General features: G+C 50.5%; 5 protein-coding genes and 2 non-coding genes across 11 annotated transcripts; 5 read left to right on the top strand and 2 right to left on the bottom strand.

The window, feature by feature from the left end:
* Positions 1-1689: 1689 nt before the first annotated feature.
* Positions 1690-2131, top strand: LOC119931248. Its single transcript, XR_005452101.1, has one exon.
* A 5668-nt stretch (positions 2132-7799) lies between these two features.
* Positions 7800-20197, bottom strand: C7H1orf194 (chromosome 7 C1orf194 homolog). The gene is made up of 5 exons (XM_038749272.1): positions 20019-20197; positions 11027-11143; positions 9499-9614; positions 9020-9147; positions 7800-8000 (listed from the first exon to the last, which is right to left on the bottom strand). Exons 1-5 carry the CDS (start codon positions 20097-20099, stop codon positions 7930-7932), a joined length of 513 nt encoding a protein of 170 aa, XP_038605200.1. The 5' UTR covers positions 20100-20197; the 3' UTR covers positions 7800-7929.
* Positions 20198-27101: 6904 nt separating this feature from the next.
* Positions 27102-128885, top strand: ELAPOR1 (endosome-lysosome associated apoptosis and autophagy regulator 1). The gene is made up of 22 exons (XM_038749273.1): positions 27102-27543; positions 69472-69592; positions 71482-71674; positions 78704-78851; positions 80670-80750; positions 81298-81403; positions 81751-81900; positions 93449-93537; positions 107483-107660; positions 110157-110285; positions 112197-112287; positions 113271-113376; positions 114110-114247; positions 114731-114994; positions 119935-120108; positions 120886-121066; positions 121658-121754; positions 122305-122406; positions 122934-123060; positions 123434-123612; positions 125742-125907; positions 128608-128885. The coding sequence occupies exons 1-22, from the start codon at positions 27394-27396 to the stop codon at positions 128674-128676; spliced, it is 3039 nt and encodes a 1012-aa protein (XP_038605201.1). The 5' UTR covers positions 27102-27393; the 3' UTR covers positions 128677-128885.
* Positions 128886-139504: 10619 nt separating this feature from the next.
* On the top strand, positions 139505-156231 carry SARS1 (seryl-tRNA synthetase 1). Its single transcript, XM_038749657.1, has 11 exons — positions 139505-139719; positions 146254-146324; positions 147144-147224; positions 148944-149102; positions 150084-150227; positions 151320-151475; positions 152142-152363; positions 153735-153864; positions 154439-154596; positions 155052-155181; positions 155846-156231. Exons 1-11 carry the CDS (start codon positions 139584-139586, stop codon positions 156001-156003), a joined length of 1545 nt encoding a protein of 514 aa, XP_038605585.1. The 5' UTR covers positions 139505-139583; the 3' UTR covers positions 156004-156231.
* A 3959-nt stretch (positions 156232-160190) lies between these two features.
* CELSR2 (cadherin EGF LAG seven-pass G-type receptor 2) lies at positions 160191-215849 on the top strand. The gene is made up of 40 exons (XM_038748746.1): positions 160191-160257; positions 161281-161551; positions 165923-165983; positions 166951-167191; positions 167474-167634; positions 167742-168021; positions 168346-171291; positions 181417-182058; positions 188417-188639; positions 189202-189317; positions 189894-189982; positions 190754-190911; positions 191138-191301; positions 191524-191649; positions 192036-192202; positions 194677-194955; positions 196480-196654; positions 196872-197013; positions 199845-199965; positions 201765-201948; positions 202991-203092; positions 203309-203403; positions 205876-206085; positions 206275-206458; positions 206835-206978; positions 207075-207327; positions 207793-207960; positions 208365-208491; positions 208657-208857; positions 209188-209362; positions 210193-210305; positions 210534-210613; positions 210797-210923; positions 211067-211189; positions 211920-212050; positions 212345-212436; positions 212569-212748; positions 212888-213040; positions 213674-213914; positions 214258-215849. The coding sequence occupies exons 1-40, from the start codon at positions 160191-160193 to the stop codon at positions 214283-214285; spliced, it is 9540 nt and encodes a 3179-aa protein (XP_038604674.1). The 3' UTR covers positions 214286-215849.
* On the top strand, positions 177471-177608 carry LOC119931048. Its single transcript, XR_005451916.1, has one exon. It is a non-coding gene; the product is annotated as a small nucleolar RNA SNORA7 (small nucleolar RNA).
* A 760-nt stretch (positions 215850-216609) lies between the features above and the next one.
* PSRC1 (proline and serine rich coiled-coil 1) lies at positions 216610-221057 on the bottom strand. Of its 5 annotated transcripts, XM_038749466.1 has the most exons (7): positions 221003-221057; positions 219790-219850; positions 218868-219354; positions 218123-218237; positions 217676-217927; positions 217424-217496; positions 216610-217198 (listed from the first exon to the last, which is right to left on the bottom strand). In XM_038749466.1, exons 1-7 carry the CDS (start codon positions 221019-221021, stop codon positions 217195-217197), a joined length of 1011 nt encoding a protein of 336 aa, XP_038605394.1. In that variant the 5' UTR covers positions 221022-221057; the 3' UTR covers positions 216610-217194. The 5 variants fall into 5 exon arrangements, with proteins under 5 accessions (XP_038605394.1, XP_038605392.1, XP_038605391.1 ...); XM_038749464.1 differs by having other exon boundaries at positions 218868-219850; positions 221003-221031; XM_038749463.1 differs by lacking the exon at positions 221003-221057 and having other exon boundaries at positions 218868-219952.
* Positions 221058-247020: the final 25963 nt, after the last annotated feature.

Raw genomic sequence — 247020 nt, forward strand, 5'->3', positions numbered from 1 at the left:
AGAGCCCGGGCTTGGGAGTCAGAGGTCATGGGTTCTAATCCCAGCTCCGCTGCTTGCCAGCTGTGTGACTTTGGGCAGGTCACTTAACTTCTCTGGGCCTCAGTTACCTCATCTGTAAAAAATGGGGATTAAGGCTGTGAGCCCCACGTGAGACAACCTGATCACCTTGTATCCCCCAATGCTTAGAACAATGCTTTGCACATAGTAAGCGTTTAACAAATGTCACCATTATTATTTTTTTTAATGCCACTTAAATAACGCTCAATAAATACGATTGATCCATCATATAAATCAGGGTTTCTCTTTTACTCCCCGCCCAAGGCGGGAAGCAGCGTAACTTAGTGGAAAGAGCACAGGTTTGGGAGTCAGAGAACATGGGTTCTAATCCCGGCCCTGCCACTTGTCGGCTATGTGACCTTGGGCAAGCCGCCTGACTTCTCTGTGCCTCAGTTCCCTCATCTGAAAAACGGGGATGTGAAGACTGTGATCCCCACGTGGGACAACCTGATTACCGCGTATTTACCCCTTAGGACAGTGCTTGGCATAATGATGCGTATACAGCTGACCCAAGTGTCAGCTGTGTGACTTCGGGCAAGTCACTTCACTTCTCTGGGCCTCAGTTCCCTCATCTGTAAAATGGGGATGAAGACTGTGAGCCCCCGCCTTGTAACCTCTCCAGCGCTTAGAACAGTGCTTTGCACACAGTAAGCGCTCAATGTGCTATCATTGTTATAAGTATAATTCTATTTATTTCGATGGTATTGCCACCTGTCTCCATGTTTTGTTGTCTGTCTCCCCCTTCTAGACTGTGAGCCCGTTGTTGGGTAGGGACCGTCTCTAGATGTTGCCGACTTGTACTTTCCAAGCGCTTAGTACAGTGCTCTGCACACAGTAAGCGCTCAAGCAATACGATTGAATGAATGAATGATCGGACCCGCTGGCGAGACGTTCCCCTCCTTGCCGCGCGGGGGCAGCAGCGAACTCTCGCGTGGCTTTCCCGGCGAGAGTTCCGGGATGCTCCCATAGGCCTTTGCGGCGGGGGGTATAAAAGGGGAGGGCCCGGCGGGCTGCCGCCATTGGCGAGGAGCCGCGCTGGGGGAAGGTGGTCTGCTGCTCGCTCGGGCGATTGAGTGTGCAAAAAACGGATGCTTGGAGCGTGTGTGCACATGTGTGAGTGTGCAAAAAGGATGCTCGGGGCCTGTGTGCGCGTGAGTGTGCAAAAAAGGATGCTTGGGGAGTGTGAGTGTGCAAAAAGGATGCTTAGGGCCTGTGCACGGGAGAGTGCAAAAAGGATGCTTGGGGCGTGTGTGTGCAAAAAGGATGCTTGGGGCCTGTGCACGGGAGAGTGCAAAAAGGATGCTTGGGGCGTGTGTGTGCAAAAAGGATGCTTGGGGCCTGTGCACGTGAGAGTGCAAAAAGGATGCTTGGGGCGTGTGTGTGCCAAAAGGATGCTTGGGGCCTGTGTGCACGTGAGAGTGCAAAAAGGGTGCTTGGGGCCTGTGTGTGCAAAAAGGATGCTTGCGGCCTGTGTGCACGTGAGAGTGCAAAAAGGATGCTTGGGGCCTGTGTGCACGTGAGAGTGCACAAAGGATGCTTGGGGTCTGTGTGCGCGTGAGTGTGCAAAAAGGATGCTTGGAGTCTGTGCACGTGGGAGTGCAAAAAGGGTGCTTGGGGCCTGCGTGCCCAACACAGTAAGCGCTCAATAAATGCGATTGATGATGAGTGTGTGTAGATGAGTGAGATCTGATGATGGCATTTGTTAAGCGCTCACTGTGTGCAAAGCACTGTTCCGACGTTACCGCCTTGTACTCCCCAAGTGCTGCGCTCCCTCAACGCGATCGGATGAAGGACGAGTGTGTGAGCGAGCCCAGGCGCGCCCCCCTGCCGCTCCCGCCCCTACACGCTGATCTTATTTGATCGGGCCGCGCCTCCCCCCCCCCGCCCCGTCCGTCCCCGCCGGGCCGGCCCGAAGTGAGAAGCCCCCCTCCTGCGAAGCCCCCCCCGGGGCGCTGTGCAGCGAGGCCCACCGAGTCGGCGGCGGGGACGGAAGCCGGACCCTCAGGAGTGATGAGTCGATCAGATAGACGAGGCCGGCCAGCGGCCCATGAGTATCGAGGCGATTCTGACCTGAGCCGACGGCACCCGCCTCCGCCTGCAATAATCATCACCATCATCAACACGTGTTACTCCCCTCCTCAGATATCGCCAGGGGCTACCAATCAACCTACCCATCAGGCAGAAACTCCCACCCTCGGCTTCAAGGCGTGTTGCCAACTTGTACTTCCCAAGCGCTTAGTATAGTGCTCTGCACACAGTAAGCGCTCAATAAATACGATTGATTGATTGATTGAAGGCTCTCCATCACCTCGCCCCCTCCTACCTCACCTCCCTTCTATCCTTCTCCAGCCCAGCCGGCACCCTCCGCTCCTCTGCCACTAACCTCCTCAATGGGCCTCGTTCTCGCCTGTCCCGCCATCGACCCCCGGCCCACGTCCTCCCCCTGTCCTGGAATGCCCTCCCTTCGCACATCATCATCAATCGTATTTATTGGGCGCTTACTATGTGCAGAGCACTGTACTAAGCGCTTGGGAAGTACAAATTGGCAACATATAGAGACAACTGCCAAGCTAGCTCTCTTCCTCCCTTCAAAGCCCTACTGAGAGCTCACCTCTTCCAGGAGGCCTTCCCAGACTGAGCCCCCTTTTTCCTCTCCTCCTCCCCATCCCCTCACCCTACCTCCTTCCCCTCCCTGCAGCACTTGTATATATGTTTGTATGTATTTATTACTCTATTTTACTTGTACATATTTATTCTATTTTATTTTGTTAATATGTTTTGTTTGTCTCCCCCTTCTAGACTGTGAGCCCGCTGTTGGGTAGGGACCGTCTCTAGATGTTGCCAACTTGTACTTCCCAAGCGCTGAGTACAGTGCCCTGCACACAGCTTTCAATAAATACGATTGAATGAATGAATTTAAGCGCTTACTATGTGTTAAGTGCTGGGGGGATGCAAGGTGATCGTCTAGACTGAGCCCACTGTTGGGTAGGAATTGTCTCTATATGTTGCCAACTTGTACTTCCCAAGCGCTGAGTACAGTGCTCTGCACACAGTAAGCGCTCAATAAATGCGATTGAATGAATGAGTTTGTTAAGCGCTTACTATGTGCTAAGCGCTGGGGGGGATACAAGGTGATCATCTAGACTGAGCCTGCTGTTGGGTAGGGACCATACCTATATGTTGCCAACTTGGACTTCCCAAGCTCTTAGTACAGTGCTGTGTACACAGTAAGCACTCAATAAATATGAATGAATGAATGAATGATCAGGTTTTCCCACGGGGGCCTCAGTCTTCATTCCCATTTACAGATGAGGTCACTGAGGCACAGAGAAAATGATGATGGTATTGAGAAGCAGCGTGGCTCAGTGGAAAGAGCCCGGGCTTTGGAGTCAGAGGTCCTGTGGCCTCTGCCAGTTGTCAGCTGTGTGACTTGGGGCAAGTCACTTCACTTCTCTGGGCCTCAGTGGCCTCATCTGTAAAATGGGGATTAAGATTGAGCTCCCTGAGGGACAACCTGATCACCTTGTAACCTCCCCAGCGCTTAGAACAGTGCTTTGCACATAGTAAGCGCTTTCTAAATGCCATAATTATTATTATTTGTGAAGCCCTGTTCTAAGTGCTGGGAGATAGAGGGTCGTCAGGTTGGCCCATGAGGGGCCCCTTTTACAGATGAGGTAAAGCAGTGTGGCTTAGTCGAAAGAGCCCAGGCTTGAGGTTGTGGCTTCTAATCCCGCCTTTGCCATTTGTCAGCTGTGGGACATTGGGCAAGTCACTTCTCGGAGCCTGTTACCTCATCTGTAAAATGGAGATTGACTGTGAGCCCCACGTGGGACAACCTGATTACCTTGTATCTACCCCAGTGCTTGGCACATAGTAAGTGCTTAACAAATACCATAATTATTATTTGAGGTAACAGGCACAGAGAAGTGAACTGCCCAAGATCACACAGCAGAAAAGTGGCAGAGCGAGGATTAGAGGCCACATCCTCGGACTCGTAAGCCTGTGCTCTCTCCACTAATAATAATGATATTTGTTAAGCGCTTACTATGTGCCAAGCACTGTTCTAAGCACCGGGGTAGATACAAGCAATCAGGTTGTCCCATGTGGGACTGAATCTTCATCCCCATTTTACAGATGAGGTAACTGAGGCACAGAGAAGTGAAGTGGCTTGCTATGGTCACACAGCAGACAAGTGGCGGAGCCAGGATTAGAGGCCGTGGCCTCAGACTCGCGAGCCCATGGTCTTTCCACTAAGCCACACTGCTTCTCAGAACCGTTGCAATGGCTCGGCCTCCAGGCTGCACCCCGGGGACGGCCCCCAAGGCCCCGCAACAGGTGAGAGAGCACCTTAGCTTGCCGGGGGCAGACTCCCCTGCAGCTCAACCTCCACCCGGGAGCTTTGGGGCTGCCCATGTGGCCCCGAAAAGGAGAGCGACCCTGTACTGGCCACCCGCCCCTCTGACCCAGAGGTGGTGGGCGAATGATGCCCAGCACTGCCCTGCCTGTTAGACTCTCCCCAGCACTTAGTACAGTGCTCTCTTCACAGTAAGCACTCAGTAAATTAGCTGACTCCCCAGTCTCTAGGGGTGGGGAAAAGATATCCCTTATATTGGTAATTCTTCCTCCCTTCAAAGCCCTACTGAGAGGTCACCTCCTCCAGGAGGCCTTCCCAGACTGAGCACCCTGCTTTCTGTCCCCCTTCTCCCCCCCCGCCTTACCTCCTTCCCATCCCGACCGCACTTGTATATGTGTATATATGTTTGTGCATATTTATTACTCTATTTTACTTGTACGTATTTATTCTATTTATTTTATTTTGCTAATATGTTTTGTTGTCCGTCTCCCCCTTCTAGACTGTGAGCCCACTGTTGGGTAGGGACCGTCTCTAGATGTTGCCAACTTGTACTTCCCAAGCGCTTAGTCCAGTGCTCTGCACACAGTAAGCGCTCAATAAATACAAATGAATGAATGAATGAGAAATAAAGAGTAGCCCAAGCTAGAGAAGCAGTGTTGCTTATGGGTAGAACATGGGCCTATGAGTCAGAAGGTCATGGGTTCTAATAGCTCTGCCATGTGTCTGCTGGGTGACCTTGGGCAAGTCATTTCACTACTCTGGGCCTCAGCTCATCTGTAAAATGGGGATTAAGAGAACCCTATATGAGACAGTGACTGTGTCCAACCTACCTTGTATCTACCTCAGTGCTTAGAACAGTGCTTGGCACATAGTAAGCGCTTAACACCTCCTCCAGGAGGCCTTCCCAGACTGAGCTCCCTTTTTCCTCTCCTCCTCATCCCCCCGCCCTACCTCCTTCCCCTCCCCACAGCACCTGTATATATGTTTGTACAGATTTATTACTCTGTTTAACTTGTACATATTTACTGTTCTATTTGTTTTGTTAACGATGTGCATCTAGCTTTATTTCTATTTATTCTGATGACTTTCATTCATTCATTCAGTTGTATTTATTGAGCGCTTACTGTGTGCAGAGCACTGTACTAAGCACTTGAGAAGTACAAGTTGGCAACATATAGAGACGGTCCCAACCCAACATCAGGCTCACAGTCTAGAAGGGAGAGACAGACAACAAAACAAAACATGTGGACAGGTGTCAAGTCATCAGAATAAATAGAAGTAAAGCTAGATGCACATCATTAAATAGAATAGTAGACTTGACACCTGTCCACATGTTTTTCTCTGTTGTCTGTCTCCCCCTTCTAGACTGAGCCCATTGTAGGGTAGGGACTGCCTCTATATGTTGCCAACTTGTACTTCCCAAGTGCTTAGTACAGTGCTCTGCACACAGTAAGCGCTCAATAAATACGATTGAATGAATGAATGAATATTAAACCCCCAGACCAGGATGATCCAGGGAGCAAGGGGTTAGGTTGAAACATGGATAGATTCTCAAGGATTCTCTCAAGGCCAATTATCACTCAATAGCACTTATTTTGCACGTGATCTATGCAGCTACTGAATGCTTGGGAGAGTTCACTGTGTTTTTTTATAGTACTTGTAAGTGCTTACAATGTGTCAAACACTTCTAAGCCCTACGGTAGGTACAAGTTAATGAACTCAGGCACTGGGCCTGTCCCACAGGGGCCTCACAGTAGAACAGTGCTTTGCGCATAGTGCTTATCAAATACCATAACTATTACTAAGTAGGAAGGACAACAGGTATTTAATCCCATTTTAAGCACCCCCACTCAAAAAAAACCCACAAAACTAAACTCACTGTGGGCAGGGGATGTGTGTGTTTATTGGTGTAGTGTACTCTCCAAAGCGCTTAGTACATTGCTCTGCACACAGTAAGCGCTCAGTAAATACGATCAAATGAAGGAATGAATTTTACAGTTGAGGAAACTGACACAGAAATGAAAGTGACTTGCCCAGGATCACACAGCAAGCAACTGGCAGAGCTGGGATTCGAACCCAGGTCTTCTGACTTCTGGGCCTGCGCTCTTTCTAGGCCTGCATCTCTGTTCTCCTTCCTACTTGGACTGTGGGGCAGGGACTGCGTCCTTTCTGATTAACTTGTATCTACATCAGTGCTTGGATTAGTGCTTGACACCTGCGAAGTGCTCATTCAGTACCCGAATTGGACTCGTGTCTGGAGCCCGGAGCTCACTTAGTTTGGAGCAGCCTATACTAATCACTTACTGACCTGATTATGTCAGACAACCCTGGGAAAGGAGGAGTATTCACTTATTTCCTAAGCACTTGAAATTATTGGAGTGGAATCTTGTGGTGAAGGAGCATGTTTTGTGCTTCTGTTGTACTTGGCCAGTCAGTGTATTTGTTGAGCACTCTGTGCAGAGTACTGTGCTAAGTGCTTTGGAGAGTACAATAAAGCCAAGTTCATGGACAATGGACCCTGTCCTTAAGGAGCTTAAAAGGAAAGACAGACACTAAAATCAGTTACAGGCAAAGGAAACATTTAGCGCAGTGCATTGCACCCAGTGAGTGAACAATAAATACTGGGGCAGTATTATAATATATTCTAGTGTAGGCCAGCTTTAGAAGAGGGTCTTTTAGGGTAGGAGTAGAGCAGAGAGTGCAGAAAGTTCTGTGATGGAGGTTTGGAGGGGATAAAGGCACTAGACCGTGAGCCCACTGTTGGGTAGGGACCATCTCTATATGTTGCAAACTTGTATTTCCCAAGCGCTTAGTACAGTGCTGTGCACACAGTAAGCACTCAATAAATATAATCATCATCATCATCAATCGTATTTATTGAGCGCTTACTGTGTGCAGAGCACTGTACTAAGCACTTGGGAAGTCCAAGTTGGCAACATCTAGAGATGGTCCCTACCCAACAGCGGGCTCACAGTCTAGAAGGGGGAGACAGACAACCAAACAAAACATTAACAAAATAAAATAAATGGAATAAATATGTACAAGTAAAATAATTAGAGTAATAAATATGTACAAACATATACAGGTGCTGTGGGGAGAGGAAGGAGGTAAGGTGGGGGGAGGAGTATGAACAGTACTGTACTAAGCACTTGGGCGAGTATAATATAGCAGAGTTGGTAGACTTGTGTTCTGCCCTCCATGAGTGTAAACTCTAAAAGGAGCTTTCATCCTAGAGCCTTACAGCCTGAGAAACAGTTGGTGCTCTCTTAAAACTAAAGGCTTCAGAAGTGGGCGGTGGAGAAGGAAGAAAGGAGGGGTTTTGCCCACAATGCAGGCGGTAAGTGTTGGGCAGTAAAGAGGAATCATCCAAAGACCCCATCTTAGTTTCAAGTCCTTTAATCAAGAGGAGTAAGAGCCTTGGGTGGCGGCCAAGAACTGACCAGGAGGAGAGATGTCTCCCACGTCCACCCCCCCGCTGTCTCTCCGTACCTCGGTCATCCCCCTGGGGCCTGAGGCCACTATGTGGAGAAGAAGCCACCGTCCATCTTGCGAGAGTAGCCACCATTCGTGGCTGCATTATGAGGAGACACTGCAGGAGGAGACACCGGTGACCGGATTAGCGTCCCAGGAGCAGGATAAGCCCCCGACCGCTGAGAAGCAGTGTGGCCTAGTGGAGAGACCCCTGGCTTGGGAGTCAGAAGGAACTGGGTTCAAATCCTGGCTCTGCCACTTGTCTGCTGCATGACCTCAGGCAAGTTACTTCTCTATGCCTGTTACTTCACCTGTAAAATGGGGATTAAGACTGAACCCCGTGAGGGATGGGGACTGTGTCCAAATGAATTAGCTTGTATCTACCACAATGCCTGGCATATAGTAAGTGTTTAATAAATGCCGTAAAAATACAACAGAAATAAGCTCAGAGCACCTGGAGAATTTGTCTCACAGCAGGGCAAACTCACACAGAGAAGGAATGGAGTTAGGAAGAGCCGAGAGTGAAAGTCGGGGCCTGGAACTACCCTGCCTCCTCAAAGGCCTACCCCTCAATCAATCAATCAATCATATTTATTGAGCGCTTACTGTGTGCAGAGCACTGTACTAAGCGCTTGGGAAGCCTTCAGCCCCTCCCTTCCTCCATCCTAGGATTTGGGTGTACAAGGAACTCAGGCTGGGCTGAGGGGGCTGTTAGCAAGACCCCTGGCCCCTCATCAGTGTCTCTGCCCAAAAGGATGCCAGCTCTTGGGCAGGCGGTCACATGCTGAGTTCCAGAAAATCTTGACTTCATCCTGGGGGTGGGAATGGGTGGGCAGGAGAGGACGCCATGGTGTGCTATAATAATAATAATGATGGTATTTGTTAAGCGCTATGTGCCAAGCACTGTTCTATGCTCTGGAGTAGATAACAAACTAATCAGGTTGTTCCACGTGGGGCTCACAGTCTTAATCCCCATTTTACAGGTGAGGGAACTGAGGCCCAGAGAAGTTGACTTGCCCAAAGTGGCAGAGCAGGATTAGAACCCACAATCTCTGACTCCCAAGCCTGTGCTCTTTCCATTAAGCCATGCTGTTTCTCCTGCATAAGAATGATGCTCCCTGACCCCAGCAGCCTCACCAATGGTCCCCTGGACACTGTGGATCGACTCCTTCTTGGGGTTCACCCAGTGCCTTATGGTCCCCTGGATGGTCTTGTAGGGGAGGACTGGGGGAGGCAGCTCCTCAGGAATGGGCATCTTGAGCCTCCTGAAACAAAGGCAGGAGTTTGGGGCAAGAACCAGGCCGAGCTCAGAAACCTGCCTGGGGAGGAAAAGCCACCCTAGAGTCCAGCAGCCAGTCGCGGAGGGAGGAAGCGGAATGACAACCCAGAGCCCACCTGAGGGGTCAAGCCAACTGGGCAAAGCAGCGGCTGGAGAACCTCTGCCCATCGAGGGCTAAATAACGAACTCTACTCACATTAGAGGCAAGCAGCAGGCACGTTAGTGGGTTTGGGACGTTCGTCCAGCAGCTGGGATCATTCTTGCAGGGCAGGTTGTGGGGCGGGGGGGTCAGAGGCTTGGCCCTTGGGGCCCTCCCACCCCCACCAGGCCCCCTCACCCATGGTCATCGTTGACGGTCTCCAAGTGCAGTAGCACCTGACTGTTGTCCTGCAGGAACCCGCTGTGGTGGTCATATAAGGTTTTTATGCGGAAGTCCAGATCGTCTTTCGGGGCCTGAGGCGAGGGCCGGAGAGTATCGACACGTCACGGATGGGTCTCCCTCTCCCTGTCCAGCTGCCCCCTCAGCGGTCACTCTCCTCTCCCCCCACCAACAATCCCTGGCTCGGCCCCTCTGCGGTCTGCGTTTCTTCCTGCTTCTCCCTGCGTGGCTTCCCAAGCCTGCTCCAGGCTCCCCTGGGCTGAGCCCCACCGCTTCTCCCTATCTTTGGATTGGTTCTCGGGCCAAACTGGGAGGTCTGCAGCTCCTCCCAACTAGCTTCAGAAGAAGGTCAGTCCAAGCCAAAACTGGGGCCCGAGGATAACCTGTTCATTAGAAAAGCAACAGGGTCTAATGGAGAGCACTCGGTCCTCAGAGTCAGAGGACCCAGGATATAATCCTGGCTCTGCCACTTGTCTGTTGTGTGACCTTGGGCAAGTCACTTAGCTTCTCTGGGCTTCAGTTACCTCATCTGTAAAATGGGGATGGAGACCGTGAGCCCCATGTGGGACTAGACTGTGTCTGACCTGATTTGCTTGAAGCTATCCCAGCACTCAGTACAGCGCCTGGCACATAGTGCTTTGCAAATACTTTTTTCAAATATGGCCAGGTTCCCCCCACCCCCCAGTATCATTCATTCATTCATTCAATCATATTTATTGAGCACTTACTGTGTGCAGAGCACTGTACTAAGCGCTTGGGAAGTACAAGTCGGCAACATATAGGGGCGGTCCCTACCCAATTGTCACTCGTACCTCTCTCGGGAGGTGAACGGGCAGGTAGCCACCTTCCTCTTTCACTGCTCTAACTGAACTCATGTCTCCGAGTCACTTTTCCTATAACAATAATAATAATGATGATGATGACATTTATGAAATGCTCACTATGTGCAAAGCACTGGGGAGATTACAAGGTGATCAGGTTGTCCCACGGGGGAGTCACAGTCTTCATCCCCATTTTACAGATGAGGTCACTGAGGCACAGGGAAGTGAAGCCACTTGCCCAAAGTCACACAGCGGATAATTGGCGGAGCCGGGATTTGAACCCCTGACCTCTGACTCCAAAGCCCCGGCTCTTTCCACTGAGCCACGCTGCTTTAAGTTCCAATTTATTGCTCACTGCCAAGTGCTTATCATAGGGTTCTTGCAGCCGGTAAATCCTGGCGGTGAGGATGGCATCAGAACCAAACTGCGAATTTTCTCTCTCTCTAAAAGAGTCTCCTCAGGTACTCGTGAGGGGAGGGAATATGGTGGCTCGACATTCATTTGGTTCAGCCATCTTTCTGCCAGGGCTACTAGGATGACGCCACCCCGACTCTCCGGGTGTAGCATGGCAGTGCCTCCCAGAAACCAAATTGGCTAAGGAGTTCTTGACTGGTTCTTAGAGACATTCCCGGCGGTGGAAGGGAATGGCATCTTCAGACTTTTACCTGTGGCTCAAAGTAATTCACATCCTTCCTGATGCTGGCGAGAGTGGGCGTCGTGTGCAGCCGGTGCCAAGGGTCTTTCTGCTGGGCGAGGTGGGTGGGAGATGTGTAAGGGGCTTTCTGGAAGACAAGAGCCAAAGCTAAGGAAAAGGCTACAAAAGAAATCCAATGGTCTGAGTTTCCATAACCATTCATTCAATCATACTTATTGAGCGCTTACTGTGTGCAGAGCACTGGACTAAGCGCTTGGGAAGTCCAAGTTGGCAACATATAGAGACGGTCCCTACCCAACAATGGGCTCACAGTCTAGAAGGGGGGGACAGACAACAAAACAAAACATGTGCACAGGTGTGGCTCAGTGGAAAGAGCCTGGGCTTTGGAGTCAGAGTTCATGGGTTCGAATCCCGGCTCCGCCAATTGTCAGCTGTGTGACTGTGGGCAAGTCACTTCACTTCTCTGTGCCTCAGTTACTTCATCTGTAAAATGGGGATTAAGACTGTGAGCCTCACGTGGGACAACCTGATGACCTTATATCTACCCCTGTGCTTAGAACAGTGCATGGCACACAGTAAGTGCTTAGCAAATACCAACATTATTATTATTCTCTGTGCCTATGTTAACTTATATGGGAAAGGGACCATATTCCAACTGATTACTTTGTATCTGCCCTACTGCTTAGAACAGTGCCTGACACATAGCACTTAACAAATACCATTTTTAAAAAAAGATACCAGGAACTAGAGTGGAATGAGAACCATTCCCAATGGTTCACTCCCACAGCCACCCCTCTCTTGGGCTTTCTTTTTTTAATTCATACTTACTAAGCATTTACTATGTGCCAGGGCACTCTTCTAAACACTGGACTAGAGAGAAGATAAACAGGTTGGACACAGTCCCTGTCCCACATGGGGCTCCCAGTCTAAATTGGAGGAAGGAGGATTTAATCTCCATTTTACTGATGAAGTAACTGAGGCACAGAGAAGTGAAGTCCCTGTCCCACATAGGGCTCCCAGTCTCAATCTCCATTTTACAGATGAGGTAACCGAGGCCCAGAGAAGTGAAGTGGCTTGCCCAAGGTCACACAGCAGACAAGTGGCAGAGCTGGGATTAGAACCTGGGTCCTCTGATTACCAGGACCGTGCTCCTTTCATTCATTCATTCATTCAATCGTATTTATTGAGCGCTTACTGTGTGCAGAGCACTGTACTAAGCGCTTGGGAAGTACAAGTTGGCAACATATAGAGCCAATCCCTACCCAACAGCGGGCTCACAGTCTAGAAGGGGGAGTCAGACAACAAAACAAAACATATTAACAAGATAAAATAAATAGAATAAATATGTACAAATAAAATAGAGTAATAAATATGTACAAACATATATACACTTGCACTAGACTACGCTGCTTTTTGCCCAGATTGTATCTAAAACAGCAAGCATATCTAGACTCTTCGCTACGTACACCACTGGTTTTCTTTGAGTGCTTCCTTTCAGTCATGATATTTGTTAACCATGTTTAATCAATCAATCACTTTTATTGAGCACTTACTGTGTGCAGAGGACTGTACTAAGCGCTTGGGAGAGTACACTACTACAGAGTTGGTAGACATGTTCCCTGCCCACAAGGAGTTTACAGTCGAGAGGGGGAGACAGACTTTAACATAAATAAATAAATAATGGGTATGTTCGTAAGTCCTGTGGGGCTGATGTGGGGGGGTAAATAAAGGGTTCAAATCTAAGTGCAAGGGCAACACAAAAAGTGAGCGAGAGAATTGGAAATAAGTGCTTCGTTGGGTAAGGCCTCTTGAAGGAGATGTGCTTTTAATAAGACTTTGAAGGATGGGAGGGTGTGAGTTCGTTGTGGACAGAAAATGTGTCTGTTGTTGGATTGTACTCTCCCAAGCGCTTAGTGTAGTCTTTTCGCACAGTAAGCACTCAATAAATATGATTGAATGAATGAATGAAAGAGAATGTCTTTCGGATGTGAGGAGGGAAGGAGTTCCATGCCGGAAGCAAGAAATGGGCAAGAAGTCGGAGTCGACAGAGGTGAGATCGAGATATGGTGAGTAGGTGGGCAATAGAGCGAAAAGTGCAGGCTCGGTTGAAGTCAGAAATCAGAGAGGTAATGAAGGAGGGGGCAAGGTGATGGAGCGCTTTAAAGCCAATTGCCAGATGGTTCTGTTTGATGCCGATGTGGAGGGGCAACCACTGGAGGTGCTTGAGGAGTGGGGAGACATGGACTGATTGATTTTTTTAGAAAAAAATGACCCAGGCAGCATCGTGAAGTATAGACTGAAGTGGGGAGAGACAGGAGGCGGGGAGGTAGGTTAGCAAGGAGGTTGAGGCAGTAATCAAGACAGGATAGGAAAATTGCTTGGATTACATAGTGGTAGTCCGCTCTCTCATTCACCCCTCACATCCAAGCCGTCACCAAAACCTGCCGGTCTCAGCTCTGCAACATTGCCAAGATCCGCCCTTTCCTCTCCATCCATACCGCTACCCTGCTTGTTCAAGCTCTCATCCTATCCCGTCTGGACTACTGCATCAGCCTTCTCACTGATCTCCCATCCTCGTGTCTCTCTCCACTTCAATCCATACTTCATGCTGCTGCCCGGATTATCTTTGTCCAGAAACTTTCTGGGCATATTACTCCCCTCCTCAAAAATCTCCAGTGGCTACCAATCAATCTACGCATCAGGCAGAAACTCCTCACCCTGGGCTTCAAGGCTGTCCATCACCTCGCCCCCTCCTACCTCTCCTCCCTTCTCTCCTTCTACAGCCCACCCCGCACCCTCAGCTCCTCTGCCGCTAATCTCCTCACCGTACCTCGTTCTCGCCTGTCCGGCCATCGACCCCCGGCCCACGTCATCCCCCGGGCCTGGAATGCCCTCCCTCTGCCCCTCCACCAAGCTAGCTCTCTTCCTCCCTTCAAGGCCCTGCTGAGAGCCCACCTCCTCCAGAAGGCCTTCCCAGACTGAGTCCCTTCCTTCCTCTCCCCCTCGTCCCCCTTTCCATCCCCCCCATCTTACCTCCTTCCCTTCCCCACAGCACCTGTATATATGTATATATGTTTGTACACGTTTATTACTCTATTTATTTTACTTGTACATATCTATTCTATTTATTTTATTTTGTTAGTATGTTTGGTTTTGTTCTCTGTCTCACCCTTTTAGACTGTGAGCCCACTGTTGGGTAGGGACTGTCTCTATATGTTGCCAATTTGTACTTCCCAAGCGCTTAGTACAGTGCTCTGCACATAGTAAGCGCTCAATAAATACGATTGATGATGATGATGATGATGATGGTAGCAGTTTGGATGGAGAGGAAAGGATGACTTTTAGCAATAATGAGAGGGTTGAACTGAGAGGATTTGGTGACACTCAATATGTGGGTTGAAAGAGAGAGAAGATTGTTAACTAGGTTCTGGTGGGTTGGTTTGTAAACTCGGCTTAAACAAGATTTCTATCTTCCCCATTCAAATGTAAGCTCCCAATGGGAAGGGAATGAACCTCGAGCAGCCATTGTTTTTCCTAAATGCTTATTATCAATCAATCAATCAATAGTATTTATTGAGTACTTACTGTGTGCAGACTACCTTAATAAGCTCTTCATCTTCTACAATATAATAGAGTTAATAGGCATGATCCCTGCCCATAAAGAGCTTACAGTCTAGCAGGGAAGACAGACATTAAAATAAATTACAGATAGGGGAAGTGGCAGAATATAAGGATATTTACATAAGTGCTGTGGGCCTGAGGTGTGTATCAAAGTGCTTAAGGGAGTATCAAAGTACTTTTTATATAATAGGGTATAGCATTCAGTAGACTAAATAAATACCACTACTACCACTGCGACCTCTGAACTTGAATTGTCGCCCTCTCCTTTTTAAAGATTCGCTAATTGGAGAGCTTGGGGTTTCAGCCGTCCACAAGTTTTTATCCAAATCCCCCACCTGGCTCGACACAGGACTCCGGAAAGCAAGAAAATTATCCTGGAAGATTACCAAGGCAGTGTCAACTCCTAGAGCATCATAGAAGGAAAAATAAAGTAGGGAGGAAAATGGGAGAGAACAATGTTGCTGGGTTGTTGCACAACTCATAGCCATATTTACTTGCTGGGTAAATAAGGCTGGCTCTTTTCATTGGAACCCATCATTAGCTGTTTACTAAATAGCTTACAGGTAGATTGAAGGTATTTTTCCATCTTCACAAATGTCACCCAGTCTATAAATTTGTGTAAGGGCCACCACTCACATATATCAGTGTCGTCCATCCAAACCTTTTGCTACCCAGGTACTCTAGTTCTCGCCTTACTCTGCTGAACTCTTCCAAATGCTCAGTATAGTGTTTTGCACCCAGAAAGTACTCCATAAATATCACTGATTGCTTAATAATAATGACATTTATTAAGCGCTTACTATGTGCAAAGCAATTAATCAATCAATCAATCATATTTATTGAGCACTTACTGTGTGCAGAGCACTGTACTAAGCACTTGGGAAGTACAAGTTGGCAACATATAGAGACAGTCCCTACCCAACAGTGGGCTCACAGTCTAAAAGGGGGAGACAGAGAACAAAACCAAACATACTAACAAAATAAAATAAATAGAATAGATATGTACAAGTAAAATAAATAAATAGAGTAATAAATATGTACAAACATATATACATATATACAGGTGCTGTGGGGAAGGGAAGGAGGTAAGATGGGGGATGGAGAGAGGGATGGGGGGAGAGGAAGGAAGGGGCTCAGTCTGGGAAGGCCTCCTGGAGGAGGTGAGCTCTCAGTAGCGTCTTGAAGGGAGGAAGAGAGCTAGCTTGGCGGATGGGCAGAGGGAGGGCATTCCAGGCCCGGGGGAGGACGTGGGCCGGGGGTCGATGGCGGGACAGGCGAAAACGAGGCACGGTGAGGAGATTAGCGGCAGAGGAGCGGAGGGTGCAGGGTGGGCTGTAGAAGGAGAGAAGGGAGGTGAGGTAGGAGGGGGCGAGGTGATGGACAGCCTTGAAGCCAAGGGTGAGGAGTTTCTGCCTGATGAGCAGATTGATTGGTAGCCACTGGAGATTTTTGAGGAGGGGAGTAACATGCTCAGAGCGTTTCTGGACAAAGACAATCTGGGCAGCAGCATGAAGTATGGATTGAAGTGGGGAGAGGCATGAGGATGGGAGATCAGAGAGAAGGCTGATACAGTAGTCCAGATGGGATAGGATGAGAGCACTGTTCTAAGCGCTGAGGAGGTTACAAGGTGACCAGTTTGTCCCACCTGGAGCTCACAAACTAAATCCCCATTTTACAGATGAGGTAACTGAGGCACAGAGAAGTTAAGTGACTTGCCCAAAGTCACACAGCTGACAAATGGCAGAGCCAGGATTTGAACCCCTGATCTCTGACTCCAAATACCGTGCCCTTTCCACTGAGCCATGCTGCTTCTCTTGCTGTTTTTCTGGTGATTCCCCATTTCAGGAGACTCTAAGCTTACAAAGCAGCTGCCAGCAACAGAAACTCTCGTTTCGTTCTCCCCCATGCTCCCAGAAATCCACGAAAACTAGGTTTATTAGAAACCTCTGAAGTCTGCCACCTAATTAGCTTTAGACCCTTCTGGGCCCATGGGGAGGTGTGCTAACATGCACAACTGCATGAAACGCCCAGAGCCACGGATCAGATCTGTAAAAAGGGCACAGGTCATTTTCTCAGGGGTTCCAGAGAAGCAGCGTGGCTCGGTGGAAAAAACACGGGCTTTGGAGTCAGAGGTCATGGGTTCAAATCCCGGCTCCACCACTTGTCAACTGTGTGCCTTTGGGCAAGTCACTTCACTTCTCTGGGCTTCAGTTCCCTCATCTGTAAAATGGGGATGAAGACTGTGAGCCCCACGTGGGACAACCTGATCACCTTGTAAATTCCCCAGCGCTTAGAACAGTGCTCTGCACATAGTAAGCGCTTAATAAATGCCATTATTATTATTATTATTCCAGGAAGTCATCACTCACTGCTCCAAATCCCTGCAGGTTGGCCTCAGGCACTAAGTTAGAGAGGCAATTGCCACAGGGCACAGAGGACAAGGGGCAGCAGATGAAAATCCAACAGCACCCAGCCACCGAGAGTGATGCCTGCTGGAACAGGGAGCAAAAGAAAGTGGGTCAGGAGTCGCCCCAGAGAAACACTGAAGTTTCTGGGGTTCAAATAGACTTCTGTATGATGTCATTACATGATACTGCATGTATCTGCAGTGGAACAATGACATCATATGGAATGGGACTGAGAGATGGGATTTTTCCCCGCCTCAGGGCAGCTGATGTCTGAAACTCTCTCTGAGTGGGGGCAATGAGGTCTGCTTTGATTTCACCTTACGGTAGGATGTTTGAAGATGAAAGGAGTCAGGTAATTACCCTTAAGTTCCTTTTCAAATGCTATTTTTCCTTCCAGATGCCTCTGGGAGAAGCTTCGTAGTAATAATGGTATTTTTTAATGGTATTTGCTAAGCCCTTACTATGTGTCAGGCATTGTTCTAAGCGCTGAGGTAATAACAGTAATAATAATAATAAGTATGGTATTTGTTAAGCGATTACTATGTGCTAGGCGCTATTCTAAGTGCTGGGGTGAATACATGCAAACCAGATTTGTCAGCTATGTGACTTTGGGCAAGTCACTTAACTTCTCTGAGCCTCAGTTACCTCATCAGTAAAATGGGGATTAAGACTGTGAGCCCCCCGTGGGACAACCTGATCACCTTGTAACCTCCCCAGCGCTTAGAACAGCGCTTTGCACATAGTAAGCATTTAATAAATGTAATTATTATTATTATTAGGTTGGACACAGTCCCTGTCCCATATGGGGCTCACAATCTCAATCCCCATTTTACAGATGTGGTAACTGAGGCACAGAGAAGCGAAGTGACTTGCCCAAGGCCACTCAGCAGACAAGTGGCGGAGGGGGGATTAGAACCCATGACCCGCTGATTCCCAGGCTCTGGCTCTATCCTCTACACAATCTCCTCCAGTTCTCCATCCCCCGTTCGTATCTGCCAATGGTGCCCCAGTCGCCAGGCCATTGCTGGCCTTCCCAACCCCTCAGAGGGAAGAAAAAGCATCAGAGAGATGTCAGGGAAACCTGGTGACAATCGGATCCCTTCCACATCAAGCTGGTTGTGGACAGGGACTGTGTCTGTTTATTGTCACATCGTACTCGCCCAAGTGCTTTGTACAGTACTTTGCACACAGTAAGCGCTCAATTAATACAATTGAATGAATTGAATGAATACAATCCAACCCACACACCTCATTCCTCTTACACCAATCTAATGTACACTTAGTGCTCTGCACATAGTAAGCACTTAATAAATGCCATTATTATTATTATTATTATTATTATTACCCTGATCTCCTGTCTCTTCCTGTTGATCCCTTGCTTGCGTCCTTCCTTCTGCTCTGAATTCCTCTCCCTCTCCATATTTGGAGAAGCAGCGTGGCTCAGTGGAAAGAGCCCGGGCTTTGGAGACAGAGGTCATGGGTTCAAATCCCAGCTCCGCCAATTGTCAGCTGTGTGACTTTGGGCAAGTCACTTCACTTCTCTGTGCCTCAGTTACCTCATCTGTAAAATGGGGATGAAGACTGTGAGCCCCCCATGGGACAACCTGATCACCTTGTAACCTCCCCAGCACTTAGAAAAGTGCTTTGCACATAGTAAACGCTTAATAAATGCCATTATTATTATTATTATTACCCTATCTCCTGTCTCTCCCTGTTGATCCCTTGCTTGCATCCTTCCTTCTGCTCTGAATTCCTCTCCCTCTCCATATTTGACAAACCACTGCTCTATCTTCAAAGCCCTACTAAAATCGCATCTCCTCCAGGAAGCCTTCCCTAATAATCTCTCATCTCCCGATCCTATTTCTTCCCCTACTGCTCATCTATGCGCTTGAGTCCATGCTCCCTAAGCACTTAGCAACACATTTCACTTCCTATCCCCATAGCACTTATGCAAATGTCTTTAAACTCTGTCGCTTCTCCCTACTTGTAATTTATTTTGGAGTCTGTGCCCTCCACGCTAGACTGAAAGCTAATCATCATCATCATCATCAATCGTATTTATTGAGCGCTTACTGCGTGCAGAGCACTGTACTAAGCGCTTGGGAAGTACAAGTTGACAACATATAGAGACAGTCCCTACCCAACAGTGGGCTCACAGTCTAAAAGGGGGAGACAGAGAACAAAACCAAACATACTAACAAAATAAAATAAATACAACAGATATGTACAAGTAAAATAAATAAGTGGAGTAACAAATATGTACAAACATATATACAGGTAATGAGGCAAAGATCATTCATTCATTATTATTATTATTATTCTCTGTGCCTCAGTTACCTTACCTGTAAAATGGGGATTAAGACTGTGAGCCCCCCGTGGGACAACCTGTTCATCACCTTGTACACCCCCCAGCGCTTAGAACAGTGCTTTGCACATAGTAAACGCTTAATAAATGTCATTATTATTATTATTCTCTGTGCCCCAGTTACCTCATCTGTAAAATAGGGATTAAGACTGTGAGCCCCCCGTGGGACAACCCGTTCATCACCTTGTAACCACCCCAGCGCTTAGAACAGTGCTTTGCACATAGTAAGCGCTTAATATCCCCCCTCCTCCCCCTCTCCACCCCCCCGCCTTACCTCCTTCCCCTCCCCACAGCACGTGTATATATGTATATATGTTTGTACGTATTTATTACTCTATTTATTTGTACATATTTATTCTATTTATTTTATTTTGTTAATATGTTTTGTTTTGTCGTCTATCTCCCCCTTCTAGACTTTGAGCCCGCTGCTGGGTAGGGACCGTCTCTAGATGTTGCCAACTTGGACTTCCCAAGCGCGTGGTCCAGTGCTCTGCACACAGTAAGCGCTCAATACATACGATTGAATGAATGCCATTATTATTATTATTATTATTATTAAGAGCTAGAGACAGTCCCTAGCCAACAAGGGGCTCCCGGCTGGAGCGTACCTGGGAGCTCCTGGGCTGGCCCGGGAAGGAGTCCTCGTTGTGGAGTTTGGGGTAGGGATGGGGGTCCCGGGTCGGTGGCATGGAGGGAGCCCAGAAACCCGCCCTGCAGCTGGGAGGAGGCAGGGCAGGAGAGGAGAGGACAGGAGAGGAGACAAGAGAGGAGAGGAGAGGACAGGAGAGGTCAGGAGAGGGCAGGAGAGGAGAGGACAGGAGAGGACAGGAGAGGAGAGGATGGAGCCGGCCGGCCGCTGCAACAGCTTGTTTGGAAACGCCGGCGGCGGTTGCCAGGCAACCAGCCCGCTCTCCTCCCCCCGCCTCGTCCCCCGCCGGCCTGACCTGCCAGGGGCGCCCCCTAGCGTCCGCCGAGGAAAAGGGTCGCGGGGGGGGGGGTCGGGCCGGTGGCGCCCCCCCCCTCCCACCCCCGGACTGTGACCTCATTCATTCAATCGTATTTAATTAATTTCCGTATTTGTTAATAATAATAATGATGATGATAATAATGGCAGCGCTTACTATAATTAATAATTATTATAATTGTTATAATATATGACTATGAAATAATATATTATATTGTAATATGATATGATGTGATATAATGGAATATAATATAATGTGATGCAATATAATATAATATGACATAACATAATACAATATAATATAATGTAACATGATACAACACAACATAATATAATATAATATAACATAACATGATATAATATAATATAACATAATATAATATAATATAATATAATATAACATAATATAATATAATAATATGATATAATACAATCAACATGATATAACGAGTTGTCTACACGCGCTGCCTAGAATTCCTCAACAACAACTCTCTCCTCGACCCCCTCCAGTCTGGCTTCCATCCCCTTCATTCCACGGAAACTGCCCTCTCAAAGGTCACCAATGACCTCCTGCTTGCCAAATCCAACGGCTCCTACTCTGTCCTAATCCTCCTCGACCTCTCAGCAGCCTTTGACCCTGTGGACCACCCCCTTCTCCTCAACACGCTATCTGACCTTGGCTTCACAGACTCCGTCCTCTCCTTGTTCTCCTCTTATCTCTCCAGTCGTTCTTTCTCAGTCTCTTTTGCAGGCTCCTCCAACCCCTCCCATCCTCTTACTGTGGGGGTTCCCCAAGGTTCAGTGCTTGGTCCCCTTCTGTTCTCGATCTACACACCTCATTTGCTCCCATGGCTTCAACTATCATCTCTACGCTGATGACACCCAGATCTCCATCTCTGCCCCTGCTCTCTCCCCCTCTCTCCAGGCTCGTATCTCCTCCTGCCTTCAGGACATCTCCATCTGGATGTCTGCCCGCCACCTAAAGCTCAACATGTCGAAGACTGAACTCCTTGTCTTCCCTCCCAAACCTTGTCCTCTCCCTGACTTTCCCATCTCTGTTGACGGCACTACCATCCTTCCCGTCTCACAAGCCCGCAACCTTGGTGTCATCCTCGACTCCGCTCTCTCATTCACCCCTCACATCCAAGCCGTCACCAAAACCTGCCGGTCTCAGCTCCGCAACATTGCCAAGATCCGCCCTTTCCTCTCCATCCATACCGCTACCCTGCTCACTCAAGCTCTCATCCTATCCCGTCTGGACTACTGCACCAGCCTTCTCTCTGATCTCCCATCCTCGTGTCTCTCTCCACTTCAATCCATACTTCATGCTGCTGCCCGGATTATCTTTGTCCAGAAACACTCTGGGCGTATTACTCCCCTCCTCAAAAATCTCCAGTGGCTACCAATCAATCTGCGCATCAGGCAGAAACTCCTCACCCTGGGCTTCAAAGCTCTCCATCACCTCGCCCCCTCCTACCTCACCTCCCTTCTCTCCTTCTCCAGCCCAGCCCGCACCCTCCGCTCCTCTGCCGCTAATCTCCTCACCGTACCTCGTTCTCGCCTGTCCCGCCATCGACCCCCCAGCCCACATCATCCCCCGGGCCTGGTATGCCCTCCTTCTGCCCCTCCGCCAAGCTAGCTCTCTTCCTCCCTTCAAGGCCCTACTGAGAGCTCACCTCCTCCAGGTGAGCTTCCCAGACTGAGCCCCTTCCTTCCTCTCCCCCTCATCTCCCTCTCCATCCCCCACATCTTACCTCCTTCCCTTCCCCACAGCACCTGTATATATATTTGTACATATTTATTACTCTATTTATTTATTTATTTATTTTACTTGTACATATCTATCCTATTTATTTTATTTTGTTAGTATGTTTGGTTTTGTTCTCTGTCTCCCCCTTTTAGACTGTGAGCCCACTGTTGGGTAGGGACTGTCTCTATATGTTGCCAATTTGTACTTCCCAAGCGCTTAGTACAGTGCTCTGCACATAATAAGCGCTCAAGAAATATGATTGATTGATTGATTGATATAATATAATATGGCATAGTATAATATAATATAACATAATATAGTATAAAATAATATAATATAACAGAATATAACATAACATAATAATATAATATAATATAATAAATATAATATAATGCAATATAATATAATACTTAAGTGCTTACTATATGCAAAGCACTGTTCTAAGCACTGGGAGCACTCTTCTAAGCGCTGGGAATAATAATGGCATTTATTAAGTGCTTACTATGCACAAAGCACTGTTCTAAGATCTGGGAGCACTCTTCTAAGTGCTGGGAATAATAATGGCATTTATTAAGCGCTTACTATGTGCAAAGCCCTGTTCTAAGCACTGGCAGCACTCTTCTAAGCACTGGGAATAATAATGGCATTTATTAAGCGCTTACTATGTGCAAAGCACTGTTCTAAGCTCTGGGAGCACTCTTCTAAGCGCTGGGTATAATAATGGCATTTATTAAGTGCTTACTATGTGCAAAGCACTGTTCTAAGTGCTGGGGAGGTTACAAGGTGATCAGGTTCTCCCTCGTGGGGCTCACAGCCTTAATCCCCATTTCACAGATGAGGTAACTGAGGCCCAGAGAAGTGAAGTGACTTGCCCAAAGTCACACAGCTGACAATTGGTGGAGCCAGAATTCGAACCCATGACCTCTGACTCCAAAGCCCATGCTCTTTCCACTGAGCCATGCTGCTTCTCTCACTATGTGCCAAGTAGCATTCTAAGCACGGGGGGAGATAAAAGGTGATCAGGTTGTCCCACGGGGGGCTCACAGATCTTAATCCCCATTTTCCAGATGAGGTAACTGAGGCCCAGAGCAGTGAAGTGACTTGCCCAAAGTCACACAGCTGACAAGCTGCAGAGGCAGGATTAGAACCCATGACCTCTGACTCCCAAGTCCGCGCTCTTTCCACTGAGCCAGGCTGCTGCTTTATTGAGCGCTTTATTGAGCGCTTACTGTGTACAGAGCACTGGACTAAGCGCTTGGGAAGTACAGTTCGGCAACAGATAGAGACGGTCCCTACCGAACAACAGGCTCCCAGTCTTGAAGGGGGAAAAATAAGGCCCAGAGAGAGCAAGTGACTTAATAATATTTATGGTATTTGTTAAGCACTTACTATGTGCCAAGCAACAGTCTAAGCACTGGGGTAAATACAAGGTATTCAGGTTGTCCCCCGTGGGGCTCACAGTCTTAATCCCCATTTTCCAGATGAGGTAACTGAGGCCCAGAGACGTGAAGTGCCTTATCCAAGCAGACAAGTGGAGGAGCCGGAATTAGAACCCATGACCTTCTGACTCCCAGGACCATGCTCTATCCACTAGGCCATGCTGCTTCTCGTTATGGGCAGAAATGTGTCTGTTTGTTGTTATAGTGTACTCTCCCATGTGCTTAGTACGGTGTTTTGAACACAGTAAGCGCTCAAGAAATATGATTGAATGAATGAATGAATGAATGAATGGGTCGGAGGCCGAGATTTAGGGATTTTTTGACCGGCACCATGGGCACAAGTGGGGAGGAACTTCAGGAATCTTGGGGCTTGTGGGGGGCTGACTGTCAGTTCATTCATTCATTCAATCGTATTTATTGGGCGCTTACTGTGTGCACAGCACTGTACTAAGTGCTTGGGAAGTACAAGTCGGCAACATGTAGAGACGGTCCCTATCAATCAGTCAATCAATCAATTGTATTTATTCAGCGCTTACTGTGTGCAGAGCACTGTACTAAGCGCTTGGGAAGTACAAGTTGGCAACATATAGAGACAGTCCCTACCCAACAGTGGGCTCACAGTCTAGAAGGGGGAGACAGAGAACAAAACAAAACATATTAACAAAATAAAATAAATAGAATAGATATGTACAAGTAAGATAAATAAATAAATAGAGTTATAAATATGTACAAACATATATACATATATACAGGTGCTGTGGGGAAGGGAAGGAGGTAAGACAAGGGGGATGGAGAGGGGGACGAGGGGGAGGTCCTACCTCACCTCCCTTCTCTCCTTCTCCAGCCCAGCCCACACCCTCCATTCCTCTGCCACCGCTAACCTCCTCACTGGGCCTCGTTCCCGCCTGTCCCGCCGTCGACCCCCAGTCCACGTCCTACCTCTGGCCTAGAATGCCCTCCCTCCAAACATCCACCAAACAAGCTCTCTTTCTCCCTTCAATGCCCTACTGAGAGCTCACCTCCTCCAGGAGGCCTTCCCACACTGAGCCCCTCCTTTTCCTCTGCTCCTCCTCCCCTCCCCATCACCCCTACTCCCTCCCTCTGCTCTACCCCCTTCCCTTTCCCACTCCACAGCACTTGTGTATATTTGTATATATCTATTGTTCTATTTATTTTATTAATGATGTGTATATATCTATAATTCTGTTTATCTATTCTGATGGTATTGATGCCTGTCTACTTGTTTTGTTTTGTTGTCTGTCTCCCTCTTCTAGACTGTGAGCCCGTTGTTGCGTAGGGATTGTCTCTATTATTTTATTAATGATGTGTATATATCTATAATTCTGTTTATCTATTCTGATGGTATTGATGCCTGCCTACTTGTTTTGTTTTGTTGTCTGTCACCCCCTTCTAGACTGTGAGCCCGTTGTTGGATAGGGATTGTCTCTATCTGTTGCCGAATTGTACTTTCCAAGTGCTTAGTACGGTGCTCTGTGCACAGTAAGCGCTCAATAAATACGATTGATTGAATGAATGAATGCATGAATACGTGAATGAATGAATGAATGAATGAATGAATGAATGAATGAACTCTCCCATCATCACCCCGCTAACGGAACCCTGGCGTCAGTTGCCCGCGAGTTCCATTCTCTCCAGCATCAGAAGAGATTTAAATTACTTTGAGCTAGAGGTAAAAAGCCTGGAAATGTCATTTCCTTCCGCCTCTAGGAACTAATCAACAATTACTTGTCCAATTGGTTTCTGGAAGAATAGTGCTATACTAAACCCGAGGGGATGCCTGTGTCCCAGGAAGAGCCAAATGAATGTTGAATGCAGAACTATGAAAGGAGGCTTGTTTGAAGAGGTGATGGGGCAAGGAATAAAAAGGAAGCGAGGGAAAGAAAGAGGGAAATTGGAAGTGAGAGGAGGGAGGGAAAGAGAGGGAGAAAGGAAGAGGAGAAGTGGCCTAGTGCAAAGAGAACAGGACTGGAAATCAAAGAGATGTGGTTTCTAATTCAGGCTCCACCACTTGCCTGCTGTGTGACCTAGGGCAAGTCATTTCACTTCTCTGGGCCTCAATTCCCTCCTCTGTAAAATGGGGATGAAATATTTGTTCTCCTCCCCTTTAGACTGTGAATCCCATGAGGAATAGGGACTGTGCCATATCAGCGTCTAGCACAGGGCTTGGTACATAGTCAGGGCATAACAAATATGACTTTAAGGAGTAAGAAAGGCAGCGTGAATGACTGCATTCGCTATACACTCCATTTTCAACTCCACAGCACTTACGTATATAACTTTGATATATACTATAAAGTATTTGTATTAATGCCTTTCTCCCCATCTATAATAATAATAATGATGGCATTTATTAAGCACTAACTATGTGCAAAGCACTGTTCTAAGCGCTGGGGAAGTTACAAGCAGATCAGGTTGTCCCACGGGGGATCACAGTCTTAATCCCCATTTTCCAAATGAGGTAACTGAGGCACAGAGAAGTGAAGTGACTTGCCCAAAGTCACACATCTGACAATTGGCGGAGGCGGGATTTGAACCCGTGACCCCTGGCTCCAAAGCCCGTGCTCTTTCCACTGAGCCACGCTGCTTCTCTGTACTCTCCTAAGCGCTTAGTACAGTGCTCTGCACATAGAAGCGCTCAGTAATGATGACTATGATGTCGGGAGTGACCGGGGCAGGGTTAGAGAAGGAGGGAAATCAAATGCTAAGAGTTAGAGGCAAGAAAAGAAACGAACCGGAAGCTCGGAGAGGCATTCATTCAATCGTATTTATTGAGCGCTTACTGTGTGCAGAGCACTGTACTAAACGCTTGGGAAGTACAAGTTGGCAACACATAGAGACGGTCCCTACCCAACAAAGGGCTCATAGTCTAGAAGCGGGAGACAGACAACAAAACATGTGGACAGGTGTGAAGTCATCAGAATAAATAGAAATAAAGCTAGATAATAATAATAACGACGGTATTTGTTAAGCGCTTACTATGTGCAAGGCACTGTTCTAAGCACTGGGGGATACAAGGTGATCAGGTTGTCCCACGTGGGGCTGACAGTCTTAATCCCCATTTTACAGATGAGGGAACTGAGGCACAGAGAAGTTAAGTGACTTGCCCAAAGTCACACAGCTGACAATTGCACATCATTAACAAAATAAATTGAACAGTAAATGTGTACAAGTAAAATCAACAGAGTAATCAATCTGTACAAACATATGTACAGGTGCTGTGGGGAGGGGAGGGAGGTAGGGCGGTGGGGGGGATGGGGAGAAGGAGAGGAAAAAGGGGGTTCAGTGTGGGAAGGCCTCCTGGAGGAGGTGAGCTCTCAGTAGGGCTTTGAAGGGTGGAAGAGCGCTAGCTTGGCGGATGTGCGGAGGGAGGGCATTCCGGGCCAGGGGGAGGACGGGGGCCGGGGGTCGACGGCGGGACGGGAGAGAACGCGGTCCACTGAGGCTGTCGGCCTCCGTTTGCCTCGCGCAGGTTGCGCGGCCGGCCCGGCTCGCGGCAGCATCCGGCGAGGACCAACCAGTGCGCTTGGGCCGCCGGCCGTTGCCATGGCGACGGGCAGGTGAGCGTCGGGGGCGTGCGTGGTCCCCCGCCCCGCCCGCGCGGAGCGGTTGCCAGGGCGACGCGGGGAAGGAGGAGGAGGAGGAAGAGGAGGAGGAGACGGATGGGCGGCCCGGCCCTGCCTGCTGCAGGGAGGTGACTGAGGCGAGCCCGGCCCCTTGCCCCCTCCCCTCCGTGCCACCTCCTCCTGCCAGCGGCGGCGGAGGCGGCAACAGTGCCCGACCGGCGGCTGGCCACCTCCAAGGGCAGCCCCATGGCTGGAGGTGGAAGCCCTCTCCATCCCTCGGCCAGAGGCGAACCGGTCCCCGGGAGGATCCCGGGCTGCCTCTTACTCCTGCTGCTGCTCTGGGGAGCCTTCCCCATCACCCAAGGAGTCGAGAAGGAGCTTCATGCCTGCAAAGAGGTACCCACCCTCCCCCAGCCGCCTTCCAGGGAGAGAGAGATCGCGGAGGGGGGAGGGCTCTGGGATACCTGGGCATCAGGCTGCCCCAGATGGCCAAGGGGTTCGGGTCTTCTGGGGATAGGCAGGTGCGTCACCGAAGACCCCGTTTTCCCGAGGAATCCCCTCGCCTGGCATCTCCCCAGACCGAGACGTGGAGGCAGGTCGGGGGAGCCCCAGCACTTTGAAGGTGGGGGATCGCGTGGGGGGAGACCGTCGAGAGGGCAGAGGCGAAAGAGGGTGCTCCTAGTTCAGACTGGCAAAAGACAAGAATAGAAATGGTGGAAAACAATGGGCTAAAAATACCTCAGAAGAGATAAAGATGAAAAGGGGACGTGGAGAATGACAAGACGGGGAGTTTGGAAAGTCAGGGAGGAGGAAGATGACAGCTTGGAGCCGCTGGGTCCAGGAGAAAGTTCCGGTGGCTGGAAGTCAGGAGAACCGAGCTCTGGCTTGGGACCTCTTCCAACTCGCTGAACCTCAGTTTCCTCGACTGTAAAAAGGGAGGAACGATATCGACCTCACAGGACTGATGATGTGCGGGTAAAACGAGAAACTGATGTAACAGTGTTTTGGAAAAATAAAAAAGCCCAGTATAAGTGCAAGAGATCCTGATGATGAGGAGGATGATAATGATGATTTGGAGGTTAAGTCATTATTTCAAGAGAAAACCAGGGTCAGGAGACCAGATAAAGTAAAGTCAGGGTCTCCTCGCTTCTGTAATATTCCCTGTCCCAGCACTGAATATCCAGGGACTGTGTAGGAAATAAACATATTGATGGTTTTTCAGAGACCGATTTATCATCAGTTCAGGGTAGGTGACTGGGAACTATATTCTTCTGTCCCTGATGGAACTTCCTCTACCCCTCTCCCAATCCCTTTTCCTGAATTTCAGAAATGAATTTCCAGAAGCTCCTAAGCCTCTTCACATGGGTTCGGCAACAGAGGAACTAATGTCTCCAGGCAGTGAGGGTCTCCTCAAATTATCTGATTTGAAAATCCTCTCTTTCCTTTTTGGAAAGGTGAGAGAGCTTTGAGAAGGGTTTCAAAATATCTTGGTTTTCGAAAGTATGAAACTCTTAAAATGTTGATTTTGCTTCTGCCCTGAGTAACTTTCCTCTCACCAGATGGTACTACCATTAACAAAAATGTGTGCTCCACTGGGGAAGACTCAGTAAATGCGGACATGAAATTCCTGGAGCTGAGGGGGAGTTAATTTTTGCTTCAGAAGCCCAGGGCACAAGACACCGTAAGGAAGTCCGGGACTAAAAGTTGAGTGTTAAAAGGGCGATTCCTAGATTTTTTCTACTCAGCATCATAAACCACATTTGGAAATTGATTATTAAGTTTTCCAGTGACTCTTTGGTTTTCAGACTCAGCAGAAGTGGTCCTTCCCAAAATAATTTAATATGCCTGGGAAATAAACCATTTCCCCTTTTTTAGTTTGTTTTGAAAATAGGGAGGTCAAATCAGGTGGGACAGAGGGTTTAATTGCTTGGGGAACTCAGTTTCCTTGGATCTAATTTCCATTAGTGAACTCGTTCAGGTCGTCCTGCAGATTTTGCCTTCACTTTAATTTAAGTAACAGCCATCTAAATAGGAGCTTGCTGATTGCCAGTTGCTGAAAAATTATTGGGGAAATCTGCTGGGCAAAGTGGGTTTTTTGGGGGGAACTCTGTAGGGTTCTTTCTCTCTGTTAGAAAACAGAGAAAACAGAGTGAGAGAATTAGCAGGTTGCCGGAACAGCCAACAGGAGGGTGGCGGAAAGGGCATCTGCCCCATCTATACCCACCTTCCGCAAACAACAGCAGCCGGGCAGTCTTAGCTCTAAAGAGCTGAGAGTTTCTCAGTTAAACTGAGCCTGTCAGGTAAAAGTCAACTTACCCCGCTTCCTTGAGAGTCAATAATGAAAGAAAAACAAATTGCTCCTAACTTCCGTCCGACTCTCAAAAGGCACCTGTTCCTTGGGCAGTCCAGCCTGGGTTTGAATAAGGAGAAAACCAACTCTTTAACAGTACTAAATGTGGCCCTTCTCAGACATGACCTGAGTATATCACTTAGGAAGCAATAACCATAAACCACATGCTATTACTACTACTACTACTAATAATAATAATAATAATAATGATAATTATGGTAATATGGTAAGCTCTTCATGGTCAGGGATCATGTCTATCAACTCTATCATCATCATCCTCATCAATCATATTTATTGAGTGCTTACTGTGTGCAGAGCACTGTACTAAGCGCTTGGGAAGTACAAATTGGCAACATATAGAGACAGTCCCTACCCAACAGTGGGCTCACAGTCTAAAAGGGGGAGACAGAGAACAAAACCAAACATACTAACAAAATAAAATAAATAGAATAGATATGTACAAGTAAAATAAATAAATACATAAATAGAGTAATAAATATGTACAAACATATATATATATATACAGATGCTGTGGGGAAGGGAAGGAGGTAAGATGTGGGGGATGGAAAGGGGGACGAGGGGGAGAGGAAGGAAGGGGCTCAGTCTGGGAAGGCCTCCTGGAGGAGGTGAGCTCTCAGCAGGGCCTTGAAGGGAGGAAGAGAGCTAGCTTGGTGGATGGGCAGAGGGAGGGCATTCCAGGCCCGGGGGATGACGTGGGCTGGGGGTCGATGGCGGGACAGGCGAGAACGAGGCATGGTGAGGAGATTAGCGGCGGAGGAGCGGAGGGTGTGGGCTGGGCTGTAGAAGGAGAGAACTCTACTGTGTTATACTCTCTCAAGTGCTTAATACAGTGCTCTACACCCAGTGGGCACTCAATAAATACCATTTTTTAAATTAATTGTGGTATTTGTTAAGCACTTAGACACTGTGGTGTGTCCTATTGGAAAGACCACAGCCTGGGAGTCAGAAGTCCTGCGTTCTAATCCTGGCTCTGCCACTTTCCTGCTGTATGAACCCTTGGGTGAATCACTTTGCTTCCCTGGGCCTCAGTTCTTCATCTGTAAAATGGGGATTCAATACCCATTCTTCCTCCTACTTAGACTGTGAGATCCACGTGGGATAAGGACTGTGTCCAACCTGGTTATCTTGTTTCTATCCCAGGGCTTAGTACAGTGTTTGGCACATAGTAAGCACTTAATAAATACCGCAATTTTTATTGAGCTGAGATTATTCATTCGTCCACTCATTCAATCATATTTATTGAGTGCTTACTGTGTGCAGAGCACTGTCCTAAGCGCTTGGGGGAGTATAACAATAAACAGATGTATTCCCTGACCACAATGAGCTTAGAACCAGATCTCCTGATAAATGGGGAAGGAGCGTAGGTACTGAAGGTTGAAGCTCTTACACTGGGGATTAAGTGGGCCATTTCAGAGTGGTCCCAGGCTCAGCCCCTGGGCCAACTGACAAATACTTCTCAGTGGCACCAGCCGAGGCTTGATGGTGTCTTTTTTCCTAACTTACTGGAGGTAGGATCAGAAGCAAGGAAAGGAGCAAGGAAAGGAAAGATGTAGGCTAAGAAACACATCTCTCCTTGACTCTAAGAAAGTGTAGGAAGGCCATGAAGGAGAGCATGAAGTGCCTACCTAAGGGCCCAACCACTTGCTGGACTCCCCCCAGGGCCAGCAAATGCCACGCTGAGTGTGCCGACCCCGGGGACCCTGTCCCCCCTAGCAGCTGGAGAGTGTCTTGGCCACTCCAGGTGCCCTGGTCCACAGGCATAGCCAGGAAGTTCCAGATCTCCCCTCGAATCCTCACCACTGAGGTTCTGGAGTCACTCCTCCTCTCCCAATCCCCAGTGTTGTTCCCCCGGGGTCAGAGAAAAAGGCCTGGGGGTCCGGTCCCCCGCCTTCACACCCCCTCCCCAATCCTGTCCCCAGCCGCTCACAAGCATGTGATGGGGGAGGAAAGCCCAACTGACCAACCTACCGCTACTCTCACACCTCTGTTCTTGAATGGCCTTAGAATTGAAAGGATTTCAAAGTCCTGACCTAAACCACTTCAGTCCACATCTCCCCCCTCCTCAAGGACCTCAAATAATTGCCCATCTGCCTCCAGTAAACAGAAACTCCTTACCACTGGCTTCAAAGCATTCAATTAACTCACCCTCTCCCATCTTACCTCACTGATTTCCTGCTACAACCCATCCAGACACTTTGCTCTTCTAACTCCAACCTGTACCTCGATCGTATTTATCTCCCTGCCGACCCCTTGACCACTGCCATCCCTCTGACCTGGAACTCCCACCCCCTTCGTCTCCAACAGACCACCACTCTACCAACTTCAAAGCCCTACTATCAAATCGTATCTCCCTCAAGAACCCTTCCCCAAGTCCTCGTTTTCCCTAATAATAATAAATAATTATGGAATTTGTTAAGCCCTTACTGTGTGCCAAGGACTGCTTTAAGTGCCGAGATAGATACAAGGTAATCAGGATGGACACAGTCCCTGTCCCACGTGGGGCTCACAGTCTTAATCCCCCATTTTACAGATAATGTAACTGAGGCATGGAGAAGTTAGTGATTTGCCCAAGATCATACAGCAGACAAGTGGTGGAGCAGGATTAGAACCACATCCTCTGCCTCTCAAGTCCGTGCTCTTTCCACTAGGCCGTGCTGCTTCCCTACTCCCTCATCTTTCTGCGTCGCCTGTGTACTTGGTTCTTTGTCCTTTAACCACTTGATATTCAACGAGATAGATACCTCACCTCTCTCGCCCACATCATTCATTCATTCATTCATTCACTCGTATTTATTGAGCGCTTACTGTGTGCACAGCACTGTATTAAACGCTTGGGAAGTACAAGTCGGCAACATATAGAGATGGTCCCTACCGAACAACGGGCTCACAATCTAGAAGGGGGAGACAGACAACAAAACAAAACATGTACCTCGGGCCAGGAACACCTTCCCTTCTCATATCAGACAGATCATTGAGAAGCAGCGTGGCTCGGTGGAAAGAGCCCGGGTTTGGGAGTCAGAGGTCATGGGTTCTAATCCCGGCCCCGCCACTTGTCATTTGTGTGACTTTGGGCAAGTCACTTAACTTCTCTGGGCCTCAGTGACCTCATCTGTAAAATGGGGATTAAGATTGTGAGCCCCACAAAGGACAACCTGATCATCTTGTATCCTCCCCAGCTCTTAGAACAGTGCTTTGCACATAGTAAGTGCTTAACAAATACAAAAATTATTGTTATTATTATTATTATTGCTCTCCCCTACCTCAAAGCCTTATTTGAAGACACATCTCCTCCAGGAAGCCTTCCCTGACTGAGCCCTCCTCTCCTCTTCTCCCACTCCTTTCTGTGCCGCTCATACTTGCTCCTTCATTAATCCTCTGTCCGTTCCCCACAGCACTTATGTATATACCTGTATATATCTGTTATTTATCTATCTATTTATTTGTATTAATGTCTGCCTCCCTTTCTAGACTGTGAGCTGTTTGTGGGCAGTGAATGTGTTTTATGTTATATTGCACTCTCCCAAGCACTTAATACAGTGCTTTGCACACAGTAAGCGCTCAGTAAATACAATTAATTATAATAAACCACTCAGCCCCACAGCACTTATGTACCTATCCGTAATTTATTTTAATGTCCCTCTCCCACTCCAAATTGTAAGCTCCTTGAGGGTATGGAATGTATATACCAACTTTTTTGTATGTACTCTCCAAAGCACTTTATACAGTGCTCTGCATAGAGTGAGCACTCAATAAATGCTATTGATTGATTGCCAGACTCAGGGCTCATCCTAGCCCTGGTTCAGTTATTCATGGGTCTCTTATGGATTCAGCTGGGCAATCAAAGTGTAAGGACAGTCAGGGTATTTGCTTCAGATAGAACTTGGTGCTTCTGATGATTGCGAAATTGGCCTATCCTTGGGGACCGGGGCTGGGAGCCCATCCTTGTTTATCTCCTGGTGAGACGACGGTTGCATGTGGGACAGCATTAGGATGAGAACTGTGAGTTCCATCCTCTAGGACACGAGCCCAGGTCTGAAGGTCGTTGCCAAGATTAATCACTGTGAACATCAACCAAGAAATTAAACAGCCTCTTCGGGTGTTAGTTTTCATCAACTGTTTCTTAACCTTGGAGTCACAGTTCATTCGTGGTGAGCATTCTCACCATCCCAAGAATTGGGAATCATTCAATCAATCAGTGGCATTTATTGTGTGCTTACTATGTTCAGAGCACTGTATTAAGTGCTTGGCAAAGTACGATACAGCAGAATTAGCAGACATGTTCTCTGCCTATAATAATCTTGTAGTCTAGAGGGGAGACAGACATTAGTATGAATAAATGATTTATAAAACATAATTTAAAGATATGTACCTAAGTGCTGTAGGGTTAGGGGTAGGGTGAATAGCAAATGTCCAAAGGTCACGGATCCAAGTGCCTAGACAATGCAGGAGGGAGAGGGAGCCCTGGAAAAGAAAGCTTAAAGGGGGAAGGCCCACTGAAGGAAATGTGACCTAATGCTTTGAAGGTGGAGAGAATGGTGGTCTGAAGTATTTAGAAGGGGAGGGAATTCCAGGCTACGGGGAGGACTCGAGAAAGGATTTGGCAGTGAGATAGTCGAGATCAGGGCACAGTAAGTTGGCGATAGAGGAGCAGAATGTGAGGACTGAGCTGTGGTCGATCGGTGAAGTTAGGTAGGATAGGGTGAGATGATTGAATGTTTTAAAGCCAAAGCTAAGGAGTTTCTGTTTGGTGCAGAGATAGATGGGCAGCCAATGAAGGTTCTTGAGGAGTGGGGAGGCATGGATTGAATGTTTTTGTTGATGATCCATGCAGGAGAGTGAAGTATGGAATGAAGAAAAAACATCTTTGAATTGAAGTCTCCGGCCCCAGAGTCATGAGCATTGAAAGTCATATTTGCTCAAATACTAAGGCTCTTGGGAAACCTCAACCTCTCTTCATTCTTTCATTCAGTCAATCGTATTTATTGAGCACTTACTGTGTGCAGAGCACTGTACTAAGCATTTGGGAAAGTACAATACAGCAATAAAGAGAGATGATCCCTGCCCATAACGAGCCCACAGTCTAGGGCAGGACAGCATTGAGAGAAACGGGAAACCTGAAAATCCATTCCCTGCAGCATTTCATTGGCCAGGGACTCCTAATGCCCTTCAGTCTGGGTTTTAAACCATTCGATGAGTCAAGTCCCATGGCTGACCCAGTTTGTCCTTACTGTAGCATGGCTGTTTGTGAAAGGTCCACAGCAACGTTGCTTGTAGCCAGCAACAGAACGACTCTGCCTCTTCCCGTCATTCCACCCCGTTCCCTAGAACGATCGAAATCAATCCAAAGCAGACTTGGAAAAGGGGATAATCACTTTGTAAAGGCACCTGAAATTGGTCAAACATCAGTCAGACCTATGTGATGATCCCCTTAAATATAGTCGGCTCACCTGTCATGATACCCAGAAGGATCTGCAATAACCCATGGGACTTTGAGGTTCTGGATTTCCCCTCCCCTTGACTGGGTTCTATCTAGCAGTCTGTTCTCTGGCCACTGTGCCAATTTAACTCAGTACCCAGGGAAGGTACCAACCATTTGTTTTGAGAGTGAGGGTGGAAAGACGATGGGGCTTTTAGGGGAAGAAGCAAGCAGGATTGGATTTCGGAGTGGCAGGATGGGTCTTGAAAGGCCAAAGGACCGGAAAGACCCATCTGGGGATTTTTTTTCCACCTTGCTTGGAGAATTTTATCTCGGAGATCTGAGATAATAGATGAGTCCCACCCTGGAACCTTTGGGCACAGAAACAAAGACATCCCTATCCCAACAGGAGTCCATGGGGGCTTGGACTTCTTCTCCTCTAAGGGGTGGTTCCCCACGATTCTAGGTGTCTGTCTTTCAATGGTACTGCCCCACCAAAATTGGTTCCTGAAATTGTTAAGATAAAATGAGCACCCTCCTCAGGGTTTTAGCCCATGCATATTCAACACCACAGTTCAGATAAGATGCCTTACTCAGGCTCGAGTGAGACATAGAGTGATGCAGACACTTCATTCCATGCTGATTGCTCCTAGGGGAGCTCGTGATGCTTCGATTTGATGAGTGCTCAGAATCAACGGACTGGAAGCCACCTCATCCCTTCCACTGCCTTCGGGGAGGATTACACTGTTTATCGGATGTTGTTGATCTCCCACGGAGGAGCCCCAAGGAACTAGCTAAATCCTGAAGGACTTGTCCTGCCTGAGGTTCCCTTCAACAGTCAGTCAGTCAGTCGTATTTATGGAGCACTTACTGTGTGCTGAGCACTGTACTAAGCTCTTGGCAGAGAACAATATAACAATACAGCAGCACATTCCCTGCCCACATTGAGCTTACAGTCAAGAGGGGGACCTCAAGGGGCCCAGGCTAGGGCTTGGTCATCTCTGGCCTGCAGGGCAGATTGTCCTAGTGGAAAGAACCTTGGCTTGGGATTCAGGAGACCCAGGTTCTAGATGCAGTTCTGCCTCTGGTTCTCTGTGTGTCCTTGGGCAAGTCTCTCTGTGCCTTAGTTTCCTCATCTGTAAAGTGGGGGTGAGATAGTAGCTCTCCCTAGCTCTTAGATCCTGAGCCCGCTGGCAGAACAAGGCCTGATCTGAGTATTATGTATCTACCCCAGGGCTTAGCCCCACACTGGGCAAGTAGTATGGTCTTAATGCACACTATAGTTATTTCCAAGCCCCAGGGGACGTCAACTCTAGTCCCCTTTCTCTGAAGGTTTGGGTCACTTTTTAATAGATCTGGGAGTCTGGTCTGATAGAGAACCTCCCGTGGGCTGGGTAAAGGGGAAGGGACAACGAGATCAATGTATTTCTCTGACCAATGTATTCCTCTAGAATGTAAACTCCTTTTGGGCAGGTAACACGTTTACCAAATATTTGAGATTATACTCTCCCAAGTGCTTAGTACCATGCTCTGCACACAGTAAGTGCTCAATAAATAGGATTGATTGATTGATTCTCTGGGGTCCTCAAGCATGCAAACTTTTGGAACCTATCTGGAACCCGGGCCCGGCCTCGCCTCGCCCCAACTCAGAGTACGGGGTCTTCTGAACCCAAAAAGAGTGGGCGTGATCTCTCTATCACCTTGACACCAAACGGACGGAGCAACACCAGGATGGTCGATTTGAATGGACTGCAGCAGGCCTGGGACCAGGCCTCTTTTCTAGTCTAATCCCGTTTCTCCCTCTCACTCGAGTCTAGAGACATAGGCCAGTGGAGGCAGCTTCCAGAAAACGTCACCCCCAGGTTGAGACAGATTCCAGGAGCATCTCGCTTTCTGCCCCATTTCAGCAATGCTGGTTCTTCCTTAGACGCTGAGCTCATATATCAAACGAAGCTTAGGGGAATCAGCTTGGTGTCTTGGAACGCTCAGATTTAAAAGGGACTCAGCTACCTTGGAATAATAACAAGCCCTTCCTTCCTCCTTCCCCCTCCCCCCATTAAATAACTATTTTTCTTTTCCTTTCCACTGCTATTGGGCAGATAACATCAGATTTTGGACTCATAAACAGAGAAGTGAAGTGACTTGCCCAAAGTCACACAGCTGACAATTGGTGGAGCTGGGATTTGAACCCATGACCACTGACTCCAAAGCCCGAGCTCCTTCCACTGAGCCACGCTGCTTCAGCTGTGTGACTTTGGGCAGGTTACTTCATTTCTCTGGGCCTCAGTTACCTCATCTGTAAAATGGGGATTAAGACTGTGAGCCCCCCGTGGGACACCCTGATCACCTTGTAACCTCCCCAGTGCTTAGAACAGTGTTTTGCACATAGTAAGCACTTAATAAATGCCATCATTATATTATTATTATAATGCTCTGTACACCATAATGACACAATAAATGCTATTGATTGATTGATTGATTAGTGTGTAATACAGTGATTATGTGCCTAGTAATAATAATAATAATAATGGTATTTGTTAAGCTCTTACTATGTGCCGAGCACTGTTTTAAGCTCTGGGATAGATTCAAGGTTATCAGGTAGTCCCACGTGGGGCTCCCAGCCTTAATCCCCATTTTACAGAGGAGGTGACTGAGGCCCAGAGAAGTTAAGTGACTTACCCAAGGTCACACAGCTGATATGTGGCAGAGCTGGAATTAGAACCCATGACCTCTGACTCCCAAGACCAGGCTCCTTCCACTAAATCACACTGCTTCTCTGCTCGAGGGCTTAGTAGAGTGCTCTGCACACAGTAAGTGCTCAAAAAATATGATTGAGAAATAAAATTGATTGATTGGAGATTTTTCAGCTCCACCCACCCTTCCATTCGGAGTTACTCAGTAGTGGAACTAGGGAAGCATTGTGGGACGCTGGCGAGGCCAATAGTGGGCATCTCTTTCCCCCGATGGGAACAGGAGAAATAGGGCAAAGACCCATTCATCGGAAATGGGCACAGAAAGGGAAGCAGGGTGGACTAATGGAAAATACACAAGCCTAATCCCAGCTCCGCCACTTGCCTGCTATGTGACCTTGGGTAAATCACTAAATTTCTCTCTGCCTCAGTGATCTCATCTGTAGAATGGGGATTAAGATTTTGAGTCCTCTGAGGGACAGGGACTATACCCAACCTGATTATGTTGCCAACTTGTACTTCCCAAGCGCTTAGTACAGTGCTCTGCACACAGTAAACACTCAATAAATATGATTTAATGAATTAATGAATGATTATCTTGTATCTACCCCGGTTCTTAGTATAGTGCCTGATAGATAGTAAGGGTTTAACAAATATCATTAAAAAAAAACAAAGTCCACCCAAATCCAAAGCAGGAGGTGGGAGAAGCAAGCAGGACTGGCTGTTCCACTGCTCTTAGGTGCCAGTCAATCAGATAGTCAGACAGTCAGTCAATCTGCAGTATTTGTTGAGCACCTACTATGTGCAGAGCTTCACTGATTACTTGGGAGAGTATAATAGAGTTAGTATTCATTCATTCATTCAATCATATTTGTTGAACACTTACTGTGTGCAAATCACTGTACCGAGGGCTTTGGAGAGTGCAATATAACAACAAACGGACACATTCCTGCCCACAGCGAGCTTACAGTCTAGAGGGGAGAGACAACCTAGTGCAGGAGACTGACATAAAAGAATTCACAAGAAAGAGAATGGAATGATCAGATAGTTCAGTATCTACTACACTGAGATGTACAAAAGTGCAAATGCTACGTACATCGAGAAGTAATGAAAGCAAGGGTGCTATAGGGGTGCAAAGTGCTGAGGTGATAGTATTCATTCATTCATTCATTCATTCAATTGTATTTATTGAGTGCTTACTGTGTGCAGAGCACTGGACTAAGCGCTTGGGTAGTACAAGTCAGCAACATATGGAGATGGTCCCTACGCAATAACGGGCTCACAGTCTAGAAGTATTTATTATTCATTATTCATTATTATGTATTTATTTATTTATTACGTATTTATTACTCTATCTATTTTACTTGTACATATCTATTCTATTTATCTTATTTTGTTAATATGTTTTGTTTTGCTCTCTGTCTCCTCCTTCTAGACTGTGAGCCCGTTATTGCGTAGGAACCGTCTCCATATGTTGCCGACTTGTACTTCCCAAGCACTTAGTACAGTGCTCTGCACACAGTAAGCGCTCAATAAATACGATTGATGGATTGATTGATTGATAGAAGTAGGGAGGGAGGGAGTGACTTAAAGAGAAGAAAAATTATTTAGGAAAAACTTCCAAAAGGGAGGATATATGGGAAAGAGAATGAGAGGGAGGCAACACAGTTCAGGGGTTTGGGGGAGAACAGGGAAGGAGGACTCTAGAGTGATAATAAGCCACCCTGAATAATAATAATAATAATAATAATAATACTGGCATTTGTTAAACGCTTACTATGTGCAAAACACTGTTCTAAGTGACGGGGCGGGATACAAGGTGATCAGGTTGTCCCACGTGGGGCTCCCAGTCTTAATCCCCATTTTCCAGATGAGGTAACTGAGGCCCAGAGAAGTGAAGTGACTTGCCCCAGGTCACACAGCAGACAAGTGGCGGATCCGGGATTAGAACCCACGTCCTCTGACTCCCAAGGCCGTGCTCTTTCCACTGAGCCACGCTGCATCAGAGGTGCCAGTGCTCACAGGGCAGCAAGATGGGCATTACATTACCTGCCAGCTCAGTTGTCAGTGGATGCGGATGCCTTGTGCAGCAGGGGAAACCTTCCAGCTCCAAAACTCAACGGGTATCCAGGAACTGTCTCTACCTGAATATTGGAAGAATGGTAGGGTATTCATGCATTCATTCAGTCGTATTTATGGAGCGCTTACTGTGTGCAGAGCACTGTACTAAGCGCTTGGGAAGTACAAGTTGGCAAGATATAGAGATGGTCCCCACCCAACAACGGGCTCAGGAAGCATTGCGATGCCCTTTGCTTCCTCTTAATTCTTCTTTCCCCTTCCAGTCTCCCCTTCGTCATTTGCCTGCTTCCCCCACTAGTCTGAGCCATTCCCTGATAATAATAATAATAAGAATAATAATGGCACTTATTAAGCACTTACTATGTGCAAAGCACTATACTAAGCACTGGGGAGATTACAAGGTGATCAGGTTGTCCCACGGGGGGCTCACAGTCTTCATCCCCATTTTCCAGAGTAGGGAACTGAGGCCCAGAGAAGTTAAGTGACTTGCCCAAAGTCACACAGCTGACAATTGGCGGAGCTGGGATTTGAACCCCTGACCTCTGACTCCAAGGCCTGGGCTCTTTCCACTGAGTCACGCTGATGCCATAACAGCCTGCCATAGTGGATAGAGCAAGGGCCCGGGAGTCGGAAGGTCATGGGTTTTAATCCCGGCTCCACCACTTGTCCGCTGCGTGGCCTTGGGCAAGTCACTTCACTTCTCTATGCCTCAATTCCCTCATTTGGATAATGGGGATTAAGACTGTGAGCCCCATGTGGGATGGGGACGTGTCCAACCTGATTTGCTTGTATCCACCTCAGCGCTTAGTACAGTGCCTAGCACATAGTAACTGCTTAACAAATACCACAATTATTATTATTAAAGCAGGTGTGTGTTGCGGGCCCAGTCCTGTCAGATGTATACCGTGCAACCTTGATAGAAGATGTCACAATAAAAATGGCTACAGGTGTGAGAATTCACTTCCACACATCTGGGAAACTCTTCCAACTCAATACACTTCTAGCATCATCTAAAGTCCTAGAGACATTCATTCATTCATTCAATCGTATTTATTGAGCACTTACCATGTGCAGAGCACTGTACTAAGCACTTGGGAGAGTACAATACAACAATAAACAGACACATCCCCTGCCCACAACTTGCTTACAGTCTAGAGGTGGGGAGACAGACATTAGTATAAATAAATAAAATTACAGATATGTACATAACTGCTGTGGGGCTGGGAGCAGGGAAAAACAAAGGAAGCAAGTCAGGGTGACACACAGTGGAGTGGGAGAAGAAGAAAGAGGGGGCTTCATCAGGGAAGGCCTCCTGGAAGAGATGTGCCTTCAATAAGGCTTGAAGGTGTGGAGATTAATTGTCTGTCGGATTTGAGGAGGGAGGGCATTCCAGGCCAGAGTCAGGACGTGGGCTAGGGTTCAGCGGCAAGATAGGCGAGATGGAGGCGCAGTGAGAAGATTAACACTAGAGGAGCAAAGTTGTGTGTGGCCTGGGTTGTAGAAGGAGAGAAACGACGTGAGGTAGGAGGGGGCAAGGTGGAGTGCTTTAAAGTCAATGGTGAGGTGTTTTTGTTTGATGCGGAGGTGGATAGGCAGCCACTGGAGTGTTTTGAGGAGTGGAGTGACATGTCCTGAACGTTTTTGTAGAAAAATGTAGAAAAATTCAAGAGCTGCTTACAGATGATTGGGCCCTAGAGGCCCACAGGAAAGGAGGCAAACAAATGATGGTGAAGCAGTTTACCATCATCAGCCAGACGGGTCAAGCTGACCAAAAATCAGAAGGAAGCTGAGGTGCTGCATCAGCCCGCACCAGGAAAACCTTGCACACCACCAAAACCAAAAGGCACACACACACAACACAGAGCTAGCTGTTGTCACAGAACTCTGTCATCTAGGCAGCACACTGATCGACGATGCAACGATAACCGCTACCCTGCTTGTTCAAGCTCTCATCCTATCCCGTCTGGACTACTGTATCAGCCTTCTCTCTGATCTCCCATCCTCATGTCTCTCCCCACTTCAATCCATACTTCATGCTGCTGCCCGGATTGTCTTTGTCCAGAAACGCTCTGGGCATGTGACTCCCCTCCTCAAAAATCTCCAGTGGCTACCAATCAATCTGCGCATCAGGCAGAAACTCCTCACCCTGGGCTTCAAGACTCTCCATCCCCTCGCCCCCTCCTACCTCACCTCCCTTCTGTCCTTCTCCAGCCCAGCCCGCACCCTCCACTCCTCTGCCGCTAATCTCCTCACCGTGCTTCGTTCTCACCTGTCCCGCCATCGACCCCCGGCCCACATCATCCCCCGGGCCTGGAATGCCCTCTCTATACCCATCCGCCAAGCTAGCTCTCTTCCTCCCTTCAAGGCCCTGCTGAGAGCTCACCTCCTCCAGGAGGCCTTCCCAGACTGAGCCCCTTCCTTCCTCTCCCCCTCGTCCCCCTCTCCATCCCCCCCATCTTACCTCCTTCCCTTCCCCACGGCACCTGTATATATGTATTTATGTTTGTACATATTTTTTACTCTATTTATTTATTTATTTATTTTATTTGTACATATCTATTCTATTTATTTTATTTTGTTAGTATGTTTGGTTTTGTTCTCTGTCTCCCCCTTTTAGACTGTGAGCCCACTGTTGGGTAGGGACTGTCTCTATATGTTGCTAACTTGTACTTCCCAAGTGCTTAGTACAGTGCTCTGCACACAGTAAGCGCTCAATAAATACGATTGATTGACTGATTGATTGAAGTAGAAAACCTAATCATGAAGGCCCACACAACCTCTGGGAGACTGTCAGAGTGTGGCAGAGTTTGGCTCAAGACCAAACTAAAGTAGATCCCACCCTTCCGTTTGCTTACAACCACTAAGAACATCCACTGGATGCAACTTTCAACCTCTGGTGGTGGCCACCTGGCAAGAGAAGCAGCGTGGATCGAGTACAAGCCTGGGAATCAGAAGGACCTGCGTTCTAACCCTGGCTCCACCATTTGTCTGCTGTGGGACCTTGGGCATGCCCTAACTTTTCTTTGCCTCATTTTACCTCATCTGGGAGCCCTATGTGGACAGGGACTGTGTCCAACCTTGTATCTACCCCAGTGCTTAGTTCAGTGCCTGGAACATAGTAAGTGCTTAACAAATACCACAATTATTATTATTATAATAATATATAATTATGTAATACATAAAAATATAGTATATAAAATAAAATATAATTATATAATATATAATAATCAATCAATCGTATTTATTGAGCGCTTCCTGTGTGCAGAGCACTGTACTAAGCACTTGGGAAGTACAAGTCGGCAACACATAGAGACAGTCCCTACCCAACAGCGGGCTCACAGTCTAGAAGGGAGAGACAGAGAACAAAACCAAACATACTAACAAAATAAAATAAATAGGATAGATATGTACAATATACAATATATATCTTTATATTATAGATATAATAATAATAACTGGTGTTTGTTAAACTCTTACTATGTGTGAAGCACTGTTCTAAGCGCTGATTATCCATTTTTTGCCTTGGTCACCACTCACTCCCCTGCCAGCTGCCTTCCTCCTGCTAGGAATAACAGTCTCGGGCTCTGTCACAACAGTCCCTTCTTAAGAAAGGCCATTCAGTTTCTTTGCACATGTGAAAATAAACAACTGCGGACTGAACAACGTGCTTTTATGAGCGGGCCCCCTGTCGTGTACTGTTCTAAGCAAAGAGTTGGGTCCACAGTGCTTTGCACATAGTGAGCGCTTAATAAGTGCCATCATTATTATTATTATTACAAGTTGATCACGTTGTCCCACGTAGGGCTCACAGTCTTCATCCCCATTTTACAGATGAGGTAGCGGAGGCTCAGAGAAGTTCATTCATTCATTCATTCATTCAACTGTATTTATTGAGCGCTTACTGTGTGTAGAGCACTGGACTAAGCGCTTGGGAAGTACAAGTTGGCAACGTATAGAGATGGTCCCTACCCAACAACGGGCTCACAGTCTAGAAGGGGGAGACAGACAACAAAACAAAACATGTGGACAGGTGTCAAGTCATCAGAATAAATAGAAGTAAAGCTAGATGCACATCATTAACAAAATGAAAAGAATAGTAAATATGTGCAAGTAAAATAAATAGAGTAATAAATCTGTACAAACATATATACAGGTGCTGTGGGGAGGGGAAGGAGGTAGGGTGGGGGGATGGGGAGGAGGAGAGGAAAAAGGGGGCTCAGTCTGGGAAGGCCTCCTGGAGGAGGTGAGCTCTCAGTGGGGCTTTGAAGGGAGGAAGAGAGCTAGCTTGGTGGATGTGCGGAGGGAGGGCATTCCAGGCCAGGGGGAGGACGTGGGCCGGGGGTCGACGGCGGGACAGGTGAGAACGAGGCACGGTGAGGAGGTTAGCGGCAGAGGAGCGGAGGGTGCGGGCTGGGCTGGAGAAGGAGAGAAGGGAGGTGAGGTAGGAGGGGGCGAGGTGATGGACAGCCTTGAGACCAAGAGTGAGGAGTTTTTGCCTGATGTGTAGGTTGATTGGTAGCCACTGGAGAGCCTTCTTGTGTTCTATTAATAATAATAATAATAATGATGGTATTTGTTAAGCGCTTACTATGTGCAAAGCACTGTTCTAAGCGCTGGGGGGATACAAGGTGATCAGGTTGTCCCATGTGAGGCTCTGTTACTCAGATGCAGTGCAGTAGCAGAGCCGGGTCAGCTCCACCTATGGGGGAATGGCTCTGTAGGCCTTTAGCAAGATGCCCAGAGCACGCTGCCATTGCTACCCAGGGTTCAGCTTTTCTTCTGGGGGGAGACGTTGGGACCACCACACCCCTCCTTCAAAGTCCTTGAGGTCATGGTACCTCCTTGGACAAAAACGTGTCACAAAGTGAACAGCACAAGAGAGACGAAACAGGAATCCTAAAGTCTTCTAGGGAAGCAGCGTGGCTTAGTGGAAAGAGCCCGGGCTTGAGAGTCAGAGGTCATGGGTTCTAATCCCAGCTCCGCCACTTGTCTACCGTGTGACCTTGGGCAAGTCACTTCACTTCTCTGGGCCTCGGTTACCTCATCTATAAAATGGAGATTAAAAACGTGAGCCTCACATGGGACAACTTGATTACCCTGTATCTACCCCAGCAATTAGAACAGTGCTTGGCACATAGTAAGCGCTTAACAAATACCATCATTATTATTCTAGTTAAAAGGAACTGTGAAAGGTCAACAGGTCCAGTCCCTGCCTCCAGCCAGGTATGAGCCTCAAAGCCACCTAGGACAGATGGATGTCTTTCCTGTCCTGGAAGCTTTGCAGGACAATCCATCTGCACATCAGGCAGAAACTCCTCACCCTCGGCTTCAAGGCTGTCCATCACCTCACCCCCTCCTACCTCACCTCCCTTCTCTCCTTCTCCAGCCCAGCCCGCACCCTCTGCTCCTCTGCCGCTAATCTCCTCACTGTGCCTCATTCTCGCCTGTCCCACCGTCGACCCCCGGCCCACGTCATCCCCCTGGCCTGGAATGCCCTCCCTCCCAACATCCGCCAAGCTAGCTCTCTTCCTCCCTTCAAGGCCCTACTGAGAGCTCACCTCCTCCAGGAGGCCTTCCCAGATGGAGCCCCCTCCTTCCTCTCCCCCTCCCCCCTTCCACCCTCCCCATCTTACCTCCTTCCCTTCCCCACAGCACCTGTATATATGTATATATGTTCGTACATATTTATTACTCTATTTATTTATTTATTTGTTTTTTATTTTATTTATTATTTATTTATTTATTTATTTTACTTGTAAATATCTATTCTACTTATTTAATTTTGTTAATATGTTTGGTTTTGTTCTCTGTCTCCCCCTTCTATACTGTGAGCCCACTGTTGGGTAGGGACTGGCTCTATATGTTGCCAACTTGTACTTCCCAAGCGCTTAGTACAGTGCTCTGCACACAGTAAGTGTTCAATAAATGTGATTGATTGATTGATTGATTGATTGCAGGGAGAAAGGTGTCACCCCTTCCTCTCATCCCCTTCCAATGTCTGCCAGTCAGGAAGCTTTAAACCACAGTTTAAACCATACCCTACTCATTCCTATTCTCTGATTCTCTCGACTCTCCCTTTCTCCCCTTCTCCATCCCTTCTATCCGCCCCCCCCCCACCCCCAGCAAGGCAAGGTTCCTATCCCCCACTTCTGCCTGGAGAAATGAGTAATAATGATAGTAATAATCATCATCATCATCATCACCACCATATATTTAAGTGCTTACTATATATCAAGTACTGCATTAGAAGAGTTAGGCACCATGGCCAAAAGAAGGAAGGGCCAAGATGGGAAGAAGCAGCATGGCTCAGTGGAAAAATAATAATAATAATAATAATGATGACATTTAAGAGCTCGAGCCTGGGAGTCAGAGGATTAGGGTTCTAATACCATCTCTGCCACATGTTTGCTGTGTGACTTTAAGCAAGTCACAACTTTTCTGTGCCTCGGTTACCTCATCTGTAAAATGGGGATTAAATCTTACTTCCTCCTATTTAGACTGAGCCCCATGTGGGGCAGAGACTGTGACCAACCCAATTATTTATTGAGCACCAACTGTCTGCAGAGCATGGTACTAAGTGCTTGGGAAAGTAATAATAATAATAATTATGGTATTTGTTAAGCACTAACTATGTGCCAGGCACTCTTCTAAGCACTGGGGTAGATACAAGATAAACGGGTTGGACACAGTCCCTGGTCCATATAGGGGTCACAGTCTTAATCCCCATTTTACAGATGAGGGAACTGAGGCCCAGAGAAGTAAAGTGACTTGCCCAAGGTCACACAGCAGAGAGGTGGTGGAACCGGGAGTGCAATATGAAAGAGTGTGTAGACTTGTTCATTGCCCACAGTGAGCTTGCAGTCTAGAGTGGGACACAGATATAAATATAAATAAATAAATTACAGATATGTTCATAAGTGCTGTGGGGCTGAGGGAGGGGTGAATAAAAGGTGCAAATCCAAGTGTAAGAGTAATTAACTTGTACCCATCCCAGCTCTTAGAACAATGCTTAGCACATAATAAGCGCTTAATGAGAACCATTTAAAAAACAGGAGGAAACCTCTCATCACAGAATCATTTTACCAGATACAGTGGGATTTCAGCCTTCGGATAAGAAACCAGGTCCCCAGGCCAGAGAATAATAATGATGGCATTTATTAAGCACTTACTATGTGCAAACCACTGTTCTAAGCGCTGGGGGAGGGGATTACAAGGTGATCAGGCTGTCCCACGGGGGGCTAACAGTCTTAATCTCCATTTTACAGATGAGGTAACTGAGGCACAGAGAAGTTAAGTGACTTGCCCAAAGTCATACAGCTGACAATTGGTGGAGTTGGGATTTGAACCCATGACCTCTGACTCCAAAGCCCGGGCTCTTTCCACTGAGCGATGCTGCTTCGCTGAATCAAATGGATTCAGCCAATGAAATCAATTCAGCCACACTGAAGCAAACAGATCCTCCTAGCTGGAGCTGGAGTTTTGAAACAATTGCCTTATTTTGGTTGCAACCAAAATAGCTTATGTTGCCACCAACTTATTCATTCATTCAATCGTATTTATTGGGCACTTACTGTGTGCAAAGCACTGGACTAAGCGCTTGGGAAGTAGAAGTTGGCAACATATAGAGACAGTCCCTATCAAACAGCGGGCTCACAGTCTAGAAACTTCTCCACCGACCCCTTGCCCAGAGCAAGGTTTTGCTTTACCTTGTCTGTAAAGAGTTAGAGTCACCTTGGCTGGTGCTGGACTGTAGCCAAGCACGGTCACACAATAGCAGAGCCACCTGCCAAGATAAAGCTTTTGTGTGACTGAAGTCAGGCAAGGCTCTGCCCAGGACTGGCTAGGGGGATTAGCTCTCGTGTCTGCTCTGCCAGAGGGTTCAGGGTGACCGTGTCCCATTGTCACTGTTGGAAATGTAAACATTCAAAGATCGACCGACGCTGACTCTGAAAGTTAGAACTGAGGTTCACAGCCTAAGATCAATAGCTTCTTAGTCCAAACCTAATTCCAAGCCCAAACCCTGACACTCACTTGTCAAAAATCGCGTTTCCGATTTCTGACCCAGCGGACGTCTCCAAACGCCAACTCTTGGACCATTGATATTTTTCTTGCTCGGCATCCAGAGTTGTCTCTGACCTTGTAACTTTCAAAGAGCATGTGACATCCTGTGGATAGAGAGAACGACTGAGCCATTTGTCAATCATTCAGTCTCACCTTCATGTTCGAAGGTCATGGTTCATTCATTCAGTCGTATTTATTGAGCGCTTACTGTGTGCAGAGCACTGTACTAAGCACTTGGGAAGTACAAGTCGGTAACATATAGAGACAGTCTCTACCCAACAACGGGCTCACAGTTAGAAGGGGGAGACAGACTACAAAACAAAACACGTAGACAGGTGTCAAAATCATCAGAACAAATAGAATTAAAGCTATATGCAGATCACTAACAAAATAAATAGTAAATATGTACAAGTAATAGAGTAATAAATCTGTACAAATATATATACAGGTGCTGTGGGGAGGGGAAGGAGGTAGGGCGGGGGGATGGGGAGGAGGAGAGGAAAAAGGGGGCTCAGTCTGGGGAGGCCTCTTGGAGGAAGTGAGCTCTCAGTAGGGCTTTGAAGGGAGGAAGAGAGCCAGCTTGGCGGATTTGTGGAGGGAGGACATTCCAGGCCAGGGGGAGGAAGTGGGCTGGGGGTCGATGGTGGGACAGGTGAGAACGAGGTACAGTGAGGAGGTTAGCGGCAGAGGAGTGGAGGGTGCGGGCTGGGCTGTAGAAGGAGAGAAGGGAGGTGAGGTAGGAGGGGGCAAAGTGATGGACAGCCTTGAAGCCGAAAATGAGGAGTTTTTGCCTGATTCTTAGGTTGACAGGCAGCCACTGGAGATTTTTGAGGAGGGGAGTAACATGCCCAGAGCATTTTTGCACAGAGATAATCCGGGCAGCAGAGTGAAGTACAGACTGAAGTGGGGAGAGGCAGGAGGATGGGAGATCAGAGAGGAGGCTGACACAGTAATCCACTCGGGATAGGATGAGACATTGAACCAGGAAGATAGCGGTTTGGATGGAGAGGAAAGGGCGGATCTTGGCAATGCTGCGAAGGTGAGACCGGCAGGTTTTGGTGACGGATTGGATGTGTCCTGGAGGCAGGAGGAGACACGAGCCTGAAGGGAGGGAGAGAGAGCAGGGGCAGAGATGTAGATTTGGGAGTCATCAGCGTAGAGATGATAGTTGAAGCCATGGGATCGAATGAGTTCACCAAGGGAGTGAGTGTAGATAGAGAACAGAAGGGGACCAAGAACTGACCCTTGAGGAACCCCTACAGTAAGGGGATGGGAGGGGGAGGAGGAGCCCACAAAGGAGACTGAGAATGAACGGCAGGAGACATAAGAGGAGAACCAGGAGAGGACAGAGTCTATGAAGCCAAGGTTGGATAGCATGTTGAGGAGAAGGGGTGGTCCACAGTGTCGAAGGCAGCTGAGAGATTGAGGAGGATTAGGATAGAGTAGGAGATGGTTGTTCTATGAGGTTCAGAGCCCACTGGAAGGAAAGTTCCTTTCACAGATGGTTACAAAATTTATCAGCCCTTCAAACATTACCTCCAAACCTAATCTTCTTTTATTTTAATGGCATTTATTAATCATTTGCTATGTGTCAAACAGTGTTCTAAGCTCTGGGTTAGGTATAAGTTAAATTTTTTAAATTGTATTTGTTAAGCTCTTACTATGTGCCACTTCATTCACTCATTCATTCAATCGTATTTATTGAGCACTTACTGTGTGCAGAGCACTGTACTAAGCGCTTGGGAAGTACAAGTTGGCAACATATAGAGACGGTCCCTACCCAACAGTGGGCTCACAGTCTAGAAGGGGGAGACAGAGAACAAAACAAAACATAGTAACAAAATAAAATAAATAGAATAAATATGTACAAATAAAATAAATAAATAGAGTAATAAATACGTACAAACATATATACATGATGAGGCCTCTTATTCACAGACTCCTAACTGGAAGGAACCGCCAAAGTTCTTCTGGCCTAAACCCCCGTCTCCAAGCAGAGGAATATCTACATTAATCAATCAATCAATCAATCAATCGTATTTATTGAGCGCTTACTGTGTGCAGAGCACTGTACTAAGCGCTTGGGAAGTCCAAGTCGGCAACATATAGAGACAGTCCCTACCCAACAGTGGGCTCACAGTCTAGAAGGGGGAGACAGAGAACAAAACCAAACATATTAACAAAATAAAATAAATAGAATAGATATGCACAAGTAAAATAAATAAGTAAATAGAGTAATAAATACGTACAAACATATATACATATATACAGGTGCTGTGGGGAAGGGAAGGAGGTAAGACGGTGGGGATGGAGGGGGGACGAGGGGGAGAGGAAGGAGGGGGCTCAGTCTGGGAAGGCCTCCTGGAGGAGGCCTTACATTACATGGGAAGCAGCATGACCTAGTGGATAGAGCACAGGCCCGGGAGTCAGAAGGTCATGGTTCTAATCCTGGCTCCTCCACTTGTCTGCTGTGTGACCTTGGGAAAGTCATTTCACTTTTCTGGGCCTCAGTTACCTCATCTGTAAAATGGGGATTGAGACTGTGAGCCCCACGTGGGACAGGGACTGTGTCCAACCCGATTTGCTCGTATCCACCACAGCGCTTAGTAAAGTACAATATAGTAAGCTCTTAACAAATGCCGCAATTACTATTATTGTTACTCTGAGCAGTGGGGTCTCTAGCTATTTTTATGATCTGCAGGGGTGGCTACCAAGGCAGCAACCCTGGCAACCGCCTCCTGGCCTGGGGTTCTGTGACTCAGCATCAGCACTATGCTATGGTCACTTTAGCATTCAATGGGTTTTGTTGGAAAAATTCTTATGTGGACTTCACAATGTGCCGCATCCCTGTCTGCCTCCTGGTTTTGTTGCACTCTGGCCCCAGTCTGTGACTGGGATGGATGAGAACGTGAGCAGTTCTGGACTCTAGCAACTAGAATCAATTCCCCTGCACAGGTTGTCCGTCCCCCGGGCTGAGGCTCGTCCTGTTGTTCCTGGTGGAAGACTCCTGCATTGATGATTAAATCCAATTCTCTCTTGCAATTTTAAGTTCATTTCCTCCTGTTCAGTCTTCTGTGGTCCGTGTTCTCTTCAAACCGCAGCTCCACGATTCCAGCCAAGCCAAAGGAAAGGAGAGCAATCAATCAATCAATCAGTGGCATTTCATGAGTACTTACTGTGTGCAGAGTAGTTAATAATTGCGGTATTTGTTAAGCATTTACTATGTGCCAGGCACTGTACCAAGGTCTGGGGTAGATATAATATGGTTGGGTTGGACACAGTCCCTGTCCCACATAGGGCTCCCAGTCTCAATTCCCAGTTTACAGATGAGGTAACTGAGGCACAGAGAAGTGAAGTGACTTGTCCAAGGTCACCCAGCAGACAAGTGACAGAGGGGAGAATAGAACCCAGGTCCCTCTGATTCCTAGGCCCAAACTCCATCCACTAGGCCACACTGTTTCTTTACTGTACTAAGTGATTGGTAGAGTACAATAAAGCAAAATTGGTAGATGTGACCCCTGCCCACAAGGAGCTTATAGTCTACAGAGTAATTGGGCCACCTTTATGACTGCGACAGCTGGGTCACTGCAGATACCACATCAATCAATCTATCAATCAATGGTATTAATTGAGTACTTACTGTGTTCAGATACTAAGTGCTCGGGAGAGCAATACAGCAGAGTTGGCTGAAAATTTCCCTACCCACAGTGAGCTAACAATCTACAGTAGGAGACAGGCATTGATATACATAAATACTTTATGATATATAATTTATAGATACATACATAAATGATGTGGAGGTGGGGGTGGGGGGTGGCAAATATCAAACGCCCAAAAGTCAAAGATCCGGCACTCTACATCCAATTTGTAGAGCACCAGAAAGCCTTCAGCACCACCTGGGTGACCTGCTGAGCATCAGAAAATGGGAGCACAGACAATGAGTCTTGGGATAAGGCCCTAAACCAGGATTAAGCAACCATACCACATCATACTTTCATGGAACAGAAGGTGTGAGCAGAGTGGAGGGCAACCGGACACTCACCGGCTGCTTTATGATGAACCGAAATGTGGAAACTGTAGGTAGGGTGGACGGAAGAGATGTTCTGGACGTAGTGAAGCGGGACCTCATGCGATAGATGGAGGACACCCTGACCAGCAGTGATCCCAGCATTCCCCAACAGTGGCAGCTGGCTGCTGCAGATGGGGCTCATAAAGAGTTTTTTGTCCTCTAGAGACTTAGAATAACAATAATAATAATAATTTTGGTATTTGTTAAGCACTTACTATGTGCAAAGCACTGTTCTAAGCACTGGGGAGGATACAAAGTGATCAGGTTGTCCCATGTGGGGCTCACAATCTTAATCCCCATTTTATAGGTGAGGTAATTGAGGCACAGAGAAGTTAACTGACTTGCCCAAAGTCACTCAGCTGACAGGCGGCAGAGCTGGGATTTGAACCCATGACCTCGAACTCCCAAGCCCATGGTCTTTCCACTGAGCCACGCTGCTTCTCTAAGAATGGAAGAATATGCAGTCTCCACTGCCCTAGGAACCCCTCAGCAGGGAGCAGGTCGTGGGTTCTAATCCTGGCTCTGCCACTTGTCTGCTTTGTGACCTTGGGCAAGTCATTTCACTTCACCTCACTTCTCACTTCACTTGAGAAGCAGCATGGCTCAGTGAAAAGAGCACGGGCTTTGGAGTCAGAGGTCTTGGGTTCAAATCCCGGCTCTTCCAATTGTCAGCTGTGTGACTTTGGGCAAGTCACTTCACTTCTCTGGACCTCAGTTACCTCATCTGTTAAATGAGGACTAAGACTGTGAGCCCCCTGTGGGACAACCTGTTCACCTTGTAACCTCCCCAGCGCTTAGAACAGTGCTCTGCATATAGTAAGCACTTAATAAATGCCATCATTATTATTATTATGTGGGACAGGGACTGTATCCAACCCAGTTTGCTTGTATCCACCCCAGTGCTTAGTATAGTGCCTGGTACATAGTAAGCGATTAACAAATACTACAATTACTATGTACAGATTTATTACTCTATTTATTTTACTTGTACATATTTACTATTCTATTTATTTTATTTTGTTAATATGTTTTGTTTTGTTGTCTGTCTTCCCCTTCTAGACTGTGAGCCCGTTGTTGGGTAGGGACCGTCTCTATATGTTGCCAACTTGTACTTCCCAAGCACTCAGTACAGTGCTCTGCATACAGTAAGCGTTCAATAAATATGATTGAATGAATGAATTTTATTATTATTAATAATAATAATAATCCATGCTATTTACTGGGCACTACTCTGTTTCTTCCAGTCAACAAGCTTACAGTCTAGAGGAGGCACTAATAATAGTAATAATTGTTAATTGTGGTTTTTTAGTTGTAAAATACTCCCACATCATACTCAAAGCCCAGTTATATAATGGCCCTTCAGCTTTCTCTTCTTCACCATAAACATGACAATTCCTTTTATACTTTTCTCATAGGATCTGCGGGCTATTCCTGGAACCCCCTTGCAAACAGAACCTTGCATATAGTTTAAATTATCTGAGAGGTGATTAAAAGCTCAGGTATATTTTTTGAAAGAGCTTCCGATCTTGGGAATTCAGTCATTTGCCTCTCCCCAGTAAAACCCGAAGTCTTTAGAGATTTGTCTCCTAGGGCCTAATTTATTTGCAGACAGTTGTCATCTCTCTTTTTATGTCTACAAGGGGTTGAAATAAGTGCTTAACAAATACCGTAATTATCATTATTATTATTGAGGGTATTAAACAAAGACAATTAGGTTCCCCGGTATCAAAAGAGTCCAGGAGTGGCAAACTAATCTGAAAAATAAAACCCCCTCCAGGCCCTTGTTTTAATATACATGCAAATATCCCAGGCTTCCAGTTTCCCTCCTTCTGGGGGATTAGCTTTCCAAATAGCTATTTGGGAGGCAGGGTAAAAACAGATGTTGTTCCATATAGATGAGGAGAGTGTGATCGGAGAGGAGGGTGAGGCAGGGTAGAGATAAACACGAAGATCTGAATAATCATCTTACTTGTAAGATTAGAAAGGTCAGAGCTATTTTGCCTTGATAATAACCTCAAGGGGTCACTGGGTTCATCATCACCATCAGAGGCAGCAATTCCTGAGCAACTACTGTGTGCAGAATTCCATACTGAGCACTTGGGAGAGTAAAATGGAATTGGCAGATACAATTCCTGCCCTTGAGCTTGCAATCTAGTTGGGGAGACAGACACTTAAATAAACTACAGATATATACCAAATACTGGGCTGGTTGGGGGTGGCGGCATTGTGACTTAATCAATGGCATTTCAGAAGGATTTTGAAAATGGAAAGAACTGCGATCCATTGGCTGTAAAGAGGAAAGGAGTTCCAGAAAGTGGGGAGGATGGGAGCAAGAGGTCAGGGACAGATTAGAAGAACTAGTGGTTAAAGCTTGGGCCTGGAAGCCAGAGGGCCTGGGTTCCTAAAACAAAAAAAAGGCAGAATGAGTCGGTTGGCTTGAGAGGAACAAAGATTGTGAGCTGGGGTGGAGTGGGAGAGATGAGTGGACTGAAATTTCTGATTGCTGTTGAAGGTTTAGAGGAAAAGGGGGATGTGCACAGAACCAGGCAACCAAGTGTTCAAGGAGGAGAGAACCAGGCAACCAAGTGTTCAAGGGAGAGAGGACAGAGGGAAAGAGGTCAGTGAAGAGGCTGTTGAAGAAGACAAGGTGTAGTATGGCAAGTCCTTTAGACCAGTGTGGTAGGGACAGATTAGAAGAACTAGTGGTTAAAGCTTGGGCCTGGAAGCCAGAGGGCCTGGGTTCCTAAAAAAAAAAAAAGACAGAATGAGTCGGTTGTCTTGAGAGGAACAAAGATTGTGAGCTGGGGTGGAGTGGGAGAGATGAGTGAACTGAAATTTCTGATTGCTGTTGAAGGTTTAGAGGAAAGGGGAGATGTGCACAGAACCAGGCAACCAAGTGTTCAAGGAGGAGAGAACCAGGCAACCAAGTGTTCAAGGGAGAGAGGACAGAAGGAAAGAGGTCAGTGAAGAGGCTGTTGCAGAAGACAAGGTGTAGTATGGCAAGTCCTTTAGACCAGTGTGGTGGCCTTTTGGGTAGAGAGGAAGGGGCGGATCCTGGAAATGTTGCGGAGGAAGGACTGACAAGAAGTGGCAACTGACTGGGTTTGAATAATAATAATAATGATGATGGTATTTGTTAAGTGCTTACTATGTGCCAAGCACTGTTCTAAATGCTGGGGGAGATACAAGGTAATTGGGTTGTCCCACATGGGGCTCACAGTCTTAATCCCCATTTTACGGATGAGGTAACTGAGAAACAGAGAAGTTAAGTGACTTGCCCAACATCACACAGCTAACAAGTGGCGGAGCCGGGATTAGAACCCACTACCTCTGACTCCCAAGCCCGGGCTCTCTCCACTGAGCCACACTGTGAAGGTTGAAGGAGGTGCAGCCTCTTTACCTCTGGGGCCCAACACTCTAGCAATAATAATAATAATAATTAAGGTATTCGTTAAGCGCTTACTATGTGTCAAGCACTGTTCTAAGCACTAGGGTAGCTACAGTCAATCAATCAATCGTATTTATTGAGCACTTACTGTGTGCAGAGCACTGTACTAAGTGCTTGGGGAGTACAAGTTGGCAACATATACAGTCCCTACCCAACAGTGGTCTCACAGTCTAGAAGGGGGAGACAGAGAACAAAACCAAACATATTAACAAAATAAAATAAATAGAATAGATATGTACAAGTAAAATAAATAAATAAATAGAGTAATAAATATGTACAAACATATATACATATATACAGGTGCTGTGGGGAAGGGAAGGAGGTAGGACGGGGGGATGGAGAGTGGGACGAGGGGGAGAGGAGATACAAGGTACAAGGAGATTACAAGGTAATCAGGTTGTCCCACGTGGGGCTCACAGTCTTAATCCCCATTTTACAGGTGAGGTAACTGAGGCACAGAGAAGTGAAGTGGCTTGCCCAAGGTCACACAGCAGATAAGCGTCAGAGCCAGACTAGAACTCACATCCTCTGACTCCCAAGCATGCTCTTTCCACTAAGTGATGCTGCTTCTCCTGGGGGAGAAGAGATGGAGCTGGGCCCTGTAGGTCTTAGCTGTGGTTCTCTGTGAAAAAGTTCTTCCAGTGATCGCTGGGACAGAGAAGAGCAGGCATCAGGGACGATGGGCTGGTCAGTTGGGAGCTGGACCAGTAGTGAGTGGGAGCCACCATGTCCTGGGACCTCAGAGGCCTAAGTATGGTGTTCCCTTTGACCCCGACCCGGGGCTGGAAACGGGGCTGAGGATGGGAGTGCAATAAACAGTGGGGAGCAGGGTTGAGGTGGAGTTCCACCTTGCATCTTCCAAAGAGATCCCAAATCGCCCTAATCAATCAATCGGTGGTATTTATTGGGTGCTTACTGTGTATAGAGCACTGTGCTAAGTGTTTGGTTAGAGTACAATATAACAGAGTTGGTAAGAATAATTATAGTAATGGCATTTATTGAGCGCTTACTATGTGCAAGGCACTGTTCTAGGCGCTGGGGAGGTTGCAGGGTGATCAGGTTGTCCCATGGCGGGCTCACAGTCTTCATCCCTATTTCCAGATGAGGGAATTGAGGCCCCGAGGGGTGAGGTGACTTGCCCAAAGTCACACAGCTAATTGGCGGAGCTGGGATTCGAACTCATGACCTCTCCAAGGCCCGGGCTCTTTCCACTGAGCCACGCTACTTCTGGTAGACAGGAATGTGTCTGTTTATTGTTATAATGTACTCTCCCACACGCTTAGTACAGTGCTCTGCACATAGTAAGTGCTCAATAAATACGATTGGCCGCTCTCTCCCCCTCATCCCCCTCTCCATCCTCCCCGTCTTACCTCCTTCCCTTCCCCACAGCACCTGTATATATGTTTGTACATATTTATTACTCTATTTATTTATTTATTTATTTTACTTGTACATATCTATTCTATTTATTTTATTTTGTTAATATGTTTGGTTTCGTTCTCTGTCTCCCCCTTCTAGACTGTGAGCCCACTGTTGGGTAGGGACTGTCTCTATATGTTGCCAACTTGTACTTCCCAAGCGCTTAGTACAGTGCTCTGCACACAGTAAGCGCTCCATAAATACGATTGATTGATTGATTGATTGATGATTGATTGATTGATTTAACCTTTTTCTGCAGCTGTCTTAGAGGTGGCCAGTCACCCGATTAGCATCTGGTCTGTCCCCTGTTTGGGATGGGCACAGCCTGGGATGCCTCCATGTCCAACATTTTTATCCCCTCCCTCCTCGGACAGCTTCCTTCCACCTCATTTCCTGTATCTGAGTTCCACAGACAGCACCCACCTTTACTGGAGCCTGAGAGGGGAACACCAAGACTCAGGAGCAAGCACTGGGGAGAGCTTAGTACAGTTCCTGGCACAGAGTAAGTGCTCAACAAATACCATAGGCCTTCTAGACTGTGAGCCCACTGTTGGGTAGGGACCGTCTCTATATGTTGCCAAATTGTACTTCCCAAGTGCTTAGTACTGTGCTCTGCACACAGTAAGCGCTCAATAAATACGATTGATTGATTAATTGATTATTATTATTATCCTGAAAAGACTTTGTAGGTGTGGATGAACTTGGCACACTTCTGTAAAATGGCATGTGTGTTGTCATTTTATTATGCTGCGGGCCCAGTGTACACATGTGACTTTCCTCTCCAGGCCCCCTCTCTATCCTACCGCTGACCCCCTTCCCTCACCCACAGAGTCCCATGTGCTGTTCTGCGGCTCTCACTGCTGCTTTAGCAGCATTTTCTGGAGCTTTAGTGGTCAAGAAGAAAAGCAGCGTGGCCCAGTGGATAGAGCACTGGCCTGAGAGTCAGAAGGACCTGGGTCTGCCACTTGTCTGCTGTGTGACCTTGGGCAAGTCACTTCTCTTCTCTGGGCCTCATTTACTTCATCTATAAAATGGGGATTAAGACTTTGAGCCCCTTGTGGGACATGGACTGTGTCCAACTGAGCTACCAATTAATCTGCGCATCAGGCAGAAACTCCTCACCCTCTGCTTCAAGGCTGTCCATCACCTCGCCCCCTCCTACCTCACCTCCTTTCTCTCCTTCTCCAGCCCAGCCCACACCCTCCACTCCTCTGCCACTAATCTCCTCACCGTGGCTCATTCTCGCCTGTCCCACCGTCAACCTCCGGCCCACATCCTCCCCCTGGCCTGGAATGCTCTCCCTCTGCCCATCTGCCAAGCTAGCTCTCTTCCTCCTTTCAAGGCCCTACTCAGAGCTCACCTCCTCCAGGAGGCCTTCCCAGACTGAGCCCCCTCCTTCCTCTCCCCCTCCCCCCTTCCATCCTCCCCATCTTACCTCCTTCCCTTCCCCACAGCACCTGTATATATGTATATATGTCTGTACATATTTATTACTCTATTTATTTATTTATTTATTTTACTTGTACATATCTATTCTATTCATTTTATTTTATTAATATGTTTGGTTTTGTTCTCTGTCTCCCCCTTTTAGACTGTGAGCCCACTGTTGGGTAGAGACTGTCTCTATATGTTGCCAACTTGTACTTCCCAAGCGCTTAGTACAGTGCTCTGCACACAGTAAGTGCTCAATAAATACGATTGATTGATTGATTGATTGATTGATTGATTACCTTGTATTGTATCTACCCAGAGCTTACCTGGAACATTGTAAGTGTTTAACAACTACCTTGAAAAAAAGCCAGGAGCTACTGGCCATCCCTTCTCCTTCTCAGCCCCTGAGGGACCCAGCAAGAGCAGATTGCTCAGCTGTTGGCTCCGGGCCAGTTTTGGGGACCCAGCACAGCCTGAAATGGCTTCAGTCACACCCCCATTTCAGCTGTGCCCACAGGAGATTCCACATACTGGCTCACCGGGGGGTCTAAAGGAAAGAGAGTTTCCTTGTCTTTTCCACATACATCCCAGCAATCCAGGGAATTGCTGTTCCTGACCCTAAGAGTGAGCAGAAGGATGGACCTGGCTGTTCAACTGGGATCTGCCTGGGTTAAAGGAAGGACAAAGGCATGTGGGGAGGAGAGCATGGCTGTGGTTCCCTCAGGCAGGGCTCCGGACCCGGATCTGCCCAGGAACTGTTTACTGCCCAGACAGAGCTCCCGCCAACACAAACACCCCTCCTCTCACTCCTCTTCCTCCTCCTGCTTCACCTCCACCTTCTCCTTTTTCCCCTCCCCCTCTGCCTCCTCCTCCTTGTTCTCCTCCTCCCTCCCCCTCCACCCTCTCCTTCTTCTCCTCCTCTTCCTCCTCCTCCTCATTTTCCTCCTCCTCATTCTCCTCTTCCTCCCTATCCTCCTCCTTCTCAATCAATCAATCGTATTTATTGAGCGCTTACTATATGCAGAGCACTGTACCAAGCGCTTGGAAAGCACAAGTTGGCAACATATAGAGACAGTCCCTACCCAACAGTGGGCTCACAGTCTAGAAGTGGGAGACAGAGAACAAAACCAAACCTATTAACAAAATAAAATAAATAGAATAGATATGTACAAGTAAAATAAATAAATAGAGTAATAAATATGTACAAACATATATACAGGTGCTGTGGGGAAGGGAAGGAGGTTCCTCCTCCCCTTCCCCTCCTCCTCTCCTGTTCCTCCTCCCCCTCCACCCTCTCCTCCTCCTTCTCTCCCTTCCTCCACCTCTTCATACTCCTTCTCCCCCTACTCTTTCCTCCTCCTCCTCTTTTTCCCTCCTCCTCATTCTCCTCCTCTTCCTCCTTGTCCGTCTTCCTCCTCCTCTCCCCCTCCCAAGGGCAGAAGAGACTGTACAGACCCTTTCAGCTCTTACTTGCAGGGAAACCAACCAAGCAAGGCATTGCACAAACATAACTCCTGTCACTCCTCACTCCCAAAAGAGCCCACTCGGTTGTGGGCAGCCCCGCAGGGGGTGTCCCTTCTCATTCACCATCTTGATCTCTCCAAGGTCCAGATCTTTTCCTTACACTTGTCATCCCAGAGACTCCCCTCTAACCCTTTATGTGCTCGGTCTCTGATCCCTTCCTGACTTGAAGGCCCTCCCAGCATGAGGACGGCCATTCAGCCAGTTTAGACCAGTTTTAAGCCGGTTCTGTACCCTGACTGATACGAATTCAGCACCATATCACATACCCTGCATCTAATACTTGTATTTTTAACATCACGGCTCTTACCACCAAGTTCCCCAGCTTGGTCTCTATTCCCAGCTTTACTCTGACCGGGAGGAGAGCACAAACCCCCTGGATCCAGGGCAGTGTTGGGAGATTCCCCCCACCATTCCAATCAATCAATCAATCAATCAATCAATCATATTTATTGAGCGCTTACTGTGTGCAGAGCACTGTACTAAGCGCTTGGGAAGTATAAGTTGGCAACATATAGAGACAGTCCCTACCCAACAGTGGGCTCACAGTCTAAAAGGGGAGACAGAAAACAAAACCAAACATACTAACAAAATAAAATAGAATAGGTATGTACAAGTAAAATAAATAAATAAATAATAATAATTCCACTGGGGAGATGCTGTGAGATCTCACAAAACTCACATACTTGGAGAAAAGGGCATTCCTGACATCATTTGCGTTCAGCTATGGGCCTGGATTATTGTATGAGGCAGTAGTAGTATTTAGTGAGTGCTTACTGTGTGCAGAGCACTGTACCAAGTGCTGGGAAAGAGTATACAAGTGGGAATAAGCCCCAGACCCTGTTTCTCAAGGAGCTCACAATCTCACATCACTTAGTACAGTGCTCTGCACGCAGTAAGCGCTCAATACGATTTAATGAATATCAGCTGCGTGACCTTAGGCAAGTCACTTAACTTCTCTGTGCCTCAGTCATCTCACCTGTAAAATGGGGATTAAGTCTGTGAGCCCCACATGGGACAACCTGATTACCTAGTCTTTACCCCAGCACTTAGAACACCCCGGGCCTCGAATGCCCTCCCTCTGCCCATCCGCCAAGCTAGCTCTCTTCCTCCCTTCAAGGCCCTACTGAGAGCTCACCTCCTCCAGGAGGCCTTCCCAGACTGAGCCCCTTCCTTCCTCTCCCCCTCGTCCCCCTCTCCGTCCCCCCCATCTTACCTCCTTCCCTTCCCCACAGCACCTGTATATATGTATATATGTTTGTACATATTTATTACTCTATTTATTTTACTTGTACATATCTATTCTATTTATTTTATTTTGTTAGTATGTTTGGTTTTGTTCTCTGTCTCCCCCTTTTAGACTGTGAGCCCACTGTTGGGTAGGGACTGTCTCTATATGTTGCCAATTTGTACTTCCCAAGTGCTTAGTACAGTGCTCTGCACACAGTAAGCGCTCAATAAATGCGATTGATGATGATGATGATGAGCACCTAACAAATGCCATTATTCCTATTATTATATTCATTCATTCATATTTATTGAGAGCTTGTTGTGTGCAGAGCACTGCACTAAGCACTTGCCACCTGTTTCTCCTAATCCCAGGATAAGGGATGGTCATTCGTGCACATAGTAAGCGCTCAATAAATACGATTGATTGATTGATTCATGGCCACCCTGTCCCTGCCACGGGCTCCCACTGAGATCTGACTGAAGAGGCTTCCTCACTCAAGGCCGCAACTGAAGGTCATTTTTAATAATGGGCTTTCCCCTGGAGGCCACCAGGCCACAGGCTGAAAATCACCATCTTCTCAGCTTTGGGGTTGCCGGGGGCTGCTCGGGGGATGCAACTCTGTTCAGGACAACAGGCTTGGGATGGATAACCACAGGCAAGTTCCCTTCTTCATCATCATCATCATCAATCGTATTTATTGAGCGCTTACTGTGTGCAGAGCCCTGTACTAAGTGCTTGGGAAGTACAAATTGGCAACATATAGAGACAGTCCCTACCCAACAGTGGGCTCACAGTCTAAAAGGGGGAGACAGAGAACAAAACCAAAGATTCTAACAAAATAAAATAAATAGAATAGATATGTACAAATAAATTAAATAAATAGAGTAAAAAAAATATGTACAAACATATATACATATATACAGGTGCTGTGGGGAAGGGAGGGAGGTAAGGGGGGGGGATGGAGAGGGGGACGAGGGGGAGAGGAAGGAAGGGGCTCAGTCTGGGAAGGCCTCCTGGAGGAGGTGAGCTCTCAGCAGGGCCTTGAAGGGAGGAAGAGAGCTAGCTTGGATCATCATCATCAATCGTATTTATTGAGTGCTTACTGTGTGCAGAGCACTGTACTAAGCGCTTGGGAAGTACAAATTGGCAACATATAGAGACAGTCCCTACCCAACAGTGGGCTCACAGTCAAAGCTTAGATGAGAGACCTCCCAGCCTCTCAGGGCTCCAGCAGAGACAGGGTCTGGGCTCTTCTTCCCATTTTAATATTATTATTATTAATAATAATAATGGTTTTTGATAAGTTCTCACTATGTTCCGAGAACTGTACTAAGCTTTTGGATGGATACAAGGTAGTCAGTTCATGGGGCTCCCAATTTAAGTGGGAGGGAGAAGAGGTATTGAATCTCCATTTTACAGATAAGGAAACTGAGGCATAGAGAAAAAAGTGACTTTCCTGAGGTCGCGCAACAGAAAAATGGTGGAGCTGGCATGAGAACTCAGGTCCTCTGACTCCCAGGGCTCTTTCCACTAAGCCACACTTCTTCCCATAAGCAGCTGGGGATGTATTGCTGATGAGAAGCAGCATGGAGGAATGGTTAGAGCACGGGCTTGGGAGTCAGAAGGTCGTGAGTTCTAATCCCAGCTCTGCCACTTGCCTGCTGTGTGACCTTGAGCAAGTCACTTCACTTCTCTTGGCCTCAGTTCCCTCATCTGTAAATGGGGAATGAAACTGTAAGCCCCTCACGGGGCAGGGACTATGTCTAACCTAATTTGCTTGTAACCAGCCCAATGCTTAGTACAGTGCCTGGTACGTAGTAAGTGCTTAACAAGTACCACAATTATTATTACTATTATTATTCTCTGTGCCTCAGTTCCCTCATCTGTAAAATGGGGATTGAGACTGTGAGCCCTACATGGGACAGGACTGTGTCCAACCCAATTTACTTGTAGAGAAACAGCGTGGCTCAGTGGAAAGAGCACGGGCTTTGGAGTCAGAGGTCATGAGTTCAAATCCCAGCCCTGCCAATTGTCAGCTCTGTGACTTTGGCTAAGTCACTTAACTTGTCTGTGCCTCAGTGACCTCATTTGTAAAATGGGGATTAAGATTGTGAGCCCCCGTGGGACAACCTGATCACCTTGTAACCTCCCCAGTGCTTAGAGCAGTGCTTTGCACATAGTAAGCGCTTAATACATGCTATTATTATTATTAAATGCAATGCAATTGCATTTGCAATGCAATTGCACTTAAATGCAATTGTTATTATTACAGTAATAATAATAATAGCATGTATTAAGCGCTTACTATGTGCAAAGCACTGTTCTAAGTGCTGGGGTAGATACAAGGTAATCAGGTTATCCCATGTGGGGCTCACAGTCTTAATCCCCATTTTACAGATGAGGTAACTGAGGCACAGAGAAGTGAAGTGACTTGCCCAAAGTCACACAGCTGACAAGTGGCAAAGGTGGGATTAGAACCCATGACCTCTGACTCCCAAGCCTGTGCTCTTTCCATTAAGCCATGCTGCTTCTCACCCTACATTGCTGTATCTACCCCAGTGCTTAGTATAGTGCATGGTACGTAATAAGCGCTTAATGAATGCCATAATTACTATTATTATGGGGTATATTATAGACACAGTCATCCTGGGCCGCCTCAAACACTATGGCATCACAGCAGAAAACTAGGAGACAACTGTGGCAACCCAAGCAGCCTGGAGGGCTGAAATCTTTTAGACTGTGAGCCCACTGTTGGGTAGGGACTGTCTCTATATGTTGCCAACTTGTACTTCCCAAGCGCTTAGTACAGTGCTCTGCACACAGTAAGTGCTCAATAAATACAATTGATGATGATGAAATCCAGAAATAATCTTAATAATATTGATTCTGGTGATTTGTTAAGCATTTTTTGTCAAATACTGTTCTAAGAACTGGGGTAGATACAAGGTAATCATGTCAGACAGTCTGTACCACACATGGGGCTCAAGGTCTAAGTAGGAGGGGAACAGGGATTGGATCCCCATTTTACAGATGAGGAAACTGAGGCATAGAGGAGTTAAGTGACCTGCCCAGGGTCACGCAGCAGGCAAGTGGTGGAGCCGGGATGAGAATCCAGGTCCTCTGAGTCCCAAGCCCGTGTTGTTTTTTAAAGAGAAGCTTTGAAAGAACTGGGAGATGACACGGCAGAAGTGTAAACAGCAGCAGGTGGTGCCCTCAGTCTCGTATGTCAGTACCCCAGGGGACAGTCTCTGTGTGCCCGGGGTGCTTCAGGAATCAATGAATATACGAATGAATTGGCGAACCCAGAGGAGGTGGGGCTGGTCAGGCTGTTTGGCCAGTTCACCCCTTGCAGCTGCTCAAAGCAGGGCCTTGTGGGGTTGCCAGAGCCCACTGTTGGGCAGGGACTGTCTCTATATGTTGCCAATTTGTACTTCCCAAGCGCTTAGTACAGTGCTCTGCACATAGTAAGCGCTCAATAAATACGATTGATGATGATGATGATGATGAAGGCCCGGTCCCCATCAGGTCTTTGTCTCCGTTCCAGGAGTCTGAGCTCTCTGGAGTTCCAAGATGAACATGTAAATCCAAGAGTAGGAGGGTACAACCTTAAATTCCAGAGTCCTACAGCTGGGAAGGACCCCAAGAAGTCAATTGCTCCTGCTCTATGCCTCCAGGGAGGCAAATGTTTAAGCCATCTAATAATAATAATAATAATAATGGCATTTATTAAGCGCTTACTATGTGCAAAGCACTGTTCTAAGCGCTGTGGAGGTTACAAGGTGATCAGGTTGTCCCACGGGGGGCTCCCAGGCTTAATCCCCATTTTACAGATGAGGGAACTGAGGCACAAAGAAGTGAAGTGACTTGCCCAATGTCACACAGCTGACAATTGGCAGAGCTGGGATTTGAACCCATGACCTCTGACTCCAAAGCCCGGGCTCTTTCCACTGAGCCACACTGCCTCTTCAGCAGGTGGTGTAACTGTGTAATGAAACTGGTATTTGTTAAGCGCTTACTGTATGCCAGGCACTGTACTAAGCACTGGGGTGGATATAAGCCACCCCAGTTCTTCTAGACTGTGAGCCCACTGTTGGGTAGGGACCATCTCTATATGTTTCCAACTTGTACTTCCCAAGCGCTTAGTACAGTGCTCTGCACATAGTAAGCGCTCAATAAATACGATTGATTGATTGATTGATGATAAATACCATTATTATTATTATTATTATTAAAAAAGATGAAGTGTCACAGCTGAAGGATATTGAGGCCATTTCCCAAAATGAGGCTTTTTCATGACTGGGAGCCTTTCATAATTAAAATAATATCCATGCAACTCTATTTAAAATGGGAACTTTGGAATTTACAAATGATGTAGTACATTTATGTAGAAAATCATATTTATTCTTGTTCAGTAATAAAGTAAAAACTTTGTTATCTGGGACACTGAGGGAATACGTGGTGCCAGTAAGCCAAAAAATGGTCCTAACTGAAGACTCAGGACTGCCCAACAGGGAATTTTGTGTAATTATATGATGGAAAGGCTGTGTAAAGCCCCTCTGGAAGCCCCAGGAAGTTCTGTGAGTGAACTCTGACTAGCTTACATCCCGATATTAGAGCAGCGCTGTTTGTTATTCGGGCTAGCAGAAGCTCTAGGGGACCAGTGTATCTACAGGGGAGAGGACTTAAATATTGTCAACTCCTTCTCCACAAGGGATCAGTTGATCAATTTTGTTATTATATGGGAGCTCTCAAAAATGCCAAATAGAAGAAGTTTCAGATTGGCAGAGTGTTACTGACTAACAGAACATTTACTAATTCAGTCAATAAAAGTTTTTATTGGGCACTTACTGTGTGCAGAGCACTGTACTGGAGAGTAATTTAAGTTGAGAAGCAACATGATGTAGACGCAAGACCACGGGCTTGCAAGTCAGAGGACGTCGGTTCTAATCCCAGCTCTGCACTTCTCTGGAGTGTGATGTTGGGCAAGGCAATTAACTTGTCTGGGCCTCAGTTACTTGAATCTGTAAAATGGGGATTAAGACTGAGAGTCCCGTGTGGGACAGGGACTGTGTCCAACCTGATTATCTTGTTTCTACCCCAGTGCTTAGAATAGTGGTTGGCACGATAGTAAGTGCTTAATTCAATTGTATTTATTGAGCACTTTCTGTGGGCAGAGCACTGTACTAAGCACTTGGGAAGTACAAGTCGGCAACATCATCATCATCATCATCATCAATCGTATTTATTGAGCGCTTACTGTGTGCAGAGCACTGTACTAAGCACTTGGGAAGTACAAGTCGGCAACATATAGAGACAGTCCCTACCCAACAACGGGCTCATAGTCTAGAAGGGGGAGACAGACAACAAAACATGTAGACAGGTGTCAAAATCGTTAGAATAAATAGAATTATAGCTATATAATAATAATTAACAAAATTAATAGAATAGTAAATATGTACAAGTAAAATAGAGTAATAAATCTGTACAAATATATACAAGTGCTGTGGGGAGGGGAAGGAGGTAGGGAAGAGGGCGGGGATGGGGAGGAGGAGAGGAAAAAGGGGGCTCAGTTTGGGAAGGCCTCCTGGAGGAGGTGAGCTCTCAGTAGGGCTTTGAAGGGAGAAAGAGATATAGCTTGGCTGATTTGTGGAGGGAGGGCATTCCAGGCCAGGGGAAGGACATGGGCCAGGGGTCGACAGCGGGACGGGCGAGAACGAGGCCCAGTGAGGAGATGAGCGGCGGCAGAGGAGTGAAGGGTGCGGGCTGGGCTGTAGAAGGAGAGAAGGGAGGTGAGGTAGGAGGGGGAGAGGTGATGGACAGCCTTGAAGCCAAGAGTGAGGAGTTTTTGCTTAATTTGTAGGTTGACAGGCAACCACTGGAGATTTTTGAGGAGGAGAGTGAGATGCCTAGAGAGTTTCTGTACAGAGATAATCTGGGCAGCGGAGTGAAGTATAGACTGAAGTGGGGAGAGACAGGAGGATGGGAGATCAGGGAGGAGGCTGATGCAATAATTATTATTATTATAATTATTATTATTCTCTGTGCCTCAGTTACCTCATCTGCAAAATGGGGCTTGAAACTGTGAGTCTCACATGGGACAGGGACTGTGCCCAGCCCGATTTGGTTGTATCCACCCCAATACTTAGTTCAGTGCCTGGCACACAGTAAGTGCTTAAAAACTACCATTGTTATTATTATTGGTATTTTGGCAAAAATGGTCCAAACCTTTATACTGTTCAGGCCATCCCTCAGAGCAGCTTATTTCAGGCCCCTTTTTGATGGTGTCAGAGGAAGAAAATGTGCATGGAGAGATTCAAGTTGAAGTCACCTCAGGGAAGTGGCCCGAGGCCTGACAGTCAGCTCTGTGACCTTAGTCGACTAGAAGATTTCCAAGATAAAACAAGCATTTAATGGCACTTGGCATTTGGGTCATGCTCCCTCTTTCTGAAGCAATCTGTGATTTATGATGACATATTTCCGTCCCGCTGATTCTCACATAGCAGAGGAATCAATTACTGGCTGCCCTTCTCAGGGAGAAGAAATGGGGGCATTGAGAGGAGGTGGTTCAGGTCAGTCAGTGGAGCAGCAGCAGAAGCAGGTTTAGGCTTTGGCAATCCCAGAGCAACCTTGCTGCCTCACTGGTTCCGCTTAGGTATGATGTAATGTTGTTTCCAGTAGGCAGGATGAAAGCATCAGAACATCTTTGACGATGAGAACTGGGAAGCAGCATGACCTAGTGGATAAAACACAGACCTGGGATTCTGAAGATCTGCACTAAGCACTTTGTTCTAAGCACTCTGAGCAGTTCCATCAATGCCACCTTGGGCTAAACTCTGCATCAAATGGCAATACGGGATCACAAACAGTGAAGCTCTAGTATAGAGGTCCAGACTTGAAGTTACACCCACCTCAACACAGCTACATTGGGTGGGACAGGTGAAGAGAATGAGGAACAGCAGGATACCCAACAACTGCTGAATGGGGAGCTGAAATGAGGAAAATGGAAGCAAGGAGGTCAGAGGAAATGTTTTAAGGACGTGGTAAAACCGAGCCTCAGAAAATGCTTTCAGCTGGGAGTCAGTTGCTGAGGATAGACTTGCATGGCAGAAGACAATAGTCAAAAACAGTGCCTGGCTCTGCAAACAATAAACATAATAATAATAATAATAATGATGGCATTTATTAAGCACTTACTATGTGCAAAGCACTGTTCATAAACATGGCAGAACAATAAGGAATTGTGTGTGTGTGTGTGTGTATGTACACACATGCACATAGAAAATAAATTCCCCAAATAAGTAGAACTTAATCACATTTAGTTTTTTAAACTAAAGGCCTTTCCTCTTGGAGGTATTTATTGAGCACTTACTATGTGCAGGGCACTGTACTAAGCACTTAGGAAAGTACAACAGAATTAGCAGATCTGTTCCCTGCCCATAATGATTTTTCAGTCTTTATCTCCACTCTTCACCCTCTGCATCAATTATGAACTTAGCAGTGTACCCCTTAAACACTTTGATACTCACTCCAGCCCCACAGTATTTATGGTAAATATTCTTTTACTATATTGTTTCCTCTTTCTGCAATCTATTTTAATGTCTTTCTGTCCCTGTAGATTGTATGTGCCTTGTGAGCAGGGATCGCGTCTACCGACTCTGTAAAATTGTACTCTCCCAAGCACTTAATGCAGTGCTCTTCACACAGTGAGCGTTCAATAAATACAGTTGATGGATGGATTGATTACTTGCTCCCATGAACCACTATACCCTGGTATAAGTTCTGATATAGGAAACAGTTGAACTAATTCTGGATTCTGTCAAAGTCAGGCCAAGAACAACCCGCAGTTCCAGAGTGAGGATGGTGAGCTGACAAAGGTGAAATCACCCAAGGGGCCACTCTCTGGACCATGGGTGTTTCCTAGTAAGCCCTTTATCAACACAAAGCTCTGCTCCCCTCAGGACTGTTAAGATCTTAATCCTGGAGAATTTGGTTGGGGAATGGATCAGCCTGTGAATACATGTCTGGTAACTCAGTTCTAGCTACTGCACCCTCTTGACCCCTCCCAAGTTAGCCCACCTTCTCTCCCACCCACCATCCCAATCAAGGGGTCCCCACCATACTCTGGTTCTTGCGGTATCTGCCAATTGTTTGTGATTGGATCTAATGGCTCTGTATTATTTCACCTATCTGCAATCTATTTTAATATCTATCTCCCCCATAGATTGTAAGCTCCTTGTGAGCAGGGATTGCATCTCCCAACTCTGTTAAATTGTACTCTCCCAAGCACTTAGTACAGTGCTCTGCACACAGTGAGCATTCAATAAATACAGTTGATTTTCTCTCAGTCTCTGTGCTCCCAGAGGACAGGGACTTGGTCTTTTCTCAAACATGGACCCCAAACTTCTAGCCCAGTACTCTGCCCTCTTAGGAAGGACTTGTTGATTGAGTGTAAGCTCGTTGTGGGCAGGGAACATATCTACCAACTTTGTTATAGTATGCTCACCCAAGCTCTGTACACAGTAAGTGCTCAATAAATATGATTGAGTGATTAATTGATGGGGCCGTTTCTATGGTTTTCTCTCCTCTAGTCCGAGTACCATTACGAGTACACAGCCTGCGACAGCATGGGATCTCGCTGGAGAGTCGCTGTGCCTCACACCCCTGGTCTGTGCACAAGCCTCCCTGATCCCGTCAAAGGCACCGAATGCTGTAAGTGATGCCCCTCACCTTTCTCCAACCCCCTCCTCCCCCTGAGACCTGTCCCGAGGGCAGAGGCTTGAGGTCTTGGGGACAACAGGACTTTCCTTAAACCGTCCCCTCCTTGTCTTTGACCTGTGGGATGGACACACATTTTACATGTGGATTTTTTTTTAATTTGTTTTACAAGCAGGGAGAATAACAACAAGGGATTTCAGTTGCGTTTCATCCAGATGTGTGTTTGCATTCAGTTTTCCCTGGACTTGGTGAATTTGGATCCAAGCCTTGCCCTCAGTCGTCACACTCAGTCACCGGGGAAGGGTCAGGTCCCGAAAAGGAAGCCAGGGAAGATGGGGGGCTGCAGGCTCCATCCCTTAAAGCACCCTGAGTAGCAATCAAGGAAACATAAAGCCCAGCTGGCAGGTGGATGTGATTATGCATTCATGCATGTGTTGATTTGCCTGATGCTCTCGTTTTATGTTTCTCCGCACATCTCAGCCTTTTAGATGGCTGGAAACTGTTTTCAGAATGTCTCCTGGCTAAGGAAGGATTTCAGAGAGGAAGTTGTGATATTTGGGAAAGGGACAGAGAGTATTCCAACTACTTTTAAAAATACGAATGCTACTGGAAAACGCTGAGCTGGTTTTGAGGAGGCCCTAATTAGGTGGAGCAACAAACCTGACAGCGACAGGTGTAGGAGAGACAAAAATATTCCTGGTGCAACCAAAGAGATTTTGGTTGAAGGAGGAACTTCCCACCCGACCAAGTTATGAGACTGGGAACATTTGGCCAACAGAGGCTCTGGGATCTCCTTCCCTGAATATTTTCCAGGATAGAATGGACCCCATGAGATAGATGGGGAAACGAGGGACGGGGAGGTAACAGTGGACTTGGAATTAGGACTTGCAGCTTCCAATTTGTCTGTGGATTCCTCAGCGTGTTCCCCTCCCGGGCCCCTTCCACCCTCTCCCCCCAACCCTAGCCTTACTCTAACCCTGTTTCCCTGACCTAATGACAACTGTGCTATTTGTTCAGCATTTACTATGTACCAAAACTGTACTAAGTGCTGGGATAGATACAAGACCATCATGTTGGAAATAGTCCCGTCCTACCTAGGGCTGTCACATTTCAGGAAAATTTTTCAGATATCTCATAAATGCCAACAGTCGGGATTTTCAAGTATCTCCAAGCATGAACTACCATAGAAAGGTAACCAGCCTGAGGCATTATTATTAATAGAAGCAGTGTGGCTTAGTGGAAATAACATAGGCTTGGGAGGACATAGTTTCTAATCCTGCCTCTGCCATAGAGAAGCAGCGTGGCTCAGTGGAAAGAGCCCGGGCTTTGGAGTCAAAGGTCATGGGTTCGAATCCCGGCTCCACCATATGTCAGCTGCGTGACCTTGGGCAAGTCACTTCACTTCTCTGAGCCTCAGTTCCTTCATCTGTAAAATGGGGATTAAGACTGTGAGCCCCACGTGGGACAACCTGATCACCTTGTATCCCCCCAGCGCTTAGAACAGTGCTTTGCACATAGTAAGCGCTTAACAAATGCCGTCATTATTATTATTATTATTATTATTTGTCGGCTGTGTGACTTTGAGCAAATAACAACTTCTCTGTGCCTCAGTTACCTCATCTGTAAAATGGGGATGAAGCCTGTGAGCCCCACGTGGGACAACCCGATTACCTTGTATCTACCCCAGCGCTTAGAACAGTGCTTGGCCCATAGTAAGCGCTTAACAAATACCATTATTATTATTATGGTACTCGTTAAGCTCTTACTATGTGCCAAGCACTGTTCTAAGCACTGGGGTGGATACAAGGTCACCAGGTTGGAAACAGTCAACCCGGCAGCGTGCCCACCCACCCTTCCCCTTGTCCGGCGGTTGTGTCTCACAGCTTTCTCCTGCAATGCCGGAGAGTTCCTGGACATGAAGGACCAGTCGTGCAAGCCCTGTGCCGAAGGCCGATACTCCCTGGGGACAGGCATCCGTTTTGACGAGTGGGATGAGCTACCCCATGGCTTTGCCAGCCTGGCCGCCAACATGGAACTGGACGATGGCTTCAGCGAGTCAGCGGAGAACTGCACCTTGTGAGTCCACTGGCTCCCGACAAAGCAGAACATCACCCTGCTCCCTGTGTCCAGCCTGCCAGTCTCGGGGTGGCCAGGTTTGGCCAGCGGGATTCTGTACCAGGGCCTTCTCCCCACTCACTGGCTAAAGGGAAGGGAGGTGGAGGGAAGGGAGGTGAAGCAGCACGGTCTAGTGGGTAGAGCATGGGCCTAGGAGACAGAAGACACCCCTTTCATTCATTCATTCATTCAATTGTATTTATTGAGCGCTTACTGTGTGTAGAGCACTGTACTAAGCGCTTGGGAAGTACAAGTTGGCAACATATAGAGATGGTCCCTACCCAACAGTGGGCCCACAGTCTAGAAGGGGGAGACAGAGAACAAAACAACACGTATTAACAAAATAACATAAATAGAAAAATATATACAAATAAAATAAATAGAGTAATAAATACATACAAACATATATACATATATGCAGGTGCTGTGGGGAGGGGAAGGAGGTAAGGCGGGGGGGACAGAGAGGGGGAGGAGGGGGAGAGGAAGGAGGGGGCTCAGTCTGGGAAGGCCTCCTGGAGGAGGTGAGATCTCAGTAGGGCCTTGAAGGGAGGAAGAGAGCTAGCTTGGCGGATGTGCGGAGGGAGGGCATTCCAGGGCGCGGGGATGACGTGGGCCGGGGGTCGACGGCGGGACAGGCGAGAACGAGGCCTAATGGTGAGGAGATTAGCGGCAGAGAGGCGGAGGGTGCAGGCTGGGCTGGAGAAGTAGAGAAGGGAGGTGAGGTGGGTGGGGGGGGGCGAGGTGATGGAGAGCCTTGTCTGCTGTGTGACCTTGGGCTAGTCATTTCATTTCTCTGTGCCTCGCTTACCTAATCTGTAAAATGGGGATAAAGACTATGAGCCCGATGTGGAACAGCAACTGTGTCCAACCCAATTTATTTGTGTCCTCCCAGCACTTAGTACAGTGCCTGGCACTGCTTAACAAATACCGCAGTTGTTATTGTTATTATTATTCTTGGGTGTGATCCTGGTTGCTGAGCCAAAGAGACAGAGCCAATTAAAAGAGTAGGTCCCTCCCTGGCTACTCTGGAAGGGCAACTCCAGACTCCACCTTGGGTCCCCTTAGAATAAAAAGCTAAGTTTTTGTGAGGGCCGGCGATATAAGCCATGCCATTAATGACAGCAGGAAGGATCAGCCAAGGAGACTTAACTTTGAATCCAAGTGGCGAGGAGGCAGAAAGCCAAACAGCTCTGAAACTCACTCCCAAACCCAATTTAACCGAACTCTACAGTGGAAGCTCTTTTGTGCTTGAGAAGTTGGGAATACCTGATACCTACCGAGGACCCTCATAGCTACAGAGCCCCCAACCCAGAACCCATTAATTATTGAAAGAGATCTAGACCGGCAATGCTTAGAACTTTGGCCCTAACTACTGAGACCTTTTATAGACCCCCCAGCCTCACAGCACACTTTGTAATAATGATTGTGATAATAATAATAATATTTATTAAGCACTTATTACGTGCTAAGTATTATACTAAACACTGGGGAAAGATACAAGATAATCAGATCAAACAGTCTCCAGAGAGAGAATAGGTATATTTAATCCCCATTTTACAGAAGAGGAAAATGAGGCACAGAGAGGTAAAGTGAACTTGCTGTTTGGAGAGCACTTACACATAAAATGAAAATCACTGAAGTGAAGCCCAAATTTTTGAACCAGAAAATGGGGGAGAATTGTGCTGTTTTACCTCCTGGGTGCCCCATGAAATCTTCCTGAGCCAAATTGCAGCGGCATTTAGTGGGACACATGGAATGTCGTCTAGTGTTCTGGGCTCCTAAGCTAGGTACCTTCTGCTGGGTGGTTGGAGGCAGAGGCAGATGGGGTTGAAGAAGCTAGAGAAGGGACTGAAAAATGGGTTCAAAGCAAGGCACAGCCCGGGTCCTGGTAAAGAACGGCACTGGAAGTGAAGTTGGCATAGGCTGAACTTGTACTTCCCAAGCGCTTACTAGGGTGTTTTTAGTCCATAAGAACATAGAAACATTTTTTAAAAAAGCCTTACTGGCTCAGACCACTAATCTATCCTACACAGTAGTCTCTCTCCAACAGTGGAAGCGAAGAATGGCCAGAAACACCAAATGAATGAATGATGGATTGCGCTTCTTGACATCCATCACATCAGTGTGCCGTTTAGCTTTGTTCACCTTTCCCTTTGATTAGTAGCATGGACCTAATTTTGTTGGGTAGGGACTGTCTCTATATGTTGCCAACCTGTAATTCCCAAGCGCTTAGTACAGTGCTCTGCACACAGTAAGCGCTCAATAAATAAGATTGATTGATTGATTGATTGCTCTGCACACAGTAAGCGCTCAATAAATATGATTGATTGATTGATTGATTGAAGGTGTGCTACCCTTTTGTATCCATGCCCAGAAAGGCTGTCTCCTCTCTCCAGAGACAGCACAGAGCTTTCGGTGACTGTTATATCTGCTTGGACAGGAGCTGATTAAGTGATTCTTTTAATAACACTGTGCATTTCCATGGCACTTTTCTCCTAGGAGCCAAAGCCCTTAGTTGATGCTATCTCACTGGCTCAGGTGGGAAGGACTCTTACTCCTTATTAGGCAGAGAAGGCCACCCCAACCAACACAGTTAAGCCCACTTGGCCATGGTCACCCAGCAAAACAGAGCAAGGACCTAGAACTCAAATGTACAGACTCCCAGGCTGAATTCTCTTCTCGTCTCTGAAACCTGTTTTTCCAATTCAATCAGTAATACCTATGTTTTTGTAGAGTGCTTTTATTTCCAAAACATTTTCCCATTACTTATCTCATTTTCATCTGCACAACAACTCTGGGAGGTAGGTAGAAAGGCAGTTATTATTAATCCCCTTTTACAGATGAGGAAACTGCGGTAATGAGATGTTAAGTGACTTGACCACGATCATGCAGCAGGCTGCTGGCAGACGCAAACTCGAATCCAGCTCCTCCGTCTTCCAGACCTGTGCTCTTCCACTACACCATGCTGCCTCCCCTCACTGATCATTAAATGACTGGTCAATCAATCAAGCAATCAATCAATCAATCATATTTATTGAGCACTTACTCTGTGCAGAGCATAAGAAAATTAGCCAACACTATCCCTGCCCTCAAAGAGTTTACAGTCTTGTGGGGAAGACAGATACTAAAATACATGACAGATAGAGGGAAGCAACAGTGCCTAAGTACCAGAGTGTTACGGAAGGAAGGGGAAATTAGGTTACTGAGGGCATCCCCAGGGTTGAAATGGGGGCTCCTGGCTGGAAGGTATTTCTGGTTGGGGAAAGGGCTGGGATAAACGGTGAAGAACGACCAGTAGTCAAGAATAGAGGGAATGGCGGGGGACAAAAAGAATAGGACCTTGAAAGGGAAGGAAGGAACAAATTGCTGGTATGCTGAAAAGGTCAAAAACTCTTATATTGCTTAATACAGCAACCTCGCCTAGTGGAAATAGTACAGGTCCAAGAGTCAGGACCTGTGTTCTCATCCCGGCTCTGCCAGATGCTTGCAGTGTGACCTTGGGCAAGTCACTTAAATTTCCTGTGCCTCCATTTCCTCAACTGTAAAATGGGGATTAAAAACCTGTTCTCCTTCCTATCTAGACTGTGAGCCTCGTGCAGGATGGGGACTGTGTCTGACCTAATTAACTTGTACCTACCCCAGTACTTAGCGTTTGACACATAATATGCACTTAACAGATACCATAAAAATACTACAATTATTATAACAATTATTAATTATTATTATTATTATTAAGCTCCAGAAGGGAGCCCAGGGGGATGCTGAAAGGGGGTTCCCAAGGCTTGGAAATCCCCCGTAGCAAGCAGCTACTTCCCCCTCCCACCACCATGTCTTTCTAAAAGAGGCATCAGAGAGCCTAAGTTCTCTTTCCAGCTATGCTACCACCCTGCTAGGTGGATTCATGTTGCATGGCTGTTCCTCAATTTCCCCCAACCCCAGTAGATTGCTAGAACAGATCAGCCTCTGCAGAGGAATTTTGTCACCTAGGCCCCTACTCCACTTCCATCCTCCCCACTCAGTGTGATTCCAACTTGTACTTCCCAAGCGCTTAGTACAGTGCTCTGCACACAGTAAGTGCTCAATAAATACGATTGATTGATTGATTGATTGATTGATTCCTAGTCAGTTGTCAGGGTTTGGACATAATAACTATATTTGTTAAGCACTTACTAAATGTCAAGTTCTGTATTAAGCATTGGGGTAGATACTATATAAGCCGATCAGACACAGATCTCACAGTCTAAAGAGGTGAGGGAGGTCAGGTATTCCATCCCATTTTACAGATGAGAGAACTGAGGCACAGAGAAGTGAAGTGACTGCCCAAGGTTACACAGCAAGCAGGCACGATTAGAAATCAGGTCCTCTGACCCCCCAGACCCATGCTTTTTCCACTAGGCCACCCTGATCTCTCTCTCTCTCAGAAGCAGTTTCTGATGGCCCTTCTCTCTCTGCCAAGGCTTGAAAGAGAAAGAGCTCTCTGCCTCATTAGCTGTTTACGTTTGTGCGGACAACATATCTGGGATAGGATTAAGGCCGATAAGTGTGGGCAGGTGAAATGAAACCAAATAAATGAAAAAAGGCAAGAAATGCCAGCTGGAAAGGGGGGAAATGATAAAGCATTAACTTGAAAAGGCACATAGAAATCATGTGCAAGTGACAGGCAAATGAAGTGTGGCCTTCCTTGCCATATTCCTGGATATGGGTCATGAGAGAATTCTAGCAGAAACCACATGTCTAATGATGAAAATCAGGGTGCTCACCCTGAGACTCTGAAACCTGGCCTGAAATCAGGAGTATTTACGCAATCCCTAAATCGAAGTTCTCTTGGCATCTATTTGAATCACTCAGCGAACTCCTGAGCTTATTTATAGCTTCTGCAGGGAGGCTCAATGGCATCACTTTTTTTTCCTCTTTCCAACAAGAAGAATCAGTGACATTTAGAAAATTCATGAGCTCTGCCTGGGTTGACTGAAAATGCTTCTGCTCAAAAAATGATGTTAGAGGGCATGGGTTAAAGACAGAAGGCCCAGTTCTGTTCAGAGTGGCAGAGGAGAACCTGAGTGCAGCTCTGAGGGGTTAAAAGTTGGTAAAGTGACTTGTAAATAATAATAATGGTATTTGTTAAGTGCTTACTGTGTTCCAAGCATTGTTCTAAGCGCTGGGGTAGATACAAGGTAATCAAGTTGTCCCATGTGGGGCTCACAGACTTAATCCCCATTTTACAGATGACATAACTGAGGCACAGAGAAGTTAAGTGGCTTGCTAAGGTCACACTGCAGACAAGTGGCAGAGGTAGGATTAGAACCCACATCCTCCCTAGCCCGTGCTTTTTCCACTAAGCCACGCTGCTTCTCTAGAATTTAGAGAATGTGTTTAGATCATAAACTCAGTGAGGGCAGGGATCATTTCTTTTATGCTCTATGGTACTCTCCCAAGCACTTAATATTTACCCCACCCTCGGCCCCACAGCACATATGTATATATTTGTAATTTTTTTCTTTATATTAATGTCTGTCTCCTGTAAGCCTCTTCTGGGCAGGGAATGTGTTTTTGTTATATTGTACTCTCCCAAGCACTTAGCACAGTGCTCTGCCCATAGTAAGTGTTTAACAAATATGACTGAATGAATGAATAAACATCCACGATTTATTCATTTATTTTAATGTCTGCCTCCCCCTCTGAGATTGTAAGCTCCTTGTGGACAGGGAATGTGTCTGCCACCTCCGTTGAATTGTAGACTTCCGAGTGCTTAGGATACTGCTCTGTACACAGTAAGTGCTCAGTAAATACAACTGATTGATCAATTGATTGATCGATTGATTCAGAGCAGTAGGGCATTAGGTTATCTGGGTTCAGAGAGAGAGGCTTAGGGTGTCTCTGGAGAGACAGTATGGTCTGGGTTGGAAAGCAGAATACCTGATTCTTGTTGTGACTACTGCTGATCTACTGGGCAAATTGGGATCCATCTAGCAACCTTCTCTGGGCCTTCTTTCATCCGAGCACTTTCCCTGTCATTGCGAGGCTGAATGAGCTCTTAAAATTCACCCTAGAGTCTGGGGTCCCTCTGTTTGATCCCACTCCCACTCTCTTCAACATTGTTCAGCCCCCATTAGAGAATTTGGAGGAGGAGATAGTGGAGAACTTGGAGACAGTGCAGAGAGGAGCAACCAAATGACTAAGGGAAATGAGGGTCAGGGAGGAAAGGCATTGGGAGTGTTTAGAGGGAGTCTGGGAATAATCGTGTTAATAATTGTGGTATTTATTAAGCACTTACTATGTGTCAAGCACTTACTAAGCCAGTAGATACAAGACAAACAAGTCCCAGATGAGGATCACTGCTTAAGCGGACAGGAGAACAGGTATTGAATCTCCATTTTGCAGATGAGGGAACTGAGGCATAGAGAAGTTAAATGACTTTCCCAAGGTCACACAGCATCCATAGAGCACAGGCCTGGGAGTCAGAAGGACCTGGGTTCTAATCCCGACTCCGCTACTAGTCTGCTGTGTGATCTCGGGCAAGTCACTTCACTGTGCCTCAGTTCCTTCATCTGTAAAATAGGGATTAAGATTGTGGGCTCCTTGTGGGACAGGGACCATGTCCAACCCTATTTGCCTGCATCCACCCCAGTGCATAGTACAGTGCCCGACACATAGTAAGTGCTTAACAAATACCATACTGAGGCCTATTTCCAAGGGAGCACTGGGAAATTTAAACAAAAAGATGACTGAAGTACTCTTGCCCTAATAGTACTGTAGTAGTAGTAGTAGCAGCAGCATTTATGAAACCCTTACTGAGTGCAGAGTATTTATGGAGCGCTGGGAAAGAGTACCCAGGTGGGAATTAGACCCGGTTCCTGCCCTGTGAGGGCCTAGGGTGGCTTAGGGCTGGTAGAGTCTTGCTTGCAGGCAGGAAAGTGGCTAAGATGATCCCTCGAGGTGCCTAGCGGGCCCCAGATTCTCTGACTCTCTGACTGTGCCGTTTCCACGCAGGTCGACGTGGGTCCCCCTGGGAGATTACATCGCCTCCAACACGGATGAGTGCACAGCCACCTTGATGTACGCTGTCAACCTGAAACGGTCCGGCACGGTCTCTTTCGAGTACTTCTATCCGGACACCAGCATCATCTTTGAGTTCTTTGTAAGTTCCGCCCCCCCCAGCAGATCTCCTGGTGCCCCAGAGACTAAAGTCCATGTGCAAAGAACCCCCGCCACTAGCTTCAGCATAGAATTGGCAGCCAGCCAGGCTGCGGATCCTGGGGTGAAGCTGAACCAGGAATTTTCCAGGCTGGGCTAATCCAGCTAGAGCCCCCAGAGGGACATGGACTGTTGTCTAATGCTCACCTGTGTCTTTTCTCCCAGTGCTTAGTACACTTAATAAATACTACTACTACTACCACTGCTATCAATCAATCAATTGTATTTATTTAGTGCTTATTGTTTGATGAGTACTGTACTTGGGAGAATTCAATAGAACCTTATAACAGAGTCGGTAGACACATTCCCTTCCCACAGTGAGCTTACAGTCTAGAACACGAGTTTACTGTGGTGTAGTGGATAGAGCACGGGCCATTTGTCTGTTGTGTGACCTTGGGCAAGTCATTTCTCTTCTCTGGGCCTCAGTTCCCTCATCTGTAAAATGGAGAGTGAGCCTGTGAGCCCCATGTGGGACAGAGACTGTGTCCGAACTGATTTGCTTGTGTCCACCCCAGCGCTTAGTACAGTGCCTGGAACACAGTAAGAGCTTAACAAATGCCACAGTTATTATTACTTCTAATACTAGTACTACTACTACGACTACTACTACTATTAGGGAGGATTGTAGGGAAGGGGGGAAGAGCAGAGACCAAAGAGTACTATGGGAGAAGAAGGAGAGGATGGGAGATTTTGGTATGTTTGGGCAGGAGCGAATGGTATGCACCATATATAATATTAATAATGGCATTTATTAAGCACTTACTATGTGCAAAGCACTGTTCTAAGCACTGGGGAGGTTACAAGGTGATCGGGTTGTCCCATGGGGGGCTCACAGTCTTAATCCCCATTTTACAGATGGGGTAACTGAGGCCCAGAGAAGTGAAGTGACTTGCCCAAAGTCATACAGCTGATAATTGGCAGAGCAGGGATTTGAACCCATGACCACTGACTCCAAAGCCCGTGCTCTTTCAACTGAGCCACAAATCCATGGCATAGACACTGTATGCGAATTAGTACCCTTTCCATTGGAGTCACCAGACCAGGCTCTTATTGAGGCACTTATTCACTTATTGAAGCAGCATGGCTTAGTGGAGGCTTGGGAGTCAGAGGTCATTGGTTCTAATCCTGGCTCTGCCACTTGTCAGTGGTGTGACTTTGGGCAAGCCACTTCACTTCTCTGTGCCTCATTTACCTCATCTGGAAAATGGGGATCAAGACTGTGAGCCTCACGTGGGACAACCTGATTACCTTGTATCTACCCCAGTGCTTAGAACAGTGCTTGGCACATAGTAAGAGCTTAACAAATACCATCATTATTATTATTATTGTGCTGCTTAGGTCCCATAGTCCTCAGGTTGCAGGGAGAAATATACTCTGTATTTCCCCCTCCAGGCGGTTCAGAGCTCCACTAGCCTTCATCCTAAAGGACATTGACGTTTTCTTGTCAACTTCCATCCTGGACTGAAATACCATCCCGGAGCTTGGCGAGAAATGCCAACTGACCTAATAATAGTAATAATGATGGCATTTTTAAAGCGCTTACTACGTGCAAAGCACTGTTCTAAGCGCTGGGGAGATACAAGGTGATCTGGTTGTCCCACGTGGGACTCACAGTCTTAATCCCCATTTTACAGATGAGGTAACTGAGGCACAAAGAAGTTAAGTGACTTGCCCAAAGTCACACAGCTGACTGGCATGAGGAGTCAGAGTTACCGGTTTCCTCATGATCTAGAGGCCAATCCCAGGTTTCCTTCTGCTTTAGGTTCAGAACGACCAGTGTCAGCCCAACGCCGAGGACTCCAGGTGGATGAAAACCACAGAGAAGGGGTGGGAACTGCACAGTGTGAGTAGGGTGCCAGCCTCCTGCATGGGCACTCTGGGGCCTGGGCCTTCAAGTCTTCCTCCTCCCCGGCCACTGGGCCATCAGCCATTCTAGCCCTCTCTGCAGTTTTGAGGCCTGGCCAGTTCCAGGAGACACCTGGGTTTAGCTCAGGGCTCACCCCAGGATTCTCCAGGGGTGGTCTGTGCCCATGAACAACTGCCAGGGGTGGAGGGTTGGGGGTAGACCATCTTGGGTGGAGTGCAGACCATGCACATATCCACTTCCGAGGAGCTCGGACTGGTTCTGGGGCTGTTTGGTGGGTTCGGGAATGCCGATCCAGGCCAGGATGCCCTGGAACCACCCTGGGCTTGTGACAACTGACCATCAGGATGGAGGAACCGGAGCCAAACCTGAGGCCCCTCAGCCACGGGGGCCTCAGGACTAGGGTCCGGAGGAGGCCAAACCATGAGGCAGAACCAGGCCTTCCGAGCCTGGCTGGGGCTACTGACTGCTCCTGGGCCATGCCAAGAGGCAGGCTGAAGCAACTTCTCTTGTGCGTGTCCATCAGCTGGAGTTGAATCGAGGCAACAATGTTCTGTACTGGAGAACCACAGCCTTCTCTGTCTGGACCAAAATCCCCAAGCCCGTGCTGGTGAGGAACATCGCCATTACAGGTACGGGACTTGGTCCCTCCATACTGAAGGCAAGCAACTGGGACACCTGCTCAGTGTGGGGGTGCCCCAGAGGGAAGAATCAAGGCTTCCCATGCCCCAGAGAAAGGGAAAGGGGTAGGGGCATGGTGGAGAGAGGCAAGCGTGAGATGGCACGAGATGTGAACCTCCTGGCCTCTACTGAGACCACTCAGCTGGGAGCTGTGGGGTTAACAGGGAGGGCGGTGGGAGGGACAGGAAAGAGAACAGGGTAAGGGAGGAGATTGCCACTGGGCCCAAGTGTGGGGCCGAAGGGGCCTGGCCCAGTTTGGCCCACCCACCCGTGTCTGGTTTTCCCCTCTTGCCCCCAGGTGTGGCCTACACATCCGAGTGCTTCCCCTGCAAACCGGGAACTTCCGCAGCCAAGGAAGGGTCCTCCTCCTGCAAGCTCTGCCCAGCCAACACCTACTCCAACAAGGGAGAGAGTACTTGCCACCAGTGTGATGCCAACAAGTACTCAGGTACTGCTGGACCCGATCCAGCCTGCCCCGACCGAGAACGGGGGAGGGCCCATCCACTTGGGGCCAGCTGATGGGACAGGGGCTCTTCTGGAAGTCTGAGGGACCTGGGTTCACCCTGAGACCACTCTGCAGAAAGGGTGGCACAGAGTAAGCCCTTAACAAATACCACCACAATCAGTGCCAATATTATTGAGAAGCAGCATGGCCTGCAGGAAAGAGAAAGGGCCTAGGAGTCAGAGGATCTGGGTTCTGATCCTGGCTCTGCCACTTGCCTGCTCTGTGACCTTGGGAAAGTCGCTTATCTTCTCTATGCCTCAGTTTCCTCATTTAACAGGAGTTAAATACCTGTTCTCCCTTCTACTATGAGTCCCATGTCGGACAAGGACTCTGTCCTACCTGATTAAGTTGTATCAACCCCAGCACTTCGAAGAGTGCTTGGCACATACCAAGTGCTTAACAAATACCATAACAAAAGCAATAATAATTATTGCTGTCATTATGATTTGGAGATGCCTGGGCTTGGGAATTATCCTGGCCATTTGTGCATCATGAGGATCCGCATTCCAGATAGATGATAATAGTGGCAGTATTTATCCAGCACTTCTGATGGGTTAGATGCTGGGTTAGACAGGGGATCATCAGTTTGGACCCAGTCACCGTCCCACATGGGGCTCACAGTCTATGTCACTCCCTGCTCAGGGACCCAAGTCAGCAGAGACCGACGTCCCCTGGAAACTCTGCCCTCTGGACCAATGGCAACTTGTTTTACCACTGAGAGTTCTGGGAGGGGCATAGCTGTACTCTAAGATAGACAAGAAAGACCAGGATACTTCAAGCAGTATGGCATAGTGGATAGAAAATGGGCCTGGGTGCCAGAGGGTCAGGAGTTCTAATCCCAGCTCTGACACTTGTCTACTGTGAGACCTTGGGCAAGCCATTTCACTTCTCTGGGCCTCAGTTACCTCATCTGCAAAATGGGGATTGAGACTGGGAGCCCCATGTGGGACAGGGACTGTGTACAACGCAATTTGCTTGTATCCACCCCCATGCTTAGTACAGTGCCTGGCACATAATAAGTGCTAACAAATACCACAATTATTAACATTATTGTGATTATCCTGATGGCCAGGTCTTGGGGAAAGGGGAAGGGGCAGTCCTACCAGGCTGGGCCCTTAAATGAATGGACACTGACACCCTGTTCATGCTTTTTTTTTTAATGGCATTTGTATATTTTCCAGGCACTGTACTAAGTGCTGGGGTAGATATAAGCTAATCAGGTTGGACACAGTCCATGTCTCACATGGGGCTCGCAGTCTTAATCCCCATTTAATAGATGAGGTAACTGAGACCCAGAGAAGTCAAGCGACTTGCCCAAGGTCATACAGCAAGACAAGTGGCGGAACAGGATTAGAACCCAGGTCCTTCTGGCTCCCAGGCCCCTGCTCTATCCACTAAGTCATGATGCCTCTATATATAGAGAGAGAGTGTGTGTGTGTGTGTGTGTGTGTTTGTGTGTCCCCACTGTCCTTGAAGGTGGCCTCCAGTACTGACCTTTATCTGTACGGGTAGATGGAGCTGAAGAAATCAACAGTCCTTCCCACACAACACTCATGTAAAAACTGTCCTTGGGCTTGGAGCCATTGCTGTGAAGTAGAGTGTCTGGCATAGTCTTCAAACTGCTGCGCAGACGTAAAACCTGCCTGGCATCCAGTCCGCCTTTCCCCCACCCTCACCTCCACCACCATACAGGGCCAGATTAAGGCTCTGTTCTGGGAATGGTAAACTGAGAGCCCTTTTCCTCCCTCCCTCTTCCTCGGGCACATTTGCAGCCAGTTCACCCCTTCTATTCTCCCCTACCTCTCTGACCATGCTTCCCTCCCTCCAGCCCTAGGGCTGATTTGTGCCCCACCACATCTGCAGTGGAGGTTTGGGTGGGGTTCCTGCTGTCCATGTGACGGTGGTGGAACCCCACAGTGAACAGCCACCGCTCCCTCTGGTGAGGACAGTGAGTCCAAGGCAACTACCCTCTTGGCCCAGTCGTCAGTTGTTTTTTTACGGCATTTGTCAGGTGCTATGTGCCAGACACTGTACTAAGCACTGGGGTACATACAACTTAATCAGGACACAATCCACTTGGGGCTCACAGTCTTAATCCCCATTTAACAGATGAGGTAACTGAGACACAGAGCAGTGAAGTGCCTTGCCCAAGGTCACACAGCAGACAACCAATCAATCAGTGGTATTTATTGAGCAATTACTGTGAGCAGAGCACTGTACTAAGCACTTGGGAGAGTACTATAAAACTGGTGTAGTGGATAGAGCATGGGCCTGGAAATCAGAAGGTCATGGGTTCTAATCCCAGCTCTGCCACTAGTCTGCTGTGTGACTTTAGGCAAGTCACTTCACTCCTCTCTGTCTCAGTTACCTCTTGTGTAAAATGGGGATTGAGACCGGGAGCTCCATATGAGACATGGACTGTGTCCAACCAAATTTGCTTGTACATATACAGTGCCTGGCACATAATAAATGCTTAACAAATACCATACTTATTATTATTCATTGGCAGAGTGACAGAGCTGGGATTAGAACTTGGGTCCTTCTGATTCCCAGGCCCGTGCTCTTTCCACTAGGCTCCCTTATGCTTCATCTTTCCATTTTGGTGCCAGTCCGATCTGATGTTCCTGTTTCTACCCCAGCACTGGCATACAGCAAGCACTTAATGGATCCCATATCTGTGATCCCCAAAGACTCTAGCTCCCCGAGATTGTGCTTCCCGTCATTGAATCCCTGTTAGCTCCTCATTCTCTGGCTCCCACCCTTCCCTTCTTCAGCCTCAGGCAGAGAGGCTCAAACTCAAGTGAGAACCTCATTCTTTTTGAATGATGAATCGTCTCCCATTATTTTGAGGGCACGAGGGGTCATGAGAGTCTTCAGGGGGATCATGGGGTATTTGAAAAGCTTTGATTCATCCCAATTTGTTCAGTTGCCTGCCCTGCCCAGAGTTATGAACTCAGGAAAATCTCCAAACCCACCATTACACGTATGTATGCACAGAAATATACCTCCAAACCTAGACCCCACTTCAAGTAGAACCACCCCGCCTCCTTTAGCAAATACACACTCCCAATTCCCACGGAGTAAGTGCCCTTTTGGCTCAGCAAAGGAAGTGAGGGGAGAATGGGAGTTACTTATGCAACTGGTTATTTCAACACAGCTGATAAAACCCAAAGTACTGTATTATTCTTCACTAGAGATCTGTCAGTCAAAGTTTCAGCACAAACAAGACTCTTTGGATCCAGGGGCAGTTTCCGCTATACACTTAAATTCCTGTTTTTCCACTTGGTTGTCTCATTCTTCTTCTCCCTTGTACTTTATCAATGATGTCCTTTGACTCTCTCTCTCTTTCTCCACCTGGGTAGTCCAGCAATTGTGCAATAGTTGGAGTGGCCAGGTACTGGCCAGATGGAGCCTCGCCTGATCTGATCAACTGCGTGTAAATTAGTAGTCAGCCATGGGGATTTCTTGAAGCAGCATGATTTCCTGAAGAACACAGTCTCGGGAGTCAGAGGTTGTGAGTTCTAATCCCTGCTCTGCCACTTGTCAGCTGTGTGACTTTGGGCAATCACTTAACATCTCTGTGCCTGTTACCTTGTCTGTAAAATGGTAATTAAGACTGTGAGCCTCACGTGGGATAACCTGATTATCTTGTATCCACCCCAGGGCTTAGAACAGTGTTTGGCACATAGTAAGTGCTTAACAAATGCCATTATTATTATTATTATCAATGGGTCCTTTCTTATTCAGCCACTTCGTGCTCAGTGGAAAGAGCACGGGCTTGGGAGTCAGAAGTCATGGGTTCAAATCCCAGCTCTGCTGCTTGTCAACTGTGTGACTTTAGGCAAGTCACTTAACTTTTCTGTGCCTCAGTTACCTCATCTGTAAAATAGGGATTAAGATTGTGAGCCCAACGTGGGACAGCTTGATCACCTTATATCCTCCCCAGCGCTTAGAACAGTGCTTTGCACATAGTAAGCACTTAAATGCCAAAATTATTATTATTATTATTATCAGGCTGGAACAGATCCCTCAATTTAGGCCAGACAGGGCTCTACCAACCAGGCCCTGATGAGGGCCGCTGAAGGTGGGCATCTCCCAAGCTCTCAGCTGTGAGGGCACGCTTCCGAGGATCTTGCTCATGGCCATGAAAAGGTGTCACCTTTCCATTCAATTCAATCATATTATGTGCTTACTGTGTGCAGAGCAGGGTACGAAGAGCTTGGGAGAGTACAACGATAAACATTAATTCATTCATTCAATTGTATTTATTGAACGCTTACTGTGTGCAGAGCACTGTACTAAGTGCTTGGGAAGAACAAGTTGGCAACAGACACATTCCCTGCCCACAATGAGCTACGTCTAGAGAGGGAGACAGGTATTAATAAATAAATAAATAACATATATGCATAAGTGCTGTGGGGCTGGCGGGGGGGATGAATAAAGAGAGCAAATCAGGGTGATACAGAAGGGAGTGGGGAAAGAGGAAAGGAGGGCTTATATCAAGGAAGGCCTCTTGGAGGAGATGTTCCTTCAATAAGGTTTGAAGAGGGAGGGAGTGGTTTTCTGTCGGATTTAAGGAAGAAGGGTGTTCCAGGCCAGAGGCAGGATGTGCACGAGAGGTCGGCGGCGAGATAGATGAGATCCAGGTACAATGAGAAAGTTCGCATTAGAGGAGTTTGCAGGCTGGGTTGTAATAGGAGAGTAGCGAGCTGATGTAAGGGAGTACAAGGAGATTGAGTGCTTTGAAGTTAACAGTGAGGAGTTTTTGTGGATGAGCAACCACTGGAGTTTCTTAAAGAGTGGGGAAACACATCCTGAATGTTTTTGTAGAAAAATGATCTGTGCAGCAGAGTGAAGTATTGACTGGAAGGCGGATAGACAAGAGGCTGCGGGGTCAGTAAGGAGGCTGATACAGCAGTCAAAGCAGGATAGGGTAAGTGATTGTATTGACGAAGTAGCAGTTTGGATGGAGAGGAAGGGTAGATTTTAGCGATTGTGCAGGGACCCTCCTCTGTCTGTCTGTCTGCACCCACGCAAAGGGAGTCTCCCCAACAACAGGGACACCGTTCAAGCCCTCTGTATGTGCAAGCCAGGCAGAGAGACCTGACAGTCAGTCAGTCAGTCGCATTTATTGAGCGCTTACTGTGTGCAGAGCACTGTACTAAGTGCTTGAGAGTGTACAATACAGCAATATAACAGACACATTCTCTGCCCACAACAAGCTTACAGTATAAAGGGGGAGACAATCATTAATATAAATAAATAAATTACAGATATGTACGTAAGTGCTGTGGGGCTGGGAGCCAGGGTGAATAAAAGGAAGCCTAGAGTAGTTGGCAGTCCCACGATGTCTCCCTTCCAAGTACTCCCCAGGCCTACACTGCTTAGCTTTGAAGATCAGAAAAGATGGGTGTGTTCAGGTAGATACCCATCACCTCAGACACACTTCATTCACATCGACCGAGAGGGTACGAGCAGTTGTAGGGCAGTACAACTTTATCATGCGATATTGTACCCGTTATTCCAGCTTGGCCCAAAGTCCTCATTGTGAAGAATTACTGGTAGGAAAGCCCTTTTCCCTCTCTTTGTCAACTGGGTCCACATCCTGTCATTCAATCAGCCAATCCCTTATTGGCTGATTCAGCACTTACAGTGTGCAGAGCACCGTACGAAGTGCTTGGAAATGAACAATACTATTATCAGTAGTAGACTGGCAGACACAGTCGCTGCCCACAAGGAGATTGGAGTCTATGGGGGAGACAGACATCGACAGACAGAGAAGCAGCGTGGCTCAGTGGAAAGAGCACGGGCTTTGGAGCCAGAGGTCATGGGTTCAAAGGCCACCTCTACCACTTGTCAGCTGTGTGCCTTTGGGCAAGTCACTTAACTTCTCTGAGCCTCAGTTCCCTCATCTGTAAAATGGGGATTAAGACTGTGAGCCCCACAAGGGACAACCTGATCACCTTGTAACCTCCCCAGCGCTTAGAACAGTGCTTTGCACATAGTAAGTGCTTAATAAATGCCATCATTAAATTAAACTATGGCTGTACAGCAGGGCCCCGCGGCAGGGGTGGAGAGGTGGGACTCCCCATCTGGCCCGTGCTTCCCAACAAGATGAGGGAGACAGGCCTTTTATTCCTCTTAGTTCTAGTCAGCCTTCCCCTGGAAACCTACAGAGCATGTCAGCAAGAAACTCCAAGCTATGGATATAGTCAGAAAGCATTGAAGGAATCAGGAGAGGGGCTGTATAGAAGAAATGAGGCCTAGAGGAAAGAGCACAGGCCGGGAGTCAGAGGTCCTGGGTTCTGATCCTGCCTCAGACACTTGCCTGCTATTTGACCTTCACTTCTCAGGGCCTCAGTTCCCTCATCTTCAAAATTTGGATCCGATACCTGTTCTCCCTCCTACTTAGACTGTGAGCCCCCTGTGGGATCTGATTATCTTGTATCTACTGCAGCTGTTAGAACAGCGCTTGGCATGTAGTAAGCGCTTAAATGTCATTGTGATGATAATGATGGTAATGATCAGCCTGGTCTTGAGTCCAGGGCATAAAGCTGTGTGACCTTGAGTAAATTACTTGATGATGATGGTATTTGTTAAGCACTTGCTATGTGCAAAGCACTGTTCTAAGCGCTGGGGGGATACAAGGTGATCAGGTTGTCCCACGTGGAGCTCACAATCTTAATCCCCATTTTCCAGATGAGGCAACTGAGGCACAAAGAAGTTAAGTGACTTGCCCAAAGTCACACAGCTGACAATTGGTGGAGCCGGGATTTGAACCCATGACCTCTGACTCCAAAGCCTGTGCTCTTTCCACTGAGCCATGCTGCTTCTCTGAGTCTCAGTTTCTCCTTCTGCAAAATGGGGATAAGTTACCTGCTCTCCCTCCCTTCAAGACTGTGGATCCTGTTTTTTTATGGTATTTGTTAAGAGCTTACTGTATGTCAAACACTGTTCAAAGCACTGGGGCAGATACAAATTAGGTTGGACAAGTCCCTGTTCCACATGGGGCTCCCAATCTAAGAGGGAGAGCAGGAATTGAATCCCCATTTTACAGTTGTAGAAACTGAGGCACCAAGAAATTAAGTGACTTGCCCAAGGTCCCACAGCAGACTAATGGTGGAACCAGGATTAGAACCCAGGTCTGCTTACTTCCAGACCCATGTTCTTTCCACTAGGCCATGCTTCTTCTTCTGTCTAATCCAATTATCTTCCCCAGCAATTAGCCCAATGCTTGGGACAGAGTTAAATGCTAAATACCTTTACAAGAACAATAATCATAATCTTTTCTCAGTTGCACCATAAGAAGGTGGAAACAAGGTAATCAGCCACTGGTTCTAATAATAATAATGATGGGATGTGTCACATACAGGAGATACAAGATAATCAGATTGGACGCAGTCCCCATGTGGCTCATAAGGTGAATGAGAATGGGTGTTTAATCCGCATTTTACAGATGAAGAAACTGAGGCACAGAGAAGTGGTTTGCCCAAGGCCACACAACAAAGAAGTGGAAGATCCCAGTTAGAACCCAGGTCTCCAGACTCCCGAGTCCGTGTGCTTTTCCATTAGGCCACTCTGCTTCTATGTTCCTTTCCTCTGGTCCTGGGGCTCATCCTTTCTTGGAATCTAGCTAGAAACCACTGGTCAGGACCCCTTGGAAGGACTTATTTCCATGGGCAATGAGCCTTAGGGGTCTAGACCAGGCCGGACAGCCTTCAAGACCAAGGACTCCAGAAAGCCAGACCTGTACTGGGCCCTCACCCCAGATCTGGGTTGGTCTGGAGCCCCCGTTGCCACAACCCAAGTCTCCTGGCCTCTTGACTCCCTGATGACCCCCAACTCTGGGACTACCCAGACCAGCCCCCCAACCCCAGGTTCTCCCCTCCACTGGCACAGACCCCACAGAGAGCCCCAGGAAGGACTGGTTCTGGTTTCAACCAAATCCTTCAAGCCAGACCCACTCCTTGGAGCACTCCTATGGGGTCTGTGCCCTTGGAAAGGAGAATCTGGTGGGGTTGGTCTGAGCTCCGGTCTTGTCTGCCCCAAGGGATGCCCCATCTGGCCAGCTGTTTCCAGCTCCTGGTTGGGCAGAGACATTTCTCCAGCTACTTCCAGATGAGCAATTCCAAATGGACAAAGCAAAAAGATCAAGAGAACTGGGGACTGACCTTAAACCCCAGGATTCTAAGCCAGGGATAAGCCTGGCAGCAAAACCCAGGGATCCTGGTTCGCAGCCTTGTTCTCTTGCCCCTCCAATGATCAACCTCTTTGCCCACCTTTCTTCTTGCCTTCCACCCCAGATTAATCATTCACACCAGCCCTGCTGCAACAATTTAACAGCCTGAGCATTGTTGCCCTGATCCCAGAGTGCAGCTGCCGCACTGGGCAAATATTTGTCAAACCACAGGTTTGCTCATTTGGCAGAAGGTATTTTCCAGCCAGGACCAGATGGTGAGTGTGGCTGGACATTCAGAGAAGGCAGGGCCTGAAGGTCCCCCATTCTCAAAGCCACCCCAGACTTTTCCTTTGAAGACAGGCTGGATCAGAGAGGCTGTCCGGCTCCAAGAGCCTGTTCCCCTGAGAGCAGACTTGTTAGCCTGCTGCTCATTAGCGTGGTAAATGAGTCCAGAAGGCAGCAGCTGCTGCTTCCCTGCCCTCAGTGTTGTCTGTGTGGGTCCGACCGGATCAGGATGAAGGTTGGGGAACCTACTCTTTGCAAGAGCCCTTGAGGGGAGAGCTGAAGTCGGGAGACATTCCACACCATCCCGGACCCAATAAGAGGGGAGACCAGGTGGGCATGGGGATATCCTATTCCTTAGTAAAGTTCCAGGACAGCTGGCCCATTCATTCTGGGAATGAGGCCGGTGACATCCAACTCAATCAGACCTCCCTCTCCCCTCTCATTGTTTTGCTCATTCCCATGACCCATCATGGGGGTGGCAGCAGTAGCTACTGACTCTATTGATAATCCCTCTCCCCATACCCACCTATCTAATCATGTGGGTTCTACCAATCAATCAATCAACCAATCAATTGTATTTATTGAGTGCTTACTGTGTGCAGAACACTGTACTAAGTACTTGGGAATTACATGTTGGCAACATATAGAGACAGTCCCTACCCAACAGTGGGCTCACAGTCTAAAAGGGGGAGACAGAGAACAAAACCAAACATACTAACAAAATAAAATAAATAGAATAGATATGTACAAGTAAAATAAATAGAGTAATAAATCAATCAATCAATCAATCATATTTATTGAGCGCTTACTATGTGCAGAGCACTGTACTAAGCGCTTGGGAAGTACAAATTGGCAACACATAGAGACAGTCCCTACCCAACAGTGGGCTCACAGTCTAAAAGGGGGAGACAGAGAACAGAACCAAACATACCAACAAAATAAAATAGGATAGAAATGTACAAGTAAAATAAATAAATAAATAAATAGAGTAATAAATATGTACAACCATATATACATATATACAGGTGCTATGGGGAAGGGAAGGAGGTAAGATGGGGGGATGGAGAGGGGGACGAGGGGGAGAGGAAGGAAGCGGCTCAGTCTGGAAAGGCCTCCTGGAGGAGGTGAGCTCTCAGTAGGGCCTTGAAGGGAGGAAGAGAGCTAGCTTGGCGGATGTTGGGAGGGAGGGCATTCCAGGCCAGGGGGAGGACGTGGGCCGGGGGTCGATGGCGGGACAGGCGAGAACGAGGCACGGTGAGGAGATTAGCGGCAGAGGAGCAGAGCGTGCGGGGTGGGCTGTAGAAGAAGAGAAGGGAGGTGAGGTAGGAGGGGGCGAGGTGATGGACAGCCTTGAAGCCGAGGGTGAGGAGTTTCTGCCTGATGCGCAGATTGATTGGTAGCCACTGGAGATTTTTGAGGAATTGTCACAACATCGTTTAATCCACCCTTTCTCATTAGACTGTAAGTGAGTTGTGGGCAGGGAACATGTCTACTAATTCTATTATTTCAAGTGCACCGCTGATTGATCGACCGATTGATTTCTCTCCTTCCAAACTGCTACCACAATGATCAAAGCACTTATCCCATCCCACCTTTACTACTGCCCCAGCCTCTTCGTTGACCTCCCTGCCTCTTGTCTCTCCCCACTTCAATCTATACTTCACTCTGCTGCCTAGGCCCTTTTTCTAAAAAAATTCAGTCCATGTTTCCCCACTCCTCGAGGACTTCCAGTGGTTGCCCATCCACTTCCACATCAACCAGCAACTCCTTACCACTAATCAATCCATTGTATTTATTGAGCGCTTACTTTAAAGCACTCAATCACCTTGTCCCCTCCTATCCTACCTTGCTGATTTCTTGCTACATCCAGCATGTTCACTTTGCTCCTAATCACTGTACCCCGATCTCATCTATCTCACTGCCGATCCCTCGCCCTTGTCCTGCCTCTATCCAGGAACTCTGTCCCCCTTCATATGGGGCAGATGATCGCTCTCCCCACTTTCAAAGTCTTATTCAAATCACATCTCTTCCAAGAGGCCTTCCCCAACTAAGCCCTCATTTCCACTACTCCCTCTCCCTTCACTGTTGCTCTTGCACTTAGATTTGTATCCTTTATTCACCCTCAGCCCCACAGCACTTATGTACATAGCTGTAATTTCTTTTGATATCTGTCTCTCCCTCTAAACTGTGAGCTTCTTGTGGGTAAAGAATGGATCTACTAGCTCTGTTTTTTTTTTGTTTTGTTTTGCTTTTTTTTAATGGTATATGTTAAGTGCTTACTATGTGCTAAACACTGTTTTAGGTGCTGGAGTAGGTAGGTACACATAAATTAGGTCAGAGACAATCCCTGTCCCACATGAGGCTAAAATCTAAGTAGGAGGGATAACAGGCGTCTCCATTTTATAGTTGAGGAAACAGGCACAGAGAAGTTAAGTGACTTTCCCAAGGACACACAGAAAGCAATCAGCAGAGCTGGGTTTAGAACTCAGGTCCTTCTGGCTCCCAAGACCACATTCTGTCCAGTAGAACATGCTGCTTCTCTGTTATATTGTACTCTCCTAAGCGTTTAGTTCAGTGCTGTGCACAAAGTAAATGCTCAATAAATACGATTGATTGATCCTTGCCCAGCTGAGAGTAAAGAGCAGTGTGGGCAGACAGGGGCAGACAGCAATGGGCCCCAGAGCTCCCTACCAGTCAAGGCACTTCCCGCGCCATGGGATGGTCGTGGACTCCTTCCCAGTTTCTGTTCTGCTCTCCAGAGTCTCCTCAAACAACAGAGGTACAGAGAAGTTAAGAAGTTAAGTGACTTACCCAGAGTCACACAGCGGGCAAGTGGCAGAGCTGTTAGTGACAGAGTAGCTAGTGAACGTAATAATTTAATCATTTACTTTCCAGGTGGCTGGACTAGATGATCTCTTTAAAAAAAACCTCTAGGATTCCATGACTAGTCCACTAGGGAATAAGAAGATGATGATTCTACCTTCTGGCCACTATTGAAATAGTCTTTTTTTTTCTCTTTGTGTTTAGAACAAGGAGCCTCCTCCTGCAAGCTGCGTCCGGCCTGCACAGATAAAGACTACTTCTACACTCACACGGCATGTGATGCCAATGGAGAGGTAGGTGGTATTATTATAACTATTATTATTATGTGGGGCAGTGCCCCCATTGACGTAGGAGAAGGGTCTGGGAAATACCAAGATGGAGGAACCAGCCTTCCTCCAACGACCACAACCCAAAGCCTTTGGAGTCCAGTGTAACCCTGGGAATACAAAGGAATACTGGGAACCAGATAATCATGGTTAAGTCCAGTGTTCATTCCTTTGATGCTCTTGCTGTTCTTCAGGGTCTCTTGCTGCTTCTCCCTGGATTCCTGAGAAACAGTTCTCAGGTATAAGAGAAATTTTTCTACTAGAACCCAGACAGCCAGCCAGCTCTTTGAAATCAGAGGACCGGGGTTCTAATTCTGGTTCCATCCCTTGTCTGCTGTGTGACCTTGGGCAAATCACTTAACTTCTCTGGGCCTCAGTTACCTCATCTGTAAAATGGAGACTAAGACTGTGATCCCCATGTGGAACATGGACTGTGTACAATCAATCATACTTATTGAGCATTTACTGTGTGCAGAGCATTGTACTACGCTCTTGGGAGAGTACAATATAACAGAGTTGGTGGACCTGTTCCCTGCCCACAACAAGCTTACAGTTTAGAGTTGAGATTCAGACATCAATATACATAAATAAATTATAGTTGTGTATATAAGTGCTGTGGGTCTGAGGGAAGGGTTACTAATGGATGCAAATCCAAGTGAAAGGGGGATGCAGAAGGGAGTGGGAGAAGAGGAAATGAGGGCTTATTTGGGGAAGGCCTCTTGGAGAAGATGTGCTTTTAATAAGGATTTGAAGGTGGGGAGAGTGATCATGTGTCCCACGTGAGACAACCTGATTACCTTGTACATACCCCAATGCTTAGAACAGTGCTTGGCACCTAGTAAGTGCTTAACAAATACCGTTATTATTATCATTATTACTATGTGTCAGATATGAAGGGGGGAGAGCTTTCCAGGCCAGAGGTACGATGTGGGCAAGGAATCATTAGCGAGAAGCAGCATGGCCTAGTGGATAGAGCACGGGGCGAGGGCCAGGAGGACCTGGATTCTAAAACCAGCTCCACCACTTGTTGGTTGTTTGACCTTGGGTAAGCAAGCCACTTATCTCTCTGTGCCTCAGTTACCTCATCTGTAAAATGGGGGTTAAAACTGTGAGCCCCGTGTGGAACATGGACTGTGTCCAACCTGATTACTTTATATCTACCTCAGTGCTTACAACAATGCCAGGCACGTAGTAAGCACTTATCAAATACCATAAAAAAAAGATAGAGCAGATTGTGGAACAGTGAATAGGCTGGCAATAGAGGAGTGAAATATGTGGGCTGGGCTGTAATAGGAGATCAGTGAGGTAAGGTAGGAAGGGGCAAGGTGATGGAGTGTTTTAAAGTCTATGGTAAGGAGTTTCTGTTTGATGAGGAGGTGAATGAGCAACCACTAGAGGTTCTTGAGGAGTGGGGAAACATGTACTAAACAGTTTTGTAGAAATAATGATCCAGGTAGCAGAGTGACATATGGACTGTATTGGGGAGAGATAGGAAGCAGGGAGGCCAGCAAGGAGGCTGATGCAGTAATCAAAGAGGGATAGGATAAGTGCTTGGAATTACATGGTAGCCCTTTGGATGGAGAGTAACAGTCAGATTTTAGCAATGTTATGAAGTTTGAACTGACAGGATTTGGGGACAAATTGAAATGTGGCTTGAATGGGAGAGATGACTTGAGGATAACACCAAGGTTATGGGTTTGTGACACAGGGAGGATGATGGTATTGTCTACAGTGATGGGAAAATCACAGGGAGGACGGGATTTGAGTGGGAATATGAGGAGTTCTGTTTTGGACATGTTACGTTTGCGGTGTCAGTGGGACATCCAAGTAGAGATGTCCTGAAAGTAGGAGGAAATATGAGACTGTAGAGAAGAGAGATCAGGGTTGGATATGTAGATTTGGGAATCATCCACATAGAGATGGTAGTTGAAGCCATGGAAGTGAATGAGTTTTCCAAGGTTGTGAATGTAGATGGAGAATAGAAGGGAAAACCTCCATTAGGGGGTGGGAGGCAGAGGAGGAGCCTGCCAAGGTACTTAGAATGAGTAGCCAGAGAGATAGGAGGAGAACCAGGAGAGGACAGTGTTAGTGAAGCCACGGTTGGATAATGTTCAAGAGAAGGGGGTGGTTGATAGTGTCGAAGGCAGCTGAGAGGTCGAGGAGTATTATTATGGAATAGAGGCCGTTGGATTTGGCAAGAAGGAGATCATTTATGATCTTAAAGAGGGCGGTTTCTGTGGAGGGAAGGGGGAAGCAGCCAGATTGGCGGGGGTCAAGGAGAGAATTGGAGGAGAGGGACTGGAGTCAGTGGGTATAGACAACTCACTCAAGGAGTTTGGAGAGGAATGGTAGGAGAAAGTTCCGGTGATAACTGGAGGGAGCCGAGGAGTTGAGGGAGGGATTTTTAATGATGGGGAGACATGAGCGTGTTTGAAAGCAGTAGGGAAAAGTCACTGGAGAGTGAACAGTTGAAGACTGTGGTTAAGGAGGGAAGAAGCGGAGGAAAATGCATTGCTGAAGTCCAAGGGATGGGGTTGGAGGCCCAGGAGGAGGGGGTGGATTTTGAGAGGAGTCAGGAGAGGTCTTCTTGAGATACTGCTGGGAAAGATGGGAAAGTTGAAGAAGGGGCAGGAGGAGAGAGGGACTGGAGGAGAGGAGGGGAGATTTTAGGATGATCACCCCTGATGATTTCAATTTTCTCAGTAAAGTATGTGGCCAGGTCATTAGGGCAAGAGATGGGGGGGACGACAAGGGAGTAGGGGGTTTGAGGAGGGAATTAAACACCTGGAACAGCTGGTAAAGGCAGTGGGCATGGGAATCTATAAGGATGGAGAAATAATGTTGCCAGGCCCTCAGAGGGGAGGGCAGAGTTAAAATACGCAAGGATGAACTTCAAGTGGGCAATGTCAGCCCGATACCTGGGTTTCCATCAGCAGTGCTCTACAGCTCATGCTCAGGAGAGAAGGAAGCGGACTGTGGCTTAGTGGTACAAGGCAAGGCAATAAGGGCTCCTTGAGGCTCACCTCCTCCAGGAGGCCTTCCAAGACTGAGCCCCCTTTTTCCTCTCCACCTCCCCATCCCCCCTACCCTACTTCCTTCCCCTTCCCCCAGCACCTGTAAATATGTTTATACCGATTTATTACTCTATTTATTTTACTTGTACGTATTTACTATTCTATTTATTTTGTTAATGTTGTGTAACTAGCTTTATTTTTATTTATTCTGGTGACTTGACACCTGTCCACATGTTTTGTTTTGTTGTCTGTCTCCCCCCTTCTAGACTGTGAGCCCATTGTTGGGTAGGGACCGTCTCTATATGTTGCCGACTTGTACTTCCCTAGCGCTTAGTACAGTGCTCTGCACATAGTAAGCGCTCAATAAATACAATTGAATTGAATAAGGGAGCAAGTGAGTTGAGTGCAGCAGAGAGGGTGGTGTTGAGGGCATCAATGTGATCATCAAGGAAAGTTAGTTTGGGTATGGAGACTAAATGGGGCATGATGACTTGAAAAAATTGGATGGGGTCAAAAGATCAGAGGTCTCTGTGGAGCAAGATTTGTGGGGAGTGTCCAAATTGATTGGCTTGTATCTACCCCAGAACTTAGTACAGTGCCTGGTACATAGTAAACCCTTAACAAATACTATTAAAAATAAAGAAAAAAGGGTCTGCTGGGTTGCTTTTAGGCTGGCCACTGATGTTGCCTTTGTCATCTGGAAGTAGCAGACACACATTATGCTTGTGTATTAGGTTACATATTATACAGAAATTATGTCAAGCCGAACTTTCTATGAAAATCTTCAGAACCTGGAGGGGTGATGCCAGGTGGGCCCCTGACCTGCAGCCTTATTACCGAAACTTGGCATTTCCCTCCCAGGGCTCTGTAAGCACAGGCACCAAGATGTGGTACGAAGCCTCCTAGCTACAGGACTGAGAGGCAGGAACCAGGGTGGAGGAAGGCTGAGTGCTTCAAAATGAAAATGCCAGATATGAAGGTGTCTGGTTCTATACTGATGCTAGACATAAAAACATCTGGTACCATCTCAATACCAGACAGGGGACTGACCAGCTGAAAATCCTGACTGCCAGGTAATAAATAATAATAATAAGGTTGGTATTTGTTAAGTGCTTACTGTGTGCCAAGCACTGTTCTAAGCACTGGGATAGATACGAGGTAATCAGGTTGTCCCACGTGGGGCTCACAGTCTTAATCCCCATTTTACAGAAGAGGGAACTGAGGCTCAGAGAAGTTAAATGACTTGCCCAAGGTCACACAGCTAAGCGGTGGAGTCGGGATTAGAACCCACGACCTCTGACTCCCAAGCCCGTGCTCTTTCCACTAAGTCACGCTGCTTCTCACGTAGGCAACCAAACCACTGGTCACCTCACTGCACTGTTTTTCTAGCTGAAAGGGTGCTTGTAAGCAAAGACCTGTGCTCTTCACAGGTCCAAATTAATGCAAAGGTTCAAAGAAATTAAGCCCAGGTTTGCTGGGGCCTCAGCGGACACATCATAAAAATTGCAACCCTCTCAACCTCATCAATATAGCCACTGCTCGGGGCATTATGAAGATGATGATCTCAAAACCAGGCTCATTTCTCTCATTTCTCCACCCTATTCACCCGCCCTCCTGTGTCACTTAAGCACTTGAGTCTGTGCTTTAATTCTTAGCTTTAATTCTATTTGTTCTGATGACTTGACACCCGTCTACATGTTTTGCTTTGTTGTCCGTCTCCCCCTTCTAGACTGTGAGCCCGTTGTTGGGTAGGGACCGTCTCTATATGTTGCCAACTTGTACTTCCCAAGCGCTTAGTGCAGTGCTCTGCACACAGTAAGCGCTCAATAAATATGATTGAATGAATGAATGTGCCCTTTAAGCACTTTGACATCCCCTCAGCCCCACAGTGCTTATCTATGCATCCTTATACTCTGTTGCTTCTCCTAGCTTTAATTTATTTTAATGTCTTTCTCCCACTGGACTGTAAATTCCTTGTGGGCAGGGACTGGGTCCACATCTATTTGTGTTGTACTCTCCTAAGTGCTTAGTAAAGTGCTCTGCACACAGTAAGTGTTCAGTAAATACCATTGATTAATTGGTAAGCAGCCAATGCCAACAGCTGTAAAGGGGACTCTGTGCTAGCACTTAATACAGTACTCTGCACATTCATTCAGTTGTATTTATTGACCACTTACTTGTGCATGGCATAGTGGATAGAGCACGGGCCTGGGAATCAGAAGGTCATGGGTTCTAATCGAGACTCCACCGCTTGTCTGCTGTATGGCCTTGGGCAAGACACTTCACTTCCCTGTGCCTCAGTTACTCCATCTGTAAAATGGGGATTGAGACTGTGAGCCCCAAGTGAGAGAGGAACTATGTCCAACCCGATTTGCTTGTATTTTCCTCAGCACTTAGTACAGTGTCTGGCACACTGTGAGCCCACTGTTGGGTAGGGACCGTCTCTATATGTTGCCAACTTGTACTTCCCAAGCGCTTAGTACGGTGCTCTGCACACAGTAAGCGCTCAATAAATACGATTGAATGAATGAATGAATAGTAAGTACTTAGCCAATACCACAATTATTATTATTATTATTACTCAGTAAATACGATTGATAGATTGAAGGGATTTCCAGCCTCAGTTAGCCCTCCCTCAGAGTAGTGATTAACACAGATAGTTGTTCATCACTGGTGCTCATTATCACCCCTGCTTCAGCTCCCAGAGGAATCTTGTTGATTTCTTAGTTGGAAGTGGTCATTAAGCCAGGGGAAAAGTCTGTCTGATGCTTCAGGATGTAGAGATGACACTTGCGTGCCTGTCGGGTGTGTTTACCCCTCTGCAGGGTGTCACTATGACTCTGGAGGAGAGGGGGACTCCCCACCAGCCCTCTTCCTCCCCCACCACCCATCATCATCATCAATCGTATTTATTGAGCGCTTACTGTGTGCAGAGCACTGTACTAAGCGCTTGGGAAGTACAAATTGGCAACATATAGAGACAGTCCCTGCCCAACAGTGGGCTTACCCACCCCGCAGCCACTTTCACTTTTGGTAGAGCAAGCCACAGGAGGGATCCTTGGCAGGCCAGCAGTCGGGCACTCAGTCACGGCAGAGGGCAGGGGGTTCTCTGACTCTTGATAACTCCTTCCTCCTCCTCACTCAGCACCCCCAGACCAAAGGCCTACAGGCCCGGGGGGCAATGGAGGCTGCCCACAGCTCTCCTCCAGCTCTGCCCGAGCTCTGGCTGAAGTCAAGTGAGAGCGGGCCCCCTTAGACCGCTCAGCCCAGGACCGCAACTTCTCTTAATATGACCCTTCCCCTTTGGGAGTCTAGCCTTTGGATGCTCTCAAAGGCTGCTACCTGGCAGGCAGTGCCATGTGGTGACCGGGATACAGATAACCCATCCAAGAGAGCCCCTCTTCAGAGGCGCCAGCTTTTAATTTTGAGCTTGGGGCAGAAACAGGGCAGGGATTTTAGGGGAAATGAGGAGTGGGAGGGGGCAGGCTTCAATGGGGGCCTTTTCAGTCCCGACAGGAAACTTTCATTCATTTCATTCATTAGAGAAGCAGCGTGGCTCAGTGGAAAGAGTGCGGGCTTGGGAGTCAGAGGTCATGAGTTCGAATCCCGCCTCCCCCACATGTCTGCTGTGTGACCTTGGGCAAGTCACTTCACTTCTTTGTGCCTCAGTTCCCTCATCTGTAAAATGGGGATTAAGACTGTGAGTCCCACATGGGACAAACTCATCTCCTTGTGTTCCCCCCAGCGCTTAGAACAGTGCTTTGCACATAGTAAGCGCTTAACAAATACCAACATTATTATTATTATTATTGTTATTATTTGTATTTATTGAGCACTTACTGTCTGCAGAGCACTGCACTAAGCGCTTGGGAGAGTACAATATAACAACAAACACACTCCCTACCCACAATGAGTTTACAGTCTCTCAGGTGTTAGAAGAGACCTGGGATGAGAAGCAGCATGGCCTAGTGGAAAAAGCACAAGCCTGGGAGTCAGAAGACTTGGTTTCTAATTCCAGCTCTGCCGTTTGTCTGCTGTGTGACCTTGGGCAAATCACTTCACTTCTCAGTGCTTCAGTTACTTCATCTGTAAAATGGAGATTAAGACTGTGTCTTAAGACACAGCGACTGTGTCTTAAGACACAGCGACTGTGTCCAGTGGGAAGCAGCATGGCTCAGTGGAAAGAGCCTGGGCTTGGGAGTCAGAGGTCACGAGTTCAAGTCTCGGTCCGCCGCTTGTCCGCTGTGTGACTTTGGGCATGTCGCTTAACTTCTCTGGGCCTCAGTTCCCTCATCTGTAAAATGGGGATTAAGATTGTGAGCCTCACATGGGACAACCCGATCACCTCGTATCCTCCCCAGCGCTTAGAACAGTGCTTTGCACATAGTAAGCACTTAACAAATACCAAAATTATTATTATTCCATTGCTTAGTACCATGCCTGGCATGTAGTAAGTGCTTAAAAAATACCATTTTGTTAAAAAAGGGGGGGACTCCAGCTCAAAGAGCAGTGGGGAAGGTCGTCTCCATCGACCCCATGAACTGGGCATCTCTGCCCCTCTTGGCATTTCCTGGCCAAACTGGTGAATGATTCATGCACTTAGTGGCTTAGCTCACATTCAGTACACACCGGCCGCCGTCGAGGATAGAGGGGAGGGTTTCTCGGAACTGCTCCCATCCCAATCCTGCCCTCGGCATTGTGGTTTGTGTGTTAGGCAGGTGGGACCATCACCATCCCTCTGTGGCCCACTGGGGAATCTCCCAGGTTCTGCTGGTCCTCTGAACTTGACAGGCCTGGTGTGAGGTGACTGAGGAATCTGCGTCTGCTGAGTCGAAAATGAATTTCTTCTCTTTCTGTTGAGGTTTCCGATCTGCGGTTAAGAGACCTCAGCTTACTCTCATCCTACCACTCGAGTTGGGTCCAAGGAGTCCTGCTCCCCTGGCACAAATTGAGCATCGGGCCATCTCCCCTGGCTGTGCCACTGCTCAGGCTGTGCCCCCATGGGAGGGCAGGAAGACATAGTAGTGGCTAGTAGAGGAGAAAGGAAGAGAGGGACAAGTTGTTGTTGATAATGATGATGATGATGCTAATAAATGGGATGAAAAAGCATCAGTACAGAGGAGCAGTGTGGCTCAGAGAAGCAGTGTGGCTCAGTGGAAAGAGTGTGGGTTCTAATCCCGCCTCTGCCACTTGTCATCTGTGTGACTTTGGGCAAATCACTTAGCTTCTCTGTGCCTCAGTTACCTCATCTGTAAAATGAGGATGAAGACTGTGAGCCCCCCATGGGACAATCTGATCACCTTGTAACCTCCCCAGCACTTAGAACAGGGCTTTGCACATAGTAAGCACTTAATAAATGCCATTATTATTATTATCATTATAACTACACTCCCCCTGGATGTCTGTTCTATCATCATCATCATCAATCGTATTTATTGAGCGCTTACTGTGTGCAGAGCACTGTACTAAGCACTTGAGAAGTACATCTTGGTCACCTCATCCTCCTCCAGGCTCTGATGCATCTGAGTCTATGTTTTTTAGCTGGGGGGAGGGGGGATTTTTTATAGTATTTGTTAAGTGCTTACTATGTGACAGGCACTTTACTAAGCACTGGGGTAGATACAAGCTAATCAGGCTGGACACAGTCCATGTCCCACATGGGGTTCACGGTCTTAATCCCCATTTTACAGTTGAAGTAACTGAGGGCCAGAGAAGTTAAAAGTGACTTGCCCATGGTCACACAGCAGACAAGTAGTGGAGCAAGGATTAGAACCCAGGTCCTTCAGACTCTCAAGCCTGTCCTCTATCCACTAGACCACACTCTATGTGATCTCAAAGGATCATTTCTCTTCTCTGAGCATGTTCCCCTGCTGCCAGCCAAGGATTACTTGAGGCTGACTGGGGCTGACAATGGGCCAGAGAAGTAAAAAGTGACTTGCCTAAGGTCACACAGCAGACAAGTAGTGGAGCAAGGATTAGAACCCAGGTCCTTCAGACTCTCAAGCCCGTCCTCTATCCACTAGACCACACTCTATGTGATCTCAAAGGATCATTTCTCTTCTCTGAGCATGTTCCCCTGCTGCCAGCCAAGGATTACTTGAGGCTGACTGGGGCTGACAATGGATCTGCCCCTGATTTCGCTCTCATTTCTGCCTTGTGCCTTCAGGGTTGAGACCAAGGTCGTGGGCTGGTTCCATTCTCCCTCTGTACTATAAGCTAGTTAAGGGAAGGGAACGTAACTGCTAACTCTATATTGTACTCCCCCAAACCCTTAGTACAGTGTCCTGCACATAGTAAACACTCAATTAATACCATTGATGACGATGGTGATGATCTCACTGCTCCTGAACCTAAAGATCTTGGACTACATTACGATTTCAATGTGGTGGGGAGAGGAGTCAAGAGCTCAGGACAACCTTAGAGCTAATCTACCCTGACTTAAACCAAGGTCCAGTGCAGAGGGTTAGACCGAAGAAAATCATGGAATTTACAGGGAGAGAATAGGAATGCATAAATCAATACAACAAACCCCAGCTCCTTATAGGTCAGAGGACTGTTCCCTCCCTCCTATTCCCGGCCCCCAAGGATCTATAATAATAATAATGGCATTTATTAAGCGCTTACTATGTGCAAAGCACTGTTCTAAGCACTGGGGGAGATACAAGTTAATCAGGTTGTCCCACATGGGGCTCACAGTCTTAATCCCTATTTTACAGATGAGGTAACTGAGGCACAGAGAAGTTAAGTGACTTGCCCAAAGTCACACAGCTGACAGTTGGTGGAGTTGGGATTTGAACCCATTACCTCTGACTCCAAAGCCCGTGCTCTTTCCACTGAGCCACACTACTTTAGGAATTAATCTCTGCTTCAGGAACTAATCTTCTAGCTGAACATAAAAACGCAATTATGTCTCTTTCATACCTATACCTATCTGAAGGCTAATGGCAGGGGCTAAGGTTGGTCCCCAGTGTCTCCCCACTGACATTAGATTATTCCATTCGTTCATTCATTCATTCAATCGTATTGAGCGCTTACTGTGTGCAGAGCACTGTACTAAGCGCTTGGGAAGTACAAGTTGGCAACATATAGAGACAATCCCTACCCAACAGTGGGCTCACAGTCTAGAAGGGGGAGACAGAGAACAAAACAAAACATATTTACAAAATAAAATAAATAGAATAAATATGTACAAGTAAAATACATTAAAAAAATAGAGTAATAAATACATACAAACATATATACATATATACTGGTGCTGTGGGGAGGGGAAGGAGGTAAGGCTGGGGGGATGGAGATGTGGAGGAGGGGGAGAGGAAAGAGGGGGCTCAGTTTGGGAAGGCCTCCTGGAGGAGGTGAGCTCTCAGTAGGGCCTTGAAGGGAGGACAGTTGTTCCTGAGCCACCTGGGTTAACATACAACCAGCATGTGTGGGCAGGGAATGTGTCTGTTTATTGTTATATTGTAATAGTAATAATAATAATAATGGTTTTTGTTAAGCACTTACTATGTGCCAAGCACTGTTCTAAGTGCTGGGGTAATCGGGTAATCAGGTTGTCCCACGTGAGGCTCACAGTCTTAATCCCCATTCTACAGATGAGGGAACTGAGACACAGAGAATAATAATAATAATAATAATGATGGCATTCATTAAGTGCTTACTATGTGCAAAGCACTGTTCTAAGCGCTGGAGGGATACAAGGTGATCAGGTTGTCCCACGTGGGGCTCACAGTCAACCCCCATTTTACAGATGAGGTAACTGAGGCCCAGAGAAGTGAAGTGACTTGCCCAAGGTCACACAGCTGACAATTGGCATAGCCGGGATTTGAACCCACGACCACTGACTCCAAAGCCCCTGCTCTTTCCACTAAGCCACACTGCTTCAAGCGGTGCTGTGCACACAGTCAGCGCTCAGTAAATACGCTTGAATGAACGAACTTAGATTCTCCTTGAGACTGAGTTGGCAGTGGAAGCCAGAGTTTGTACTTCTGGGTAAAGGATCAATCAATCAATCAATCAATCATATTTATTGAGCGCTTACTATGTGCAGAGCACTGTACTAAGCGCTTGGGAAGTACAAATTGGCAACACATAGAGACAGTCCCTACCCAACAGTGGGCTCACAGTCTAAAAGGGGGAGACAGAGAACAGAACCAAACATACCAACAAAATAAGATAAATAGGATAGAAATGTACAAGTAAAATAAATAAATAAATAAATAAATAAATAAATAGAGTAATAAATATGTACAACCATATATACATATATACAGGTGCTGTGGGGAAGGGAAGGAGGTAAGATGGGGGGATGGAGAGGGGGACGAGGGGGAGAGGAAGGAAGGGGCTCAGTCTGGGAAGGCCTCCTGGAGGAGGTGAGCTCTCAGCAGGGCCTTGAAGGGAGGAAGAGAGCTAGATCCATTCAAGGCCTCCCCCGGGGGGAAGATTCAGCTCAAGGGATCATGGGCTTGACAGTGGTACCAGAGTGCCTCTTGTTGGCCACTTTGAGACCTCCATTTCCCCACATGGACACTTCTATTCCCTCACTGATTACTGTAGCTAAAACTCCAGCGTTCCTGCTTCCTAACCTGTCTGGCTCTTGGCCGGTCACTGTCCTCTCCTCCCAACTGTTTGTTCGTGTAGGGTGAGCCCGTGGCTCCCGCACTAGACAAAAGGGAAAGGATCAAGGGAGCCTGTATTATTAATAATAAAAGGATCTAGGGAGCCTGTATTAATAATAATAATAACAGTTGTGGGTTTTGCTCAGTGTATAATTATAATAATAATAATTGTGGTATCTGTTAAGTGCTTAACACTCTACTAAGCTCTGGGGTGGATACAAGCAAATCGGGTTGGGCACAGTCCCTGTCCCACTAGGGGCTCACAGACTTAATCCCCATTTTACAGACAAGATAACTCAGGCACAGAGAAATGAAGTGACTTGCCCAAGGTCACACAGCAAACAAATGGAAGAGGCAGGATTAGAACCCCGGTCCTTCTGATTCGTAGGCCTGTGCTGTATCCTGTAGGGCATGCTATTTCTGTCCCTAATACTACTAATCAATCAGTCAATTCATCAATGATATTTAGTGAGTGCTTACCCTGTGCAGAACACTGTGCTAAGTGCTTGAGAGAGTACAGTATAACAGCGGTGGTAGATATTCATTCATTCATTCAATCATATTTATTGAGCGCTTACTGTGTGCAGAGCACTGTACTAAGCACTTGGGAAGTACAAGTTGGCAACATAGAGAGACAGTCCCTACCCAACAGTGGGCTCACAGTCTAGAAGGGGGAGACAGAGAACAGAACAAAACATATTAACAAAATAAAATAAATAGAATAGATAAGTACAAGTAAAATAAATAAATAAATAGAGTAATAAATACGTACAACATATATACATATATACAGGTGCTGTGGGGAAGGGAAGGAGGTAAGGCGGGGGGATGGAGAGGGGAAGGAGGGGGAGAGAAAAGAGGGGGCTCAGTCTGGGAATTCATTCATTCATTCAATCGTATTTATTGAGTGCTTACTGTGTGCAGAGCACTGTACTAAGCGCTTGGGAAGTACAAGTTGGCAACATATAGAGACGGTCCCTACCCAACAGTGGGCTCACAGTCTAGAAGGGGGAGACAGACAACAAAACAAAACATATGTTTTTTTCCCTAGATATGTTCTCTACCCACAAGGCACTTACAGTTTAGAGGGAGAGATGGACATTAATATACACAAATAAACTACAGAAATTTACCAGATGCTTTGAGGATGAAGTGTGTGTGTTTTGGAGGGTGGGGGTAAATTTCAAGTGCTTAAAGGGTACAGTCCGGAGGGCATAGGCATCGTAGAAGGGAGAGGGAGTAAGGGAAAAGAGGACTTAATCTGGGAAGGCCTCTTGAAGGAGATGTGACCTTAATACAGCTTTGAAGGTGGGGAGAGTGGTAGTCTGGCATGAGTGGAGGGGGAGGGAGGTCCAGGTCAGAGGGAGGATGTGGGAAAGACAAGATTGGGGCACAGTGAGCAAGCTGGCACTACATGAGTGAAATATGCGGACTGGGCTGTGGTAGGAATTCAACAATGATTGTGGTATTTGTGAAATCCTTACTATGTGCAAGCAGTGTGCTAAGAACTGAGATAGATGCAGTCAGGTCAGACCCAGTCCTCTCCCCACATGGAGCTCACAGTTTAAGGGAGAACAGATATTTAATCCCCATTTTATGGATGAGGAAACTGAGTCACAGAGCAGTTGAGTGATTTTTATTTGATGGCATTCATTAAGTGCTTACTATTTGCAAAGCACTGTTCTAAGTGCTGGGGAGGTTACAAGGTGATCAGGTTGTCCCTTGGAGGGCTCACAATCTTAATCCCCATTATACAGATGAGGTAACTGAGGCACATAGAAGTTAAGTGACTTGTCCAAAGTCACATAACTGACAATTGGCAGAGCCGTGACCTCTGACTCCAAAGCCTGTGCTCTTTCCACTGAGCCACACTGCTTCTCCTAGTGACTTGCCCTAGGTCCCACAACAGGCAGCTGGTGGAGTCAGAATTAGAACCAGTCTCCTGACTCCCAGCTCGATATTTTTTCCACTAAGCTTCACCTCTCCTTTCCCTCCTGCACGTGCCCCTCACGCTCCCAGCCCATGGTGCAGCCGTTCTTGGGCCTGAGGTATGCTGACCCCAGTGGGGACCTGCTCCGGCCCCCTTACTGCAGCTACAGGGTCGGGAGGCAGGGAGTCACACTCCCCCACGTGACGTGACTCACGTCAATTGCCCTGCTGGGCAAAGCTAGCTCGGCCTTGTCGCGGCCCACAGGTTGGTGTCCTGGTGAAATAGGATCATTCCCGGGCAGACTGACTGGCCGGAGGCCGTGGCAGCCCCTCACCTCTCCTCTGTCTCCCCAGACACAACTCATGTACAAGTGGGTGGAACCAAAGATCTGCAGCGAGGACCTGGAAGGGGCAGTGCAGCTGCCCGCCTCGGGGGTGAAGACCCGCTGCCCACCTTGCAACCCAGGCTTCTTCAAATCCAACAGCAGCTCCTGTGAGCCATGCCCCTACGGCTCCTACTCCAACGGATCAGGTATGTAGGTCCTCTGGGGTCTCCCAGCCCGGGCTCCTCCATTTCTGTGACCTGGTGGAGACTGTAAACTCATCTTCAGACCATCAGGGAATGTGTCTGTTTATTGTTGTATTGTACTCTCCCAAGAGTTTAGTGCAGTGCTCTGCCCACAGTAAGTGCTCAATAAATATGAATGAATGAATGAGCTGCCCACTGACTCCAAACTGAAAAACAAAAAAATGGGTTTCCAGTCCTCCACAATGAGAGGTCTTAACAGAGAGTTCTTCCAGGCTAGGCTAGCCCACCCCAGCCCGGCAGGGACGGGGGAGGTACGGTGGGGACTATTGTAGTCAGTCAGTCGTATTTATTGAGCATTAGTGTGTGCAGAGCACTGAACTTAGCTCTTGGGAGAGTACAGTATAACAATATAAAAGGCACATTCCCTTCCCACAACACTCTAGAGGGGGAGACAGATATATAAATAAATAAATTACAGAAATGTGCATAAGTGCTGTGGGGCTGGGATGGGGGATGAATAAAGGGAGCAAGTCAGGGCGATGCAGAATGGAGTTGAAAAAAAGGAGAAGAGGGCTTAGTCAGGGAAGACCTCTTGGAATAGATATGCCTTCTTTAAGGTTTTGAAGGGGAGGAGAGTAATTGTCTGCCAAGTGCCTAGCACAATGGTCAGTGCAGGGAGGAATGAAAAGAGCCAAAGCTGGGGAGATTTCTGCAAGCCATGATTAAAAACAATTGATCAATCAATTAATCAGTGGTATTTATTGAGCACTTACTGTGTAGAGAGCCCTATACTAAGAGCTAGGTAATAATAGTAATAAGGCTTTGAAGGTGGGGAGAGTGGTGATCTGTTGTATATGAAGGAAAAAGGAGATCCTGACCACTGGAAGGATGGGGGGATTGGTGGCAAGATAGATTAGATCAAGGTGTAATGAATAGGTTGGCATTAGAGGAGCGAAGTGTCCAGGCTGGATTGTAGTAAGAAGTCAGCAATTGATGTAACACCAGTGAAACACCATTCTTGGGTGTGACCAGTGGTCCATCCTGCCCAGGATTCTGTCTCTACCACTGGCAAGAGGATGCTCAGAGGATCAATGCAATTGTTTCCTTCTTTGACCTATCTACTCATGGTTATTACCTTCTAACACCCCCAACTTTCCTTCCAAAAAACAATTAGAAATTTTTCATCCATAAATTTATCCAACCCCCTCAACATGCATAACTCTCTGATATATGCAAAATGGTCTATCACGCTATACATTTAATGAAGTCAGCAGCCTAGGCTGTTTGGGTTAAAGGACATCAGTGCTGCTGTCCACAGTCTACTTTCCTGCAGCTCATCATTCATTCATTCAATTGTATTTACTGAGCACTTACTGTGTGCAGAGCACTGTTCTAAGTGCTTAAGAGAGTACAATATAATAATAAACAGACACATCCCCTGCCCACAGTGAGCTTACAGTCTAGAAGCAGAGACAGACATTACTATAAATAAGTAAATGATAGATATATACAGAAGTTATGTGAGGCTGGAAGTGGGGGATGAATAATAATAATGCATTTGTTAAGTGCTTACTATGTGCAAAGCACTGTTCTAAGTGCTTGGGGGGTTACAAGGTGATCAGGTTGTCCCATGAAGGGAGCAAGTCAGGGTGATGTAGAAGGGAGAGGGAGAAGAGGAAAGGCAGGCCTAGACAGGGAAAGCCTCTTGGAGGAGGTGTGCCTTCAATAAGGCTTTGTCTGTCAGATGTCATCCTCCCAGGGCTCCATTCATTCATTGTCAGATTTATTGAGCCTTACTGTGTGCAGAGCACTGTACTAAATGCTCGGAGAGTACAATTCGGCAACAAATAGAGACAATCCCTACCCAACAACGGGCTCACAGTCTAGAAGGGGGAAGACAGACAACAAAACAAAACAAGTAGACAGGCATCAGTAGCATCAATATAAATAAATGGAATTATAGATATATATACATCATTAATAAAAATAAATAGAATAATAAATATGTACATATATACACAAGTGCTGTGGAGCAGGGAGGTGGGTAGAGCAGTGGGAGGGAGTAGGGGTGATGGGGAGGGGAGGAGGAACAGAGGCAAAGGGGGGCTCAGTCTGGGAAGGGCTCCTGGAGGAGGTGAGCTTTCAGTAGGGCTTTGAAGGGGGGAAGTGTGCTAGTTTGGCGGTTGTGAGGAGGGAGGGCATTCCAGGCCAGAGGTAGGACATGGGCCAGGGGTTGGCGGTGGGATAGGTGAGAACGAGGCCCAGTGAGGAGGTTAGTGGCAGAGGAGCGGAGTGTGCAGGCTGGGCTGTAGAGGGAGAGAAGGGAGATGAGGTAAGAGGGGGCAACGTGATGGAAAGCTTTGAAGCCAATAGAGAGGAGTTTTTGCTTGATTTGAAGATTGATAGACAACCACTGGAGATTTTTGAGGAGGAGGGTGGCATGCCCAGAGCATCTCCATCCTCTGCTCAGTGGAGCCACTCACCCTTCCCTCTCCCCAGGCTGTGTCAGCTGCCCAGCTGGAACTGAGCCGGCCCTAGGCTTTGAATACAAATGGTGGAACACACTGCCACCGAACATGGAAACCACTGTGCTCAGCGGGATCAACTTTGAATACAAGGGCATGACAGGTAGGTGACCTTTCCTTGAGCTGCAGACTGGGCCAGGGTCCACCTCCCTTCCCTGTGGGCAGCCCTAAGCGACTCTGCCACCCTCAGAATCCCTCCTGAAATTATCCCTGACCATCCCACTTTGTTTTCACTTACCCTTTTATCCAACCCCAATGGTTCATCCCCTATCATCATTATTATTATTATTATTATTATCCACAGTTCCTCTGATGAGACAGTGACTCTGCTGGGCAGAGGCTTTGGCGCATTTGGCAAGTGTCACAGTCACTGACTTCCCCCACAGGAGGAGGAGAGGGTGTCTCCCCAACTCAGTCCCTGATAAGGAGCTGGGGTGAACCCAAGGGGGCAGGGGGAGCTTCTAACTACCATTGAAACTCACCATTGTCCCCAATACCAGTGACCACGGTCGCTGCTCCAGATCAGCTGAGAGCTAAGGTGACCGCAAGGTGAAGTTGGCTGGATTCTGGGAGAGGAAATGGGAATGTGTCAGGGGCTCTGGCGCATTTGGCAAGTGTCACAGTCACTGACTTCCCCCACAGGAGGAGGAGAGGGTGTCTCCCCAACTCAGTCCCTGATAAGGAGCTGGGGTGAACCCAAGGGGGCAGGGGGAGCTTCTAACTACCATTGAAACTCACCATTGTCCCCAATACCAGTGACCACGGTCGCTGCTCCAGATCAGCTGAGAGCTAAGGTGACCGCAAGGTGAAGTTGGCTGGATTCTGGGAGAGGAAATGGGAATGTGTCAGGGGCCTCGGAATGACTGGGATCATCATCATCATAATAATAATAATAAATAAATAAATGATAGTAATTATAATAGTGACATTTGTTAAGCACTTACTATGTGCCACGCGCTGTACTAAGCCCTAGGGTAGATACAAGATAATCAGGTCTCACATGGGGCTTACAGTCTAGTGGGGAAGGAGAACAGCTAGTGAATCCCAGTGGTAGAGAGAGGGAGATGAAACTCAGGAGTCCTTGCCCTTTTATCTGATTATGGTCCACCCTAACAGTTTATAAAACAAAGATGGGATCAGATCCCTTTAGCTCTTCAACTGCAGGAGCAACAGAGCCTGGGGAGCCTAGCTATTGTTGTTCCTGTGGGAAAGCCCCACTTGACCCTGTCACTTTCCCTCCTTTGGTCAGAGTCATAGGTCCCAGGAGGCCATCTTGGGCTAGTGTGGCTACCTCATGCTCATAGATGAGCAGTTAGCAGAGGATGAGGAGTGAGGGAGAAGCTGAAAGTTGAAAAGACCCCTGAGGCTGAGTGCCTACTCAATAATAATAATAACAGTAATTGTATTTGTTAAGTACTTATTATGTGCCAAGCACTGTACTAAGCATTAGGGTAGAATAATCAGGTGGGACACAGTCCCTGGCCCACATGGGGCTCACAGGGTAAGGGGGAGGGAGAACAGTTATTGAATCTCCATTTTACAGATGAGGAAAACTGAGGGCCAAAGAAGTGAAGTGACTTGCTCAAGGTCTCACAACAAGCAAGTGGCAGAGTCAGGATTAGAACATACATCTCCGGACTCCAAGGCCCGTGATCTGGGTTATAGTCCTTTTCGTAACCACGTGAGAAGCAGCATGATCTAGTGGATACAGTACAGGCCTGGGAATCAGAAGGACCTGAGGTCTAATTCCCACTCTGCCACTTGTCTGCTGTGTGACCTTGGGCAAGTCACTTAACTTCTCTGAGCCCTAGTTCCCTCATCTGTAAAATGGGGATTTGGACTGTAAACCCCATGTGGGACATGGACTCTGTCCAATCTAATTACCTTCTGTCTACCCCAGCGCTTAGAACAGTGCCTGGCACATAGTAAGCACTTAACAAACACCGTTAAAAAAATTTCAGGTCTGCTGCTCTAAGACCCAAGAGACGTTAACCCTTCTCCCCAACATTTCCAGGCTGGGAGGTGGCTGGCGACCACATTTATACTGCCGCAGGAGGGTCGGATAATGATTTCATGATCCTGACCCTGATCGTTCCAGGATTCAGGTAGGGAATGCCAGGCTCCCCAGGGAGGGGAGGGTTAGGCCCAGGCACTCCTAGCGATGGCCACAGTGTCCCAGACCTCAGGTGCAAACACGGCCATCATTCCAGGCAAGGGGACCGCTGCACAATGGAAATCTGCTTTCCAGGACCATCAGGCCTGAAGTGACTTTGGAGAATGGATGGGTCTTCTAGCCTAATATTCAGCTTTCAATCCATCCACATGGAAAGGCAATTCATGCCTTCGCGTGTCTGCATCAGCTGACCCACTCTACCAAAGTTCCAGAGACTCTTACCCCCTCCCCGCCGAGGGCTTCCCTTGCCATTTAAACCACAGAGCAAAGACTGAGTTAAGGTTTGCCCACAGAAGAAGAGAAGCCAGCTGGCAGAAATCAAACCTTCAGGGAATGGCAGGCAGCAGGGGAATGAGAGAAAAGCTGGGGTGGCCATTCTGGGCTGGCGAGAATCAGTCCCACAAACCCAGGACCTGTGGGGAGAAGGAACTGTGGCTTGGCATCTCCTCACCTTCTCAGCTCTCAAGCCCTGGGGGCAGTCAGGTGACCCCTGAAAGACCCTTAGTCCCAATTAGTTTGGAACAGTGATGCTCTACTGGGGTTGGGACATGGTTAATTCTATCGCTTAATGAGGGGCTTCCCCCAATTACCTGAGCTTCATAAGTGGAATTTGGATCACCCTGGCTCAAGATCAAAACCTCAGGAATGGCGAGAGAGACTCAGCGTAGCCCCCTGACTACTGTCTTCCTTTCCTTGCCCCAGTGAAATCAGGGCCAAATCACCTCAGTGTGCTCTGCAGTTTGTTACACAAACGTAGGGCAACACTGACCACCCCTCCTCTGCCCTCCTAATCAATCAGTCGATCAATCAATCGTTGGCATTTATTGAGCACTTACTGCCTGGAGAGCACTGTACTAAGCGCTTGGGAGCTCTTCTCAGAGCTGTCCAGCTTAGGAGGTCCCTTTTCCCCCTCAGCCCTCCACAATCGGTTACGGAGGACACAGAGAACAAAGAAGTAGCCAGGATCACCTTTGTCTTCGAGACCATTTGCTCTGTGAACTGCGAGCTTTATTTTATGGTGGTAGGTGGAACTTTCTGGGGCCACGGGCTGGGGGGACTTCAGGAGGAGGGGGGAACCTACCTTTCTGAGAGCAGGGGATCCCTGGGCACCCTCTCCCTGTATCAAATGGTGGATTTGGCCACTGCCAGAGGCTAGATCTAGGAGAGTGGGATCATAGTGGGGCGGGGTTAGGGTTAGAGATGGGAGGACCCCTTTGGCCTAGAGTTGGGATAGGAATCTTTCTAAATTGTGTTGTCTGTATTCCGGGGAGCTAATAATAACAATAGTAATGTTGGTATTTTTTAAGCGCTTACTGTGTGCCAAGCACTGTTCTATGCTAATGAGGCAGAATGGTCATGGGAGAGGGACAGCGAGGGGATGGCGATTCACTCTGATGCAATCCAACAATTAATCAACGATATTTATTGAGTGCTTACTATATAAAGAGCACTGTACTAAAAATTACGGATATGAACGTGAGTCCTGTGGGGCCGAGGGTGGGGGGAATAAAGGATACAAATCCAAGTGCAAGGGTGACGTGGAAGGGAGAGGGAGCAGAGAAAATGAGGGCCTAGTTGGAAAAGGCCTCTTGGAGGAGATGAGATATGAATAAGGCTTTGAAAGTGGGGAGAGTATTATCAGATGTGAAGGAGGAGGGAGTTCCCGGCTAGAGGTAGGGTGTGGGTGAAGTGTAGGCAGAGAGATAGATAAGATCAAGATCAACCTTGCCCTCTTGTCTCTGGCCCTGGTCCAGGGCATGAACTCCAGAATCAACACCCCAGTGGAGACTTGGATCGGCTCCAAGGGAAAGCAGTCCTACACCTACATCATCCAGAAGAACTCCACCATGAGCTTCACCTGGGCCTTCCAGAGGACCACCTTCCATGAAGCAGTGAGGCCTTGGACTCCCCCGGCCCATCCCCAGAAAGGGAGGGCTCGGCAGGAAGGGACGGCGGCAGGGGGGCTGTAGGCGGGGAGGGCGCAGTAAGCTGGGCCACAGTAAAATCGTCAGAGGGACGAGGCCCTGCCGGGTGCATCCCCTTCATCTCCCTACCTCCAGGCAGTGTCTCTCTCTCCATCCAGGGCTACCTCCTGGGATTGAGATTGGCTGGAACCCTGGAGATCCATCAGCAGGTGGCCTGGTCCAAATATTCTGAATAAGAGGAAATGAGTTTAATGGGCAGGAGGAGAGTTGAGGAAGAATCCCCTAGCAGTAGAGAGGGTTGGGAGCTGGCGCTGGAGGGAGGAGGCGAAGCCTGTATCGCCGGGGATCTGGCGCCCACTTGACCTAGGAGGGGTCAGCATCAGGAGGCCGGACCTCATGAGCGCTGGAAGCTCCATGGGTCTGACTCCCTTGCTGTGGTCCTGGTTCTAGGGCAGGAAATACACCAACGACATGACCAAGCTGTACTCCATCAACGTCACCAACGTCATGGACGGGGTGGCCTCCTTCTGCCGCCAGTGCGCCTCGGAGGCCTCCGACTCCGGCTCCTCCTGCACCGCGTGTCCCGCTGGCCACTACATCAACCGGGACTCGGGAGCCTGCCAGCCCTGCCCCCGCAACACTTTCCTCAAGGCTCACCAGCCCTACGGCAGCCAGGCCTGTGTACCCTGCGGCCCGGGCACCAGGAGCAACAAGGTGCCACCCTGTCTTCCCACCCACTCCCCCTCCCCTTGTCACTGACCAAATGTGGGCCGGCTTGGCCGGGGGAGTTCCCAAGGGGACTGATTCTAAAGTACACCAGGAGGGCTCTAGGGTAGTGGGGCCTGACTTTTCTCAATCAAGAATCCCTGAGTGTGGCTTTGGGCCTTAGTAATAATAATAACTGGGATTTGGTATGTGCTTACTAAATACGCCAAGCACTGAGCTAAACCCTGGGGTAGATAAGCAGATTAGACAAAGTCCCAGCCCCAGTCTCCTACCCTCAAGCCTTCATCATTCATTCATTCAATCATATTTATTGAGCGCTTAGTGTGCAGAGCACTGTACTAAGCGCTTGGGAAGTACAAGTTGGCAGCATACAGAGATGGTCCCTACCCAACAGCATTCATCCTCCCTCTCCCAAAACAAAACAGAGCCCAGTTGCTCCCCTCTTGACAACACAGCTGATGTTAAAAGCCAGGAGGAAAGCCAAATCTGGACAATAATAGCAGCAGGGCTTTGCCTGGTTTTTCTGAGTTTAGTCCAGCCCAGTCTACCAAATATGGTGTCCATTCCCAGCCTGGACTTTTAGCCAGAGATGATAGACTCACCCTCTTCATCCAACTTCAACTTGGTGGCAGCGCAAGCAGTGATCCAGGGCCTTTTGACAACTATCTTCACAACTCCCTTAGAGTTACTCTTCACTAATCAGTCAATTAATGGTATTTTTTGAGCATTTATTGTGTGCAGAGCACTGTACTAAGTGCTTGGAAGAGCACAATATAATAGAATTTGTAGACCTGATCCCTGCTTTCAGGGTATTTACAATCAATCAATCATATTTGCTGAGCACTTACTGTGTGCAGAGCACTGTACTAAGTACTTGGGAGAGTATAATACGACAGACACATTCCCTTCCCACAACAAACTTACACTCTAGAAGGGGAGACTGACATTAATATAAGTAAATAAATTATGGACATGTACATACACACTGTGGGGCTAGGAGGGGGGATGAATGAAGAGAGCAAGTCAGGGTCTTGCAGAAGGGACTGGAAGAAATCTACAATCTAGAATCCATGTGGTCCACTCTAGATAGAGAAATCTATTAATCAGTCCATGGTATTTAAGAGCCTATTGTGTGCAGAGCATTATACTAAGCACTTGGGAGAGGACACTTGAGTAAGAAGACACAATCTCTGTCCTCAAGGAGTGAGCAGAGGAGAAAGACACTGAAATAGTTTATGGATAAGAGGAAGAAGAAGAGATTATGGATTAGAGAAGAAGTAGATGAGTTAGAGCTTTAACAGTCAAGTATGGATATCAGTGTGTACAGAAGTGCTACCTGTATTTGGGAGTACCAAAATACGTAGTTGGTTCAGAAATGCTGAAGGGGTATTTGGGGGTTACAGCCAGGGAAAGAGAAATTAATCAGGGAAGTCTTCCTGGAGGCGATGTGATTAGAGAAGGGTGTTGATGATTGGGAGAGCCGTGGTCCGCCGGATGTGAAGGGAGAGGGAGTTGCAAGCTGGGGAAAGCGTGTGAGTCAGAGGATGGAAGCAGGACAGATGAGAGAGAAGCCAAGTGAGTAGGTTTGCTTAAGAGGAATGACATCTAGAGTGCTGGGGGTGGGAGGGCAACTCCCTAACTGCTGAAGTCAGTGTTTCAGGCAGGGCGTGGTACTCCTGGTTAAAGGTTTCTGTAGATCCAGGCCCTATGTGCTCCTGGCTGTCACCGAACAGAATCCCGTCCAGCCAGCAGCCTGAGCCAACTCCCTTCCTGCCCTGCCTCCCCCCTCCCCTCCTTCCTTCCCTTCACCCTCTGGCCCAGGCGAATGACGAATTCGCCGACCACCCCACCGCTGCACGCTGCAGGTTGAATCTTGTGGATTGCGTGCAGTGCTCGGGCTGGTCCAGTTCCAGCTGAAGCTCTTAACATTAGCCTAGAGCCAGGCCTGGCCCCATCCAGACCAGGGACGCCTCTCCCTCCCTCCCTCCGTCCCCTGGGGATCAGTGTTTTCTAGTCAGCTGGACTAGGAATTGGAATCTAGGAAGGGGAGAGTGGTCCAGGTGGTGCCACCAGCAGAATGATGCCCTCACTGCCTCTTGGCACCAGCCTTTCCTGTCCTGAAGTTCGCCGTGCCAGAAAGAGAGGGAACAGCCTCCACTTGGGCCCTGCAGGACCACATTGCTGAGAGGGAGGGGACATTTCTCTGAGTTTCCCACAAGTCAACAGCAACTCTTATCTGGGAAATCAGGACTCCTGGCTTGAAAGAAAGACAATAGTCCTGAAGTGTCCTTGATCCTCCTTGTCTTAAACAAAATTAATCTCCAAGGTGAGGAGGCCTTCGATCACCCTTTCAGCCTGAGAGGAAGGTTATTCTTTTATTATTAGCACAGGGGGGAATCCTACCCAAGCTATTGATTCAGAAATAGCTGTTGCTGATTTGCATGTCATTTGAACGTTATTAATATGCCATCTGTCCTCCCGTAAATTCCCCCAGCCCCTGCTTCATCGTTCCCTTGGCCCCAAATCCTTTCCCCATTCCCCAACTTGAGTGGGTCCAGCTTGAAGAAGTCATGACTGGGTTCGACCTCCTTAAGTGTCCCTGGCCTTGCCAGCCAGCTAGAAATACTGGCAGTCCAGTCCCAGGTCAATCAATCAATCAATTGATCTTATTTATATAGTGTTTAATGTGTGTTCTGTACCGTACTGAGTGCTTGGGAAAGTATTGATACAATAGAGCTGGTAGTTGCTATCTCCTGCCCGGGAGGAGTTTACACTGGCAGGGAGAGACAGACATTAAAATAAATTGCAGATCAGGGAAATAGTAGAGTACAAGGATATACACATAAGTGCTGTGGGGCTGGGGTGAATATTGACATGCTTAAGGGGTACAGCATGACTCGTCGGAAAGAGCACGAGTTTTGGAGTCAGAGGTCATGGGTTCAAATCCTGGTCCTGCCAATTGTCAGCTGTGTGACTTTGGGCAAGTCATTTAACTTCTCTGTGCCTGTTACCTCATCTGTAAAATGGGGATTGACTGATCCCCCTTTAGGACAACCTGATCACCTTGTAACCTCCCCAGTACTTAGAACAGTGCTTTGCACATAGTAAGCACTTAATAAATGCTATCATTATTATTATTACACAGCCAAGTGCCTAGTTGATGCAGAGGGGAGAGCAGATAGGAGAAATGAGGGCCTATTCAGGAAAGATTTCTTGGAGGAGATGTGATTTTAAGAGTGTTTTGAAGGTGGGGAGAATGGTGGACTGTCAGATATGAAGGGGAAGGCACAAAAAGTAAGCTGGCATTAGAGGAATGGAGTGTGCAGATTGGGTTGATGTAGGAGATCATCGAAGTAAGGTAGGAGGGAGAGAGCTGATGGACTGAGGGTAAGGAGAATCTGTTTAATGTGGAGGTGGTTGGGCAACCATCAGAGGTTTTTGAGGAGTGGGGAGACATGGACTGGATGTTTTTTCAGAAAAATGATCCAGGCATTAGAGTGTAGTATGGACTAGAGAGGGGAGAGATAGGGCACAGGGAGGAGGCTGATGCAGTAGTCAAGGAGGGAAATGATAAGTGCTCGGGTAATGATGATGATGGCATTTGTTAAGCGCTTACTATGTGCCAAGCACTGTTCTAAGCGCTGGGGTAGTCAGGTTATCCCACGTGGGGCTCACACTTTTAATCCCCATTTTACAGATGAGGTAACGGAGGCCTAGAGAAGTTAAGTGACTTGCCCAAAGTCACACAGTTGACACATGGTGGAACCGGGATTAGAACCCACGACCTCTGACTCCTAAGCCCGAGCTCTTCTCACTGAGCCACGCTGCCTAATAGCAGTTTGGTTGCAGAGGAAAGTATGGATTCTAGAGATGTTGTGAAGATAGAACCGATAGGATTTCATGACAGATTTAATGTGCAGGTTGAATGAGATGAGTCAAGGAAAGGGCAGCGTGGCTCAATGGAAAGAGCCCGGGCTTTGGAGTCAGTGGTCATGGGTTCAAATCCCGGCTCCGCCACTTGTCAGCTGTGTGACTTTGGGCAAGTCACTTCACTTCTCTGGGCTTCAGTTCCCTCATCTGTAAAACAGGGATTAAGACTGTGAGCGCCCCGTGGGACAACCTGATCACCTTGTAACCTCCCCAGCGCTTAGAACAGTGCTTGGCACATAGTAAGTGCTTAATAAATGCCATCATCATTATTATTATTAATTGTCAGCTGTGTGACCTTGGGCAAGTCACTTAGCTTCTCTGTGCCTCAGTTACCTCATCTGTAAAATGGGGATTAAGACTGTGAACCCCACAGAGGACAATCTGATCACATTGTATCCTCCCCAGGGCTTAGAACAGTGCTTTGCACATAGTAAGTGCTTAACAAATGACATTATTATTATTATTACGGACTTGTGAGATAGGGAGGGTGGTGGTGTTGTCTACAGAGATGGGAAAGACAGTGGGAGGGCAGGGCTTGAGTGAGAAGATGAGGAGTTCTATTTTGGACACGTTTAGTTTCTGGTGTTAATGGGACATCCAAGTAGAGGTGTACCAAAGGCAGGAGGAAATATGAGACTACAGAGAAGGAGAGAGGTCAGCGTTGGAGAGGTGGATTTGGGAATCATCCCCATAGACATAGCAGAGGAAGCCATGGGAACAATTGAGTTTCTCCAAGAGAGTGGATGAAGATGGAGAATAGAAAGGGACCAGAACTGAGTGAGCTTGAAGGACTCTCACAGTTACAGGGTGGGAGAGAGGAGAGGAGCCAGCAAAAGAACCTAAGAGGAGAGGTCAGAGAGCTAGGAGGAGAACCAGAAGACAGAATCAGTGAAGCCATGGTTAAATAATGTTTCCAGGAGAGGGGTGGTCCATGGTGTCAGAGGCAGCAGAAAGATAGAATCCAGCCAAACTGATCTTGCTCCCATTCCTTTCCCTAGATCCACTCGCTCTGCTACAACGACTGCTCCTTCTCCATCAACAGCCCAGCCAGGACCCTGACTTATGACTTCTCAGCCTTGGCAAGCCCTGTATCTCTAGCAGGGGGGCCAAGCTTCACTTCCAAAGGGCTGAAATATTTCCACCATTTCACCCTCAGCCTCTGTGGGAACGAGGTAAGGCAGAGTGAAGAGGGTTTCCCATTACTCAGGAGCCTGTCCACCTCCCCACTGGGACCATGTCTATGTCTGTAAAGGTGAAGAATGATCTCCGCTCTTCTCCTCTCCCCAAAAATGTTACGATCAAGAGGAATGAAGGTTAGACACCAAGCAGAAATTCCTGGCAGGGTGTTGTAGAAAGGAAGTCATGGAACCTCCATCTCTGGAGGTCCTTGGGAAACATGATGGACAAGATGACTCTCTTAGCCCCTTCCAGGCTCAGTATTCTGCCGCTAAAATGCTTAGAGAGTCCTGGGGCGGGCCCAGAAAGAGTGCCATCCTCAGCAGGAGGGCAAATCATAGCCCCAGATGGATGCTGAGGAGGCCGCTGGGAGAGCCACTAACTTGGACCCTGGCCAGTTTCCTTCTCCCTGAGACCAATCAGGACTCACTTCTCTCCTTTATTCGGTAGCCCCTTCCTTCCTCGCCATCTCTGTATCCTAAGCGGTCTCAAGGGAAGTGGGGGACTGATGAGAAGGGGAAACCAGAACCCCCGGGTTCCTCCTGCCACCATACTACTCTCCCCATCCCAGGCCCCAGTAGAATTATGATCACTAGGACTCTACCCCCGCCATCCCTTGAGCATCTCTGGCCACTGCCTCAGTAACCACACCCTCAATAGCCTCTGTCTGGAGGGGGGAAGTGCCAAGTCTGGGACCTTTATCCATGAACCCCTCCCCCTCCCCAAGGGATCCCCTTTCACTGCACCTTCAACGGCTGGCTGCCCCCTGCCAGGGAAAGAAGGCGGCCATCTGCACCGACAACGTCACCGACATCAACCTCCCTGGTGGCGACTCGAGCTTCTCCAAGTCCGTGTCCTCCTACGCCTGCCAGGCCGTTATAATCCCCTCTGAAGTCACAGGCTACAAGGCTGGGGTGTCCTCACAGCCTGTCAGCCTCGCTGACCGCCTCATAGGTGAGTCACAGGGGCCCAAACCCATCAAGCCAGTAATCTTTTCATCAATAGGATGTATTAAGCGCCTACCCTGTGCAGAGTCTATTGGAAGACTCTAACAGAGTTAGCAGACACGATCCCCTGAACTACTGTGCGCTGAGCACTTTATTAAATAAGTGCTGGGGAATATACAGTAGTTAGTAGACCTGATCCCTGCCCTCAAGGAGCTTACAATCTACTCTGTGCAGAAATTGTACTAAGCTCTTGGGAGAGTACAATAGCAGACATAATCTCTGTCCTCAAGGCATCCAGTACTCAGCCAAACGAAGATGCTAAATGAACAAATGATGGAGAGAACCCAGTGATCCCAGGGGTCCAAACCTACCTGGGTCTGAGGGCCAAAATCCCCCAGTTCTGCTCCCAGCTCTGGCCCTGAGGCAGGTGGGTGGGCATGTGGCTTCCTCTCTCTGGACTGAGTCTCCCTTGGGACAGCAATCAGGTGGGCTGAGGTTGGGGGTGGGAAGCCTGTTGAGCACTGAAGTAGAGAACAGTGGTTCTGCCTTTGGAGAAGAGAGAGAGAAGAGTTCTTGTTGGGGGACTCGGTTTTTCTAGGGGTTTCATTGGATGTAACCCTGGATGGGATCACCTCTCCGGCTGAATACTTCCCCTCAGAGACCGTGGGGACCCCAGACATCATCTTCTTCTACAGGTAATGGTCTGGGTTGCAAAGGCCTCGAAGCCTGGGGAACCACAAGTCACCAGGTCCATTCTGAGCCGACACAGGGGGCAGGTCCTTAGGCATTTAGGGTTGGTTTTAGAGAATTAGACATGACCCCTGCCCTCAGGTAACTTCCAATCGCTTAGGACAAACACACAGATCATCCTCATCCTTGTGTCCTTACAGATACAGTAGTAACAGGAGTACATCCTAGGGGAGGGTGACTTCTGGGTGGCGCTGGAGGTTTGGAGAGGGGATTAATCGGGGAAGGCTTCCTAGAGGAGATGGTCCTGAGAGTACAGAAGGGAGGGCAAGGGTCACGGAGTTGTTCCTTGTATAAGGGAAGACGTGTAAGTATTTGGGGGTGGGAGAGGGAGCAATTTACACTCCCACTGTAGGCCAGGTAACAATAATACATCATCACCCCACTTCCCCTACCCATCCATCCCACCCAACCATCCCTGAGCCCGAGTTCCACGACAGCCCCGACTAATGTGTCCCCGGGGTGGGTCCGCCACGCTGGGCCCAACATCTTCTTCAGGTCCAATGATGTGACTCAGTCGTGTGCCTCCGGAAGGACAACCACCATCCGGGTGAGGTGTGACCCGCTGAAGCCCAGCCCGGGCAGACTCTCCCTACCACCGTAAGCGTGGGTTCGGGGGGCCAAAGGGCAGTCATCTCTCCCCACCCTGGCTCAGGATGCCCCAGGCCAGGGAGCTTGTGGAAAAGGAACCGCAAGGGAGGAGTTGGGGGTAGCAGGGTGAGGGCGCACTTAAGAAAACCAAGCCCAAGGGTGAGGGGGACTCGCTTTTCCAAGGAAGAAGCTATGACACCTCCAACCCTGCAACCCTGGCAGCAGTCGTGGGATGGGGAAAGTGGGAGGCAGAATGCTCACCCCACCATCGCTGCCTTTTCTGGCAAAGATCAGAGAGGGTGCAGTAGTGGGTATCAGGACCCAGATTCTCAAGGGGCTAGGCACAGTCCCAGTTCAAACCCCAGGAGATGCCCAGTGCCACAAGGCACCTGCTACTGCTCAGTGAGCCCACCTGGCAGGTGTGGCTGGGTGGTGGATGAGGAAGGATAGTTTGGATCGAACGGAAGAGGTCAGAGACCGAGACGTGGTTCAGGCTCGGCTCACCAAGTGACTCCCCTCCTTTCTCCGTTCCCCAGCTCCTGCTCTGATGGAACTTGTGATGGCTGCAGCTTTCACTTCCTGTGGGAGAGCATGGCAGCCTGCCCTCTCTGCTCTGCCTCTGACTATCATGCCATTGTCAGCAGCTGTGTTGCGGGGATCCAGGTAAGACCTCCACCCCCACTCTGGTGGGGACTGGGGCAGGGGAAATGGGGTGGGAGGGAGCTTCCAGTAACTGGCCTAGTGGAAGGAGCACAGGCCTGAGAGTCAGAAGGACCTGGGTTCTAATCCTGGCTCCGCTACTTGTCTGCTGTGTGACCTTGAGCGAGTCACTTCTCGGTGCCTCAGTTCCCTCATCTGTAGAATGGGGATTAAGAATAAGAGCCCCATGTGGACAGGGACTGTGTCCGACCTGATTTGCTTGTATCCACCCCAGCGCTTAGTACAATGCCTGGCACATAGGAAGCACTTAACAAATACCACAATTATTATTATTATTATTATTCATCTCTCCCCCATTCCACTCTCCCCTTAATAGAGGACCACGTATGTGTGGCGAGAGCCCAAACTGTGTACTGGGGGCATCACACTGCCTGAGCAGAGGGTCACCATCTGCAAGACGATGGATTTCTGGCTCAAGGTGGGCATCTCTGCAGGCACCTGTGCAGCTGTCCTTCTCACCGTCATGACCTGCTACTTCTGGAAGAAGAACCAAAAGTACGGGACCGGGGATAGGAGGGGGTGGGGAGAGTGCTCTGCTGATTCTGGGGGGAAGGAGTGAGGGAATGAGAGGGTGGATGGAAGGAGGAAAAAGAGAGAGAGAGAAAGTGAGTGAGAGACGGACTGCGAGATAGAAAAAGACTGGGGAACCACAAATCCTGGAATTATTTTCCAGATCTGACCATCATCCCTGGCTGAGGTGTAGAACTAAGTCCTTTCCCTCTATGCTTCTGTTTCCTACTGGGAAAGCAAAACCAGCCAGAGGCACTGCCCATCTCATTCTAAAGGGTTTAACAGCTGCAGGGGCCTGAGATTCAAAAGACCTGGATTATAATCCCAGCTCTGCCATTTGCAGACTGGGTGGCCCCCGACAAGTCACTTAATGTCTCTGTGCCTCGGTTTCCTCATCTGTAAAATGGGGATTAAATGCCTGTTCTCTCCTGCACTTAGACTGTGAGCCCCATGTGGGACAGGGATTGTTTCCGACCTTATTGTCCTGAATCTTCCCCAGGGCTTAGTACAGTACCTGGCACATTAAAATTACTTAGCAAATACTGCAATTATTATGACTAGGGGCTGGGGGCTCCTCACAGACTGGGTGCAGTCACCACCATCATCATCGTCATCACCAAAAATTAAATTTTACTGCATCCACAGGGGACAAAGCCCAATGTGGGTCAGTGGCAGTCCACGTTAGAAAACCAACTCCATGACTTTCCTCCAACACCCTCAATCTGCTAAGAAGGGCCGCTGCAAACATCCAGTCAACATAGAGATGTCCTGAGAGAGTCAGTAATGACTGGGCTGAGGTTGAGGAGAAGTAGGTAACGGATTTCACGACTGGTTGGAGAGGGCATGGAAGGAAGCAAAGAAGGCTTCGTAGAGAAGGTGGCTTTTGAACTGTGATGTAAAGAAGGGAAGTAGGGGTGGGTTGAGATGGGAGAGTTATTGCTACAGAAGAGATGATCTGGAGACATAAGAGAAAGCCCGGGGCAAACTGACTTTTTGGCTAACCCGAGGAGGAACATGGGAGATGAGAGGGGAAGTGTGAGAGGTGAGAGGGGGATGCACGGGAGCATGAATAAAATCACTCATTCTGCCTCACCTGGATTACTGCATCAGCCTCCTTGCTGACCTCCCAGACTCCTGTCTCTCCCCACTCCAATCCATACTTCACTCTGATGTCCGGATTATTTTTCTACAAAAATGTTCAGGACGTGTCACCCCGCTCCTCAAAAAACTCCAGTGGTTCCCCATCCAACTCTGTATCAAACAAAAACTCCTCACCATTGGCTTTAAAGCCACTTTGTACCCTCCTACCTTGACTTGCTTCTCTCCTTCTATAACCCAGCCTGCACACTTTGCTCCCTAGTGCTAATCTTCTCACTGTGCCTCGGTCTTGCCTGTCTCACTGCCAATCCCTAGCTTACATCCTGCCTCTGGCCTGGAGCTCCCTACCTCCTCAAATCTGACAGACAAGTACTCTCCCCGCTTCAAAGCCTTATTGAAAGTACATCTCCAAGAGGCCTTCCCAAACTAAGCCCCACTTTTCCTCATCTCCTACTCCTTTCTGTGTCACCTGACTTGCTCCCTTTGCTCTTCCCCCCCTCCCAGCCCCACAGCATTTATGTACGTATCTTTAATTTTATTTATTTGTACTGATGTCTGTCTCCCACCCTCTAGACTCATTGTGGGCAGGGAATGTCACTTTTTATTGCTGTATTGTACTTTCCCAAGCACTTAGTACAGTGCTCTGCATACAGTAAGCGCTCAACAAATATGATTGAATGAATGAATGAGATGGGGAGCATGGGAGAAGAGAGGGACCACATAACGGTCATTCATTCCATTATTATCTTTTTATTATTATTATAATATTTGATAAACGCTTACTATGTGTCAAGCACATTTAGAAATGCTGAGGTAGAAACTAAGACAGTCACCCTCAGGACCCTCACATTTACCCCAGGCTGAGATTTTCCATTTCCTCGGCTCTCCCTGGCCCAGGATTCACCCCTCAGCCCCACCATTCCTGACTTTTTCCGATTCCCCTGCTGCTTCTGCTGAGTCTCACTCTTCCTTCTCCCATCCTCTTCCACCTGCCCTGTCCCCATCCTGGCCTGCAGACTGGAATACAAGTACTCCAAGCTGGTAATGAACTCCACCCTGAAGGACTGTGAGCTGCCCACCGCCGACAGCTGTGCCATCATGGAGGGCGAGGACGTGGAAGATGACCTGATCTTCACCAGCAAGAAGTCACTCTTTGGCAAGATCAAGTCATTCGCCTCCAAGGTAGGGAGGCCCTATAGGGAGACACCTCGGGGGCCTGCCGCTGAAGACCCCCGGCTCCCCCATTCCCGCCTTCATCACAACACTTCTCCCCTCCTCCGGGTTTCCCATCCCACCTCTCCACTTACCATCAATTGAAAGGTGGTTGAGTTGTTTCCCAACTTCAGTGGTGTGGTTCCAAGCACTGAGCCCACTTTTGGCAGTAGCAATTTAAAGGGACAGTGACCCAGGGCAGCCACTGCCTCGGCCTTCCTGGGCCCAAGGCCAGCCTATAGATTGCTGGCCTTTTATATATTCCCGGGCACAATCAATCAATCAATCAATCATATTTATTGAGCGCTTACTGTGTGCAGAGCACTGTACTAAGCGCTTGGGAAGTACAAGTTGGCAACATATAGAGACAGTCCCTACCCAACAGTGGGCTCACAGTCTAGAAGGGGGAGACAGAGAACACAACCAAACGTGGCAGGCCTAGGGGACTTCTAGGGCTATTCCTGGGGCTGGGAGGTGGGGAAACAGGGCAGGCAGTGGGAAAATCTTGGGAAGCTGTCTTTCCTCCCTTCATGAAGGCTTGGGAAAACTACCTTTCAAAAGGTCAGCATAGGAGATTTGTTTCACTTTAGATTGCCTTTCTCAGTAGGTCAACATTAGGCCTGAAATGGCACTTTAGGTTCTGCAGCCTGAGGTCCCAGAGGGAACTATTAGGGAGTGAGTGTGAGGTGTTTTCTGGAAGATAGGCTATACAAGGTTATTCAACAGCCCCAGGATGTCGAATGAGTTTCATTTTACTCAGCCGACTTCGATCCTGACTTCCGTAATGTAGATACTGGTTTACCTAGGAGGAGGCCGGAGTGAGTTCCAATAGTTATGAGACCTGCATTTGACCAACTCTCCTCGAGTCGTCGAGCCCCTTGGGAGGCTGAGTCTTCAGACAAGGATTCTTGTCAGTGGGGAGGTGGAGTCTATGGGGATGAGGATTGGAGGGGGCACAGACTGGAACTGGACATGGGGTTCCAACTAACCCCTCACCACATAACAATAATAATAATAATAATGGCATTTATAAAGTGCTTACTTCTAAGTGCTGGAGAGGTTACAAGGTGATCAGGTTGTCCCACAGGGGACTCACAGTCTTAATTCCCATTTTACAGATGAGATAACTGAGGCCCAGAGAAGTTAAGTGACTTGCCCAAAGTCACACAGCTGACAATTGGTGGAGCCAGAATTTGAACCCATGACCTCTGACTCCAAAGCCCGGGCTCTTTCCACTGAGTCACATTGCTTCTCATGTGCCTTCAAACTCAGGGGCTGCTGTTCCCCTGCCCCTCTGGCCCACAATGATAGACCCTGCCCACTCTTTCTCCCAACAGCTTCCTCTCAGCGGCCCTCAGTTAATCGTATTTACTGAGCACTTACTGTGTGCAGAGCACTACACTAAGTTCTTGGAAGAGTACAATATAACAGAGTTGGTAGATACAGTCCCTGCCCACCAGGAGTCTACAGTCTAGAAAGAGGAGCTCTCCCTCCATCTGTTAAGAAGCAATGTGTAACCCAGTAGAAGAAGTACAGGCTTAGGGGTCAGGTTTGCCACTTGCCGATTCGACAGTTGTGGCAGGGTCCTGGGTTCTCCGGTGTTCACCTCAGGGCAGCAACATTGGGAGGTGGAGGTGGGAAACAAGCCGGAGTTGGAGGTGGTGATGTGTTACGAGTTCGATGAGCAGGAGGAACAACGTGCCAGTTGCACCAGGGGACACTTGCCTATTGTGTGACCTCGGGCAAGTCACTTAACTTTTCTGGGCCTCATTTCCTTATCTGTAAAATGGGAATTAGATACCTATTCTCCCTCTCCCTTAGACTGTGTTAGTGACATGTGGGACAGGGGTTGTGTCCAAATTGACTACCTTGGATCTACCCCAGCGCTTACTACAGTGCTTGGTACACGTAAGCACTTAACAAATACCACTGTTATTATTGTTATTATCATTGTTATTACTATTGTTACTATTATTAACAAATACCACAAGTATTATTACAGAGGTGGGGAGGCTGACTATCCACCAGAAAGCAGAGCCCCTTTAGGCACTGGAAATAAGGTCAACTGCCTTTGATCCACTGCCCTTTAGTCTCCCCACAGGAGCCACCCGGAGAACATCCCCTACCCCACCCCACCCCGTCTTCATCCTCATTTTGCCTCTTCTGCAATGGCTGCCACCTTAGGCTAGGAATAGCCCCAGCAATGGCAGAGAGAAGAGGACACTAGGAGGCAGAGGCATGCATGTGTTCCAAGAAGGGAGAGAGAGGGGCAGGCAAACTTTGGCCTGATGGACCCCTAGCCTTGGTCTTAGCTTGCCTCTAGCCCTCCAAGCCCTTAATCTGATCCTTCCAGGGGGTCAGGATCTAGAGCCTTCTTACATTGTCCCTGACCCACTGGATGTCCTAAGGCATGCCTCATTCCTGCCCGGAGCTTGTCCCCCCACTACTAAAACTACAGTTCTCCCTGAACATTCTGGGAAGGAATCCCTGCCTGGACAGTGGGGTATCAAAGCAGACAGCCCCATCCTCCATTAGCCTTTTCCTAGTCCCTGGGCCCACGAGATGGCCCTGACCTGGCTACCTCCACACAAATGGGAATACCGGGGTCCCCTCCTCTACTGGGGAAAACCGCCTGCTCTGCTCGAGCACCCCGAATCGTCTCTCTTTCAGAGGACAGCAGATGGGTTCGACTCGGTGCCCCTGAAGACGTCCTCAGGTGGTGTAGACATGGACCTGTGACCCGCCCGCCCCTCCTTGCCTCTGCGTCTCGCACTTTGGGCACGGTGTTCCGAGGGCCTGCAGCTTCCCAGCTCCCCCGTCACCTACAGCTGGACACTCCTCACGTGGCCTTAGCAGAAAAAGTCTGGACTTTGGATGGTTCTTTTCTTTTTACACCAAACTTTCCCTTCTTGCCCCAGACCTGCCAAATACACCCGCGGTTTGTTTAATGGCTCTTTTGCTTGTGTTGTGTTTCCCAGAAGGACCAGCTGTCCAGAACCTGGTTCTGTCGGCCCATGGCTCCACTTGGCTCTACTCCCTTGGGATGAAGGATCTCTTCCGTCTTTCTGAAAGCCAGGGAAGAGCTTCCCCCAACCTCTGAATTGGGAGCATGCGCCTCTGTCAGGCCTTCTGGTTGCAGAAGGGAGTCCCCCAGGGCCCCCATCTCTCTTTGGTAGCATCCCTTAAGAAGCGGAAAAGGGAGAGCTACAGAGGTGATGGAGAGCTGCTGTGCCTTGAATATGAGTTGGGCCCCATGTTGACTTTCCAGGACCCTTTAGGCATTCGATGCATTAGTAGCCCCTGTCAGGAGGAGGGTGGGAGGGTGGGTAGGGGAGAGCCTGTTTAAGCACAAAGGAGCAGGGTGTTTTCCTTCCCTTTAGACTTCCTTTCTTTCTTTTTGTGGAGACATTACTCCTTGGGAAGGAAAGAGTCCACCGAGACTACCCAACTGCAGAGTTTCCTTCCTCCCCCTCCTCCAGTCGCTGATCCAATTGCTCTGATTCGGCTTTTTCCGCTGTCAGAGTATCTCCCCAGGCCTCCACCAGTGGCCGGGGTGGATCCCTGCCTCCCCTACCCTAGAGGAGCGGACTCACAAGGTCTTATTCCCAGGGGGTCCCCTGCCTGGAGGCTGGACCTTGTTTCAGGTCTAGCCTGGAGATTCAGTCCCCTTCTGGGAAATGCCCGGAGGGCTCAGAGTGCTCTCCATCCTGCACCAGTCCTAGAGCAGGTTCAGCCCCAGCCCGCCCTGCCCCTCCCACCAAACTGACTTTCCCCATCCTCACCCTCAACACCTCCCACCCCAAGCCTGGATTGGTCCTCTGTGCCTCCACAGGTTAGACTAAAATTGGCTCTGGTTGGGGGCAGGGGAGGGAAATGGGAGCACAGGGAGGTGAACTTCACCACAGCAGTCACCTCCCAGTGGGGCTGGTGCCATTGATGTCCTGGCTGGTCCCGGCCCCCAGCTCCTCCTCCTCCTCACTGAGTGTGGAGTAGGCAGTGGAAAACCTCTGAGGCCCACTTCTGGGGATATCTGTCCTCTTTGGAGGAAGGGGAGCAGGGTGAGGCTGAAGAAACCAAATGGCTGGGAATAATAACAATGATGGCATTTTTTAAGCACTTACTATGTGCAAAGCACTGTTCTAAGTGCTGGGGAGGTTACAGAGTGATCTGGTTGTCCCACGGGGGGCTCACAGTCTTAATCCCCATTTTACAGATGAGGGAACTGAGGCCTAGAGAAGTGAAGTGACTTGCCCAAAGTCACACAGCTGACAACTGGCGGAGCTGGGATTTGAACCCATGACCTCTGACTCCAAAGCCCGCACTGTTTCCACTGAGCCATGCTGCTTCTCATGGTTACCACCTCTCTTGCTAACCCCTCCTGCCCCTTGCTGAGAGGACGATCCATTTCATCCCAAACCCATCCACTGCACATCCTTTGCATCTCTGGTGAGCTCTGTTGGGGCATATCTCCATGGAAAAGAAAGAGGTCGTCAGGCTCCCCCTCCCCGGACCCCCTCCTCAATTCCCCGCTTCTGTTCCTTAGACCGAGCCCGGGGGAGGAAAGGGGACACCCCACCGCCCCTCCACTTTCTCGGCCTCTCCCTTCCCCCTCTGCTCTCCCACTTTTCTCCCCGTTTCCTTCCCCTTCCTGCTACCCAGCATGGCTCAGTGGAAAGAGCATGGGCTTGGGAGTCAGAGGTCATGGGTTCTACTCCCTGCTCCGCCACATGTCTGCTGTGTGACCTTGGACAAGTCACTTAACTTCTCTGAGCCTCAATCACCTCATCTGATCACCTTGTATCCCCCCCAGCACTTAGAACAGTGCTTCGCACATAGTAAGTGCTTAACAAATGCCATTATTATTATTATTAGTGGAGGTAAGAATCACTCAGACACTGAACATGAGGTTAGCCCAGGTAGCAGGATGATTAAAGAATCCCGAGAGGCTCCTGCCCCTGTTTAGGTTCACTCTTCCACTGAGCCCACAACCAATCAGAGAGCTTTAAAGTAGGAAAAATTCTCTCCCTCTCACTTCTGAGGACCTCTTCTTAGCAGCCTGAGCACCAGGACTGTTTGCATTCTGGTTTACCTCTCTCCATTCCTTGGAGTCACAGAGAAGGAACTCAATCAGTCAGTTGTATTTATTGAGCACTTACTGTGTGCAGAGCACTGTAGTAAGTGCTTGGGCGAATACAGTGCAACAATAAATGGACACATTCCCTGCCCACATCAAGTGTAGCGTATAAGGATTGGAGGGTCTGTCTTTCTGGTCCACTCTCCTGCCTGTGAAACCTGGACTTCACCTCTGGATCCCTGCAAGCAGGAGAGGAACCCATCAGCGATGGGGCAGATCCCCTAACTTTACCCTCTTGATCACCAAAGCCATTTGGTTCTTGAGCACCAATGTCTGAGTCTCCTAGAAGCGCCAAATTGAACTCCCACAAGTGGGACTTGTTACCCTATGGGTCTCTTTCTCCATCCTTCAGGGTAAAGGCAGCTAAGAGTGTTCTTTGAGGGCCTCACCAAACCCCTGACCAAATCAATCATATTTATTGAGCGCTTACTATGTGCAGAACACGGTACTAAGCGCTTGGGAGAGTGCAATACCATGTGTGTCTCCTGCAACCATCTCCCCATCCTTTCTTCTAGCTCTTTACGCCCCTCACCAGGGTCAGCTTTGATTTGAAGTGAGAGAAAGAGTGAGATCTTTCGCCTCAGCTCCTGCCCCCAGGTAGGAGTGGAGGGCCTTGGGGCCAATGTGGGGGCCAGAATTTTCCATAGGAAAGGCTTTTGTGGGGAGGGAAGGGTGCTGGGGGCTGGATCCTATGGTCCAGCAGGCATTTCTCCAAGCTGGAAGCTGGTGTGCATTGATCAATTCAGCCGGAAGCCCTGGCCAACTGGTGACACTGTTCAGGGATTGGAGGGCTTCTCCTGCCAACAGATAAAAGGGGGGGGATATGTGTGTGTGTGTGTGTGTGTGTGTGAGTGAGAGAGAGAGAGAGAGGGAGAGAGAGAGAGAGAGAGAAAGAGAGAGAGATGGTACCTCAAAGATGACCCTGATTATATTTATACAACAAAGACTTTGTAATGCATTTTTCATCCTTGTGAAACCAAATTTTGGTCTCGACAGGATCCATTGAATTTCCCTTTTTACTTGGTTTTCAAGGATTTGTAGTTTGTTAGGGGATGGGTGCTGCATGTAATTTTTTTTTGTGAAATAAAAAGGACCTTTTGGACCATCTTCCTTGATTGTGGGTTTTGGAGAGAGTGGAGGGGAGGACTGCCCTGGAAGCCTCACCCAAACTCACCCAGCCTCAACTCAATAGTATTCATGGAATACTGTTGGGAGAGTACGGTACTGTACAGATAGTAGATGAGATCCCTGCCTGCAAGAAGCATACAGACTTTCCACTGCTTTCCATAGCCCAGTGGAGGTCAGAATTCTAGGGTCTCTGAGACTCTTCAACTCTTTCCCCAGAGCTGGATCTCTCTTATTTACCCTATTTTCTTTGGACAAACCCATGGGTCTATTCATACAGGCAAAATATTTGCCAAAGGAGAGAAGACCACATGTGGTTGGAGGTGAAATGCCTTGAGGATATGATTTGGGGGCCCCAGAACTCTGCCCCTTAATAATAATAATAATAATAATTGTATTTAAGTGCTTACTATGTGCAAAGCACTGTTCTAAGTGCTGGGGGGGATACAGGGTGATCAGGTTGTGCCACGTGGGGCTCACAATCTTAATCCCCATTTTACAGATGAGGTAACTGAGGCACAGAGAAGTGACTTGCCCAAAGTCACACAGCCGATAAGTGGCAGAGCCGGGATTAGGACCCATGACCTCTGACTCCCAAGCCCGGGCTCTTTCCACTGAGCCACGCTGCCCCTTGAGTGCAAGTGTAGAGCAGGGAGGTGACTTTAGGGCACCGCAGTCCCCTGTCCCCTACCTTGGAAGCTTACAGGACAGGAGGGGCTCACCCAATCCCCTCCCCAGCCCAATTAATTTGAAGAACTGGGGAGGCTCCAATCTCAGTTTTCAGTCATTTCAAAAATCTAAAAGCGGGCAGCACCCGGCATCCTGCACCAGTCAGTCAGTCAGTCGTATTTATTGAGCGCTTATTGTGTGCAGAGCACTGTACTAAGCACTTGGGAGCCCACTGTTAGGTAGGGACCGTCTCTATATGTTGACAACATGTACTTCCCAAGCACTTAGTACAGTGCTCTGCACACAGTAAGTGCGCAATAAATACAATTGATTGATTGATTGGGAGAGTATACTATAACAATAAACAGATACATTCCCTTCCCACAGTGGGAATTCTACAGAGGCCCCAAACCGGTTTGGGATGGCAAGCTCCTCTGTTCAACTTCCAGCTCTTTGAGGGCAGGGATGTTTCTTCTCCTCTTACTGTATGCTCCCCACCCCCTAGAGCAGAACGGTGCTCTGCAGACAGTGGGTGCTCAATAATTGTTGACGGTGATGAGTCAGGCTCCCTTTGGCTCCACTCTTTTTAACAGTCCAGGCTCTGAGGGAGGCTGGCAGCAGGCCATGTCTGAAAGGCAGCCAATGTAGATGCAAGGGGATTTGGGTGTTGACTTGCTGAAACCTTGAAAAGCACATCATCAAAGAGGTGCAATTTTTTCTTCCCTGCCCTGCTTTCTCTCATTGATAAGATGTTGGGGAATCAACAAGTTCTGTGAAAGGCTCTTTTTCGGGCATATCTCATTTCATCATCATCATCATCAATCGTATTTATTGAGCGCTTACTGTGTGCAGAGCACTGTACTAAGCGCTTGGGAAGTACAAGTTGGCAACATATAGAGACAGTCCCTACCCAACAGTGGGCTCACAGTCATTTGTCTACCTTTTTATCCCGCTTTCACTCTGGGGAAAGGCTACCTGCTTCTGCTTTCGGGCCCAAAGAGAACCAACCAGCAGCAGATCTCCGTATGCCAGGCGGGCACTGCCATCAGCCCTGCCCTCCAGCTCAGAGGTCGGCTGGGTGGGGACTCACTGGTGGTGGGGAGGGACCTCCTGGATGGGCCACGTCGTCAACGGTGGAAAACTGGATAGTGAGGTGAGGCCCAGAACCGAGACGAAGCCCGACAACACCCAGAAGCCACTGGAGATGCTCCCTAAGACTAGCACAGGGCACAAGCTGGGACAACAGGGTCATTTTTCCAAATTGGCTCACTTCACCGAGAATCTAACTCCTGCCGCTGCCTTTACTGTTGAGGCTGGAGCCGATCTGAATTTAATCCACAGGTAGGAGAACCTCTTTGGGCTTGAGGTTTCATCTTACTAGCCAAGAGATAGCAGACCAGCTTCCTAACATTTCCTCTATTGTCAGTAATCAATCAATGGTTTTTATTGCGTGCTTACTGTGTGCAAAGCTTCCTCTAGATTGTAAGCTCATTGTGGACAGGAAATGCGTCTGCTATATTGTACTCTCCCAAGCCCTTAGTGCAATCAATCAATCAATCAATCGTATTTATTGAGCGCTTACTGTGTGCAGAGCACTGTACTAAGTGCTTGGGAAGTACAAGTTGGCAACATATAGAGACAGTCCCTACCCAACAGTGGGCTCACAGTCTAAAAAGGGGAGACAGAGAACAAAACCAAACATACTAACAAATAAAATAAATAGACTAGATATGTACAAGTAAAATAAATAAATAAATAGAGTAATAAATATGTACAAACATATATACAGGTGCTGTAGGGAAGGGAAGGAGGTAAGAGGAGGGGGGTGGAGAAGGGGACGAGGGGGAGAGTGCCCTGCACACAGCAAGAACTCAATAAATATGATTGATTGCAAAGCACTGTACTAAGCACTTGGAGAGTACAATACAACAGAGTTGATAGAACACTTTCCCTGACCATCAGGAGCTTTCAGTCTAGAGGGGAAGGCAGGTATGAAAATAATTATGGATTTGGACATAAATACTGGGAGGCTGAGGATTGGGTGGAGTGAATATTAAGTGCTTAAAGATTTCCAGGGGATGTAGAGGTAATAGGGGTGTGGTCAGGGAAGAGCTCTTGGAGGAGATGTGTTCTAAGAGTTTGGGATACTACCATATAACAGAGTTTGCAGACACTTTCCTTGCCCACAGTGAGCTTACAGTCTAAAGACAGAGTCAGATATTAATATAAATAATTTGTAATATGCAATTTAAAGATTTGTGCATAATTGCTGTGGGGTTGAGGGTGGAGGAGGTAGGATGGACACAAAGGGAGATAATGACACTCAAATCGTACGACCAACTGGCCATTGCAGTCAACTTTCAGCCACTGTAGCCGTGATCTCATCATTTCTGGTTTGGGCGTGTGTTTAGGGCTGAGGTTACAGATGAGGTAACTGAGGCACAGAGCTCTCAGTTCTGCTTCTCACGTGGCCTAGTGGAAACAGCATGGGCTTATGAGTCAGAGGTTGTGGGTTCTAATCCCAGCTCTGCCACTTTCATTCATTCATTCAATCGTATTTATTGAGTGCTTACTGTGTGCAGAGCACTGTACTAAGCGCTTGGGAAGTACAAGTCGGCAACATATAGAGACGGTCCCTACCCAACGACGGGCTCACAGTCTAGAAGGGGGAGACAGACAGCAAAACAAAACATATAGACAGGTGTCAAAATCGTCAGAACAAATAGAATTATGGCTATATGCACATCTATTACAAAATAAACAGAATAGTAAATACGTACAAGTAAAATAAATAGAGTAATAAATCTGTACAAATATATACAAGTGCTGTGGGGAGGGGAAAGAGGTAGGGTAGGGGGGAAATGGGGAGGAGTAGAGGGAAAAGGGGGCTCAGTTTGGGAAGGCCTCCTGGAGGAGGTGACTCTCAGTAGGGCTATGAAGGGAGGAAGAGAGCTAGCTTGGCGGTTGTGAGGAGGGAGGGCATTCCAGGCCAGGGGAAGGACGTGGGCCGGGGGTCGATGGCGGGACAGGCGAGAACGAGGCACGGTGAGGAGGTTAGCGGCAGAGGAGCGGAGGGGAGGAGAGTGACATGCCCAGAGCATTTCTGTACAAAGATGATCTGGGCAGGGTGAAGTATAGACTGAAGCGGGGAGAGACAGCAGGATGGGAGATCAGAGAGGAGGCTGATGCGGTCATCCAGTCGGGATAGGATGAGAGATTGAACCAGCAAAGTAGCGGTTTGGATGGAGAGGAAAGGGCGGATCTCGGCGATGTTGCGGAGGTGAGACCGGCAGGTTTTGGTGACGGATTGGATGTGAGGGGTGAACGAGAGAGTGGAGTCGAGGATGACACCAAGGTTGCGGGTTTGTGAGACGGGAAGGATGGTAGTGCCGTCTACAGTGATGGGAATGTGAGGGAGAGGACAGGGTTTGGGAAGTCACTTGTCAGCTGTGTGACCTTGGGCAAGTCACTTAACTTCTCTAGGCCTCAGTTCCCTCATCTGTAAAATAGGGATGAAGACTGTGAGCCCTATGTGGGATAACCTGATTACCTTGTATCCCCCTCAGCACTTAGAACAGTGCTTGGCACATAGTAAGCACCTAACAAATACCAACATTATTATTATTATTATTATTATTATTAATAATAATAATAATAATAATACCCAAAGATCACAGATCCAAGTGTATATTTGACACAGAAGAGGGAATCAAGAAAAAGAGGCCTTGATCAGGTAAGTCCTCCTGGAGGAGTTGTGACCTTGATAATGTTTTGAAGGTCAGGGGAGAGTACCTCGTATTTGTAGCACAGTGAAGCATTGTGGCCTAGTGGATAGAGGACAGGCCTGGGAATCAGAAGGACCTGGATTATAATCCCGATTCCATCACATCTGCTGTAAGGCCTTGGGCAAATCACTTTGCTTCTCTGTGCCTCAGTTCCCTCATCCGTAAAATGGGGATTAAGACTGAGCTCCACGTGAGACATGGACTGTGTCCAAACTGATTAGCTTCTAATAATAAAAATAATAATAATTATGGTATTTGTTCAGCACTTACCTTGTGCCAAGCACTGTACTAAGCTCTGGGGTGGATACAACAAATCAGGTTGGACATAGTCCCATGTGGGGCTCACAGTTTCAATTCCCATTTTACAGATGAGGTGAGGCCCAGAGAAGCAAAGTGACTTACCCAAGGCCACACAGGAGACGTGGCGGAGTCAGAATTAGGACCCGTGAATGACCTTCTGACTCTCAGGCCCACACTCAATCCATTATGCCATGCTGGTAGGTGGTTCTACCCACTGTCTGGCAGAATAAGTACTTAACAAACACCATTTTTAAAAAAACATTGCTCTGCAATAAAAGTAAATTTTTAGTAAGTATGATTATTGATTGAAGCCAGTCTAATAATGGGTACTAGGGAGCATAAATATGGCATCAGGTGGCTTGGAAATCAGAAGGTCATGAGTTCTAAACCTACCCTGCCACTAGTCTCCTGTGTGACCTTAGGCAAGTCACTTCTCTAATAATAATTTTGGTATTTGTTGTTAATAATAATAATGGTGGTATTTGTTAAGCGCTTACTATGTGCCAAGCACTGTTCTAAACACTGAAGGAGATACAAGGTAATCAGGTTGTCCCATATAATAATAATAATGACATTTATTAAGCGCTTACTATGTGCAAAGTACTGTTCTAAGTGCTGGGGAGGTTATAAGGTGATCAGGTTGTCCCACGGGTGGCTCACAGTCTTAATCGCCATTTTACAGATGAGGTAACTGAGTCACAGAGAGGTTAAGTGACTTGCCCAAAGTCACACAGCTGACAATTGGCGAAGCCGGGATTTGAACCTCTGACCTCTGACCTCTGACACCAAAACTTGTGCTCTTTCCACTGAGCCACGCTGCTTCTCACAGTCTTAATGGGACTCACAGTCTTAAGCCCCATTTTCCAGATGAGGTCACTGAGGCACAGAGAAGTTAAGTGACGTGCCCAAAGTCACACAGCTGACAAGTGGCAGAGCTGGGATTTGAACCCATGATCTCTGACTCCCAAGCCCAGGCTCTCTCCATTGAGCCACGATGCTTCTCTATGCCTCAGTTCCCTCATCTGTAAAATGGGGAATAAGACTGTGAGCCCAATGCGGGACAGGGACTGTATCACCCCGGCGCTTAGTACAGTGAAGCAGTGTGGCTCAGTGGAAAGAGTATGGGCTTTGGAGTTAGAGGTCATGGGTTCAAATCCCGGCTCCACCAATTGCCAGCTGTGTGACTTTGGGCAAGTCACTTAACTTCTCTGTGCCTCAGTTAGCTCATCTGTAAAATGGGGATTAAGACTGTGAGCCCCCTGTGGGACAACCTGATTGCCTTGTAACCTCCCCATGGCTTAGAACAGTGCTTTGCACATAGTAAGCACTTAATAAATGCCATTAATATTATTATTACAGTGCCTGGCACAAAGTAAGCGCTTAAGAAATACCATCATTATTATTCACAGACCTAGGCATGGGCACTGAGGACAAGGAAAGGAGACTGTGAGCCCGCTGTTGGGTAGGGACTGTCTCTTTGTGTTGCCAACTTGTACTTCCCAAGCGCTTAGTACAGTGCTCTCCACACAGTAAGCGCTCAATAAATATGATTGATTGATTGATTGATTGAGGTTGATCAATCACAAGACTCCGGATATGACTTCGTAGGGGGCCTGGAGGGGAAGGGAAAGAAGGGGAAAGGGGTGAGGATGAACCCACCCCACCCCACCCGCTTCTAGACTGTGTTGGGTAGGGACCCTCTCTAGATGTTGCCAACTGGTACTTCCCAAGTGCTTAGTACAGTGCTCTGCACACAGTAAGCGCTCAATAAATACAATTGAATGAATCCCCACGCCTTACCTCCTTCCCCTCCCCACAGCACCTCTCTCCCTATATATATATATATGTTTGTACATATTTATTACTCTACATTTTACTTGTACATATTTATTCTAGTTATTTTGTTAATATGTTTTGTTTTATTGTCTGTCTCCCCCTTCTAGACTGTGAGCCCGCTGTTGGGTAGGGACCGTCTCTATGTGTTGCCAACTTGTCCTTCTCAAGCGCTTAGTACAGTGCTCTGCACACAGTAAGCGCTCAATAAATACGATTGAATGAATCCCCCCGCCTTACCTCCTTCCCCTCCCCACAGCACCTCTCTCCCTATATATATATATATATATATATATATGTATATATGTTTGTACATATTTGTTACTCTATATTTTACTTGTACATATTTATTCTATTTATTTTGTTAATATGTTTTGTTGTCTGTCTCCCCTTCTAGACTGTGAGCCCGCTGTTGGGTAGGGACCGTCTCTATGTGTTGCCAACTCGTCCTTCTCAAGCGCTTAGTACAGTGCTCTGCACACAGTAAGCGCTCAATAAGTACGATTGAATGAATGAATGAATGAATGAATGAATGAATTGGGCCAACGCATGTGTCGACTTTGCGCCCCGCTGGCTACTACGCATGCGCGCCGGCACGCCCCCCACCGGCGCCGGCGGGGAAAGCGCTCTTTGGCTCCACGTGTGCCCCGCTCCGTCGCGCCTGCGCAGCGCGCCCCGCCCCTCTCCGCCCCGCCCCGCGCGCAGGCGCAGTGAGTCGCTCGCCTCCCGGCCGCTGAGGTCGCCCTGCGTCCGCCGGTGGATCGCCCCCAGCGTCGGGCCGGGTCGGGCTAGGAGGGAAGATGGTGCTGGACCTCGACTTGTTCCGCGTCGACAAGGGTGGAGACCCGGCGTTGGTGCGGGAGACGCAGGAGAAGCGCTTCAAGGACCCGGGGCTGGTGGACCAGCTGGTGCGGGCGGATGGCGAGTGGAGGCGATGTAGGTGCCGGCGAGTGGTCCCTCCCCAACCCCCCCCCCCCACCTCTCCAGTCCTGCACTGCCCCGCCCCTCCACGCGGGGGCGCGCGAGCCCCTCTGCCCTTCCGCGCACGCGCGTGGCGCCCCCTGCCGCCCGCTCCCCCCTCCTGTGCAAAAAAGCCGCGCATGCTCCCTGCGGTGCCCCTCGGCGGCTGAGGCCCGGCCAACAGCACTGCGCATGCGCGAGCTGTCAAGTCTTCCTAATAATAATGTTGGCATTTGTTAAGCGCTTACTATGTGCCAAGCACTGTGCTAAGCGCTGGGGGGGATACAAAGTGATCAGGTTGTCCCATGTGGGGTTCACAGTCTTAATCCCCATTTTACAGGTGAGGTGACTGAGGCTCAGAGAAGTTAAGTGACTTGCCCAAGGTCACACAGCAGGCCTGTGGCGGAGTCGGGATTCGAACCCGTGACCACTGACTCCAACCATTGAGCCACGCTGCTGCTCGTTGTAATTATGAATTATAATAATCATTCATTCATTCAGTCGTATTTATTGAGCGCTCACTGTGTGCAGAGCACCGTACTAAGCGCTTAATAGGCACAGCCATATATACAGGGTTAGGGTTGCACAGCTGACAAGTGGGGGAGCTGGGATTTGAACCCGTGACCTCCGACTCCAAAGCCCGGGCTCTTTCCACTGAGCCACGCTGCTTCTCCAATTATAATAATAATAATGATGGCATTTATTAAGCGCTTACTAGGGGCAAAGCACTGTTCTAGGCACAGGGGAGTTTCCCAAGCACTTAGTACAGTGCTCTGCACACAGTAAGTGCTCAATAAATACGATTGAATGAATGTATGAATGATCAGGTTGTCCCACATGGGGCTCACAGTCTTCATCCCCATCTAAGCGCTCAATAAATACGATTGATGATGATGATGATGATGAGGTAATTTTGTTAATATGTTTTATTCTCTGTCTCCCCCTTCTAGACTGTGAGCCCACTGTTGGGTAGGGACCGTCTCTAGATGTTGCCAACTTGTACTTCCCAAGCGCTTAGTACAGTGCTCTGCACACAGTAAGCGCTCAATAAATACGATCGATTGGTTGAACTGAGGCACAGAGAAGTTAAGTGATGATTCGTTCATTCAATCGTATTTCATTCATTCAGTCGTATTTATTGAGCACTTACTGTGTGCAGAGCACTGTACTAAGCGCTTGGGAAGTACAAGTGGCAACATCTAGAGACAGTCCCTACCCAACAGTGGGCTCCCAGTCTAGAAGGGGGAGACAGACAACAAAACAAAACATAGTAATAAAATAAATAGAGTAATAAATATGTACAAACATATATACATAGTGACAGTAAAATAAATAGAGTAATAAATATGTACAAACATATATTCATAGTGACTTGAATATAAATAGCACACCCCTCTAAATGTTTATCACAACCCAAAATTTGGTAACTCAGTTTTCTGGATGTGCATATGCTAGGTATCTAAGCATGGGGACTTTCCTTTTTTCAGAGCAGTAGTTGCCCGAAATCAATCAATTAATCAGTGGTATTGATTAACTGAGAAATAAATATGTACAAACATATATAAAGGTGCTGTGGGGAGGGGAAGGAGGTAAGGCGAGGGGGGCAGAGGAGGGAGGAGGCTCAGTCTGGGGCGCTTTAATGAGCGCTTACTGTGTGCAGAGCACTGTACTGAGCGCTTGGGAAGTCCAGGCTGGCAACATATAGAGATGGTCCCTACCCAACAACAGGCTCACAGTCTAGAAGGGGGAGATCGTGAATGATAATAACAATAATGGTATTTCTGTTCTAAACGCTGGGGTAGATACAAAGTAATCAGGTTGTCCCTCATGGGGCTCGCAGTCTTAGCCCCCATTTTACAGATGAGGTCACTGAGGCACGGAGAAGTGGAGTGACTTGCCCACAGTCACACAGCTGACAAGTGGCAGAGCCGGGATTAGAACCCATGAACTCTGACCTCCCAAGCCCGGGCTCTTGCCACTAACAGGGAGGGAAAAAATTACTTTGCTCCTGTGCCAACTCCCTTTCCGACACCTTTAAGAATAATAATGATGGTATTTGTTAAGCGCTTACTATGTGCCAAGCACTGTTCTAAGTGCTGGGTAGAGAAGCAGTGTGGCTCAGTGGAAAGAGCGCGGGCTTGGGGGTCAGAGGTCATGAGTTCTAATCCCGGCTCTGCCACATAATAAGAATAAGAATGATGGCATTTGTTAATCGCTTACTACATGCAAAGCACTGCTCTAAGCACTGGATGTCTGCTGTGTGACCTTGGGCAAGTCATTTAACTTCTCTGAACCCCAGTTACCTCATCTGTAAAATGGGAGTGAAGACTGTGAGCCCCACGTGGGACAACCTGATCACCTTGTATCCCCCCCCAGCACTTAGAACAGTGGTTCGCACATGATGAGCACTTAACAAATGCCATCATTAGTATACAAGGTAATCAGGTTGTCCCACATGGGGCTCCCAGTCTTAGTCCCCGTTTTAAAGGAGAGGGAACTGAGGCACAGTGAAGTGACTTGCCCAAAGTCACACAGTTGGGCGGAGGCTGGATTAGAACCCACGACCTCTGACTCCCAAGCTCGTGCTCTTTCCAGTAAGCCACGCCGCTTCTTTCCCGGTCTTCTTGCTATGGGCAGGGAACGTTTCTGCTGATTTTGTATTGCATTGTACTCTCCCAAGCGTGTGGAACAGCGCTGTGCACATAGTAATCGCTCGGTAAATAGCACTCATTAATCGCTCGGTAAATAGCACTCATTAAATTGCCACGGGAGCACTCCATCTGCCCAACCCCGGTAGAGAAGCAGGGAGAGGTGGAACTCCCTTGTACCACTTGTGAGCTGCCTAGCCTCCCTTTTCCCTCCCCTTCCTACAGTAGGTTCCAGGTGAATCCCACCTTGCTGAGGGCTTGGGAAAGGGAGATTCCCTAGATACTGGGCTTGCACATGCTCCTTAAGAGGTGCAAAGCGACCCTTTCCTTGGAAGACCTGGGTTTGCAGCAGGTAAAGGGTAGAGGAAGTGAGTCCCATGTTAAGTAACTCTCTGGAGGTGAGTGTAGAAGGATCCTGCTGTCCTTGAAGGACAGTCCCAGTCTCCGGGGTCATCTTTTGAGAAGCAGCGTGACTCGGTGGAAAGAGCCCGGGCTTTGGAGTCAGAGGCTGTGGGTTCAAATCCCGGCTCCGCCAGTTGTCAGCTGTGTGACTTTGGGCAAGTCACTGAACTTCTCTGGGCCTCAGTTACCTCATCTGTAATAATAATAATAATAATGGTATTTGTTACCATACCATTTGTTACCTCACCGTACCTCGTTCTCGCCTGTCCCGCCATCGACCCCCTGACCACGTCATCCCCCGGGCCTGGAATGCCCTCTCTCTGCCCAACCGCCAAGCTAGCTCTCTTCCTCCCTTCAAGGCCCTGCTGAGAGCTCACCTCCTCCAGGAGGCCTTCCCAGACTGAGCCCCTTCCTTCCTCTCCCCCTTGTCCCCCTCTCCATCCCCCCCATCTTACCTCCTTCCCTTCCCCACAGCACCTGTATATATGTATATATGTTTGTACATATTTATTACTCTATTTATTTACTTATTTTACTTGTACATGTCTATCCTATTTATTTTATTTTGTTAGTATGTTTGGTTTTGTTCTCTGTCTCCCCCTTTTAGACTGTGAGCCCACTGTTGGGTAGGGACTGTCTCTTTATGTTGCCAATTTGTACTTCCCAAGCGCTTAGTACAGTGCTCTACACATACTAAGCGCTCAATAAATACGATTGATGATGATGATGATGATGTTAAGCGCTTACTATGTGCAAAGACTGTGAGCCCACTGTTGGGTAGGGACTGTCTCTATATGTTGCCAGTTTGTACTTCCCAAGCGCTTAGTACAGTGCTCTGCACATAGTAAGCGCTCAATAAATACGATTGATGATGATGTTCTAAGCGCTGGGGGGATACAAGGTGATCAGGTTGTCCCATATGGGACTCACAGTCTTAATCCCCATTTTACAGATGAGGTAACTGAAGCACAGAGAAGTTAAGTGACTTGCCCAAAGTCACACACACACAGAGTCACACAGCTGACAATTGGCGGAGCCGGGATTTGAACCCGTGACCTCTGGCTCCAAAGGCCGTACTCTTTCCACTGAGCCACACTGCTTCTCTGTAAAATGGGGATTAAGACTGTGAGCCCCCCCGTGGGACAACTGATCACCTTGTAACCTCCCCTGTGTTTAGAACAGTGCTTTGCACATAGTAAGCGCTTAATAAATGCCATCATTGTTATTATTATGATTATATTTCTTCCACCAAGGCAGATGAATCTTGAGAAGCCGTTTCTCTTGGGTCTGGTCAGAGGATAGCACTATTTAGGAGGATGCAGCAAAGGACGCAGTGATTCATTGAATCTGATGCAATAGATCTGCAACCAGCTGGGTTCAGGATTCATTGAGAGTAGATGGGTGGCTTCATTCATTCATTCGATCAATCGTATTTATTGAGCGTTTACTGTGTGCAGAGCACTGTACTAAGCACTTGGGAAGTACAAATGGGCAACATATAGGGACAGTCCCTACCCAACACTGGGCTCACAGTTTAGAAGGGGGAAACAGACAACAAAACAAGTAGACAGGTGTTCATACCATCAGAATAAATTTCTAGATTGTGAGCCCACTGTTGGGTAGGGACCGTCTCTATATGTTGCCAACTTGTACTTCCCAAGCGCTTAGTACAGTGCTCTGCACACAGTAAGCGCTCAATAAATACGATTGAATGAAATAGAATTATCGCTATATACACTTCATTAATAAAATAAATAGAGTAATAAATACGTACAAATGTACACAGGTGCTGTGGAGAGGGGAACGAGGTAGGGCAGAGGGAGGGTGGGGAGGAGGAGAGGAAAAGGGGGGCTCAGACTGGGAAGGCCTCCTGGAGGAGGTGAGCTCTCAGTAGGGCTTTGAAGGGAGGAAGAAATGCTAGCTTGGAGGATGTGCGGAGGGAGGGCATTCCAGGCCAGGGGGAGGACGTAGGCCGGGGGTTGAAGGTGGGACAGGCGAGAACGAGGCACAGTGAGGAGGTTAGTGGCAGAGGAGTGGAGGGTGTGGGATGGGCTGTAGAAGGAGAGAAGGGAGGTGAGGTAGGAGGGGGGCGAGGTGATGGAGAGCTTTGAAGTCAAGAGTGAGGAGTTTTTGCATCATGTGAAGGTTGATAGGCAACCACTGGAGACTTTTGAGGAGGGGAGTGACATGCCCAGAGCGTTTCTGTACAAAAATAATCCAGGCAGCAGGGTGAAGAATAGCCTGAAACGGGGAGAGACAGGAGGATGGGAGATCAGAAAGGAGGCCGCTGCAGTAATCCAGTCGGGCTAGGATGAGAGATTGATTGAGAGCTTGATTGCCAGCTCCCAGGACTGTGGTTTCCCAAGACTCAGGAGAGGGATGGGGGGCCCAGGGCAATTAACGTTTCACCTCAGGTTCCCCAGGCTTCCTACCCTGGGTAATTTGGCTGGTGATCATCAGCAATCATAATAGAAGTCAAGAGCTTACTAACTGAATTATGCTTAGGAAACCAAATGGCCGGGTCATTCTGTTCCACTGACCAAAAGTCCTAAGTCATAGAATCAGCACTTGCTGTGTGACTTGGGACATGTTTATCGAAGTCCTTGCTTCTCAGTTTCTCCATCTGCAAAATGGAGATGTGGCAGAGGAGAAATGAGTAATACCTTTAGGCGGACTGAACGTATCAAAAAAAATGTATAAATACAATTATTAGAGTAGAAACTTACATAATGCCAAAGGATTATTAGGCATTGCCTCGCAAGTAGGGAGTTCTTGAGGTTTCAGGGTTTTAATACATTTTTTAAAAATAACATTTTAAAATAATATAGTGGTCAGTAATTACTTTAAATTGGCAGTTTTTCCAGGTACCCCTGTGTGTTTGTGTCCCAGTGTATCCTTTTTTGCTGTTGTGTGTCTGAATCTATATGCATATATTTGTATGTGTATATGTGTGTGTATCAGTGAGTTTCTTCTTAATTTTGGTTTCTTCCTGTTTTTAGTATGTCTTTCCTTTGCTTCTGCATACTTTGTCTTTGTATATCGTTCAATTTGGGTAGGAAACGAGAAGTACAATCTCCCCCTGTCCTTTATAGCACAAATTAGTCATACTTAAGGAGACTTTTACAAGATACAGTGTAGAGCAAAATCATCTTATTGAAATCGAAACCTATCTTTGGGAGGAGTCTAGGCAAATGGAAACCACACTTTAAGGAATTAGGGGAGTGCAGGTGTTGAAATACTGATTCACAAATTAGCTTCGTACAAGGTTTTGCTGTATTGTTTTTTCCATCATCGACAAGCCCGCCATTTTCCTCAGTATTTAACATTTAATAAGTGAGAACTGATTGACACTTGAAATCAGCTCTCCTTACCGACGTCATCCCTTGAGATAGAGTGTCCACTCCAAATTCTTCTCATCCTACCATCCTTATTTAATTCTCCCTGCATCTTTTCTTCGTAGGCAGATTTCGGGCTGACAACCTGAACAAACTGAAGAACCTATGCAGCAAGACGATTGGAGAGAAAATGAAGGTAATGGGGGGCAGGGAACATTCCGGACGGGTGAAATGGAAGGGGTTGGGGATTAGCTCAACATAATAATAACAACAATAATAATAACATTTGTTAAGCACTTACTCTGGACCAGGCACTGTTCTAATCAGGTCAGACCCAATCCCTGTCCCACATGGGACTCGCAGTCGAAGTGGGAGGGAGAACCTCTTTTGAATCCCCATTTTCAGGTGAGGAACCTGAGGCCCAGAGAAAGTGCAGTGACTAGTTTGTGGTTCCACAACAGGTAAGTGGCAGAGTTGAAACTGAACCCCAGGGCCTCTGACACCCAGCCCAGCAGAGCCTACCAGAGTGGTCTGGGAGTGAGCAACTCCTACAGGAGGGCAGAGGGCGAGTCTAGAAAGGCTGAGAGTTAAAGGGGATGTGATTGAAGTTTACACATGATGACATCTTTCCTCAGGAATAATGGCTGGGCTGTAGGCAACGTGTGTGTAAGAGTGGCTATGGTTGGCACAGAAAGACCTGGTCTCCTCCCCCTTTTAGACTGTGAGCCCACTGTTGGGTAGGGACTGTCTCTATATTTTGCCAACTTGTACTTCCCAAGCGCTTAGTACAGTGCTCTGCCCACAGTAAGCGCTCAATAAATACGATTGATGATGATAATTGGCATTAAATCCCACAGTTTTTCCTGGCTGTATCCTAGCCCTGGCGGCTCAGCTCCAGCAGGGCGGGGGCCTTTATCCCAGCCTGGCCCCGTGGACCCCTTAGATGTCTATTTGTGAGATTGGGCTATTGTTTCCTCACCCGACATTATTGACTTGAGTTTCTGTCTCCCTGCAGAAAAAAGAGCCAGTGGGTGGTGAAGAATCCATACCGGAGAACGCTCTGAAACTGGATGACCTCAATGCAGACATTTTAGCCGTATGTGAATCTTTCTTATTTCCTAGGGTCCTGCCCTGGGCCCAGCTGAATTGTTTGTTTGTTTTTTGTTTTAATTGCTTGTGCCTAGACTGGAAGTCTGACCTCTCATCCCCACCCATTCGGACTTTCTCTTGTCCTTTTAGAGAAAAATCCTGAACTCTCTCCCTGCTTTCCTACTGCTGTTGCCTCTAATAGTGCCAGTTTTTCCCTTTGAGTGTGGGGTGGAAAGGGAGGCGGGGATTTTGGTGGCAGGTGTAGAGACCAAGAGGGACAGGGTTGTGAGAGTGAATGGGTCAGAGAGCCTCCGCGTTGGGGCTTTGGAGGCTTGACTGGAATCTCAGGTTTTGTCAGAGACCTGGGGCAAGCAAGGTGAGCAACCACTGCCCGGGTTCGCCCACAGTGCAACCTCTTCATTTAGAGACAGCTGAATGTTTAGCTGTACTGGGCAGCTGCAGCCCACGCGCTCTCCACTGCCCAGAGGTGGGGGATTTGGCCCAGACCTAATGGAGACATGACAGAATTGAGAGAAGGTGCTCCCGATGACCAGGGAGTGTGGCAATAACCGGACGTCATGGAGGGCTCGGGAGATGGGAGGTGGGGTGAGCAAAGTAGAGCAGCAGACCCTCGCCCAATCCTGAGCTGAAGGGACTCCAAGGAGGAGACACTCTTGCATGCAAGTGGGAGAAAGCCTGTGCCCTGAATCACTGAGACTCAGAGCAGAGTCTCCCCACCTGCTGCTGGTGCATTTCCATTCTGGAATTCCAGCACGCGGGGTCAGGAGGGATGGAAAGTGCATTCATACAGATGAAGAAGCTTTGAGCAGGTTCGTGCCACCCTGGGCTTTGTGCCGCTCCCCCACCCCCAAGGGAAAAAAAAATGCCAGAGCGTGCTTCAGAGAGGGGACACCTGCTGGACCCAGAAAAATCCGAGAAGCAGCGTGGCTCAGTGGAAAGAGCACGGGAGGTCATGGGTTCAAATCCCAGCTCCGCCAGTTGTCAGCTGTGTGACAATTGGGCGAGTCACTTAACTTCTCTGTGCCTCAGTTACCTCATCTGTAAAATGGAGATTAAGACTGTAAGCCCCCCGTGGGACAACCTGGTCACCTTGTAACCTCCCCAGTGCTAAGAACAGTGCTTTGCACATAGTAAGTGCTTAATAAATGCCATCATTATTATTATTCTTCTTATTATATTGGATGGCTTAGGTTCCTGAGGCCCCCTGGTGGTTATGGCTGGGAGTTAGGAGACCTGCGTTCTCACTGAGTGACCCAAAGCCAAGATGCCTAATCTCCCTGGGCCTCAGTTTCCCTGTCCTCCTAACTCCCAAGAAGTAATGTGAGAATAAGTTGGGGTGGGGGGGGGGGGGGGCGTCTTCTGAAGCCTCCAGAGCACCTCAGATAAAGATTGGAAGTGAATATGCTCAGGTCTGCTAACCCTTTTGTGCTCTCCCAAGCGCTTAGTTTAAGGCTGAGGACCCAGAAAGCCTTAAAGTAAAAAATACTCTTGACTAAGTAGAAAGGGGTGCTGGTATGAAAGCGTCTTTCTTCCAGCGGGAGCCATTCTCGTTTATAAGCCAGGCAGCCCATCGCGGGTTCAGGGCCCCTGTGGCTGTGGAGAGGGTCTGATCAGTTTGAACTTTCAAGGCAATTTCACCTCCCCCTCCCAGAGGGCAGTGGGAGGTCACAAGCAGTCTCATCAGGCTGGATTTATTGCTCTGCAGGGTCTGAAAGTCTCACAGATCAAAAAAGTCCGCCTGCTCATCGATGAAGCCATCTTAAAGTGCGATGGGGAACGGCAGAAGCTGGAAGCGGAGCGCTTCGAGAGCCTCCGAGAGATCGGGAATCTCCTGCACCCCTCCGTGCCCATCAGTAATGACGAGGTGGGCCCTCACGAGCGATGGGTGGGAAGGGCAGCGGCATTGCCGCTCAACACTGGAACCGGCTGGGCAGGACAGTAAACCCTGGGCCACCACGGGGCTCTCTCTGGGGTGCTCTCGGCGTTTCTTCCTCCCCCCGGTCAGGAGCCTGGGCCATCTGATCCAGTTCTCGACTGGGGTGAGAGAGCGGGAGCAGCAGGCCCACAGAGACCCAAGTCGTCCCGTTGAGGCAAGGCGGCGGTGAACCCAGCCTGCCTGTTGCCCATGGTAGCAGAAAGTTTTGTGGGAGGGTATCTTTAGCGGGTCTAACCCCCTCGCCCACACCCCGCTGGAGGAGCTGCCGAAAAGCTGCAGGTTGAAGGGAAATCTGCATGACAAATAGTGCCTGCCTGCCTGCCTGCAGAGCGAGGGCCCCCAGAACACAAAGCTGCTCTGAGCTCAGCTTTTGTTCCGCCAGCGACACCAGGGTCTTGGCAAGGCCCATCTGCGCTTCTTTCATTCTCATTCCCCGGCGGCAAACTCTCCTAGGCCGAGAGAGCAAGAGGCAATGGAGCGGGGCATGCGCTGGGGGTCAGGGCTCCGGGCCTGCCCTCCCCAAGGCCCCCCGGGTTAATGAGATCTGAGAGACAGAGGTGGCATTCTCACCAACACTCCCGCCCGCCTCACCACCGATTGTCCCCAGGAAGTGGCCTAGTGGAAGCTTTTCAGTAAGGGTGGTGAAATCATTTCAAAGGGTAAAAGGAGAGAGAAACTACAGATCTTGCTTGAAAAATCCTAGTCCCCCTCCCCCACGTCCCAGGACCTTCCCACGAAACTCAGTCTCAGGCAGCAGTTCCATCCAAAAATCCCCACTTTGGGGGAACAGAGCCCAGGAAGGGCACCCCAGGCAGGCCTCTTGGGGCAGAGGGCGACAGGGTGTTGGGGTGTGCCAAAGTGCGAGTCAGGGGTTTCCTGTCGTTCTCTCCTGGCCCTCTGTCCGCCCAGGACGCCGACAACAAGGTGGAAAAGGTTTGGGGCGACTGCACGGTGCGAAAGAAGTACTCCCACGTGGACCTGGTGGTCATGGTGGACGGCTTTGAAGGCGAGAAGGGGGCAGTGGTGGCTGGGAGCCGAGGCTACTTTCTGAAGGTGAGTCTGAGGGGCGGGGGTGAGTTTTTCACCGCCATAGTGGCCCTGATGAGTCCATGTGTGAGTGCTAGAGGTGGTGACTGGGGAGGTGGGACTTGGTTTGGGGGTGGGGGTCGATTGGGGAAGGCTGGTTGGAGGGCTCTGATGGTAGAGAGACCTGCGGTCTGTTCCGATTGGGAGTGGGAAGGGAGTGCCAGGCTGGTGGGACATCGTCAGCCAGTGGGTGAAGGGAGGCTGCATGGGCTTTGGGCTTGTGAACTCTGGTAGTGAGGCTCTTGGCTCAGGGGCCCCTGGGGGCAGCTTCTCTCAGGAGGCCCCGGGAAAAGCCGCCCAAGGGACCCCCCCAACAGCGGCACCGTTGAGCCCTGAGCCACAAGCTGAGCAGGCAGCTAGCTCTAAACACCTGCCCTCCGCAGGCATCATCAGGCAGCTGGGGCGAGGTCACCAACCTGCCTCACATCTGCCGCTTGATATCCCACAGCTATGACAGCGTCCCGAACCACTGGGTCAGTGTGGAGAGGTGCCCAGGGCTTGGTTTCCTGACCTCTCCACAATGGCTGGTTCCTCAGAGATTATCTCACGAGAAAGTAATTGATTGTCACCACCAGTGCTGTTGAAAAGCTGTCACCCGCTGTTTAACCCTTTCAGCCCTCCAATGATCCCTAATACAGCAGGCTTCTCAGCCAGGTGGGAGTTGCGGTCCCTAAGCAGAGCCTTGGCTTGAAGGGAACACATCTCGGAGAGCTGTGGGAGATCTAGGAGGGGCAGGTTAGGGTTAAACCCAAGGAAAAACAATCTTGAGTCCTGTGAAATTTTATATGGATGCAATGAACTCTGGGTAATTCCCCCCACTTGCTCTGTATAGGGCCCCACTGGGCAGGAAGCAGAGTTGTGGTGGTGAAAAAGCAGCCCCCAGCCCTCTTCCCCCTCCCTTTTCCCCATAGCAGAGGGGTTCTGGTTTGGTCTCCAGCCTCAGTTTCTCCCTGCTCCATTGTCCCAGCGGCTCTTGAGCCACAGTGCGGTTGGGGACCGATTTGCTTGGGGAAGGGGAGCGCCGACCCCGACGGAGTCACCTGGCTTCTTTTCCGGCAGGGAGTGCTGGTGTTTCTGGAGCAAGCACTCATTCAGTATGCCCTGCGCACCTTGGGCAGCCGGGGCTACACCCCCATCTACACCCCATTCTTCATGCGTAAGGAGGTGATGCAGGAGGTGGCTCAGCTCAGCCAGTTTGATGAGGAGCTCTACAAGGTAAGAGGCCATGGGGAGAGTCAGGGACAAAGGAGAGGGCCGGGGCTGGACACCCTCGCCATCTCATTCCCGTTGACCCGCATGGGTGCTGCTACCCGGCCAAAGCACCAGCCGTCCTGCTAATTAGTTAGGCTAATTAAGCCATCACACCCTTCCCTCTGGCTCAGGGAGCACTCTGTGAGCAATTGCTAAGGGGTGGCAATGTGTAGGACGGGGGACCGTTCGGAGGAGTGGTAGCAGAGATGTCCAGTCCATAGCCCCCTCTTATCCTCCCCCCACTCTGTCACTCCTAGTTTGGGTGAAAAGGAACCAGAATCTAACCTATCTTCCCCCACCCCAACCCTTCCAAAGAGATTTGGGGTGTGGGTGTGAACAAATGGAAAATGAGGAATTTGATCTGGAAGACTGGGTAGAGATCCCACCCCTAGTCGGGAGTCGGCTGGAACGGTGCTAAATTCTGATCCCCAAGCCCCATCACTGCCCCAAGGAGCTCTCTTCTTCTACTCCAGCAATCTTGGGGAGCTCCCGGCTGTGAGAAATATTCCTGGACCAGTCTCCTGAACTACCTGCCTGGCCTGAGGCCGAGATCCCCCTCCTTCCTTCCCGTCTTCTCTCACACCTTACCGCTTCCGCCCGCCCACCCTCCCTTCCTCTCTGCCCTGCCAGGTGATCGGCAAGGGCAGCGAGAAGGCCGACGACAACTCCTACGACGAGAAGTACCTGATCGCCACCTCGGAGCAGCCCATCGCGGCGCTGCACCGGGATGAGTGGCTGCGGCCCGAGGACCTGCCCATCAAGTATGCCGGACTCTCCACCTGCTTCCGGCAGGAGGTGGGCTCCCATGGCCGCGACACCCGCGGCATCTTCCGCGTCCACCAGTTTGAGAAGGTAAGTCACCCCCTCTGCCATCCGGGGGCACCGGGGTAGGTGGCCGGAGGGACCTGGGAGGGGGGAAACCGGTGTCAGAGGCGGCCCCAGACTCGGACCTGGACCCGCTGGTGGACCCAGATCTCTAGAGCTGGAGGGCCATCGGACCGGGCTGCGTGAATTCCCCTCCCTCCATGGGAAATGAGCAGAAATTTTCGTGAGAAGAATGAGAGGCCATCCGTAGCCCCACTCACAAGCTGAGAAAAGAGGTTTTGGGTGTCCTTCAGGGTCCCCCCCCAACCCCCAGCCCTCATCTCCTGCCCCCGGCCTGCTGCTGTTCGCATCACTAACCCTCTCTCCCTCCCTGCTTTCTGGTGAAGGGGCAGCTACAGGCCTTGGCCCCCAAGCAATCAGTAGTATTTATATTGAGGGCTTACTGTGAGCAGAGCACTGTACTAAGCACTTGAAAGAGTACGGTACAACAGAATAGTTATAGACCATCCCTGCCCACAAGGAGCTTATTAGACTAGAGGGAGAGAAATTATAGACAGATCTTTACATAGGTGCCAGGGGAGGGGTGACTATCCAAGTTCTTAAGGGGAACAGATTCAAGCACAAAGGACGAGGCAGTCAGGGAAGACCACTTGGAGGAGCTGTGTTTTTTTGGAAGAGTTTTGAAGGTAGGGAGACGGTTGGTCTGTCAGATGTGAAAGGGAAGGGAGGACCAGGCCCAGGGGAGGATGTGGGCAAGGGGTCAGTGGCAAGAGAGATGAGATGGAGGTACACTGAGAAGGTTGGTGTTAGAGGAGCGTTGTGTGCGGTCTGGGTTGGAGGAGGAGGTCAGGGATGTAAGGTAGGATGGGGAGAGCTAACTGAGTGCTTTAAAGCCAATGGCAAGGGGTTTCTGTTTGATGCAGAGATAGATGGGCCATTCCAATCAATCAATCAATCAATCGTATTTATTGAGCGCTTACTGTGTGCAGAGCACTGTACTAAGCGCTTGGGAAGTACAAGTTGGCAACATATAGACGGTCCCTACCCAACAGTGGGCTCACAGTCTGAAAGGGGGAGACAGAGAACAAAACCAAACATACTAACAAAATAAAATAAATAGAATAGATATGTACAATCCTTCCTCTCCCCTCCCCATGTCTCCCCTCATGCTTCCTTCCCCCATCCCCTGACCACCCCTGTTTGGCTGAAGGAGGAGAACCCCAGGAGGTTGGCTCTGGTTCAGCGCCTTGCATCTCCCATGTCTCCCCATCTCCAGCAGTGACTTGTTCATCTTCCTCCTCTCCACTCTCCCTGGGAGTGGGCAAGGCACGGGGGCCAAGCCCGCAGCTCTGCCCCTGCTCAGGTTTGAGTCTCCTTGCACCTCCGCCACTCCCCCAGATCGAGCAGTTCGTCTACTCATCACCCCACGACAACAAGTCCTGGGAGATGTTTGACGAGATGATTGGCACGGCGGAGGAGTTCTACCAGGCGCTGGGCATCCCCTACCACATCGTGAATATCGTCTCAGGTACCGACCCCGCCTGGGCCCAAGCACCCCTGCCCAGGCCGACTGATTAGTTAGGCTAAAGTAAAACTTCACACCCTTCCCTCTTGCCCTGGGGACACCCTGAGCGATGGTTACTGGGTCAGTGGGCAGTTCTGGGATTCATTTGTGGGGCTGGCCACAGAGGCATTCAGTCCGTGGGCACCCTGCCCTCCCGGTAAGTGGAGTTTGGGAGAGCTGCAGCTGTGGAGGGGAGAGGATCCAGGGAGCCAGGGAGTGTATGAGTCAGTGGCACATTAGCCAGCGGTCTGCAGCTCTCCAGAGGGCAGGGTGAACGCCTGGAGGTGTCCAGTGCTCTGCCAGGAAGGGGCAGGGAAACAGCTGGGGAGTCGGGCCTGGCAGGGTGGTGGTCCCTCTATAAACCCTCTCTTCCCACCTGACTCCTGCTCACAGCAGGGAGGACTTCCCAGGCAGCTGGCTGCCCCCACATCACCCCTTGCAGCTCCTCTGGCTTGGGGAGGGCAGAAAGGTAGTGCCCCATCCACAATCCCACTTCCCCTCATCCTTCCCTTTGGCTGTTGGGGGTTTTCTCACACAGGCTCCTTGAACCATGCGGCCAGCAAGAAGTTGGACCTGGAGGCCTGGTTCCCTGGCTCAGGTGCTTTCCGCGAATTGGTTTCCTGTTCCAACTGCACCGATTACCAGGCCCGGCGGCTGCGAATCCGCTACGGGCAGACCAAGAAGATGATGGACAAGGTGGGTGGCGGCGGCTTGGAACCCCCCAAGGTTGGCCCTCGGGGTGGGCCCCTTACTAGCCCCTATTATTATTCCCTGGTAGGGCTGAGCTCACCAGTTCAGGGGTTCCTTGCTCCCCTAGGATATTTTCTCTTGCATTTTGGGAGAGCAGGCTGCCAGTCATCTTCCCAGAGTAGGCTGGGATCAATTGTGATGGACCCCTTGCCCCCCAGACCCAACTCCCAAACCAGATCTTCCCTTACCATGCCCCCCAAGCCCACCCCTAGCACCCTAATGCCCCCTCACCACCTCCCTTGAATTCTCCCTAAAAAAATGAAGCCCAAATTCCAGTTAGGGGGTGGGGAGAGGCTGGGCATTGAGAGTCTTCCTGCTGAGACTACCCAAGGTGGGTTCTGAGCCTTGGAGTGGTGCCAGAAGTAGAGATTTCGACTACCTGAAGATGCTCTTCCTCTCAGGTGGAGTTTGTTCACATGCTCAATGCCACAATGTGTGCCACCACCCGCACCATCTGTGCCATCCTGGAGAACTACCAGACGGAAAAGGGCATCGTTGTGCCTGAGAAGCTAAGGCAGTTCATGCCACCAGGTAAGGACCCTGGCCAACTTGGTTGTTGCCTGATAGATGGGCTCACCCCTCGCTCTGAAATTCCACCCACCGTCACCCACTGTCGTCCGTCTGTCGGGTGTCCGTTACGGCCGCCTCCCGCGCCGTCAAGAGCTGGGCTCTACAGTAGAGGTATTTAGGTAAGGAAACAGTGAGGAGTGGGAAAGTCAGAAACTACAGGCTGAAGGTTCAAAGGAAAAAATTAAGTCCCTGAATATCTTCTCCTCCCTTCCCCCGTCCGTGGCCCCGGGCTTGCCACCCTTCATTTCAGCTGCCAGGGCCGAGGAAACCGGTGCTTGGCCTCGAGCCCTACCTGAATTCTGGGATGTGGCGCAGGAGTGGAGGTGGACTTAGGTGTCATTTCGGGGCAACTCTGAGGTGTGGGCACCGTGATGTCTGATCGGCCCAGAGGGCCGTGGCTAGAGGGGCGCTGAATGGGCCTGACTGCCTCGCACGTATGCTCCACTGTGCCACACGTACTGTGTTTCCTGCTGCCCCTCTCCAGCCCACATCCCACTCTAAGTGGAAGATGGGGGATTTGGGAGCAGGGTAGTGAGGCCCAGCCTGCTGGCCGGCGGACCTCAAGAGGCCTAGCAGAGGCCCAGCCTGGTCGTGTCTCTCTTCACCTGGGCCGTTTCCCTCCCAGATCTCCAGGAGCTGATTCCTTTTGTGAAAGCGGCCCCCATTGACCAGGAGCCTTCTAAGAAGCAGAAGAAGCAGCATGAGGGCGGCAAAAAGAAAGCAGCCGCAGGGGACAGCGCCCTGGAGGGCCGGCTGCAAAACATGGAGGTCACCGACGCCTGAGCCCACACCAACCACCCCAACCGCTAATCACCTCTCATCTCTGCCAGCTACGAGCTGGAACCTGAGCGTCCAGCCCCTTGGCTGCAAAGGGGAAAGGGAATCAATCCACTCTTCTATTGTCCAAGATTCCTGAGTCTCTGCATGGATTCAGGACTTTATCCCTGGTGACTAATGCAACAGTGTAATAAAGCATGTGTGGGGAAGGCCCCATGCTGCTTTGGAGCCCTCCGTCATCTCCTCAACTGTCCTCCTGCCCAGAGTCTGTCCTGCCTCTCTGTCCCCAGCTTGCTCCCCAGTCTCAGCAGTTTGGTTGAGGAAGGCACTGGGGAGGGAATCTGTCCTCTGGACACATGACTAAACGACCTGGTGTTCCTCTGACCCCTTTACCCAGGTGGTCAAAGAGCCGCTGCTGGGTGTTGGTCTAGTGGGAGAGGCCAGAGACCAAATATGATGGAAATCCTTTCTCAAAAGCATCCAGCTGGCATGGGAGAAATCAGACCAGCCTTGTGCCCTAGCCCCTCTAGCTAATATTACTACTACTACAAAACCACTACTAGAATAGCAGTACAGCAGCAACATGGCTTAGTGGAAAACCACGGGCTTGGGAGTCAGAGACCATGGGTTCTAATCCAGCTCTGCCACTTCTCTGCAGTGTGACCTTGGGTCAGTCACTTTACTTCTCTGTGCCTGTAACCTCATCTGTAAAATAGGGATTAAGACTGTGAGCCCCATGTGGGACAATCTGATTACCTTGTATCTATCCCAGCACTTGGAACATAGTAGTATGGCACAGTAATAAATGCCATAATTATTGTTATTACTAATAATAATAATGACATTTAAGCATTTACTACATGCCAAGCACTATATTAAGCACTGGGGTGGGTGCAAGATAATCAGGTCCCTGAGAGCTGTCCCAGGGAGATGGAGCAGAGCTGAGGGATGAGTATGGCCTTCCTCTTTCCCACCTCCCCCACCCCTGAGAGGGGGGGTGCCGGTCTCCTGGAGCTTTGCTGTGGAAGGAAAAATGGGTTTGGCGCTCAGCCCTTCCTTCCCAGGGGCTGCTTCTGTCCCCCTGTTGCTCCCAACAGGTTTGAGTCCTTTCCACAAGAGGTTGGGGGGAAGGCCCATCCACCAGGGTTGAGACTGATAAGGGAGAGGAGAGGATCGGCAGGACCCCTCATCAAGGGTCGCCCACCCTCCTGGGCCAACAGTCCCTTACTGCCTCCCTGCCAGTCCAGCCCTGGTGACTGGAATTGCTGTCTGGGCTGTGTTTATCTCAGGCCTTTTATCCTTGCATCTCCAGGCCCTTGGGTCTAATAACATCTTGGTTGTCCCTAGCCAGCAGTTGGCTTGGGGAGCCCAGAGGGCTTCCCAGGACCTGGCTGTTTGATCCCTGGGATAGTGCCATGAGGCAGGGAGAGTCGGGGAGTGACTACACTGGCCTCAATCGGGTGGACCAAAGAAGTGGGAGACAGGCAGTCACTCTGAGTCCAAGTGAGATCTGGGGGTCTCCCTCCTAGGGTGGCGGGAGGCAGAACTGAAAGGGTTTGGGTGGGCATGCTTGTAATAATTATGGCATTAAGTGCTTACTATGTGCTGGGCACTGTACTAAGTGCTGGGGTGGATACAAGCAAATTGGGTTGGACACAGTCCCTATTCTGCAAAGGGTTCCCAGTCTTCATCCCCATTTTGTAGATGAGGTAACTGAGGCACAGAGAAGTGGCTTGCCCAAGGCCACAGAGCAAGCAAGTGGAGACGGGAATAGAACCATGACCCGCAGGCTCCCAGGCCTGTGCTCTATCCATTACGACATGCTGCTCCTCACCTCTGATACCACTGTCTTCCATAGACTCCCTGGGTGACAGTGGGCTGGCCCCTTAATCTGGCCACTGGAACTCCCCGTCCAACTTGGAGCACATGAAAGGGCAGTGGCGAAGGGATTTTCATTCATTCATTTAATCGTATTTATTGAGCGCTTACTGTGTGCAGAGCACTGTACTAAGCTCTTGGGAATTACAAGTTGGCAACATATAGAGACGGTCCCTACCCAACAGTGGGCTCACAGATCAGTCAATCGTATTTACTGAGCGCTTACTGTGTGCAGAGCACTGTACTAAGCGCTTGGGACGTCCAAGTTGGCAACATATAGAGACGGTCCCTACCCAACAGTGGGCTCACGGATGAATGGGGAAGCCGGGACCCCCCAGCTGGAGATTGAGGGCACCCTTTCCCCAGAGCCCATTGGCTCCTCCACCCCAGCCAGCTCGGGATCACAAAGCAGCCCAGAGACTTGACAAAAGGCTGCCACCCCAGAGCCTCCCATTTGTAATTCAAAGGGGCTTGGAATTCACATTCCTGTAGCCGTTGGGTCGGAAGAAAAGGCAGCTTAGGGGCTTGGGTTTGACTGGGAAGAGCTGGTGTGTGATGGGTTTCAGGGACTCCGCAGGGCAGGAGGCCAGGCCGGGGTTGTGTTGGGCCAACAGAGGAGCAAGATGGAGAAAAAGTTGCTGTGCTTCTCCGGGCAGTCTACAGCTCCTGCCGGCCCCGCCATCTCCGCCACCCCCTTTAGCCCCCAGCCATGAGAGCAGTGTGGGAGGGCCAGGCCACTGGGGCTCTCAACCCCCGGGGGCTGGGCTCTAAGACTGGCACCCCCGCATGCCAGCCTGCCCTTCCACTCCTCAACCAACCAGTTTGCCAGAGCCGCCTGGCCCCGGCACCCCAGCCGTTTTCTAATTCATGGTTCACTGGAAAGAGCCCACGATTGGGAGTCAGAGGTCATGGGTTCTAATCCCTGCACCGCCGCTTGTCGGCTGTGTGACTGGGAAACCCACTTAACTTCTCTGGGCCTCCGTTACCTCATCTGTAAAATGGGGATTAAGACCGTGAGCCCTGCGTGGGACAACCTGATCACCTTGCATCCACCCCAGCGCTTAATGCTTCGCATATATAAGGGTTTAACAAATGCCATAGAGAAGCAGCGTGGCTCAGTGGGAAAGAGCCGGGGCTTTGGAGTCAGAGGTCATGGGTTCAAATCCTGGCTCTGTCAATTGTCAGCTGTGTGACTTGGGCAAGTCACTTCACTTTTCTGGGCCTCAGTTACCTCATCTGTAAAATGGGGACTAAGACTGTGAGCCCCACGTGGGACAACCTGATCACCTTGTAACCTCCCCAGCGCTTAGAACAGTGCTTTGCACATAGTAAGTGCTTAATAAATGCCATTATTATTATTATATTATTATTTTATATATTATTAATTGCAGCATGGTGCCCCAAGAGTCAGTCAGTCAATTGTATTTATTGAGTGCTTACTGAGCGTGCACACAGCATTGTACTAAGCACTTGGGAGAGTACAACATAACAAAGAGCCGGGCCAGCCGTGTGCCGTGCTGCCCTGTCACATGGCTTCACGGGCCGGGCCACTCCAACCCTGCTGAAGGCAAAGCGTGGGATGGGGCAGCGTGGCTCAGTGGAAAGAGCACGGGCTTTGGAGTCAGAGGTCATGGGTTCAAATCCTGGCTCCACTTGTCAGCTGCGTGACTTTGGGCAAGTCACTTCACTTCTCTAGGCCTCAGTTACCTCATCTGTAAAATGGGGATTAAAACTGTGAGCCCCCCATGGGACAACCTGATCACCTTGTAACCTCCCCAGCTCTTAGAACAGTGCTTTGCACGTAGTAAGCGCTTAATAAATGCCATTATTGTTATGGGGCGACACCAAAACGCAAGTTGGAGGTGGGTGGGATCACCTTCAGTCGGAGAGCGCCCAGCTTCCTTAGGGGAGAGGTCAGAGGCCTCATCTCCACGAGCTTCCAGTCCAAAGCCATCTGTTCCAGGGGGCAGAATGCAGGTTACCTGCCTCTCCATGACAGGCAGTGGTTTGGGAAGAAACCACAGGAACTGGAGTGGATCCTGGAGTGAGGAGGTGCAGGAAGCTGGTCTTGGGCCCACCCGCCCCTTTGAGGAGGAAATCCCAACTGGGGACCGCAGGCCTAATCCTGGGAAAATTCAGATCTACGTGGGAACGGGCGCCTGCTACGGGGGCAGGGTCCCGGCCCCGGCAGCTCCCGACATCCCACGGTTTATTCCCTCATTCCTGATGCCTTAACCTGCCCGTCTCCTTGGCGATCCAACCCCGGCTGCTTGGCAGCCAGCAAAACAACTCTCCTGACCTGTTGGGGGTGAGTCATGGAGCCCAAGGCCCCCCACGGGCCCGTGATTCCCACAGCCGGGAACTCCCACCTCCTCAGCAGAGGTCCAGAGCAGAAACACTCAGTGGCCAACCTCTTTCCTGCCTCAGCCTGTCTCCATGGAGGGACCGAGACACACCCAGTAGAGTCCAGACCCCAGGAGGATGGAAGAGCGGGGCAGAAACCAGGGTGGCTGCATGGAGGCTGCGGTAGTTGCAGGAACAGAAGAGAGCCTAAAGAGATACGTTCGATTTGTTCAATCGTATTTATTGAATGCTTACTGTGTGCAGCGCACTGTACTGCAGCGTGCTCCAAGAGCACGGGCTTTGTAGCCCGAGGTCATGGTTCATATCCCGGCTCTGCTAATTGCCAGCTGTGTGACTTTGGGCAAGTCACCTCACTTCTCTGGGCCTCAGTTCCCTCATCTGGAAAATGGGGATGAAGACCGTGAGCCCTACCGTGGGACAACCTGATCACCTTGTATCATCATCATCATCATCAATCGTATTTATTGAGCGCTTACTATGTGCAGAGCACTGTACTAAGCGCTTGGGAAGTACAAATTGGCAACCTATAGAGACAGTCCCTACCCAACAGTGGGCTCACAGTCTAACAGGGGGAGACAGAGAACAAAACCAAACATACTAACAAAATAAAATAAATAGAATAGATGTGTACAAGTAAAATAAATAAATAAATAGAGTAATAAATATGTACAAACATATATACTTATATACAGGTGCTGTGGGGAAGGGAAGGAGGTAAGAAGGGGGGATAGAGGGGGACGAGGGGGAGAGGAAGGAAGGGGCTCAGTCTGGGAAGGCCTCCTGGAGAAGGGGAACCTCCCCGGCGCTTAGAACAGTGCTTTGCACACAGTAAGCGCTTAATAAATGCTATCATTATTATTCTTATTACTGAGCTCTTGAGTGAGTACAATGTAACAATAAACAGATACATTCCCTGCCCATAACGAGATAATACCAGGTGAATAATCAGAGCCTTTCTCCCCACGCCCATGCACACACGCATTACCAATGGAGGGAACGAGTCTCAGGGGGCAGAGGGTCCGGGCTTCCCCCTCTCCCCAGGGTCGCTCTCCTGTTCTTCCATCCCGGGGGCTCCTTTTCGGCTGTCGTGGGTGCTGGGTGCGATCCACCCCCCACCGCCTCCCCCAGCCCCAGGCAGCCTTGGCGGAGTTCCCAAGGTGACGGCAGCGAACAACGTGGAGCTGCACGTTCAGCCCTGCAGCTGCCGCCCCCCGAGCCTCTCCCGGCGGGGTCTCCCCGTGACCCCCAGGGCCCCCGCTCCGCCAGCTCTCCACACAAGGCCGGTCACGGCCTCCAGCTCCCACCTCGTGAAGTCAGTGCCACCCACGCTAGCATTGCCCTTTTAAGAGGCGCCTAGGCCCAGCTTGAGGGGGCTACTGCAGGCAGGTTCTTGTTGGAAACACAGAAATGTGCAACTCCCAAGCAGGTAGGGCAGAGAAGGATGAGTCCCAGGGCTCAGGGGCCTCCTCGCTTCCCCTCTGTAGGGACCGTCTGTATATGTTGCCGACTTGTACTTCCCAGGTGATTAATACAGTGCTTTGCACACAGTAAGTGCTCAATAAAATGAATGAATGAGTCCCTCCCTGCCCACCCCAGCAGGGACTCACTGGACTTCCTGAACCCCCAGCCGGGCACAGCCCCACCAGGACACAGCCATTCCTGGGGAAGTTTGAGATTTTGCCTTCTGCAACCCAGAAGACCGCAGAACCTAGGCTCTGCTAGGCTCTGCTGAGAGCTCACCTCCTCCAGGAGGCCTTCCCAGACTGAGCCCCTTCCTTCCTCTCCCCCTCGTCCCCCTCTCCATCCCCCTCATCTTACCTCCTTCCCTTCCCCACAGCACCTGTATATATGGATATATGGTTGTACATATTTATTACTCTATTTATTTATTTTATTTGTACATATCTATTCTATTTATTTTATTTTGTTAGTATGTTTGGTTTTGTTCTCTGTCTCCCCCTTTTAGACTGTGAGCCCACTGTTGGGTAGGGACTGTCTCTATATGTTGCCAATTTGTACTTCCCAAGCGCTTAGTACAGTGCTCTGCACATAGTAAGCGCTCAATAAATACGATTGATTGATTGATTGAGAACCTGGAAATCAACGAGTCAGAGCAGACGGAAGAGCCGAGCCTGACAAGGATCGGCCCCAGCCCGGCCTCGGCCTGATGAAGATGATGGGGATGGCGTTGGTGGCCTGATTCCTCTGCCCTGGGGCCCTGGAACAAAGCTCTCCAGGTGGAGAATGGGCAGAGAGCCCTGGGTCACGGGCACAGACTCCGCAGCTCCCGGTGCTGCTTCCTGGTCCCTCCAGAAGACCCATCTGCCCGCTGTTCCATCTCGCATTTCCTCTCGCCTCCAGAACGTTCTTTCCATTTGGATTATTCTGCCAGCACCTCAAACTCAGCCAATCTGAAACTGAACTTCTCCTCTTCCCTCCTAAATCCTCCCCTCCTCCTCCTAACTTTCCCATCTCCATGGAAAACATCACCATCTTCCATGTCCCAGAAGCCTTCCACCATGGTGTCATCCTCTTAAAATCACATCTCCTCCAAGAGGCCTTCCCTGATAAAGCGTTGGTTTCCCCTATTCACCCTCCCTTCTGTGTCGCCTATGCACTTTAATACTCACTACTATTTCCACTAGCTGTAATTTATTTTAATGTCTCTCTCCCCCTATAGACTGTAAGTTCCTTGTGGGCCAGGATCACGACTACCGATTTGATTGTATTGTACAAGAAGCAGTGTGGCTCAGTGGAAAGAGCACGGGCTTTGGAGTCAGAAGTCATGGGTTCAAATCCCAGCTTCGCCACTTGTCTGCTGTGTAACTTTGGGCAAGTCACTTAACTTCTCTGGGCCTCAGTTACCTCATCTATAAAATGGAGATGAAGACTGTGAGCCCCGCATGGGACAACCTGATTACCTTGGATCTACCCCAGTGCCTAGAACAGTGCTTAGCACATAGTAAGTGCTTAACAAATACCATCATTATTATTATCTTCATTATTATTATTATTATTATTACTTTCCCAAGCAATTAGTACAGTGTTGTGCACGCAGTAAACCCTCACTAAATACCATCCATTGCTCTTCTCTGACTTTTAGCTCTCAAATCCTCCTTCAGCTCCTATCCACTGTTAAATCCAACATTTTCCAGATGCACCCCTTCCTCTCCACCCGAACAGCCACCGTTCTGGTTCATTCATTCATTCAATCGTATTTAGTGAGCATTTACTGTGTGCAGAGCACTGTACTAAGCGCTTCAGGCATCATACTACTGTTATACTACTGAATCAGCCTCTTCACTAGTCTCTCTTAGCCTCTGGCCTTTTCCCACTCCACTCTAATCTTCCTATTGATTGATGCTCTGATCGTCTCCCTGAAATGCCTTACAGGGCATCTTTCCAGTCCTCAAAAACTCTCAGTGTCTACCCATCCTTATGTACATATGGCCTAGTTAGTAGATCAAGGGATTGGGAGTCGGAAGGACCTGGGTTCTAATCCCGGCTCTGCCATTTGTTTGCTGTGTGGCCTTGGGCAAGTCACTTAACTTCTCTGTGCCTCAGTAACCTCATCTGTAAAATGGGGATTAAGAATGTGAGCCCCATGTGGGACAGCGACTGTGTCCAAACTGATTAGCTTGTATCTACCCTAGCGCTTAGAACAGGGCTTGGCACATAGTAAACCCTTAACAAATCCCGTCATTATTATAAATTGTTTATATTATTGTCTCTCTCCCCCTCTAGACTGTAGGCTTGTTTGTCTGCCAACTCTGTTGTACTCTACTCTTCCAAGTGCTTTGTACATTGCTCGGCACATAGTAAGCACTCAATAAATACCATGGATTGATTGACTGACTGATCTCCCTCTGCATCAAGCAGAAACTTCCTTCTAGTGGCTTCAAGGCCTTATCCCTGCTTTCCCCATCTCATGTACCAGCTCTCTTCACCTGGCTCGCCCCAATTTGGGCTCCTTGCTCCTCCCACCTAACCCTAACCTACTTCTGACCCCTTGCTCTCAACTCTCCCACCTCCGACCCTTTGCTCACACAGTATTCCCAGCCTGGCTCTCCTTCCTACCGCTCTACCTGGCCCCAAATCCTCCAGACCACAGTTCTCCCCTTCTTTGCAGCCCTCCTAAAAATCCCCACCTCCCCCAGGAAGCCCTCCCTGATGAACTCTAAACCTCTCAAGTCTCGTCAACCCAACAGTGACACTTTGCGCTCTGTACTTGTACCCTTCCTCGGGTCTTCTTTATGGATGTACGTTGGTTTGACCATTCAATGACTTATTCTTACATTTCACCTGGCATATTCCCACTACTACCTCTTTTATCCATGGTCTTCCTCCCGCTCCCTGTGTCTGTAAGTCCTTTTTTTCTGTCTCCCTCCCTGAGGGCAGGAAACGTGTTTTGCTTGTTGTACTCGCAAGAACTTAGTACAGCACTCTCCCCTCAGTAACTTCTCAGTTTCTACCACTGACTGATTGGGCGGAGAGCCAATCAGGGCCAGCTCTCCCTCCCTTTCCCTGTTCTCCCAGAACCCAGCTCCCTCTGGACCAGGGGGCTGCACCAGAGGGAAGCCAGCCGGAGGAGTCTAACTGGGTTGAAACTGATCCCCTCCAGCTGGCTGGGTCTTGATGAGCGGGTCTGGGCGGGGTCTGGGATACAAAAGGGGGCAAGAGGAGGAGGCCACCACCTCAGCCTCCACCGCAGTAGCCACCACGGCCTGTGGCTGACTTGCACAGGGCCCTGCTGGAGTTGCCATTCCTGTCTGGGCCTCCACCCTGCACCCCCCCCCCCCCCCCCCCCACCTCCGCCTTCCCAAGGGCGGGAGATCATAAGCTGCTTGCTGAGAGCTTTTAGAGATCTCAGCAGATGAAAGGAGATGCTTCGGTCTGGGGCTAGAACCAACCGTGACTCCGGAAGCGGCCTCCCCCTGGGCTCAGTCAATCTCAGGGCACCTCTCCTTCTCCCGCTTCCCCACTTTCCCTGGGCTTCCCTTCTCCTCCACAAGGAGGAAACGCATGATATTTATTTTTAGCCACAAAAAGGAGGAAAATAAACCAAAAGCAGCAGCCCCATCCGTCTGTTTTATTGAAATTTCAAATGAAATGCAAGTCTTAATTACACAACCTAAATGGAAGGGCTAATTAGCAGATGGTTTCGTTCCCAAGCCATCTCCCGGCAGCTTATGGGAGGTAAGTGAGAGACGCACTCTCTGGGTTTTTGGCTGGAAGGGCCCTCGGGGGTCAACGCGTCCGTCCCCCTGCTTCTGGGCAGAACTGCCCTACTTCTGGGCAGGACTGCCCTACTTCCAGTTCAGACACATGCTCAATGGGGCAAAGATCTCAGAAAAGGCATTCCTTCCACCTCCCTCCATTTCCCAGACTAATTCACCTCCTCACTTTCTGAAGGCTCGTCTCAGTCTCTCTTGCTGCCTATTCTCCTTTACTCTGTCTGGCCTTCGGGCGATACTTGGCAACCCCAGGCAACCCTCAGTCTCAGAAGAAAGGCAGCATGGTGGGAAGCAGAACTGGCTTGGTGTTGGGGAACCGAGTGTGAGGAGAAATGGCTTTGGCACAAAAGGCTGGGCTGGAGGGGGAGGGTTGATGGTTAGGTTTGTTTGGGGGTTTTGGAGGACTTAAAAATAGCAGATTTTGGCCGCCTCCCCCTGGCAGATTGCAGGAGGGAGCGGAAAATCCCTTTCAAAAGGCAGGTCCTGCCGGCTTACCAGTGGCAACACCCTGTACCTGAGGCTCAAGGGCCCAGCACACAGCGGGACTGTTTGTGAGCTGCTGCATAGCTGTGGTTTGGGAGAAGATGGAGGAGGAGCAGGAGGAGGAAGAAGTAGAGGAGGAGGAGAAGAGGAGGAAGAAGAGGAGAGAAGGGAAGAGGGTATAATTTGTCTGAATGTCCCTTTTCCTCTCTCCCTTCCTCCCTGCTTCCACGTTTAAATGGAAAGTGGCCCATAAAGGACACCCCGACATACAGAGAAGCAGCGTGGCTCAGTGGAAAGAGCCCAGGCTTTGGAGTCAGAGGTCATGGGTTCAAATCCCGGCTCCGCCACTTGTCAGCTGTGTGACTTTGGGCAAGTCACTTTGCTTCTCTGTGCCTCAGTCACCTCATCTGTAAAATGGGGATTAAGGCTGTGACCCTGCAACCTCCCCAGCGCTCAGAACGGCGCTTTGCACATTGTAAGCGCTTAATAAATGCCATCATTATTATTGTTATATACAGACCCACTCTCCACCTGCACCAAGAGGCGTCAAAGCCCGGCCTGGGTCATGTCTTTGGGTCCGGGCCTTGCGTTGGATGACTTCTGCTTCCAGAGCCTCTCTCTGAGGACCGGGGGTGTCCGTGGGGCCTGTCCCCTTCCCTGGGATTCGTTCAATTGTATTTATTGAGCGCTTGCTGTGTGCAGAACACTGGACTAAGCGCTTGGGAAGGACAAGTTATAAGTCTCCTTTCTACTTGTAGGGGGAGAGGGGGGGCTCGGCAAACAGGCCCTCTCTGAAGTCAGGTGGCTCTGCCCCGTGGCTCTCGGATCAACCCCTCCCCTCACCTCCTCACCATCTGACCCCGTTCCTGGGACAAGTGCGGGCAGGGAGGGTGTAGGGGTGATGAGGACATAGCCCGGCAGGAACCTTTAACCCCTCGTGCCTCGGTGCGGTGGGAAGCCGTCCCTTTGTCCCAGCTCCCCGCGGACCGGGCAGGTGTCCGGTGGGGCCTTCCGTCGGCCGGCAGCCTCCCGTTCCCGGGGCGAGGGGCGGGTCTCGGGGAGGGACCCGCCGGCTGGAGCTCGGGGCTGGCGTCGCCGCTTGAAGGAGGAGCGGGAGGAGCGGGAGGAGCGGGAGGAGCGGAGCAGGTTTATGGTAATAAGCCTCCCGCCTCCAGTCCCCGCCGCCGCCGCCGCCGCCGCCGCTCTGCGGAGCGCACAGACCGACAGACGGACCGGTCCGGCGGGGGACACTTGGGGGGCTCAGGGCGGGGAGAGGGGGGGGGCCGCGGGCCGGGCACGGGGGCCCCGGCGGCTGCCCCGAGAGGCGCCCACCCGCCCGGCCGGGGGGGGGGCCCGGGGATGAGACGCGGCCAGGCCGGAGGAGGGAGAGGGACCAAGGCCGCCGCTGACCGGCCGGCAGGACGGAGAGATGCCCCTCCTGCTGCTGCTGCTGCTGCCGCCGCTGCTGCTGCCGCTGCCGCCGCCGGCCCTGGGCACCGGGCACGCCGCCCTGGCAGCGGCGGCCTGCCGCCCGCTGGGCCCCCAACCCGCGGCCCCCTGCGCCCCCCGGCGCTGGCTGTGCCCGGCCGGGGGCAGCGGGCACCTGGCTCCTCGCCGGGCGCTGCGGCCCCAGCGGGCCCCAGCTGAGCGGCCGGCTACTGCTCCTGCTGCGGCGGAGGCAGCGGCGGCTTAGGGGCCGCCCCCCCTGGTGCCCGCGGCCTCGGGCCCCCGGGCCCCTGCCCCCGGCCCCGGGGGGCTGCCGATGGCGCTGCCGCCTCCTGGCAGCCGGGGGCCACCTCGCCCTCCCCGCGGGGGCCCCGCTGCTACCGGCCGGACCGGGCCCCGAGCCTCTGGTGCCAGGCCTGTGGGCCGCAAGGGGACGGGGGAGGGCACGGAGGCGGGCACGGAGGCGGGCACGAGGGCAGGCACAGAGGTGGGCCAGGAGATGGGGACGAGGGCAGGCACAGAGGTGGGCACGGGGCTGAGCGTGAGGGCAGACACGGAGGTGGGCTCGAGAGCGGACGCAAAGGTGGGCCCGGAGATGGGGACGAGGGCAGGCCCCGAGGTGAGCGCGGAGCTGGGCACGAGGTCAGACACGGGGCTGGGCCCGGAGATGGGCCCCAGGGCAGACACGAAGGTGGGCACGGAGATGGGGGCGAAGACAGGCCCAGAGGTGAGCGCGGAGCTGGGCACGAGGTCAGACACGGGGCTGGGCCCGGAGATGGGCCCCAGGGCAGACACGAAGGTGGGCACGGAGATGGGGGCGAAGGCAGGCCCAGAGCTGGGCACAGAGGTGAGCATGGAGCTGGGCCCAGAGATGGGCCCGAGGGCAGACACAAAGGTGGGCACAGAGATGGGGGCAAGGGCAGGCCCGGAGCCGGGCACGGAGGTGAGCGCGGAGCTGGGCACGAGGTCAGACACGGGGCTGGGCCCGGAGATGGGCCCGAGGGCAGACACGAAGGTGGGCACGGAGATGGGGGCGAGGGCAGGCCCGGAGCCGGGCACGGGGGCGGACGGCGGAGGCGGAACGTGAACACGGCCCCCCAGTTCCAGACACCCAGCTACCAGGCCACGGTCCCCGAGAACCAGCCGGCGGGCACCCCCGTGGCCTGGCTGCGGGCCTCGGACCCGGACGCCGGCGAGGCGGGCCGGCTGGAGTACACCATGGACGCCCTGTTCGACAGCCGCTCCAACCTCTTCTTCTCGCTGGACGCCGCCACCGGGGCCGTGAGCACGGCCGAGGAGCTGGACCGGGAGACCAAGAGCAGCCACGTGTTCCGCGTCACGGCCCAGGACCACGGCAGCCCCCGGCGCAGCGCCCTGGCCACGCTGACCGTCACGGTGGCCGACACCAACGACCACGACCCGGCCTTCGAGCAGGCCGACTACAAGGAGAGCCTGAGGGAGAACCTGGAGGTGGGCTACGAGGTCCTGACCGTCCGGGCCACGGACGCCGACGCTCCGGCCAACGCCAACATCCTCTACCGCCTGCTGGAGGGCCCGGGCCCGCCCGGGGCCCCCGAGGCCTCGGGGGCCTTCGAGATCGACCCGCGCTCCGGCGTCATCCGCACCCGGGGCCCCGTGGACCGCGAGGCCGTGGAGGCCTACCTGCTGACCGTGGAAGCCAGCGACCAGGGCCGCGACCCCGGGCCCCGCAGCGCCACGGCCACCGTCCACCTGACGGTGGAGGACGACAACGACAACGCCCCTCAGTTCAGCGAGAAGCGCTACGTGGTGCGGGTCCGCGAGGACGCGGCCCCCGGCGTGCCCATCCTGCGGGTCACCGCCTCGGACCGCGACAAGGGCAGCAACGCCCTGGTCCACTACAGCATCCTGAGCGGCAACGCCCGGGGCCAGTTCTACCTGGACGCCCAGACCGGGGCCCTGGACCTGGTCGGCTCGCTGGACTACGAGGCGGCCAAGGAGTACAGCCTGCGGGTGCGGGCGCAGGACGGGGGGCGGCCGCCGCTCTCCAACGTGTCGGGCCTGGTGGCCGTGCAGGTGCTGGACGTGAACGACAACGCCCCCATCTTCGTCAGCACACCCTTCCAGGCCGCCGTCCTGGAGAGCGTGCCCCTGGGCTACCAGGTGCTGCACGTGCAGGCCGTCGACGCCGACGCGGGCGAGAACGCCCGGCTGGAGTACCGGCTGTCCGGCGTCGGGCCGGCCTGCCCCTTCGCCGTCCACAACGGCACCGGCTGGATCTCCGTGGCCGCCGAGCTGGACCGCGAGGCCGTGGACTCCTACAGCTTCGGCGTGGAGGCCCGGGACCACGGGGACCCGCCGCTGTCCGCCTCGGCCAGCGTGAGCATCACGGTCCTGGACGTCAACGACAACAGCCCGGCCTTCACCCAGCCGGAGTACGCGGTGAGGCTGAACGAGGACGCGGCCGTGGGCACCAGCGTGGTGACGGTGTCGGCCGTGGACCGCGACGCCCACAGCGTCATCACCTACCAGATAGCCAGCGGGAACACCCGCAACCGCTTCTCCATCACCAGCCAGAGCGGCGGCGGCGGCGGCCTCATCTCCCTGGCCCTGCCGCTGGACTACAAGCTGGAGCGCCACTACCTGCTGGCCGTCACCGCCTCCGACGGCACCCGCCAGGACACCGCCCAGGTGCTGGTCAACGTCACCGACGCCAACACCCACCGGCCCGTCTTCCAGAGCTCCCACTACACCGTCCACGTCGACGAGGACCGGCCGCCGGGCACCACGGTGGTGGTGATCAGCGCCACGGACGAGGACACGGGCGAGAACGCCCGCATCACCTACTTCATGGAGGACAGCCTCCCCCAGTTCCGCATCGACGGGGCCACGGGGGCCGTGACCACGCTGGCCCCGCTGGACTATGAGGACCAGGTCTCCTACACCCTGGCCATCACGGCCCGGGACAACGGCATCCCGCAGAAGTCCGACACCACCTACCTGGAGATCCTGGTGAACGACGTGAACGACAACGCCCCGCAGTTCCTGCGCGAGGCCTACCAGGGCAGCGTCTACGAGGACGTGCCCGCCTTCACCAGCGTCCTGCAGGTCTCCGCCACCGACCGCGATGCGGGCCTCAACGGCCGGGTGTTCTACACCTTCCAGGGCGGGGAGGACGGGGACGGCGACTTCGTCATCGAGTCCACCTCGGGCATCGTGCGCACCCTGCGCCGGCTGGACCGCGAGAACGTGGCCCTCTACCGCCTGCGGGCGCTGGCCGTGGACAAGGGCGTGCCCCCGTCCCGGACCCCCGTGGAGGTGGCCGTGACGGTCCTGGACGTCAACGACAACCCGCCGGTCTTCGCGCGGGACGAGTTCGATGTCTTCGTGGAGGAGAACAGCCCCATCGGGCTGGCCGTGGCCCGCGTGACCGCCAGCGACCCGGACGAGGGCACCAACGCCCAGATCATGTACCAGATCGTGGAGGGCAACATCCCCGAGGTCTTCCAGCTGGACATCTTCTCCGGGGAGCTGACCGCGCTGGTGGACCTGGACTACGAGGCGCGGGCCGAGTACGTCGTGGTGGTGCAGGCCACGTCCGCCCCCCTGGTCAGCCGGGCCACGGTCCACATCCGCCTCCTGGACCGCAACGACAACCCGCCGGTCCTCGGCAACTTCGAGATCCTCTTCAACAACTACGTCACCAACCGCTCCAGCAGCTTCCCCGGCGGCGCCATCGGCCGGGTGCCGGCCCACGACCCCGACGTCTCCGACGCCCTCAGCTACACCTTCGAGGAGGGCAACGAGCTCAGCCTGGTGCTCCTCAACGCCTCCACCGGGGAGCTGCGGCTCAGCCCGGCCCTGGACAACAACCGGCCGCTGGAGGCCGTCATGAGGGTGTCGGTGTCAGGTGAGCCCCCGAGACGCCGCGCGGGCCTGGCGGGGAGAGGGTCCAGGCCGGAGCGGTCGCAGAGGGAAGGGAAGTTGGTGGGAGTCGGGGTCTGCGGAGGTGGGGGGCCCGGCGAGGGCCGTGGCGGCGGGATTGGGGCAGTGAGGGTGTTGGGCAGTGGGTTGGATGCCTTGGGCCGAGGCTGCAGCAGTGGCTGGGTAGACTGTGGGGTGGAGCTGGGGGGATGAGGGGAACCTGGCCAGGAGAGTCGGGGTTGGACCAACAGTGATTGGTTGGATCACGGCTGGGTTTGTGGTTGCTCGGACCATGGCTGGGGCAGTGATCCGTTGGATCCTGGCTGGGGCAGTGGTTGGTTGGACTATGGGCTGGAGTAGGGCCATGGGATGGTCGGACCATGGATGGGCTAGTGATTGGTTGGACCAAGACTGGGGCAGGAGTTGGTTGAACTGACCGTGGCCCGGGCAGTGCTTGGTTGGATTATGGCCTGGAGCAGGGCCGGAATATGGTGGGCCTGGTCTGCTTCAGTGATTGATTGGGCAGACCATGGCTGGGGAAGTGTCAAGAACTGGATCATGACTGGGGCAGTGAGGGTGTAGGACAGTGGGTCGGAGGGGTTGAACTGTGACTGGGGCAGAGCCCCGGGGCTGGTGGGACGCGGCTGGGGCAGTGGTTGCTGGGCCACGGAGGAGTGGCAGTCTGGGGAGACCGTGGGGCTCGATTCCAATTTCCCGTGCGTCTCTCAGCAGTTTATGACCTGGGGCAAAGAAGAGGGCGGCAGGGCCCTCCTCCTCCTCCTCCTCCTCCTCCTCCTTCTCCTCCTCCTCCTCCTTCTCCTCCTCTCCCGCCCCGCCCCCTGGAAGCAGGCCCCAGGAGGTCTGGCTCATCCCGCCTCCCTGCCTCTCGCCCCGAGCCTGGGCCGGGCCGGGCCGGGCCGGGTTGGGCCACCGCCGTGGTTGGCTACTTCCCCGCCCCCTCCCTCGCCCCCACCCCCCTGCTGGGGGCGGGGCGCCGGAGGACTTTGCCAAGAAAGGCGGGCAGAGCGGCTGCCAGGGGGGTGGGGGGCAGTAGTATTCTGGGCGCTAACGCCCCCCCCCATCTCCCCGCCCAAACGCCCCACATGTCGGATGGAATCAGTCAATCAATCGTATTTATTGAACGCTAACTGTGTGCAGAGCACTGTACTAAACGCTTGGGAAGTACAAGTTGGCAACATAGAGAGACGGTCCCTACTACCCAACAGTGGGCTCCCAGTCTAGATGGAAGAGGGGTGGGGCGGGGGGATGAAGCAGTGGAAAGAGCCCGGGATTTGGAGTCAGAGGTCAGGGGTTCAAATCCCGGCTCTGCCAGTTGTCAGCCGGGTGACTTTGGGCAAGTCACTTCACTTCTCTGGGCCTCAGTTACCTCATCTGTAAAATGGGGATTAAGACTGTGAGCCCCCCGTGGGACAACCTGATCACCTTGTAACCTCCCCAGCGCTTAGTACAGTGCTCTGCACACAGTAAACGCTCAATAAATACGATTGATGATTATTATGGCGGGACCCAGGGATCCGGGCGCCTCTTCAACTCGTGTTGAGGCCCCCCCCGCCATTTCTTTCTCTCTTTTCCCCCTCCTCCTCCCTTCCCTGGGACTCAATTATAATAATTATCCTAATTGTAGTATTTGTTAAGCGCTTACTATGTGCCAGGCACTGTACTGCCAACCCCACTGTCAGGTCTTGGGGGGCGGGGGCGAGGAAGGGGGCACCGTGCCCAGTGAGGGGGCGTGAGAGCCGGCCGCATACCGAGGGCCCAGCGGAGCGTCGCCGCCCTTCTCAGCCGGTCACTCCTGGGGCCACGGGGGGTGGGGAAGGGGCCGAGCTGCGGCCTGGGGGTCGTCCTAGGGGGGATGGGGAGGAGGAGGAGGGAACGGTCAGGCTGGAGAAAGGGCCGAGACTGGCCCCGGGCCCAGCAGGGAACAGCAAGCTGCACCCAGCCCGGCCTGGGGGGCAACGAAGGGCGGGTATCAAATGAGCCTTAATCACTGTGGGCGACTCCCCTCTGAGCCCCAGTTGCCCCTGAGAGGACTGAGGAGACACGGGGAGGGGGCGGGCCCTGGACCATGGGGGTCGAGGGTGGAGTTATTGGGGGGCCAAGGGATCGAGGTCCCTCCCCTAGTAGGTGGAGCTGGGAAGGAAGTTGAGAGGTCTAGAGGGTCAGCGTGGCCCAAAGGCCCTGACTGCCCCCGGGGCCATTCGACCCTCGACCCACCTCCCCCCCCCACAAGACAGGGGGCTTCAGGACCCAGGGGGAGCCGGAAAGAAGAGATGCAGTCTGATGTGCATCTAGCTTTATTTCTATTTGTTCTGACGACTTGACACCTGTCCACATGTTTTGTTTTGTTGTCAGTCTCCCCCTTCTAGACTGTGAGCCAGTTGTTGGGTAGGGACCGTCTCTATATGTTGCCGACTTGTATTTCCCCAGCGCTTAGTACAGTGCTCTGCACACAGTAAGCGCTCAATAAATAGGATTGAATGAATAAATGAATGAAAAGGGAGCTGCCCCAGGGCCCCAGACAGCACCTGCCAGCCCCTCCCCCTACGAATGGGAAAATGGGGTGAAGCGTCTCTGGAACCTCCAGACCCAGCCCCTCCTCCGCCGCCCCCCCCCCCCAGGAGGCAGTTGCTATGACAACCCCAAAGTTAAGCGAAGCTGGGGAGGGGGAGTGGAGGGTGGCGCTCTGGGACTGGCGCTGCCTCTTTGTCTGCCCGCTCCTGCTCTTTGTCTCTTCTCTTTCTCTCTCCTGTCCCGCCGGCTTCCTCCCCATCGCCTCCCTTCCCTCCCCTGTTCCTCTCCTCCTTTCTCTCTCCCTCTGAATCTCCGAGTCTCTCCCTTTCCCCCAGAGCCAGAGCTCTGCCCTGCATCACCTTGCTTACCGCGCCCATATCCACCCACTGAGCTGCACCCGCCCCTTGAGCCCTGCCACCTCAGTTTCCTCCTCTGGGAACTTTGGGGTCAGGAGGGATTTGAAGGGAATTTGGAGCTAGGCTCATTTCCAAGGCAACCATTGTCCCGAGGTCAACAAGGAGCCCCGGAGAGGTGGAGGCCTGGGGACCAGTCAGAGAAGGGAGCCTGGGGCCTGGGGTGATGGTTGATAGTAGTAGTAGTAGTAGTAGCATTTATTAAGTGATTACTTTGGCAGGGCACTGTACTCTGCTCTGGCGGAGAATACACAGGTAGAAATTAGACATGGTGCCTGTCCTTCGGGGGGCTGACAGTCTAAGACCCGTGGTATCGCCGTGGATCCCAAAGCCCCCTCTCCGTCAGGGAGAGTGAGGAGCAGGGGTGGGGGGAGGCAATTGGTGAGGGGTGAGCCGGGGGTGAGAACCGGCAGCAGGTGGCTGGTAGAGGAGACAAGGAAGACCAGGCAGAAGGATTGGAGGGGTGGGGGAGTGGCGGGGAGAGACAGGCGGACAGCCAGATGGGAAGAATCGAGCTGGAGAAGAGACAGACGGAGCCAGGAGGTAGACAGAGAGTCAGCAGCGGGCTGTCTCCAAGGTTTTGTCCCCATGGGCATTGATTTCTTTTCTACTAGGGAAGGGGGCTCTGGGAGAAAGGAGGGGGCTCATGCAAGGGGAGGGGCCCTTTTGAACCTAAGTTCTGAAAATGGTCCACAGCATTAAATGAGCATCTACTCTGTACAGACCCCTGTCCAAAGCTCTTGGGAGAGTACAATAATTAGTAGACACGATCCCTGCCCTCAGGAAGTTTACAATTTGTGATATGGGCATGTCGCTGCACCATGAATGAACACGCGCATACCAGCCTGTAGACACGTGTGTGGAGCTTTGTGGAGGGTTCAAAGGCCCAGTATTACTTGATTGGATTCATCCCCCTACCTCCGGACCTCCACAGATTCCTCAGACTCTAACCTGTGAGCCTGATGAAGGTGATATTAAATAAGCCCAATCTGCTTATGTTGCATCTACCCCAGTGCTTGGTTCAGTCCTTGGCACACAGAAACGACTTAACAAATCCCATCATAATTATTAAGCGGGAGGGGCGGCCAGTATTTAATTTCCATGAAGAAAGTGAGGCACAGAGATGTTAAGTGATATGTCCAAAGTCACACAGGAAACAAGTGGCAAAGTCAGGATTAGAACTCAGGTCTTCCAACTCCCAGGCCCATGCGATTTCCACTAGGCCGCACTGCTTCTCCCTGGTGTGGGGGAATGTATGTGCAAGTGAGCATGAGTGGATATGTGAGTGTGTGTGTGTGTGCAAGAGTGAATAAGTGTGTGAGAGTATGGGACGGCATGTGTTAAAGTGTGGGTGAATGTGGATGAGTGTGACAGTGGGTCTGTTTAGTATATGTACGCATGTTTGTATGCAACTCCTGGGTATGTGCATGTGTGTATAGCATCATCTTCTCCCTCCCATGGCCCAGCCCCTCACTCTCTGGTGCTTCAGGAGTTGCAACAGGACAGGCAGGGAGCTGCTCTGTGCATTTCTCCCTCCATCCATCTCCCGTCCATCAGTCCCTCCCTCTGCCAGGAGTCGTGAGAAGGCTTCTCCAGGAAAGCCCCATACCCTGACCTGTTGGGCTCCCCCGGGGCTATCTCCCTTCTTGCTCTGTCCCCCAGACCCTGCCCCCAAGAAGGGGAATGGGGGTCCCAGGCTGGCCGCGGACAGAGGGACAAGCCAGAGAGGAATGCTTTGTGTCGGGCCGTTGCCACGGGGATGGCCGCAGGCTCCTGAGCAGCTGCAAGTCTCAATGGGAGAGGGGGACCGGGCCCAGCTTTTCACACCAGCATTGTCCCCACCCCACCCCCCACCCCCGCCCAGCCTCTGGGCCCCCCGGCCCCCACCCCCAACCCAGCTCCTGGGCCCCCCAGCCCCTGGGCCCTCGCCCCTGGCTTGGCCCCTGGGCCTTCATCCCCTACCTGGGTCCTGGGCCCCTTCCATTCTGGGCAGGAGCTGGGGATGCTCAGATCTCACCTGGGCCCCTCTCCTAAGTCATTCCACATGGGCTTGGTAAAACGTGGGGAGGGCCGGAGGAGAGGGGCAGGGGATGGAGTTGGGGTTCGGGAAGGGGTCTGCTTTACTCCCAGTTGCAGTGAGTCCCATGCCTCAACCTCCTACTGATTTTTTTCTGGTATTTGTTTAGCGCTTACTAAGTGCCACACACTGTACTAAACACTGCAGTAGGTACAAGCTAATCAAGTTGGACACAGTCCTTGTACCACATGGGGCTCACAGTCTTTATCCCCATTTTACAGATGAGGGAACTGAGGCACAGAGGAAGTGAAGTGACTTGCCCAAGTTCATACAGCAGACAAGTGGCAGAGCCGGGATTAGAATCCAGGTCCTTCTGGCTCCCAGGCCCATGCTCTATCCACTAAGCCATGCTGCTTTTTCTGTTGGGAGGTGAAGGGCGCAGACCACGGTGGGCAGAGTTTCTTCTATCTCCCTGGGAGCCACACAGCTAATGTGCCACTGCCAGGGCTGGGCAGGGTTGGCATGGAGGCTGGTGGGGTGGGGGGAGGCGGGGAAAGCAGGCCTGGGGGTGGGACCAGGGCAGGGAAATGACACTCAGGATGGCAGGAGTTTCTTCCACCCTAAGCCCCAAACCAGGGTTCCCATCCAGGTTGGGGGCAGGCCGGAAGGGAGAGAGGGGCTCCAGGCTCCCCTGGAGGTTCTGTGCCCTCCAGCAGCTCAGGCTGGGACGAGAACAGGGTCCTGGGAGGACCATTTACCCCCCCCCCCCCCAACTTTTCTCCTTCATCATGTCAGTTCCAAGGCCCCAGAGATCCTCTATCAATCAGTCAATCAATGGTATTTATTCATTCACTCATTCATTCGTATTTATTGAGCACTTACTATGTGCAGAGCACTGTATGAAGCGCTTGGAAAGTACAATGCAATCAGTCAATCAATCGTATTTATTGAGCGCTTACTGTGTGCAGAGCACTGTACTAAGCGCTTGGGAAGTACAAGTTGGCAACGTATAGAGACAGTCCCTACCCAACAGCGGCCTCACAGTCTAGAAGAGGGGAGACAGATATTAAAACAAGTAAAAGGCATCAATACAAATAAATGAAATTACATATATATATATATATACATATATATATATAAATCAAAACAAGTAAACAGACATTAATATAAATATATAGAATTATAGATATGTACATGTATACTCCCCTCTCAGGGTCGCACCCGGAGAGTTTCCAGTCCTCTACCGGTCTCGGCTGTGGGAGAGAGAGTCAAGCAGGGGCCTACCCATTCCATTCCTAGCTTGGGCAGTGGCTAGCGAGTGGAAGGCAATCTGCTACACGTCAAAACTCACCCGTGCTGGGCAGCAGCGGCATGGGAGAGAGTCGAGGGTGGACACTCAAATTTACTGCCCGGAAGGCAGCAGCGGTAAACCACTTCTGTATTTTTACCAAAAAAATTCTATGGATACAGCACCAGAAAGTTTGCAGATGGAGAGTGGGACGTTCTGGGAGAGATGTGTCTGTGGTGTCGCTATGGGTCGGAAACAGCTCGATGGCATAAGACAAGACATACATACACAAGTGCTGTGGGGTGGGGATGGAGGTAGAGCAAAGGGAGCAAGTTGGGGCGACGGGGAGGGGAGGGAGAGCTGAGGAAAAGGTGGGGGGCTTAGTCTGGAAAGGCCTCTTTGAGGAGGTGAGCCTTCAGTAGGGCTTTGAAGGGAGGAAGTGAGAAAGGCGTTCCAGGACGTGGGCCAGGGGCCGAAGGCGGGACAGGCAAGAATGAGGCACAGTGAAAAGGTTAGCACCAGAGGAGCGGAGTGTGCGGGCTGGGATGTAGAAGGAGAGAAAGGAAGTGAGGTAAGAGGGGGCAAGGTGATGGAGAGCTACTGTGTGTAGAACATTGTACTAAGCACCTGGAAGAGTACAGTAGAGTGGTAGAACATGTTCTCTTTCCACGAGTAACTTAAAGTCTAGAGGGAGAGACAGACGTTAAAATAAATTACAGATATGGACATAAATGTTGCGGGGCTGAGGGTGGAGTGAATATCAAGAGCTTAAAGGGTATTAGATCCAAGTGCAGGGAGAGGGAGTCGAGGAAACTAGGGCTTAGACAGGGCAGGCCTCTTGGAGGAGATGGGATTTTAAAAAGGCTTTGAAGGTGGAGAGTGGCAGTCTGTTGGATATGAAGAGGGAGGGAGTCTCAGGCCAGCAGAAGGATGTGGGAAAGGGGTCAATAGTGAGGTAGACAAGATGGAGGAACAGTGAGTAGGTTGGCATTAGAGGAGTTAAGTGTGCGGCCTGGGTTGTAGTAAGAAATCAGCAGGGTAAGATAGGAGGGGGAGAGTTGATTGCTTTAAAGCCAATGCTAAGGAATTTCTGTTAGATGCAGGGGTGGATGGGCAACTATTGGAGGTTTCTGAGGAGTAAGGAGACATGGACTGAACATTTTTTAGAAAAATGATCTGAGCAGCAAAATAGATTAGGACTGGAGTGGAGAGACAGGAGGCAGGGAGGTCAGCAAGGAGGCTGATGGAGTCAGTAATTAAGGCAGGATAGGATAAATGGATTAGCATGTTAGTTTTGATGGAGGAGAAAGGGCAGATGTTAGTGATGGGAAGGTAGGACTGACAGGATTTGGTGACAGATTGAATGTGTAGGTTGAATGAGAGATGAATCGAGGATAATGCAAGGTTATGGGCTTGTGAAACAGGGAGGATAGTGATAATAAAAATATTATTTGTTAAGTGCTTACGATGTGTCAAGTACCGTTCTAAGTGCTGGGTTAGATATGAGATAATCAGATTGGATGCAGTCCCTGTCCCATATAGAGCTCACAATCTTAAGTAGAAGGGAGAACAGGTACTACATCCCCATTTTATAAATGAGGAAACTGAGGCACAGAAATGTGAAGTGACTTGCCCAAGGTCCAACAGAAGGCAAGTAGTGGAGCTAGGATTAAAACTTAGGTCCATGCTCTTTCCACTAGGCCATGCTGCTTCTTGGTGTTGCCTACAGTGATGGCCTGGACAGGATTTGGGTGGAAAGAGGAGGGATGTTTTGGGGATGTTTAGTTTGAGCTATGGAATGGACATCCAAGTAGAGATGTCCTGAAGGCAAGAAGAAATATAAGAGGGCAAAGAAGAGAGAGAGCAGGGCTGGAAATGTAGATTTGTGAATCACCCTCATAGAGATGGTTGTTGAAGCCTTGGAAAGCAAATGAGTTCTCCAAAGGAGTGGGTGTAGAGAGATTCCCACAGTTGGAGGGTGGGAGACAGAGGAGAAGCCTGAGAAACAGACTGAGAATGAGTGGCTTGAGAGAGAGGAGAACCGGGAGAGGACAGTGTCAGTAAAGCCAACGTTAGAAAATGTTTCCAGCAGCTGGGGGTGATCAGTGGCATTGAAGGCAGCTGAGAGGTCAAGGAGAATTAAGATGGACTAGGGGCCATTGGATTTGGCAAGATTATCACGGGTGACCTTTGAGAGGGTGGTTTCCATGGAGTGAAGGGGGTGGAAACCAGATGGGAGTGGGTCAAGGAGAGAATCAGAGGAGAGTAAGGGAGGCGGTGGGCGTAGACAACCCACTCATGGAGTTTGGGTCAGAGGTGTGGGTAGAGGGGGCAGATTTTGAGAGGAGGTGGGGGAATCTCTTCTTGAGTTGCTGCTGGGAAAGATGGGAAAGTCGAAGAAGGGGTTCGTTGGAGGGAGTAACTGGAGAGGAGCAGGGGAAATTCTAGGGAGATGGTGCCTGATGATTTCAGTTTTCTCAGTGAAATACGTGGCAGTGTCACTTGGAGAGAGATGGGGGGAGCGGGTGGACAGGGGGTTTGAGGACTGAGTTAAATATCTGGAACAGCTGCTGCGGGCACTGGGCCTGGGAGGTTATAAGGACGGAGTAATAATGTTGCCAGGGGGCGGAGAGGGCTCCTCCCGTAAATCTGGGCAGGGACAAGTCGGGCACCCGGGCTATGTCCATCGACACAAATATGGGAACATCAGGAGTGATTGGATGAGGTGGCCTGGTGGGAGAGTAAGTGGGATAGAGAGGGAGGGCTTCCTGGAGGAGGAGGCTGTGAACTGTATCTAAAGGGGTGTGAGAAGGTGTTGAGAGCAGGGAGGCAGTCCCCTGGATGGGGTGTGGTTCCAAGGCTCTGGGTTGGGAGAGGGCGGACCAGGTGTAGGAGTTAGAGTTGGCCAGCTGGGCTGGAACAGGAGGGGTGAGCTGGGGAACAGCTGAATCGCTAATGGCAGAGCAGAAGGGAGGAAGGGAAGTTGAGAAGCAGCGTGGCTTAGTGGCAAGAGCCCAGACTTGGGAGTCAGGGGTCGCGGGTTCTAATCCCGGCTCCGCCACTTATCAGCTGTGTGACTGTGGGCAAATCACTTAACCTCTCTGTGCCTCAGTTGCCTCATCTGTAAAATAGGGATTAAGACTGTGTACCGTGTATCTATCCCAGCGCTTAGAACCGTGCTTGGCACATAGAAAGCACTTAACAAATGCCGTTATTATTATTAAGTAGTGAAAAGGGAAGGGAGCAAACGGGGTTAGGGAGGAAGGGAAATAGGGCAAGGGAGGGGTGGGAGGGGTAGAGGAGGGAAGTATAAAGGCGGGTAAGGGCAGGGAGGGACAAAGTTGGGAGAGGCGGAGGGCGGGTAAGGGCAGGGAGGGACAAAGTTGGGAGAGACGGAGGGCGGGTAAGGGCAGGGAGGGACAAAGTTGGGAGAGACGGAGGGCGGGTGGTGGAGGGGACAGGAGGAAAGGAAAGAGGAGGCAGGTGGTGAGGGAGATGGGAGGGACGGAGAGAGGTTGGGGAGGGGAGGAGGGGAGGGAGGGAAAAGGGGAGGAGAGAGGGCAGGGAGGGAAAAAGGGAGGGAGGGCAGGGAGGGAAAAAGGGAGGAGAGAGGGCTGGTGGAGGGGACAGGAGGAAGGGAGAGAGGAGAGAGGAGGCAGTTGGTAAGAGGGAGATGGGAGGGACGGGGAGAGGGCAGGTAGAGGGGACAGGAGGAAGGGAGAGAGGAGGTAGGCGGTGAGAGGAAGATGGGTGGATGGGGAGGGTGGAAGAAGGGAAGCTGGAGGGGGGGAGGTCCGGGCGGGGGTGGGCAGCTCCTTAGCCGCAGGCCCCATCCGGGCCCGATGTGTGGGCTCCCCGCAGACGGCCTCCACAGCGTGTCGGCCCAGTGCGCCCTGCGGGTGACCATCGTGACGGACGAGATGCTGACCCACAGCATCACTCTGCGGCTGCGGGACATGAGCCCGGAGCAGTTCCTGTCGCCGCTGCTGGGCCTCTTCGTCCGCGCCGTGGCGGCCACCCTGGCCCTGGCCCCGGAGCGGGTGGCCGTGTTCAGCGTCCAGCGGGACTCGGAGGCGCCCGGGGCCCGCGTCCTCAACGTCAGCCTGTCGGTGGGCCGCGCCGGGCCCGGGCCCGGGACCTTCCTGCCGTCCGAGGCCCTGCGGGAGCGGCTCTACCTCAACCGCAGCCTGCTGGCCTCCTTGGCCGCCCAGCAAGTCCTGCCCTTCGACGACAACGTGTGCCTGAGGGAGCCGTGTGAGAACTACATGCGCTGCGTGTCGGTGCTGCGCTTCGACTCGACGGCCCCCTTCATCGCCTCCGCCTCGGTGCTGTTCCGGCCCATCCACCCGGTGGGCGGCCTGCGCTGCCGCTGCCCGCCCGGCTTCACCGGGGACTTCTGCGAGACCGAGATCGACCTGTGCTACTCCAGCCCCTGCGGCCCCCACGGCCGCTGCCGGACCCGCGAGGGCGGCTACACCTGCCACTGCCGGGAACACTTCACCGGTGAGACGCGGGACGGTCGGGTTTATTGAGCGCCCACCGGGCGCACGGCACTGGACCAAGCGCTTGGGAAGGCCAAGTTGGCAACAGATGGAGACGGTCCCCACCCAACAGCGGGCTCACAGTCTAGAAGGGGGAGACGGAGAACAAAATAAAATAAATAGAATAGATATGCACAAATAAAATAGAGTAACAAATACATACAAACATATATACAGGTGCTGTGGGGCGGGGAAGGAGGTAAGGCGGAGAGGGGGAGGGAGGAGGGGGCTCAGGCTGGGAAGGCCTCCTGGAGGAGGTGAGCTCTCAGTAGGGCCTTGAAGGGAGGAAGAGAGCTAGCTTGGCGGATCAATCAATCGTGTTTATTGAGCACTTACTGTGTGCAGAGCACTGTACTAAGCGCTTGGGAAGTACAAGTTGGCAACATATAGAGACAGTCCCTACCCAACAGTGGGCTCACAGTCTAAAAGGGGGAGACGGAGAACAAAACCAAACGTGCTAACAAAATAAAATAAATAGAATAGATATGTACAAGTAAAATAAATAAATAATTATTATTTATTCCATTCCAGGCCAGGGGGAGGATGTGGGGAGGATGTGGGCCGGGGGTCGACAGCGGGACAGGCGAGAACGAGGCACGGTGAGGAGGTTAGCGGCAGGAGAGCAGAGGGTGCCGGCTGGGCTGGAGAAGGAGAGAAGGGAGGTGAGGTAGGACGGGGAGAGGTGATGCACAGCCTGGAAGCCCAGGGTGAGGAGTTTCTGCCTGATGCTTAGGTTGATTGGTAGCCACTGGAGACACCCCATCCCCCGAAGCCACTTCTCCTCCTCCTCCGCATGGCTCAGTGGAAAGAGCCCGGGCTTGGGAGGCAGAGGTCGTGGGTTCTCATCCCGCCCCCGCCACTTAGTAATAATAATAATGGCATTTGTTAAGCACTTACTATGTGCAAAGCACTGTTCTAAGCGCTGGGAAGGATACAAGGTGATGAGGTGAGGTTGTCCCACGTGGGGCTCACAGTCTTCATCCCCATTTTACAGATGAGGGAACTGAGGCACAGAGAAGTGAAGTGACTGGCCCAACATCACACAGCTGACAAGTGGCGGAGTGGGGATTTGAACCCATGACCACTTGTCATCTCTGTGACTTTGAGCCAGTCACTTCACTTCTTTGAGCTTCAGTTCCCTCATCTGTAAAATGGGGATGAAGACTGTGAGCCCCATGTGGGACAACCTGATCACCTTGTATCCCCCCCAGCGCTTAGAACAGTGCTTGGCCCATAGTAAGCACTTAACAAATACCATCATTATTATTATTATTATCATGGTAATTGTAAAGCCCTTACTCTGGGCCAAGCACTGTTCTGAGTGCTGGGGTAGATACAAGGTAAACAAACTTACTCTGGCCTTTGTTCCTCCCATCCTGCTTATCATCATCATTAATAGTGTTTCTTAAGCACTCACTCTGTGCCAAGCACTATTCCGAGCGCTGGGGGAGATACAAGGTAATTAGGGTATCCCACTTGGGGCTCACAGTCTACATCCCCATGATGATGATTATGGTATTTGTTAAGCCCTTACTCTGGGCCAAGCACTGTTCTGAGCGCTGGGGGAGACACAAGGTAAACAGACTTACTCAGGCCTTCGTTCCTCCCATCCTGCTCATCATCATTAATAGTGTCTCTTAAGAGCTCACTCTGTGCCAAGCACTGTTCTGAGCACTGGGGGAGATACAGGGTAATTAGGGTGACCCACGTGGGGCTCACAGTCTTCATCCCATGATAATGATGATGATGATGGTATTTAAGTACTTACTCAGTGCCAAACACTGTTCCAATCGCTGGGGTACATGCAAGGGAAACAAACTTACTCAGGCCTTCTATCCTGCTCATTATCATCATTAACAGTGTTTAATTGCTCACTATATGCCAAGCAGTGTTCTGAACACTGAGGTAGATACAAGGTAATTAGATTGTCCCACGTGGGGCTCACAATCTTAATCCCCATTATAATGATAATGATGGTATTTGTTAAGCGCTCACTATGTGCCATGCAGTGTTCTAAGTGCTGGGGGAGATTCAAGGCAATTAGGTTGTCCCACATGGGGCTCACAGCTGTAATCCTCATTATGATAATGATGGTATTTAAGAGCTCACTATGTGCCAAGCACTGCTTTAAGCGCTGGGGTAGATGCAAGGTAATTAGGTTGTCCCCCGTGGGGCTCACAGTCTTAATCCCTATTATAATGAAAATGATAATGATGGCATTTGTTGTGCGCTCACTATGTGCCAAGCACTGCTTTAAGCGCTGGGGTAGATACAAGGTAATTAGGTTGTCCCACGTGGGGCTCACGGTCTTCATCTTCATTATAATGATGATGATGGTATTTGTTAATCACTTACTATGTGCCAAGCCGTGTTCTAAACGCTGGGGTAGATACAGGGTAATTAGGTTGTTCCACGTGGGGCTCACAGTCTTCATCCTTATTATAATGATGGTATTTGTTAATCACTTACTATGTGGCAAGCACCGTTCTGAGCATTGGGGTAGTACAAGGTAATTAGATGGTCCCACGTGGGACTCAGTCTTAATCCCCATTAAGCAGATGAGGTAACTGAGGCACATAGAAGTTAAGTGCCTTGCTGCTCCCACAGCAAACAAGTGGCAGAGCTGGGATTAGAACCCACGTCCTCTGACTTTGAGGCTGTTCAAACCTAGAATTGAAAAAAAGCACAAACAGGTAAAAGTAATAATATTGAAAAGTGAACCAAAAGTTTGTCTTTTCGAGGATTTTGTTGTTAAGCGCTTACTATGAGCCACGCTGAGAAGCATCAGTGTAGCTCAGTGGAAAGAGCACGGGCTTGGGAGTCAGAGGTCATGGGTTATAATCCTGCCTCTGCCTCTTGTCAGCTGTGTGACTTTGAGCAAGTCATTTAACTTCTCTGTGCCTCAGTTACCTCATCTGTAAAATGGGGATTAAGACTGTGAGCCCCACGTGGGACAACCTGATCACCTTGTATCCTCCCCAGTGCTTAGAACAGTGCTTTGCACACAGTAAGTGCTTAACAAATGCCATTATTATTATTATTATTATTATTATTATTACAAGTTAGGTTTGACACAGCCCCTGTCCCACATAGGGGCCCCCAATTTATAGATGAGGTAACCGAGGCCCAGAGAAGTGAAGTGACTTGCCCAAGGCCACACAGCCGACATGTGACAGAGCAGGTTTAGAAGCCATGACCTTCTGACTCCTAGGCCTGTGCTCTATCCACTAAACCATGCTGTATTGATGGAGCACTTACTGTGTGGAGCACTGTACTAAGCCCTTGGAAGAGTAGAATACAACAATAAAATTCCCTGCCCACAACGAGCCTACAGTCTAGAGGGGGAGGCAGACATTAATGTAAATAAATAAATGGCAGATAGGGCCTTAAGTGCTGTGCGGCTGGGACGGGAGAATGAATAATCGGAGCGTGTCAGGGCGACACAGGAGGGAGTGGGAGAAGAGGAAAGGAGGGTTTAGGGGGTGTGATGCAGAGGGCGGCACCCTGAGACCTGAGCAAAGACGTGGGGGAGTGGGGTGGATCTTAGGGAAGAGAGGGGTGTCGGCCAGGAAGAGGAGGTGGAAAAAAGGGAACGCTCAAGGGAGGAGGAGGCTATCAGTCAAGCAGTTGTATTTATCGAGAGCTTACTGTGGGCAGAGCAGTATTCTAAGTGCTTGGGAGAGTTTTTATTTTGTTTTCTTACTGGTATTTGCAAAGTGCTATTGTGTGTCAAGACTGTTCCAAGAACTGGGGTATATACAGGTTAATCAGACCGGATCCAGTCCCCGTCCCTCATGAAGCTCACATCTAAGAGGGAGGGAGTGAATCTCCATTTTGCAGTTGAGGAAACTGAGACACAGAGAAGTTAGGTGCCTTGCCTAAGGTCACACAGCAGGCAAATGGCAGAGCCAGAACTAGAACCCAGGCCCATGCTCTATCCACTGGGCCATGCTGCTTCTCAAGCCCCATTTTTAGGAGGGCTTTGAAGATGGGGAGAGTGGGAGGGAGTTCCAGGCCGGAGGGAGGATGTGAGCAAGGGGTCGACGGTGACAAAGGTGAGATTGAGGCCCAGTGAGTAGGTTGGCAGTAGATTTAGCCAAGTGTGGGTGCTGGGTTGCAGTGGGAGAGAGCGAGGATGACTAGCAAGGATCGGCTGGTGGCTGATAAGGCCTGTACCCTCTGCCCTTCCTCCCTCCCCCTGGCTTCTTTCTGGGGCCTTGTGGTCCTTTCCTGGACCCCCTGCTCTCCACTCATTTTTCATCCTTCTTCCTCCAACCCCAATCCCTTCTGTCTCCTCCACTGTTCCCTCCCGGCTCATAGGAGCTGACAAGTTCCCTGAGCCCTTGGCCCAGGTTGAGGCCTTCCAAGTGTGAAGCCAACAGGGCACGCCTGGGCTTTCCCGTCCTTGGCTTCCCCCAGGGCCAGCTCTGGAGCAGGGCAAGGGACATTCGCAAAGGAGCCAAGCCCCTGCCTCCAGCCATCTCCGGGGGCACAGCCTTGTGGAGGGGGTACCCTGCCAGACAGCATGGAATTACCTGTCCCCATCCTTCCCCCCGAGCCTGTGCCCGAGGGAAGGCTGGAGGCTGGGGTCTTTCTTGGGCTCTGAGGGTGGGAAAACCATGGGGTTACTGCAGGCCTGGGAGCAGCCGCTTGGTCACTAAGCTCAGGAGTCCAGAGGAATCCAGGACTCCAGCAGGATCTCTGAGAGGGGGAGGGAAAGGGCAGACAAAACCTGAGATGGGAGCATCCAGGGAGTGCCCCAAAAGCTGGTCAGAGGGCGAGGAGGCTTTTCATTCTTATTGCTGGCTCAGAGCTAATAAGTAACATTCCTGCTCTTGGGGTCCAGCCTCAAAGCCCCCAACCCTACAGAACCCCAAGATTCTAACCCCTGAGACCCCATGTGGGCAGGCAGGCAGTCACCCCCATCACCTCCTTGGAGTTAGCACCAAAGGATCCGGACCTCCTCCAGGGATGACAAGATCGCCAAGCCCAAGAGCCCCATGGACTTAGTTCCTGGCCACCGCTCACCCCTGCCACCCACCCTCTCTGTCCGTCCCTCCCTCCCCCCCGACCTACAGCCCAGCCACCTTAGAAGGCAGGATGGGAAATGGGTCCAGAGTTGGACACTAAGCCCAGAGAGGGTGAGTCATCACCCCAGCTCACCCATCATGCGAGGGGCAGTACGGAGTGGAGGGACCCAGGAGCCCAGACTCCCAGCTCAGTTTCCTCCTCGGGAGACTGACGCTGTCCTCATTTCCAGCCCAATGAGACTATGCAAAAAAAAAAAAAACAAACAAAAACCTTATCCTCCCTTAGTGACTGTGTTAAGGCTGGAACCCAAGCCGCCTGCTTCGGCAGGGAACAAGTCTACCAACTCTTTTATATTGCACTCTCCCAAGCACTTAGTGCTCTGCACAGACTAAGCACCTAATAAAAGAAATTGGTTGATTGACAATCCCTCCCCCCACTTCTCCCCCTCCCCTGGCTGTCTTCTGCCTGATCTCAAAGCCCTTCATTGCGATCAGGAAGGCGAGAATTTGGATGGCAGGATTTGGGGAGGGCAGTGGGTCCCCGCCCCCTCAGGACTGGATCAGTCAACCAATCAGTGGTATTTATTGAGTGCTTACTATGTGTAGAGCACTGTATTAAGCGCTTAGGAGAGTACGATGCAACAGAATTAGCGGACGCGCATGAGCTTATGGTCTAGAGTGGAAGATGCTAGCCTGGATGGCCAGGGACCTTTCAGGAGAGCCCAAACACATAATTTTTCGCAGACTGAGCCAGCCTGACCTGACCCACAGGGCCGGGGAGGGGAGAACTGTTTCCCCTGCTGTGGGTTCATTCATTCATTCAGTCAGTCAGTCAGTCAGTCGTATTTATTGAGCACTTACTGTGTGCAGAGCACTGGACTAAGCGCTTGGGAAGTACAAGTTGGCAACATATAGAGACGGTCCCTACCCAATAGTGGGCTCACAGTCTAGAAACAGTGGGCAGTGGGTTATTAGGGCTCATTATTGTAGGATCTTTTCTGAGACCGATTGTTAGTTTAGGGTCTTTTCTGTAACCGATGGTTACTGTAGGATCTTTCCTGAAGCTGATTGTTATTTTAGGGCCTTTTCTATAACCGATGGCTATAGTCAGGTCAGTTTACCTAGAGTCAGGGTCGGGATAAGGGCGCAGGGGAAGGGTTGAGGATTCCAAGAGTTTCAGAGCCCTCCTAGGGCCCTGCTGTCAATCGTAGATGGCCCTGGCAGGGCAGCAGAAAGCTGTTGGCATAGCTGGTGCCTGAGCCCCAATCTCTCCTGGCCCACTCTCCTCAGGTGAGCACTGCGAAGTGAGTGCCCGGTCCGGCCGCTGTGCCCCCGGCGTCTGCAGGAACGGGGGGACCTGCGTCAACCTGCTGGTGGGTGGCTTCAAGTGCCAGTGTCCAGAGGGTGACTTCGAGAAGCCGTACTGCCAGGTGACTGCCCGCAGCTTCCCCGCCGAGTCGTTCCTCACCTTCCGTGGCCTGCGCCAGCGCTTCCACTTCACCCTGACCCTCACGTGAGTGTCCGCGGGCCCTGGGCTGGTGCCCCCCAGCTGGTGCCCAGTGCACAGATCAGGGGCAGACCTCGGGGTGGTTTGGGAACAGGGCTCAGGTCCCAGGGCAGGGGTAGGCGGGCCTTGAGGTTGGGCACCTGAGTCACTGCGGTCTCCTCGTCCTGCCTAGTGGGTTGCCAAGACCCCTGTCTGTCTGTCTGTCTGTGTGTCCATCCTGGGAGCAACCTAGGAGCCAGTACCCCATGTCTGTCTGTCCGGGCTGAGGGCATTCCGGGAGCCACACTGCTGTCTGTCTGTGTGTCCCTCTGGAACTGTCTAGGTGCCAGCCCCCTGTCTGTCTGTGTGTCCATCCTGGGGGCAGTCCGGGAGCCAGACCCCCGTCTCTCTATCTGTCCATCTGGGCGGTCCCTATGATTCCATGTCTGTTGGTCTGTCCTGGGGTCAGTCCAGGGCCCTGGGAGGCCGCAGCCTAATCTTGGCCCCAAGGGCGACGGTGAAGCATGCTGCTTAGTCAGGCCCCAGGGCCGGGACCGGTTCCTCGAAGTCCCCGTTCGCCCCACGTCAGGTTTGCCACGAAGGAGCAGGACGGGCTGCTGCTCTACAACGGCCGCTTCAACGAAAAACATGACTTCGTGGCCCTCGAGATCATCCAAGGGCAGATCCAGCTCACCTTCTCTGCAGGTGTGGGTCCTGCTCACCTCGCCGGGCACCTTCAGACCCTGCCCACCTCTTCTGGGCACCCTCGGACCTTGCCCTTCTTTCCCGGGCCCTCTGGGCAAGGCTCTATGGGAAGAGCACGGGCTTGGGAGTCAGAGGTCATGGGTTCAAATCCCGCTTCGCCAATTGTCAGCTGTGTGACTTGGGCAAGTCACTTAACATCTCTGTGCCTCAGTTACCTCATCTGTAAAATGGGGATGAAGACTGTGAGCCCCACGTGGGACAACCTGATCACCTTGTAGCCTCCCCAGAGCTTAGAACAGTGCTTTGCACATAGTAAGCACTTAACAAATGCTATTATTATTATTATTATTATCAGACCCAACCCTCCTTTCCTGGGCACCCTCAGACCCAGCCCTCTTTTCTAGTACACCCTCAGACCCTGCCCTCCTTTCCTGAGCACCCGCAGGCCCTGCCCTCCTTTCCCAGGCCCTCTGAGGCCCCAACCCTCTTCCCCGGGATCCCATCTAACTCCCCTTCCCCACCAATTTTGCCTCACCTGGACCACATTCTGGGTGCTGTGTGCCCTTGTGCCCACAGGAGAGTCGATCACCACGGTGACCCCGTTCATCCCTGGAGGCGTCAGCGATGGCCAGTGGCATTCGGTGCAACTGCACTACTACAATAAGGTAGGCAGGGCAGGGCAGGGCCCGGGGGTGGGGGTGGGGGCAGGCCCACCGGGCAGAGGGAGGAGGGCACCCTGGGGGAGGGGCCATTGGCTTTCCGGGGTCAGGAGTGGGTGAAGGGCTGTCTGGGGGAGGGGTCAAGGAGGGATTTGGCTCTCCCCCTCTCCCCACTCCTGGACCATGCCCCCCCAGAGTCTGTTTCCCCTGAGTATGCCAAATCTCCTTCTCAGCCCTCTCCCCCAAATCAATCAATCAATCAGGAAAAGCAAAGTAACCTGTTCTCCCATTGCTTGCTCTGGGGTTGGGCACTGCCCCGGGTCCAGAGAGGACAGGGCAGCGTGGCTCAGTGGAAGGAGCCCGGGTTTTGGAGTCAGAGGTCATGGGTTCAAATTTGGGCTCCGCCAATTGTTAGCTGTGTGACTTTGGGCAAGTCACTTAACTTCTCTGAGCCTCAGTTCCCTCATCTCTTCATCACATGAAGACCGTGAGCCCCATGTGGGACAACCTGATCACCTTGTATCCCCCCAGTGCTTAGAACAGTGCTTTGCACATAGTAAGCACTTAACAAACACCATCATTATTATTACCTTACTGCCCACTCGAGCAGTGCCAGCCCCGCCCCAGGTGGACTCGGTTCCCTGGGCTCTTGAGGGGCCCGTGAGGCTGACCACACGCCCTGTGCCAGGACCTGCACGGGTTTGGGGGAGCCCTTGCATGCATCTGGGTTCGGGATGCCCCCTGACCCATCTGCCCTTCCCCCCACCACCATCGCAGCCGCTGCTGGGCCGCTCCGGGCTCCCCCAGGGCCCTTCGGAGCAGAAGGTCGCCGTGGTGACCGTGGACAACTGTGACCCCGCCATGGCCCTGCGGTTCAGAGCGGCCTTGGGCAACTACTCGTGTGCCGCCCAGGGCACCCAGAGCGGCAGCAAGAAGTAAGGGCGAGGGGCAGAGGGTTTGTGGCGGGTAGAAAAGGGACTCAGGAGGTCAGGAGGGGCGGGGAGACCACGCTGAACCCGTCTACTGGCTCTGCTCCAGCCTGGCTCTGTCAGCCCTCACCCAAGCTGAACGGGGCTGGGCAGGAGCAGGCAGGTGGGTGTGGGGGGCTCCCCTTCTGAGCCCCCCACAGGTCTCCCTCCACCCTTGTGACCCCTCCCCCAGGTCCCTGGACCTAACCGGCCCCCTGTTGCTGGGTGGGGTGCCGGACCTGCCCGAGAGCTTCCCCGTGCGGACGCGGCACTTCGTGGGCTGCATGCGGGGCCTGCAGGTGGACAGCCAGCTCCTCGACATGGCCGATTTCATAGCCAACAATGGCACCGAGCCCGGTACGGGGGAGCTGGGGACGCCAGGGTTTCGGGGGGGCAGGGGCGCCGAGCACGAGGGCCCCGAGAACGGGGAAGTGGGGGATGGAGGTGGCCTCGGCCCGGGGCTGAACCGGGGTCAGGCCTTGCTTGGCAGCTCTCCCTAGGCCTGGCCCAGTGTCTGTGCCAGGGCCTGCCGAGCTCTGCCTGCCAGCGCCTGGTGTTGACCCTCTGTGCCTTCCCCAGGGTGCCCAGCCAAGAAGAATGTGTGTGACAGCAACACCTGCCTCAACGGGGGCACGTGTGTCAACCAGTGGGGCACTTTCAGCTGCGAGTGCCCGCTGGGCTTTGGGGGCAAGAGCTGCGGGCAGGGTAAGGGGCTAAGGGCAGGAGAGGAGGGGTACCCGGAGGCCAGGGATAAGGGAGGATGGCCCCTGGCCCAGTGAGGTTCCCTTAGCCACCTTCCACCCCCTTCGACTCCAGAGTGGGGGTTTGGGGGAGGCGGGGCAGGGATCCTGCAGGGGAGGGGGCCCCAGGTGGGCAACCGAGCAAACAAAGGGCTCAGTCAGAGAGCAGGCCTGGGCACAACCCCGGGGGCAGGGCGGGGCGGAGCGGGTGTGGTGGGAATCGTCGGAGTGCCAGCGGTGGGGCTGGTGTGAGCACCCTCTTTGGCTGCCAGCCCTTGTGGGCCCCGAGGCCCCCGCCGACCCCCCCGTCCTCTGTGCCCCTCCGTGCCCCGCTCTGCCCCCTGCCTCCAGAGATGGCGAATCCCCAGCGCTTCCTGGGCAGCAGCCTGATGGCCTGGCACGGCTTGGCCCTGCCCATCCCGCAACCCTGGCACCTGAGCCTCATGTTCCGGACCCGCCAGGCCAGCGGGGTCCTTCTGCAGGGGCTGGCGGGGGGCCAGGGCAGCATCACCCTGCAGGTGAGCCACGGCAGGGGGGCCTGGGGGGGCCGGGGGGCTCGTGGGGTGGGCCTGGGGGCAGGGGCTGGGGTTGGGGGGGGCGGTGGGTGGGAGGGGGCGGTGCCGGCCGGGTTAGCGCGGACCTTGGGCTCCACTTGCTGGACGCTCAAGGCCCAGCGCCCGCCTCCTCCCTCCTTTTCATTTATTCATTCATTCATTCACTCAATCGTATTTATTAATAATAATAATGGCATTTATTAAGCGCTTACTATGTGCAAGGCACTGTTCTGAGCGCTGTATTTTGAGCGCTCACTGTATGCAGAGCACTGTACTGAGCGCTTGGGAAGTCCAAGTTACCAACCTATAGAGACGGTCCCTACCCAACAGCGGGCTCACAGTCTGTTAGGGGGAGACGGACAACAAAACGTATAAACCAAATAAAATTAATAGAATAAATATGTACATACATATTCATTCAATCGTATTTATTGAGCGCTTACTGTGTGCAGTGCACTGTACTAAGCCCTTGGGAAGTCTAAGTTAGCAACATATAGAGACGGTTCCCTACCCAACAGCGGGCTCACAGTCTAGAAGGGGGAGACAGACAACAAAACATAAAAACCAAATAAGATAAATAGAATAAATATGTACAAGTAAAATAAATAGAGTAATAAATATGTACATACATATTCATTCATTCATTCAATCGTATTTATTAAGCACTGTGTGCAGAGCACTGTACTAAGCGCTTGGGAAGTACAAGTGAGCAACATATAGAGACGGTCTCTACCCAGCAGCGGGCTCACAGTCCAGAAGGGGGAGAGGGACAACAAAACATACAAACCAAATAAGATAAATAGAATAAATATGTACAAGTAAAATAGAGTAATAAATATGTACATACATATTCATTCATTCAATCGTATTTATTGAGCGCTTACGGTGTGCAAAGCACTGGACTAAAAGCTTGGAAAGTCCAAGTTAGCAACATATAGAGAGGGTCCCTACCCAACAGCGGGCTCACAGTCCAGAAGGGGGAGACAGACAACAAAACACATAAACCAAATAAAATAAATAGAATAAATATGTACAAGTAAAGTAAATAGAGTAATAAATATGTACATACATATTCATTCATTCAGTCGTATTGAGCGCTTACGGTGTGCAGAGCACTGTACTAAGCGCTTGGGAAGTCCAAGTTAGCAACATATAGAGAGGGTCCCTACCCACCAACCCTCCTCCCTCCCGCCCCCCGGCCCAGGGTGGGGCCCCAGGGATGGAGCGGCAGAGGGCCGGGCCTCCGGCTGCCTGCCCCCCTGTCGGTTTACCCTCTTCCCGCCTCCTGCCCCCCCTGACGCTCTGCCCGCTTCCCGCCTCCTGCCCCCCTGACGGTCTGCCCCTCTCCCGCCTCCTGACAGTCTGCCCTGCTCCTGCCCCTGCCCCCTGCCCCCCGAAGCTCTGCCCCCCTCCTGCCTCTCTGCCCCTCTCCCGCCTTCTGCCCCCATGACGGCCTGCCCTGCTCCTGCCCCCTGACACTTCAAGCAGCAGCGTGGCTCAGTGAAAAGAGCTCGGGCTTTGGAGTCAGAGGTCATGGGTTCAAATCCTGGCTCCGCCAAATGTCAGCCGTGTGATTTTGGGCAAGTCACTTCCCTTCTCCGTGCCTCAGTTACCTCATCTGTAAAATGGGGATGAAGACTGTGAGCCCCCCGTGGGGCAACCTGATCACCTTGTAACCTCCCCAGCGCTTAGAACAGTGCTTTGCACATAGTAAGCGTGTAATAAATGCCATCAACATTACCCCCCTCCCGCCTCCTGCCCCCCTGTCGGCTTACCACCCTCCCGCCTCCTTCCCCCTTGACTGCCTGTCCCTCCTCCTGACCCCCTGACGACTTATGCCCCTCCCGCCTTCTGCCCCCCGACGGTCTGCCCCCTTTCCGTCTTCTGCCCCCCTCCTGCCCCCCTCACGGTCTGCCCCTCGTCTACCTTCTGTCCCCCTGACGGCTTACCCCTCTCCCGCCTGCCCCGACACCCTGCCCCCCCTTCAGCGTGGCTCAGTGGAAAGAGCACGGACTTTGGAGTCAAAGGTCATGGGTTCGAATCCCAGCTCCGCCACACGTCTGCTGTGTGACCTTGGGCAAGTCACTTAACTTCTCTGAGCCTGTTACCTCATCTGTAAAATAAGGATTAAGACTGTGAGCCCCATGTGGGACAACCTGATCACCTTGTATCCCCCCAGCACTTAGAACAGTGCTTTGCACATAGTAAGCGCTTAATAAATGTCATTATTATTATTATTATTATTCCGCCTCCTTCCCCCTTGACTGCCTGTCCCTCCTCCTGACCCCCTGATGGCCTATCCCCCGACAGTCTGCCCCCTTTCCATCTTCTGCCCCCTTCCCACTTCCTGCCCCCCGACGGTCTGCCCCTCTTCCGCCTCCTGCGCCCTTGACGGTCTGCCCCCTTCTCTCCCCCTGCCCCTACCAACGTGGTTGCAGCTGAGCGAAGGCCACGTGGAGGTGAGGGTTCAGGGCCCGAGCGGGCCTCCCTCCTCCCTGCGGCTGGAACCGGGCAAGGCCAACGATGGGGACTGGCACCATCTGCGGGTCGAGCTGGGGGCAGGCCCCAGGGCCACCCTGGAGCTGGACTACGGGCAGCAGCGGGCCGAGGACGACATGCCCATCGAGCTCCACGGGCATCAACTGAGCAACGTCAGCGTGGGCGGCATGGCCGGGCCCGGGGGCACCGTCCTCGGGGGCTTCCGGGGGTGCCTGCAGGTGAGAGGGGAAGGACCCGGCCATGGCCGTGGCGGCGGGGGCATGGGGGGTGTTCTCTCCCCACTTCTCCTTTCAGGAGGCAGCCAGTCCATTCACTCAGTCGCATTTACTGAGCGCCTACTGTGTCCAGAGCACTGTAGTAAGCGCTTGGGAAAGTACAATACAACAATAGTGACAATCCCTGCCCACAACAAGCTCACAGCCTGGGGTGAGGGGGCGGAGACAGACATAAATAAAATTATAGAGATAATAATAATAATGTTGGTTTGTGTTAAGCGCTTATGTGCAAAGCACTGTTCTAAGCGCTGGGGAGGATACAAAGTGATCAGGTTGTCCCATGTGGGGCTCACAGTCTTAATCCCCATTTTACAGATGAGGTGACTAAGGCACAGAGAAGTTAAGTGGCTTGCCCAAGGTCACACAGCTGACAAGTGGCTGAGTGGGGATCAATCAATCATATTTATTGAGTGCTTACTGTGTGCAGAGCACTGTACTAAGCGCTTAATCTCCCATGGGATTCCAACCCATGACTTCTGACTCCCAAGCCTGTGCTCTTTACGCTGAGCTACACTGCCTTGTGGGGCTGAGAGAGGGAGGAAGAGCAAATGGAGCGAGTCAGGGCGACGCAGAAGGGAGTGGGAGATGTGGAAAAGTGGGGCTTAATCTGGGAAGGCCTCTTGGAGGAGATGTGCCTTCAGTAAGGCTTTGAGTGCTCACCATCGCCTCTTCTCATAAAGTCTCCCAAAAGAAGGAGTGAGGTCTAGCAGCCTGGGGATCAGGCGACCTGGGTTTCTAATCCCTGCTCTGCCATCTCCCTGCTGTGCGGCCTTGGGGAAGTCGCTTAACTTCTCTGTGCCTCAGTTTCCTCGTCTGTAAAATGTGGATTCAAGATCTGTTCTCGCTCCTACTTGGTCTGTGAACTCCACATGGAACAGGGACTGTGTCCGGTCTGAGGATCTTATATCTACTTCAGTGCTTAGTACAGTGCTTGGCATATAGTAAGCACTTAGTGGTATTTACTGAGCACTTGCTGGGAGCCAAGCACTTGGGAAAGAACGATACAAGAGTCAGTAGAAACGTTCCCTGCTCACAATGAGCTTACAGTGTAGTTTGTCAAGTATTATCATTATTGTTATTATTATTATTATTATCAAGTCCTGGCCCCAGACTTCAAGGGATAAACGGGATGAGCCCCCACCCCTATCCTCTAGGCAGTGACTTCTGAGCCCACGTGTCTCTCTCGAAATTGGGTTTCTCTGACCTCGGGTTTATGTTTTCTGGCATGTTTTTTTTGCTGTTGTCGCTCCTGTCTTTTGCATTTTCCTTCGTGTCTTTAGGTCCCTGTCTATCCCGCTTCCTCCGTCAGCTTCTCGGAGCTTTCTCGGAGACTGGCACCAAATCTTGTCCCCTCTCCATCCTTCTCCCCAATGCCCAGCTCGGGGGTGGGCACCCGGTGGACACCCTGAGCCCAGTTGAGTGTCTGCCTGGCTCTCACAATAGGTGCCACTCCCTTCCCCTCTGCAGGGCGTGCGGGTGGGCGAGATGGTAGGGGGCTCCAGCAGCCTGGATGCCAGCCAGGCGGAGCATGCCAACGTGGAGCAGGGCTGCAGCGTGCCCGACCCCTGCGACTCCAACCCCTGCCCGGCCAACAGCTACTGCAGCAACGACTGGGACAGCTACTCCTGCAGCTGCGACCCAGGTACCTCGGGGGGCACATCTCCCAGGGGCAGAGGGGGTTTGGGCTGGGCAGCCTGGGGCGGTGGGGAGACTGGGAGAGGTGGGCAGCCAGGGAGGGAATCTTGGCGGTGGGAGGTCCTGGAGCTGGATGAACCTGGCAGTGGGTGGGATCTGGGGTGTCCTGGGACTTGGCTGAGGGATGGAGGGGCCGCTGAGCCCTCGCCCCCGGGTCCGCCCAGGGTTCTACGGAGACAGCTGTACCAGCGCCTGCGCCCTGAATCCCTGTGAGCACCAGGCCACGTGTTCCCGCAAGCCCAGTGCCCCTCACGGCTACGTTTGCGAGTGTCCCCACAACTACTTCGGGCCTTACTGCGAGACCAGGTCAGCCTCCGGGCCGGGGTCCCTTCGGGGAAGGTCTCGGGGTCCGGGGACCCTCGGGCTGACGGCTCCGGGACGGGAGCTGCTTCTCGAGGTCATTTGACGCTGGCTGTCCCACTGTCAAGTCAATTCAATCGTATTTATTAATAATTATGGTATTTGTTAAGCGCTTACTATGTACTTTTTTGGGGTTTTTTTTAATGGCATTTATTAAGCGCTTACTATGTGCAAAGCACTGTTCTAAGCGCTGGGGAGTTTACAAAGTGATCAGGTTGTCCCACGGGGGGCTCACAGTCTTAATCCCCATTTTACAGATGAGGGAACTGAGGCCCAGAGAAGTGAAGTGACATGCCCAAAGTCACACAGCTGACAAGTGGCGGAGCCGGGATTTGAACCGATGACCTCTGATTCCAAAGCCCGGGCTCTTTCCACTGAGCCATGCTGCTTCCCCATACTTCCCCATACTGTTCTAAGCGCTGGGGTAAACGCAAGGGAATCAGATTGTCCCACTTGAGGCTCACAGTCTCAAATCCCTATTTTACAGATGAGGTAACTGAGACACAGAGAAGTTCAGCTGTCCCGCTGTCAAGTCAATTCACTCGTATTTATTAATAATTATGGCATTTGTTAAGCGCTTACTATGTACTGTTCCAAGCGCTGGCGTAAATACAAGGGAATCAGATTGTCCCACATGGGGCTCAGTCTCAAATCCCTGTTTTACAGATGAGGTAACTGAGGCACAGAGAAGTTAAGTGACTTGCCCAAGGTCACACAGCAGACAAGTGGTGAAACCGGTTTTAGAACCCACGACCTCTGACTCCCAAGCCTGTGCTCTTCCCACTAGACCATGCTGCTCCTCATTTATTTACTTACGGAGCACTTACTGTGTGCCGAGCACTGTACTAAGTGCTTGGGAAAGTACAGTACAGCAATAGAGACAATCCCTGCCCACCACGAGCTCACAGTCTGGTGGGGGGAGGAGAGACATGTCAAGCGCTTACTATGTACTCAGTACCGCAAGCGCTGGGGTAAATACAAGGGAATCAGATTGTCCCACGTGGGGCTCACAGTCTCAAATCCCTATTTTACAGGTGAGGTAACTGAGGCACAGAGAAGTTCATCTGTCCCGCTGTCAATTCAATTCAATCATATTTATTAATAATTATGGTATTTGTTAAGCGCTTACTATGTACTGTTCCAAGCACTGGGGTCAATACAGGGGAATCAGATTGTCCCACGTGGGGCTCAGTCTCAAATCCCTGTTTTACAGATGAGGTAACTGAGGCACAGAGAAGTTAAGTGACTTGCCCAAGGTCACACAGCAGACAAGTGGTGAAACCGGTTTTAGAACCCACGACCTCTGACTCCCAAGCCCGTGCACTTCCCAATAGACCATGCTGCTCCTCATTTATTTATTTACTGAGTGCTTACTGTGTGCAGAGCACTGTACTAAGCGCTTGGGAAAGTACAGTACAGCAAGAGAAACAATCCCTGCCTACCATGAGCTTACAGTCTCGGGGTGGGGGGGAGACAGATGTCAATACAAGTAAATAGATATCAATATAAACAAATTAAATTACAGATGTATATATAAGTGATGTGGGGCTGGGAGGGGGCGAAGAGCAAAGGGAGGGAGTCAAGGTGACGTGGAAGAGAGTGGGAGATAAAGAAAAGTGGGGCATAGTCTGGGAAGGCCTCTTGAAGGATATGTACCTTCAGTAAGGCTTTGAAGGAGAGTAATTGGCAGGTAATAATAATAATAATAATGGTATTTGTTAAGCACTTACTATGTGCCAAGCAGTGTTCTAAGCGCTGGGGGGATGCAAGGTATCAGGTTGTCCCACATGGGGCTCACAGTCTTAATCCCCATTTTACAGATGAGGTAACAGAGGCACAGAGAAGTTAGTGCCCAAAGTCACACAGCAGACAAGTGGCAGAGACGGGATTAGAACCCATGACCTCTGACTCCCAAGCCCGTGCTCTTTCCACTGAGCCACGCAGATAATAATAATGGCATTTGTTAAGTGCTTACTATGTGCCAGGCACTGTACTAAGTGCTGGGTGGGAGGAGGGAGGGTGTCCCAGGCCAGAGGTAGGACATGGGCCAGGGGTCGGCGGCGAGACGGGCGAGAACAAGGCCCAGTGAAAAGGTTAGCACCAGAGGAGCGGAGTCGTGGTCTAGGGGAAAGAGTACGGGTGTGGGAATCAGAAGTCGTGGGTTCTAATCCCCTCTCCTCCACTTGTCTGCTGTGTGACCTTGGGCAAACCAGTTAACTTCTCTGTGCCTCAGTTCCCGCAATCTGTAAAATGGAGATTAAGACTGTGAGCCCCACCTGATTACCTTTTATCTACTCCCAGCACTTAGAACAGTGCTTGGCACTTAGTAAGTGCTTAACAAATACCATTATTATTATCAATATTATTAAGGAGAGAAGCGAGATGGGGTAGGAGCAGGCAAGGTGATGGCGTGCTTTTAAGGCCAATGGGGAGGAGGTTTTTGTTTAGTACGGAGGAGGATGGGCAGCCCTGGAGATTTTTGAGGAGGAGGGTGACATGTCCTGAACATTTCTGTAGAAAGCTGATCCGGGCAGTGGAGTGAAGTATGGCCTAGCATGGGGCGAGGTTGGGAGTGGGTGGATGCGCCGGGTTCCCGTGGCAGCAGAGTCTGTGGGTTCTGGGGTGAGGGGCTGCGGGTGGGTGAGGGGGTGGCCGCGGCTCGGGGCCTATCTGCCGGGGCAGGACTCCGCCACTGTCCGGGTGTGGCGGGGCTTGTGACGGTCCATGCGTGTGAAAGGGCACCCGGGCCCTGGCATGGGGCCGCGCGCTCTCTGCAGGCTGGACCAGCCGTGCCCCCGGGGCTGGTGGGGGCACCCCATGTGCGGCCCGTGCAGCTGCGACGTCAGCAAAGGCTTCGACCCCGACTGCAACAAGACCAGCGGACAGTGTCGTTGCAAGGTGGCACCGCCTCTTCCCTTCCCTCCCCCTCCTCATTCACTCATTCAATTCATTCAATCGTATTTATTGAGCGCTTGCTGTGTGCTGAGCACTGTCCTAATCGCTTGGGAAATACAAGTCGGCAATATACAGAGCCCAACAACAGGCTCACAGTCTCCTTACCTCTTTCCCTCCTTTCCTACCTCCCTCTTCTCCCCGCTCCTACCTCCCTTTATCCCTAACTCTCTCCCTCTGCCTTCACCTCACCTGACCCCTTTCCTGCCTGCCTTCCTTATTATCATTACTACTATTATTATTATTATTATTGCTATTATTATTATGGTAAGAAGCAGTGTGGCTCAGTGAAAAAAAGCAAGGGCTCGGGAAGCCAGAGGTTGTTGGTTCTAGCCCCGGTTTCGCCACTTGTCACCTGTGCGACTTTGGGCAAGTCACTTAGCTTCTCCGTGCCTGTTACCTCATCTGTAAAATGGGGATTAAGACTGTGAACCTCATGTGGGACAACCTAATTAACTTGTTTTTACTCCAGTGCTTAGAACAGTGCCTGGCATGTAGTAAGTGCTTAACAAATATTATTATTATTATTATCATTATTATTATTATTAAGCGCTTACTATGTGCCAGGCACTGGACTAAGCGCTGGAGTGAATACAAGCAATTTGGGTTCTCCCTCCCTGTCTCCACCCCACAGGAACCCAGCACAACCCTCAAACCCCATTCATTCATTCCATCACATTTATTGAGCGCTTACTGTATGCAGAGCAGTGTACTGAGCGCTTGGGAGAGTACAGTGCAACAATAAACCATCACATTCCCTGCCCATAACGAATTTACAGTCCAGAGGATGAGATTACAGCCTGTGGGGTCCTCAGCTGCTCCCAGGGGACCGTCCCTAAACTTTACATCCCTAAACTCTGCCTCCCTAAAGGCCGTGCCCCTAAATCCCAATCCCTAGTTCCTAAACCCGGTCCCATCTTGGACTCCCCTCCGGGCCTTCAGACAAGAGGGAGAAGACAGAGTTGTAGAATAATAATACTAATAATAATTAAGGTAATTGTTAACAATGCCAAGCACTGTTCATTCATTCAGTCCTATTGATTGAGCACTTATTCATTCAGTCGTATTTATTGAGTGCTTACTGTGTGCAGAGCACTGTACTAAGCTCTTGGGAAGTACAAGTTGGCAACATATAGAGATGGTCCCTACCCAACAGTGGGCTCGCAGTCTAGAAGGGGGAGACAGAGAACAAAACAAAACATAGTAACAAAATAAAATAAATAGAATAAAAATGTACAAATAAAATAAATAAATAAATAGGGTAATAAGTACATACAAACATATGTACATGTACACAGGTGCTGTGGGGAGGGGAAGGAGGTAAGACGAGGGGCTGGGGAGAGGAAGGAGGGGGCTCAGTCTGCATGCAGAGCACTGTACTAAGCACTTGGAAAATACAATTCAGCAACAGAGACCATCCCTGCCCAACAACGGGCTCACTGTTCTAAGCGCTGCGGTAGCTGATCAAGTTGGACACAGTCCCCATCCCAGACGGGGCTCGTAGTCTTCATCCCCATTTTACAGATGAGGTAACTGAGGCACAGAGAAGTGAAGTGGCTTCCCCAAGGTCACCCAACAGACAAGAGGCGGGCTGGGATTAGAACCCACGTCTTGGGACTCCCAAGCCCCTGCTCTTTCCACTAAGCCACGCTGATTCTCCTAAGGAGATGGGGGGGGGGGGGGTCCCCAAGGTGGGGCCGTGGGGCCTGTCCCTGACCGTCCTCTCCTCCCCCGTGGTGTGGCAGGAGAATCACTACCGCCCGGTGGGCAGCGCGGCCTGTCTGCTGTGCGACTGCTACCCCACGGGCTCCCTGGGCCGGGTGTGCGAGGCGGAGGCTGGCCAGTGCCCCTGCAAGCCTGGGGTCATCGGCAGGCAGTGCGACCGCTGCGACAATCCCTTCGCCGAGGTCACGGCCAACGGCTGCGAAGGTGGGCACCGGGCAATCAATCAATCAATCGTATTTATTGAGCACTTACTGTGTGCAGAGCACTGTACTAAGCGCTTGGGAAGTGCAAGTTGGCAACATCTAGAGACGGTCCCTACCCAGGCCCGGGCCGAGGGGCTGCTCCTGCTGGGGTAGGGCCAGGCCTGGGAGCCCTTACTGTGAAGAAGGATCCCAGGCCCAGAGTGGGAGAGGCTGGAGGGAATACATCATCAATTGTATTTACTGAGCAGTTACTGTGTGCAGAGCACTGTACCAAACGCTTGGGAGAAGACGATGAAACAATATTACGGACGCATTCCCTGCCCACAATGCCAGGGGGAGGGGGTTGGGGCAGGGTTGAGGCGGGGGGCATCCCGGGGACAGGAGGGAAAGGGGAGAACGGGTGAGGCCACCGTGGAGGCTGTGGAGAAGGACCGCAGGCCCAGACTGGGAAAGGCGGGAGGGAATCCATCAATCCATCAATCGTATTTATTGAGCGCTTACTGTGTGCAGAGCACTGGACTAAGCGCTTGGGAAGTACAAGTCGGCAACGTATAGAGACGGTCCCTACCCAGCAACGGGCTCGTATTTATTGAACGCTTACTGTGTGCAGAGCACCGTACTAAGCGCTTGGGAGAATACAATATAACAATATTACAGACACACTTCCTACCCACAATTGCGGGGAGGTTTAGGGTCCCGGGTGGAGGGGCTTAGGGCTGGGATTGGGGCAGCGCTGAGCTGGAAAGGTTGTTGGGGGAGGAGGGGGAGAATGGATGGGGCCACCATGGAGGCTGAGGAGAAAGACCCCAGGCCCAGAGGGGGAGAGGCGGGAGGGAATCCATCGATCGTATTTACTGATCGCTTACTGTGTGCAGAGCACTGTACTAAGCGCTTGGAAAAGCACAATGCAGCAATAGAGAGCCAATCCCTGCCCACCGTGGGAGGGCAGCCGGACCAAGAAATAGAGGGTGTTTGGAGAGGGCTGGGCCCGGGGGTCACCGCCCCTGCCCAGGGGCCCCGTGACCCTTATTCCGCGCCCGCAGTGAACTACGACAGTTGCCCCCGGGCCAAAGAAGCGGGGATCTGGTGGCCCCGGACCCGTTTCGGCCTGCCCGCCGCGGCGCCCTGCCCGAGGGGCTCCATCGGTAAGGACCGGCCTGGGAAGAGGGGGGAGCCGGCAGGGAGGCCCAGAGGGAAGGAGGGAGGAAGGGAGGCCTCTTGGGGGACACACACCCCCAGGCCACCGTCTAGCATCCTAATTCTCAGCTGACCGCAGAGGTGGCCGCCGTTCGGGGGTGGGGTGGGGGGCTAGGGGGGGCGGGGGGCCTCCGGCCTGCTGGAGCCCATCCCTCCGCCCCCAGGGACCGCGGTGCGGCACTGCGATGAGCACAGGGGCTGGCTGCCCCCCAACCTTTTCAACTGCACCTCTCTCACCTTTGCCGAGCTCAAGGGCGTGGTGAGTACCTTCCCCCTCGTCCTCTCTCCCTCCCCTTCCTCTCCTCCTCCATAATAATAATGATAGCATTTATTAAGCGCTTACTGTGTGCAAAGCACTGTTCTAAGCGCTGGGGAGGTTATAATGATGGACAGTTGTTAAGCGCTTACTATGTGCAAAGCACTGTTCTAAGCGCTAGGGGGGATACACGGTGATCAGGTTGTCCCTTGTGGGGCTCACAGTCTTAATCCCCATTTTACAGATGAGGGAAGTGAGGCTCAGAGAAGTTAAGTGACTTACCCAAAGTCACACAGCTGACAAGTGGCGGAGTGGGGATTAGAACCCATGACCTCTGACTCCCAAGCCCGTGCTCTTTCCACTGAGCCATATGGTTACAAGTTGATCAGGTTGTACCTTGTGGGGCTCACAGTCTTAATCCCCATTTTACAGATGAGGGAAGTGAGGCTCAGAGAAGTTAAGTGACTTACCCAAAGTCACACAGCTGACAAGTGGCGGAGCCGGGATTAGAACCCTTGACCTCTGACTCCCAAGCCCGGGCTCTTTCCACTGAGCCATAAGGTTACAAGTTGATCAGGTTGTCCCTTGTGGGGCTCACAGTCTTCATCCCCATTTTACAGATGAGGTAAATGAGGCTCAGAGAAGTGAAGTGACTTGCCCAAAGTCACACAGCTGACAAGTGGTGGAGCCTGGATTTGAACCTATGACCTCTGACTCCAAAGCCCATGCTCTTTCCACTGAGCCATGCTACTTCTCTAGCCACGCTGCTTCTCCATCTTCTCCCCGTTCCCTCCCCCCCGTTCTCTCCCCTCCTCCCCGTCAGTCAATCAATCAGTGGTATTTCTTGAGCGCTTACCGTGTGTGGAGCGCGGTACTAATCGCTTAGGGGAGTCCAATACAACAGGGTCGGTAGGTCCTCTACCTATGTTCCTTCCCCTCCTCCTTCATCCCCTCCTCCTTCATCCCCTCCCTCCCCGTTCCCTCCTTCATTCATTCATTCAGTCATATTTATTGAGCACCTACCGTGTGCAGAGTACTGTACTTGGGAAAGTACAATACAACAATAAACAGTGACATTCCCTGCCCACAACGAGTTTACAGTCTAGAGCGGGCGAGACAGACACCAGTACAAATTCATTCATTCATTCAATCGCATCTGTTGAGCACTTACTGGTTGCAGAGCTCTGTACTAAGAGCTTGGGAAAGTACAGTACAGCAATGAAGAGAGACATAAGTAAATAAAATTACAAGTGCTGAGAGGCTGGGAGGGGCTAGAGTAAAGAGGGCAAGTCAGGGCAACGCAGAAGGGAGTGGGAGATGAGGAAAAGTGGGGCTTAGTCTGGGAAGACCTCTTGGAGGAGATGGGCCTTCAGTAAGGGGTTGAAGGCGGGGAGAGTAATCGTCTGTCGGATGTGAGGAGGGAGGGCATTCCATTCATTCATTCAGTCGTATTTATTTAGCGCTTACTGTGTGCGGAGCACTGTACTAAGCACTTGGGAAGTACAAATCGGCAACACATAGAGACAGTCCCTACCCAACAACGGGCTCACAGTCTAGAAGGGGGAGACGCACAACAAAATAAGTAGACAGGTGTCAATACTATCAGAATAAACAGAATTATAGCTGTATACTACATCATTACTATATACACAAAACCTCGTTACATACAGAAGCAGCGTGGCTCAATGGAAAGAGCCCGGGCTTGGGAGTCGGAGGTCCTGGGTTCTAATTACGGTTCCGTCACTTGTCGGCTGTCCAGGCCAGAGGCAGGACGTGGGCCAGGGATCAGCTTCTAGGCAAGAGAGATATTTGTTCTCTGTTTCCCCCTTCTAGACTGTGAGACCACTGTTGGGTAGGGACTGTCTCTATATGTTGCCAACTTGTACTTCCCAAGCGCTTAGTACAGTGTTCTGCACACAGTAAGCGCTCAATAAATATGAATGATTGATTGATTGATTGATAAGAGGCACAGCGAGAAGGTTAGCACTAGAGTAGTGAATTGTGCGGGCTGGGCCTTAGGAGGAGAGAAGCGAGGTGAGGTAGGAGGGGGCAAGGTGATGGACTGCTTTAAAGCCAATGGTGAGGCGTTCATGTCTGATAAGGAGGTGGGTAATAATAATAATGATAGCATTTGTTAAGCGCTTACTATATGTGAAGCACTCTTCTAGACGCTGGGGGGGTTACAAGGTGATCAGGTTGTCCCACGTGGGGCTCACAGTCCTAATCCCCATTTTACAGATGAGGTAACTGAGGCACAGAGAAGTTGTGTCTTGCCCAATGTCACACAGCAGACGTGGCGGAGCCGGGATTCGAATGCATGACCTCTGACTCCAAAGCCCGTGCTCTTTCCACTGAGCCACGCTGGGTCTATAGTGACCCCCCTCCCCCTGCAATAGGGACCCCCTGGCTCTGATCTGCCTCCCTCGGCCCCCATGCACCCCGCATTGACCACCCCCGGCTCCGGTCCTCCCGCAGGCGGAGCGTCTGCAGCAGAACGGATCACGGCTAGACTCGGGACGGTCGCAGCGCCTGGCCCTGCTGCTCCACAACGCTACACAGCACACGGAGGGCTACTTCGGCAGCGACGTGCACGTGGCCTACCAGCTGGCCACCCGGCTGCTGGCCCACGAGAGCGCCCAGCGGGGCTTCGGCCTGGCGGCCACGCAGGACGTGCACTTCACCGAGGTACGCGGGGAGGGAGGGAGGGGTGCCCGGAGGGGGAGGAGGAGGGTGGGAGCTTGGGGGGCATAGCGGGAGGGTGGCAAGGGTGGCACTGCATCTGACGGGTTGTGGAACCCGAGTGGCAGCTGGAGGGAGTCGGGGGTGGGGGGGGGGCCCTCCATGCCCCTGTGACCCCCCACCCCCCATCCCAAGAACCTGCTGCGGGTGGGCAGTGCCCTCTTGGACTCAGACAACAAGCGGCACTGGGAGCTGATCCAGCAGACGGAGGGTGGCACGGCCTGGCTCCTCCGCCACTATGAGGCCTATGCCAGCGCATTGGCTCAGAATATGCGTCACACCTACCTGAGCCCCTTCACCATCGTCACACCCAACATCGGTGAGCGGGGCTGGGGGGGAGTGGGGGGAGGGGGCATCCCTCTGGCCGGCCCGGGCCGCGGGCCCTGGGCTCTAGGTTGCCAGGCCGCCGCTGATGACCACCCCCCGGGCCCACCATCCTTAGTGGAAAGATCACCGGCTTGGGAGTCAGCGGTCGTGGGTTCTAACCCCGCTCTGCCACTTGTCAGCTGTGTGACTTTGGGCAGATCACTTAACTTCTCCGTACCTCAGTTACCTCATCTGTAAAATGGGGATTAAGATTGTGAACCCCATGTGGGACAACCTGATTACCTTGTATCTTCCCCAGTGCTTGGCACATAGTAAGCGCTTGACAAATACCATCATTATTATTATTGTTGTTATTATCCTCTCCTCAGTCATCTCCGTGGTGCGTCTGGACAAGGGGAACCTTGCAGACACCAAGCTGCCCCGCTATGAGGCCCTGCGGGGAGAGCGCCCGCCCGACCTGGAAACCACCGTCATCCTGCCCCAGTCCGTCTTCAGGCCCCCCGAGGGCAAGGGTGAGTGGCGGGGGCCTATGGGGGCTAGGCCGGCGGAGCCCCGCCGGAGAGGGCAGATCCAGGGTGACCCGTCGGGTGCCGCCCCCTTCCCCGCAGACTCTGGGCCTTCGGACCGGCAGGCCGCCCCAGCCGAGGCAACGGAGCGGGTGGCGGCAAGCCAGGAGAAGGAAGAGGAGGAGGAGGAGAAAGAGGTGGTAGAGGAAGAAGAGGAACAGGTGCTTAGACAGAAGCAGCGGCAGAGGCGGCACCCAGAGCTGCGCCAGGGCCAGGCCGTGGCCAGCGTCATCATCTATCGCACGCTGGCCGCTCTGCTGCCCCCGAACTTCGACCCTGACAAGCGTAGCCTGCGGTGAGCCGGGGGCAGGGGGAAGGGCAGAGCGGGGGCCTCGGGAGGGACACTGGAGAGCTCATTCCCTCCCCCCGACCCCAGGGCATGGGGCCAGACCTGGTCAGACCATAGTTGGCCAATACGCGGGGCCTTGGGATGGGCTGGGACCTACCTCTGGGCAGCCTCGTCTAGCGGATAGCACGGGCGTGTGAGTCAGATGGACCTGGGTTCTAATTCAGGCTCTTCCGCTTTGCCGTGTGACCTTGGGTACATCACTTCATTTCTCTGGGCTTCAGTTACCTCATCTGTAAAATGGGGATGAAGATCGTGAGCCCCATGTGGGACAAGGACAGTATCTAACCTGATTATGTTGTATTTATCCCAGTGCCTGGCATATAGTAAGTGCTTAACAAATTCCATTTAAAAAAAGGGGGGTCTCAGCCTGCGTTTGGGAGCAGAGAGCCCATAGCCCACCCCTCCTCGCAGGGTCCCCAAACGGCCCGTCATCAACACCCCCGTGGTCAGCATCAGCGTCCACGACGACGAGGAGCCGCGGCCACGGGCGCTGGCCAGGCCGGTCACTGTGCAGTTCCGACTGCTGGAGACGGAGGAGCGGTCCAAGCCCATCTGTGTCTTCTGGAATCACTCCATCCTGTGAGCCCATCACAGAGGGGCCCCAGAGGGGTCACAGGGCGGCCACAGGGGATTGCAGGGGGTCACAGGGCTACAGGGGGCTGGGGAGCAGAACGGAGCAGGCCCTTAGGGCGCAAGAAAGGGCTGGGGACAGGGGGGTTGGACACTGAAGGCACGAGGTTGACGTGGTGCGTCTCATCCTGGGCCGGGGCTGGAACAGATCGAGGAAGTGGAGGGGGTGGCATTGGGCCTTCTGGTGCCAAAGGAAATGGGCATCTCCAGGGCCAGTACCTGGTGACAGAGGGCAGGGGTCCAGAGCTGCCCACGGAAGTAAAGTGCATCCTGGGGATTTGGAGGAGGGCACCGGGGGCCTGGGATTCTTGACCCCAAACCTCCCTGACCCCCTTGACCTCCTCGGCCTCCAGAGTGAGTGGGACCGGCGGCTGGTCAGCCCGAGGTTGTGAGCTTGTGTTCCGCAATGAGAGCCACGTCAGTTGCCAGTGCAGCCACATGACCAGCTTTGCGGTGCTCATGGACGTCTCACGACGGGAGGTGAGGGGGTTCAGGGGTGCCCAGGGGCAGGGGCGGCAGGGGTCCCTGCAGGGGTCTGAGGGCTGGGCCATTAGTGGGCAGCTGGGGCAGGTGTGTTCCTACCCCCGTGGAGAGGAGGTAGGGTGGGGGACGGGGTCCTGGACAGCCCCTGTCCCTTGCCTGCAGAACGGGGAGATCCTACCCCTGAAGATGGTGACGTACACGTCCCTGGCGGTCACCCTGGCCACTCTGCTCCTCACCTTCCTGGTTCTGGCTGCTCTGCGCGCCCTGCGCTCCAACCAGCATGGCATCCGCACCAACCTGGTGGCTGCCCTCTTCCTGGCCCAACTGGTCTTTCTCCTGGGCATCAACCAGGCTGACCTGCCCGTAAGACCCGCCTGCCCCACTGTGCCCTGCCCCCATCATTCCCCGACCCTGCCCTGTCCCCTCAACCTCCTCTCCCACATTCTCTCCTTGAATTTTCCTCCTCTGCCCCATCGAGGAGTTGGCTGGACATCAGGTGTCTGAGCCCCCAGTGCCAGTGGGCCCCCAGTCCCTTGTCTTTGGGGCCTGAATGCCACAGAGAGGCTCCTGGAGCCCCATGCCCAGCCCTAGCCAGAGCCCCTTAGTGCCCACCCAGCAGCCCAGTGAGGGCTCCAGGCTTGGGCCCCTCCTGACCCTCCCTTGGGCCCCTGTGCGTGCCCCCTGTGCCCGCAGTTCGCCTGCACGGTCATCGCCATCCTGCTGCACTTCCTGTACATGTGTGCGTTCTCCTGGGCCCTGCTGGAGGCCCTGCACCTGTACCGGGCGCTCACGGAGGTTCGTGATGTCAACGCGGGACCCATGCGCTTCTACTACATGCTAGGCTGGGGCGTGCCTGCCTTCATCACAGGTAGGCCCCAGCCCCGGGGCCCCGAGTCCCCGGCTCCTGGCTCCCCAGGCCCACCTCCACCAATTTCTCTGTGGCCGCAGGCTCCCTGGGCCCATCTCCCCAACACCCTTCTAGCCGTTGGCTCCCTAGGCCTGCCCACCTTCACCACACTCCTGCTTGTAGCCCCTGGCTCCCTGGGCCCGCCTCCCATGGCATAGTGGGTAGAGCATGGAACTGGGAGTCAGGTCATGGGTTCTAATCCCGGCTCTGCTAGTTGTCTGTTGTGTGGCCTTGGGTAAGTTACTTCACTTCTCTGTGAGTTACCTCATCTGTTAAATGGGGATTAAGACTGTGAGCCCCAGGTGGGACAGGGAGTGTGTCCAACCCGATTTGCATGTATCCACCCCAGCCTTTAGTACAGTGCCTGACACACAGTAAGTGCTTAACAAGTACCACAATTATTATTATTATCCCTTGGCTTCCTGGGCTTGCCTCTCTCCCAACCCTTCGCTCCCTGGCCTCACCTACCTCATATTCCCTGGCTCCTTGGGCCCACCTCCACCAGATTCCTTACAATTCCCCCACACCACAGAATCCTCCACTCCATGGGGTCTGAGAGGACTCCACCCGGCCCCTCGCCCACCGCTTCCTGCGGACGGCATGCTGGAGGGGCACCAGCAGAATCCCTGTGCTCTCTTGGAGGACGACTTGGCTCCCAGCAGGGGCCGGGCAGCTCGGGCAGCGCTGTCCCGGGCCCTGCCTGACACTGAGGGTCTGGGCCGCCAGACCCCTACCGGCCCTCCCACCGACTCTGGCGTCCGGCCGCCTCTGTCTCTCCCCTGTCTCCCCAGGGTTGGCAGTGGGGCTGGACCCAGAGGGCTACGGGAATCCCGACTTCTGCTGGCTCTCCCTCTACGACACCCTCATCTGGAGCTTTGCCGGCCCTGTGGCCTTCGCCGTCTCAGTGAGTGTCTGCAGCGGGGGAGAGGGGGTTGAGCACAAGCCCCTCTGCCAACCCGGGAGCCGACTAGGTCCGGGACCACCCCCCAATAAGTGCCGCTGGTATCTCCTCACTTGCAGGTCTGGCCTTGGACAGGGGAGGGGGTGGGTCTGTCCCTGGGGGGTGGGGGAGAGAGGGCCTGGGGGCGGGCACAGTGGCTCTCCCCAGGTGTGACGGCCTCTCACCCTCCAGATGAGCGTCTTCCTCTACATCCTGGCGGGCCGGGCCTCTTGCGCCGCTCAGCGCCAGGGATTTGAGAAGAAAGGCTCAATGTGAGTGGGGACCCTGGGGAAGGGGAGTGGTGGGGGGGGTTGCTGGTTCAGGGGAGACCCTGGGGTGGGGAGGGGCTGGTTTTGCCGGAGTCGGTGGAATCGGGGCAGGGATGGGGTGCTCGCCAGCTGGTGCTGGGTGGGGGCGGGGTGCTCTCAGCCGAGTGGCATTCGGTCTCCCCCCAGCTCTGGACTGCGCTCGGCCTTCGTGGTGTTGCTGACGGTGAGTGCCTCCTGGCTTCTGGCCCTGCTGTCAGTCAACAGCGACTCCCTCCTCTTCCACTACCTCTTTGCAGCAGCCAACTGCATCCAGGTACCCACCCTCGGCCCTCTGGTTCCCCTTGCCCCCGTTGCCCTCGCCTCCTCCCGCCCCCAGCTCCAGGGCTGTCCCGGAGGGCACCCCAAACCAAGCCCTGCCTCTGACATCCTTTCTCTACGCACCCCCTACCTGTCCAGGGCCCCTTCATTTTCTTCTCCTGCGTGGTTCTGAGCAAGGAGGTTCGCAAGGCACTGCGCTCGGCCTGCAGCCGTAAACCAGGGCCTGACCCTGCCCTTGCCACTAAGTCCACCCTGACATCGGTGAGCCTGAGTCTGGGGTCGGGGGGGCTGGGTGGCCGGGGGGTCTGGAGCCCAAGGGCTCGAGGGGAGGGACTGAGGCCTCAGACTGGAGTTTGGAGGGACTGTCTCAGCAGGAAGTTTAGCAGAGGGGTCAACGGGAGGCTGGGAAGGGTCAGAGGGAGTGTTCCCAGCTCCCTGGAAGGAGACTAGAGATGGGCGCGATGGCGTGAAGGAAGGGAGGGGAGCATGGTCACGTAGGAAGCGGTGTCTACCTAGCTGGAGGAAGTACCGGGTCCAGAATCCAAGGGGTTTTTGTGGGAAGAAGATGGTGACTGACGGGTATATGGAGTCAGATGATGACATATGGAGGTCCTGGAGGGGGCATTCAGGGCATCGGTCAGTGGTATTTATTGAGTGCTTACTGTGTGAGAACATTGTACTAAACCTTGGGCGTGCACAACACAACAGAGTTAGTAAACACATTCCCTTCCCACAAGGAGCTTACAGTCTAGTGGGGTAGACAGTATAAATAGATGAATTGCGATATGTATTTAAGTACTTTGGGGGTTAGGGTGGGCTGAAGATCAAATGCACATCAAGGGCATCTCCTAGGGTGCGATAGGGAGACGTGTGGGGTGACCAGGGATGGGAGCAGGGAATGGGGGAAGGGAGCTGTTTTCCCCGCTCCTGGCTAGAGTTGGGGGTGGCCCTTGGCGACATTTCTCTCCTCTTTGCACCCCCCGGCCCCCAGTCCTACAATTGCCCCAGCCCCTACGTGGACGGCCACCTGTACCAGCCCCCCTATGGAGACTCGGCCGGCTCCCTGCACAGCGCCAGTCGCTCTGGCAAGAGCCAGCCCAGCTATATCCCCTTCGTGCTCAGGTGAGCCGGGCAGCGACCGGAAAGGGCCGCGAGTTGGGGCAGCGGCCTAGGGAGGATGGGTCTGGGCTCCCCCAGCTTCGGTGGCTCCCTTGACCCCTTCCCCAGCACCGCGCCCCGGAACCCCATAGGTCTGACCCAGGATGGCCAGGGCCCGGGTCACGGGGGGAAGGGGAGCCAGGTCGGCCCTTTGGGATGCGCCCTGAAACGCTTGCACGTCATATTGCCGGGGGTGTGGGTTGGGGACTGAGCGGAGGGAGAGATGGGATTCCCACAGCCTGGTCCGCCTGCCCCCAGGGAGGAGTCAAGCCAGAATGCCAGCCTGGGCCCAGTGGGCCTGGGGGACCCCGGAGGAGGTGGGTACCTGGAGACCAAGGACCAGCACCGCGGTGAGTGATACTGCTGCCCCTTCATAGCCAGAGAGGGAGGGCCCATCTCCCCCATGGGGCTTTTGGGACCGGTGCGGAGGTCCCGGATGTGGCTGGGAGGCCCTGACCGTTCACCTTCCCCATCCTCCGCAGAGCCGGACACGGATTCGGATAGTGACCTGTCCCTGGAGGATGACCAGAGCGGTTCCTACGCCTCCACCCACTCGTCAGACAGTGAAGAGGAGGAGGAGGGGGCCGACTTAAGCGTGGACCCCGCCTGGGACAGCCTGCTAGGGCCCGGGGCCGAGCGGCTCTTACACAGCACTCCCAAGGGTGCGGCCTGCGGAGGGACGGGCTGGCCGGGGGCGGGAGGGCGCAGGGGAGAGAGCCGGGGCGGCCCAGCCGAAGGGCAGGGCAGAGGGAGTGAGCACCAGCCCCCCGCTGAGGCTCTCCCCCGGGTTCCCTCTTCCAGCGGATGGGTGTCCGGCCCCCGCCATGCCCCACTGGCCAGGGGACTTGGGGACAGCGGCTCCGGAGGGCGCGAGGCCTACTGTGGAGGACCGGCCCCGGGAGAACGGCGATGCCCTGCTCTCTCTGCCAGGTCCCGCTGCCCAGCCCCACAAAGGTGAGGGTTTCTCCGGTCACCCCTGCCCAGGTCTCTGAAATGCCCCCTCCCCCTGCCCTCATTCATTTAATTGTACTTATTGAGCACTTACTACTACTACTACTAATAGTAGTGATTGGATTTGTTAGCGCTTACTATATGCTAGATCCAAGGTAATCAGGTTGTCCCATGTAGGGCTCACAGTCTTCATCCCCATTTTACAGATGAGGTAACTGAGGCACAGAGAAGTTAAGTGGCTTGCCCAAGGCCACGCAGCAGATAGGTGGCGGAGCCAGGATTAGAAGCCACGTCCTCTGACTCCCGAGCCCATGCTCTTTCCACTAAGCCACACTACTTACTGTGTGCAGAGCATCATCATCATCATCAATCATATTTATTGAGCACTTACTGTGTGCAGAGCACTGTACTAAGCGCTTGGGAAGTACAAATTGGCAACATAGACAGTCCCTACCCAACTGTACTAAGTGCTATGACACAACACTGACCAGACAATTCCCCACCCCCAACGAGCTTACAGTCTTCTACTTGCCAGGGGGAACCAAGCCAGTGTTAGCTGACTCTGCCAATGAATGATGACAAGTAGTTTGAAAGAGGCCCTCCCGGCCCGTGCCCCTTCTCCGCCCTCCTCCCCAGGCATCCTGAAGAAGCAGCGGCTTCCGCCCATCAGCGAGCAGAGCGGGCTCCCTTGGCCTCCCCTGGAAGCCAGAGCGGGGTCTCCCCCAGGCTCGTCGGCCAGCGAGCGCAGCCGGGGGTGCCCCCCGCCGCCCCCTCGGCGCCTGCCGCGCCCGAGCCTGCAGGAGCAGCTGAGCGGGCTCACGCCCATCGCCATGAGCATCAAGGCGGGCACCGTGGACGAGGACTCGTCGGGCTCCGAGTGAGTGCCCGCCGGGCCCGGCATGCACGGGGCGCCCGCTCCATTCAGCCGGCCCTTCCACCCTATTTCAGAATAATGGCATTGGGTAAGCGCTATGTGCGAAGCACTGTTCTAAGCGCTGGATTTATTGAGCACCTACTGCGTGCAGAGCACTCGGGAGTCACTACAGCAGTCAACAGACACATTCCCTGAGCACAGCGCCGAGGTCCTCGGGGATGGGCATGGGGGTCATGACCTTTCCGGGGCTGGGCCTGGGGCTTTCCTCCTCCTCCTCTTGGCTTCCTCTGCTGCTCTCCAACTAACCCTCTGTCCGCCTGTCGCTTTTCCTCTCCTGCCTCTCCAGATTTCTCTTCTTTAACTTTCTGCATTAATCCGGGCCCAGGCCCCACCTGGCTCATGCCTCCTCCTCCTCCGTGTCTGTGCCCTGTCCCCATGCCCGCCCCCCACCTGCCCCGCAGCAGCGAGGAAACGTCCATCTGAGGAGGAGCACCCGCAGGGGGGCTGCCCGCAGACCCCCCACCCCCGCCACGGCTCTCCTTCCCTCTCCTCCCCGGCCCTCGCGCACTTTGGATCCCCGCGGGCCTGGGGAAGCCGAGGAAATGTTTTTTCAGAAAAGAGGAAGAAAAAGGATAGAAAAAGAAGAAGGAACCTCATCGATGCTGCATCTTCAGGGATGAACTTTTTTTATACGCTGCAAAGTGACTCCCTCCAGCGAGAGGCTGGGCGGCCCGGCCCGGCTTCTGGGAGAGGGGAGCTTTGCGGGGGGCGGGGGGTGGTCTCACCCCCTCCCTCCACCACCTAAAGGAAAGGACAAAGCCACCCCCCGTTCCCCCTCCCTGCCCCCACGCACTGCGGACAGAAGGCCAGACCCCACGAGCTGGACTGTCTCCAACCCAGGGAGTGACCGAAGGGTCCCCTGTCCACCCGGGCTCTCCCAGGAAAGAGCTGGCCAAGGCCGGGCCGAGAAGCAGGGAGATGCGGGCAGAGCCTGGGGTCCTGGCTTCCAGCTTGGGAGAGAACACGGTACCCTTCCCCAGCGCATCCTGCCCCCTGCTCGGCTCCCCTTTTACCCTTTGCAATGCCGACAAGCAAGTCCTGTTGCTTGGCTTCGCTGGCCCCAAGGGGCTTTTTCTTTCTACTTTCACAGCTGTGGGTGGTGGCCTTGATTACCTTCCTCCAGCCCGGAGGAGGGGGCACAAATGAGCTAACCCTGCCCACCCCGCATCCCCCCACCAGCCCCGTGGCTGTGCTTCCCCCCTGCAGACCCCCATGCATTTTTCAGGACTCCCGCTGTCCCCCACCCCTGGACCCTTGACACGTTCAGTTTTTAACCCCTTCTTGGAATTGACACCTTCAAATCGAATGCACCCCGCCCCCTTCCCTGCCTCCCCCTCAACCCTTGCGAAGAGATAATATATTTTTAATTTATTTGCATTTACCCTTGGAGTGAGATCAGAGCGGCTCCAAGGCCTTCTTGAAAAATCCACCACCGAATTTTTGGTTTCAGATGTATCCCGCTCAGCTAATCTTTCTCCCCTCCGCCCCCGAAGTTCTTTTCGTCACGGCTCTGCAGGTCTGCCTGCCGCCCAGGCTCCCCAGATCTCCGTCTGGGCTGAGGGGAAGGAACACAACGACAGATGGATGGATGGTGCTGGCCCTCTGGCCCAGCTCCCATCTGAGCCCAAAGTGGGAAAACAGGAAATTCGTTTTAAGCTTCCCCTCCTCCATCCCCACCCGCAATTCCTGCAAAGGGTTAAAAATTCAACCGTTTTTTTACTACTGCTGACTTGACTTCACACACAAGATGCTGGACTTGAACTTGACTCTCCGCCTCATCGGACTGTATAGGTGGACTGTCGATGTAAATAATGTCGGGCTGGATTTTTGGCATCCCTGAATAAACTCTAGGTCCCGGCAGGCCCAAGCGCTGCCGGCCCAAGTCCTCTCCGTCTCTGGTCAAAGGGGGTGGGGGCTGCGTCCGAAGGATGCGCCCCCCCGTCCCCCCCCCCCAAACACTGGCCCCTTGGAGGGTCCCAGTTCAGTCCCCAGGAGCCAGCAGCTAGTGGCTGTGACCATGTTGTGACACCCCCCAGGGACCCAGTTAAAGATTAGCTTGCATTGCCAGGGCCCCAAGCAGGGCACAAAGGGGTCTGCGAAATGCCCAGCTCCAGGGCAGAGTGAACGAGCCGAGGGGCAGGAGCTTGTCCCAAGCAGTCCCTACCCCAAGGGAAGCTCAGTTGCTCGGGGGGGAGGGGGAGCGCAGGGCAATGGGAGGGAATATGGGGGTCCTTAACTACCCCACCCATCTGGCCATCCTAGGCCAGCTGCTTCTGGTTTCAGCTGGGAAGGGATGGGAAGGGCTCATATCATCATCACTCATAAGCCTGCAGAGGCCACTTGATCCTTCAAAGAGTTGGTGCCCATTATTCTAGAGAAAGTGGGAGGGCCTGTGGAAGAGGACCTAAAGCTGGGATTAAGGTTAAACTTCCTAGGAAGGCATCTGGTCCCTCTCCTTTAGACCCTCTGGCTGGGGCCAGGTGGGGCAGGGCCAGGACAGTGGGAGCTGGGGGAAGCGGAGGCGGGTCTGTGATTTCTGGGCAGTGGGACCCACTCCAGGGTGGGATGGGGGAGAGATCGCTCTGGGGCTGGCAGAGAGAGAGAGAGAGAGAGATGGGGGCCCAGCAGGATTGTTACCCTTTATTAAGGCTGGAGGCCTGTCACAGAACGAGAAGGGTCCCAGGGCAGGCACGGTCAGGCACTTAACTGGGCAAAGCATCCTGGGGAGAGCACCATCTTGTGTAGGTCTGTGCCAGCCTGGGGTGTAGGCCTTGTGGACAGTACCCATCCCCGGCTCCTGGGTTGCCCCGGAGACGGGAAAGCACCATTGGAAAGAAATCACATTAAAACACCTCCCTCAGCCCAAGTCCCAGGAGACCCAAATAGTCCCTGTTGGGCTGTTAGGGGTGGCAGGGTCCTGTCTGGGCCCTGGAGGTTGGGGCAGCTCGATTCCAGAAAAGGCTATAGACCATTCACCTTCACTTCCCCACCTGCTGCTTCATTTCGACCCAGAAAATTTTCACTCCTCTTCCCTCTCCCGCCCCCTTCACCCCTGCTGCCCAGCCGTTCCCTCCCTGCCCAGTGGCTCGTCCCGGGGGCACTGGGCTGGGCTAGGAGGGTGGCTCAGAGGTGCAGCTCCATGGTGGAGAGGGAGTGGAGATGGGAAGGAAGGACACAGCCGGAGTGACGCTGGAGTGACTCGGGGGCTGCAGTTCCAGCCTCTTTACCTATGGCATCAGAAATGATGTGTGAGCTGCCCCCAGTCCCCAGAAGCCCCCGCTCCAGGCCCCAAGGTGACAAAAACGGGGTTCCCACACAGACCACTCCACCCCATTCCTACTCCAGGAGAGCACAAGCATGTAGGAACTTCTGGACACCGCGGACTCCTTGGACACCGAGGGTCAATCTGTCACCTGGGGTCCGGCCCTCAGGCGGGGAGGGGGGGGTCTCACCTGGATGCCGGGATCACCACCTTCTTGGGGGCCTGCAAGTGGCTGCAGCTGATGGGCCGCTGGGGAGCAGGAACTTTGGGGGAAACAAAAATGGATTGGCAGGAAGCTCCAAAGTGGAGAAGAGAAGGCAGTGCGGGGGAATCCCTGGGCTCCAGGAAGGTGAGGGGGAGGGGCCCACATGGGAGGCCACTGGGTATGTCTGCTGGGAGGCTGGCTGGCGGGGGAAATCCCACCGCCCCCCACCTCTCTCACCTCGGTGCCCAGCTGTACCGGGCCTCAGCAGCCCCTTCCGAAGGGGTGGGCAGACGGTGGGCCCGCTGCCCCTCGCGGACTGCGCTCCCCTGTTAGTGAGCAGGACCGAGCTTCTGGGCTTGGGGATGGTCGTGGGCACAGGGAGGCGGCTGGGGGCAACTGTGCTCGTGGCCCGGGAGACCCGAGAGGCCCGCGTGGTAGGGTTGGAGGGGAGCTGGGGGCCAACCGATGACTGCTCAGTGGAGGTTGGACCTAGTGGGACAGAAAACTTTGGAGTTGGGTCACACGGAGGCTCATGGGTCGGGTGCCTGCTCACCCGTGATGCAGGACAGGCCCCAGCCCTTCCTAAGCCCACACTCCAACACAGACCCTGAGGTTCCCACCCGCCTCAGAAGCCTCGTTGTACAGGCCCTGGCCAAAGCCCCTTCCCACCGTTCGCCTCCTCACCTGGAGCGGCTTTCGCCATGGTCACCCCCTTGCCCCGAGCCGGGGGGCTGCTCCGTGTGAAGCTGGTGGAGACCGGACCTCTGGCCGCAGGGCCTGGGTGTCCTCCGGGCCCCTCCTGCGAGGTGGGGAGAAGCTGAGTGGCAGGAAGGGAATAGGAGGGGGTCTGTGGAATCTGTCCCATGATGCCCCAGGAAGCTGACCGTGGGGTGGAGGGGGCGCGGAGCGCAATCCCAGGGCACTTCCAACCCAATCAATCAATCGTATTTATTGAGTGCTTACTGTGTGCAGAGCACCGTACTAAGCGCTTGGGAAGTACAAGTCGGCAACACATAGAGACAGTCGCTACCCAGACACGTCCCATCGGGGCTCCTCCCAGGGAATGGCAGGGAGGACAAATTGAATCCCAGCCTCAGGTCACATGAGACCAATAATAATAACGGTAATACTTGTTAGTGCTTCCTATGTGCCGAGTACTGTTCTAAGCACTGGAGTAGATCCAAGTTAATCAGGATGGACCTGTCCACATGGGGCTCACACTCTTAATCCCCATTTTACAGGTGAGGTGCCTGAGGCCCAGAGGAGTTAAGTGGTCACTCAGCAAGACGTGGCGGAGTCAGGATTAGAACCCAGGTCCTTCTGACTCCCTGTCCTGTGCTCTATCCACTGAGCCATGCTGCTTCCCAACCCAAGACCCCCCCCTCCTTCCTCAGGTCGCTTTCACCATTCCGGCTCCTGCTGAACTCACCCTCCTGCTGCCGATGGTCCTCTTCCCAGCCGCCGGCCGGAGACTCCTGACCAACCCTTTCTTCTCGCTGCTCCGGAGACGGGAGGCCAGTCCCCCCGGGGAGGGGCCCCCTCGGGGGGAGGGAGCGCCCCGGAGAGAGGGGCTGCCCTGGGGTGAGGAGTCCACAGTGGGCAGTAGGGCCCGAACGGGACTGTCCTTCACCACAAAAGTCTCTCTCCGGGGGCTGGGCTGAGCCCTTGGCCTCCCCTTGGGCTCCGCTGCATTCTCCTGCTCCTGCAGGGCGCACTGCTCCAGCTGAGCAGCCAGCTGGTTCGCTTCCTCCAGGATCTCCTCCAGCTTCTCCGGGCTCAGAGGGCCCCAGCTGAGCCTGAGCCCGCACCCCTGGGGCGCCGGGGCCTCAGGGTTCGGGTCACCCTGGGGGGTCAGGCCCCCCAAGACTGGCTTCCCAGGACTCAGCGCCAACCCGGGCACCTCTTCTTCCTTGCGGCTGAGTCGGAGAATAGAGCCGGGAAGCTCGGAGTCAGGTTCCAAACCCGATAGGGAAAGGCCAGGGAATGGCAAGAAGTGGGGTTGGGAGAAGTGGGGTTGGGAGCAGGGAGCCAGCGTCAAGGCTCGGGCCGTGGCCAGAGGATTTGGGGTTAAGAGGCTGCCCCAAGGTGAGCCAATGTATCTGCCCAGCATTAGGGATGTGCTACCCTAGGAGGTTGCCTCTGGCCCCCTCAGATTTAGGCAGGTCAATCAATCGATCCATCAATTAATGGCATTTACTGAGCACTTGCCATGTGCAGAGAGCTGTTCTCAGATCCTGGTTCAAGAGAAGTGGCGGGTTCCTAGCAGGCTGATCCTGCTGACAGGATCTCTGGCCAGCAGGAAAGGAGCGCGTGGGATTAAGGGGCCACATGGTAGGGTGAGGGGATCTTACCCGCCAGGAGGAGAGGGCAATATGCTGAAATCAAGCGTCTCATCTCCGATGAACTTCACATCTGCTTGGGAGGGTAATTGCAGCTCCTGTTGACTCGCCCCTATATCCCCGCGCAGGCTGGGCCCAGCTTGGAAGTCTCAGGTTTGGTGGGACGACCAGAGCGGCTCAAGGTTGGACCCGGTCGGGTTAGGACCCGGTTCAGATGCCTCCCAAGTGTCCCACACACCAAGCAGGGGATCCACGGGGCTATTAGTCCAGAAGAGGGCAAGGCCTCGCTTCCCTGGCTATCGACCCATGTACAGTAATGACTGTGGTAACTGTGGTATTTGTTAAGTGCTTACTATGTGCCGAGCACTGTACTAAGCACTGGAGTAGAATCCAGATACTCATGTTGGACACAGTTCCTGCCCCACATAGGACTCACAGTCTAAGTAGGAGGGAGAATAGATACTGAAACGCCCTCCCTCCTCAAATCCGACAGACAATGACTCTCCTCCCTACAAAGTCTTACTGAAGGCACATTTCCTCCAAGAAGCCTTCCTAGACTTAATCCCACTTTCCTCTTCTCCCACTCCCTTCTGCGTCACCCTGACTTGCTCCCTTTGTTCTTCCCCCTTTCAGCCCCTCAGCACTTAGGTATATATCTGTAATTTATTTATCTGTATTGACGTCTGTCTCCCCACCTTTAAACTGTAAACTCACTGTGAACAGGGAATGTGTCGTTTATTGTTGCGCTTAGTGCAGTGCTCTGCACACAGTAAGCGCTCAATAAATTCAACTGAATGAAGGAATTTTACAGATGAGGGAACTGAGGCATAGAGAAGTTAAGGGAGTTGCCCAAGGTCAGAACAGATAAGTGGTGGAGCCAGGATTAGAACCTAGGTCTTTCTGGCTCCCAGGGCCGTGCGCTTTCCACTAGGCCACGCTGCTTCCTGCGGGTGGCTTGGACTACAATTCCCAGAAGCCCAGCAGGAAAATGTACCAGTCTGGTAGAACCATTCTCTCCCTTTGCCCCCTTCCCATCGCCCCCACCAATTCCAGTTTGATTCACCTCAATTCTGGTCTGGCTGAGCACCTGAATGCTTCAGGACTAAGGTGCAACACGGACCGGACCCTCCCCCCCTCCCCCCCACATCTCTGGCCCTTCAGGAAGTCTGCTGAACGTGAGATCTTCAAAGCCCCGGCTGTCCAGCCTCAGCATTCAGCTCCTTACCTGCCTCCGAGACTGCCATTATCCTCTGGGCAGAAACTGGAGTGAGCTGGGATCCGAGTGGAGCTGAATGGGAGAGGGAGGGATGGAGAGAAAGAGAGAGAGAGTGGGAATTTCCCAGTCTCCTGCAGCGCCAACCCAAGCAGCGGAAGTCAGGGTCCCTGGATGGCAAGGGGAAGTCCTGCATTGAGCACTTCAGTCCCAGAAGACAGTGAGCAGGCAGCATTTAGCAATAAGAAGAATATTTTTGTGGTATTTATTAAGTGCTTACTATGTGCCAGGCACTGTACTAAGGCTGGGATGGAAGCTAATCAGGTTGGGCGCAGTCCAACATAGGGTTCACAGTCTTCATCCCCACTTTACAGGTGAGGTTACTGAGGCGGAGAGAAGTTAGGTAACTTGACCAAGATCATTCATTCATTCATTCAATCATATTTATTAAGCGCTTACTGTGTGCAGAGCACTGTACTAAGCGCTTGGGAAGTCCAAGTTGGCAACATATAGAGACGGTCCCTACCCAGCAGTGGGCTCACAGTCTAAAAGGGGGAGACAGAGAACAAAACCAAACATACTAACAAAATAAAATAAATAGAATAGATATGTACAAGTAAAATAAATAGAGTAATAAATATGTACAAACATATATATACATATATATACACAAATAAAATAAATAGAATAGATATGTACAAGTAAAATAGAGTAATAAATATGTACAAACATATATATACATATATATACACATATATACATATATATACACAAATAAAATAAATAGAATAGATATGTACAAGTAAAATAGAGTAATAAATATGTACAAACATATATATATATATATACAAATAAAATAGAATAGATATGTACAAGTAAAATAAATAGAGTAATAAATATGTCACACAGCAGACACACGGCAGAGCCAGGGTGAGAACCCAAGCCCTCTGACTTTCAGGCCCATCCTCTTTCCACTAGGTCACACAGCATTTTCACCCTCCCACACCGCTATGTACACATCGTCATACTCTTATACATCCCCCCCAGCATCTGTAATTTATTTTAGAGTCTGTATCCTTGCTCCTCAGGGCCAGGGATCAAAGACACTAATTCCATTGTACTCTCCCCAGTGCTTAGAACAGTAGGTCCTTTTGGAAAGGGCATGAGTCTAGGAGTCAGAGGACCTGGGTTCTAGTCCTGACTCCACCTCTTGCCTGCTGTGTGTTCTTGGAATATTCACTTAACTTCTCTGTACCTCCATATCCTCATCTGTAAAATCGGTATTCAGTAGCTGCTTTCCCTCCTACTAATACCGTACTAATACTGTGAGTCCCATATGGAACAGTCTGAGTCTGTATGTACCCCAGCAGTTAGTACAGTACAGTACTTGGCACATAGTAAGCACTTAAACACCACTATCGTCATCATCATTATTATTGCTATTAGTAATAATAGTAATAATGTTGGCATTTGTTAAGCACTTACTATCTGCAAAGCACTGTTCTAAGCGCTGGGATGGATACAAGGTGATCAGGTTGACCCATGTGGGGCTCACAGACTTAATCCCCATTTTACAGATGAGGTAACTGAGGCACAGAGAAGTTAAGTGACTTGCCCAAGGTCACACAGCTGACAATTGGCAAAGCCAGGATTTGAACCTATAACCTCTGACTCCCAAGCCTGGGCTCTTTCCATTGAGCCATGCTGCTTCTCTATTAATAATAGGTACATATGAGGGGACTCTGGGGGAATGGGGCAATATTCATTCATTCATTCATTCAATCGTATTTATTGAGCACTTACTGTGTGAAGAGAACTGCACTAAACGCTTGGGAAGTACAAGTTGGCAACATATAGAGATGGTCCCTACCCAACAACGGGCACCCAACGGTCTAGAAGGGGGAGACAGACAACAAAACATGTGGACAGGTGTCAAGTCGTCAGAACAAATAGAAGTAAAGCTAGCTGCACATCATTAACAAAATAAATAGAATAGTAAATATGTACAAGTAAAATAAATTGAGTAATACATGTGTACAAACATATATACAGGTGCTGTGGGGAGGGGAAGGAGGTAGGGCGGGGGGATGGGGAGGAGGAGAGGAAAAAGAGGGCTCAGTCTGAGAAGGCCTCCTGGAGGAGGTGAGCTCTCAGTAGGGCTTTGAAGGGAGGAAGAGAGCAAGCTTGGCAGATGTGCGGAGGGAGGGCATTCCAGGCCAAGGAGAGGACGTAGGCCGGGGGTCAATGGCTGGACAGGCGAGAACGAGGCACAGTGAGGAGGTTAGTGGCAGAGGAGTGGAGGGTGTGGGCTGGGCTGGAGAAGGAGAGAAGGGAGGTGAGGTAAGTGGGGACGAGGTGATGGACAGCCATGAAGCCGAGAGTGAGGAGTTTTTGCCTGATGCGTAGGTTGACTGGTAGCCACTGGAGATTTTTGAGGAGGGGAGTAACATGCTCAGAGCATTTCTGCACAGAGATGATCCAGGCAGCGGCGTGAAGTATAGCCTGAAGTGGGGAGAGACAGGAGGATGAGAGATCAGGGAGGAGGCTGATGCAGTAATCCAGTCGGGATAGGATGAGAGATTGATCCAGCAAGGTGGAGGTTTGGATGGAGAGGAAAAGGCGGATCTTGGTGATGTTGCGGAGGAGAGACTGGCAGGTTTTGGTGATGGATTGGATGTGAGGTGTGAATGAGAGCACGGAGTCGAGATTGTGGGCTTGTGAGGTGGGAAGGATAGTAATGCCATCTACAGTGACGGGAAAGTCAGGGAGAGGGCAGGGTTTGGGAGAGAAGATAAGGAGTTCAGTCTTGGACATTTTGAGCTTTAGATGGCGGGCAGACATCCAGATGGAGATGTCTTGGAGGCAGGAGGAGACATGAGCCTGAAGGGAGGGAGAGAGAGCAGGGGCAGAGATGTAGATTTGGGTGTCATCAGCGTAGAGATGGTAGTTGAAGCCATGGGAGCGAATGAGTTCACCAAGGGAGTGAGTGTAGATAGAGAACAGAAGGGGACCAAGAACTGACCCTTGAGGAACCCCTACAGTAAGGGGATGGGAGGGGGAGGAGGAGTCCGCAAAGGAGACTGAGAATGAAGCGCTGGGAGAGATAAGAGGAGAACCAGGACAGGACGGAGTCTGTGAAGCCAAGGTTGGATAGCGTGTTGAGGAGAAAGGGGTGGTCCACAGTGTCGAAGGCAGCTGAGAGGTGGAGGAGGATTAGGATAGAGTAGGAGCCGTTGGATTTGGCAAGAAGGAGGTCATCGGTGACCTTCGAGAGGGCAGTTTCGGTGGAGTGAAGGGGACGGAAGCCAGATTGGAGGGGGTCAAGGAGAAAGTTGGCGTTGAGGTTTGACTTCAGGGGATGGGGACGATAGGGTCTGATGGTCACTGTTTGGGACCAGGAGCTAGAGTACTTGACCTCTAGCTCTGGCCCTAAAAACCCGAGCCCCTGAGGTTGCCCTGGATGCGGCCTGACAGGCAACACCTCCCCTAGAGAGGCAGTGCAGGCCACTCATTCATTCATTAGCATTTATTGAGCTCTTACTGTGTGCAGAGCATTGTACTAAGGGCTTGGGAGAGTACAATATAACAATAAACAGACATATTCCCTGCCCACAATGAGCTTACAGTCTATAGGGGGAGACAGACGTTAATATAAATAAATTACAGATATGTACATCTACGATATGCCTGTATTACATCTGTAAGGTCTCCAGGCGGTACTCAATGGCCTTTGCCCCTGCGGGGGTGGGGGTCAGCAAAGGGAAGGGATGGAGGCCCTCAGGGGGACAAGCAGGGGGCAGGGGGCAAGAGGCGGTTTTCCTCCCACTCTGGTTCTGCATAACCCACCCCCACAGCACATAAGTAAATCTAATAATAATTATAATGGTGTTTGTTAAGCGTTTTCGATGTGCCAGGCACTGTACTAAGCACTGGGCTAGTTACAAGCAAATCAGATTGGACGCAGTCCCTGTCTCCCATGGCGCTCACAGTCTCAATCCCCATTTTCCAGATGAGGTAACTGAGGCCCAGAGAAGTGAAGTGACTTGTTTAAGGTCACCCAGTGGACAAGCGGCAGAGCTGGGATTAGATTTTATGACCTTCTGACTCACAGGCCCATGCTCTAATCCACTACCCCATGCTGCTTTATATTAATAATAATAATAATGATGGCATTTGTTAAGCGCTTACTATGTGCAAAGCACTGTTCTAAGTGCTGGGGGGGATACAAGGTGATCAAGTTGTCCCACGTGGGGCTCACAGTCTTAATCCCCATTTTACAGATGAGGTAACTGAGGCTCAGAGAAGTGAAGTGACTTGCCCAAGGTCACACAGCAGACATGTGGCGGAGCCGGGATTCGAACCCCTGACCTCTGACTCCAAAGCCCGGGCTCTTTCCACTGAGCCACGCTGCTTCACAATTAATTATTCATATTTTAAATTTAATGTATTCAATTTATATCAATATTAATATAAATAAATAATGTCTGTCTCCCCCTCTAGACTGTGAGCTCATTGTGGGCAGGAATGTGTCTGTTTGTTGCTATAGTGTATCATCATCATCATCATCATCATCAATCGTATTTATTGAGCGCTTACTATGTGCAGAGCACTGTACTAAGCGCTTGGGAAGTACAAATTGGCAACACATAGAGACAGTCCCTACCCAACAGTGGGCTCACAGTCTAAAAGGGGGAGACAGAGAACAAAACCAAGCATACTAACAAAATAAAATAAATAGAATAGATATGTACGAATAAAATAAATAAATAAATAGAGTAATAAATATGTACAAACACTTTCCCAAACGCTTATTACAGTGCTTTGCACACGGTAAGCGCTCAATAAATACGACTGAATGAATGAATGATTGGCTCAGCCTGGCTTAGTGGAAAGAGCACAGGCTTGGGAGTCAGAGGACGTGGGTTCTAACCTCAGTTACCTCATCTGTAAAATAGGGACTTAAAAAAAAAGTGATGGTATTTGTTAAGTGCTTACTATGTGCCGAGCACTGCGCTTCGTACAGTGCTCTGCACATAGTAAGCGCTCAATAAATACGATTGATGATGATGATGATGGGATAGATACAAGGTGATCAGGTTGTCCCATGTGGGGCTCACGGTCTTAATCCCCAGTTTACAGATGAGGGAACTGAGGCACAGAGAAGTGAGCCTTCCCAGGCTGAGCCCCCCCTACCTTTCCTCTGCTCCTCCTCTCCTCCCCATCGCCCTTTCTTCCTCCTTCTGCTCTACCCCCTTCCCCTCCCCACAGCACATGTGTATATTTGAACGCAAATATATTTGGGGAAGCAGCGTGGCTCAGTGGAAAGAGCCCGGGCTTGGGAGTCAGAGGTCATGGGTTCTAATCTCAGCTCTGACACTTGTCGGCTGTGTGACGTTGGGCAAGTCACTTCACTTCTCTGGGCCTCAGTTCCCTCATCTGTAAAATGGGGATTAAGGCTGTGAGCCCCACGTGGGACACCTCTGATTACCTTGTATCTCCCCCAGAGCTTAGAACAGTGCTTGGCACATAGTAAGTGCTTAACAAATACCAATATTGTTATTATTACTATTTATTACTCTATTTTATTAGAGCTCATCTCCTCCAGGAGGCCTTCCCAGACTGAGCCCCTTCCTTCCTCTCCCCCTTGTCCACCTCTCCATCCCCCCAATCTTACCTCCTTCTCTTCCCCACAGCACCTGTATATATGTATATATGTTTGTACATATTTATTACTCTATTTATTTATTTTACTTGTACATATCTATTCTATTTATTTTATTTTGTTAGTATGTTTGGTTTTGTTCTCCGTCTCCCCCTTTCAGACTGTGAGACCACTGTTGGGTAGGGACTGCTTCTATATGTTGCCAACTTGTACTTCCCAAGCGCTTAGTACAGTGCTCTGCACACAGTAAGCACTCAATAAATACGACTGATTGATTATTAATGATGTGTATATATCTATAATTCTATTTATCTATGTTGATGGTATTGACGCCTGTCTACTTGTTTTGTTTTCTGTCTCCCCCTTTTAGATTGTGAGCCCGCGGTTGGGTAGGGATCGTCTCTATCTGTTGTCGAATTGTACTTTCCAAGCGCTTAGTACAGTGCTCTGCACGCAGTAAGCGCTCAATAAATACGAGTGAATGAATAAATGAAGTGGCTTGCCCGAGGTCACACAGCAGACAAGGGGTGGAGCCGGGATTAGAATCCACGTCCTCTGACTCCCAAACCCAGGCTCTTGCCACTAAGCCACGTTGCTTCTCTGTGACTGTGAGCCCCCCGTGGGACAACCTGATGACCTTGTATTTGTGTGACTCTGGGCAAGTCACTTAACTTCTCTGTGCCTCAGTGACCTCATCTGTCAAATGGGAATCATCATCATCATCAGTCGTATTTACTGAGCGCTTACTGTGTGCAGAGCACTGTACTAAGCGCTTGGGAAGTACAAGTTGGCAACATATAGAGACAGTCCCTACCTAACAGTGGGTTCACAGTCTAAAAGGGGGAGACAGAGAACAAAACCGAACATACTAACAAAATAAAATAAATAGAATAGATATGTACAAGTAAAATAAATAAATAAATAAAGACTGTGAGCCCCACATGGGACAACCTAATCCCCTTGTATCCCCCCCAGCACTTCGAAAAGTGCTTCACACATAGTAAGCGCTTAATACCATCATCATTATTATTATTATTGTTATCTACCCCAGTGCTTAGAACATTCATTCATTCAATTGTATTTATTGAGTGCTTACTGTGTACAGACAATGTGCTAAGCGCTTGGAAAGTACAATTCAGCTTGTGATCCCAAAGGGTTAGAATGTGGAATGGGATGTCTTTTAGACTGTGAGCCCACTGTTGGGTAGGGACTGTCTTTATATGTTGCCAATTTGTACTTCCCAAGCGCTTAGTACAGTGCTCTGCACATAGTAAGCGCTCAATAAATATGATTGATGATGATGATGATAAAGCAAACAGCCTCTAGTCACCTGTCTACTTGTTTTGTTTTTGTTGTCTGTCTCCCCCTTCTAGACTGTGAGCCCATTGTTGGGTAGGGACCGTCTCTATCTGTGGCCAAATTGTACTTTCCAAGTGCTTAGTCCAGTGCTCTGCACACAGTAAGCACTCAGTAAATACGATTGAATGAACAGTACGTTGTACATAATAATAATAATAATGGCATTTATTAAGCACTTACTATGCACAAAGCACTGTTCCAAGCGCTGGGGAGGTTACAAGGTGATCAGGTTGTCCCACGTAGGGCTCACAGTCTTCATTCCCATTTTCCAGATGAGGTCACTGAGGCCCAGAGAAGTGAAGTGACTTGCCCAAAGTCACACAGCTGACAATCAGTGGAGCTGGGATCTGAACCCATGACCTCTGACTCCAAAACTCGGGCTCTTTCGACTGAGCCGCGCTGCAAATACCATCAAGCGCTTAGTACACAGTACTCTGCACACAGTAAGCGCTCAATAAATACGATTGAATGAATGAATTATTATTAATAATGAATGAATGAACTCAGACAGGCCTCCGAATAGTAAAAATAATAATGGTTTTTGTTAAAGGTTTACTACGTGCCATGCACTGTTCTAAGCACAGGGGAGAGATTACTTGTGCATATTTACTATTCTATTTATTTTATTTTGTTAATATCTTTTGTTTTGTTGTCTGTCTCCCCCTTCTAGACTGTGAGCCCGCTGTTGGGTAGGGACCGTCTCTATATGTTGCCAACTTGTACTTCCCAAGCACTTAGTCCAGTGCTCTGCACACAGTAAGCACTCAATAAATACGATTGAATGAATGAATGAACTTCTCTGAGCCTCCGTTACCTCATCTGTAAAATGGGGATGAAGACTGTGAGCCCTACGTGGGACAATGTGATCACCTTGTAATAATAATAACGGCATTTATTAAGCACTTACTATGTGCCAAGCACTGTTCTAAGCACTGGGGGGATACAAGGTGATCAGGTTGTCCCACGGGGAGCTCACAGTCTTCATCCCCATTTTACAGATGAGGGAACTGAGGCCCAGAGAAGTGAAGTGACTTGCCCAAAGTCACACGGCTGACAATTGGGGGAGCCAGGATTTGAACCTATGACCTCTGACTCCAAAGCCCGGGCTCTATTAAGACTGTGTGCCCACTGTTGGGTAGGGACTGTCTCTATATGTTGCCAACTTGTACTTCCCAAGCGCTTAGTATAGTGCTCTGCACACAGTAAGCGCTCAATAAATACGATTGATTGATTTTATCCTCTTGTATCTTAGAGAAGCAGCGTGGCTCGGTGGAAAGAGCCCGGGTTCAAATCCCGGCTCCGCCAATTGTCAGCTGGGTGACTTTGGGCCAGTCACTTCACTTCTCTGGGCCTCAGTGACCTCATCTGGAAAATGGGAATGAAGACTGTGAGCCCCACGTGGGACAACCTGATCACCTTGTAACCTCCCCAGCGCTTAGAGCAGTGCTTTGCGCATAGTAAGTGCTTAATAAATGCCATTATTATTATTATTATGTACAACGTACTGTTCATTCAATTGTATTTACTGAGTGCTTACTGTGGGCAGAGCACTGGACTAAGCACTTGGAAAAATTACCTCATCTGTAAAATGGGGATGAAGACTGTGAGCCCCGCGTAGGCCAACCTGATCACCTTGTAACCCCCAGCGCTTAGAACAGTGCTTTGCACATAGTAAGAGCTTAATAAATGCCATCGTTATTATTATTATTAGCAAATGCCATCGTCATCATCCAGGGTGATCAGGTTGTCCCACGTGGGGCTCACAGTCTTCATCCCCATTTGACAGGTGAGGTAATAATAATCATGTAATTTAATAGATACTAATAAATACGATGGAACCACCGAATGAATGAAGCCACCTCACCGATCGATCTATCGATCAATCGATCGATGGCCCCCATTTCCCCAGAGCCTTTCTTTCTGTCGTCGTGCCCCCACGCGCCACTCACCGGGCTCCGGGCGCTGACTCCGCACGTCGGCCACATTCAAACCGCCCAGGCCCCGCCCCCTCCGCCTCGCGGCGAGCCTCGATTGGTCCCGACCCGCCTGTCCGGACCAATCAGAGGGCCGGAATCTCCGAGCGCTCCTCAGGCCGCCGGGTGCGCGCGCAGGTCCGCCCGTTAACCGCCCCCTCAGAGGACGATGGGCGGGGCCGGGGCCCCAGGAGGGCCAGGCGCGCGGCCGCCCGCGGTTAGCGCATGCGTGGTTCTTCCCGGCAGTCATTCATTCAGTCGTATTCATTCACTCATTCGTTCGTTCATTCATTCGTTCGTTCGTTCGTTCGTTCGTTCATTCATTCGTTCGTTCGTTCATTCATTCATTCATTCGTTCGTTCGTTCGTTCATTCATTCGGTCGTTCGTTCATTCATTCATTCGTTCATTCATTAGTTCGTTCATTCATTCGTTCGTTCATTCATTCATTCATTCGTTCATTCATTAGTTCGTTCATTCATTCGTTCGTTCATTCATTCATTCATTCGTTCATTCATTCGTTCGTTCATTCATTCATTCATTCGTTCATTCATTCGTTCATTCATTCATTCATTCGTTCATTAATTAATTCATTCGTTCATTCGTTCATTCGTTCATTCGCTCATTCATTCATTAATTCATTCGTTCGTTCATTCATTCGTTCGTTCATTCATTCATTTGTTCGTTCATTCATTCGTTCGTTCGTTCATTCGTTCATTCATTAATTCGTTCGTTCATTAATTCGTTCATCCATTCATTCATTCCTTCGTTCTTTCCTTCGTTCGTTCATTCGTTCGTTCATTCATCCATCCATTCATTCATTCATTCATTCCTTCGTTCATTCCTTCGTTCGTTCATTCGTTCGTTCATTCATTCATTCATTCGTTCATTCGTTTATTCATTCATTTGTTCGTTCGTTCATTCATTCAATCGCTTTTATTGAGCGCTTACTGTGTGCAGAGCACTGTACCCAGCGCTTGGGAAGTACAAGCTGGCAACAAATAGAGACGGTCCCTACCCAACAACGGGCTCACAGTCTAGAATAATAATAATAATAATAATAATAAGTGGCAGTTGTTGAGCGCTTACTGTGTGTAGAGCACTGTACCTAGCACTTGGGAAGTACAAGTTGGCAACAAATAGAGACGGTCCCTACCCAACAATGGGCTCACAGTCTAGAACAATAATAATAATAATAATAATAATAATAATAATAATAATAATAATAATAATTGGCATTTGTTAAGCGCTTACTGTGTGCAGAGCACTGTACCTAGCGCTTGGGAAGTACAAGTTGGCAACAAATAGAGACAGTCCCTACCCAACAACGGGCTCACAGTCTAGAATAATAATAATAATGATTGGCATTTGTTAAGCGCTTACTGTGTGCAGAGCATTGTACCTAGCGCTTTGGGAAGTACAAGTTGGCAACAAATAGAGACGGTCCATACCCAACAACAGGCTCACAGTCTAGAATAATAATAATAACAATAATTGGCATTTGTTAAGCGCTTACTATGTGCAAAACACTGTTCTAAGGGCTGGGGAGGATACAGGGTGATCAGTTGTCCCACGTGGGGCTCACAGTCTTAATCCCCATTTTACAGAGGAGGTAACTGAGGCCCAGAGAAGTCTTCTAGACTGTGAGCCCACTGTTGGGTAGGGACCGTCTCTATATGTTGCCAACTTGTACTTCCCAAGCGCTTAGTACAGTGCTCTGCACACAGTAAGCACTCAATAAATACGATTGATTGACTGTCTCTATATGTTGCCAATTTGTACTTCCCAAGCGCTTAGTACAGTGCTCTGCACACAGTAAGCGCTCAATAAATACGATTGATTGATTAAGTGACTTGCCCAAGATCACACAGCAGACATGTGGCGGAGCAGAATTCGAACCCATGACCTCTGACTCCAAAGCCTGTGCTCTTTCCACTGAGCCACGCTGCTAGAAGGGGGAGACAGACAACAAAATAAAACAAGTAGACAGGTATCAATACCATCAAAATAGTTAAATAGAATTATAGATAATAATAATAATAATGATGGCATGTATTAAGCACTTACTATGTGCAAAGCACTGTTCTAAGCGCTGGGGAGATATATACACATTAATAGAATAGAGTAATAAATATGCATTGTACATATTTACCTGTACATTTGTACTTGTACAATTGTACATTGTACATTTCCTTATACATATTTACTATACTATTTATTTTATTTTGTTAAGATTCATTCAGTCATTCATTCAGTCGTATTTATTGAGTGCTTACTCTGTGCAGAGCACTGTACTAAATGCTTGGGAAGTACAAGTTGGCAACATATAGAGACGGTCCCTACCCAACAGCGGGCTCACAGTCTAGAAGGGGGAGACAGACAACAAAACAAAACATATTAACAAAATAAAATAAATAGAAGAGTAAATATGTACAAGTAAAATAGAGTAATAAATATGTACAAACATATATACATATTTATTACAAAACAAAACATATTAACAAAATAAAATAAATAGAATAGTAAATATGTACAAGTAAAATAAATAAATAACAATGATGATGTTTATTAAGCGCTTACTATGTGCAAAGCACTGTTCTAAGCACTGGGGAGGTTACAAGGAGATCAGGTTGTCCCATGGGGGGCTCACAGTTTTAATCCCCATTTTCCAGATGAGGGAACTGAGGCCCAGAGAAGTGAAGTGACTTGCCCAAAGTCACACAGCTGACAATTGGCAGAGCAGGGATTCAAACCCATGACCCCTGACTCCAAAGCCCGGGCTCTTTCCACCGAGCCACGCTGCCATTTGTCAGATGTGGGACCTTGGGCAAGTCACTTAATGTCTCTGTGCCTCAGTTACCTCATCTGTAAAATGGGGATGAAGACTGTGAGCCCTAACGTGGGACAATCTGATTACCTCGTATCTACCCCAGTGCTTAGAACAGTGCTTGGCACATAGTAAGTGCTTAACAAATACCAACACTATTATTATTACTTCCTCCTGCACCTCCCTCATTTCTCCTATTCGCCCTCCTTTCTACATCACGGTGCTTCTAGAGAAGCACCGTGGCTCAGTGGAAAGAGCCCGGGCTTGGGAGTCAGAGGTCATGGGTTCGAATCCCGCTCTGCCACATTGTCTGCTGTGTGACCTTGGGCAAGTCACTTAACTTCTCTGGGCCTCAGTTCCCTCATCTGTAAAATGGGGATTAAGACTGTGAGCCCCACGTGGGACAACCTGATCACCTTGTATGCCCCCCAGCGCTTAGAACGGTGCTTTGCACACAGTAAGCGCTTAGCAAATGCCATCATTATATAGGAGAAGCAGCGTGGCTCAGTAGGAAAGAGCACGGGCTTTGGAGTCAGAGGTCATGGGTTCAAATCCCTGCTCCGCCAATTGTCAGCTGTGTGACTTTGGGCAAGTCACTTCACTTCTCTGTGCCTCAGTTCCCTCATCTGGAAAATGGGGATTAAATCTGTGAGCCCCACGAGGGACAACCTGATCACCTTGTAACCTCCCCAGTGCTTAGAACAGTGATTTGCACATAGTAAGCACTTAATAAATGCCATTATCATTATTATTATTATTATTATTATTATCACCCAAGCACTCAGATCTGTACCCTTTAAACACTTAATATTCACTCCACCCTCAGCCCCGCAGCTTTAATTTACATAACCCTGTACTCTCCCAATTTATTTTAATGTCGGTTTCTCCCTCTAGACTATTAACTCATTGTGTGCAGGGAACACGTATATCAACTTTACTGTATCTTTCTCTCCCAGGCACCTAGTCCAGTGCTTGGCACATAGTAAGTGCTCCGTAAGACTGTGAGCCCAGCCCTACTAGACTGTGAGCCCACTGTTGGGTAGGGACTGTCTCTATATGTTGCCAACTTGTACTTCCCAAGCGCTTAGTACAGTGCCCTGCACACAGTAAGCGCTCAATAAACACGATTGATTGATTGATTATGCCTCGGTTCACTCAACTGTAAAATGGGGATGAAGACCGTGAGCCCCACGTGAGACAACCTCATTACCTTGTATCTTCCTCAGTGCTTAGAACATCATCATCAATCGTATTTATTGAGCGCTTACTATGTGCAGAGCACTGTACTAAGCGCTTGGGAAGTACAAATTGGCAACATATAGAGACAGTCCCTACCCAACAGTGGGCTCACAGTCTAAAAGTGATCGGCACATAGTGAGCGCTTAACAAATACTAACATTATGAGAAGTAGCATGGCTCAGTGGAAAGAGCACAGGCTTGGGAGTCAGAGGTCATGAGTTCTAATCCCGACTCGCCACTCGTCTGCTGTGTGGCCTTGGGCAAGTCACTTAACTTCTCTGTGCCTCAGTTACCTCATTAAGGGGATTAAGACTGTGAGCCCCACGTGGGATAACCTGATCATCCTGTATCCTCCCCAGCACTTAGAACAGTGCTTCACACATAGTAAGTGCTAACAAATGCCATCATTATTATTTATTTATTTAAATTCTATTGATTGATTCATTGATGCTTACCTGGTGCAGAGCTGTGTACCAGGCACTGGGGAATGTGCAGTAGAAAAGTCAAGGTGCCTGACCTTGAGGAGTCTACAAGGCTGGCAACTGCACAGAAGTTGGGATCGATGAGTTGTCATGGGACTAGTTCAGCCGCAGACTCAGCTACCTTAATGCTGTTTGGCAAAAATAACTCTATTTCCAGTACTCCAGACTGTAAGGTCATTGTCTAGACTGTAAAGTCGTTGTGGACAAGGGGACGTGTCTACCAACTCCGTGGTATTGTGTTATCTAGAGCTCTTAGTACAGTGCTCAAAAACCTCCGATAGATATCCCAATAATTAAAATTGCATAATACTTGGAAAGTGTAGGTATGGGATTCTGGAGCCTTCCCAGACAAGCCTTCCTTTCCTCTTCTCCCACGTCCTTCTGCATCGCTCTGACTTACTGCCTTTATTCATTCCCTCCTCCCAGCCCCACAGCACTTATGTATGTGTTTGTAATTTTGTTTGTATTAATGTTTGTCTCCCTCTCAAGCCTGTAAACTCATTGTGGGCAGGGAATGTGTCTGTTACATTGTTATATTGTACTCCCCTAAGCAATTAGTACAGCGCTCTGCAAACAGTAAGCGTTTAACAAATATGATTGACTGACTGACTGAATTTTGTTTGAATGGTGGTGCATTACTGATGAGCCCAAGGCATTCACCACTTCTGGCAGCAGGATTGCGGGAAGCAGTGTGGCCTAATGGAAAGAGCACAGGCCTTGGAGTCTAATCCCAGCTTTACCACTTGTCTGCTGAGTGACCTTGGGCAAATCACTTAACTTCTCTGTGCCTCAGTTACCTCATCTGTAAAATGGGGATTAAGACTGTGAGCCCCACGTGGGACATGGACTGTGTCCAATCTGATTAGCCTGTATCTATTCCAGCGCTTAGTACAGTGCCTGGCACATAGTACACACTTAACAAATACCATAAAAAAATTGGCGTGAAGGGAACAAAGCCACAGCTTTCTGGCCGGGGTGACCAGGTGGCCGGAGCTAACTCACTCTCTCCCTTGGAGCCAAGTTTTTGGTTCCTCTAGCTCTTGGGGGACCCGGGGGCTGTGACAGATGGGGGTGGGACTGGCAAACTCCCTCCCACTCCCGGCCCCCAACCTGCCTGGAGGAGCTCTGGTGGCCGTAAGAGCCCTGGAGCTGCTGCAATACTTGGGTGCTTGACTGACAGCTCCCTCAGATGCTGGTGTTCTGAAAAAAACATCTTTTTTTCAATCTCATTCTTGGGATTACGAGCAAGAGAGAGACGCTGTCAGCAGGGCCTCTGGGCCTGGTGTGAGGCGGAGGTGGGATGGGGTGGGAGGGAGGAGAGTGGAGCGAAGCAGCCGGTGGGGGCTGGAGGAAGGCAGAGAACAGTTGACAGCCCCAGATGGCCGGCTTCGGGAGGAAGGAATGGGCTCTTCCAGCTGCTTCCCAGCATGTTTTCCTGCTGCTGACACTTGTCTTCATCCGTCTCAACAAACGAGAGCAATGCCACCCTCCAGCTAGAATGTTAATTCACTTGGCTCTGTCTCAGCTATCCATCCATCAGTGGTATTTATTAAGTACTTACCATGTGTAGAGCACTTTACTAAGCACTGGGGAGAGTACTAGACAGAGCAATGTGATCTAGTGGATAAAGCAAAGGCCTGGGAGACAGGTCATGGGTTCTAATCCTGACTCTGCCACGTGTCTGCTCTGTGACCTTGGGCAAGTCACTTCACTTCTCTGTGCCTCAGTTCCCTCATCTGTAAAATGAGGATTAAGACTGTGAGCCCTATGTGGGACAGGGACTTTGTCCTACCCAATAACCTCGTATCTACCCCAGCGCTTAGAACAGTGCCTGGCACATAGTGAGCATTTAACAAATACCATACTTATTATTATTATTATTAGACACATTTCCTGCTCACAAGGGGCTTACAGTCTAGAAGGGGAGACAGACGTGAAAATAAATTATGGATTTGGACATGAATGCGGTGGGGCTCAGTGGGGAGTGGATATCAAGTGCTTAAATGGGAAAGACCCAAGTTCACAGGGAGAGGGATTAGGGAAAATAAGGGCTTTGTCAGGGAAGGCTTCTTGTAGGAGATGTGATTTTAGTTGGGCTTTGAAAGTAGAGAGAGAATGGTCTGTTGTATGTGAAGGGGGAGGGAGTTTCAGGCCCTAGGGAGGACGGGGGCAAGGGTCAGTGGTGTAGACAAAATCAAGGTACCCTGAGTAAGGAGCAAAATGTGTGTGTTGGGTTGTAGTAGAAAATCAGCAAGGTGAGATAGGAGGAAGTGAGCTGATTGAGTGATTTAAAGGCAACGGAGTTTCGGTTTGATGTGGTGGTGAATGGGCAACCACTGGAGGTTCTTGAGTGGTAGCGAATTGCGAACTCAACGTTTTTTAAGAAAGAAAGTCAAGTGTGGACTGGAGTGAGGAGAGAGAGGAGGCATGGAGGTCAGTGAAGAGGCCGATGCCATAGTCAAAGCGGGATATGATCAGTGCTTGGATCAGCATAGCAACAATTTGGCTAGGGAGGAAACGGTGGGTTTTAGCGATGTTGTGAAGGCAGAAGAGACAGAATTTGGTGACAGATTCAATATGTGGGTCGAAGGAGAGAGATGAGTCAAGAATTATGCCAAGGTCAATGCCAAGGGCAGGAAGGAAGGTGGTAATTGTGCTGCCTGGGTTGCCCAGCTAACCTCTCCCAGTATTCAGCAGACTCTCTCCTTCCTCAGCTCCAGGGGAAGATAGGGAATCTGGGGTCTGGCCAGCCAACTGGAGTTTCCAGCCCCAGTGGCCTGGCTTTCCCGCTGATTCAGCAGAGCGGGAGAGTCTGGCTAGGAGGAGAGGTGGATGTAGGATGCCCCAGACCAGAAACAGGAGAAGCTTGCACAGGTGACTTGGGTGACCCTGGGGGACTTTGTTAGAAGAATAGGGTGAGGGCGAAAGGGCCGTTAGTGGGAAGAACAGGATGGACAACTCATGGGGGAAATAATAGTTATGGTATTTGCTAAGACCCCTTCTCAGGACTGCATCTGGAGAGTTTCCAGTTCTCTACCAGTCTCGGCTATGGGAGGAAGATTCAAACAGAGGCATACCCATTCCATTCCTAGCTTGGGCAGTGGCTAGTGAGTCCCCCTTCTAGACTGTGAGCCCACTGTTGGGTAGGGACCGTCTGTATATGTTGCCAACTTGTACTTCCCAAGGGCTTAGTACAGTGCTCTGCACACAGTAAGTGCTCAATAAATACGATTGATTGATCGATTGATTGGAAGGCAATCTGCTAAAAGTCCACACCTTCAACTTTGTGGGCAGCAGCGGCGTGAGAGAGAGTCGAGGGTGGAGACTCGAGTTTACTGCTCAGAAGAAAGACAAGGGTAAACCACTTCCATATTTTTACCAAGAAAACTCTAAGGATACACTACTAGAACGATTGCAGATGGAGGTGGGGCATTCTGGGAGAGATGTGTACGTGAGTTGCTATGCATCGTAGACAACTCAACAGGATAAGACAATTTGTTAAGCACTTACTCTGTGCCAAGCACTATGTGCTGGGGTAGATACAGGATAATCAAATCAGACACGGTCCCTGTCCCATGTGGGGTTCACAGTCCAAGTAGGAGGGAGAACAGGTATTGAATCTCCATTTCACAGGTGAGGAAACTGAGGCACAAAGTCCCAGAGCTTGCAAGTTACCTTATCGGTAAAATAGGGATTGAGCCTGTGAGCCCCATGAGCGATTGGGGCTGTGTCCAACCTGATTTACTTGTATTTACTCCAGTGCTTAGTACAGTGCCTGGCACATAGTAAGCACTCAACAAATCCCACTATTATTATTATTATTATTGTTACTATTATTATGTGGTGGAACTGGGATTAGAACCCAGGTTCCTTGATTCCCAGACCCATGCTTTTTTCATTAAGCCATCCTGCTCTTCTAAAAGGACTATCCCTAACCTGGTGTCTGGGAAAGGGGTTGGAAGAACCACCAGCAGGGAAGCTGTTGTCACATCTGATTTGGGGAATGGGAAACATGTGAACCTTTGGGAATGGAGACTTGCCCAAGAATCTTGCCAGGGTTTCCAGGCAACGGCTGATCTGTCTCAGGATTGGGGAGAGGAGGAGGAGGAAGAGATCAAACCAGGACAGAAACCAACCACTCTCAGCTTCATCTTCGAGCAGATCAAACAATCATAAGAATAAGATGAGCATAAAAGCCCGTCTAATCCAGTGTTCTGTCTCAGGTCTTTTCTTAGCATCGGAAAAACAGACCTGGGTTTTCTTCCTGAAACAATCTAGGGCATCTCTCGGCAGGGCTCAGACCACCTTTCAGATGTAAACAATTTGGCTTTGCCTGAATGCAGGAGGATGGACTCCAGGCCCTATTAACCTGGGTACTTAGAGGCTGCAGTCCAAGGCCTTGGGCTAAGGGAAGCTCCCCACAAATAAACCCATAATTACATATATATAGTTACATACTTGAAAGATATGTATATAAAAGTTATGTATATCTTTCATTTTTATATATAATCATTTGTTCTAACCCAAATCATCGATCATACATTTTATATACAAATACATACAGCTATCTTTCATGTATATAAATATGGGTTTATTTGTTCTACCCCAAATCGTAGGTCATATATTTTATTCATTCATTCATTCATTCAATAGTACTTATTGAGCACCTACTTGGTGCAAAGCACTGTATAAAGCGCTTGGGAGAGTACAATATAACAACAGACATATTCCCTGTCCACAATGAGCTCACAGTCTAGAGGGGGAGACAGACATTAATATTCAAACATGCATACATAAACAAAAAACAGATATATACAATATGTACATATGTGCTGTTGAAATGGGAGGATTAGCAGTTATACAAATATATATCTATATCAATATATAGAACATACATTTTATATATATATAAAATGTATGCCCTATGTTTCGGGGTAGAACAAACTATTTTTCCAGCATAACCTATTAAAACAACTCCCTGATCCTAATTAGCTTGTGATTAAAATTCAATCACATATCACTTATCACCTCTGTTGGAAGTTCGCCTGTTCTAAGAAGGCTATTTTGAGCTAAACCTATATTCTACATGTTCTAAGACTGAAACATGGCTTAGAATAGCTTTTTGTTCTTTAAAAGATAAGCTTAGTTCAGTGTTAATGGTCTCAGGGATTGCACTCATTTTTTTTTAATTAGGAAAAATACTGTGGGTTCCCATGTGAGTCCTGATCATCTTGTATCTACCTCAGTACTGAGTACAGTGCTTGTCATATAGCAAGCACTTAAATGCCATCATCATCATCATCAAGTGGCAGAGCTGGGGTTAGGACCTGGGACAACTGACTCCCAGTCCTCTGCTTTTTCGTCTAGGCCACACTGTTTCACTGTTGGTCCCTGCCCACCCAAGCAGAGAGGTGGCACATGGGGTATGGATGGGCAGGACCATCCTGCCATCCTACTGACCCCAACCTTACTTGGTTTTTGGGGCATCTAGGGGACTCCCCTCCATCCTGCCTTGTTCCTGGGCATAGAACTACTGCTCACCTTCTCCAAGATCAGGCCCAGCGGGAAGCTATGGGGTTTGCAGGCAGAGGCAGGTGGTGGGGCAGGTGGGAGGAGGGTCAGAGAGGGCAGCTCCTGCCTGGTCACTGAATGACTCCTCTCCCCAACTCATGGAGCCAAAAGCTCCAGACACTCCTCTCCCCAACCTATGGGGTACTTGGCTGGCCCCTCCCCAACCCACAGAGCACCAGACTCTCTTCTCCCTAACAAACAGAACTCCTAACTCTCCTCTCCCCAACCCAAAGAGCACCAGACTGTCCCCTCCCCAACCTCCACAGCACCAGACTCTCCTCTACCCAACCCATGGAGTTCCAGACTCTCCCTTCCTCAACCCACAGCACACCAGACTGTCCTCTCCCCAACCCACAGAGCACCAGACTCACCTCTTCCCATCAGGGGCCACCAGCCTGTGGCAGGGAAGCAACCAGCTTGGGGGTCAGCATGCTTTCCCAGGATTCACCCTCATCCCACGGGAAAGCTCTGCTTCCCTTTTCCACCCCACTCATTTCACCAAATGAATCTGGAATACTCCTGGCGGACGAGGGGACTATATCCTCTCTTTCACAAAGCTCCACCCTAATCTCCTCTTCACTTTGAGGGAGAGGGGGCTGGGGAACTGAGCCACCCAGGCCCTGGGGAGCAGGGGCTAGGGCCAGACTGGCTGCCATCACAGGCTCCACCTTGTTTCAAATCAGCTTTTCCACCCTGGCTCGAGTCTGAACGTCAGTGCCAGGGTCCCGGGGCAGCTTCATCGTTCACGGCTTCAGCAAGCTGAGTCAGGGCCCCAGTGTCCTTAGGGAAGATGGTTAGCTAGCAGAGAAGCAGGTCTGGGTCCCTGGTCTTCAGGTATCAGTCAATCTTATTTACTGAGTGTTTACCGTGCTCAGAGCACTGTACTAAGGGCTTGGGAGAGTACAATATAACAATACAATGGACACATTCCCAGCTCACAACGAGCTTGCAATCAATCAATCAATCAATCATATTTATTGAGCGCTTACTGTGTGCAGAGCACTGTACTAAGCGCTTGGGAAGTACAAGTTGGCAACATATAGAGACAGTCCCTACCCAACAGTGGGCTCACAGTCTAAAAGGGGGAGACAGAGAACAAAACCAAACATACTAACAAAATAAAATAGAATAGATATGTACAAGTAAAATAAATAGAGTAATAAATCAGGTTTATAAAGCTCCGAGCTGCCTAACATGGGACACAGTTATTTATTTCCAGATGCCGTAGCGGGACTGTAGGGTTGTGCGGCTGCAAGGCTGTGAAAGTGGGTGGGCCCAAACCATGATTAGCTGCTCCAGAAGGAGGGGTTGGCTATGTCCAAGTGCACTCTGTGCATCATCATCATCATCATCAATCGTATTTATTGAGCGCTTACTATGTGCAGAGCACTGTACTAAGCGCTTGGGAAGTACAAATTGGCAACATACAGAGACAGTCCCTACCCAAAAGTGGGCTCACAGTCTAAAAGGGGGAGACAGAGAACGAAACCAAACATACTAGCGGACATCCCTCGAGCTGTCCCTCACAGTCCCAGCCCAGGGCGTCCTGGGAGGGTAGAGGGCAGGCGGGAAGGGTCTATCCACACCTTTCCCCTCCCTCTGAGCTCCCTTTCCACTGGCTGTTGGGCTGCCTCTGACCTGCCCCAGGTTCCTCCTTGACCACGTGGAGGCCCACCCCCAGCTCCAAAGCTCTAGCTTCTTTTCTGGTTGACTGGCCTTTTCTCTGGGCAGTGAGCGATCCATCGGCACTGCTCTCTGCCCACACACATCTTTTAAGGCATTTTAAGTTTCGGACAACGGGATGAACATCAGGCATCCTGGGGCCCGAGAACCTGTAGAGCTGACTGCTTTCCTCCTCTACCTGGAGAAGCAGTGTGGTCTAGTGGAAAGAGCACAGACTTGGGAGCCAGAGGACTTGGGTTCTAATTCTGGCTCTGCCAATTGCTGAGTGACCCTGGACAAATCACTTAACTTCTCTGTGCCTCAGTTTCCTCAAATGTAAAATAGTATTAAATACCTGTTCTCCTTTCTACTTAGACTGTCTGCCCTAATTAATAATAATAATGGCATTTATTAAGCACTATGTGCAAAACACTGTTCTAAGCGCTGGGGAGGTTACAAGGTGATCAGGTTGTCCCACAGGGGGCTCACAGTCTTAATCCCCATTTTACAGATCAGGTAACTGAGGCACAGAGAAGCTGACTTGCCCAAAGTCACACAGCTGACAATTGGCAGAGCCAGGATCTGAACCCATGACCTCTGACTCCAAAGCCCGTGTTCTTTCCACTGAGCCACGCTGCTTCTCAATACCCCAGCACTTAGTGATTTACCCAAGGATACACAGCAGGAAAATGGTGGATCCGGGATTAAAACCCAGGTCCTCTGACTCTCAGGCATGGGCTCTATTCACTAGGCCACCCTTTTTTCCCCCCTCTGTGATATTTGTTTAGAGCTTCCTATGTGCCAGGCACTGTTCTAAGAACTAGGGTAGATACAAGTTCATCAGGTTGGGCACAGTCCACGTCCCATATGGGTCTCACAGTCTTAATCCCCATTTTATACATGAGCGTACTGAGGCACAGAGAAGTTAAGTGACTTGAGCAATCTACAGTCTTGCCACCCACCTGCTTTGGGCGTGGGCTACATCTTGGGCTGTGGCTGCTTGGGTGGGCAACAAGAAAGCAGCTCAGGAGCTGTTTTCTCTAGACTGAAGCTCATTGTGGGCAGGGAATGTGTCCATTTATGGTTATATTGTACCCTCCCAATCACCCAATACAGTGCTCTGCACACAGTAAAAACTCAATAATTATACTGGACTAAGTGGGGTCAGTTGGGCTGCGGCTGTGGGGAGGACACAGGCAGTCGGATGGGATTAGTTTTCTCTCTAGTGGCCCCTTAAAAGGAGCTGCCTTGGGGAAGAAATGGTTCCAGGGTTGAGGAGGGAAGGTGCTGGAGTCAATCAAAGGTGCCAATTGAGCACTTACTGTTTCATTCCATTCCATCGAATTTATTGAGTGCTTACTGTGTGCAAAGCACTATATTAAACACTTGGGAGAGAACAGATACAATCTTTACCCACAATGAGCTCACCATCTACTGTGTGCAGAGCACTGTACTGAACGCTTGAGAAAGTACGAGGGGTGACGGACATCTCTGCCCATAAGGAGCTTAGTCTAGTGGGTGCCATTGGAGCAGAAGCTTGAGCTACATCTGTGAATAATAATGATGGTATTTGTTAAGCGCTTACTATGTGCCAGGACTGCTCTAAGCGCTGGGGTAGATACAAGGCAATCAGGTTGTCCCACGTGGGGCTCACAGTCTTCATCCCCATTTTACAGATGAGTTAACTGAGGCACAGAGAAGTTAAGTGACTTGCCCAAGGTCACACAATAGAGAAATGGCGCAGCTGGGATTAGAACCCACCACCTCTGACTCTCAAGCCCTGGCTGTTTCCACTGAGCCATGCTGCTTCTCTGTGAATGGGGTGACTGCAGGGAACGGGGTCCAGCGAACAGCACGTCAGGAAGGAGAGGACCTGAGCAGGTAGAGAGAGGAGTCCAGGAAAAAGAGCATGCAGAATCCTAAAACAACCGAAGGAATGGGGGAAAGGTGCGAGCCGGCCAAGCATTCTAATGCTCCGGAAAACCAGTTTCGGGAAGGGCCCAGGAAACTTTTTGCTTTTCATTTCACGCTCTTTTTGGGATTACTGTAACACTGTGAGTCTTAAGCAACCTGGGGCCCTCCTTTTGACACCCTTCAACAATGACCGGGAAATAAATGGAATTTCAATGAACAGCACCCCAGCTGCCTAAAAAGATCAAGTCGCACAAAGTCAAGTCTTTTTTTATTTCTAGCCCCAATACTGCAAATATACAGAAAAATACCAGTACAAAGGGACACATCCAGATTTATTTACATAATGCTTAAGTCTTTTTTTTTGCATGTTCACGTCTACGAAACCTTACCTTAGAGGTACCGAGCATGGAGGCGGTGGGCTATGGCTTTGTGAATGCAACGGACGCTTCACCGTCCTGTCTTGCATGCAAATTGCTACCCCAAGGGCACAGAAGATGCTGTTTCTGGGAGCACATGCAGGGAGCGTGGTTGCCAGGATGGATCACTGCCCCATGGTCAGGCAAGGCCCATAGTTAGGCCCCAAGGGCTCTCGGCCTGGGAGATGTCCTGAAATCCTGGAGGCGCAGGGGGGCTTGAGGTCTTCTGGTCTAATCCCCTGCCTCCAGGCAGGCCAAACCACCTGGTGTTTGGGCATGTGGGGAACTGGACGACAGTTCTCCTGAGCTGATCCTTGGCAGAAGGTCGGCGGCAGCAAGTGGGTAGGCAACGGGGAGAGATTCAGTGGCCCGACCGGTAACAGTTCGTCGGCAATGGGAGCTGTGTTGGAGTTGGAACCCAGCCCTACATCATTGCTAGAATATACCGGGCTTTTATAACTATATACATATACACAAACGTTATGTATATAAAGGTACACGGATTCACCCATCTTTTGTACTGTAAGTAACGAGAGCTCCGAGAGGAAGAACCGGTTTGAAAAAATGAACTCTGGAAGTTGTTTCGCCCACAGCCAGTTGCAATTTTGAAAGACAGAAAATTAAAAAAAGGAAAAAAAAAACCAGAGGGGGAAAAAGCAGATCCCTATTTTCCTCAGGGATCCTCACGGATCCTTTCAACTGAATTCTTGAGCAAAGGGCAGCACTCTTCAGCCAGTTGGGTCTGGGGGGGATAATTAGAGGGCTGGATGTGATGGTGGGCAGCTGTTTACAGCTGGTGGCTATGATTTGCCACCTCTGCTTCTTCAACCCGGGGCAGCCTTGAGATCAAGTTCTACTCTGAAGATTCTCCCTTGGCCTACTTGGTCTGGGGATTTGGGGACCAGTGGCTACTGGCACCTTGCTCTTGGCTTAACGTATTCTGCAACCTGCCGACTGAGGTCTTACAAGAAGCTTTAGCAGCACTGTGTCTCAACAGTGTCTTAGGGCATGTCAACTCCTCTCAGCCACTCGGCCCTGGCAAAAAGGCCACCATCAGGGCACAGGCACCTGGACACAAACCCACCAACTCCACATGACCCCACTGTCTGCCGGGCCTCGGAGTCGAGATTTCCTCTGCTCGGAGGGCCCTGTCGGCCCTTTCAAAGTTTCCTCATTCTTCCCCCAATCCCGAGGGCACACTAGCCTGGTTGGTAGCCAGACACCGCACTCCCACAGCGATCAGCCCTTACTTCCCCAAAACGCCACAACCAAGATTGAACCGCTCAGTTCGAGCCCTCACCTTTCCTCCTCAGGGGAAATGCACCCTGGAAGCAGGGCAGATTTGACTCCTGGATCCCTCTTACACAAGTTCCAGCAGGCCCAAAGCTTTGGAGCCCAGATCTAGCTGAGGCACACCTCTGCTAGATGCAGATTTCTGGGACAAGTCAATTTCAGCTTCTGTAAGGCCGAGGGTGCAGTGCCTGAGAAAGATTTAGGAGCTTGTCTAAGACACGGTAAGTGCCATAAAGCTTTGGAAATAAACAGGTTCCTGAACAACCTACAAGATTTATTTAGACCATCAGGCTGGTTAAAAGGTTAGAAACTCATTTTTTCTCCAGATGACTAACACATCTGTAATAACCGCTAGTAAGCGAATCAAAAGAGGATGACAGATTGAATCTGTTTATACTGGATTAGGGTGGCAAGGAAGTGGAGGAATACGTGCTGTCTGTTCTGGGCCCTGAAATTAGCATGGGGAGGACAGTTGACAAGTGAGGTCTTGAGACCACAGTTGTAGGCTAGCAGCCACTGGAACTACTTGCAAGGTTGCCAAAAGCTATCTGGCTCTGGTATGCATGCTAACTCTCCATATATATACTGGGGGAAGTGTTTTTTTCTTTCGTGACTGAATAAATGTTCTTTCCAGCTATAACAATCTTCTCAAGCATCTCCCTTATCCCTGATGTGTGTGTATATAGTTCTATATGTAGATGGGTTTGAAGATGACACTGAGGTTTTATTTTTGGGCGAGGTTGGGACTTGAATGATCGTTGCACAAATGACACTTTTCTTCACACATAAAGATCATTCCCCATTGTGCTATGGCATTTGCTCTTTATAGAGCCTGGGCCAGGTCTCAACTTTTCCCTCTTCGTTTCATGATCTTCCAAAAGTTTCTATTCTCTCTCGCCCGCTAAATTGTTGGATGTGCAGCTGTTACAAGCAGAGCTGTGAGCTCCTGGAAGACATCATTTGAGATTGTGCTTCATTTTCCTTAATCCTTTTCATCTGTTCTCCCTATTAGAGTCCACTTCAGTTCACCATGGGGCAGCTACCTGAGTATCCTTCCCCCCTCTCATCCATTCAGAACACATTTCACCAAGTACAGCTGTTTTGTACAGCACTGACCAATTCACCACTGACTGTTCTAGGACCTCACTGTTTGTGATCCTACAGAGTGAACTAGTGGGAAGCATCATGGCCTAATGGAAAGAGCCTGGGCATCAGAAGACCTCGGTTCTAATTCTGATTCCACCACTTGCCTGCTGTGTGACCTCAGGCAAGTCATTTCACTTTTCTGGCCTCAGTTCCCTCAGCTGTAAAATGGGGATTAAGACTCTGAGCCCCATATGGGACATGGAGCTTTGTCGTTATCTAAGGCTGACTGCACAGGCTGCTTCTAGAAAGCTGGAACCAAAAGGTACATCTTTATGCACTGGCCAGATCTCTATTTTCTTTTTTAATGGGGTTAGAGGAAAAAGTGTGTTAAAAGGAGTGTTTATTAGGTCTTGATAAATAGCCCTCACCAGGATCATGAGGTACTCACAGAGCATTGCTTACTTTGCTTAAAGTATCTCTGGTCTTAGAATCACTCATTCAATCAAGTTAGTAATGGTTGCCGCGTGATATTTTTTTTTTAGAGCTAC

Source organism: Tachyglossus aculeatus, chromosome 7, assembly GCF_015852505.1.
Source record: "Tachyglossus aculeatus isolate mTacAcu1 chromosome 7, mTacAcu1.pri, whole genome shotgun sequence".
Classification (NCBI taxonomy): domain Eukaryota; kingdom Metazoa; phylum Chordata; class Mammalia; order Monotremata; family Tachyglossidae; genus Tachyglossus; species Tachyglossus aculeatus.

What these genes read in the sequence shown, in the direction of transcription:
- C7H1orf194 (XM_038749272.1), bottom strand. Translation starts at nt 20,099, where the DNA reads ATGCCACCGACCCGGGACCCCCATCCCTACCCCAAACTCCACAACGAG. An exon ending in TGAATTACTTTGAGCCACAG is followed by an intron (nt 9,615 to 11,026) that starts GTAAAAGTCTGA and finishes CCCTCGCCTCAG; the next exon opens with GCCCCGAAAGACGATCTGGA. An exon ending in ACCGTCAACGATGACCATGG is followed by an intron (nt 9,148 to 9,498) that starts GTGAGGGGGCCT and finishes CCTTTGTTTCAG; the next exon opens with GAGGCTCAAGATGCCCATTC.
- ELAPOR1 (XM_038749273.1), top strand. Translation starts at nt 27,394, where the DNA reads ATGGCTGGAGGTGGAAGCCCTCTCCATCCCTCGGCCAGAGGCGAACCG. An exon ending in TGATGCCAACAAGTACTCAG is followed by an intron (nt 81,901 to 93,448) that starts GTACTGCTGGAC and finishes CTTTGTGTTTAG; the next exon opens with AACAAGGAGCCTCCTCCTGC. An exon ending in GACATCATCTTCTTCTACAG is followed by an intron (nt 121,755 to 122,304) that starts GTAATGGTCTGG and finishes CATCTTCTTCAG; the next exon opens with GTCCAATGATGTGACTCAGT.
- SARS1 (XM_038749657.1), top strand. Translation starts at nt 139,584, where the DNA reads ATGGTGCTGGACCTCGACTTGTTCCGCGTCGACAAGGGTGGAGACCCG. An exon ending in TTGATGAGGAGCTCTACAAG is followed by an intron (nt 151,476 to 152,141) that starts GTAAGAGGCCAT and finishes CTGCCCTGCCAG; the next exon opens with GTGATCGGCAAGGGCAGCGA. An exon ending in CATCGTGAATATCGTCTCAG is followed by an intron (nt 153,865 to 154,438) that starts GTACCGACCCCG and finishes TTTCTCACACAG; the next exon opens with GCTCCTTGAACCATGCGGCC.
- CELSR2 (XM_038748746.1), top strand. Translation starts at nt 160,191, where the DNA reads ATGGAGCCCAAGGCCCCCCACGGGCCCGTGATTCCCACAGCCGGGAAC. An exon ending in CTCCCACCTCCTCAGCAGAG is followed by an intron (nt 160,258 to 161,280) that starts GTCCAGAGCAGA and finishes CCCTCTCCCCAG; the next exon opens with GGTCGCTCTCCTGTTCTTCC. An exon ending in GGGCAAGAGCTGCGGGCAGG is followed by an intron (nt 191,650 to 192,035) that starts GTAAGGGGCTAA and finishes CCCTGCCTCCAG; the next exon opens with AGATGGCGAATCCCCAGCGC.
- PSRC1 (XM_038749464.1), bottom strand. Translation starts at nt 219,548, where the DNA reads ATGCTGGGCAGATACATTGGCTCACCTTGGGGCAGCCTCTTAACCCCA. An exon ending in CATGGCGAAAGCCGCTCCAG is followed by an intron (nt 217,928 to 218,122) that starts GTGAGGAGGCGA and finishes CTGTCCCACTAG; the next exon opens with GTCCAACCTCCACTGAGCAG. An exon ending in CGGTACAGCTGGGCACCGAG is followed by an intron (nt 217,497 to 217,675) that starts GTGAGAGAGGTG and finishes TTTCCCCCAAAG; the next exon opens with TTCCTGCTCCCCAGCGGCCC.